General features: G+C 34.2%; 3 protein-coding genes across 3 annotated transcripts; 2 read left to right on the top strand and 1 right to left on the bottom strand.

Moving 5' to 3' along the window:
• Nucleotides 1–2582: 2582 nt before the first annotated feature.
• MORC3 (MORC family CW-type zinc finger 3) lies at nucleotides 2583–82454 on the top strand. The gene is made up of 17 exons (XM_051984838.1): nucleotides 2583–2683; nucleotides 27074–27146; nucleotides 34436–34568; nucleotides 40992–41206; nucleotides 43532–43679; nucleotides 44349–44496; nucleotides 46822–46953; nucleotides 47562–47681; nucleotides 51444–51541; nucleotides 53068–53172; nucleotides 65946–66068; nucleotides 66162–66236; nucleotides 72904–72949; nucleotides 73160–73284; nucleotides 76959–77835; nucleotides 78587–78747; nucleotides 80899–82454. The coding sequence occupies exons 1-17, from the start codon at nucleotides 2645–2647 to the stop codon at nucleotides 81050–81052; spliced, it is 2772 nt and encodes a 923-aa protein (XP_051840798.1). The 5' UTR covers nucleotides 2583–2644; the 3' UTR covers nucleotides 81053–82454.
• Nucleotides 82455–97647: 15193 nt separating this feature from the next.
• CHAF1B (chromatin assembly factor 1 subunit B) lies at nucleotides 97648–135435 on the top strand. Its single transcript, XM_051984837.1, has 14 exons — nucleotides 97648–97778; nucleotides 98334–98497; nucleotides 100024–100156; nucleotides 102628–102745; nucleotides 103097–103200; nucleotides 106671–106767; nucleotides 112601–112685; nucleotides 122511–122604; nucleotides 125347–125416; nucleotides 125500–125582; nucleotides 126359–126521; nucleotides 127395–127829; nucleotides 131481–131575; nucleotides 132107–135435. Exons 2-14 carry the CDS (start codon nucleotides 98372–98374, stop codon nucleotides 132217–132219), a joined length of 1716 nt encoding a protein of 571 aa, XP_051840797.1. The 5' UTR covers nucleotides 97648–97778; nucleotides 98334–98371; the 3' UTR covers nucleotides 132220–135435.
• Nucleotides 135436–157943: 22508 nt separating this feature from the next.
• CLDN14 (claudin 14) lies at nucleotides 157944–159446 on the bottom strand. The gene has a single exon (XM_051991178.1). It carries the CDS (start codon nucleotides 159396–159398, stop codon nucleotides 158691–158693), a length of 708 nt encoding a protein of 235 aa, XP_051847138.1. The 5' UTR covers nucleotides 159399–159446; the 3' UTR covers nucleotides 157944–158690.
• Between the last annotated feature and the right edge of the window lie 84347 nt (nucleotides 159447–243793).

Genomic DNA, 243793 nt, shown 5'->3' with positions numbered 1-243793 from the left:
CATCATATAAAACAAAATCCTCTTTACTATCACTCTCAGCTTTTTCATTACTATTTGTCTCCAGCCTAATCCTCACCAGTCCTGACATTACTTTCATTTCCCCTTCTGAGAGAAATGATTGTTTCTCATGTATTAGTAACTGATTATTGAATCAGGACCAGTGTTTTTCTCCTTTTCTACTTCTTCATCCAGAAATCAACCAGTGTGGGAAATCTTAAAGACTTATCCAGGCTAAAGATCTAACCAAAGAGAGTTTTAAAAATCTCTAAATTTAGGTTAATGGGCAGATTCCTTTCATTATTTACTCAAACGGATCTGGGAAAATATTGATTATTCCTTTTGTCAGACAAGTAACATGGACACTGATAAGTCTCTTTGACCAAGATTCTAATGCTCATGTCACCTCCCTCAAGACCCTTGTAATATAGCCCATCTCCGTTTGTAATATTCATTCTGTCATTAATTGTTAACTCCTCAGAGTTGATTCACACCTTTAGGAATACCTGTTCTTCCAAGGACATATAAACTGTGAGCCCACCACCATGAGGGGTCTTTGGCTATTCAAGAGGGCCACTACTTGTTTTATTAACATGCTAGCCTCATTAATAAAATGATTAAATTATGCAGAAATTGTCTCTGAAACTTTTTCAAAGAAGCTTCCATAGACCCCTCTAGAACTATTGCCTTATTGTAACCCAAGCCCCAAGCCCCAATCCCTATTTGTATAGGATTCTTTCACCATTGATGGAGATCTGTGACTGGTTCTTGGGTGAGGGAAAGAGCAGAGTATTCAAGAGAGAAAGGAAAAATCCAACCTTTCCATTATCTTTAAGCTCCTCTCAACTAGACCAAACTGGCCTCTAAACTGTGGAGCTGAACATAGCAGGTTAGAGACAGGAGGTTCATGAATGAAAAAGCAGTTTAATTTCAAAGTGAGGAAAATAGTTTGCAAGCAAGGAAGCAGATTGGACACAAATGTGGAGTCCCACTTCTACATGGGGAACCTGAGACAGCTTGAAGAGACCTCAGTACTTATACCAATGGCTATGCAGGACATCTAAGACAATGAGACTAAAAGAAGACAAGTTTGATTCATAACAGGGCTTCATAACTGGAAGATGGGTACTTATCTGGTGCTTGTCCCAGTTCACAGCATACCCAGGTGCTGATCAAAGCAACACAGTAATTATTGATTTTGCCAGAGGGTGTGATCATCCTAAAGGTGAGCAGGAAAGTTGTTGCCAGTTTCAGGGCTTTTCCAGAGCTGTAAAATATACAGTTTCATCCTCCTGCAATGTGTTTATATCTGTCATATATGTTTTTGGAGTTTATCTTGGGATATGGTGTGAAGTGCTGGTTTATGTTTAATTTCTGCCAGACATCTTTCAAGCTTTTCCAGCATTTTATTGTATTCATTTGCTTGTAAATGTTGTACACCTAATCTGATACATTTGATGGGATACAGCTTCTGGGGGAAATGTGGCAGTAGTCCTGAGGTCATAGGCCTTGGCTATGTTGTAGTTCCACAGATGATGCTGGCTGCCAGATAATGATCTATTGGTCTGTGATAACAGGGTTTCTGAGACAAATGATGAAGACCCAATTACTCTTCAATTTTCACCTCTAAACCATAAAATGCAATATTGAGGCCCATAAGAAAATTAGCATATCAGTGGCATGAGTACCACATCTTTCTTTTTTCCCACAAATTTATCTTTTTGCTCCTGGTTCTTTGCTAATCCATTTTGGAATTTAGCACACTATTAGCAGAGTAATAAATCTTTGGCCCTTAACTTGGAGACAAACTGAGTTTGTGAATTCTTTTGCCATACCTGCCACAAGATCTGGGGATCCTAAACTAGTTAAGGTGTCTTTCACCCAATACTTTTTTCATCAGTACCAAATTATTTTGATGATTACTATGTTATAGTATGGTTTGAGCTCTGGTTCTGGTAGGTCTTCTTACCACTTAAAAAAATTATCATGACATAGTATTTTACTCAGCTTTGCCCAATCTATGAGTTGCACACATTACTTTTAATTTGCCTGCAATATATAAGAATATCCTAATCCATAGCCTTTTTCACCTTATTTTTAACTATGCCAGTTGTACACTACTAAGTTAAGTACAATTAATTTAATTTTTAACATTTGTATTTTTTAGTAATACGACAAATATTTACATTAATATCTTTTAGAAGGATTTTTAAAATAAAAATTATTTTCACGCTTTAAAAAAAAAAAAAAAAAGCCTTTTCTAGTCAGTTAATAGTATCAGGCTGTGAAATCATGGTTTAAAATGACAGAGTAGCCAAAGCTACTTCGGTACTCTCGATATGGAAAGTCCAGGGTCTTTCAAGTCTAGGACCACCTTGCCTAAAGGCAAAAAAGGGTTAAAAGGTAGAGCCGGAAACACTCTACCTACTCAGTCCGCATGCGCTGCCCTTCCCACCTTCTTGTCTTTTCCTTTCGTTTAACCTGTCCTGAGATAGCATTCCTACAGCTACCGGGTGATATTGGGAAGTGAGTGGGCGGAGTCACGTCTCAGCCAATCGCTTCCCCCGGAAGTAGGTTGGGAAGTGTTGGTACATACTGCTAGTCGGATTGCCCTAGAGGCTGTTCTTGGCTTTGTAGCTGACCTAAGATGGCGGCACAAACGCAAAGCGGGATTCGGCTCAGCGCGGTGAGCTATCACGGCAGCGTGTGGGAAGCGAGGGGAGAGGCGGGGGCTAGTGGTTACTCGTCACTCCACCTTGGCCGTGGGCCTGTCCGGACCTCTGGTGAAAGCCTTCGCCTGGGTGTCTGAGGCGGGCGTTTTGAGGGGTGACGTTTGTACCTGAGAGGGGAACGTTCGCGTTCGTCTCCCGAGGGTTATTTTATGGGCGCTCCGGGATAGGAAGGCTAAACTGTTTGGATGGAGATACTGGACACCCGGCCTCTGCGGCCCGAGGAGGGCGGGGCGACCCAGAAGAGTTTCGATTTCCTCTCAGCGGGCGTCGCTCCTCAGGCGAGGGAGGGCGGATCAGCTCGATTTGGACTTATAGTGGGGGGGGGGATGGGAACGGAGGGGAAGATGAGGAGAATGACGAGACAAACAGACCTAGTTCTTTTACTTGTCCTGAAACCCTGTTAGAGGGGGTCAACAAATATTAATTAATCGCCCTTAATAAGTGGCTTATGAGTTTAGGGAAGTGGAAGTGGCGAAGGGTCGGCCTTGGATTTGTTTTAAGGTTTTCTATTCTAATTCATATTTGCTGCTGCAGTTTTTGTTTTTTAATTTCCTTTCTGCCTTTCTTGTTGCCAATGAAAGCCACTGGAAGAGATTTCTTCCCACCTTGGCAAAATAAGTACGGTGATCAAATAGGTTTTTTCTTCTGTGTATTTGTTTTGAGAAGAGTGAGGAAGAATGTATGAGATTACTTGAAACTGAGATGTGGCAGGTTATACATTGAGCTGTGATTTGGAGTAGAAAGTTAGAAAATGCGGCGCTGAATTTAGGATGCAGCAATCCTTGGAAATGTCTCTAGATAAATTATTTCCAAGAATATTTTAGGTTATGCAATATGTCTTTCCAGTAAATTATTTACATTATCCCACCACAATAAGTCAATTACCAATTCCTAATTGTGCACTTTCTAGTGTCTTCCCATGATAAGAGTCCTTTGGTTTGCTTTTAATATTTTTAATAATCTGGCCTTGTCCTACCTTTTCAGTGTTCTTACACCGTATTTCCTCCTTTTCCTTACTTTCCCTAGTTGGTCTTGTGTTACTACTCTCTGCTATTTCAGGAACACAATACTCCATCTCCTGACTAGACAATTTCAATGTCTGTCTCTAATGCTTGAAACTCTTCTCTCTACCTACTGGCTTTCTTCAAATAGCTAAAACTCTACCTTCTGCAAGAAGCTTTTCCTGGACCTCTATAATGCTAGTGCCTTCTCTCTGTGATTATCATGATAGTTGTCAGTATATATTTTGTGTTCCTAGTTGCTTGAATGTTACCTGGTCCCTCATAAGTTCTTGAGATCCAAGATTTTAGGGTCTGTTTTATTTTTAGCATGGCTTTGTAACCCAGGGCACAATTGACCCATGTTTAATAAATGCATAGGGTTGTTGTGAGGATTGGATGAGAATGTTTTCAAAACACTTTGTAAACCTAAAACATTTATAAATTTCAGTTATTATGGGTGCAGAAGAGAATAAGCATTTATTAAGCTTCTACTAAGAGTGTCAGGCACTTTACAAATATTATATTATTTAATAATAAAAGGATAGGTACTATTATTACCATCCCCTTTTTACAGTTTAGGACACTAAAGCAAGTTAAGTTAGTTGACTTGCCTGAGATTTCATTGATGCTGTAGTATTTGAACTCAGTCACCATGACTGCTTTGAGTGATGAATATAAAATAAAAATTACCGTTTCTCCTTCCTATTTGTAGGACCTGCTTACCTTTTTTCCTCTCTATTTTGAAATCTGTCTTTAACATTGTTCTCTGGGAGAAGCCCTGGCTTTTTTATTTGATTTTAAAGTGAATTTACAAATTAATAGAAGCTTAGATACATTTCATAATTGTAAAGTTATGTTAAACTTTTTTTTAAGGGTTATGCATCATGTATTGAATAATAAGCATAATTTTCTAAGATATAAAATAGATCTGCTTAAAGGCTGTGTTATTAGGTGCTTTGATATTATCTGAAGTAATTGTGAATAACAAGAAGTAATCTAGACATCTCCTCAGCTTCAGATGAAGGTATTCAAATCTACAGAATCATTTTATAAAGTCCTTGGGCCAAACTAATGCCTATCAGTGTGTCTTGGTTGAAAGGGTCACCTCCTTTCTTGATTGCAATTGGCAACTCATTTAGCTTAAAGCCTTATTTGATAGTGGAATTAATCAACTACAATTAAAGTAGAAACTTACAGATTTAAAAGTGCAGAAAACCCTCCTTGGGAACAATCATGTACATGTATGTTATTCTTTGAGGGAAATTATGGCAAAATGGAAAACTACGCTGCATTCGGAACTTAAGAACTAGAGTTGGAATCCCTGCTCTGATACTTACTATCTACACCATATTTTATTTTGTAATCTTGGGCAAGACATTTAACTTCTTTGATCATCAGTTTCCTCTTCTGCAAAAGTAAGTGAATTGGATTCTTTGACATCTCATGTTGTTTCTTGCTTTAAATATGTAATCCTAAAACTTTCCATTAAATCCATTATATATAGCACTTTATAGTCTGCAAAGTATTTTGTTACTTGAGATGTATTACAACTCTGTGAAGTAGGTGATATAAATATTATTCTCATTTTGCAGATAGACTTAGACTGAATGACTTGGTCCAAAGCCTATCATAAGTGGTATTCGAATCCAAGTTTTTCCTGTCTGAAAGCTGAACACTGTTAATACTGCCTCACATTTTTGTACTGACATTTTATTTTTAAATGTTCTAATGTTTTCTTCTTACAAAACAATAAACAAAGAACAGAAAAGATATTTGAATGTGAAATTGTGAAATTCTGTTATGTAAAGTTTTTTTTTCTCAAAGTGTATATTAAATTTGACATGAAAGTAACAATTGCCTTGTTTCTCCTTTTCTGACCTAATTAATTTCATTTTTCTGGATTGCATTTTTAAGGGTTTTTTTTTTTTTTTTTTTGATGCTCTTTTCTTTCCTTTCCTCTCACTACTCTCGTCCCCAGCACATATTACTTACCATCCTTTACATTTTATTTAAAGCTTTCTATAATATTATTTCAGTTGGTCCTCAGATCAATCCTATGAAGTAGGAAGAACTACTTACATGTTCTTGACAGTTTTTGAGGAGGGTACTGACATGTTGTATTTGGCTACAGTCTGGAGGATAGAATGAGAAAGGGAAGAGGATGGATTAGAGGAAGGGGAGACCTGAGTGGATGTCATTTTCACTGTGTAGAAAACCTTTTTTGACCTCTCTGATCTTAGCTATCCTTCAAGATCTTGTTCAAATCTTAGACTCTCCATCCTACTCCTAATGTAGATAATGAATTTGAACTTTTAAATTTAAATCTCACAATTTGTTTTTCTTCTGCAAAATATTCTCATAGTGGAAGTTAAGATTGGCACATAGAAACAAAGTATTCTTTCTAGTATTTGTGCAGTCATTTTTTTCCCTCTTGAACATTTATGGTTTCATTGTGACTATTTGCTTTTGTCATTATGTTACACTTATTATTTAAGAACCAAAAAAATGCACATCATTGAACACAGTTTCATATCAGACCACAAACAAGGGAATAATGAAACTGCCCCAGAAAAAAAAAGAAGTAAATGTATGGGTATTATTGCTTTCAGCTCAGCTGAATATCAAAGTAGATGTATTCTACCTACTTCAGAAGACCATAGATCTTAACTTATTGGCACTCTTATGCTTCCAGAAGTACCTTCAACCCTACTCCTACTGCCAACTTCAGTTTGAATCTGGCATGGGTCACTGTTGTTTCCTAACTATTCAACTACTTTTCTTACAGAGCCACTGGGTAGGTTGGCGATTCAGATTCAGAAGAAGAAGCCTCTCTGCTCTTATACTGCAAGCCCCACATCCTACCTACTGAGAAAATCCAAGCTAACTTCATTTTGTTTGGTTCCCCCCATTTTGTGATTGTCTTCCATTTTGTGAGCTAGGTTTTGCTTTGCTGTAAATTATATGATTGGGAGAAATCATCATGTTATTCTGGGAAATTAAGGTGCTGAGTTCTTGATCCCAAGATATTCCATATGTCTTTTGGTATAGTTTTTGTAGTAACCATAGGATGTACTTCAGGATATTCTGAAAATAATTGATAGAATTTGTAAAATTTTGGCCAGTCAGAAAGAATAAATACTCATGTTACTCAAAATTATATAAGTTGATTTAAGAAGCTTAAAGATTCTTTAAACTAAAGAACTTAGCTTAAAAAGGCCCAGGTCTTCCATTCCATCCAAGGTCATTTCTAGTCCTCCTAATCTTGTCACTGGACCCAGATGTCTTTAGAGGAAAAAGTGAGGTTAGTGACTTTGTACAACCCACCCTCACTTAAATCCAACTTACTTGCATAGCATGGCATCAACTCCCTGATGTCATGATCCTCTTCCAAAACGAACAATAAAGTTCCTCATTTTTGGCCAAGAAAAAGCCTCTTGGGCCTGATTGATAGGCCTTGCAATTAATTTGATTTGCTGGAAATTTTAGTTTACCTACTACCAAATATTGAAGCCTCTAGGGGAGGTTGATACTATAGATATTTTGCTGATCTAAGAAAAATAAACTCTTCTTCCTGAGTTCAAATTTGGCCTCAGATACTTAGAACCCTATTTGCCTTAGTTTCCTCATCTGTAAAATGAACCAGAGAAGGAAATGACAAAACCACTCTGGGAGTTGTTAGGGTATGCCAAAGATTTTGGGGTACAAGGGTGTGGGTTGCAGTTTCATCTTTGAAAGAATTCAGGCTCAAACTTTCTCTAAATCAAGTAAGGGAATTTATTTGGTTAGTTACTTTTGGGGTAAGGAATGATGCATTCTGAGTTCCACTTCCTTGAGGGAAAGGGACAATCCAAGAGAGTGAGGCACGGGTTAATATAGAGAAGGGAAAGAAAGAAAAAAACTGGAGAATTGAGCAGAACAGGCAAATTGTATGATCTCAGAAGATTTTGCAAATGCTTTTGAATTCTCAGAAAAATTCCTTTGCATGGGAAAAGGTGTAAAAAAGCCTTTTTGTACTAATGAGGTAGCTTTTCATGGAAAAAATTAAAAGTCCTTTTGTTCTAGTTAAGTATGAGAGAGAAAGTGACTGGGTTATTGGGACTGTGGTAGCATCTTAGACTCCATCTGTGTATCATTGCCAAGAAAACTTATAGGGTTGGAAGAATCTGACACAACGAAAAGAAACAAGCAAACAAAAACCATTTGTGAGAAAAGCATCCTCCTTTTATGGGAAGAAAAACTTAGACGGGAGAAGGGTCTGTGATTTGCTGGCTGTCACACAAGTATAGGAATTAGGATTAGAATGCAGAGGTCTTTCTATTTCAAGACCAAAGCTTATACTGGGTTGTGTTTTTTTTTTTTTTTTTTAATGCTTTGAATCCATGATGATTTAAGTATTTGCTCTGGTATCACTAGGAACCCATTCAGTTTTTTTTTTTTTTTTTTTTTTTGAAGGGGGGAAGCAATAGAATTTTGATAGTTTAATTTACTTCATTTCATATGGTTTAGGTGCAATGTCATCCAGGTCCTTAGCTTGATAATCTTTTACTAATTATAAATTTAAAAAATTTTAAAGCATAGAGAATCTTTTCACTTCTAGATTCTTTCCTCTTCTACTTCTTTCCCCATGCAATGGGAAGGCAAAAAAATCAAATCCTATTACAAATATGTATAGTCATACAAAACTCATTTCTTCATTAGTCATATTTCCCCTTTCCTCCAAAAAGGCAGGAAAAAGAATATGCTTCATTCTCTAGTCTCTTAGTTCTCTGAAAGTGAAAAGCATGTTTCATCATGCAGTGGAGTATACCATTTTTATATTTTCTTGTATAGATTTATTGAGCATATGCTATAGCTATTGAATTGGTATATACCATTTCTGTAATTTGGTCATTATTTAAACCATGTTTGACTCATAATTTATGTAATTTGTTAGTTACTTGGGGTAAGGAATGATGCACCCTGAGGTCTACTTCCTCGAGGAAGAAGGGCAATCCAGTAGAGTGAGGCAAGAGTTTATATAGAGAATGGAATTGTTCTGATTTGACCAGAAACCTTGAGTCTTCCCTTTCCATGCTGCATTTTTTTTTTTTTTTTGACTAGGTAAGAGGCCATTCTTTGCCTCAATTCTTAATTGCTCTTAATCACTTGAATGAGCATTGCTTTATTCTGAGACCTGGTAAAGAAAGTACTAGCTTAAAAAGGCCCAGGTCTTCCATTCCATCCAAGGCCATTTCTAGTCCTTCTAATCTTGTCATTGGACCCAGATGTCTTTAGAGGAGAAAGTGAGGTTAGTGATTTTGTATAACCCACCCTCACTTAAATCCAACTTACTTGCATGTCATGGCATCAACTCCCTGATGTCATGACCTTCTTCCAAAACTAAAGACAAACAACAACCATTTCTGTACATTTTTGTATAGACTTGTCATTTTTCCAAACAATAATTTCTTATATTTCCATATTTCATTCTTATGTGTAAAACTGGTTAATCTATTTTTTTCCCCCAGTATGGTGATAATAGTATATTGTGAAGTAATAATCATTTAAAACAAGAGCTTATGAAAATTACTACCATGTTCTGGCCATCTGTTGATTTAAAACAAGCCTTGCAGCATTTTAATTCCCTCATTTTTGTAACTTCTATTTTACCTTCACTAAAAATGTGAATATCTTTTCTGTTTAGCTGAATAATGCTAGAATTTTAGCCTTTTTGTTTTTTTTTTTTATATGATTAAGTTATGTAATTGACATTTGTAGAAAATATCATGCAAATAGGTTTTTCATAACATTGGCTCTCTTTGATGACTTTTTTTAAAATGACTTTTTAAAATTCTTAACATTCAAGAGTTTGATACTGATTAAGTGTGTCCAAGCTTGGAATTTATTTTGGGATTCTGCATTCTATTTAATTGGAAATAAAATCCCCATGTATGCCTATTCAAATACCCTGGCAATTATTTGTGGGAAAACATTTATTGGGAGAATACTGATTTAATGTTATATTCAGCTAAGTGACATAAGAGTGTCAGATGTGGAATCAGGATGAGTGAAATGGGAAATTGAGAACTTCTCAGAATAATTACTTTGGGTAATTCAAGACTCATTTATTTAAACATTAGGCTCTGGGAAGAAGATCAGAGTTTACTTTTCCCCCTCCCCCTCAGCAGAAAATATCTGAGGTAACCCCTTGACCTTTACTCAATTGCTTAGAGAAGAACCTGACTTAATTAGTCAGGCCTGGAGATATTAAGAAGCCTCCAAATTGGCTATCTCTATTTGTTGATTGAGAAAGCCTGAGGTAAACCAAGTCTTCTTAGTTATTTTAGAAACCTGATAGCCCTTTGGCTTGATCAGTTACTTACCTCTAAATAAATTTCCTTATTGTGAGGGATTATGTGGTTTCTCATAAATCATTAACTAAGGTAGATCGAGCCTAAACTTTAGTATATTAAGGTCTGTTGGGTTTGGGAAAAATGAAATTTTTTTGTACAATCATTACTGTAGAGTGTTCGTATCAGCTCAAACAAGCATGAGCAAACATTGTAACAAGTTAACCACAATAAACTTAGGCAAACATACCTATAATAAGTCAACTATATTGACTTGACTAGAATTTAGCAAACCTTTGCTACCTCCATTTGAACAGGCAATTTGCAGATTATGTAATCTCCAGATATTTCTGTAATTTGCAGAATAGTATCCATATATTTCTGACTTTCTTTCTAAACCCTTCTCCCTCCCATCAGAAAAACCATGAAAACATAACTGCTAAGGTTTGGGATCTGATCACATAAATTGGTTGAATATTAAATATTGGTTAATATTTTAAGTCAAATGTTTATTTTTATTGGCTTCTACTCTCAAATTCTTCCCCTCCCCGTCTGTCATTTTTCACTTGGCTAAAATAGAGTGGTATTGAAAATAAATAACTTTGTCAGAATGTAAACCTACTTTGGCTTTTTTTTTTTTTTTTGGCAAGGTTGGAGTTCAGTGACTTGCTCAGGGTCACACAGCTAATAAGTGTTAAATTTCTGCAGTGAGATTTGAACTCAGGTCCTCCTGACTCCTGAGCTGGTGCTTTTTTTATCCATTGCAACATCTAGCTGTCTCCCCTACACGTTGGCTCTCAATAAATATTTGTTGACTTGAATTATGCTTCCTTAACTTTTATTTTGTATTAATGGATCTCTTTGATAGTCTGAAGCCTATGGACTCCTCAGAATAATATTTTGAAATGTAATAAAATAAAATATATAGAATTAAAGACAATTACATTGAAATATTATAAAAATATCTTTTAAGACACGTTTATAGATCTCAGCTTAAGAACCCCTGCTGTAGATGAAGGCATTAATTTAGGCTCCTTTCCTGTAGTAGAGAGAAGTTCATTGGTAAAGGATCCTCTTGTAGAGCAAGGATTCTTTTTTCTAAGTATTTTGATAACTATTTCAGGATAATTGACTTCCTTTGTATATAAGGAAGTATATATGCCTTAAAAAAAAATTCTATGTGCCTTTAAACAAATTCTGAGAAAGGGGTCCATAAACTTTACTTAAACTGCCAAAATGGTCCATGACACAAAAAAAGTTAAGAACCTCTGTTGTAAGAAAAGGTCACATATAAGAAGCGCCTATAGAACAGGGTTTCTTAATTTTTTCCCACTTTCAACCCTGTTTCACCCTAGAAACTTTTACTTGATCTCCAGGTATATAGGTATGCTAATTAAACATTTAATGATAATAAATCATAATTTCGTTACCTTTCACATTCGCTTATAAGAACCCATATGGGTTTGTATATTTTAGTTAAGGTTAAAAAGCTTTGGTGTAAAAGGAAAATTGGCAACTCTCATAACTGGAATTTGAGAGCTACTTCAGAAACCTGAGTGGTTTAATTGATTTGCCCAGGGCTAACTCAAGGAGTACTTATCAGAGGTGGGATCTGAACCTAAGTGTTCTTTTCACTCACTATAACATACTATTGCTTTGAGTCATCAGAAGATTTGAAAGAGCATTATAAAAAGAGGGAAAGTTTGAAAATGAAATAGCTATTTTTATTAGTGTTCTCTGAACTTTATTTGATCACAGACTATTAGTAAAAAATTTTTTTGAACATATTCTCATAAAGATGAGCATGTATATGTATAGTTATATATATACACACATATGTGTATGTGTGCGTGCGTGCAATACACATTTATGTTCACTTGGTTTTATTCATAGTACATATACATAACTGCTCAATATATATGTATTGCTCTTATTAAAATATTAGAAAACATTTTTGAGATCAATTGAGTTAAGTTTGTGATTTAGGAATTTCAAGATCGGTTCCAAGTTCATTTTATTTTGATATTTGGTTTTTAATGGTGATCACAGCTAAAAAACATATATCATAGCGTAGATAAATCCAAATGGAAGAAGTAAATGAATTATTGACCATGTAGTGTGATTCTCATTTTTCCAGTCTCATTCACTAATTTCTATAGGGGTTATTGTTGAAATTTGGCCAGTAAATTTCAGTCTTTTCTGTTTGCTGTTGGTTCTTCTAAACTAAATAGACTTTTTCATATTTTAAGAAATGGGTTCAAAATACACTGAAATTTTTATAAGATTTTTGAACTTGTTAGATACATTTTTTATGAGTCACATGTTTCTGGAGATAAAAGCCTGTCAGTTGTGATGGCTTTCTCCTATCATTAGGCTATATGTCTAATGGCATAATATGCATTTAGGGTAAAGTTCAATCTTAAAAGTAACTTAAGTCCAAATTTAAAATGAAGACAACTTATAGTGGGTTTTTAAAAACTGAATCTTCATTGTTTTTACATGATAATGTGGCTACAAGCCACATTAAGAGAAGTGTCAGCTTTGCCATTTTCTGGTTTTTGAGTATATCATCTTCAGTCTTAAGTTTCTTTCTAATATTACTTTGAAGCTATTTATCCATTTTATGAGGGTTAGTTTAATTAAAGTAAAATAATATTGATAAATTGTTTTTTGAACTTAAAAAAACTAAATACAAAATGAAAAACAATAGAAAAAGAAAGAAAAGGAAAATTAAAAAAACAAAACAAAATATTGTCATGTGCCCAGCAGAACATCAGGGAGGATTAAAAATATATAATAATAAATTTCTATTTCAAGAAAGCATATGTGATAATAGAAGAAATTATTCATAACTATCCATCTTTGCTTCCTTATAGTTTATTCTTTTGGTCTTTGCTGTGCACTTTTTACTTTTTTCTTTTCGCTCTCTCTTTTCCCTCCCCTTGAACTCCCTCAAGTTGATAAATACACATATACGTATATCTTTGTACATACATACAAACACATGCATACATACCTACATATACTCACACATATACATATATACATACATGCTTTTACCCATATATAAGCATGCATTTAACATGATTATTATGACTGACATATAATAATACATCTCTTGATTGAATCTTTGTTTGCCTTTGTCTAAAAGATCAATGATTATTAGCCCTGCTTTTTTTCTAATAAATTCTATTCCTAATCTTTGTAATGTTTGTGTATCTCTTTTTTCCTGTCCTTGCTAACTCTTCTATTTTAATTCTTCTCCTTAATTCCTCTCAGTCCCTTGCACCACCCCCTTCATGGTGGGATCCTTCCCTTGTTTTCTCCCACCACCCTTTCTTTCTGGTTTTTATCCCATTTCTGTTAATCTACACACTTTATATTCTATTCCTGTTAATCTAAACACCCTTATGTACTCCAACTTAACCTATGCCACCCTTTCCCTTGTTTTCTCATTAATCTATAGATCTTGTCTCACTACTGTAACTCTACACACCTTTCTATACCTACTTTATGTTATTCCTTCCCTCATTTCTTTATAAGTTTTGAAGGATAGTATACCCTTCAGAGTGCGTGTGTGTGGTGTGTGTGTGTGTGTGTGTGTGTGTGTGTGTGTGTAATATATATGTATGTAATGTTCCCTGTTTAACCCATTCCTGATGTGAATAGGTTTTTAGAACGAGTCCTCATCTCTTCTCTAATGCATGTGTCAGTCCTTCCTCTGCACCTCATTTGTATAACATACTATTTTTACTTTTTCCTAGATAGTTTTACTTTGTAAAATCAGATCATATTCAACTCTGGCCCAATCTTTTGAGCTGACCACTTACTGATATTAGTCTTTTAAACATGATATATATTTCCATTTTTTTTAAAAAAAAAAATTGTCATTGAGTTCCTTGAAATTAATCTTTGATAGTGGCTCTTATATGTTAAATTTTCTAGTAAGTTCAGGTTTGATTGAGAGAAAATTCTGAAAATCTAAGTTCATTGAATGTCCTTTTTTTTTTTTTTTTTTTTTTATTCAGTATTATGGATGATTTTGCTGCATGTGTTATTTTTGGCCGCAGATTTTTTTTCTTTGATTGTCAGCATATATTGTTTTAGGATCTGAGGTCTTTTAATGTTTCTATTAATAAGTCCTGTACAAATCTAATTGTAGCTCCAGCATATTTGAATTTTTTTTCTTGTTTCTTGCATAATTTTCTTTTTGATCTGGGTTTTTTGAAATTTGGCAATAATATTCCTATGTTTTCCACAAAGGATCTCTTTGAGGTAGTGATCAGTGGATTTTTTTTTTTCCTATTTCCTCTTTCCTCTCATGTTCTATATCACCCCAGGACCATTTTCTTGGATTATTTTTTTGCATTTTTGTTCAAGGTTCTTTTTTGGTCACAGCTTTCAGGTAGTCCAATTCTTATGTTTTCTCTTCTTGATCTGTTCTCCAGATGTCTTGTTTTTATTTTAAAATGTTTCACATTCTGTTCTATTTTTTCATTCTTTATATTTTGTTTTGTTATTTCTTGGTCTCTTAAAGCTTCACTGGCTTCTCCTTGCCCAATTCTAATTTTCAAAGAATTATTTTCTTTTTAAGACTTATCTCCTTTTCTAATTGGTTAACTTGTTTTTTATAATTTTCTTGTTTTTCTTGGCTGGTTCTTATTTAAGTTTTTCCTCAGTCTCTCACTTGATTTTTTTAATTTTAATTTTTTTAATTATATTATAGTTTTTTATTTACAAGATATATGCATGGCTATTTTTCAGCATTGACAATTGCAAAACCTTTTGTTCCAACTTTTTCTCCTCCTTCCCCCCACCCCTTTCCCCAGATGGCAGTTGACCAATACATGTTAAGAATGTTGAAGTATAAGTTAAATACAATATATGTATACATGTCCAAACAATTATTTTGCTGTACAAAAAGAATCGGGCTTTGAAATAGTGTACAATTAGCCTATGAAGGAAATCAAAAATGCAGGCAGACAAAAATAGAGGGATTGGGAATTCTATGTTCTCACTAGATTTTTAATGTCTTTTTTTTTTTTTTTTTTGAATTTCATAAATTCTTTCTAGGCAGATAGCCATTTAACATTATTCTTTGGGGTAGAAGAGGCTTTTTTTTTTTTTTTTTAAAACATATTATACTGCTTTCCTCTAAAGATATACCTTAGTCTTCCTTATTCCCATAGTAAATTTTTATGGTTAGGGTCTTTGCCTTTTCATTTTTTTTTTTTCAATGAGAAATATTCATGTAAGCACCTCCAATCCTGAGTCTGGGGGAAGGAAGGTTGCCTCAAATCAAAAGCTTCACCCTCATGGCCTGCAGCCAGCAGAATCCCTGCCCCACTGCTTCTGTACTCACCAGGTATACTGGTACCTTCTTGGTGTCTGAGCAGCACAGTTGGTTCTTGCATTCCTAATCAGCAAAGATTCTTTCTGTCTTCCTGGACTAAGATTCCTATTCTACACACAGTCTGGGAGGTTGAAGTTCCTGTGGTTCTGGCTGAACTCAGTTAGCCCCAAGAGTCCTCACTTGAAGTTCCTGTGGAGCTAGCCTGGAGGTGTTTATACTTTACACTGGTTAAAACTGTCCTGGGTCTTTATTTGAGTCTTCTCAGGTTGTCGCAGAAGGACCCCTATTCTGTAGTCTTGTTCTTCACCAGTTTTTGTTTGCCTTGAGGCAAAAATTTGATTTGTTTATGGGGGAAATCTGGAGAACTTGAAATTTACTGACTGACTTTGCCATCTTCCCTGAATCCTCCTCCAGTATTGGTAAATCTAAATGAGGAACATATAAACTGCAATACATTGCAATGTATTGTAAGCAAAGTAATGAATGATTTTCAGATTTAAATAGAAGTTTTACTATTGTCCTACAATCTACTAAATTCGTATGCATCCTACTTTGTAGACTGTTTATGCTAGTTTTCTAAATGTCTGCACCGTGGTGTATAAAGGATGAAAAAAGTTATTTCCATTTTCCATTTTCTACCATTTGTTATATAGTAGCTATTTTGGAATGAAAATTTAACATCTCCTTAGCTGGTAGAATTTTTGGTGACAAATTAATCCCTTTTGTGTCTTGTACAGTTCATTTTGTCTAAGGTCATTGATTGTTAATTATTGTAATTCAGAACATATTTTGAGGTATATTTGCAGTAGCACCAGTTTTTATTTTTAATGTCTTTGAAGAACTGAATCCCAGTGGGATGCTGGAGTTCTGTCAGTTCTCAGGACCATTGCTTTGCCCATCCTAAATTTTAATGCCTGGGTTTTGGTTTTTGAAATTACTGCTTTGAGCAGTATGTAGTGGAACTTTGTGTCTCTGTGCTGCAACCTGTGCGGATGTTTATGTCCCTGATACATACCAATGTTGGGATCTGGCTTCAAGGCCTTGTTTATTGATGCTTATGCTTTCCTGTGACCCTCTCCTATTGTCTTTCAGTCTTTGACTGACTTCAGCTCTTACATCAAGTCTTTTTGTGCAGGCTTGAGCAGTGGTCTCTGATTGGACTTTCTCATGGTCTGGGCTTAGATGATTTCTAACATATTTAGGAGAGTTACCCTTGCTTTTCTTAATGTAATTCCTATTAAATATTTTTCTTAATGGCTTTTAATGAAGGCATGCTTGCCACTTATTTCTGTTTATTATATGACAGTTAAGATTGAAAATGATAACATTGCTCTAGAAAGATGGGCTGAATCCAATAAGGTGAAATTTAATAGAGATCCAAGTCCTATATTTGTGTGTAAAAAATTAATATTAGGGGGCAGCTAGATGGCATAGTGGCTAGAACAACAGCCCTGAAGTCAGGAGGACCCGAGTTCAAATTTGGCCTCAGACACTTGACACTTACCTTCCTAGCTGTGTAACCCTGGGCAAATCACTTAGTTCCGATTGCCTCAGCAAAAAATAAATAAATGAAATAAAATAAAATAAAAAATTAATGTTAGTACAGACTAGAAGAAGTCCGACTAGACAGTTGTCTGAAAAAGAATTGGGAGTTTGTGCAGACAAGTTTGATATGTCAGCAATGTGATATAGGAATCAGAAAAGGTAATCTGGTCTTAGGCTGCTTAGGTGGTATAGTTAAAGATAAAGGCAGGTAACAATTTGCTGTTTTCTGTTGTAATCAGACCATATCTTGAGTGTTGTTTTTGTTCAAGGAAAGATATTGGCAAACTGGAATAGGTCCAGAGGGGGGATACTAGGGTGTGTTGATGTATGAAATACCATATCATTTGAGGATCAGTTGACAAATTGGGGATATTTAGGTTGGTGAAAAAAAGTTTTAAGGTAGAGGTGTGATAGCTACTCTCAAGTATTGTAAGGAGCTTTTGTGGGGAAAAGAAATTATTCTATAGCACTTTCCCAATAAGGACAGAATTAGGAACTGTGAATAAGAAGCTGTGTTCAATTGAAGAGAAATATTCCTAACCCTTAATAATTGGTTCTGAAAAAGTATATTCCCTCTCCTTGGAAGTTTGCCAGCAAAGACCATATACCTTCCTGTTAGAATTTATATGATTTCCTTCAAGATTCAACTTACATTGTGATTTCTGCAGTAGACCTTTTCAGGTCATCCCAGGTTCTAGAAGCTTTCTCAACTCTTAAGTTTATTTTTTATCTAATTTGTATGTATAATGTATGTGTCTCTTCATTTGCATGTTTTCTTCCCCACTGGGATGTACAAAATACAGAAAATATGATCCTTGATAATAGAGTATTTTGCTTCTTTTTTATATCTCCAGGGCTTAACATAGTGCCTAACACATAGAACACATTTAATTAAGATTTGTTGATTGATTGGTATCTCAATTCTATCTACCCCAGGATCATACAAATAGAATAGTATAGAAGCAGAAATCAAATCCAGTTCTAGCCACTAATTCGTGTTTAATTATTAAATAAATTTCTAATTTAAAGCTATTTAGAGAGACAACCAGCACCCAGAATCTTTTGAAATTTACACATTTGGTAAATAACCAATTATTTTTAAAACTTGTTTTGATTTCATGTCAAATTAAAAATAAATTGCTATATCAGATTTTTGCATTCAGTCATTTTTCAGTAATAATCCTATTGAAGATTTTCTTGGCTAAGAAAGTAGAATGATTTGCCATTTCCCTTTTCAGTTTATTTTACAAATGAGGAAATTGAGGCAAGCATGGGTCTGAGGCCAGCTTTGAAGTCAGAAATATGAATAAGATTGACTCTTTCCATCTTGTCTAAGCTTGAAGTATAGGGGTTTCTTGTGGATCTGATTCCACTCCTGATAAACATGAATGTTTTGATCTGTCTTATTTTCTTACCAAAGCCAATTTTTCTCCTCCTAAAGCTGGACATAGTGGCTCTTCATATTATGGCCACATTTAGTGTTGGACACTCAGTCAGCTCAAAATTCAAAATCAAAGAGATCTACCAGAGAAAAAAGTATTGTATTGTCATGTTTAATGGTAGGTTTTTTTTTTTTTGAATGAAGATTTCTTTCAGAATTCTTTATAAAACATAGTGTGAATTTAAGTAAAGAGAAAGCTGTCTGTAATCAGAAATTTTCTATCTAGATTGTACAAAGTGTGGTCTCATGTAAAGCTTTGGGTGATGGAATAAATAATGGTAGCTCAAGCTTATTAAGCACTTTACTTGAGACAGTAATTTCACACCTCCATTACTATGTTCAATCTTCACAGTAATCTTGTGAAGTACATTGTATAGATATTGTCCTTACTTTAGAAATTAAGTGACTGCATAATGGTAGATCAAAATTTAAATGAAGTCTTCAATTCTGGGGCTCTTGAATATCTTAAAATATTACCAATTCATGCCAGGCTTAAGATTTTTATGCTCATAGATATGGAATTGGAAGGGATCTTTAATGGTCTTATAGTTTAAACTTTTCATTTTACAAATTAGAAACTGAGGTACAGAGAATTAAGTGATTTGCCTAAGTCACACAGGAAAAGCAGTAGACTCAAGCTTAAACCCGGTCTTAAATGATTATAGCATTTCTTTTCACTGTACTATTACAATCTCTTCTGTAAATTCATATTTTAAAAAAAATTATGAATTTGAGAAACATGAACTTTCCATATATAAAGAACAAAAAAAAAGAAGTATATATGAAATAATGAATCTCTTTTCTATATGTAGTAACTTTGGATTACTTACAATGGAATTACTTCCCCAGTTTCCACTTGTGTTTGTCAGTCCTCAGGAAAAAAAAATTTTTTTTTTCCTTTTAGAGATCTAAATCAGGTCCAACCTCCACAATGAATTTTCCATTGTTTAAGAGCCAGGCTTAATTACCTTTTATTTTTTCTTTTTAAATTTTTTTTTTTTTTTTTTTTTTTTTTTTTTTTGCTGAGGCAATTGGGGTTAACTGACTTGCCTAGGGTCACATAGCTAGGAAGTGTTAAGTGCCTGAGGCTAGATTTGAACTCAGATCCTCCTGACTTCAGGGCTAGTGCTCTATCCACTGTTCCAACTAGCTGCCCCTTAATTACCTTTTAGAAAGGCCTCATAATCACTAAACACATAGTAGCACAAAGACAATTTCCCAAAAATCTGGAGCACCTCCCTAATTTGCAGAGTATTTTAAGTTGGAGAGACTAGGTATATTAAGTACAACAGTGATGACATACTTGTATCAGAGAACACACATAAATTATGCAGATATAATGTGCTTTATATAACAAAAGGGACAGTTTGAAAGAGATCTGGGAATGCTTGTATGTAAATTAGTATGTAAATGTAGATTGGTATAAACTACTTTACAAGGTGAAATGAGTTGAACCAGGAGAATAAAATATACAGTAGATTTGTAAAAATAAACGTTGGAGGATTTTGAAAAGATGCTGGAATAGGTCAGTAAATTTCAAGTTTTTCAGATTTCCCCCATAAACAGAACACATTTGTGCCTCAAGGTAAACACAGGCTGGTTAAAAAATCAAGAAAACTTGGGTCGAAGAGGGGTCTTCTTGACACAATTGAGAAGATCCAAAGAAAGACCCCAGGCCAGGAATTAACCAGTGTGAAGTGCAAACACCTCCACTGCTGAAGTACCAAGTTGGGGACTCTGGGGCTAGCTAAATTTGGCTGGATCCTCTGCAGGAACCACAGAGACTTTCATCTCCCAAACTTCATGGGGAGTTGGGAATTTGAGATCAAGAAGACTTGGGAACCCCTGCTGATTAGGAACTGCAGGCCCAGCTGTGCTAGAGATGCAGCCCTGAGCAAGAAGGAATTGGCATATCTGGTGAGTGCAGAAGCAGTGAGCCAGGGATCCTTTTGGCTGTGGGCCCTTGGAGTATGAGGCTTTTGTTTTGGAGTTCCTGGTCAGAGGAGAGAGAGCTGAAGTGATGCTAGAGACACCATCCCTCCACTCCATTGATTAGAGGTTCCCATTCAAAATTGAGGTCAAAAAAGACCTACTCAAATTGACTACACAGAGATTACTCATAGAAAACAGAATTATTTATTAGACTCTCAAGAAGCGGACCCCCATCCTGGTCTGCCAGCCGAAGCCCACAGCAGGACAGAGAGCTACTACCTTGAAAATGTTCACAGTTTTTATACATTTCACACAACCCTCAAAACCCCACCCTCTATATATTGTGATTGGTCACATAAGTCTCTATTCCCCTATTTGGTCAGTAGAATGTAGTAGACAAGGTGATGTATAGTTTTCTCACCAGTATCTTTTTTTTTTGGACAGTGGAATGTAGTCCAGGCCTTATCTGAAATCACATGCTTCTGGAGAAGCTGAAACTGAGGTCTTAAGGCTTCAATCAATTTAGTTAACTGTCTCTGATCAATATATGCTTACTCTGTAAGTTCTTCACTTTTTCCAAACAAGGCGCTTACAATAAATAAATAAATAAAGCAGCAAGGAAGAACTCATAGAAATTTAGTCTTGAAATAGAGAAGAATGGGGTTCATATTCAGAGCAGTGTAGTTAAAAAAAAATCTCTTCTTATAAAAGAACTTATAAAACTCAAAAAGAGTTTAAAAATTAAGTGAGGGAGATTGAGGAAAAGCTAAAAGAAGAACAAGAAAGAAGAAGGAGAAGGTGGCGAAGAGAAAAGAAATAACAGAATATAAAGAATGAAAAAATGAAATATTTATAAGAAAAACAAATCAGAGCAGCTAGGTAGTGCAGTGGATAGAGCACTAGCCCCGGAAGTCAGGAGGACCTGAGTTCAAATCTGGCTTCAAACACTTAACAAGTCCTAGCTGTGTGACACTGGGCAAGTCACTTAATCCCAATTGCCTCAGCAAAAAAAAGAAAAGGAAAGGAAAACAAGAGATCTGGAGAACAATTGAAGAAAAAAAGAGAAAAACAATTGGACTTTCTGAAATCTGTGACCAAAAAAATATATATATATATACAAGAAATAATCCAAGAAAATTGTCCTGGAATGATAGAACGAGCAGTAAGTAGAAATAGGGAAAAAGAAAAAAAACCCACTGATCACTACCTCAAAGAGATCCTTTGTAGAAAACACATAGGAATATTGTTGCCAAATTCTGAAACCTCCAGATCAAAGAGAAAATTTTGTAAGAAATAAGAAAAAAAGAAATTCAAATATGCTAGAGCTTCAATTAGATTTGTACAAAATTTATCAGCAGCCACAATAAAAGACCGAAAGTTTTGAAATAATATGCACTATCAATTAAAAGAACAATGCCTGTGGCCAAAAATAACAAATGCAGCAGAAATTGTCCATGATAATGAATGAAAAAATTGGACATTCAACAAATTTACAGATTTTTAGGATGCTCAATCAAACCTGAACTCATTAAAAAATTTAGCATAGAAAAACCAATATTAAAGATCAATTTCAAGGAACTTAATATGAACCAATTGTTTTTTACATGGAAATGTATACCATTGTTTCAGATTGACATCAGCAATTGGGTAGTTCAAAAGAGAGATTGTGATAGATTTGAGTATGATCTGAGTCTTAAAAGCAAAACTGCCTAGGAAATGGTAAAAATAATAATTTTGTTATACAAGTGAGGTACAGAGAAAGAATAGACAAGGGGGGGAAGAGGGCTCATAGTTGTGAAAACATATTCACTTCAGGAGTGGGTTAAATAGGTTACACTACATAAATTCTTTGAAGAGTATAGCACCCTCCAAAATCTGTAAAGAAATAAGTCGGGGAGTGATGGGTGGAGGGGAAAACAAAAAGTGGGGGAAGAAGACAAGGGATGAATCCATGGGAAAGGGGAAGGAGATAAGTAATAGTAAGGCAAGTTAAGGAGCAGAATTAAAATAGAAGCATTAGCAGGGATAGGAAAGAAGAAAGATACACAAACATTACAAAAAGGATCAGAAATTACAAAAAATAGAACTAGTAATCATTGATTTTAGACAAAGTCAAACTTAAAGATTCAGTTAAGAGAGCACTCTTACATGTATGTCAGCTATATTAATATTTAGATGCATGTTTACGTATGGGTAAATGCATGTGTATCTGAACATATGTAGATATATGTATGCATATATTGCTCTATATATGTGTATATTTAGATATATATGTGTCTGGATCTGGGTGGGTGTGAAGGTATGTATATATGTTTGTGCATGTGTACTCTGTGTGTATGTGTATATGTATGTGTGTGTGTGTGTGTGTGTGTGTGTGTATTTATCTGTGCTTAATTATACCCTGCTTAGAGGAATTGGGGAGGGATGAAAGACAGAAAAAAGAATAAAATAAAAAAGTACACAGCAGAGAACAAAGGAACAACCTGTAAAGAAGAAGAGTAAAGATGGACATTCATGAATTTAATTTATTCTATTATATATCCTTTCTTGAACTGGAAATTTGTAATATATTTTGAATCCTCCATGCTCTTTTGGGTACATGACAATGTTCTATTTTGTTTCATTTTATTTTTCTTTTCTGTTTTTTTAAAAAATAGAAAAAAATAAACAACTTTGAAAGACATGAAACAGGAACTTTTATCACCCATTCTGTTTCCATAGTCATACACAAAGGTTGGCAGAATCTCTTAGATTGCTCCGTTTACATATTTAAAAAGCATTTACCACTGTAACTGGTTACTTGGGTATGTGAATTTGTTCTCTACTAGGTCCCTCCTTGGCCCCTCCATAAACTCCTCCCCAGCTGCCTACTCTTACTTCCCTCTGACTTTAAAATTAACCACTTCACTCAAAACCCATTGTTTAATCTTATTTGATTAAGCTGATGATCCTTTCACTACAATAAAAGTCATCCTTTGTGTCTATGAGAAATGTCTTGTAAATTCATATTTATAGCTGCTCCTCCATACTCTTCTGGATACTCCATATACCAGATAAGTTATCTGGTCAATGACCATCTATGATTCATAGTACTTATGATGATCTATGATTATGATGATGAACCTTATTTGGGACAGAGAGGTGGTATACTCAAGATGCACAGTGAAACATTTTTGGACATGAACAATATGGAAATTGTTTTTCTTGATTATGCATATTTGTTAAAAAGGATACTTTTCTTTCCTTTTCTTTTTTCCAGTGAGGGAAAGAAGGAAGAATATTTTTTGTTAACTTAAAAAAAATGAAAATTAAAAATGGCAAGAGAACATATTGTAATGCTGGAGAAACTGAGGCAAGATAAGATTAGAGAGTTTTTAATATTTTATTTGAAAGGGAGAAATTGTGCTGGGGGCATGTTGCCCTCAGGGCTGATGTCCAAAGCATCCAGTAGCTAATCTGTGCTTCCCATGAAGTATATATGCCCCTGGTTCCAAGTTACCAGGTAGACTGAGGCTGGGGCAGGGTCAGAACACTGAGAGCTGGAAATGACTATCTTTTTTTTTTTTTTTTTTTGGAAAGGACTATCAATACAGTTCTGACAAGGTGGGGGGAGGCACGGACATTTTGATAAGTAGGGAGGGTCTGGAGTCATGATGTCTAAGATAGAAGATCTTTCTCCTTATCAAAACATCCTGATGTTTAAGAGGGAAGGATGGTGTTGCAACCAGGGAATTGGAGCAGAGTAACTGAGGTAGGACAATTCAAGGAGACTGTGGCATAACAATATGACAAAAGGACAACTCAGACTTGTTGGTTATTGGAAATCTTTGTAATATTCTCTTGAAGTTGCCCTTGAGTATATGTTCTTTTGGGGATTTTTCTTAGAGTCCTGAAGGCTGCTTATTCTGTCTGGTTAGTGTCTCAGTTCGTAATGTAGATGTTGCCAGCTATGATCTGGGAGATTGGTACTATCATACTAAATAAATGTATATTTATGTGTGTGTGTGTGTGTATACATATACACACATTAATAAGTTAATGTATGTCAGTAGACAAATAAAGTAAAAGTAATCATTGCCCTTATAGAACCACTCTAAACTGAGTAATAATGTTTGAAATAAATTAGGGGTTAAATTAATCATTTGACACAGAGTCTCTCCCTACTCTTAATTCCTCCATTTGGCTACCATAGTGATTTGGGTAAAGCACAGATCTTTTCCCTTCTCAATAAATTCCAGTGGTTTCCTGTTGCCTCCAGGATCAGATAAAAATGCTCTATTTGGCATTCAAAACCCTTTATATCTAGTCCCCTCCTGCCCTTTTCAGGCTTTTTATATTTTCCTTTATTAACTGATCCAGTTACCAACTTTATTTACTAACATTTCTGGCTTTTTTAAAAGTCTCAACTAAAATCCCATCTTCTATAGGAAGTTTTTTCCAGTGCTTCTTAATTTTCGTGCCTTTCTTCCTTCCTTTTGTTAATTATTTCCTATTTGTCCTCTATGTAGCTTGCTTGTATGTATTTCTTTGAATGTTGTCTCCCTCCCCATTGTATTATGAACTCATTGAGCACCTAAACTTACTTTTCCTCCCTTTTGCATGTTCAGTGATATACATGTTTCCTGAATTTTCTAACTGATTTTTTGTATATCTTTCTTTCTTTCGTTTTTTTGCTGAGGTAATTGGGGTTAAGTGACTTGCCCAGGATCACATAGCCAGGAAGTATTAAGTGTCTGAGGCCAGATTTGAACTCGGGTTCTCCTGACTTCTACACCAACTATATCTTTCAATTAACAAACATTTACTTTCTTTCCTTGCCCTCCTCTCAATGTAAAAGGAAAAGGAAAAGCAAGTCTCTTATAATTTTATACATAGACATATATATATATATATATATATATATATATATATATATATATATATATATATATATATATGCAGTTCTTGACATGTAGTAGTAGCTTAGTAAATATTATTGATTGATTCACCATTTGCATTTTTCTAATTATTCGTGATTTGGAGCACTTTATCATGTCTTGTAAGTGGAAAGAATATTTTCCTTTGAAAAGTAATTCTCCTTTGACTATTTATCAATTGGAAATATATCTAGGAAAATTTTGCTCCTATCACAAACTTTGATTTTATGTAAACATTAATGTCATTTTCATCTTTTTCAATTCTTTTTGTATGCTTTGATTACCATTTCTTATGCCTATCTGTAGATCTTTAATTAAAGAGTAAATTGATCTACAGATCATTTACCTTCATTTATTTTGTGGTTATGCTCAATGTTTACACATTTCTGAACCTTGTTATCTAATGAAATATATTTGCCCAAGAGTCCATTCAGTCAATCATTTGCTTAGAGTGTACTTGTCTTGATATAGGATATAAAAGGTAGTATATAAAACATAATAAAAGTCTGGAAAGCTTTTCAAATTTTGTAGTAGATCTTATTTATTAAATTGTACTTCTTCATACTCTTAACAATTTTTGGTAAAGTTTTAAGTTTCTTGAGGGCAAGAACTATTTCTTTTCCTAATACTATATTGGGTGCTTGTTGAAATGAATTGGATTGAGTTCACATTTTATCTACCATTTCAATAGTGAGTCAACTTTTCCCTTAATTCAGTAATTTGGTTTTCCCAAATTTTCTACCTAAATATGTTAGATAGTTGCAAAAGAAATTTGAAATATCAAATCTGATTATAATTTGTTAAGATGCTTATTTAAAAAAAAGAGAGAAAAAGGATCTATTTAAAAATATAAGAAAGACCAACTATTGGACTTTGTATAAAAGAGGACTCAAATTCAGATCCCTTTGACAGTACTTGTTTAACATTATACCCTTTTACCCTCTCTTACCTCATTCATTCATTCATCCATCTATTCTTTCCTTCCTTCCTTCCTTCATTCCTTCTTTCCTTGTTTCCTTCCTTCCTTCCTTCCTTCATTTATTTATTTTTGCTGAGGCAATTGGGGTTAAGTGATTTGCCCAAGAAGTGTTATGTGTCTGAGGTCAGATTTGAACTCAGGTGCTCCTGATTTCAGGGCTGGTGCTCTACTGGGCTACTTAGCTGCCCCTCTTCATTTATTTATCTATTAAAAAAACAGATTAGACTAGGTTTACTTGTAAGGTTTCATGCACTAAATTTGAACTCTGAGAGGTGAAAAGAGGGGATGTATTATTAGTACAGACTATAAGAAGAATTACACGTCCTAATGCACTTCTTTAACTTGAATTGCTTTTATGCCAGGCAAACATTCAAATCTTAAATAACTATAGTAACTTAAAATCGTAGAATGAGAATGTTTCAAAGGGCAGGTAAATCCTGTAACCTGGTTTGGGAGGGGAAAGTCTCTGAAAAGACTAACAAGGCAAGTCTTTAACAGTATTTAAATTTTTCAGTAGTTTTAAAATTACTTCTTGATTGTTTTAGTACATAAGATTTTGGAAGGGGTTGTGAAGCTCCTTATAGTGAGGAATTGATATGTACATATTTAGTAGGAAAAATTACTATAGTATTCATTTAATTCTTACTCATTCAGTATTCTTAAAAAAAAGAAAGAAAAGGAATGACTTGAAAGGGACTCTAATCAGGAGAAAATGCTGGCTTTTGCTACTTTAAAATAGTTCAGAATGTTTTTCAGGAAAATTGTTACTCAAATTGTAGAACTTCAAAGATTGCTCCTTTGAGAGGAAATATAGACTATACATAACTTACTTTTTTCTTTTGTTTCAGCTGTGTCCAAAGTTTTTGCATACAAATTCTACCAGTCATACGTGGCCTTTCAGTGCAGTTGCTGAACTGATAGGTATGTAACTTGCAATTTCAATAATAGATTTTTAAAAACTTATTTGTTAACAAAAGAAATTTGTACATGCTTATATATTGTGAATTTAAATAAATGAATTTTTATATCAGAGTTCATGGAATGGTTCATAAATGAGGAGACTAAAAACTCAACTTGAATATTATATGGGAACACAGTAAGATAAAAAAAATTGTTTCTTCTCAATACAAGATTATTGCAATTTCGGGAAAAACTACCAAGACTTGTCATTTTCCGTAATTATTGATTTGCACTGTGAGCTCTGTTATCTTGTAGCAAAGTTTGTTACTCAAAATAAAACTCTATGAAAGCTCCATCTATATATGTGTGTATACACACACACACACACACACACACACACACGTATAGTTTGAAGATTGATTCACTTTTGTCAAAAGTCTGTATAGGATCATGGTGATAAGAGAATTATGTTGGCTTTATGAAAGGAAAAAAGAATAAATTCTTGCTCAGTTCAGTAGTCAAGTTAGGATGAGTCATAGTAATGATTAGGAAGCCACAAGACTTTGCTTGCCTTTCCATGAATATAGAAAAAGCAGAAAACATGATTGTGAACAAGCTCTTACTGTGTAAAGTTATGGTTTCTGCTAGGATTTTTTACTAAGCTAGTCTAAGATCAGTAAAGTAGATGGACATACAAACATGCTTAAAGTTTTGTAAATATTTGGGTCTTCCAATCATAAAAAAAAAGTTTTAAAAAAATGGGATACCATAACTTCCTCAAATAGTATAGAATTCTCCAGTGACTTGTCATCCCCTTTTTCAGAAAGGAAATTTCACCTATATTTTTTGATACAACTGGATTTATTGAAGATACTGCAGTTGTAATTACCTTTCATTGAATATACTTATTCCACTGAGATTGGAATTGCCGTAACAACCTTTAAATATTTAAATTATAGTAAGATTACCAGTAAAGGACCAAAGGATTTAGGGTTAGGGGTAAATTTTTTAGTACCATCATTGCACCAAGGCAGCAGTCCTTTTATTCTTCCATAATTGATTATCCTATTCCCCAGAGAAGCTGTTCAGAATCTTCTCTTTTCTTCTCAAGACTCTCATACTACTCTTCCCCCTCATCTTAGTTGAGGATCTTACATCATATTTTACAGATTAAGTAGAGGCCATTCACCATGACCTTTCCATCCTCCCTTTCTCTGTATCTCTAAAAACCTTGATTGTCCCTCATTCTTTCTTCCCTTTCTCTAGTCTGACTTGATAAGGCCAGTTCCTCTACCAGTGCATTTGATTCTACTGTCATTTTCTCCAGATTTCTCTCTCATTCATCACTCCCTTTGATCTTTAGTTTTCCTGCATCTCTTCTGCTTGCAAATAAGCAATAATAAAGTAATAATAGTTTAAAAACTTTCACTTGATTATCTTCTTTAGCTGTTAAAAACTTTCTTCCTTTTCACAACCAAACTTATAGAAAAAACCATCCACCTTTGTTGCCTCCACTTCTTAACTTTCTGCCACTAAAAGCTTTGCATTTTGACTTCTGCCCTTATCATTCAGCTGAAACAATTTGCCAGTAACATTTCTAAAAATGAGTGGGTTAGATTAGATGATTTATAAGGTGTCCTCAGCCTTAAATCTATGACTTTACTATCATAGTTACCAAATATTTTGACTTTTCTTTTTAGTCTTCCTCCTCCTTGACTTGGCTATAGCATTCATTTCTTGTTGACCACTCTGTCCTGAATACTTGTACTTTTCTGACACTTTCTTTGTGTCTTTGTGACACTTTCCTTCTGTGTGATTACTCTTTTGGGATTTATCTTCTATATCAGTTCTTCTGATTGTGGGCAGAATAAAAGGTTGTATTCTAGGCCCTTATCTTTCTGTTCTGGCTCCCATGGGTATTATTGTCATCTCTGTGCCTGTGACTCACAAGTCCATAGATGTCTAGCCCTTGTTAGTTCCCTGAGTCAAATATTATATCTCCAACTGCTTTTTTTTGACAACATATCTAAAATAAAATAAAACTCTCAAATTCACTACTCTGCTAAATTTTCCTATTTCTATTGCAAATACCATCATCCTTCTAGGTTTTCTTCATCTATGACTTCTCATTCTACCTCACCATACCAAATTATCCTTCCCAAAATGTGGTGCTCAGACTTGAACACAGTATTTGTAATTTGACTAGAGCAGTGTTGAATGCTCTCATTGCTCTCATCCTGGAACACTATGTATTTTTAATTTCAGCTTATTTTCTTGACTTTCATATTATACTTTTAATTCATATTGAGCTTCACATCCTCTGAGACAGCAAATATTTTCTAGTGAATTGTTCACAAATTATTTGTGAACTTGATTTTTTGAAATCAAGTAGAATTTTAGTTTTCTCTTGTTATATTTCATTTTGTATATTTTCTCTTGTTATTCTAGGACATTGAAAACTTTTTTGAATCCAGACTTTGTGATCTAAAATGTTAGCTATCTTTCTCTGTTTTTTGTCATCTGGGGTCATTAAATCATTGATAAAAATGTTAACATGTTTATGGCAAAGGCCTTCATTTGGGTACTCCACTAGATAGATCCAAGGAAAGAATAAATAATGAAATAAATAATAATTTTCATTGTTTATTATTTATTATTTTTATTCTGAATTTAATATATACTAAAAAAAAAGTATGTTTCCATAATCAAAGTAGAACTGAAAGATTACTTGTAAAAACTCCCAACTTTTTTTGCACCATTTTAAGAAAAGCATATAATAAATTTAACATTACTTTCAAAGTTGTCTTGTCTGTTTCCTCCTAAACTTCCTTTAGTTCTTTGCTATACATTTTAGGAAGTGCTTCATTGATCCTATTATATTTTTTTCTCTTTTGTTTTTCTTGCCTCTAACTTTTTCTCCACTTCTCTTCCTCCCTCTCCCCTCAAAACAATCTTTATAACAATAATCAAGCAAAAAACTCATATTTCATGTCCAAAAAAAGTATACCTCAGATGGACACCTTAGATCCATCTCCTTATGCTGCCTTATCAACCTGCTGGAGTTATTTTATCATTACTTTGATGAGAGGTCTTAAAACTTTCAGTCATTTTTCATTATAATGTGGTTGTTATTGTATATTTACTTTTCTGATTCTACTAATTTCATTCTTCATCAGTTTATAGAAACTTTCCAGGTTTCTTTGAAACTACTTCATTTGTCAAGCAAAACAAATCTCTGCATTAGCCAGTATACTTCGTTTATCATTTTATGGTGCAGTAATACTCCATTACAGTCATATGCCTTAATTTTTTCAGCCATTCCATAGTTGATGGGTACTTCCTTTGTTTCCAGGACTTTGTTAGAACAAAAAGTGCTGCTGTAAATATTTCTGTACTTGTGAATCTTTTTCCTCTTTCTTTTATCTCTTTGAGGCTATAGGCCTAATTAGTTTTTTGGGGGACATAGGTTATGCATAGCTTCTATGCATTGAACTCAGTATTCTATGTATTGAACTCAGTGTACAGAATGAGAAGTATACTGGCTAATGAGAAGTATACTGGCTAATGCAGAGATTTGTTTTGCTTGACAAGCATATTTGTTAACTGCATAGAGGCAGCTAGGTACTAAAATGAATAGAGTGATAGGCCTAGATTTAGGAAGATCTAAGTTCACATCCTCAGATCTAGCTGTGGCAAATCATTTAACCTTTATCCTTTCTTAGTTTTCTCATGATGTAAAATGGGGATAATAATACCACTTGTCACTTGCACGGGTCAAACGAGATAATGATTGCAAAGCATTTTTTAAATTTAATGATTTGTTTTTCTCCAGTTGCATATAAAAACAATTTTTAACATTCAATTTTAAAACTTTGAGTTCCAGATTCTTTCTCTTCCTTCCCACCCCCATCGAGAATGCAAGCAATTCAATGTTATACATGTGTGATCATGCTCAACATTTGCATAGTGTCATGTTGCAAAAGAAAACATAGATCCCCCCCAACTCCTCCCAAAAAACTTTTAAGAAAAATAAAGTAAAAAAAAAAAAGCATGCTTTAGTTTATATTCAAACAATCAGTTCTTTCTCTGGATATGAAATAGCACTTTTCATCTGAAGTCTTTCAGAGTGTAGTCTTGAATCAGTGTATTGCTGAGAAGATCAAAGTCTTTCACAACTGATTGTCCCACTACATTGCTATTACTTTGTACATAGTATGTTTCACTTTGCATAAGCTCATTAAGAACTTTCTAGGTTTTTCTGAGAGCTAGAGTTGGGATTTGACTATGTTCTCTGACACAAGATTCAGCTTCCTTTCCCTTGTGACACATGGCCTATTTTCCTTTCAGAAAAGTTAAGTGCACTTATTTTGTCATGATCTGTTTATAATGAAGCCTTTTTGGGCATTTGGTGATCACTGTTTCCTTTTCTAAAAGCCTCAGAAACAACCCCTTTAAAAGTGTGTTTAGAATTTTGCCAGGAAATTTAGCACATAGGCTTATGATTTTTCTGGTATTCATCTTCTTTGCCTTTTTGTAGATGAGAACATTTGACCTTTACTAATGCTCCGGTACCTCTGCTTTTTGCTAACATCTTTCAAAAGGTCAATCATACTTGGGATGGAAAATGCCATCCTCATCCAGACAGAGAACTATAGAGACTGAATATAGATCAAACACATAGTATTTTTCACCAGTTTTTTCACCTTTTTTTCTATTTTTTTTTTTTTTTTTTGCACAACTTGGCAACTCTGGATGTTTATATAAAAGAATTGCACGTATTTAGTCTATATCAGATTGCTTGCTGTCTTGGAAAGAGGGGGGGAGGTAAAGGAGGAAGAGAGAAATCTGAAATATAAAGTTTTATAAAAATAAATATTGAAAACTTATCTTTGTATTTAATTGGAAAAATAAAGTAATATTGAAGAAAAAAGGTCAGTCACAGTAACTCAGCAGTTACAGTATGCAGTTTATTGAGAACTACGATACAGTTCCTTTAGACTAGCATTGTCAAGTACAAATAGAAAACATATTTGAAGGTCTCTGGTAGTTGCATTTTGACTTAGAAAATCACATATTAATAGTATCTTATATTTTTATTTAAAAAAGTATTTCCTATTATATTTTAATATAGTTTGGAGCAGAATGCTTTCTACTTGTTTGATACTTTTGCTTTAGATTTAGACTTCAGTTGATTTCTTAGGTTGACAAATGATTCCTAGTTAAAGTGGGTTAGTGCTCAAGTACCAATGATCATATAATGGTTTATAATGAGAGTATTAGAATCATCCTCATGAATATTCCTCTCTGTGTCTCAGTATCCTGGAAATCCTTTACATCTTAGTTCAGATAGTACTTTTCCATGGAGCTGTATCTTTCCTGGAAGCTTCCTGAGGACAAGGACTATATCACTGTGGTCTTTGTACCCCCATCTAACTTAGTGTGGAGCACATAGTAGGTTCTTATTGACTTAATTGATTCCCTGCAAATACATATGGGCGCGTGCATGTGCGCGCATACACACACACACACACACACACACACACAGTTACTACTATATCTATCCCTCAGATATATAGTGGATAGTGGATAGATAACTGATCTTGGAGTCAGTACAATGAGTTCAAGTCTCTCCAACACATCCTGGTTCTGTAATACTCTCTAAGACTGGTAATTTGTCGGTCTTCATTGGCCAAGGACGCTTCCCCCCTAGAGCTCCCCACAGATATGGAATCCTAGCTCTAGTCCAAGCCCCACCAAATATCCTAAACAAACTCAGTAAAATCATGTCCTCGTCTGAATAGGATTAGATTTCATATGATAGCATTCTTGGATTGTTGGAAACATTTATCGGAGTACAGGAGTTTCTGCTTCTTAAAATAATCCTTTTTGCCTCTGTGGCCAGGATTCTTAACCTTTTTGTGTGTCATATACTGCATGAAGAGCTAGAGCACTGGAAGTGCTTTTAGAAGAATTATATTTTCCCAGAAGAACCATTATATCTATTCATTAGCTTCAAGTATTGTAGAGACCTTCCTTTCCTTTCATACATCTTATTTTTCCTACTTTTAATTTGGTTATTTTAATATTTATTAGGAATTTTCTCTGTCTATATTTTTTGTTTTTTCAGATGATACCTTCTTTTCCTTCTTTACAAGTTGGAGAGTAAAAGGTTTCTTTTTCTTTTATAACAGTGATTTATACTTTGTGTATATGTAACTGTCACAATATTAAGAAGTATAAACAAAGTACATTCTTTTTGCAAATCAGTAAAAAAATCCTTCTTGCCCTTTAACTTGCGCTTTATATTTTTGGAAGTACCATCTTTATTCCTTCACCTTCTATTTTGTTGCTATCTTGGATAATCCTTAAGTCTATGTTATTTGTGAAACTGCTTTTTTTAGGCAACATTTTGTCTTTACTATGACTCCTTCCTTTTTTTTTTTCCTAGTGAACTATATTCTTAAGAACCTTATATTATCAAATTAGTTTGTTCTTGTTAAATAATTAGGCAGAGATTCTTAACTTGAAATCTATGAACTTAAAAAAATTGATAATCATGTTTCAATATTGTTTATTTTATAGTTTTAAGCATTTTAAAACATTGTTCTGTAAAGGGATCCATAGGCTTCACTTGACTATAATGACATAGTGTCATAGAGATTGTTCATGAAGTAAAAAAAGTTAAGAATCCCAGAACAGACTGCTTAGTAAAAGTGAAGCCAGTCTTTGGGTGGAACTATTTAATAGTGTTTCTTCTTTTTGCAACTTTTATATTTTTCTCTTACAAGTTAAGATTTTGTAACAGTTGCCTGGATTTTGTTTATTTTTCTTATTGTTAGAATGTCATCTGTAGAAGGGTGAAAGCCCTCAGAAATTGTGATTAATAAATTACTCTCGAGTTGAATAATTTATACTATGAATTGTTTGGAGTCTTATTTTTGTAATTTGTTAAAATAATTAAATTTGAAAAATAAGTTACCTGCTTTCTTTACTGCCTTATCCTGTGCCCATATCCTTTTGACAAAAGTATAAATTGTCAAATGATCAAAATTTACATTTGAAGGATTGAAATATTGTACTTTTATTGTAGAAAGTTATTGTAGAAATTCTGTTAAGGATTATGTGTCATGTTTTAGAAAATATCAGTATTTTGAACTTTTAAATTAGTATTCTCTTTTTCTTTAAAAAAAAATTAATATTCTCTTTTAAGCCAGTGTGTATCTTTGAAGTGTTTTTACCAGCTTTTATATGCAAATATAATTTATAAGTTGCTTGACAGAAAATAAAACATTCTTTTTGGTGATTATTAGATAATGCCTATGATCCTGATGTGAATGCTAAGCAGATATGGATTGATAAAACTGTTATTAATGACATCGTATGCTTGACATTTACTGACAATGGAAATGGCATGACTTCAGAAAAGTTACATAAAATGCTAAGGTGAGTAAAAAATGTATATAGTTCCTTGAAATGGTTAGTTTGATAAACTAAAGTGTGATTAAAAAAATCTATAAACATTGTTCATAGCAATTGCTTTGTAAACTTTTCAGTGTTAGGGATTACTTCTGAAGAGAGGGAGGAAGCTTTCCCTCTTTAGAATACCTCTTCTACACTGATATTTTTGTGTCATTCCCATAAGTTAAGCTTTTAGAGAACCCTGGAGGAGTAGTGGCACACATCTAGCTGTTACCATTTTCTCAACTAAACTCTTGCTAGTTGAGAGCAGATTTTTATAGGAGAACATGGCATGATGGGAGATGACAAATATAAGGCAGGAAGGTTTGAGGAAAAAGATTCTCTGAGGAAGCAAAGAATTTGTAGGGTGACCAACCCTGGCTGCTATCATTTTATTTGACTTTGTATTCTTAGATATTTCAAATATGTTAGCTGAAGCTACTCTTAGATCAGATCAGATTGCAGTGTTTGGAGAGATCAGACCCCTAAATATTATTGATTTTTTTTTTTTTTGTCTTCTGAGGGCATAGTTTTATCATAGTTATGATCATGTTTTTGATGCCATTTTTTTTGTAAGCTGATGGATTGTATTAAGTATATGTTGAGAATTTATGAACAAGCATATATTATACATAAATGTATAACGTTTTAAATATTTGCCAGATCTCTCCAGTTCCTTATTTTTGTCTGATTATAGATGTTAAAGGGTATTTTGTGGGAAATTATTTTTCTTTACAATATAAATTTTATCAGTGAGAGGATAGCATGGTTAATTTTGGAACTCATTTGAGGGGTTCATCCTAGTAGAGATGTGTTTTTACTTGGGTAAGAAGAAGTAGAAGTGTAAAGAGAGTTTTAGGGGTATGCTACAAAATGCCAGAACAGAATGAGGTATTACATGAAGCATTTTAGATACTTGGAAGCATGAATTTTTTTACTTAGAATTCAAGGCTCTTTCTGGCACCATCATTCATTTCCAGTCTTATCTTGTATTAGTTAATTCCCATGTTCACTACATTTCTAGCCAGACTGTTTTCTCTAGGTCCCAAATATTCCAGGTCCCTTTCTTCTGTGTCTTCACTCAGTTCTTTAATCTCCTTATTCCTGCTCTTGATAAAAATCAAATTTAAATGACACTATATCTGTGGAGTTTTCCTTTATCTTCTTGTTAGGTTCTTCTTTTGGACCTCATCCAATACTTTGTGTCATCTTTTATAAACTGATTTTGACTTCTACTGTACTGTACAGTCCATGAGGCAATAATAATTCATCTAAATTATGTATTTCTCCTAGAATGCTCTCTTTAGGTTTTATCAGATCACAATTGCAGGGGATTATTTTGAATGCAATCCAATGAAATTAACTTTGACAGCTTCTGATAATCACATTAGCTACTTACCAAGAAACTTTTCAGTAGGCAATCTGACCAGGTCAGATTGAAATTTTAGTCTGTATTTTCTGGTCAGAGATTAAAATAAAGGGGAAAATCAAAAGACTTACCCTTTGGAAGCTATATATCATGAGTTTTAGAAATTTTTTCAGATAAACTGCTCACCATGCTTTCCCTATCTTATACTTAGGTAATTATCTTTTGGAAGGTAAGTATAGGATTTCATAATTATGCCTGTTAAATTTCATCTGATTAGTTTTGGTCTAGCTTTGGGAGAATATTTTGGGATAATGTCTTCTAGTGTGTTAGTGATCTCTGCCCACTGTTTCATTTATAAATTTTATAAACATGTTATCCATACCTTTCATTGAAATCACAGGAAAAAAAGTTACAGGGCCAATATTAAACTCTGGAGTTCCCCTACAGCTATAATCAAACTATTAACTGTATCTATATAAGGAAGAATGGTTTTATAATTTTATTACTTATTTGTAAAAACTGTTCTTTTCTAGATTTTGGTGGTAATAAAATTGTTTGGAATGACTCTTTTTAGCTCCTGTGGCCCTAAGATTATTTTAGCTTTTCTGATTGCTCTTTTTCTGTCTCTGTTAATGGTTTCTCTTCAAATTTGTATTTCTGCTTGAAATAGTTTTCCCCAAAAAATCTTTTGGAAAAAACCGTGTGAGGTTAATATATCTATTTTCTCAATACATCCATTGTTTGTCAGCCCCTTGAAATTTGATTTTAGACGACCCTAATAAAAATGCTCCTGGAGCTCTGTAATGGTTTCTTTTAATTGCTAATTTCAATTCCTCTCTTCCTCTTCTCCCTTCCTCCTGCCATTTTTGGATATAATTTAATATATCTGCTGCTTCTGACACATTAATCATTTTATATTTCTATTGGATAGTGAGAAAATCAAATTGATTGTGATTCCCTTTTGTAATTGATTCTGTATCAACATTTTGTAAAACTGTGTAAAGTCACATTTCTTTGTTTTTAAGTTCATAAATTTAGCAGTTCAGCTTTCCTATAATGGCTATTTTGTCTTTATGGATTAAGTTTAAAAGTTCAGCTGTCCTATAAAATCACTTTCAGTTTAAGGAAACCTGTTATCTCTCGACTATCTGTCCTTGTACAATCAGAGGAAATGTGTTATCTCTATGCCGTTAGTTATTCTTGTAGGATACAGGTAAATTCTGTCAGTCAGCATTTTCCTAACAGCAAGATGGTAGCTCTATAGGGACTGATATAGATCTAGTCCCTAACTCTTTTCTGAATCTGTATTTATTATATGTCATTTTAGGATAATAAGCTTCATAAACTGATTAACTACAATTCTCTGGTAAAGTCCTAATCTGATCTCTCATATTACATGTAATGGAGATAATAAATAAGAGGCCTTTACAGTAACATAAGAGGTAAAACAAGGATGTAATATGGGCTCTTAGTTTTAGATGGATATTACATAGCCCATATTATATACTTGCTTTTACCACATTACAAATTTTTGTAAAGATTTTTCCATTTCATTTAGATTGCCCATTTTATTGGCATATAATTAGGTGAAATAGTTTTAAAAATAATTTCTCTTGTTTCTTTATTGGTTGTAAATTCACGGTTTTTTTATTTTTGATATTTGTAATTAGGTTTTTTTTAAATTAAGTATTTAGTGGATTTTTAAAGTTTTAGGATTTTAAAAAAAGTTTATTTGACACTTAAATACAAAATAGAAGAAGAAAAAACAAAACCAAAAAAAAAAAAAAAAAAACAAAACACCATATGTACAGCAGAATATTAGAGGATTCAAAATATGAACCAATAAATTTCTATTTCAAGAAAGTCTATATAGTATACACATTTTCTTCAGAACTGTCCATATTTTCTCTGCTTTCTTGTAGGTTTTTTTTTGTTCTTCGCTGTGCACTTTTTATTATTTTTTTTCACCTTTTCTTGCTCACTTTCCCCAGGAACACCTTAATTAAGCATGGGTATATTTATATATACATACACATACCTGTACACACACACACCCCCACACACACCCACACAAACACACACACACACCTATACATCTACATAGATAACTATAACCATACACTTATATCCATATATAGATTCATATGCATCTGTGTAACGCTGTAATATGCTTGTTTTTCCTTCATTTCTCTGAAGGTAGATAATATCTTTCATTATTAGTATAGGTCATTCCATATATTTCTAAATCCATCAACTCATTTCCAATACCACAGCAATATTTCAATCTTATACTATCTCTTATGTCAAATAATCTAAAACAATATTGATTCATATAATTGACATAGTATAGTTGTCATATCTCTTTTGATTAAAACTACTTTAACTTTGAGATCAATGATTGTTATCCCTGCTTTTTTTCCTAATAAATTCTACTCCTGATCATCGTTATGTTTGCATGTATCTCTTAATTCCTCTCCAGGCCTACTCCTCTGCTTTACTTTTTCCTGGTACTTTGCCTTTCTATTATTTAACTTACCCTTCCTCTAAGAATTCTTCCATTATCCTCTTCCCCAATTCTTTCACTCCCTCTTTATCCCATTTCCATTAATCTAAATACCTTATCCCATTCCAGTTAATTCACATAATTTTCTATCTCCCCTCATTCTATTCCTTTCTTCTTTGGTTTATAAATTTAGAAGACTTTTTTTACCCTCCTAGATATATATGCATTATGCTCTCCTCCATAATCTAATTTCTTCTGTGTCAGTTCTTACCTCCTTGAATTTCATTTGTATAAGATAATTTTTTAAATCCATATTCCTACATGGTTTTGCTTTTCAGAATCACATCATACTCAGCTCTCCCTCAATCTTTTCTTTTGAAGTACCCAATTACAAATAATGGTCTTAGACATATGCTATAGACATTATGTATAAAACGTTTTTGTCCTTATTGAATTTTTTGGATTTAGTCTTTGATGTTTACAATATATTTTTTCTTGGATCTTAGAACTTTACGTCTCTACAACAAGATCCTGAAAGTTGGGCAATTCATTGAATGTCCCTTTTTTTGTCTCCCCATTCAGAATTATATTTAACTTGGCTATTTATTTTTTAATTCTATTTTTTTAACCTTCATTTTTGTTAATTATTTTGATTTCAAGATTTCTATTTTTATGTTTAATTGGACTTTTAAAATTGATTGGTTTTCTTTTTTGTTGTTATTGAATGCCCAATTGTGAACTGTTTTTTTTTTCCCTCCTGTTTTGTTGATGAAAGCGTTAGGGATATACATTTTCTCCTTAGGACTGTTTTGACTATATCCTCAAAATTTGGTATGTTGTCTTATTGCTGACATTCTATATAATGAAATAATTTATTTCTGTGTTTTATTATTATACTCACTTGTTCTTTATCTTCATGTTAATTATTGAATTTTTAATTTTTTTTTCAGAGGATTTTAATATAATTTGTACTGTTTTGAGGTACATAAAATAAATTTTAGTATTTCAATTTTTCTACATTAAATTTTTTTTCTCCTTTAAAATAATTTCTTTGTTTTCTAATTACATTGGTAAATAATTTTAAATATTTATTTATTTAAATTTATTTATTTAAAAATTTTTGAGTTCCAAATTCTAGCTTAAATATTTATTTTTTTGGTTAGACTTACATGGGCCTAAAAGGGCTATATGGAAATCTCCTAACACTCTAATTTTACCTTTTCTCCTTATAATTTAATTAAATTTTCCTTTAAGTATTTAAATTCCCTGTGATTTTTGCATATATGTTCAATATTAATAGTGTTCCTTAACAATGTAGTTTGCTCAGTTAACCCTTTTTATCAAAATATTTTTCCATCTGTATTTCTTGGCATTTCCTGTGTCTAGCCTAAATTCAGATTCTTCTTCTTTTCATTTAGTTTTTTTTTTTTCTTCTTTAATGGCTTATTCTTTTCCTCATTTAACCCTTGCCTGAAAAGGAAAGAAAAAGCTCCACCATTTAAATACACACACACACAATTTATTTATTTAAAATAAATCCTCATGTTAGTTGTCAAAAAAAAAAAAAAAGACTGAGAGTAAAAAGAAAAAATATGTTTAAATATATACTCTCTGTCTGTCTGGAAGTAGATAGCAGGTTTCATCTGTGAGTCCTTTGGAATTATGGTTGGTCATTGTGTTGCTCAGAATTATTATTGTTATCCTAGCATATGTTTTCTGGATTGTGCTCACTTTATTTAAAAGTACTTTAAACTATCTTCTCAATGTCTCATCTCCCCTCACCCTCAACCATGCCCTTCATGTCTTATAGCAGAATAGTGTTCCATTCCCCAGTTGATGGGAAAACCTTCAGATTCCATTTCCTTTCTGTCACAAAAAGTGCTGCTATAAATATTTTTAATATTTCTATTTTTGCATTAAATTGAGTGTTTTAAATTAATTTACTTTCTAATTTTTATTTTTGGATATATGTCTAATTCATTGATCTTTTATTTCTAGCATTAAGTGATGAAAGTGTTCCCTAAGTATTGTCTCCCTTTTCCTTAACTCCTTTCTCTTTGATGTCTCTGTTCAGTAAGTTATTTTTCTCTTCCTTTCAATGTATGTACATATAGTCTCTGTTTAACCAATTTAGATGAAAATGATTTTTCTTATTACCCCAAATCCACTTTGTTCTAAAAACTCTTCTTTGTGTGCTACATATTTATATGAGACAATTTCCTTCTTTTTTCCCTCTCCCTTCCCACTCTCTCTAAGGGTTTTTCCTTTTCTCCATCCTTTTTATTCTTCTTTTCAAATTAAGACACTTATTCCCAGGCCCCCTGAACTAACTCTAATTTTTGATGAATAATTTTCTTTAGTATTATTTTATACCTCCTTTTTTCATGCTGTTTTCTCTTATGAAATGTGTTGAATTTTGTATGAATATTACATACAGGAAAAAAAATGTTATAACAACCTTTTTTGGTAAGTATGTACATAATATAATATAACAACAGTTATATATAGTTAACGGTTTTAATCTCTTTGATTCCAGTTTTGGCTTTAGTGATAAAATTTCAATGAATGGTCGTGTCCCCATTGGATTATATGGAAATGGATTCAAGTCAGGCTCAATGCGCCTAGGTAAAGATGCAATTATTTTTACCAAAAATGGTGAAAGTATGAGTGTGGGCTTATTGTCACAGACGTACCTGGAAGCTACAAAAGCAGAACATGTTGTTGTCCCGATTGTAGCATTCACCAAGGACCATATCCTTTTGATTGTCTTTTTGTTTTTTGTTTTTAATGTTTGTTTTTTTCCCTAGTATTGAAGCTAGTATAAATTCAGCTTAGCCATAATGTATAAATTGTTTCTCTGATGAATTAAGGTAGCCTTTTTGACAGGTTTTACTTGGATCATATCCTTTTGATTAAAAAGTTTGTTACAAAAGAAAAGTTATTGAACAGAGATCCCAAATACCATATCAGTTAAATATGTGAAATCATTTAAAACATTTCCTTATTAGTCATGTTGCAAAAGAAAACACTTAGACACATATACATGAAATAAACAAATTAAAAAAAACAAAACAAAACTATGCTTCAGTCTGTACTCAGAGTTCATCATGGATTCTTTGGAATTGACTTGGATCACTGTCTTGATTAGAAATTAAGACTTATAAGTTGAACATTTTTACACTATTCTTTTTATTGTACATAATATTCTTTTGGTTCTGCTCATTTTGCTTTGTATGTGTTTATATAAATCTTCCAAGATTTTTTTGAAACCATCCTGTTCATCATTTGTCATATCACAATAGTACTCTATAACAGTTATATACCACAACTTCTTCAGCCATTCTGCAATTGATGGGCATCCTCTCAGTTTCTAGTTCTTTGACATTAAAAAAGTACCTGCTATCTATCTATCTATCTATCTATCTATCTATCTATCTATCTATCTATCAAGGTCCTTATCCCTTTTCTTTCATTTCCTTGGGATATAGACCAAGTAAAAGTATCACTCAGTCAAATGGTAGGCATAATTTTGTGGTTCATTGGTTATATTTCCAAACTGTTCTCCAGAATGTTTGGACTAATTCACAACTTCACCACCAGTACATCCCTTCCATCTTTTTTCCATTTCCTTTTCTGGCATGTTAACCAATCCTGATAGGTTTAAGATGGCATCTCAGAGTTGTTTTAATCTGCATTTTTCTAATCAATAATGTTTTAGAGCATTTTTTTTAATGTGACTATAGCTTTGATTCTTCTCCTGAAAACTGCCTTTTCATATCCTTTGATGAGTTTATATTCAAATTGGGAAATTACTGTGTGTGTGTGTATGTGTGTGTGTGTAGATTTGGCTCAAGAAAAAAAAAGTGAAAGTATGCTTCAATCCGCATTCAATCTCTGTAGTCTTTTTTCTAATTTTAATGGAATTGTCTTGGATCACTGTCTCTCATAATCACATTTTTCTCTTACTGTGTACAGTGTTTTCCTGGTTCTGTTCACTTCACTCAGCATCAGTTCATGTAAGTCTTTCCAGACTTTTCTGAAATCATCCTCTTCATCACAATAGTATTTCATTATATTCATATCACATACATTCATTATATTCATATACTACCATTTCTCAATTAATGGTCATTACTCAGTTTCCAATTTCTTGCCATTACAAAAAGAGGTGCTACAAACATTTTTGCATTTGTGGATCCTCTTCCCTCTTCTATGATCTCTTTGGATTACAGACTTAGTAGTAGCACTGCTGGAACAAAGAGTATTCAGTTTTATAGCCCTTTGGGCATAGTTCCAAATTGCTCTCCAGAATGACTAGATCAGTTCATAGCTGCAATTACAACGTATTAGTATTGCAGTATTTCCACATCCTCTCCAACATTTATCATTTTCTTTTTCTATTATCTTAACCAATCTGATTGGTGTGAGGTAGTACACCTCAGAGTTGTTTTAATTTGCATTTCTCTAAGCAGTAGTGATTTACAGCATTTTACATATGAGCATAGATGGTAAAACTCTGAAAATTACCTGTTTATATAATTTGACTATTTACATTGGGGAATGACTTATATTCTTATAAATTTGACTGAATTCTCCATATATTTTAAAAATACATACTCAGGTAAGATCATCTGCATAGTTCAGTATAGTGCTATGCAAAAATTCTAAATACTTGATATTTGGTAAAGCCATCATTCTTCAATAGTTTATGAAGCATTATTACTATAATTATTGGGTGCTTATATTCCAAAGAAATAAAAGTATAGCACTCATAAAGTCCACTTATCTAAAAGGAAATGAAAAGAGACTGTTTAGTAGTGGTTTGAAAAAAATGACATAATTGTATTTTTGGTAAGACATACACAAAGTTTTAGTAATTCTAGAAATTACTTTTTGGGATTATTTTGGAAAATTCCAGATTAATTCTGAAATATCTGCCTTAAATTTCTCTTTGTACTATATATATTTTTTAAGGTGAAGAATTAGTGTTTTGTTTTGTTTTGTTTTTAAAGCAATGGGTTGATCTCATTGTGTTAAAACATATTGATGATATTAAATCTTTAACTTGGGACATACGAAAGATCTATAATTTAGCCGAGTCAAAAGCCAGTCTTAGAGCAATTCTGGACCATTCCTTATTTCCTACGGAACAGAAGTTATTGGCTGAACTTGATGCTATTATGGGTAAAAAAGGAACAAGAATCATCATTTGGAATCTTAGGAGGTAATGTATAAGTCTTCTGTTAATTATTGGTCCATTAAACAAAATATTTGCTAGTATTTTTATTGAAATTATCCTTAATTATATAAAGTTAAAATATAGAAATGCATATACATTGAAAAATGCTCAAAATTATATATGACTCCATTTGCTTTTACTAAAACAATTTCATAAGACACATTGATGACCATTTACTAAAAATTATGTTTCTTGTGCAAATTCTTTCCCAATCGATTTCCATGCTAATCACTTTACATCCCAATTTGTCTCTAAATCACAAAAAGAAATAAAGAAAAGGGAAGACTGGTTACTAACTCAATAAACTTGAAGTTTTAAGATGGATATAGGGGTAATCTATTTTGTTATTACAATCTCATAGACACACTTTTTGGAGGTAAGTGAATAATTGATGAGAAATTAAGATGTTAAAAATAAGTATTCACTGTTTGAAATGTAAATATTAACAAATCAAACTATATGTGTGTGTACATGTGTATATCTATAAAACACATATTGAGAAAAATGTTTCCATAAATATGATATATTTTAAAAGCATAAATTTTTTTGTCATTTCTGATTACTTTGATTACTTTTTCAGCTATTAGTATTTGCATTTGGCTCACCGGAAAAAGTGAACTTGTCTAACAGTTTCTGTCTCTAAAAAAATTGCAGAGACAATAATGGAGTAACAGAATTTGAATTTGATAAGGATAAATATGACATTAGAATTCCGGAAGATTTAGATGAAACAGGGAAAAAAGGGTACAAGAAACAAGAAAGACTGGACCAAATAGTTCCTGAAAGTGACTATTCCTTGAGGGTATGTATTTATCTCATTTAATTTTGGAAATGGTCAAGTAGAAGTGATGGTAGTGAAAGAGAACCAATAAACAATTTAACTGTTAGTATAAATTATGAAAGAATGATGAACTTCATATACAGCAAAAATGTTCTTGGGATTTTTTTGAAAAGTTTGAAAAGTTCTAGAAACTTTTTTGAAAATAAGAGGGATATTAGATAGGAATTTATTAATTATCCTTGAACACTGGGGTGTTTTTTTAGTAGAAAAAATGTTTGAGTCAACTTTTGAGGTACACTAGGATCATAAGAAGAATGTAACTACATATATATTTGCATCTGTGTTATTGTAAGGTAAGATAAGCTTTCATTGCATCATGAGGGTTGCCTCATAAACTCAAGCTTTATAAACATTTGAAAGCTTAATATTTACATGATGATTTTTTAAAAAAATTACCTAGAACATATCTAGGCTAATTCTGTGATCTCCCAAGTATGTGTCATTCTTTGTAGTAAGTAGCTAGTAAGAAAGCCAATTTAGAGAAACCCAGAGGTAGATGGTGTTTTTGAATGTATCAGGGATGCAATATTAAAAACAGATTCTGATATTTTAAAAAAGCAAACCAAAAAAGGCCTAAAATACCATTTCTAGACTCCATCTCTAGGGATTTATGGAAATTCCATCAGGAATCTGAAGTTAAAAAAAATATGAAATATTTATCTTTGCTTTGAATATCTTTTTTTCTCTTGATATTTACTTTTTTTTAAGCTTTTTTAATATTCAAAACACATGCATGGATAATTGTTCAACACTGACTTTTGCATAGCCTTGATATTTACTTTTTTTTTTTTTTTTTTTTTTTTTTTTTGCTGAAGAAATTGGGGTTAAGTGACTTGCCTAGGATCACAGAGCCAGGAAATGTTAAGTGTCTGAGGTCAGATTTTAACTGAAATCCTCCTTACTTCAGGGCTGGTGCTCTCTCCACTGTGCCACCGAGTTGCCCCTTGCTCCTTGATATTTACTTTTTAAGAATCACTTAAGAGCTCTTTGCTTCATAAAAATTTTCTAATAACTATCATTAAAAATAATTTTGAGAAAAATGATTTGTAGATTTTTGTCTTTGTATTGGTTTCCTACTTTACTTTCCAAGAATTATTTAATTTCCTTAGCAGTTAAGATATTTTGTTACTGGTATAGTTCTCGAAGAATGATGCTTATATCAATTCTACTTTCAGTCATTGATTTTATTTACTTCAGTAGTTGTAAACACTATTCTCATAGATGAAGTATGGTGTCTACAGAGCTCTTTAATCTTTTTTCAACAATTGAATCATTTTGTTTTGAATCTTTTTTCAATTCTTTTGTCTGCACAATAGCTTTTTGCCTCCCCAAAAGCATTTAAAAATAATTTTATCCTTAATAAAATCTTGCTATTTCATGCCAAAAAACTGCAATTTTGGGGTATGTGAACTTTTAAATCTCTAGCTCTTCTACTCTGTGGCCCTACTCTACTGATTGGTAGGAGCTTCTTCTGGCTTATTATTACTGACAGGACCAAACCACCTCCTCCCCAATTTTGACCCTACTGCACGTAGGGTTTGTCAGTTTATTCCACTAACCATTCCCTGTCAGTTTCCAAAACAAAAACTCATTCTTGGCTACCATTAATCTATTGGTGTTGCCTTACTCCTATTAGAATGTTTCAGTGAATGAAAGTATATAAAAGCATTAAAGTAAATCTACTTCATTCTTTAAAGTATGTGTTCATTTAACTTGAAACAAAGATTACTGAATTATTACATTTATGCATCTGAAAGTTCAAAAGTAGATTTTAGTTGTCAGTTGGTATATTTTATCTAATGCATTATCATATAATTTTAAATACTAAAAATGAATGATGATTGCATATGTTTCATATTGTGTGCAATACTTTGTCAGTAAAACTTTTGCCTAAATTTTAAAATTAAATGTATTTTTAATATTTTATAGTACAAATAAGGAATTTAAAAATATGTTCTCTTCATTGTATTTTAAATTTTGAAGACAAAAAATAGTGAAATTATTTAATGAAAAATTATTTACTTCCAAATTTCATCTTCTTGAATTTGAAAGTTTTTCCTTGATTATTACAATAATCCCATTCATTTTTAATGTTAAAGAATTAAGATGATTTCTCACTAAAAGTAGATTAGATGAGTTATAAACTAATATATTTGCTTTATTGAAGATGAACCTGATCCTTCTGTCAACAACAATGATGTATTTGTTTTTAAATCTCTATGAAGAGTGCTATGTAAAAATGAGTTTATTATTTGTCTAAATATGGAAATTACTGTTATTTTTCAGGCTTATTGCAGTATACTATATTTAAAACCAAGAATGCAAATCATTTTACGAGGACAGAAAGTGAAGACACAGTTGGTCTCCAAAAGTCTTGCTTACATTGAACGTGATGTTTACAGACCCAAATTTTTAGCTGTATCCTTTGATGATTATTTATATTACATTGTATAGTGATAAGCTAAAATTATAGCTATCCTGCAAAACATTTCAAAGAGGAAAACTAAATGATGAATTTTTTTTTTTTAAACAAAAAGAATCAACTAGGCCATGGTTCTGAGAGTTTTGCGGAAAATGTAAGCTTGAAAAAGTATAATTCTCAATTTCATGAAAAGGCAATGATATTGAATTTTTAACTCTGATTTAAGCAAACTGTTTTGTATATGAGTAGCATTTGAAATAGACCTTTATAGGGTTATTCTTTTACTTATATTAATATTCTCCAATTTTTACCTTACTTTAGCAATCTTTATATAAAAATAATCTTGAGTAATGTAGGAGAAAAGGGATGGGGTAGGAAAATTATGTAAACTAGTTCCTAGATTGCTGTTGATGACCCATTCAAAGTTACTTCATAATTGACCATTTTGCAGTAAAGTTGTCTGGGAATTTCAGTCATGAATAAGGAAGTTTTTCACATGGAAGGATTTTTGCTTGATTTTGTTACTTTGTTTTGCAAAGGAACATTTTGGAGAATCTATGAATAGGAATTTTAAGGCATTTGTCATTTTCCTTAATTTTTTAAGCCTAAAACGGTAAGAATTACCTTTGGATTTAACTGCAGAAACAAAGATCATTATGGGATAATGATGTATCACAAAAATCGGCTCATCAAGGCTTATGAAAGAGTTGGTTGTCAGTTAAAGGTAAATGTTTGATTGTAAAAAGAAAAAAGCAGCATTACGCTATAAAATTATAAATTTTAAATGGGCACATGTGAAAATATTGCTAAATAGAAAAACAAAAGTAAAACATTTTATCTTTGATATGTGCAAAATAAATATGTGGTAATTTTTAGGGAAAAGACACTAGTAGCTGTTACCAGGAAAAACTTTGTGACTAAACCATAGCATTCCAGAAGAGCAAGTAATATGGGGTGTGTCCCAAAAATTTTAGTGCGATTAAAAGTTCTGATAAATGTAAATTATGATGATAAAAAGGAAGGATAATACCATTCTTTTTTTCTACAAGGTGATAAATTTAGGCCAGAAGTCTTCAGAGTTAAAAAAAATTTTTTTTTTAAACTATTAATGGCTTAAAATACACTAGGACTTTTGAGACATCCTGGAAAAGAAGGTTAGGGACAGGTTGTAAAGAGACCTTCCTGGCTAGACCAAGTAAAAGGTTTATAAAGATGGGAAGATCTAGATTAGGCATAGTTTTAGGTGACAGAAAAGGAGTTGTTAAATAAGGAGAGTTTGGATATTAAGGAAAGAAAAGAGATGATTGAAAGACTAAATTCCCAGAGGAACTGAGGGAAAAAGATCAAAAGCACAAGTAAAGTCACCTCTTCCTTTTAGACTAGGAAAAATGAAAATAGGATGGGGGGGGAGGTTGATGTTGAGATGTAGGCTTGTGGCATGGGGAGGAGTCTGAGACATGATCTCAGTTTTTTCAGTGATATATAGAGTAAGGACATCTGAGATAGAAGTGGTAAAGGACACTCTAGATTGCTTCAGTATAAAAGAGTTTTGTGATAGTTGTCTTGATAGAGTGAAATTTTAGCAGAAGAATTAAGAGGATCAGTTTGTAGCTGTGAGGATCCCACTGAGATTAGTTAACGTGTGATTATGTGACTCGAGCAGGAGTGGAAAAGGTGGATTATGGGAATTACCTATTCCTCCCTCATGATATTCTGCTCTTTTGAGCAGAAATAGTATGGTGGAGTGAGGTGCGGTCAGGTCAAGTACAGTATAAATCTATTTAACTTAGAGGGTCAAGATTTTGATAGGAGAAATAGTAAGGACAAAAGCATGGGTTGTACCCTTGGAAAGCTGGAAGAAGGTAGAATAAATGGATGTCATGGCAAGGGTAGAGAACAAAATTTAAAAGAAGTGAATTGTAGGGACAGCTGGAAGGACAAAGACCTTAGGGGAATATGTATCATCATAATGGGCAACTAAGTGGTATAGTGGATAGAGCACTGAGCTTGGAATCAGGAAGATTCAGCTTTTTGAATTCAAATCCAGCCTCAGGTACTTATTATCTGTATGAACTGGGCAAGTCCCTTAGCCCTGTTTTCTTTGCCTAGTTTCCTCATCTGTAAAATGAACTGGAGAAGGAACCCGCAAACCACTCCACAGTATCTTTGCCAAGAAAACCCCATGGTCACAAAGAATCAGCCATAACTGAAACAACTCAACTACTACTACTACTACTACTGTTGCTACTAAGGATGATAGATACTAAGAGTATGAGCATCCCTATGAATGACTATATTGGAGTAAAGGTGCAGATTGTAGAAGCTGAGGAGATTGAAAACCTGATAAACAAGAGTATGAGAATGAATAATTTAGGAACCTGTAGATAACATGCATTCAAATCTACGATAATTTTATCTGGATCAGGAGTAAATCACAGAGGAAGAATTGGAGGTGTCAGGAAGATCTACAAGTAATAGCAAAGAACAAGAATCATGCCTATTTTACTTTTTGGCTAAATTTTCAAGGCTCAGGAATGAAGATGCATATGGAAGGGAAAAGGGAGAATGCTTTTACCTCTTCATTTTAGGCACAAGCTTGACAGAAACAGTTTTTAAGGAATTTTAGATTAAACTAATTTAAAATATTTCAGCCTAAAAGGTCTGAAAAGAATTCCAAATAATTAAAGTTAATTTGTACTCCTGAAAATCTCTTTTCCCCCAAGTTATATTAGAATTATAATTCATGGCATTTCCAAACAATAGAGAAAATTCCATAGTTAAGACAGCAAAAGGTTCAGAGTTGAATTGAGAGTTTAAAAGTTTGTTTCAATTAATAGTCAGTAGTCATTTAACTTTAATTTTTTTGTGTGTCCAGGACCACTTAGGTAGTTTGGTAAATCTTATGGACACCTTTCCGGAATGTTTTAAGTGTCTAAAATGAAATGCATAGAATTATTAAAAGGAAGATAAGTTATGCTGAAATAATTTTTAAAATAATAAAGAAATTATGGATGTCCAAAATCTGTCCATGTACTCCTTTTCTTGTTCGTCAACCTTACGTTATGATCCCTGGAGTTTTTCCTCTTTGGCTACTTACTGTAAGGATTCACCTTTCCAGCTGGTCATAGTTTGATTAACTGAAGAAATCACAAACTTTTTCTGTCCTTCTCATTGCTTTATTCTTGTCAAGTTTGGGGGAGCTGGGGGCAGTGAAAGATTGTTGGATCAGTCAGAGCCTCTCTCCCTTAACTAATCATTGCCATAATTCTATTATTATAGGGATCAGAATTGCTCTCTCGACTGTAATGCAGAGAATTGTTTTGTAATCAACAAAAATTGATATGGTTTCTTACTCAGTATGACCAAGGACTTTAGAATAAATTATTGTCTTAATATCATTTTGTAATAAATAGTACAAGTAGAAATGAGGGTGGAGGATCTCAGTTTTCTTCCATAATCCAGAATTGGAAGTCAGAGAATCCATTCCATTTTAGAAAACTTTTTTTCTTTTAAATGGTATTTTTTCCCAATTACATGTAGAAACAATTTTTAGCATTCATTTTTTTTTTAATGAAATTTTTAATTCCAAATTTTCCCTTCTCCTAAGATGGTGATGGCAAGCAGTTTAATTTAGGTTAATATTTTAATATATAGGCAATCATGTAAAACACTGGAAAATATTTGAAAGGATGTTTATTCCTAGAAATAGAAGAACTTAATTTTAATTTTTAAAAATACTATATGGTCCCAGAAGAAGGGTTTTAGACTCATAAGGTCTATATAGGGTTTAGACTCATTTAGGGCTGGACAGAGACTTTAGAGACCATGTTGTCCAAAGGTTTTTAACTTGGTATCTATAAATTTGTTTTTAAAAATATTTTGATAACTATATTTCAATATAATTAGTTTTCTTTGTAATCCTACACATTTTGTGTATTTAAAATTTTAAATGAGGCTTTGTGTGTGATATAAAAAATGTCTGATCTAATTTAATATGTTATTTTACATATGAAGAAACCAAGGACTTGAATAGTTAGTTGACCTGGCCAAGGACACAGATAGTCATGTAGAGTTAGGCTTTGGAACTAGGGCCTTTGATTAGAAATCCTAGTACTCTTTCTATTATAATACCATTTTCTTCTATACACTGCCATTTGAGTGGGCCATATTGGAACATTCTTTTCTATTAGTGATTTTATTAATGAAAGTGTTACTTCAAATTTTAGAATAATAACTTTAATTTAACCTTTATTTTATACATGAAGACTGAGAATCAGAAAAATAAATGACTTGCCCAAGGTACTTAGCTAAAAGCAATATATGAACTTGAATATAGGTCTTTTGTCATTAGGCCAGTGTTGTTTTAATTATACCACACTGATTGAAAACAGAACTCCTCTTCCTCCTTCTTACACCTAGCATTTTGCACATAAAGTCATTACCTCTGCAAAGTTTATTTTATGTTTTTCCTTGTTTTCTTTTTCAGGCAAACAACATGGGTGTTGGCGTAGTTGGAATTATAGAGTGTAACTTCTTAAAGCCAACTCACAATAAACAAGATTTTGACTATACAAATGAGTACAGGTACATCACAACTCACTATATTCTTTTTATGAACATCTTCCTTAGTTGTAGCTTAGAAAATATTTCTTATATCTATGTTTTTTAGGCTCAATTTTTTTGTATCCTAACTTGGACATTTTTACTAGGTCATGAGATATTTCTGAGTTCCATGAAGGTCTACGGTAAGTTCTAATTTCTCCCACTTCTCCCAGTGATCTGGATTTGCTGAGGAGATATTTTGTTGCTGCTGTTCTACTATAATTTATCAATAAATGCTCCAGTGAAGTAGACCCCAGATCTTCCTCAAAATCTGAAGAAGGAGATAACTCCTTCTTTCATGACCTTGTTGGGTTTGATACCCAAATATGTAAAAGAGGTAAAAGACAAAGAGTTTCATTGATTGGTAGACCTTGCTTTTTAGGGGAAAATTACATCAGTAGGGGCGGGGAGGGGAGGGAAATGGAGAGGAGTCATAGTTTGGGTAAAGCACAGGACATCTCCTCTGACTAAATGGTCATAAAATGATCACTCATCATCCTAGACAAGAGAAAGGGGTATGGACTTAAGTAAGTTGGGGGACTTTCCAAAGCGTTAAGAAATCTGAATCATGCTAGGTTTGGACATGGAATTTGGGTAAAGCAGAAAGGAAATATCTTTGTCAGTATTCTTATGCTTGTGCTAGTGAGCTTTATAACTTGGTAAACAAGTAGTGAGCATTACATTAAAGTTTGAGGCTTTAAGAACCTATCTATCCCTATATGATTTGTATAGAATATCAAAATGATTGATACTGATTGGAATAGAGTAAGATTCCAAATGAATTGTTTCTCATAAGTTTTTATTGAATTCAAAAAAATATATAGCTGTTATCTCTGTTATCTCAATAGCATAGAAATTCTGCCATTTTTCTTTTGATGCATAGTTTTTATGGAACATTATGGAACCAGGTTAAAAAAGGGAGGAAAGAAATACTAAAAGTCTCCCAAAAGAAATCCTTCTATATAATGAAATAAAGGCTAGCACTCTTTTTTGTCTACTACATGATTTTTGGTTTTGTTATTGTAATGGTGGCGATGATGCAAAATCAAACAACTTAATACTTTTATCCTACCTAGATTATCACAGTCCACCATATGTTTATATAGCTTAGGTTTGTTAAATAAAAAATATTATTTCTGTACTTGGTGTTTTGGGCACAAGTCCCTAGAAACAATTCTATTTAATACTGTATTTCCAAGCTATTTTTAGGTTGCAGAGTTATCTAAATTGGTAGCGTTCCTGTATAAGCTCTGACAGAATTCAATTGTAATTTCCTCATGGTCATGTCCTAATGGCCAGGTCAGTAAAATAATTCAAAGCAGCAACACGTTATTTAAAGAAGTTTTTGGTTTAAAAATAAAAAAAGTTCTGATAGAACGTAGCAACAATATTAATATATGAGATTTCCTGCTAATAATGCATTCTTGAATTAATGTTTTTTCTTAGTATAATCTATAATCTAAGTTTTATGTTTATGGTCTTTAGAAAGTTTCCTTTTATTTTGTTAGGCTCACTATAGCAGCATTGGGAGAAAAGCTTAATGATTATTGGAATGAAATGAAAGTGAAGAAAAATACAGAATATCCTCTAAATTTACCTGTTGAAGATATGCAGTAAGTATATGCACATGAAAACACCTAAGTATACTTTATGATGACACATGAAATGGAATTTTTCATAACACATTTGGAAATAAACTTCATTTTGTTGTTTGTTCATTGTCATGTTAGACTCTTCGTGACCACTCTATCCACAATATCCCAAATCTATTCAAACTCACATTCTTTGTTCCCCTGACACTATCCATTTTATCTTCCTCTGTTCCCTTCTCCTTTTACTTTCATTTTTTCCCACCATGAAGATCTTTTCCAATGAGTTCCATCTTCATATAATATCACCAAAGAATTAAGCTTCAGCTTCTGTATATATCCTTATAATGAGTAGTCTGAATTAATTTCTTTAAGTTTTGACTGATTTGATATCCTTGCTGTCCACGGGACTCTTAAAAGTCTCTTCCAGCCTTACAATTCCGAAGTGTTGATTCTAATACTACTCTACTTTTCTTTTAGTCAACCCTTAAAGCCATATATTTGTTAGCACGATAATGCTTTGCAAAGTATGCTGTCCAGAATTGCCATAGCTTTCCTTCCAAGGAGGATTGTCTTTTAATTTCATAGGCTTGTAATCGCCATTTGCAGTGATCTTTGAGCGCAAGAATATAAAATCTGACACTGCTTTCATTTCTTCTTCTTTTGCCAGGAGGGGACGGGGCTAGTTGCGAAGGACTTAGTTTTTTTAATGTTAAACTTCAAGCCAGCTTTTACACTCTTCTCTTTTACCCTCATCAAGCAGTTTCTTAATTATCTTTCACGTTTTGCCATCAGAGTGGTATCATCTACATATCTGAAATTGTTAATATTTCTCTTTGGAAATCTTTATTCCAGCTTTTGATTCATCCAGCCCGACATTTTGCATGATGAATTCTGCATATATGTTGCTTCTTGGTCCATATACAGATTCCTCTGGAGACAAGTAAGGTGATCTGCTACTCCTACCTCTTTGAAGACTTGCTTCATTTTGTTGTGAGCTGCATAGTCAAAAACTTATGTAGTCAATGAAGCAAATAGAGAGAGATGTTTTTCTAGAACTCCTTGCTTTTTCTATAATCCAACTGAATGTGGACAATTCAGTCTCTAGTTCTGCTGCCTCTTAGAATTTTTTATTTTTTTATTTTTGGTAATTTTGGGTTCATCTATTAAACTGGCAGAATTTTAAGCCTAACTTTATTGGTGTGTGAGATGACTGCAGTTGTTTGATAATGTGAACATTCTTTGGCATTATCCTTTAGGATTGGGGCATAACTTTTTTCAAATTAGTGAACTTTTTGACTTTCCCAAATTGCTGTCATTTTGAAAACATCACTTTTACACCTCATCTAGAATTCTGTCACCTCCACCAGACCTCTTGTTAGCAGTGCTTTCCTAAGGCCCACTTGACTTCATTCTCCAGTATATCTGGATCAGTAACTGTGGTGTTCTCTTCTTTTGTATAATATATGATTCGTTCTCTCTGAGCAGGTTTCTTGGGGAGGTTTTCTGGAGGCAGTCTTAATTTAAGTTCTGTGTAATAATCACTTCAAATGCAGCCAGCTGATAAAATCCAAATGTTTATTTTCTCCTGTTTCTGAATCTTCTCCCTGGGGCCCGGTTAACTTTCTTAGAGGCCTATCTCTCCCTGGTTCCAAGAGCTCTTGCCCCTAATCTTTTGTCTCTACCATCTTCAGCTTCTCTTCTTCCAAATGTCTACAGCCAGCACCAAGGTGAAAGTTGGAATGAATCTGACTCCACCTCCTAGAGTGAGCTTATGGGCTTTCTTCCAGAGTGCTTTGTGTCTGTCCCAGAGTGCCTCTGTATCTGTCCCAGAGTGCTCTCTGGCCCTAAGAGCTTCTTGCTTATATGAGCTCTCTAAAGATGTGAACACAAGCATTGTTTTTATCAATTCTACTTAATACCTTGTTTCAAGTTCTGGCCCATAACATCTCCTTGTAAGATCAGATCAATCATACTGAACCATGTTAAATTAGATAATTGTTGTCTCTATCAGTTCTAATGACTCAACAGCTTGTAAGGATTATAATAAGTAACCACACTTTATATATTTCTTTACATTTTGCCACTCTTCTTAATTTTTTCTACTTTTATTAAGTCCCTACCGTTTTTGAGGAGATTTCTTGTTTTTCCCATTCTGTTGTTTTCTCCTGTTGCTCACTTAAAAAAAATCTTCTTTCTCCTTGCTGTTCACTGGAATTCTGCATTCATTTGAATATAGCTTTCCCTATGTCCTTTATCTTTTGCTTTCCTTTTTTCCTCAGGTATTTGTGAAGTTTATTATCAGACAGTCATTTTGCTTTCTTGCTCTTCTTTTTCCTTGGAATGTTTTTATTGCTTTCTCAAATATTAATTGTAAATCTCTGCCCATAGTGCTTCAGGCACTCAATCAGATCTAATTCCTTAAATCTTTTCATCATTTTTACTTCATATTATAATACTTCATATTAGGTCATATCTATATGGTTTGATGGTTTCCCCTATTTTCTTCAATTTAAGTCTGAATTTTGCAATAAACAGCTCATAATCTGAACCACAGTTAGCTCCAGATTTTGTTTTAATTGACTGAATAGAACTTCTCTACCTTTGGCTGCAAAGTATGTAGTCAATTTGATTTCCACACTGACATTGGTGATGTCCATCTATACCAGTTTCTTTTGGGTTGTTGAAAGAGTGTTTACTATGACCAGTGAGTTATCTTGACACAACGTTAGTCTCTTTTTCTGCTTAATTTGTACTTCAAGGCCAAATTTGCCTGTTAGTTCAATTACATTTTGATTTCCTATTTTAGCACTGTAATCCATTATGATGAATATGACATCTTTTTTTTTTTTTGATGTAATTTCCAGAAGATGTAGGTCTTCACAGAACTAATCAACTTTGGCCTATTTGGCATTAGTGGTTGGAGCATAGACACTGTTGTGAATTTGAACAGTTTGCCCTGAATTCAGATACATAATTCTGTCATTTTCAAGATTATACTCTAGCACTGTTTTTCTCTCTTTTTTATTAGTCATGAGGACTTCTTCGTTTCTTTTAAGGAATTTTTGTCCACAGTACTGCATGTATAATGATTACCTAAATTAAGTTCATTCATTCCTGTCCATTTAAGTTCATTAACACAAAATGTTGATGTGCAGTCTTTTCCTTTTTGACCACATACAACTTTGTTTTATAGGGCTTACTTTCCGTGTTTCACTGTGCCCTATGGATCTTTATGGCATTGGACTTTCCTTTTGTTATCAGACACATCTGTAACTGAGCTTCCTTTGGGTTTTGGCCCAGTTGCTTCATTCTTTTTAGCATTTTTGAAGTTACTTGTAGTTATGTTCTTATTTTTCCCAGTAACATTTTGGATACTTTCCAACATGAAGGGCTCATGTTCTGGTGTCATGTCTCTTACCATTTTAAATACTGTTCCTGGATGATTCTTGGCAAAGATACTAGAGTATTGACTATTTCCTTCTTTATTGGATCACCTTTTGTCAGAACTTTCCATTATGACCTCTCTGTCTTGAGTAACCTTGAACAACCTAGATCATAGTTTCATTGAGTTATATAAATCCATCTACCACAATAAGGAGTGATCCAGGAGCAGAAACCTTGATAAACATCTTATAATGCTCTATAGGAACTAATTTGAACCCATCAGTGCTTAATCTTTTAAAATTTAAATTAGTTTCTTTGTTGTTCAGTCATTTTAATCAAATTTGACTTCTTATGACCCTATTTGAGGTTTTCTTAGCAAAGATACTGAAGTAATTTTCCATTTCCTATTTCTAATTAGTTTGTACCTTCAAGTAATTTCCTGTTACTGTTGCAGATAGTAACAACTTCTCAGTAAAGCTTTCTGTCTTTTGAGATCTCCTGGCTAGATTTTTCCTGACTCTGATGAAGTTTGGTCTATACCAAACACAACTGAAATTTATATATTGTAAAGTACATTAATTTTCTCATTTGGTTGTTTAAAAACCCTCTAATGTAGGTGATAACAGAAGTTTAGATATTGTTGCTTATCTAGTCACATTATTAGTAACTGGAAGATGGGATCTGAAAACTATTCTTTGGTTTCATATTGCTTTTTATATTATATTGCTATCTTTGGGGAAACTTTGACACTTTGGAATAGCTATATTGCAATATAACCATGTCCGCTTATTGTGTAAATGTAATCCAAATATATTCTTGTCATATATATGTTTTATTATGTTTCAGTGGGAGGAAAACAATATGATAAAGTATTTAAAGAGTTAGTCTAACCCAGAAAGATCGTGTCCAGCCTCTGGGAACCTTTTCAGGATTTTCCAAGGCATTAAGTGGCAGAGAAGGTGCCAACTCTGCACTATCTGATAGAGGGAATTTCTTTATCATTCCCTTTATTCTCTACCAATGAAATCAGAGGTCCAAGCTATACTGTGTCACTGGATCTTTATGTATGTGTAATATAATATAACTAGTCTTTACAAAGTGGAAATTCTAGTCCAACATACCTTTTCCAGTGTAATTTTGTTTTTAGATTGCCATAAAATCTCTGTTCTTCCCATATGATACTTGCAGCTCCAAGTTAGAACGTTATCTCCTATGTCTACAATGCTCTCCCTTATCTCTTTATCTTTTGACTATCCTGATTTCTTTTAGATTTCAGCTAATTCATTTTCTACAAGAAGTTTCTCTGGTCCTCTTTTATCTTAAATTCCTTTTCTCTGAGTCTCTCCCCAGTTTATTCTGTGAGCTCTTTGAGAGCAGGGACAGGATTTTTGTTTTTGTTTTGCTTTTCTTTGTATCCCCAATACTTAGCATGGTTCTTAGTATATAATATGCATTTAGTAGCCAGGGGAATGATTGACTTTCTCTAAAATAGGTGTTCTTAAGACTGAATTTTTAAATATTTTCTCGATTTTGACTATTACATTTCTATATGTATATATATATATGTATATATATATATATATATATATATATATATATTTTTGGTAATAGTATATATTTTATTTTAGGTATTTTAAAGTATTTTGAGGAGTTTCTAGGTTTGGCTAAACTGCTAAGGAGTTCATGACATAAAAATTATTTAAAACCCCTGCTTGAGAGAGCAGCTAGATGGTGTGGTTGGATAGAGCAATTGCCCTGAAATCAGGAGGATCTGAATTCAAATCTGGCCTCAGACACATAACACTTCTTAGCTGTATGATCCTGGACAAGTCATGTAATTCTAACTGCCTTGTCCCAAACAAACAAACCCTGCTCAAAGTCTTTTTTAACATTTCACAGATTTTAGTGAATTTTCTCAATTTTCAGCACATAAAAATTACTATCTTTTGTCATTATATCTTTACTGACTAATTTATTTTAGCTCATGTACACAAAAGTCATGCATGATATTTCAGCCCACTTACATCTAGAATCTATTTTGTTTTTTAAAAATTTAGTGATTGCTTTTGTTTGTAGCACAATAGTTTTTATAATGTCCTCTCTATTCTTTCTCCCTTGTTATAAGGAATGGATTTAAGTAAAACCAACCAAATAACTGCTTTGTGATAGTGTATGTAACATTTGAATCCAAAATGGTTCTTTTTCTTTTTACATTGGTTCGTCTGTGTTTCTCTGATTAATTCATATTAATCATTTCTTCCAAAGTCTACTATAACAAGAAATGGTCTTGGGTAGCAGATTGCAAGTCAGTTAAACTTGGTGTGAAGTACTATCTCTGCTATGTACCAGCTATATCATAATGAGAAAATCACTAAGATTGAGCTCTTATTCTGGACTGCTAGTGGGCATTTCCATACTGGAAGTTACTAATACCCATGAAATCATAAAATCAGTTCTTCTCCTCTTTTCTCTCCTTCTCCTCAATAAAGAAAAGGAAAAAAAAACCTACATAATAAATAGTACTTCATCATATTCATTCTCTAGTTGATAAACTAGAGAATTTCTAATTTTGTGTTTCTAATTTTTTTTTACTACCCCAAAAAGTACTGTTACATATTTTTGTTATATATATCCCCCATGCTTACTGAGAAGGCAAGCAATGTCTGTTACACATATGAAATTCCATATTCTCTCTCTTAATTCCTCCCATCTGTCTTCATTAAGAAAAGGAATTTGATGCAATTTAATAAGTTTACTTATATGCTGATATGCAAAACATATATTAGTCACATTGTTAAAGAAAACACAGACCAAAAAAAAAAAAAAAACAACAACAATACCCCAATTAAGATAAAGTTTAAAAAAAGTTTTGAATGGCATTTAATACTCATTAGTTCTTTTTTTGGAGGTGGATGGCATTTTTCATCCCAGGTCATTTGGAATTGTTTTGAATCATTTTATTGCTGAGAATAGCTAAATTGTTCACCATAAATTATTGTAAATATTCCTATTACTATGTATACAGTTCTTTTGGTTCTCTTCACGCTGTATCAATACATGTAAGACTTTCTAGGTTTTTCTGAAAGCATTCTGCTCATCATTTCTTATAGCATAATTTCATCACAGTCATATACCACAGCTTGTTCAGCTATTCCCAATTAATAGGCATGCCCTTAATGTTCAGTTTTTTGCTACCACAAAAAGCACTTTTGCAAACACACATGCATACATGTGCATGCATACACACACACACAGAGTACATTTAGGTCCTTTGCTTTTTTCTTTGATCTCAAGACCTGGTGGCAGTATTGCTGGGTGAAAGGATACATGCATGGTTTTATTACTCTTTTGAGTATAGTTTCAGATTGCTCTCCAGAATATCAGGATCAGTTCACAATTTCACCATCATTGCTTTAATGTTCCAATTTTCTCACATCCCCTCTAACATTTGTATTTTCCTTTTTTGTCATATTAGCCAATCCTGAGAGATGTGAAGTATCTTAGAGTTCTTTTAATTTGCATTTCTCTAATCAAATAATGACTTTTGTATGACTATAAAAGCTTTGGTTTATTCATTTGAGAAAGGCTTGTTCCATTTTTTGACCATTTGTCAATTGGGGAATGTTTTTTGATTTTTTTTTTTTAATTTTTTTCTACTTATACATGTATGTTAATTTTTTAAATACACATTTCTTTATGAATCATGTTGGGAGAGAAAAATCAAAAGGGAAAAACCATGAGAGGAGGAAAAAAAAAACAGAAAAGAGAAGTGAACATAGCCTGTGTTGATTTACATTCAATTTCCATAGTTCTCTTTTGGATGCAGATTGCGTTTTGTAACCAAAGTTTATTGGGAATCCCTTGGATCACTGAACTACTGAGAAGAATCTGGTCTTTAATAATTGATCATCACACAATTTTGCTGTTACTGTGTACAATGTTTTCTTAGGTTCTGCATTTTTTTGCTCAGCTTCATTTCATGTAAATCCAGGCCTTTCTAAAATCAACTTGTTCATAATTTTTTTTTAAGAACAATATTAATTCATTACCTTCATCCATTATTTACCACAGTTTATTCAGCCATTCCCAATTGATGGGCATCTACTCATTTTCCAATTCTTTGTTACTGCAGAAAGAATTGCTACAAACATTTTTGCACATCTAGGTCCTTTTTCTTCCTTTGATTTCCTAGGAATACAGATTGGGGAATGTTTTATAATTTCATTTATTTGATTCAATTCTCTATATGAGAAATAAGGTTTTATGAGAGAAATTTGCTGTAAATTTTTTTTCACATTTATGATTGCTGTGCAGTTCCTTCTGACCTTTCACTCTGTCCAACCTCAAGTTTTTTTCTTCTCACCACTGCCTCCCTTCTGTCAGTCTTCCTGTTTCTCCTCCTTCTCCTGCTTCCACCCCTTTCCTACTTTCCTTTAGGGTTAAATAGATTTCTGGTCCTTTCTTTTTTAAGTAGATTCTAGTTTGTTTGTTTCTTTCTCTTTTTTTTTTTTCTCTTTCTTTCTCTCTCCCTTCCTTTCTTTTTCTTTTTTTGTTGAGGCAGTTGGAGTTAAGTGTCTTGCCCAGGATTACACAGCTAGGAAGTGTTAAATGTCTGAGGCCAGATATAAACTCAGGTCTTCCTGACTTCAAAGCTGCTATCCACTGTGCTACCTAGCTGCCCTGTAAGATAGATTTCTATAACCAATTCAATTCTGAGGATAATAAAGTTCATACATTCTCTGCCACCCCCTTTCTTCCCTTCAGTAACTTCTCTTTCATGCCTCTTTTATGTGAGATGATTTACCCCATTCTATCTCCTCCTTCCTTTCTCAGTGTATCCTTCTTTTTCACCCCTTAATTTAATTTGATTTTTTTGTTATCATCCCATCATAGTCAATTTACATTGATGTCCTCTATGCTCTCCTTCTAACTGCCTAATATTGATAAAGTTCTTAGGAGTTACAAGTGTAATTTTTTTCATGTGGAATATAAACAATTTTAACCTAATTGAATCTCTTATGATTTCTTTTTGCTAGTTATCTTTTTATACTTCTCTTGAGTCTTATACTTGAAAGTCAGATTTTTCTATTCAACTATGATGTTTTCAGGAATAAAGGCTTGAAATTCTTTTGTTTCTTTAAATGTCCACTTTTTTCCCCTGAAGAAGGATCATCTTTAGTTTTGCTTTTTTAATTTGGTCAGTTTTAATTTTTAAGGCATTATTTTCTTTAGTGTATTTTTGTGTCTCTTAGCATTTGATGATTCTGTCTTTTAAGTGTTAATTTTTCAGTATTTTTGATGCTTTGGTTACCATGTTGTTAACTCCTTTTTTTATGATTATCCTGCATCATTCTCTTTTTTTCATTCCCCCTCAAATTTTTCCTCTATCTGTCTCAACTTGATTTTAAAAATTCTTTTGGCCATATTCCAGAATTATTTTTGATCTTGAGACCAATTCACATTTTTGAAAAAAGAAAAAGCTTTGGATATAGTTATTTTGACTTTGTTATTTTGTTTTGAATTTATATTTTCATCTTCCCTTTGACCATAGTGACTTTCTATGGTCAGGTCCTTTTTGGTTTGCTCATTTTCCTAATGTATTTCTTGACTTTTAAACTTTTATGTTGAAGTTGGGTTCTGCTCCCTAGGTGGAGAGAGCACTTTCTTAAGCTTCATATTTTTCATGCTGTTGTTTTCAGGGCTAATTTTTTTTGGGGTCGGTAAGCATTCAGTTCTTCCAGGTTAGTCTGATCTATGAAGAATTGTGATCACTACTCTCCTGGCCTTTACTGTGCTTTGTGAGGGATAATAGGTATCATTTTCCACCAGGAACCCATTACCAGGGTCCCCACTGCTCTGTGGCCACACGATCTAATATGCTAGTATTATTCTTCTCTCTGGGATTGCAACCCAGAATATTGTATACGGGCAGTGTATCAGTCTTAATACCAATGTCAATAAGTTGTTCCTTGCAATCCATCTCCTTCTGTCCAGTTGTCTAATCTCCATATTTTTTGTTGGCTAAGAGCTCAGGAAATTGCTGATACTGATTCAGTCACCCACATGGCCTTTGCTGTTTGCTTGGCAGAGCATGCCTATGTCAGATTGTTAATCTGGGTACTTTATATTTTTAAAAAATATTCATCTTTGATTATCAATTTTATTGACACATAATTGGACAAAATAGCTTCTCATAATTTCTTTAATTTCATCTTTTTTGGTGGTGCAGACCCACTTTTCATATTTGAATACAAGATGACTACAGATACAAAGATGTAGGAACTAGAACTTTTTCTATATTTTTTGACCCACTCATGTTAGTTTCCAATTTTCTCCTCTATTCTTCTCAGGCCATTCATTTAATGTAATTTTTTATTGTATCATGATCTGGAAAAGGTCCATTCAGTACTTAAACTTTTTAAAATTTATGTGTGAAGTTTTCATGTTCTGATATATATGACAATATATATTGTCAAAGTGCATTGTACAGCTGAGAAAAAGGTATGCTCATTTCTCATTTCTCCATAGATCTATCATATCTAACTTTTAAAAAATTCTGCTCATCTCTTTAATTTCTTTTTTTGATGATTAAATTAATCTTATTTTGAGAGGGGAAAGTTAAGATTCCCCACTAGAATAGTTTTACTATCTATTTCCTTCTCTAATTCATTTAACTTTTCTTTTAAGAGTTTGGATTTTCTGCCATTTGAGATCATCTCAACATAATTGAATCACATCTATGCCTTCTTTTGAAATAGTGATTGGTGAGAGGGTAAGCAGAAGAACAAGACCCCAAGGCCTAGTAGGGCATGGTCTGTGGCAGAAGTGGCCAAAGAAGAAAGAATGAAGCTATGGGCAGAATAAAGTTGGGGCAGAGATCTCTAGGGAAGTCAAACTAATCAGGAGGGAGGAATATGGGAATAAAAGGTAAAAAAAAAAATAATAAGAAAGAGAATGTTAGAATTAGGCAGAGTAACCTGTAAAAGAAAAAAAAAAATTCAACAAGCACTACTAGGGGGAAAAAAACCAGTTGGGTGAAAATTTTAGACTAGCATCTTACAGTGTGCTAAAGCATTAGTTTTAAATGGATAAACCACCTTTATGTAAAAGATTATATTTCAAAACAAGCAGAGAATGGAAAGAGAGAGTGAGTTTCAAGGAGTTCACATAAGATAAAACTGACAATTTTGTTCAAGAACTATGTCCCAAGTGTATAAAAAGAAACTGATGAGTAAGAATAAAAAATTCATACTAAATATCTTCCCCAAGACATCAATAAAAATGTAAATGATTAAAGAAAACGAACAGACATTTTTTTCAGAAGAACTAGTCAAAACTATGTGAAATTGTGTTTAAAAAAATGCTCTAAATCACTACTGATTAGAGAAATGCAAATTAAAACATCTGAGTTACCACCTTATACTTATCATGCAGTGTAAATGAAAAGGTAAAGGTCAAATACTGGCAGGCCTGTGGATAAGTAGTACAATAGTGCTCTGTAGCTTGAGTTGTGACCTGGTTTAGTCATTCTGGAGAACTATTTGAAACTACAATGAAAGGGCTATCAAACTGTATTTGGTTTGACCTTGAAATACGCTTTTACTAGGTCTGAGATCCCAAAGAGACCGAGATAAAGGAAAAGAATTTATATGTACAAAAATATAGCAGCTCTCTTTGCAGCAGCAAAGAACTAGAAATTGAGAGAATGCCCTTCAAGTGGGGAATGGCTGAACACAAATAGGATTGTGATTTAATACTATTGTGCTATAAAAAACATGGGGGGATGGTTTCAGAAAAATCTGGGGAAACTTACATGAATTGATGCAAAGTGAAGTGAGCAGAATCAGGAGAACATTATACATATTAACATGTACGTTAACCAATTATTACCCCTGGAAGACTTAGTTATAATTAATGTAAATTTAAAAATAAAAAGTATACATGTCTGTATATGTATGTTCACATGTGTATATACATATATATCTTTTTTTACACATATATCTTTTTTTTAAACTCATTAAAAATATACTATTTAAATTAAATTGGCATTATTTAAAACTAGCTTAGGTTATACTGTCTCAAAATTCCCTCAAATTTGTTAGGATTTGAGAAATGTGCTAGCTTTGCTTTTGTATTCAACTACTATGTGTACACTAAAATAAAAGTCAATTAAAATAAAAGCATAAACAAACAAAAAGTTTAGCAAGGTTGCTAGTGGTACTGAAAAAAAGTAAGTGATGTGAGCTAAAGTGTAAAGAGATTGAAAGGTAAAAAGGGACTAGATTATAAAGGAGCTTTGAATGCCAAACAATATTTTGTATTTTTTTCCAGGAGGCAATAGGAAGCTGGTAGAGTTTATTGAAGGGGGAGGCCGGAAAGTCAAGTCTTTGCTTTAGTAAAATCACTTTAATAGTTGAATAGAGGAGGAAGGATTTGAGTGAAGAAAGATGAAGTAGACTCACTCTTAGGCAGGTTAGCTTGAGGTGGTGAACATCTACAAAGGAGTGGTGGAGGTGTCTGCGAAAAGAGTGCGAAAGTGAAATTGACATGCTTGGAAACAGATCCCTTGGGGGGAGGAGAGGTTAGAGATGGTGAGTAGTTTAAGATAATAACTAGGTTGTAAATCTGAGAATAGAGAGGATGAATTTACTCTGTATAACAATAGGGCAATTTGGAGGGGCTAAGAGGGTGAGTATTGAGGGAGAAAATTTGGAGAAAAAGTTGAGACATACTGAATTTAAGATGTCTCCTGAATATCCTGTTTGAGATGTCTGAAAAGCAATTATAGAGGCAGAAGAGAAGACATCAGAGGACAGAACCCTGTGAGACACATATGGTTAGAGGAAATGATGTAGATGTGGATCCAGCAAAGGAGACTGTCTGAGTGTAGGAGGAGAACCAGGAGAAGAGTGGTGGTTGTTCTGAAAACCTTGAGAGAAGAAAGTATCGAGCAGAATATCAAAAGTGCTAAAGATTGCTGAGAAGTTGAGAAGAATGAGACTTGAGAAAAAAGCAATTGGATTAATGTTTATAAGGTATTTAAAAAATGGTTCTTCTTTGACTACTCTTCTGCTTTTCCCATTGCCACTTTGGGAATAAAAATGAGGATATATAGTTTAAGAATTATTTTCTATTTTTATTTTCTTGCCATGGTTAAATGATATGACCATTTCCAATACTTATAGTGTCACTGTGACACCAAATGGAGTCTGGAGTCTTTGGGCTGGACTGTATTTTGAATATTTTCAGTTTAATAGACCTTTCATCTGACTGATTTGTTCTAAAATTGAGTTAAATTTGGGGAAATTTCTAAAAGAAGAGCATACCATTTTGTGAGGAAATTTTAAAAGTAAAGGTAGCTATTCCCAGGTAACTAAATTCTCATACCAAGATTTTGTGTTCTATTACAGGAAACAGCCTGACCAGACATGGGTTCAGTGTGATTCCTGCCTAAAATGGCGAAAACTACCAGATGGAATAGATCACCTTCCTGAAAAATGGTATTGCTCCTTGAACCCTGACCCACAGTTCAGGTAGAGTTAGTTACAAAGACTTTATTTTGTAATGGAGGTGAATGCATCTGAAAAGGTACTACTGATGCTTTTCCCATACGCTTTTCTAAATAGGAGTTGTAGTGTACCAGAAGAACCCGAAGATGATGATTTGGTGCATCCCACATATGAAAAAACCTACAAAAAAAGGTAAGTAGTATTTCAATGCCTTGATTACAAATAAATTTAAATGCCTATTAAATCCTGATCATAAATAGTATTTATGATCTGCTTCATGAAAAACATTGAACTTGAAAATTTGATATTTAGATTAATCCCATGTCTACTGAAAATGCTATTATAGGCAAAAAGTAATTAATTGATTTAAAAAATTAATTTCTTCTAGTATTTTCATTTCTGTCAGTGTCAACTAAGCTTTAAGGTAGAGGATACTGTAACTTTTAGAAGCTTCTACATATTACATCATGTAGTATTGTATTACAATATGGTTTAACTTTTGTACTTAAAAGTGTATATGAATGTGTATGTTTATATACACTGCTATCAGGTTAATTTAAATTTGTGCTTTGAATCATTTTTTATTCTACTAGTTTTTTTTCTTATATGCTTAATTTGGTAGAATCATACATTTTTAGAATTGGAAGAGACTTCCAGTAGCTAGTCTAATCAATCTTTGTTATAATACATAGTACAAATAGGTACCTTGCCTCTGCTTGAAGAGCTCCAGTAAAGGAGAATTTTCAGCTTCCGAAAGCAGTCCATTCCACTTTGGAATAACTCTTAGAGTTATGCCAAGATACATAGGCATTAAATTTAAATTTGATCCTTATAAATTTTACCTCTTATATCTAGGTCTTTTCTCTAGAGTGATCATAAGTCTAATGATGATTGCTTTCTCAGATATTTGCTGTGTACCATCTTTCCTTCAGATATTTGAAGGCTTCTTCATGTCCCTCTCGAGTCTTTTGTTTTTTGTGAGAAACATAACCCAGTTCCTTAAATTAATTTTTATATGATGGACTCTGGGCACTTCACCTTTAGTGTCTTGCTCTGGATGCTCTTCAGTTTACTAATGTCCTTCTTAAATTGTGTCTATGGAGCTGAACACGGGGTTCTATGTGTCATCTGACCAGGGCAGAGTACAATGGGATTATCACATCCATTACAAACTCTGCTTGTCAGAGTAACCCCAAATTACATTAGCTTTTTTTGACTACCATGTAGCATTGCTGAAATATGTCAGACTTGTTGATTATTCACAGAGTTAGGTATTTTCAACTGTTGTCTAACTATCATAAATTTAGGAAGTTGATTTTTTAAAGAAATTTTTAAGACTTTACATTAGTCACAGTTGAATTTAACTTTAGAATTAGCCTAGGGCTCAAACTTGTCAAGATTTCTCTGAGTCCTGACTGTCATTCAATGAGCTGGCTATCCTTTTCAGCTTTCATCTACAAATTTTTCTCCTTAAAAATGATTTTCTCACTGTCTCACCTTCCCTTTATCTCAACTGAAACAAAACAAAAGGGAAAAAAAAGAAGAAAATCTCATAACAAATTCTCGTATTGGCAGTTTTTGACAATATGTTTTATGAATGTTGGCCCTCTGGAATAATGGCAGGCCACTGCATTGATAGTAGCTTTTAATTTTTTTCAAAGTTGTCTCATTGTTACTTTGTAAATTGTTCTCCTTTATTCTGCTCCTTTCATTCCATATCAGTTCATATGAATCCTTTCACTGACAAATTTTAATTAAAACTTGAAGCACAGATCCACTAAGGACTTCCTACTATATTATCATTAAACCATAAACGACTATACTTTGATTTCTTTCTTTTCAATCATTTCTGAATCCATCTTTATTATTGTTTCACCTACATCTATCTTTTCCATAAAAATAACATGAAAGACTTTGTCAGATCACTGTAAATTATGTCAGTAATACAACAAACATTTATAAGACCTCTGCCAAGTGCCTAGCAAACCTATATACTGGATTTATAAATACTATTTGATAAAACCAGACTTTCTCACAAGGATCATATGTTGGAGAAAACAAGTGTATATGAAGATAGAAAGAGAATAAATACTTATGAAGCATTTAAATACAAGGTACTGTAGGGAGGCAGCACACTACAGTTTGTTGAGATTAGGAAAGGCCTTTGAGTAGTGTCTTAAGGAAAGAGGAGGATTATATCAAATAGAGATAAAGGAGTTCATTCTAAATATGTAAAATATGCAGAGCAAAGGCATAGAAATGGGAGTTGCATTGAATAGGAAAAATAGAAGACTGAATCACAGGGAGAGAGGCCAATAAGATTGTAAAGCTAGTCAGGTAGCAGGATATTAAAGGCTTTAAGAGCTAAAAAGAGAAGTTTATAATTCATGGTACAGGCAAGAGAAAGACACTGAATACATAGAGGAATTATATAGTTAGACCTATAATTAAGGAACATTACTTGATCAGCATTGCATAGGATGGAATTGTTCTGCATGAAACCATTCTAATTCTACATAACCTCTACTATTTCTTTTGTTAGATGTTTAGTAATCACATCTTTAATAATCTTTTATAGAATTTTCTTCCCAAGAATTAAGATCAAATTTTCTGGTCTATATTTTGCAGTCTTCCCTTTTTTGAAAATTGCCCTTTTACAATCCTATAATGTATAAAAAAGCATCAAGTTTTTACAAAGTACCAAACACAGAAGATACAAATATAAAAGGATACAGTCCTTACATGCAAGGAGTTTATATTCTATAAAGGGGAAATAGGATATACAGAGGAACAGTGGGTAGGGAGGGGAGTTTGGTTTGAACAATCACACAGATGGTGAATGAAATCATAGAAAGGACATGTTTCAAATAAAGAGAGAAGATTTGATATGATTCCAGATATTAGGTGTGGTCGCATATAAGATGATTCCCTAGAGATAAATGTAAAGTGATGCTTGTCCAGAATTTCTAGATATCTAGAGCTGGCTAGATATACTGGACCAATATGCAACATTCACCAATTCACATGATGGGAGTTCCAGAGTTGAAAGGAATAGGTTCTTTATGTTGGGCCCTGAAACTTCTACCAGACCACTGCTTTTCATGACCCCTATAACACAATGCATTGGCTAACAGTACAAATCAGAATTGGGTTGAGGCACCCGGGCGTGTATTCTGCTGACAGGTGTACCTTAGGTGTTCCAGCAAGAGAAATAAGTCACAGTCATGCATCAAGTACATGCCAAGAATGGGGCAAGCACTTCCCTTCATCGGAAGGACTGTTGCTGAGGCATGTGACTGACCATGGGGGAAATGGAGGATGGTTGGGGGAAAGATGTAAGGGACAAGGGAAGAGGGAGAAGGAGAGACATCATGGGAGATACCATGCGCTGTACCAAATAAAGTGTGCCTCCATTGGGTGTGGTGACTATCTCTTCTCGTGTATCTGGAGACATGTCTGAAGAGTCGCTGAGGTGACTAGGTAAGGAAAGGTACCACCTGGTTAGGAGTAGCTTAACACTTTATGGCATGATTGCTAGTATGGAGCATGCCGTGACATTCAAGTAGAAAGTTTAGGAGTTATAGCAAACATTTCTTCTAGAACTCCAAAGTGTAGCTTATCTGATTCAGATGACATGAATTTGTCAAAGGCAGGTAAGAAACTAACAATTGATCATCTGCCTTGCCTTTGTTTTCATTTGTCATCATAACATCTACTCTATCCTGTACTGTTGTCCCTTTTTTCATTACCCTTTTTTTCCTTAAGTATGGTTTAATAAACAAACTTTTCTTTAGTTCTTTGAGTCTTTTAACCATCTTTGCTTATTCATTCTAAGCTTTAGCAACCCTGATACTATTTTTTTTAAAAAAATATTTTATTTTATTTTATTTAATAACTTTATATTGACAGAATCCATGCCAGGGTAATTTTTTTACAACATTATCCCTTGCACTCGCTTCTGTTCCAATTTTTCCTCTCCCTCCCTCTATCCCCTCCCCTAGATGGCAAGCAGTCCTATATATGTTAGATATGTTGCAGTATATCCTAGATACAATATATGTTTGCAGAACTGAACAGTTCTCTTGTTGCACAGGGAGACTTGGATTCAGAAGGTAAAAATAAACCAGGAAGAAAAACAAAAATGCAAATAGTTCACATTCGTTTCCCAGTGTTCTTTCTTTGAGTGTAGCTGCTTCTGTCCATCATTTATCAATTGAAACTCAGTTAGGTCTCTTTGTCAAAGAAATCCACTTCCATCAGAATACATCCTCATACAATATCGTTGTCGAAATGATCTGGTTCTGCTCATTTCACTTAGCTTCAGTTCATGTAAGTCTCTCCAAGCCTCTCTGTATTCATCCTGCTGGTCATTTCTTATAGAACAATAATATTCCATAACATTCATATACCACAATTTACCCAGCCATTCTCCAATTGATGGGCATCCATTCAATTTCCAGTTTCTAGCCACTACAAACAGGGCTGCCACAAACATTTTGGCACATACAGGTCCCTTTCCCTTCTTTAGTATCTCTTTGGGGTATAAGCCCAGTAGAAACACTGCTGGATCAAAGGGGTATGCACAGTTTGATAACTTTTGGGGCATAATTCCAGATTGCTCTCCAGAATGGTTGGATTCGTTCACAACTCCACCAACAATGCATCAGTGTCCCAGTTTTCCTGCATCCCCTCCAACATTCATCATTATTTTTTCCTGTCATCTTAGCCAATCTGACAGGTGTGTAGTAGTATCTCAGAGTTGTCTTAATTTGCATTTCTCTGATCAATAATGATTTGGAACACTCTTTCATATGAGCGGTAATAGTTTAAATTTCATCATCTGAAAATTGTCTGTTCATATCCTTTGACCTGATACTATTTTTAAAGGCTGGCATGCTTTTATATTCACACATTCAACCTCTATGACTTACCATTTTTTTCTTCTTTACATATGTTTTTATTTTTTTCATTTGGTTTGTGATTTCTCTATGCAATCACATTGGACATTTTTAAAATTTTCATTGGATTTCTTTCCATTTATGTTTTTAGAATTTCATTAGTTGAGTGTTCTTGTCCTATAGGGCTGACATCTATAGAATTTTAATATGGAACATTTTGAAATTTTCTTTCATGAAATCTGAAGTACATATTAGAAATAGGCCTGGCTTACACATACTCTAGAAGGAAATGGTTACTTCTCCCAACGTTCTTTTCATTTCCATCTAGCACTCAGTTCTTTCCCGTAAGTGAGAAGCTTAGTATTCAGTGTAGAATTTTCCTTTGTTAGTTGTTCCATTTTTAATAAACATGAAATTATTAGTTGATTTGCTTTTGGCAGAAAGAATATCTGCAGATGTTTATTCTAATACTGCAGTGTCATTCCTATGTGCCAAGCTTATGAATTTTTTCAGATAACAAAATCACTTCTTTTTCTTTTTCCATTGATCTTCACCCAAAAGCTTTTTTACTCTTATTATTGGATTTTCTCAAGTTAATAAAGGAAATAGTTTCCTAATATGCAATGTGACCTATTTTTTTGTTCTTCCTACTTTTTTATGATCTCTGAATAACACATAACCTATTCCAGAGCCATATTCTTATCATTGTTTTCATTCCACCAAAATCTTATTATTTATCTATAGATATTTGAGGACACAGGTTTTATTATTTTATAGGCTCCTTTGAAATGAATATCTTAACCCAGAAAGGCTAATTGTTTCTCATCTTCCTTTATGTATTCTTTCTAGTTTGGTAAGTAAACAAAATAGTTTTCTCCTTCCTCTGTCCTTTTTTTAGTTTATAGCCTTTTCCCTCCCACTTAATAGTATTTTTTTTTTCTAATTACATGTAAAGAAAGTTTTTTCTCCTCTCCCATCCTTTCTCTCTCCCTAAGACAGAAAGCAATCTGCTATGAGTTATACGTGTACAATCATGTTAAATGTATTTCCACATTAGTCATGTTGTGAAAGAAAAATCAAAACAAAAGGGAAAAACCCGAAAAAGAAAAAAAAACAAACAGAAAAGTGAAAATAGCATGCTTCGATCTGCCTTCAGTCTCCATAGCTCTATTTCTGCATGTGAATGACATTTTCTGTCATGAGTCAATTGGAATGGTCTGGGATCACTGTATTGCTGACAGTAGCTGAGTCTTTCTTATTGATCACACAGTGCTGCTGTTTCTGTGTACAATGTTCTGGTTCTGCTCACTTCACTCAGCATTGATTCATCTTAAGTCTGCAAGTTTTTCTGAAATTTGCCTGCTCATTATTTCTTATAGCACAATAGTATTCCATTACATTCATATACAAGTTGTTTAGCCATTCTCCAATTGATGAGCATCCTCTCAATTTCTAATTCCTTGCCACCACAAGAAGAGATACTTCAAACATTTTTGTACATGTGGGTCCTTTTCCCTTTTTCTTTGTGATACAGAACCAGTAGTGGTTTGCTGTATCACAAGGTATGCACAGTGTTATAGTCTTTTGGATATAGTCCTAAATTGGTTTAAAGCTTTTTCGATTAGTTTTTAAAGACACTTAACAATATCTTTTAGTCAGCCTTTGTTAGCTATATTCCCTAGAATTTAGCCCAGCCTTGCTGAAATTCATTTTCCAAATATGTGCAATATAAGTTAATGAATCTTTACTATAATTTACATTCTTGTTTTGTTATACTGATAAATATCATGACTTTCTAGGAAGGAACTTAAATTAAGATCAGGTTTGATTAGATTTTTATTTTGTAATTAACTATAAGTGTGTACTGATAGATGAGAGCAAAATATGTTGTTGGGACATACTATTGCTGGATTATTTTATTTAGATTTTTAATTTTTGTTCATTTTCCTTTCAATATTAAGAGATAAAGAAAAATTCAAGATGAAACGACTGGAATGTAATCCTCAGGTAACAAAATTTATATAGAGAAATATGTGTGACTTTGCTTTTAATAAGTACAATTTTGTGAATTAAAAAAAATGAAACCAATATATTCTTTTTTTTGGAAAAAGTTTTATATTATGGTAATATCAGCAAACTTTAATGATAGTTCAAAAACAAAAAAGGGGGAAATAGTATCCTGGCATATTTCCTAAGAAAATTTTAATCTTTTCTCAGTCTTGTAATGAATTATTATATATGAAAAGCCACCCTGTCTCTTCAAGTAAAGATTTCACCATCTCAGTGAAGGAAAGTATTACAAGATCACATCTGTCATCTCAATTGGATCTTGACAACAACAGGTTAGTTTTTAGTAGGTTGTTTTTCTACTTAATTATGAAAATAACCTTTCATTACAAGGCAAAAATTTAGTTCTGGTTATATTTAGTTGTATTTGTGTAAAATCTTAATGAACACAAATTACATAATACTTAGATGATTTCTAAGAGTTTTCTTACCCCTTCTATAAAATTAGAACATAATTCTTAAGTTAGTATCAGTTATAGTATTTGACCCTATTTGTCAGCATTTATACACACATTCACTCTTTTTTATGTACTTTATTCTGTAGGGAATAAAAGTACTTTTTGATAGTCTCACATAATTTAACAGCTTGATTAGGAATAACAGATTCAAGAATAAGAATGAGAGAATACAGTTTTATGGTGCAAAATTTAAAATAATTGAGAAGAGAGAATAATGTGAATTAGAATTCTACAGAAAGAATTTATGAAAAATGTGAGATTTAATCCAGGGCTTCATGGATGAGGTAAGATCTGGATAGTTCAAATGATACAAAAGTATTGGGATTGGTGATGACACCATGAGCAAAAGACATGGAAATTAGAAAAGGTATGGTATATGAGGGGGAGAAGAAACTAACCCAAGGGTTCTCACAACTTAGTTTGACTAGACTGAGATCAAGCTATTAAGGACTTTGAACTCGATGCCATAAACAATAAGGGGCTGTTGGTTTTTGAATGAACTTACTAAAAGCTTCCTCAGGGGATCTATGGTCCCATCATTGTGGATTAACTCTCAAATGGTACATATCACAGAACATGCATTTATCCTGTCCATCTTTGTGAATTAATGAATTTTCAGAAATTTGACATTTGACATCTATTCAGAATGCTGAAGGGGAAGAGAATCACTGTTCCCTGATACAATGAGACTACAAGTAGAGCAGATAGGCTATCTACTGGGTAGATGAGAGAGAGAGAAGAAAGAGGGGAAGAGAAGGGAGAGGGAGGGACACTTGGAAGGAAGGAAGAAAATGATGGGGGAAGAGACACAAACATATATATAATACACACACACACACACACACACACACACACACACACACACACACTTATTTTCCTTTACAGTCTATCGTGTTTTATAATGACACTGATATGATATTTATAGTAAAAAGATGGACCTTTTAATTTGTCAAGTTAATTTTCATTAAATTGTTAAAAGGCTCTCCTTTTTCAATTTAATTCTTGACCAAATTAATTCCCTGTTAGACCAAATATATTATCTTTCTGTCCAGGACTGACACATAAGTCTTTGATCAATTGTTCTTCTAACAGAATATCATAATTTTGATAACAGATAATATTCATGAATTTAGTTTTTTTCCCAATGGAGACAGTTAAACCAAACTTTTGAGTGATCATATTGATTGTCTTTTTCTAAGAGACTTTGTAATGTGTAGGGCTTGATGTAACCAGCAGTATTGTTCCCCAAAAGGAGCATTTGAAAAACCTTACCATCTTTGGTGACACTCTAACTTGGGCTCTCATCATATAGTGGAAAAATTGTTGATGAGCCTATGCCTCTCCATTTCATATTGCTTCCTATTAAGGGGTCATTGAACATATATTGCAAGGAATGAGGAATAATTTTGATTTATGAATGGGAGACAATAGAACAGAACTTTTGACAAGGAATTTTGCTTTACTAAATCTTCCTATTAACTGAGGATATCCTCATTTCATTTATAGATTATTTTCTTTTTCTTTTTTTTCTTTTGCTTAAGTGATTTGTTTAAGGTCACACAGCTAGGAAGTGTTACGTGTCTGACACAGATTTGAACTCAGGTCCTCCTGACTTCAGGGCTGGTGCTCTATCTACTACGCCACCTAACTGCCCTATTTGTAGATTATTTTTATAAAAGTTTTATGTAGATGAGAGGATATGCATGTAGATTGATAATTGGTGGTTTGCTTGCTGCCTTTTAAAAAATATTTAATTTTCAAAATGAAATTTTATCACATAATTAGCTTTTTCCCTTCCTTTAATGGCTTTATATTTGTGTCACCTCCAGCATTGTCCTCTTTTGGATTGGTCTTAATTCAGCTGCATATCTTGCTTTTGTTCTTAGTAATTTTACCAACCTAATTGCCAGAAAAATGAGACTAACAGTCTAGTAACCTAAAAGACATGGACCTTATCAGCCACAAAAAGTATCTAAGAAATATTAAGTGATTATTAACTAAGAAATATAAGTGATATTATTTTTATAACATATTAAATATAAGTGAAATTAACATTTACCTATTTTTCACAAGATAAATCTGATTCGTAGACCACAGGAGTATTAGAACAACACAGATGGGTTTTTTTCCTCTTCTAGAATAGTGCCCCCTCCTACCCCCCAATCTTTATTACCACACAGCTAATTCTTTCAAAAGAAAAAGATCTTATTTGTTTGCTATTAAAAAAAAAAAGTATTGATTTGATAAGCTGAATGCTACTTTAAATGTTCACCTCCACTGAGAAATTTCCCATATATTTGAGTATTGCAAAATGTTTTTTAAAATATATAACATAATTTTGTTCAGTGACCCTCTGAATCTTCATATCAAATGTTTGTATATGTATTTATATATGGATGTGGGTATGGGAGCATTGGATAGTAAAGTGGTTGCAATGCATGGCCTAGTTTTACAAAGATTCATTTTTGTGTTTTCAATTCTGGCCTCAGACACTTACTTATTAGCTGTGTGACCCTGTGCCAGTTATCTTAATCATGTTTGCCTCCATTTCTTCATCCATGAAATGAGCTGGAGAAGAAAATGTCAAAACAATACATGGATATATGCATACATATACACAAACACTCTTATGTCCAGACACCTACACATTTATTGTTAGTCATATTTCAGTCACGTCTAACTCTTTGGGGTGGGATTCCTGGCAAAGATAGTGGAGTGGTTTGCCATTTCCTTCTCCAGCTCATTTGAATTGAAGACTGCCAATTGAAACTCATACAATCCAGGTCCATGGTGGAAAACTGGGGAAAATTATTTAACCAGGCTTGGTCTTAATTATTTCCATTTGGTAAAAGAAAAGATTAAACCAGATGGGGTTTAAAGGTTTTTTCCAGCTCCAGTGCTTTATTATTTTGGCACTTTAAAATATAGTTAGGTTTGCAGTTGTTCAATTTCAAAACATCAAAAAAAAGTTCATCCTTTTTTGGTACTGTTGCTTTAACTTAAGCAAAATAATTATTGACATAGAAAGGATTGTACATATTCTATATCAGATTGCTTGCTGTTTTAGGGAAGGGGGGATGTAAGGAAAGGAGGGAGAAAATTTTGGACATAAAAGTCTTACAAAAATGAATGTTGAAAACTATTTTTGCATGTATCTGATAAAATAAAACCCTATTGAGAAAAAAACAAGAATAAAAGGCCCATAAATTGTTTAAAAAAAAAAGAAAAAAAGTCGAAATTGGCTCCTTTGAAAATGCTGTCTTAATTATTTTACTTCCATTTTCCAGTACCTGAGGATTATTCTTTAGTGATACTAAGTTTTTGACTCAAGACATTAGTTATATCTGAAGCAGCTTTTGCAGAAATCTTTAGGTTGTCCAGTTAGAATGATGGTATAGTCATTAAATAAAATTATTTGATTGATATAAGCTTTCCATGTCCTATCTACTTCTTAAAACACACATGCAATCAAATATTTTATCTTTTTCCAGCTTAAAACGGAGAAATTCTGGGTGTTTGACTCTTTTGAATGCAAAGATATCAAAATATAATGATGACGATAATGATGATGATGATGAAGATGTAATTATCTTAGAAGAAAACAGTACCCCCAAACCTTCTGTAGTAGATTCTGATGTTACAATAGTAAAAACTGAACAGATTCATATAGAGCAAAATGATGTTCAGTCTGAGAATATTGCTGACATAGAAATTTGTGAGCCAACTAGTTCACTGATCAGTTCAGTATCTGAGTCTGGATGTGACTATGAACAGAAATCTGCTGCAACACAAACTGAAATTCCAAAATTAGCAGTTAAAAAGGAAGAAAATATCGAAGATGACATGAATGTCCAAGATGGTACCTCTCAACCCACTTTAGAAGCTGAAGCAAGGCAAGACATCCCAAATATATTTGAAAAATCTTCAGATGACGTTGGATACCAGTTAAGTGAACTTAGAAATGAATTTCAGCTTGTCAGTGAAGAAAAAGAAAATTATAAAAGACAGTGTGAAATGTTAATGGAAAAAGTGAAAACATTAGAAATGAAGATAGTTGAAATGAATGATAAATATGTGAAAAAGGAAACTTGTCATCAATCAACTGAAACTGATGCTACATTTTTACTTGAAAATGTTAATGGAATTTCTGAAAATCCAGATCAGATGGCATTTCAGTTTGAGCAAACGTTGAAAGAGATAGAAAAGCTGACAGAACACTGTAACACTTTGCAAAATTTAAAAGCTGAATGTAGTAAATGTTCAAGCAGTGAGACAAAAACTGAAGTGGATGAAATGGCTGTACAACTTGATGATGTTTTCAGACAACTCGACAAATGTAGTCTTGAAAGGGACCAATATAAAAATGAGGTAAGATATATATAGTCAACATAAAGAAGAGACAAAAACAATAGGACCTGTTAAATAGAAAACCAAATATGGTTGTTTGGGATTTAGAGTCTAATGAGCAATTTAAAGTACTAAGTATTTTTTTAATCCATTTCTGAAGTCCTTATTTTGTAATGCTGATTCAGTAACTCTAGCTCTAGATTTAATTTGAAGTAATACAAAGACCAAAACTACTTTGCCATTACATTTAGCAGAGTAAATTCTGTTGCCAGGCATATCTTAACTGGGTGATCCTGGACAAACTTGTCTTCCTGTTTCTTTTTCTGAAGATATTGCACCTACTTCCTAATATTGTTGTGAGGATAAAATAATATTTGTAAAGCACTTTGCAATCTTAACATATTCTACAGAAAACTATTATTGTTTTATTATTATGCCAAAGATATACAAAAATTAATAATATCCACTTATCTTTGCCTTTGCAATTCTTCCCCTTCTCTTCTTTCCTCTCATGTGACTTAAGGAAAATGGCTATGTGAATTTTTAAGTAGTTTTTATTTTGAATGATTTTTCTTTTGCTTAGGTTTCATATTTATTTAATTTATCAAGTATTTGTTGAACTTTTCATTACAGAAACTGTTTCCTCTCCCCATAATTACCATTTTCTAAAATCTTTTTGTTCTTTGTAATCACAGTAGTTTTATAAAATTGGTTATATCTGTGCTTTGTCAGTTTTTCATTATGGAAAGAATTTATTTTTATTTTTTCTTAGGTGGCATTATTAGAAATGGAAAAAACACAAATAGGCTTTCAGTGTGAAGAACTCAAAACTGAAGTCGAACAACTAAAAACATCAATTTCACAAATGACAAGATCAGATGATTCAACGACTAGTAACATTGAAGCTTCTATGAATTATTCTGATAGAGAAAGGTAATAGTGAACATCTTATTATATAACATATTTGTCTATAACTTTTTCTTTTAACAATTATGATAGCATATGACTCATCAAGCTTAAAATATTGGATTTGGAGTCCCAAGACCTGGGTTCAAATATGGTTCTCCCACTTACTGTCAATGTGATTTTGTATAGATAAATCACTTTTTTCTGTTGGATTTCAGTTATCTTATCTGTACAATAAGAGGGGTGGATTAGATAAATCTTTTAGATTCCTTCCAACTTTACATCTGTACTCCCAATGACTTTTCTCTGTCATTAAGGAGCTGATGAGTTTTAGTTTTTTGTGTAGCCAACATTTCTACACTTAACTTGTGGAGGCCAAAGAATAAGAATGTTAAAACTTTCCCTTTTCCCAAGTTGTTTTAAATCTCAAGAGGCAAAAAAGAGTAATTTAGAGAATGATAAAAGAAAATTTATAATTTAGTTAAAAAATTGATGAGATTTGTGTCATTCATAACAGTAAGGGCAAGTTTCGTGGGATATGTTGGATTGTAAAGACTGTAAAGATTTGGAGCAGAGGTCCTTAACCTTAGATCTCTTGATCTTGTTTTTAAAAATATTTTGATAATTATTTCTTATTGTCTCTTATTCCATGATTTTAAAAACATTTCTTAGAAGAGATCCATAAATAGTCCATGGCACCAAGAATTCCTGATCAAGAATACATATGGCTTAGAATCCACAGTAGTACCAGGGAAAATATATAATACAATTATTTAATTACTTAAAAATTTTGCCATCCCAACCAAAAGGTAAAGAATGTAGTAAAGAATATGTGGTGAGAATTTGGCTTGTTTGTTATTTCTGGAAAGCATAGTAAAAAACTATTTAGATTCTTAGAGCATGATAATGAAAAAAGGGAGAAAATAAAAGCAGGGGGAGGAAAGACATCAAATTTTATAAGTTGGTCAAGCATGAAGTGTCTGGAATTTTACTCTTGTGAACTACTATATAACTTAGTAAATGATAAGAGTAACTCTTGCCAAAATGGTCATCACTGCAGCCACACTAATCATAAGTCTCTGAATTTTATGTTGATGCTTGGACAGGAGACAAAATTAAAGTTACTGATGAATTGATTACTTAATAGTACTCTATTTCAGTTTTAGTCTTACTGCTTGAGTATTTACTGCATTTAGCTTTTAAATTGTGCAGAGTCTTACAGCGTACTGTCAGCTTCTGCCATCTGGACGTGACTTTCAGAATTTCTTTTATTCATTTTCAGTTTGGAGTACACTCTGTAGTTGGAGTAAAAGTTGAAAATGTAGGGTCAGTCCCATGTTACAGTTACTACTTATGGAGTATTTTGTAGAAAGCATTCTTTTTCATGCATGGGTTGGATTAGATGGCTTGCTATGTTAAAATTCTGAAACTGATTACTTGAGACAGCAGAGTGGTACTTTAGTGGAATATTTTATTTTAAAATCTTGTAACATTACTCACAATTTTTAAATTTTCATAATTTTCTTATCATATTTATATAACTTTTAAATAACAATAACTCAAATTTATATAGTATTTTAGGGTTTATAGTTTTTCTTGCAACAACCCAAATGTGTTGCATTACTGTTGTAGAATTTTTCTCATAGAGAGATTTGAATATATGAAGTACTAAGAAGGATTATTATTAAAACAGTTCAATTTTAAAAAGAAAATTTTTTAAACAAAAAAATTATAATTTTCTTGTTACATGTGATGGGGTTTTTGTGAAAATTAGATAATACTTTGTAAACACATAATACACTGGAAAGTAAATTGGCTCTGAAGTCAGGGCATATTGATTCAGAAAGGAAGAGTAATTAATTTCTTTGTTTCCTCATTTGCAATAGGATTGTTGAATATAAGAATCTTTGTTTCTTATAGTTGTTAAATGCTTATATTTGTGCTAATTCAAATGTAACTCATGTTTGATCTTCCAAAATTTTAAATAAAGCTTTCCCTTTCCTGTTTTATTTACTATAACTGCAAAAAGCTTAATTTTTGTTTTAAAATTTATTTTAAATGGTTAAAACATATTTAAATTAACTCAAATCTATATAAAATGTAATGATATTTCACATTAGTATAAAGCTCCAGTGTTAAGACATATATTTATACGTTATATGCTTTATGTCTTTGCAGCCTCAAACTTCGATCCCTTCGAGTTAATGTGGGCCAGCTGCTGGCTTCAATTATGCCTGATCTAGATCTACAGCAAGTAAATTATGATATTGATGTAGTTGATGAAATTTTAGGACAAGTTGTTGAACAAATGCATGAAATCAGTAGTACGTAAAATACATTTTCTGTAAAATAATTTTCTCAGTATTTCTGTTACTCAGATGTGGGCAATATTATTCTTTTTTAAAGGTACAGAAATTAATGAATTAAAGTACTATGTATGCCTATGGAAAAAAATACATATTCTATGCACTCCGATATTCCCACAAATGCTGTGGATACTTTGTTATAACTTTAAAAAATACTGAAAGGTGTTGATCTTTAGCCAGAAATTGTATTACAAATATAAATGTATTTATAATTAAGTCCGCATATATTTTTTATGATGATGTTGGGGACTTAGTGTTTTCACTAAGAGCTTTTCTGATCACCTCAGACCTTTGTGCAATCTTTCCAGTCCCTCAAATTATATTTTTTTCCTAAAGTGAGGATTGTGCCACAATTTAAATGGAGAGTTTTCCTTTAGCTTTCTTATAAAAAGAGTCTTGGGGAATTTTTACTTTAGTCTACCTATTTATGACAGATTAGTGCCTGCTTTAACTATCTTCAGTAAATGGCTGTTAGATTCTTTTAGATGATTTCCTTTCCTTGAAATTGAACATTCTTTAAAACAATGTAGCAATAACAATGGTTTTTAGGTTTTTTTGGTGATTTACCCTTTATCATACTTAGGTCCTATTTTAATTTCAGTACTATTATTTTTCACCTGCAGAGATTGCCAATCATGTTGATTTACAGAAGTATTTTTTAAAATAAGGAGAGATAAGCTTAAGTATCAGAAAATAAGAGGGTTAACTATATCCAATGTTTAATAAACATCATAAAGCTCATTTTTGTCTTTTGTGTGAAAAATGAATGGTGTTTTTGTTTTTAATTTTTTGAAGTTTTCTGTGCAGCCTGTTTTAAGCTACTTCACAATATTGCTAGATCTCTTTAGCAACACAGCATTCTTAGTTTTGTTACCAACTTAAATATTCATCATTCTTAGGTTAAATTGGAACTTAACTGTTCTAGAGTTATACTGTTGCATACCATATTGCTTTATTATGCTTTGTATTTGCTGCATTTTGGTGGGATTTCTAACAGGTGGATGTTTCTATTACATCTAACATGTATATAAACAATTCAGAACCATATTTTTCTCAATTAAAATGTGGGATTTTTCAAATCACTTATTATTTATTTTATTTTATTTTTTTTTGGAACAATTCAATACTTGTATAGGATACTTTTATATGGTATGCATAAAATACATATAGATCATATTAAGATATTAACATTTTTATGGTACATAAGACCCCTTCCAAAAGCAACAAGTCAATGAATTTGGTTATCTGCTTGTTAATCAAAAAAGTGATTAAAAGTGTATTTTTTGTATAAAATGGTTTTCTGTCATACTTGTAACTAGTCAAAAAAAATTTTTAAGCTTGTAATAAACTACATAATGGCTAACTTCATACACTATTTTAAAAGTGATCTTATCTTAACTTTGGACTTTTCTGATGGCTTAATTGAAATTGTTTAAGGAGGGCGGTGGTAGAAATGGTGGTGGTAAAAGAATATCAGTTCAGTTCTTGACGGGTCTTCTAAGTAAATCATATTCCAGATGCCCTCTGTATCTGGCCTTCTAAATGTTTGTTAATTTAGTATACCTACAGAGTGAGGCTGCTCATAAACTTAAGGAATAGTGTAAGTGAACAGAGGGAAAAACGAAAACCCTGAGGGCTATGATTTGTGTTACACACACACACACACACACACACACACACACACACTCACACACTCTCCTGATTTCAAATTCTGCCTTAGACACCAACTACCTTTGTGATTGAGGTAAATTACTTGTTTCCCTCAGTTTCCTCAAGTGTAGGAGATAATCGCACCTACCTCCCAAGGTTGTTGTGAGGATCAAATGAGATAATTTTTGTAAAGTGCTTAGCACATGCCTGGCATGCTGTAGGTACTGTAGAAATGACGGGGCAGTTAGATGGGTCAGTAGTTAGGGCAGTAGCTCTGGAATCGGGAAGACCTGAGTTTAAATTTGACCTCAAACACTTACTGTGTGATCCTAAGCAAATCACTTAATCCTGATTATCTTCCCTGACCCTCCTCTCTGAAGTACTATAAAGGGGAAGGGGAATAATGCCAGATGCTTTTGTTATCATTAGCATCATTATCTTAAGAAATCTGATATTTGTTGGGGTGTCTTATTGCAAAGTGGTTCTTGGTGGGATTTGCCTTCTTTGTATGAGACTTGAACTGTTTCTTCATTATGATATAAATTTGTTTTTGTAAATGGTTCCAGGTTGCACATTTACAATGTAGCTTCCAGCATTAACAAATGGGTGATCATTGTAATCTTAATGGTGCCTTTAGCAATACTGATAATAGAATAGGCCTCGTGAGGAAAATATCGTGGGAGATATATTTTTATTGATTTTCATTAACAAATGTAGCCTTCCATTTCCATTCCACATAGATATCATAAATACTACTGCAATTCAAAAAAGCTAATGTGACTTTAGTCTAACAATGTCCAGTATTCAGGAGGTGGTAGTCCTTCTGTAATGCTGCCTTGGTTTTCATTACATGTAGTAGTGTTCATTTCTGGCAGCCATATTTTTAGGAAGGACTCTGAAAAGGTAAAAAGCATGTCTTTGAAAAGAGGGCAAAAAGGGTGGTGAAAAGGGCCTTAATAATATCATAGGCATAGAGATACTGATCCTAGAATAATGTAGGGGCCTTTTGAAAGGAGTATAGGGACAAGTAATAATAGCCGTTTTAAAATAGTTGAAGAATGTACATCTATTCCTTTTTGGCTTTAGAAGTCAGAATTAGGAATAATGAGTAGAAGTTTGCAAAAATGCAGATTTATGCTTTCAAGAAAAACTTAACAGGATTATTAAACATTCATTAATTCATTCTCCACACAGCTCCCAAAATAATATTCCTAAAGCATAAGTCTAACTATATCGTTTTCATGCTTAACAAACTTCAGAAACTTTCTATGATTTTTAAGGTCAAATACAAATTCCTGTTTGGCACTTAAATTCCTTAATAACCAGATCCAATAAAGAATTGGAAATTGAGCAAATGCTCATTAATTGGAACAATGGCCAAATAGTTATGGCATATGTTTGTAATAAAATGATAAAATTGATGATTTCAGAAAAACCTAAGAAAACTTTAATCTACTGATGTGAAGAGCGAAATGAGCAGAACCAGGATATCAACTGTGAACAACATAGCCACTCTGATCAAAACAGTGATTCAAGACAATTCCAAAGGACACATGTTGAAAAATGCTATCCATTTCCAGAGAGAAAATTAGTGAATTCCAAGGGCAGATTAAACTTTTTTTTCATTTTGTATTTTCTTTTGCAACATGGCTAATGTGGAAGTTTTGTATAACTTCACATGTAATTGACATTGCTTGCCTTCTCAAGGGGTAGGGGAGAAGGTAGGCAGATGGAAAGAATTTGAAATTCTGAATTTGAAGAAATGAATGTTAAATTTTTTTGCATGTAATTGGGAAATAATGGATTAAATATTTTTAATGTGAATTTTTTTTCCTGCTGAGGCAATTGGGGTTAAGTGCCCAGGGTCACACAGCTGGGAGGTATTGTTATCAGATTTGAACTCAGGTCCTCCTGACTTCAGGGCTGGTGCTTTATCACTATGCCATCTAGCTGCTTGCACATGCGCGCGGCACGTGTGTGTGTGTGTGTGTGTGTGTGTGTGTGTGTGTATGTATATGTGTATTTCTTATTAAAGCTTTTTATTTACAGAGCATATGCTTGTGTAATTTTTCCAACACTGACTCTTGCAATATCCTTTTGTTGCAAATTTTCCCCTTCACCACACATCCTCCCCCATCTGGCAGGTAGTCCAATACATGTTAAATATGTAAAATACATGTTAGATCCAATATGTGTATACATATTTATACAGTTATCTGGTTGCACAAGAAAAATCACATGAAGAAGGAAAAAAAAGAAAAACTGAGGGGGAAAAAACCCCAAAAACAAAATGCAAGCAAATAACAGAGAGAATGAGAATGCTATGCTGCGTTCCACCCTGTTTCCATGGTTCTCTTCATCACTGCACAAATGGAACTGGTTTGAATCATCTCAATGTAAAAGAGAGTCACATATGTCAGAATTGATCATCATATAGTATTTTTATTGAAGTATATAATGATCTCCTGGTTCAGCTCATTTCACTTTGCATCAATTCATGTAAGTCTCTCCAAGCCTTTCTGAAATCATACTGTTGGTCATTTCTTACAGAACAATAATATTCCCTAATGTTCATATACCACAGGTTATTCAGCCATTCTCCAGTTGATGGCATCCACTCAGTATCCAGTTTCTTGCCACTACAAAAAGGGCTGCTACAAACATTTTTGCACATACAGATCCCTTTCCCTTCTTTAATATCTCTTTAGGATATAAGCCCAGTAGTAACACTGCTGGATCAAAGGGTATGCACAGTTTGATAACTTTTTGAGCATAGTTCCAAACTGTTCTCCAGAATGGTTGGATCCATTCACAGTTCCAACACTGTATTTAGTCTCCCAGTTTTCTGACATCCCCTCCAACTTCAGCATTTTCTCTTCCTGTCATCTTAGCCAATATGACAGGTGTGTAGTGATATCTCAGAATTGTCTTAATTTACATTTCTCTGATCAATAGTGATTTGGAACACACTTTCATATGGCCACAAATAGTTTCAATTTCTTCATCTGAATATTGTTTGTTCATATCCTTTGATTATTTATCAATTGGAGAATGGCTTGAACTATTATAAATTTGAGTCAATTCTCTATATATTTTAGAAATGAAGCCTTTATCAGATCCTTTAGATGTAAAAATGTTTCCCCAGTTTATTGCTTCCCTTCTGAAGTTTTGTTTGTAGAAAATTTTTTTAACTTAATATAATCAAAATTATCTATTTTATGATCAATAATAATCTCTAGTTCTTCTTTGGTCACAAATTCCTGCCTCCTTCACAAATCTGAGAGGTAAACTATCCTATGTTCTTCTAATTTGTTTATAGTATCATTCTTTATATCTAGATCATGAACCCATTTCAACCTTATCTTGGTATACGGTGTTAGGTGTGGGTCTGTGCCTACTTTCTGCCATACTAGTTTCCAATTTTCCCAGCAGTTTTTGTCAAATAGTGAATTCTTATCACAAAAGGTGGGGCCTTTGGGTTTGTCAAATACTAGATTGTTATAGTTATTGGCTATTTTGTTCTGTGAACTTAAGCTAGTCTATTGATCAACTAGTCTATTTCTTAGCCATTACCAAATGGTTTTGATGACTGCTGCTTTATAATATAGTTTTAGATCTGGTACAGCTAGGCCACCTTCCTTTGCTTTTCTCTTCATTAATTCCATTGAAATTCTTGACCTTTTGTTCTTCCAGATGAATTTTGTTATTTTTTCTAAGTAAGTAAAATAGTTTCTTGGGAGTTTAATTGGTATAGCACTAAATGATTAGTTTAGGGAGTATTGTCATCTTTATTATATTTGCTTGACCTACCCATGAACACTTTATATTTTTCCAGTTGCTTAGATCTGACTTTATTGGTGTGGAGAGTGTTTTGTAATTTTGCTCATACAGTTCCTGACTTTCCCTTCGCAGATAAATTCCCAAATGATGTAATGGGCTGAGGCTTGAGTTGATGCACTGAGGTCCCAAGCACATGAGGCTAAATAGTAATTGGACCATACTTTATTAATATATAAGCTTGGAGAGAGAATGGCCCCCGCCTACTCTTTGTGCAAGTCCTGATGTGTTGTATAGGAAATGACGATTCTGGTGGGTGGAGGCAGGGGAGTGAAAAAGGAAGGGGAGGAGAGCTCAGCACTCACTTGCTCTGCTAGCTGGCTTCTTGTCGCAGCTGCCCATATTGCTATCGCAATCTTTTTTTACCTCTTCACTTGAATAAAGACTGAAGATTTTTCCCTTAACCTGAGTTCCTGACTCTGGCTGATTTTAAATATGCGATCATTACAAAATATTTTATATTATCAACAGTTATTTTAAATGGAATTTCTCTTTGTATCTCTTGCTTTTGGATTTTGTTAGTAATATATAAGAATGCTGATGATTTATGTGGATTTATTTTGTATCCTGCAACTTTGCTGAAATTGTGGGTTATTTCTAATAGCTTTTTAGTTGATTCTGGGGGGTTCTCTAAGTATATACACTATCATATTATCTGTAAGGAGTAATAATTTGGTTTTCTCCTAACCTACTCTAATTACTTTAATCTCTTTTTCTTCTCTTATTGCCAAGGCTAGCATTTCTAATCTAATATTGAATAACAATGGTGTTAGTGAGCAACCTTGTTTCAGCCCTGATCTGATTGGGAATGATTCTAATTTATCCCTATTACATATGATTACATATTACATATATGATGCTTGCTGATCTTTTTAAATAGATGCTACTATTTTAAGGAAAAGTCCATTTATTCCCTATACTCTCTAGTGTTTTTAATAAGAATGGGTGTTGGATTTTATACATCTATTGAGATAATCATATAGTTTTTGTTAATTTGGTTATAGATATAGTCAATTATGCTAATAGTTTTCCTAATATTGAACCAGCCCTACATTCCTAGTATAACTCCTACTTGGTCATGGTATATTATCCTGGGGATGATTATCTGTAATCTCTTTGCTACTATTTTGTTTAATATTTTTACATCAATATTCATTAGGGAGATTGGTCTATAATTTTCTTTCTGTTTTCATCCTACCTGGTTTAGATATCAGTACCATGTCTGTGTCATAAAAGGAATTTGGTAGGAGTCCTTCATTCCCTATTTTTTCAAATAGATTATATAGTATTGGAGTCAATTGTTCTTTAGTGTTTCGTAGAATTCACATGTAAATCCATCTGGTCCTGGAGATTTTTTCTTGGGGAGCAGATAATAACTTGTTCTATTTCTTTTTTTAAAATGGGATTATTTAAGTAATTTATATCCTCTTCTGTTAATCTGGGTAATCTATAATTTTGTAGGTATTCCTCCATTTCACTTAGGTTTTCAAATTTAGTGGCATAAAGTTGGGCAAAGTAACTCCTGATAATTGCTCTAGTTTCGTCTTCATTAGTGGATAGTTCTCCCTTTTCATTTTTGAGACTATCAATTTGATTTTCCTCCTAATCAACTAATGGTTTTTTTATTTTTTTTTATTTTTATTTTTTTAATAAAAACAACTCTTAGTTTTATTTATTAATTCAATAGTTTTTTAGTTTCAACTTTATTGGTCACTCCTTTAATTTTTAGTTTGATATTTGATTAGAGGATTTTAATTTGTTCTTTTTCTAGCTTTTTTTAGCTGCAAGCCCAATTTATTGATCTTCTTTCTCTATTTTATGCAAGTAAGCCTCTAGAAATATAAAATTTTCCCTTTTTATTGTTTTGGCTACATCCCACAAATTTTGGTATGCTTATCTCTTTGTTGTCATTCTCTTGGATAAAATTAGTGATTGTGCCTATGATTTGCTGTTTTACACATTCATTCTTTAGGATGAGATTATTTAGTTTCCAATTTCTTTTTGGTCTATTTTTCCCTGGCCCTTTATTGAATGTAATTTTTATTTCATTGTGATCTGAAAAAAAAAATGCACTTACTATTTCTGCCTTTCTGCATTTGATTTTGAGGTCTTTATGTCCTAAATATGGTCTATTTTTGTATAGGTTCCATGAACTGCCAAGAAGAAAATGAACTCCATTCAATTTTCTCCAAAGATCTATCATATCTAGTTTTTCCTAGTATTCTATTTACCTCTTTTAACTTCTTTCTTATTTATTTTGTGATTTGAATTATCTAGTTCTGAAAGAGTAAGGTTGAGATCTCCCACTGTTATAGTTTTGCTGTCTATTTCTTTTTGCAACTCTCTTAACTTCTTTAGGAATTTGGATGCTACACCACTTGGTGCATGTATGTTTAATATTGATATTGCTTCATTATGTACAGTACCCTTTAGCAAGATGTAGTTTCCTTCTTTATCTCTTTTAATCAGATCAATCTTTGCTTTCACTTGATCTGAGATGAGGATAGCTCCCCTGTTTTTTTTTACTTCACCTGAAGTATAATAGAGTCTTCTCCAGCCTTTTACCTTTACTCTGTATGTATCACTGTGATTTAAATGTGTTCTTGTAAACAACATATAGGATTTTGGCTTTTAATACAATCTGCTATCTGCTTGCTTTTTATGGGAGAGTTCACTCCATTCATATTTACAGTTAGAACTACTAATTCTCTATGTCCTGCCATCTTATTAACCTTTTCCCTTCTCTTTTCCTTTCTATTTGGCCTACCTCTTCCCTTTTCCCTTTCCCCTCCCACTTCCTATAAGATGAGAGATGTTTCTCAATGAAACCAAATATATCTAATATTCTTTCTTTGGGAAAAATCTGATGAGATTAAGATTCAAACAATATTCTTCACCATCCCTTCTTTCCCTCAATTGTAATGTTTTCTTTGCCTCTTTCTGAGATGTAATTTCCCTCATTTTATCTTCACTTTCCGCCCCCTTTTTTTTGTCACAATATTATAACAGTAAAATCAGATTATACATATATTCTCAATGTATATCCATAACAGAAATAGTTCAAGAGTTTTTTTTTTCTTTTACCTTTTTATACTTCTCTTGATAAAGTAATATAAAAGAATGGACCAAAGTCTGAAGGATTTTTAATTAGGAAAGTCTTAGGACAAAGGGCCCTACCAACAAGTTATTTCATTTCTATAGTTGGATAGTGTTGGTGGTATCAGAGAAGGGAGCAGATATCAGAGATATTCACAAAGTAGAAATGGTAGGATGGGGTGACTGATTGGATCATGGAAAATGAGTTCAAAGTAGGAATTGAGGATGATACATATCTAAGTTACTCTCTTGCATGACTTGAGAATATAGAAATATCTTTGATGAGGATTAGGAAGTTAAGGGGAAAAGTTTTGGACATGCTGAGTTTAAAATGCCTACAAGATTTCCAATAGATAACTGAAAATGAGAGTAGAGGTCAGGTAAGGGAGATTAAGGGTTAGATAAATGGATGAGAAACATGTAGATTTGATGATTCATTATTCAGAAGCTGATGAAATCATCAGAGGAAATTGTATGGAGGAGTCAAGATGGCAGAGTAGCAAGAAATAGAGCAAGCTACCTTCCATTCCCAGATGGTTCATCCTGATTTAGAAAATTGACCATACTGAAATTCCTGATTTGAAAACTTTAAAAAAAAGAAAGAAAGAACGAAAGAAAAGTTATCCCAAGGTTGCATAGGGTGACGGGTGTGTGGATACTAAAGATGGATTCTGGCCAGGCGGGCAAAGCATTCCAACACAGGAATAGGCAATGCACCAGAACAAGATCATATCTGAGATCCATCATGGGGAGAGGTGGGGGAGGGAGGGAGAGGCCGGCAGCCTAGGGTACAAGAATTGGTGCCATTTAGTAGCTCTATTTACTCTGAACCCAGTTCTAAGTAATAAATTATGTACAGACTGAAGAGGGGATCTTAGTGGAGGAATGAATGACATAGAGTGAGGAGTAGTCTTGGGTCCTTAGGATGTGTAATGAGCAAAGAGTAAGGTCAAAAGTAGGCACCAACTAAATGTGGATTAGATCATCTTCTAGTTTCTTTTTTTCTTCCTTTTTTTTTTTTTTTTTTTTTTAATTTTAATAGCCTTTTATTTACAGGTTATATGTATGGGTAACTTTACAGAATTGACAATTGCCAAACCTCTTGTTCCAATTTTTCCCCTCCTTCCCCCTACCCACTCCTCCAGATGGCAGGATGACCAGTAGATGTTCTTCTAGTTTCTAGCCCATCTTAATCCTGTAGATGAATCACTAAGAAGGAAATTTCAGACCAAAAAGAAGCATATAATTACTGAATCAACAGAGTTTTCCACCTGGCAGCAATTTACTCAAACTCCAAATGGAGCAAGCCCACAGGTCTTGTGCTCAGATCCTAGCCCAAGTCACAAACTTGCTGAGCTCTGAGCAGGGGATAAAAATCAACTGTATCATAACCCCACTGGTAATAATGAAGACTTGTGGGTCTCTACCCTGAGCTTTTCTTGAGATCCTGGAATAATATATCTGAGAAAATAGTTGCAGGTCCAGCCTAGATATTTACTGTAGAAGTACACAGAGCCTGCCTTAATAAAAAAAATCTTAAGTTAGTATGCTGGAAGAATGAAAAACAAAATAAGAATTCAGCCATAAAAAGTTATTATGATGAGAAAGATGCTCAGGACATAAACAGAAGAGATGACTCCAATACACTGACAAGCAAAACATCAAACTAAAACAACTTAGATACAAGTTCACCTAGAATTTATGGAAGAGATGAAGCAAGAATTTTGTATTATTAAGTTTAAGAATCTAAAGGAAAAACATTGGGAAAAGAATGAGCTATGAAGGAAATAGAAAAGGAACTAATAGCATGGCACAAAACATTAAAAACCTACCCAAAGCCACAAATTCCCTGAAAAATGGACCAAAGAAGAAGCTAAGAATTCCTGGAGAAGCCAAAAAAAAATTAAAAAATAAAAAAGGTCAAGTGATTAAAAAAAAAAAAAAGAAAATTATTTCACAGCAAAAAATGAACTGGAAAAAATTAAAGAGAAAATTTAAAGAATTACTGATTACCTGACTTGCCACAACTCTATCCCATTTGTAAAAAATAAAATAAAATACACTTAGGCATCAAATATTAACAATTTTAGACATTTTGAATCCTTGGCAGAAGCACCTTGAAAACCTTCTAATCTTGATTTCTCCTTTAACTAATAATAATATTCTGAATAATCCTATTAAACTTCATTCTAAAACTTGAGTCCAAATACAAAACTTTTCAGAATCTTAGAGATGGAGCAGATATCAAAAGCTATCTAGACTTATATCTGAATAAGAGTCCTTTCAATAATATATCTGGTTTTCCAAACTTTGTTCAAAGATCTTTAGGGAAAGAATATATTACATCTCATGAAACAGAACATTCCTCATTGAGATAACTCTAATTGTTATAAATTTTTCCTTCAAATAAAATTTGTATCCATCGCTGTGCAATTTCCATTGATTGCCCCCTAGTTCTGCCTGGTGTTAAGTAGAACAAGTCCAACTATATTCCATGTCACAATCTTTCCAAAATTTAAAGACTTATTATGTCCCTCATAACTTCTTCATGCTAAATGCACCTATTTCTACAATCAATATTTGACTGAACTTTGCATATCCAATATTCTTAGACTCAGCCTTCCTATGCAGATGTTATACTTTTTAATATTTAATTGATTCTCTGAACTACTATCCATAAATAATGATTATTGAATGCTTTGTAACTATTGTATACCAAAGAATATCAATAATTAAGGGGACTAGTTGAAGTAATACTAAGTGTAATCTTTATGAAGTCCTTAAAATGTTATATGAACAAAAATATTCTATATTTGCAAAACTGTTCTTTGAATGTGTTCAAATGGCAAATTAAAAGTTGCATAGTCTCATTTTCTTTAAAACTATTTGGGTAAAAATTATTTAAAAATTAAATGAAAGCAAAGGGTAGATTCTCATTTCTAAAACAAATTTACTTGTAAAGATATTCACATTAATAAGAAAAGGGAAAACCTGCTCTAAGAGAGAACATTTAGAGCTTTTAAATTAAAAAAAGATAATCATAACAAATAGAGTAATTCAAGCACATGCAATTTTCAATATCTTGAAAAGAATTTCAATTACAATGTTATATAAAATTTCATGGGACAGCTAGATGTTCCAGTGGATAGAGCACTGGCCCTGAAGTCAGGAGGACTTGAGTTCAAATCTGGCCTCAGACACGATACTTCCCAGCTGTGTGTCCCTGGGCAAGTCATTTAACCCCAATTGCCTCAGCCAAAAAAAAAAAAAAAATTCATTTGAACACAAGTATACCATAAAATAACCTATTAAAAAAATAAGTCATGTATCATTGATGTATTGATTATATCTTCGCTCTAGGTGGGGAAGGGACTGCAAAGAAAGAGAATTTTAAACATAGAATTTTAAAAAAAAGTTAAAAAAAAAAAAAGGGAGTGAAGGGAATGAGAGCTTGTGCTGTAAGAATAAGAGGCTAGAGAGAAATTTAAATAACCAAATTATAATATTGGCTCACTGAATTCGTTGGAAGAGAGAACTTTATACACACACACGTACATATATATACATACCCATAGTGTTAAGATACAGAAGTACATTTCACTCACCTGGGAAACAAAAGTGAGTAAGAGGAAAAGTAAATTAAGGGAATGATTAATCCTAAGTAAAATAAACTAAGGCTGTATAAGAATGTAACTTATGTAAATCTTTCAAAGTTAGAAATTCTGATTAGTATAATCAGCGTGATTCTAAAAAACCTAAAATAAAACATGCTCTCCATCTCTTGATAGGAATGTGGAATGAGACTGAGTGGGGGAGTAAGAAGGGAGAGTAGGAATAACCAATGTGGAAATTTTTTATTTGTGAGAGAGAGGTACTTTTTTTGATAATAGGAAAAATTAATTTAAATAGTATATGGAAAGAAAAGAGCCTAAAACAGAGAATTGGGGGAATCTTTGTTTAGCAGGTATGATTTGGAAGGAAATCCAGGAAAAGACAAAAAGGAATGGTCAGAGAGATAAGAAAAGCAGAAGTGTAGCTAAAACCTGGAAAGAGATTATCTAGGCAGTACTGCTTGTCAGAGTCTCCAATATGTATTGTCAAGAAGAATGAAGACTGAGAAAAGGGTTGGTAGATTTGGATCAAAATATGACTGCCTATGATCATCTACTTAATATATTAGATAAGAATATTGGGCTTAAGCTATGTGACACTTACCTCTGTTTACTTCCATTTCCTGAGTGGAGAAGAAAGATAACCCCAAATACAACCACAAAAAGTTGGACACAACTGAAATGCATAATAATAACCAAAAAAATGACTACCTATGTATAACTGAGTTTGGTGAAGGAAATTACTAAAGTTGAAGAATTGGAAATTTAGGATATTTGAAACAATGTTAATATATTGAAATTCTTAATATGAGGAAGGAGTTGGAGAAGAGAGAGTTATTCAGACGCTGAACTACTTATGGAAGAAAAGATTGTCTTGGAAGACAGCAGAATTTTGATTGATAAATATGGATAAATTTGCCAAACTGGCATATATAGCATTCATCTCCCATTTTTCTTCTATTGTACAAACTTAGCTCACTCTTGAAATATATGCTCTTCTTTAATAGTTTTTAAAATGTGAAGTTCTAATACCTTTAAAAATCTTAATAATTTATCATAATGCAAATTCACCTTTGCTTATGTATGATTTTGTCATGGTGCAGAAGAGAACTGCAATGTTGGATGCTCATGGAGGTGGAAGTGAATTCGACAGAGGAGGAGGGTGGGAAGGAGGAAGTGGAGATACAGTGGCTCCAACTGGGATCAAGTGCTGCCAAGGTCATCTTCCAGGACTGAGTGAGAGCTACTGGTTGGGAAGGGGTCATATAACTAATGGTGATGGTTGAGAGTTGGGGCCTGCAGAGTGCTAAAGAATACACCCAACAAATGATTGCTCCTGTGGCTTCTCTGGCCCAGACACACCTCTGGAGAAGACAGCACTTCCTCGAACTAGCCTTTTGAAGTATGTATCATAAGGGGTGTTATTATTCATGTTGGGACTTCAGTGACTGCCCACTTCCAGTTTCAGATTTTTGTCAAGATAAAAGTGACATATTGAGGTGTGTTTTTGTTGGGGGAGGGAAGGGCAGGGTGGGGAAAAGACTGGTCCACATCACACAATACCCTTGTCTACTCCCTAATAGCCCCGGGATATCACCACTATTTATTGAAGACTTTTTATAGTAACAATTTAATATAAATAAAATTTTACCATTGTTACATTGCTGTCTTTTTTGGTCACTAATAGAGGTTTTGAGTATCCCTAATCCCACACCCCTCATATACCACGTGGTTTTTATTCCATTTCTTACATGGGATATTTGAAAAAATGTTAATATATTGAAATTCTTAATTTGAGGAAGGAGTTGGAGAAGAGAAGTTTCCATATCTTACATGAAACGTTTTCTGATTCCCTTTGCCCTCAGTTACTAGTGTCTACCTTATATAAAACTACTCATTATTGTATGTTCATATGAACATTGTTGTATGTTCATATTGTATTCATATGTATTGTATGTTCAATATGAACATATTGCCTCCCCCTACAAAATGTTGGGTTTTTTGAGGGCAGATGTTTTTATTTTTGTCTTTGTATCTCTAACAAGGTGGAGCGGTGCTAAATAAATGTTTATTGATTATGCAATGATCTGAATTATCCAAAAATGAAATGTTTTGCCTTAGATGAAACAAGCAAAACCTGGATGACTATTAGTCAGATAAACTGTAGAAGCAATTTTTTTTTCAGACATACTTTGCCATAATCCCTGAGGTCAAGGGAACACATATTTAGAGCTGGAAGGGGCTAAGGAATCTTTCATTCTATCTCATTTATCTCATGTAGAAACCATAGTCCAGATAGGGTTCTTTCTTTGTTTCTAGGTCAACCAGGTAGAAATGAGCTGAGCGAATATCTAAAGATCCTGACTTCAATACAACATATTTCCAGTACTCTATGGGTTATGTTTGTATAAATGTTTCCCCACAAAAGAATAAAACAGAGATTGTTTTTTCTTTGGGATTTGCAACTCTTAACAGTGCCTTGAATACAATAGGTATTTAATAAATTTTTATTGAACTGAATGGAATTCACAGTTACTCTTTGAGTGTTCTAGCTAAGAGATCTGTCTACAGGACACTCGTATATGGGGAGTATTGAACAGAAGGATCTGTTTAATACTTCTACTCTGTGCTATAGGATTTAAAGATGGACCTACATAGGAGAATTGCATTATCAGAAATTCAAGCCATGAATAAAACTCTGGCACCTTTGTTCTTTGTTTTTAACTTATGATTATCTGGACAGAGGTTTTCTTAGGAATCCAAACAAAGGCTGCCATTTTGGCAAAAGCAGAGAAATTTGTTTAGTTCTAATCCCTTCTATCACTGCTTACATTTTCCCCTTTGAAAAACGGCTGAGATCTAATTAACAGAATGATAGATTCTACTTGGATTAAAATTTTTATATAGCACCTTGAATTCACACTTTTTGGGGAAAGGCTAATCAATCAGCACAATGCTTAGAAATTTCCAAGTACAAATCTTGAAGCAGTTAGTATCATATGCTTCCTAGGGAAGCAAGGAACCTCCTCTTTGCTCTTTCCTTCCTGCCTCATTTTTCCTTCTCCAGGCTCTACCCTCCACCCTCTGATCCCCATCAAGGAGCATCCTTAATAAATCAAAAGAGGGAATCTGGGAATTCAGCTTTTAAGCTAACATGCCACCACTTCAATTTATCTAAAACTATTTAAGCATATAAAACTTCCCATGTACAGCCTTCCTGGGTCCTGAACTTTAATAAATCTCATTTGGGACACCGAAGATTTTTTGTTTTGTTTTTAATAGATTTTTTTTTTTGCATTTTCCCTAATGAAGAAACTCAAATTATTACAAAAATCATTCATTCTGGAGACATCCATTTGCTAAATATAAGAACTGAAAGGGGGGGGAGGGGGCTAGGGGATGGGGGTGGTGGAGGGTAAGGCAGCTAGGTGGCGCAGTAGATAGAGTAACAGCCCTGAATTCAGGAGGATCAGAGTTCAAATCAGGTCTCAGACACTTCCTAGCTATGTGACCCTAGGCAAGTCACTTAACCCCAATTGCCTCAGCAAAATAACAACAAAAAACAAAGGGATAGTTAACAATGATCTCACCTGGGCAATTTCCAGTTGCGGCCATTTTGTTTTTCTCCCGTCAATCCCCTCAATTTGTCAGAATGGTGAAAACAGGGCAGACTGTGCCACCCATGTTGGGGAAATCTTCAGCAGCCGGGGACACTGGAAGCCTTTCCCTTCTACGCCAAAGGGTCATTGTGGATTTTACTCACTATACGTTCCGGCTAAACTGGCCTCTAAACAATCCCACAAACTGAGCACACTTCCCTTTAGGGCGGTTTGCACATTTTGCCATCTCCCAAATTTTTCTTCCCACCATTTGTGCTTTCATCCTATGGGGACAATAGGTGGAGTGCGTAATAGGAGAAAAAGATTCACGATGAGCAGTTAGGTACTCTGACTATTATGCCTGGAAGATAAGTTTAACAACTGGAAGCGCTTTTTCATAGATGAGAAGTTTGCTTGCTTCCCATGAGTCACTTAACTCAGTGCTTTTTCCTAGGGACCACATTAATTTGCACTGTGATGATGCTGAAAAAAGTAACAAATTTCAGGTTTCAATTTCCTCAAAGTACCCAACTGCACTACCTATACAGCTCTTTGCACCGGGCTTAAATCTTTACCTTTGGGGCGAAGGACGCTAGGAAACACCCCGAGAGTATAAAACGACTACGTCGGCTGGCGGGTCTGTGTGAGATGGAGGGGTCGCGGGGGCGGTGCGAGGTCCGCCTCGCCCCTTCCCTGGACCCGCCCCTTCCCTGGACCCGTCCCTCCGCTCCCGCCACTCACCGAGCGAAGAGGGCGGTGTCAGAGCGCGAGCGCGGGAATCCCGCCGCCGGCGGCGGCAGTCAAGAAGTTTTGCGTCTTGCGTCCGCGGAACCTGAGAGCCTTTCTTCTTCCCAGTTCCCCTGGAGGCAAGGCTGAGACCTGGAAAAAGAAGATCTGAGGTTTGTTTGGCCAAAATACGGGCGGGGTGTGGATTCGGGAATGGGAAGGGTCCCCGTATCTGAGAGGACTGTTTTCGGGGACTTGGCGGGAGGAGGGTCTTCATGACCTGCGGGGTGCAGAGAACGGACTGCTGGCACCTGATTAGATGGCTTCTCGGGAGATAGCCGCTGTTGCCATTCATTTGCGGGATCAATGTTTCCTAATGCCTGAGGCTCCCTCCTCCAGACCCCAGATTCCCGGAAAGAAATCGCAATTTCCCCCATTCTCTTTTCTCTTCCCTCGCTCGCTACTCCGCGCCCTGGATTGGGGCCTTTCGTCCCTCTTCCGGTCTCCGCCCTCTCCAATCCCACCGGAGTAGTCGGGATGGAGGAGGGTGAGCGGTTGGGTCTGGGCAGTACCTCTCGTGGTCCTAGTGTGAGGGTTGGAAGTGTGGGAGCCCTGGGATTGCCCGGTGTGTGCGTCTCTGCTCTGGGACAGGATGACAGTGGAGTCGGCCGCGCCTTCTCCAGAAACCTGAGCGAGTAACTTTGCGTCTTGATGTTCTCTGTCATTAGGAAAAAAAAAAACAAAAACTCGCTCCTAGAAAAGGAGAATGAAGGTCATTACTTGTGAAATAGCCTGGCACAACAAAGAACCAGTGTACAGCTTGGACTTCCAGCATGGAACTGATGGGAAAATTCATAGGTTGGCTTCTTCAGGAGTAGACACAGCCGTACGGGTGAGTCCAATGTTTGCAGAAAAAAATAAAAAGAAAGGAGCAAACTACGGACTCCACTTTTAACTAAACTCCTCTCTTAAAGCTAATGTTGGTAAAAAAAAAAAAAATGCAAGTTTCAGATTGGGGAACCGTTCTTGATCTGTGGAAAGAACATTGACTGGGAAGTCAGGAGAGTCTGGATCTAGTCCCATATTGTTTTTCTGCAAAATGAAAGGGTCCGTCTGTGAGATCTTTTCCAACAGAGATTGAAAGAAAAGGGTTACTTTTTTATTTTTTCACTCGTACTCTAGCAGTAGTTTATTTAGTAAATTATTTTTAAAATTTTCAGATTTGGTTTATTAGGAAACGAAGTTATTTTAAGGAAAAAGTAAATAGTTAATTAAGGTGAATAGAGTGTTGGGCTTGAAATCAGAAAGCCCTAACAAATTAAGTCTCTTGACACTGGGTGTATTGAGGCGAGAGAGCGGTGGGCAGGCTGAGTGGGAGCTGTGGACCAGTCATTTGACTTCTCTGATGCTTAGTTCCCTTATCTCATCGAATCAGATTAAAAAAAAAAAAAAAAAAAAAAAGCTTTGAACCAGTGCCTGATTCTTAGTAGATGCTATATACATGCATTTTCCCTTCTCTGATTTCATCTGTACAATGGTGTTAATATAAATTATGAGATCTCCCTCATAAGATTGTAAGAAACAGGTGAAATGATGCCAACCTGTTTTCTTTTTTGGTTTGGAACTGTGATTATATTAGTTGTAGAGGCCTTTCCCTCAAATTATTTACCTGCTAGGTAACTAGTCTTAGACACCTGAGAGCAATGAGAGGTAAATACTTGCCCAGGGTCTCACAGACATTAAATATCATAGGTGAGACTTTGAATGTAGGACTTCTTGTCTTTGCCTCACACTGTCAATTATTATTTTTATGTGACTATTTAGAATTAGAATCTAGTTTATTCCCTGGCTCAGTTAATTATTCTGAACTCCAATTTCATTATGAGGCCAATGATGCTGACTACCTCACAATTGTGTTTTGAGGACCAAGGAAAATAACATTTTTTTTTTGGCAAGGTAATTGAGGTTAACTTACTTGACCACAGTCAAACAGCTAGTATTAAGTATCTGAAATCAGGTCCTCTTGACACCAGGGCTAGTGCTCTCTATCCACTGTGCCATCTAGCTGCTCCAGAAATAACATTTCTGAAAGTCATTTTTAACCATAATAATTTAAAAGATCAGTGATGTCTACTTCTAAGTTGTACAGATTCCTACCTACCCACTTTAGCCAGTTCTTGTCCTTGTTTTATCCTAAATTCAACAGAAGAGCTCCACTTGTGGTGGTTACAAAGATCTTCTAATTTTTTTGATTTTTGCTTGAGATCTGTGGAATATATATCCTGATAAGCTGTCTTTTTAAAAATTTAATTTATTATACATCACATATACTTTAAAAGAGAAATTGTTTTGTTTCTTATGTTTATTTGCTTCTGTCATTATGTTAATAATGATACTTTTTTTGTTTTGGGTAAACAGATCTGGAAAGTAGAAAAAGGACCAGATGGAAAAGCCATTGTAGAATTTTTGTCCAATCTTGCTCGACATACCAAAGCCGTGAATGTTGTTCGGTTTTCTCCTAATGGTGAAATCTTAGCATCCGGGGGAGATGGTGAGTTATATTTGATGTTACATTTAGTATATGTTTCTAGAAGCTATCTTACTTCAAAGCCTCAAGTAAAAAGAGGAAATGTATTTTGGGGAAAAGCTTTTTACAAATTCAATAATTCTATTTAGCATATATAATGACATATAATAGGTGCTTATGCCTTTGTATTAGATGATGGTAATACAAAAATGAAAAATGATAGTACTTCTTTTGAAGAAAAATACAATTTAATGGAGGAAGATAATACGCACTAGAGACCTTGGATTCTTGGAACTATCAATTGTCTGATCTTTTGATACAAGGGAGAATGTAATAGATACAAAGGGGAGGTTCCTTTCATTTGGAAGGATCATGAAAAAGATAACATCTGATCTAGATCTTTTTTTTTTCTTAGTAGTACTTCATTTTCCCAAATACATACAAAGATAGTTTTCAGTATTCATTTTTGTAAGATTTCTTTACCTCCTTTCTTTACCTCCTCCCTCCCTCAGATGGCAGGCAACTTGATTCTCTCTCTCTCTCTCCACACACGCACAATACTTTTAAATATATTTCCAAATCTGTCATATTCCAAATAAAAGCAAAAGGAGAAAACTTATAAGAAAGAAAAAGCAAGCACACAATCAAAAAGATGAAAATGTAATCTTCGATCCACATTCATTCTCCACAGTTTTCTCTCTAGATGCAGATGGCATTTTCCATCCCAAGGTATTGGAATTATCTTGGTTCACTGTACTGCTGACAAGATCTAAATTTATCATAGTTGATCATCATATAATCTTGCTGTTACTGTGTTCTTTTAGTTCTGCTCACTTCACTTAGCATCAGTAAGTTTTTCTAGGCTTTTCTGAAGTCAGCCTGCTCATGATCACTTTAGAAAATAATATTACATTACATTCATATACTATAGTTTATTCAGCTATTCCCCACAATTGATAGCATCCACTCTGGTTCTAATCCCTTGCTGCTACAAAAAGAGCTTCTATGAAACTATTTTGCATATGTGGGTCCTTTTCCCTTTATTAAGTTCTCTTTGATTAGTGACACTGCTGGATCAAAAGGTATCCAGTTTTATAGCCCTTTTGACTTAATTCTAAATCTGAGCTAGGTCTTAAAAATAAAATAAAATCTCTATAGACAGAGATAAGCAGATATTTTTCAGGTTCAGATCTGGTCTTTGTGAATGCTTGGAAGTAAGGTTTAAGATGAGTTCAGTTAGTCAGTGAACATTTATTAAGAACCTATTGTATTATAGTAAAGAGTAGCGATACAAATTTGGAAAGGCAAAAAGTTCCTGCCTTCAAGGAGCTTACAGTCTAATAGGGGAAAGCAGTATACAGGGTTAGGGAAAACATGGTTGGTATACAAAGAACACAAAATGGATATTATGAAATAACCCTGAAAAGATTGATTGGTTCAAGTTTGTAGGGAGCATTAAATGTTCTATTAGAGAGTTTGTATAGCCAGTAGAGAGCCACTGCAAGTTTCGGGGCCCAACAATGATAAGATTTTAAAAATTTTTTATTTTTTATTTTTATCTATCTATCTATTTATTTATTGATGAAGCAATTGGGGTTAAGTGACTTGCCTGGGGTCACATGGCTAGGGAAAAAAATTTAAATTACTTTAAAAAAATGACCTAAGAAATTTTGTGAAAATTAGATAGAAGATGTATAAGACTGAAAGCAATGAGATAACTTTGGAGATTTTAATAGTAATTCAGCTAAGAACTAGTATGGGTATAATGAGGTTGAGTTAGTATAGTAGCAGATAAGAGAGATATAATATAAATAAAAGTGAGAGGACTTGACTACTAATTCTATGTATATATTTGAAGGTGAGGATTTAAACCCATTTTGAATCTTAAACCAGTTATGTGTTTGCCTTTTCCTGGGTTGTCAAAAGGATGAAAGGATCAGATGTATTTTGATCTTGGAATGGGAGATAGATATTGTTTGTCATGCTTTTGAAATCTATAGATATCCATTCTAAATAATGAGAAAGTGATGAATACATAGTTTCCTAATAAGAATTAAATTCCTTGTCTTGGCAAGATAGAAATAGTTTAATATCTTTATCCCTTTATCCCTTGAGTTGAACTTTTTTCTACTTTGATAACAAATTGATTTGTATTTTCTGTGTATGCTTAATAGGAATAAAGAGTTTGAAAGAAAATGGAAATATTTTTATCTTTTATTTTCACTAAAATATAAAAAAGCTGTTTCCAAAATAATTTGTAGTAATAATATGTAGGTTGCTAACAGAGGTGCCTAGAGTTCTGGACTTGGAAATCAGAGAGACTTAATTAAATTCATATCTTACCTCTGATGTGATCTGAAGCAACTTTTTTGGGCCTTTGACAACTTAACAGGATTTTTACTGAGTTTAGGATACTGCCCGTTTTGTAAATTGAATTCACTTTCTGGGAGTTCTCCAATGAAATATGGTTTATAATCATATTAAATACCCCACAGATGCTGCCATTTTGTTGTGGAAGGTTAATGATAACAAGGAGCCAGAACAAATTGCATTTCAGGATGAAGATGAAGAACAACTGAATAAGGAGAATTGGGCTGTCATTAAAACATTAAGGTAACTTTATGATATATGACAAAGATATCTCTTTTACATTTCAACATAATACATATTTTGGTAAATATAAATTTGCTTTAAACATTTGCTTAGATCATGAAGGAAAAATTTTTGAAAAAATTAAAATGTCCTAGTACAAAATTGAATTAAATTTGCTTACTTTTCTTTTAATGTAACTGACTGTGGCTATATATGAATATGTAGTCTCTAAACCAATAGAATTTTGTTTAAAGAAATTTTATTCTGATATACTTATAAAACAAAATAGCTTTGTTTAAAATAGTTTACATTTAAAGAACCACTCTGCTAAGATAATATGTAATATATTGTTCCTTCTAATTTGCATTCCAGGGGGCACTTAGAAGATGTATATGATATTTGCTGGATGACTGATGGAAATTTAATGGCTTCTGCCTCTGTTGATAATACAGCTATTATATGGGATGTTAGCAAAGGTAACTTTAATTAATTTCTTTTTTTGTCTTTGGAAAATAAGGGGAAGATCAAATAATTACATAAAGTCCCTCAAATATGGAAATTAAAAGCATTAAGCAAAAGAAAAAAAAAACTTTCAATAGATTTAATCAAGTGGTCAACTTTTCACTGGTGGGGATAAAATTTTTATTACTTGAAGATGGCAGTTGAACTTGGCAGTAGGTAGTGTATTGACTTTCTCATTTGGTCACCAGAATGCTTGGTGAGATTGCCAAGAATCCTACATAACCATTAGAGTTAAAGAGAATCAGATAGAAAGGCATTCAGGGAAGGAGTCTTCTTCCCTAACAGCAATGAGAATAGAAAAGTCTTGTAGCAAAAAACAGCTAGGAAAGCTAATTTTTCTTTACACAAAATCTCTTGTTAAGAATGAAATTGTTGAAGAATTGATTCAGTACTCTCCATTGTTCTTGTTTGGCTAAGGGATGCTTCATTTCTTATGGCTCTAAGGAAAAAAACAAACTGGAGATGCATTTAAAGATGCCCCTCCTCCCCTTCAGACCTGTATAGCTTCTGAACTCTTTTACTGTTAAAGGTATAGCCAGTCACATTGTCACTATGGTTTGCAACTACTTTGTGATCCTCAACTCCTCACTTATTTTGGGCCAGAACTCTGTACTTGAACAAGGATTCTTACAAGGTGCTAACTCAGTGGACTTGATAAGACAATGGTTATCTAGTTTAGCATGGTGATTAATAGTTCTCGAAGTTCAGCATGATTGATTTAATCTTACCACAAATAATGGTTCCCTAGTGATAGAAAGATTGGTTTATATTCAGTATACTGTAAATGATCTATAATATATATATATATATAAAACTATAACTATAATAGAGCATATAAGCTGGGACAAACTCAGCCAGGGTCAGACCCGTAGAAGACAGAGGATTGGAGGTGGGAGCTCAAGCTCTTGGAGCCAAGAAGAGAGATTCACTCCATCTTACACCACACCATGGTGGCTGGTCTGTCTTCCTGCATTTCCTTCACTGAGACCAAGCTAACCCCAGGTGAGGAGACAATAAAGAATTTGGACTTCAACACCTGGCTATTCTAATGGTGATTACTTTACTGAAAAGAAGGCTGCCCCAGAGACCTCCAGAAAACTAACCAGAACACTACACTCACTCACCTCATTTATCCACTCAGTTGTCAAATCTTCATGATATCTTTCACTTTTTCTTCATACCAATGTGGCTTAGGCTTTCATTACTTCGGGACTAGAATATTGTAATAGTCTCCTAATTGGTCTCTGTTTTATTTTTCTCCACTGCAACCCATCTTCTATACAGCTGCCAAAGTTATCTTCCTAAAAGTCAGATCTAGTCATGACATTCCCCTACTCAGTACACCTCAGAGATTCTCTGAAATCTCTATGATCAAACAAAATCTTTGGTTGTTATTTAAAGTTCTTTCACTTCATCTCCTTATTGTTTTTCCAATATTCCTTTCTCTCTTCCTCTAAATACACTGTAAAATCCAACTGTACTGGCCAACTTCCTGTTTGCACACATACTTTTTCCTCCCTGCATCTCTTACTTTCTTCAGGAGGCTGCTTTCTGGTCCCTCAATTCTTGGAGCTTTCTACTCCAAGGCTTCTGTTCTAAGCTATTTTGTAACTACTTGGTATGTTTTTTATTACTATATATGTACATGTAGCATCCCTCATTTTTATATAAAGATCTTTGAGGTCAGGGACTGCTTTTGCTTTTTCTTTTTTTCCTTAACACTTAGGGCAATGCCTGAATGACTGAGAGATTATTTACTGCAAAGGCAAAAAAAAAAAAAAAAGATTATCAAATATCTTGTTTAAGGAATAGTAAATAGCTCAGCATGGCTGCACTGTAAAGTACATTTAGGGGAGTAATGTATAAAAAGACTATTAAAAATACTATAAAAATTCTTATTGATCCATCAAATATCTCTTTAGGATCAGATTATTGTTAAAGAATTTTTTTTTGTTCTTTGCTCACCCCTGCTTGCAGATTTGGCTTATTGTTCATGTAATGGTTAATTTCGTGACCAGAATAAACTCAGATAGGTTCACCTTTTCTTCTACCCTCCTTTTTTTTTTTTTTTTTTTTAATTCTAATTACTATTATTTGATTCAAATTAACAGATCCCAAGTATACTAGCTGGAGCCTATTTGTCTGCTACTATTTTGCTACTGTCTTCTCAGGTCTTTCCAACCTTCTTAATCCTGTCTGTTCCTTACTCTTCTGGACTTTTCAACATACTTAGTGGCTCAAAAATGAGCCTCCGAGGGCAGTGATACATCTTTATTTTAAGAGGAAAAACTCAAAAAATCCCCCCTTTGTTGGGTATGAAGCCAAAAGTCCTTTTTAATCATCTCATGGTCCCTAGATAGTTGTTTAATTTACTACTTTGTGACTTTAATCTTTGTCTCTTAAAAAAACAGTTACGTACAAGTGAATGAATTATGATGACCAGTCAGTTCTCTTTCCCCTAACAGATCCTTTTCTCTATTTGGTTCTCCCAGTAGCCCTTTTCATGGAAAAACTTGTTTCTTCACCTTAGAATTTTATCTATTTTTCCATAAACAAATGTTCTTTTTCTGCTGCTTTTTGCTACTAAACTCTCCATATGCCCTCCATATCTTTCCAAGTTAAATTTTTTTTTCCCCCTGAGGCAAGTGGGGTTAAGTGACTTGCCCAGGGACACATAGCTAAGAAATGTTAAGTGTCTGAGGCCAGATTTGAACTTAGGTCCTCCTGATTTCAGGGCTGATTCTCTATCCACTGTGCCACCTAGTTGCCCCCTTCCTAAGTTAATTTAATTCTTTTTTTTTTTTAAACTGTAAAACCTTTTTCTCCTTCAAGTGATCAGAAGTCTCACATATGAAAGGCTCAAATGCCTTAGACACAATTTTTTGAACTTTGAAATGAAGTATTTCTCTTTATGTCAATTTCCTAGTAGGATTTAGACAGAAAGAATTCTGGCATCTAAGTATCGGCAGAGGTGTGTAATTTTAGTTGTATAATGCTTATAGCTTGCTTTACAATTAAAATAATTGTTTGGTATTCTTCTGGACCTTTTTTTCCTTTGGAATATGTAGGTCACAGTATGGAATTTCATCTACCAATGTAGATCAACTTCTCTTCTTTGTTTAGTATTATGTAAAAAGAATTGTGCTTTGCAAGGGAGAAAAGATTTGGAAGGGAAAAGTGTTACAAAAATAAACTAGGTGTAGGGTTCCCACCCTCAAAAGTCTTGCGTTCTAATTGGAGAGAAAATACATAAACACAAAAAATTAAATAATATAACACATAAATGACAGTTCAATAACAATATACCAAGTATTATAGCCAGAAGAACTAGGTTAGTTTTCAAATGAACATTGCAAAGTATTAATTAGTAATTTGTCATTTAAACTTGAGCAGAAGTTTTATATTCTTCTGTGTGTTTTTCTAGGACAAAAAGTTTCCATATTTAATGAGCACAAGAGTTATGTGCAAGGAGTTACCTGGGATCCCTTGGGTCAATATATTGCTACTCTGAGCTGTGACAGGTGAGTTATTAATGCTTTAGCAGTCCTCTCTTTCTGCATTTTCTTGATATTATTTGCAGTGACATTTAATGTTGAGTGAAAGCTTTGTGCCTTGTATTTGGGTGTTAATAACAATATTTTACCTGTGTTAATCTTGTATAGTTTTAATGGTTCTATCATTTTAACTTTTTCTTTTACTTTAGATTTTCTAAAGAATCATATTGTTAACATTTTTAGTTTATTATAAAACATTTGAGTACATTTTACATAGTAAGAACTCAATAAATATTTGTTGGATAACTTAAACAGGTGTAGTTTCTGTTTTTAAATGCTTTTGAATATTATTATAAGAGGCATTTTAAAATATGACATTATAAAATAGGATATTTTGGAACAATTCTAAGCATTTCACTTTTTTTTTTGGTAGTCAACTTATATATAAAGTCAGCTTTAAACATTCTTCCAGTGATAAAGATCAGATTCCATTTATGCCTTCCTCCTGTAAATAATTTGGAAGTTTAGGAACCTTTTTTTTAGATTTTTTGATACTTTTTTGGATATCAGTGATCTATGTAGACTCTTTATTTAGTAGAAATGTAATACTTGTAACTAATGACAAACATGCAAAATAAAGATAGAAATCTTAAAATTTTTAGCATATTACATAGCATTATCACAACATAATGAAAAACAAAGAAAAAATCCATTTTTTCTCTTCCGTGTCTTTCAAGTTAACCTAAAGTACTTAACAAATACAATCAAATGAGATAATTGTAAACTGAGTGCTATGTATTAAGTGCTACATAAAATGTAGCTATTACTATTTACTGATACTTTTACATTTTTTTGGTTTAATATAGTTGTGAATGAATGTATTATTCTAGTCTTATATTTCTTTTTTTTTTTTTACCACCTCATACAAGTTCTTCCACATTTATTTTTCTTTTACATTTCTGTTTTTTTACATTACATAACAATATTAACATGACATTAACAATATGCTGTTAATATTATGTAGCATTAATACACCAGAAATTATTTAACCATCTTCCAAATTTTTGATGTGTTGATTAATTCCATAGTTTTCCCTTATGTAAAACCCTGCACATTTAAAAGTATTCTCTATTTCCCTAATTATTGTATTTTAAAGATAAAGTTCAGTAAAGAAATTAATAAATCAAAAGATATGATCAATTCTGTGACATATTGCATATTATCGTGTTATTCTCCAAAATATTTATACTATCCAACCATCTCTTCAATATAATACCCGTTTGCTTACAATCCTGCAAACATTGAATTTTATCACTTTTTGCTAATTTTGCTATTCTTAGTTATCTTAAGTCATTATCAGTTCCAGCCTTATAGCAAGCAGTCTGATAAAGGTTAAATATATGCAATCCATTTAATCCCATTTAGAGTTTTTTTTCACAGAGGTACTAGAATCAGTTGCCATTACCTTTTCCAACTCATTTTATAGATGAGGAACTGAGGCAAACAGGATTAAGAGACTGTGCCACATAGCTAGTGTCAGAAGTCTAACCTGAACTCAGGACAAATGAGGCTTCCTGATTCCTAACCCAGTGGATGGGTCAGAGAGTGGGAGGATATTAATACCTAGGAACTTGGGTATGTAGAAAGGAAAGAGACAAGCATTTCTTACATTCCTACAATATGCCAGGCACTATGCCAAGTGCTTTACAAATATTATCTCATTTGATTCTCTCAGTAACCCTGTGGTATTGGTATCACATGACCATTTTATAGTTGAGGAAATAGGCAAACAGAAGTTAAGTGACTTGTCCAGATTTATAGATTTATAGATTTATAGAATTGGTTTCTGGGGTTGGATTTGAATTCAGGTATCCCTGAATCCAGGCCCAATGCTATATATATAAGCAAGACTATGAATTATTAGAGTAGCCGATGAGCATATATTCTAATGGGATAGTTTGAAGTATTTGTCAGATTGTCGAGTTCCATTTACTGGGAGAAGTTACATATTATGGGCTCCTGCAAAGTTGATTAAATCCAAAATCCAGATGGAGATTGACCCTTGTCCATTTTTAGATAAATAAATAGGAGTTTTCCATATTCAGTCCTCTAAAGATGAATTCCCTCTTTAGCCATTCCTCAGTGGAGGTAAGCAAGAGAGAGTGAGGTTTTTTTTTTTTTTTTTTTTTTTTTTTTTAAGATGGGTTTAGTGATTTTATTTATTTTCCATTCCAGAACTCTCTCACTGCTTCAGATATAAATTAGTAGCATAGTAGTTTTTGGATGGGACTCATTTACTGAGCCTACCCATTTTTTATTTTGAAAAAATAAAATTATAGCTTTGGATGACTTAACGTGCACTCAGTTTTTGAGGAATAAGTATTATATTGCTTGGCTTATTAATGGTTATATCTATTAGATACATACATACATACATATGGTTTTTATACATATGTGTGTGTGTGTGTGTGTGTGTATTTGGACATGTACACACTCAAGATTGTACACTATACAATATTGTTTGAAAGCACCAGAACTTTATTCCTTACTGTAATAAACTATTTTTGGGAAGTAGCTACCTAAACTATTCTGGGGGAAAAGGAAATTTTGTGTGTGTGTTGTGTGTGTGTGTGTGTGTGTTTTGACAAACAGGAATTCATATGGGGAAAAAGGAAATCCTTTTAGCTGATTTATTGATAATTTCTAATCGCTGAATGAAGTTGAAGTTTGAATGTTAATTCAGCCCTATAAAAGAAAGAGGCCGGTAACCTCTCAGACTTCTAAAGGAGCCACAATTTGGTATCATCCTCGATGAATCTCCTAAAGATGGGGAGGTTTTGTTTCATAGGCCAAGGCAAAGTCTAAATAATTTCTAAATGATCATTCATTATTAAAACAATTTTGAAAAAACCCTAACAATAAAGGGTTTTATATAATATAAAACAGCTCCTTCATTCAGTTCATAAGGCTTCTGAGTTAAAAACAATTATGATAAGCAGGAACAGTATCATTACTATCAAATCCACCAAATAAATGATGATGAACCTTTAAAATTATTATTGGTCATCATCATAAATCAGTATCAAGAGAGCTAAGAAGTTCCCAGATCTTCCAACATGCAACCTGTCATAGGACCTGAAATGACACTAGGACTGGCCAAGAACCTAGTCAATATGCCTTGAACATGTTATATCATGTTTGAACTTGGGACATCAAATTTGAAATGTCTAATAACTAGTTGATGATGTAAGATCATCAAAGATTAGGAGAAAGACTGGAAGTGTCTATATAGATCTAGACTTTTTTTCTTAAAGATAAATGAACCCATGGAAGCTGATAAGATCATAAAATGAGAGAATATATAGAAAAAAGGAAACAAGGACCCATGACAGAACCCTAGGGAGAGAGCATCCATAGAGGACATGAGATGGTCAAATAAGATTACATGGGAGTAGTGTCACAAAAAATCCAGAGAGGAAAGGGGATCCAGGAGGAGAAATTCAAGTTAATGAATTAAGCATTTATTGAGTGCCTACCATGTCCTAGGCACTATGCTAAGCACCAGGGATATGACAGGCAAAAAACAACAACAACCCAGTTCCTGCCTTTAAGAACTCACGATCTAATTTTAACAACCACTATGTACAAACAAGATTAAGCAGGACACGTTAGAGATCTCAGAAGGAAAGTATTAAAATTGAGAACTAGAAAAGGCTTTTTCTAGAAGGTTGGACTTGACTGAGACATAAAGCAAGATAAGAGGTAGAGACAAGGAAGGAGAATGTTCCACTTATGGAACAGACAATGAAAATGCCCAGAGCTGGGAGGGAGTGTTTTGTGTGAGGAACGTCAGGGAAGACGATGATCACTTGATCATAAAGTACATGGAAGGGAGTAAGATATAAGAAAAATATAGGGCTAGGTTAGGAAAGACTTTAAAAGCCAAACAGATGAGTTTGTATTTGATTCTGAAGATCATAGGGAAACATTGGAATTTATTGCACAGCTTATCAACGGTGTTATATGTTTCAGAGTTGTCAAAGTGGGATGCGGATTGATTAAAAAGCTCATTGGCAAGTATTTAGAGAGCATTTTCAAATTGAATGTGTCAGAAGCCAAATTGCAGAGGGTTTAGAAGAGAGTGAAAGAATAGAATTGGAGGCACTGTTTAGTCATCCTTTGACATGTGAAGATTAGAGGTACACAGGATGTGAAAAACAGTGAATAACACCAGATCACATTCCAAAATTTTATTTTTAATAGTTCTGAACATACTTATTTAACCCACAAAACTAGTAAAACAATACACTGCACTCACAAAACAGTTGCACTTTCTATGGAAAAGAGATTAATGTCTCACACACTATTCAGAGTCTTTGAAGCCCCAGTTGTAGTTGCAGGAACTACTTTACAGATTTCCGTCTGTTAAGATTACTGTGGGGGAAAAAAAATCACACAACTGAGTTTGAATGATAGAGGGACAGAGAGGAGGCATTTCCAAAGAGAGTTCATAACCCACACACAGTTCTTTACTATACTGAAATTTTAAACAAAATTTAACTGTTAACCATAATAAATTACTCATTTTTTCCTATGAAATGACTATAATTTTGCTATTTGTGTGTGTGTGTGTGTGTGTGTGTGTGTGTGTGTGTCTTTTGTTTTTATTATTTCTTGATATCTCATGGAATTTCCATTTGGTCAGTTCTAATTTTCTAAGAATTATTTTCTTCAATAAGATTTGTTAGTTTTCTTTTTATATCTTTTCCTCTAACTTTTAACTTTTCTCCATTTTCCCCTCTACTTTTTTTTTAAATGATTTTTTAAAAAAAATCCCTTTTTAGCTCCTTCAATTCTTTAATTCTTTTGATAATTCTTGGTAGACTTTTGTTCAGACTGCATTTTTCTTTAAGGCTTTGCTTGATGGTTTCCAGTTATTCTGTCATTCTATATTTGTCTTAAACTGCCCTGTCATCATAATGTTGGTTGCGTCTAAAGTTGGGTTCTTTTTTTGTTTGTTCATTTTCCCAGACTACTTCTTGACTTTGAACTTTGTTAGTTCGGGTTCTTTACACTTCTTGGTGGGGAAGAAAGGTTAGGTTTGACCTTTTTGTTCTCAAGTCTTTCTCCTACTCTTACCACTTGGACTGGGAGTGTGCAAACTTGCAGTGCTTTCAAAATGTTATGATCCAAAGGAAGTCTGTTCACTGTACTTCCTGGCTTGAGTTCTTCAGGTTCCTGACTCTGATTTGGGTCTTTTGGTTTATTCCTCCTGGTTTGGAGTTTTAGCAAACTGTTGCTTCACTCAGCCATTATTGACTCAATTAGGGGATCTATAGATTCTGTGTGATTATGTGCTAGCTCCCTTTTGGTCTGAAATGCTGTGCTTTGCTCCTCGCACCAATATTCACAACCACTCCTTTCTTATCTGGATCTATGACCCAGCACTGGATGGTGGTGAAAGCTGCTAAATGACATCCATTTCTGTATCCAGTGCTTGTTTAGGGATCCTCTAGGATTCTTTTCTGAGGCCCTGTCTCTTCCTTCTCTGGGTGCTTGAATGGGCTGACTGCTGTTGCTGCCATAGCCACATCCTCCTGGCCAGACCCTTTACTTAGAGGTCATAGGCCTCTCTATTCATTTTCCTAAACTGCTCTGAGCTGGAAAAATGATTCACTGTGATTTCTATGACTTCTTTTTGATTTCTGATCAGAATTCAGTCTGGTACATTCTTAAAATCTTTTGAGATCTTTGTTAGACTTTTAACTTTTCCATTGTGATACTTTTGAATTCTTTTTAATGAAGTAAGACAAGGTTCATTTGCAAGAATAGGCAAAGCTAATATCTTTCTCTTGTTTAGGGTGTTGCGGGTATACAGCACACAGAAGAAACGAGTTGCCTTCAACGTTACAAAAATGCTGTCAGGGGTGGGAACTGAAGGAGAGGTAAATATTTTTTTAATTTCCATTTTGACATTTTTATATATTATATTTAGGAACTCCTGGATCTAGGAGGGTTTCCTTCTGGATTGCATTAGATACAGAAATAGGCCATGTAAATTCTAATAATATTTTATCTCTGATTTTTTGGACCAAATTTAAAGAGAAACTTTAAAACACAGGCATGGCCAAGCTTTTGCTTTCTCTAAAGTTTATAAGATCCTGTTAAAGGTCATATAGCACAACCCCTCTTTTTTTTTTTTTTCCAGCTTTTTTAGGAAAACTTGCATAGATAACAGCAGAATTCATATTCTTTGACCATTTATCATTTGGAGAATGGCTTGAATTCTTATAAATTTGAGTCAATTCTCTATATATTTTAGAAATAAGGACTTTATCAGAACCCTTAAATGTAAAAATGATTTCCCAATTTATTGCTTCCTTTCTGATCTTGTCCGCATTAGTTTTGTTTACATAAAACCTTTTTAATTTAATATAATCAAAATTATCTAGCTGGTCTTCAATTATGAATTCTAGTTCTTCTTTGGACACAAATTCTTTCCTTCTCCACAGATCTGAGAGGTAAACTATCCTATGTTCTTCTAATTTGCTTATAATATCATTCTTTGTCTAACTCGTGAATCCATTCAGATCTTGTGGTGTTAAGTGTGGGTCAAGCCCTAGTTTCTTCCATACAGGTTTCCAATTTTTCCAAAAGTTTTTGTCAAATAGTGAGTTTTTTATCCCAAAAGCTGGGGTCTTTGGGTTTGTCAAACACTAGATTGCTATAGTTATTGACTATTTTGTGATGTGAACCTAACCTATTCCTGATCAAATACTCTGTTCCTTAGCCAGTATCAAATGATTTTGATGACCCATGCTTTATAATATAGTTTTAAGTACAGCTAGGCCACTTTCATTAACAATTTTTTTCATTAATTCCCTTGAAATTCTTGATCTTTTGTTTTTCCAGATGAACTTTGTTACTATTTTTTCTAGATCTTTAAAATACTTTCTTGGGAGTTTGTATGGCACAAGATAAGTAGATTAATTTAGGTAGTATTGTCATTTTTATTACATTCACTTGGCCTACCTGTGAGCACTTGATATTTTTCCAATTGATTAGATCTGCCTTTATTTGTGTGGAAAGTGTTTTGTAGTTGTGTTCATATAGTTCCTGACTTTCCCTTGGCAGATAGATTCCTAAGTATTTTATATTATTGACAGTTATTTTGAATAGAATTTCTTTTTGAATCTCTTGCTGCTGGACTTTGTTGGTAATATATAAAAATGCTGATGATTTATTTTGTATCCTGCAACTTTGCTAAAGTTGTGAATTGTTTATAGTAGTTTTTTAGTTGATTCTCTAAGGTTCTCTAAGTATACCATCATATCATCTGCAAAAAGTGATAATTTGGTTTCCTTATGAACTACTCTACTTATCTATTAGGCCTTCTCTAATTCCTTTAATCTCTTTTTCTTCTCTTATTGCCAAAGCTAACATTTCTAATACAATATTGAGTAGTAATGGTGATAGTGTGTAGCCTTGTTTACCCCTGATCTTACTGGGAATGTGGTTCTAGTTTGTCCCCATTACATATGATGCTTGCTGATGGTTTTAAATAGATGCTACTGATCATTTTAAGGAAAAGTCCATTTATTTTCCTATACTCTCTAGTGTTTTCAATAGGAATGGGTATTGGATTTTATCAAATGCTTTTTCAGCATCAATTGAAATAATCATATGATTTTTGTTAGTTTGATTATTGACATAGTGGATTATGCTAATAGTTTTCCTACTATTGAACCAGCCCTGCATACTTGGTATGAATCTACTTGGTCATAGTATATTATCTTGGGGATGACTTTCTGTAATATCATTGCTAATATTTTATTTAAGATTTTTGTATCAATATTCATTGATTGGAATTTGGTCTATAATTTTCTTTCTGTTTTCATCCTATCTGGTTTAGCTATCAGCACCATATCTGTATCATAAAAAGAATTTGTTAGAACTTCTTCTTTCCCTATTTGAAAAAATAATTTATATAATATTGGAATTAATTGTTCTTTGAATGTTTGGTAGAATTCACATGTAAATCTATCTGGCCCTAGAGATTAGAGAGTTGATTAAAAGCTTGTTCTGTTTTTCTAAAATGGGATTATTTAAATAATTTATTTCCTCTTTTGTTAACCTGGGAATCTATATTTTTGTAAATGTTCCTCCATTTCATTTAGATTATCAAATTTATTGGCATATAGTTGGGCAAAATAACTCCTAATTATTGCTTTAATTTCCTCCTCATTGATGAAAAGTTCTCTTTTCATTTTTGAGACTAACAGTTTGATTTTTTTTCCCCTTTTTTAATCAAATTAACTAAAGGTTTATTTTGTTGTTGTTTTTTCATAAAACCAGCCCTTAGTTTTATTTATTAATTCAACAATTTTCTTATTTTCAATTTTACTAATTTCCCCTTTTATTTTCAGAATTTCAAATTTGGCATTTAATTGAAGGTTTTTAATTTGTTCTTTTTTTAGCTTTTTTAGTTGTAAGCCCAGTTCATTGATATTCTCTTTCTCTAATGCAAGTAAGCATCCAGGGATATAAAATTTCCCTTTATAACCACTTTGGCTGCAACTGCAAATTTTGGTATCTTGTATCATTGTCATTCTCTTGGATGAAATTATTGGTTGTGTCTATGATTTGTGGTTTCATCCATTCATTCTTTAGGATTAGATTATTTAATTTCCAATTAACTTTTGGTCTGTTTTCTCCTGGCCTTATATTGCATGTGATTTTTACTGAATCATGATCTAAAAAAAATGCATTTACTATTTCTGTTTTTCTGCATTTGATTCTGAGGTTTTTATGCCTTAATATTTGGTCAATTTTTGGAGGTTCCATGGATCACTGAGAAAAAAGTAAACTCCTTTCTGTCTCCATTCATTTTTCTCCAAAGATACCTAACTTTTCTAACATTTTGTTTACTTCCTTAACTTTCTTATTTATTTTGTGATTCTGGATAAATTATCTAGTTCTAGGAGAGCCAGGTTGAGATCCTCCACTAGTATCGTTTTGCTGTCTACTTCCTCTTCCATCTCTCTTAACTTCTCCTCTAGGAATTTGGATGCTATACCACTTGGTGCATATATGTTTAGTATTGATATTGCTTCATTATCTATAGACCCTTTAGTAAAATATAGTTTCCTTCCTTGTCTCTTTTTATTAGATCTATCTTTTCTTTTACTTGATCTGAAATCAGGATTGCTATCCCTGCTTTTTTTTTTTTTTTAACATCACCTGAAGCATAACAGATTCTGCTCCAACCCTTTACCTTCACTCTGTATGTATCAATATGCTTTACATGTTTTTCTTGTAAACAATATATTGTAGGATTCTGGCTTTTAATCCAGTCTGCTATGTGCTTCCTTTTTATGGGAGAGTTCCTCCCATTCACATTCACAAAAATAACTAATTCTGTGTTGGAATACATGGGAGAGCTGGTGGAATACACGAGAACTACCTGATAGTGACTGCTTGGAGATCCAACCCAGAATAGATCTGCTCTTTTCACTAAAAATAGGTGAAATTCACCTATATCATAGAATGTCCATCTTCTTCCCTGAAATATAATGCTCATTTTAGCTAGGTAGCTTATTCTTGGCTATAATCCAAGTTCCTTTGTCTTTTGGAATATCAGATTCCAGGCCCTTTGATCCTTTAAGATGGAAGCTGCTAGGTCCTGGGTAATCCTAATTGTGGCTCCTCGATATTTAAATTGTTTCTTTCTGGCTGCTTGTAATATCTTTTCCTTGGTGCAGTAATTCTGAAATTTAGCCATGATATTCCTTGGGGATTTCATTTTGGGAGTCTCTTTCAGCAAGTGATCAGGGCAGTTTTCCTTTATGATGTTCTGTGAGATAATGTCTAGGTTCTTTTTTTTCATCATGGCTTTCAGGAAGTTCAATAATCTTTTAGATTGGCTCTCCTAGATCTATTTTCCAAGTCAGTTTTTTTTCCTTAGGAAGTATCTCATCTTTTCTTCTATTTTTTTCATTTTTTGTTTTTGTTTGATTTTTGAACTCTTATTGAGTTCACTTCCATTTGTTCAATTTTAATTTTTAGTATATTATTTTCTTCTGTTACCTTTTTAAGCTTATTTTGTAATTGGCCAGTTGAATTGTTTTGTTCATTGAATTTTTTTTCCATTTCACAAATTTTGTTTTTCAATGAATTTGTGTCTTTTCATATCTATTTTATAGGGCATTATATGCTTTTTCCATTCCTTCTTGCAATGATCTTATTTCCCCTTTCCCCATTTTTCTTCTAACTCTCTTTTAAGATTCTTTATGCAAACTTTCAAGAAAGCCTTGTGAAATGGGGACCAGGTCATATCGGGGCTTCATGTGGTTGCTTTGCCTTTAGGAACCTCAGCATTTGAAGTCTGTTCTTCTCTTTCTCTATAAAAGCTGTCTATGGTGAGAATTCTTTTTGGTTTTTTGTTCATCTTTTTTTTTTTTTTTTTTAAGACTTGAGGTCTGCCCAATGCAAAGGAGTGACAGCTGTTTTAGTTTTTCCTGGGGCAGTTCTGCATTAACTTCTAGTGCTGGATAACCAAGGCTAGGTCCAATGATCTTCTGGGGCTCAGCGGTTTATAATTTGCCTTTTGTAGCAAATCTGCCAAACCACCTGCTTGCAACTAAGACAGAGCAGCCTATGAGGCTCACAGAAGATTCTTGGATGTGGTGCGTGGAAGCTGCAATGCTCTGACTCCCTGCCTCAGCTCCTTGCTCCGGTCTCCCTGTGTTGCAGTCTGGGTTTGGTAGACTGTCCCCTTCCCTGTTTGAAATAGACCTTTTCTGAAGTTCTTCAAGGGTATCTTTGACTCCAAAACCAGTTTAGAGGCTTAATCTGCTGTTGGTTTGAGAGAAGGTTAGAGGAGGTTACAGAAAGTTATGTCTGCTCTCCACCATCTTGGCTTCACCCCCATAAAAATTTTGTGAAAAGAGCTCATGAATGGAAAGTATTTAAGAAGCCCTGTTGTAACCTAGGTAGCTGCTTGCAGACTAAATGAGTTCAGGCTCTGCTATCTTATCCCAGATGAAGCATCTTGGATGAGGCCACAGAAGTAACTGTCTTATGAGTTATCTCAAATGTTTTCTCCAGCATAAGGACATCTTTTTCACAACACCCAAGTTGCCCTCAGGATACTATTCCCTATTTTCTTAAACACTCTACTCAAGGAACTTAAAACTGATGATACAACTTGCTGTAAGAAGAGAATTTTAGTGGTTTAAAAAATACCAGTAATTTTAAACTTTATCCTTCATGCTTTGACATCCTGTTTTTGGTTTTGTTTGGTTTTGTTTGGTTTTTTGTTTTGCCTATAGAGGGGGAAGGCCTTTAAGACTGACAAGAGTAAATGCTATCTCAAAACATCTTTCAACACTGAAAAATCTCATTGCTATTGAAATGTTGTTTAACTCAAATTTAACAGTTGGTACATCATGTTGTAGTTCTTTTTTAAATTACAAAAGGTTTGCCATTCTTACTTTTCCTCTTTCAAGGATCCTGCTAGCATTAGGGCTGACAACTCATTTACTAGAAATAATAACAAGGACTATACATTCCAAAAGTCCCCAAAATCCTGTACTTTCAAGAGGATTAGTCACTGGCTGGCTTTTAAGACATCATTTCAATTCAATAAATATGCTCAAGCCTTAAAAACCACCATTCATTATGAAGGAAGAGCCAACAATGTTGAAATATTTTCTAAATTTAAAAAATACTAGAATTCTGTTGGTTTGGATTGGACCTATGATTTCATCAATGTAGGTTCCTGCTGAGGTGCTTCCTCTACCCATAGGAATCAGCATCTTTGTTTGCAATTGACAGTTTTAGAGTTTTCTGATTTTTCTTGACCAAATTTAGAAATAGCACTTGAATTCAGGTCGTTTATCTTTGAAGCCAACATTATGCCATGTTGCCTTTCTTTTTTAAAAAGTTAACTTTTTCAATTATTGAGCATTAATTTCCTTCTCAACCTTCCATGGGAGAGGGGGAATGGAAAAAAAAAAAACAAACAAATATTTATAATAGGTATGCACAGTCAAGTAAAACAAATTCCATTCTATCCCTTTTTCTCTAGGAGATTGTTGTTGTTTGTTGTTCAGTTGTTTAAGTCTTTTGAGACCCCATCTAGGAATTTACTTGAGTGATTTGCCATTTCCTTCCCCAGCTTATTTTACAGATGGGGACATTGAGGCAAACAGGCTTAAGGGGCTTGCCTAGGATCACACATACCTAGTCAGTGTCTGAGGCCAAGTTTGAACTCAGGAAGGAGGAGTCTTTCTGATACTAAGAATTATTTGTCTTATCCCTACTCTCATTAATCTTCAGTGTCTCCCTGTTTATTGTTTTTTATGACCTACAAACCCCATCTTTCTCTGATCCTCAAAAAAAAAATATCACTTCATCTTTTCATCCCCACTGTCTCCTTTTATTACTAAACTCCTTAAAAGACTGTCAATAATTGTCCCCTTCATTTTTTCCTCATCCTTTTCCAGACTGGCTTCTGACCAACTCCAATTGCTCTCTCCAAGGTTACCATTCTTCTCTTACTGGCCAAATCTAGTAGATTTTCAGTCCTCATCCTCTATACACACTTTTGCTTGGCAACCTCAGCAGCACCCATGTATTCTATTATCATTTCTATGCAAATGATTCTTAGATCTTTTTATCTAACCCTAACCACTCCTGATGGATAATGGCTAATCTTGTATCTGTAATTTCCTGTTGGAAACCTCAAACTGGATGTTGCGTAGTCAGTCAAAGGAGTAAATTAAATGCCTACTGTGTGCTACATACTGTGCTAAAAATAGGGAATACAGAAAGAGGCAAAAGATAGCCCTTGGCTTAAAGAGCTCACAATCTAAGGTGGAATCTAATTATGTAAAAACAAGCTATATCCAGAGCAAATAGAAAACACAAGAGAAAAGGCATTCGTATTAGGAGCAGTTGGGGAAAACTTTCTATAGAAGGACTTAAAGCCAGTAGTTGAAAATGTGGAGTGAGAGCATTCCAGGAATGGAGAACAGCCAGAGAAAATGCCCTCACTTGTCATATTCATGGAACCCTGGCCAGTGTCACTGGGTCGAAGAGTACATGACAAGGGAGTAAGATATAAGAAGACTAGAAAGGTAGAAAGGGGTTAGATCATGGCTAGATCATGAAGGGCTTTGTACAATAAGCAAAATATTTTGTGCTTGATCCTAAAAGTGATAGGAGTTACTGGAGTTTGAGTATGAAGGCAGCATGGTTAGACAGGTACTTTAGGAAAATCACAAAAGACAACTCATGTCCAAAACTGAAGCCATCATTTTCAAAATTCTCTCTCCTCATCCTCTTAGCCACTAAACCTTGGTATTATCCTTGCCCTCTTCATTCTCTCTCACGTCCTATATGCACTTCTTTGACGAGTCCTATTGATTTTTCATTGACATCTCTCATTTGCACCTTCTTCTCTTCTCTGATACTGTCACCATGCTGATATAGGCCCTCACCTTACACTTAGATTGGCAGTAATCTTTTAATGTTCTTCTCTCAGGCCTCTCTCCATTTTTGTCTGTCCTCCTTCAGCTATCAAATTGATATTTCTAAAGTACAGGGTCTGACCATGTCATACATTCCACCGTATACCTCATTTCTTCATTATAATGACACCTACCTTATTATCTCCAGGAGCAAATAAAAAATCCTGTGTTTGGTTTTTAAAACACTTCACAACCTTAATCTTTCTTATTCTTTTCCAGACTTCCTATACCTTATGCCCCTCTACTGACTCTGATTCATTGATACTGGTCTTCTTTCTTCTCCTTATATATGGCATTCTATCTCTTAACTGTGGACATTTTTACTGACTGCCCCTTATGACAGGACCTTCTCTCTCCTCATTTCTGCCTCCTGATTTTCCTAGCTTCCTTCAACATCTCAGCTAACATCCTATCTTATGAATGAAACCTTTTCCAGTCCCCCTTAATGCCAGTGTCTTTTCTTCGGGATTATCTCCAATTTATCCCATGTATATGTTATTAAGATATAGTTGCTTGTCTGTTATCTCCTCTGTTAGATTAAAATTTTTTGAGGGCAAAGATTATCTTCAGGGCTTCACATAGCCCTAAGGTGTTCAATCTATTGAACTTGTTAACTTAATTGGCTATGTCCAAAAATGTATTTGTTGTTCTGCATTTTTAGTCCATTTCTTCTCTACCAGGAGATATGGGTATCATTCTTTATCATCAGTCCTCTAGATTCATGGTTGATGAGTGAATCAGTTCTTAACTCCTTCAGAATTCTTCTGATTCCATTCATATCATTGTATCAATTCATATAAATTTTCTTAGATTTCTCTGAAACTCTCTTTTATAGCACAGTAGTATCCTACTATATTCATATATATTATAGTTTGTTCATTCATTTCCCAATTGATGGATATTCCCCTTACTTTCTAATTCTTTGCAATTATAAGAATAGCTGTTACAAATATTTTGGTACATATAGAATATCTTTCTCTTTCTTTGATCTTTTTAGGAATATAAAGCTAGTACTAGTATCTCTGAATCAAAATGATTTCATAATTTAGTTACTTTGGGGACATAGTTCTAAATTGCTTTCCAGAATGCCTGGACTAGTTCACATCCTTCCCAATAGTGCATTAGTTTTGGGGCAGCTAGATGGCTCAGTGAATAGAGCATCAGCCCTGAAGTCAGGATGACCTGAGTTCAAATCTGGTCTCAGACACTTAACTCTGCCTAGCTTGTGACCCTGGGCAAGTCACTTAACCCCAACTGCCTCAGCAAAAAAAGAAAAGAAAAAAATAGTGCATTACTTTTCCTGGTCAAAAGATATGCACAGTTGAGTGATTTTTTTTTTTTTTAAAGGCACAATCCCAACCCTGATTTATAGATTGGATATAACAATTTATAACTCCACCAGTAGTACATTAATGTGTCTGTTTTTTCAAAGCGTCTATATTTGTCATTTTCTTTTTCTCTATTTTGCTATTTTGATGGGTATAATGTAGAGCCTCAGAGTTACTTTAGTTTTAATTTCTCTTTAGGATTAGTGATTTGGAGTTTTTTTTTTCCTCATGGAGCTATTGATAGCCTGGATTTCTTCTTTTGAAATTTGCCTGTTCCTTTTACCATTTATCAATTGGATAGTAATATAATTCTTTTTAAGGAGCTCTTAAACCACACTCCACACATCATCATTAAAAATATTATGTGTTTTTTATGGTACACATAGAGGAAGGAGTATACTATAGTGGTAAAGAATAGTGGATTTGTATTCATGCCTGGTCATTGACAATTAGTAAGCTTTGACTATGACATATTAACTATGAAGTTAGTATTTCATGTTACTAACTGAAAGTAACTCTTTCAATTACTTAACCTGAAAGAATTTCAGTTTCCTCATGTAAGAAATGGAAATAAAAATAATTGTTCTACCTACTTTACATGATTCTTGTGAGAGAAGCACATTAACACTGGATAAGTGTAAGTTGAACAGTAGGAAAAACTAGACATATTTACTTGGACCTTTACATCCACTACGTGCTTAATAAATGCTTATTAAATTGAATTTGATTTGAAGAATGCTCTAGCTTCTAGAAAAATTCAGGAGCAAGGATAAAGACATCTTTAAGGAAATATTTTGTAGTCAAAATAGGAAGAGGTCAGCATACATACTGTTTATTTTATTCCTCAAGCCTAAATATATTTTTATAATTAAGATTTGTAGTACTGTTTTGAATTTTCTTTGTGTTATAGGCAAGAAGTTACCGAATGTTTCACGATGATAGTATGAAGTCATTCTTTCGTAGACTTAGTTTTACTCCTGATGGGTCTTTACTTCTAACACCAGGTAATGAAAAAAAGAATAATAATTTATCTATTAGCACTTTCGTTCTCATACCAGGAGCAGCATTTAAGACATTCTATTTTAGGAGTGAGACTTATATTTGGATTAATAGGGTATATACAGATTACAATTTCAAAACTAAAGCTTTGAAACAATGTATCTACGATTATCATAGTGTTCCTCAATAATACACACATACACAAAACTTCAGAATTTTTTTATAGCAAGAGGTATGGAAGTTTAGCACTGAAAATTATATAAGGGAATGTCAAATCATAAAATTCAACTGACCAATTATTGAGTCCAAAGTTATCATTTAAGGTAGGGAAAAACAAGAGTAATATAATGGTTAGAAAACTGGTTTCAGAGTCAGGAAGACTTAATTTTAAATTCTGTCTTTTAATATTTAATTGTTATGTGATCCTGGACAAGTCCTTTGATTTCTCAGTGCTCCCAGACAACTCTCAGAGATAATAATTGGAAGAAAATGTGCCAGTCTGTATTGGGCTTGTGAGTTTCTCACTTGGAATTCCCTACACTGATGAAATCACTGGTTCAGTGAAAAAAGAGAGAAGGAAAAAAGATCTTTAATAAATATTTGTTGAATTCTTTTGGTATGCAAGACACTGTTTCATTTTTCTTTTGAAATATACAAATATATGTTTGTGATACACCTTGAAGTTAGTTAAGGCATGCAAGGATGTCGTAGTCTGCAGGTTAGGATGGGCATGGAAGGAAACAGGAACACTGGAAGAGAATGAATCCACATACCAGAGCAGCTAGGGTGTAATTACTAATTTTGGGAGAAGACCTTCTTGTCCTCTGTCCTGGTTTCAGGTTATTTCTCTTGGTGGAATAGGTAAGAACTAATAGGTATATTACGTATCCCACAGTAAGGCAGTGTCTGGTGACTGTTGGAGAGTGGAGTAGACAAGCTCCACAAGTCTGTGCATACACATTTCAGAGTTCAGGTGATCATAAAATCAGAATATGGAATCCTAGAAGGTTAGAGCTAGGAAGAACCCAAGAGATCATCTCATCCAACAGTCACCTTTTACAAATGAGGAAGGTGACATCTGGAAGGCAAAATGTAGAGATATATAATATAGGCTTTGGTGGGAGAACTTGTGTTTTGAACCCAGTTTTCCTGAATCCCAGTCTAGTTTCTTTCTAGCACACCACAGACTAGGAGAGAGCCAAAGAGTCTGCAACCCATGTAAGTCAAGTCAAGAAACATTTAAATACTAATGTGCTAGACAGGCATACAAAGAAATACAAAGAAAGGCAAAAAACATTCCCTTCTTTTACTGATCTTACATTCTAATGGATAGAAAGGGATGGGATAATATACAAACAATTACATACATGTAAGAATAGATTGGAGATGTTCTCAGAGGGAGGTATCACCCTTTATAGAGGGTAGGGTTTAAGCTCAGTATTTATATGGAAGCTAGATATTAAAGACAAGAAAGAAAAGCATGAAAAAAACGGGGAGACAGACAATGAAAATGCATGTGTCTTGTGTGAGGAAAAGCAAGAACATTGTCACTGGATCACAGAGTCTGTGGAAGCAAGTGATATGTAAAAAGAGTAGGAAAGTAGGATGCAGCTAAACTATAAAGTCTTTAAAAGACAAACGGGATTTTATATTTAATTCTGGAAGTAATGGGGAGCCTTTAGAGTTTAAGTAATAGGGATGATAGGGTCATGTCTGCATTTTAAGAAGATCACTTCGATAGCGAAGAAATGCTGCTTGGATTGAAAAAGGGAGAGACTCAGAACAAGGAAAGTAACTAAAGGATTGTTGAAATAGTTCATATAGAAGGTAAACAGAGTTTTTACTGGCTGGTAGCTATGGCATATAGGATAATGGAACCGTCACTAAAGCTATTGTGGAGAAGATAAAAACAACGGAACTTGGCAACAGATTAGATGCATGGAATGAGTGAAAGTGAGGATGCAATGCCCAGATGATTAGGAAGATAGTAGTACCCTTGATTAAAAATAACAAAGTTCAAATGAGAGAAGCTTTTGGGGGTGAAGATAATGTGTTTGAGATATACTAGTAGATATAGTTAGAAATGTGAGACAAGAAGTTAAGACTAAATAAGTAGATCTGAAAATCATCTGCAGAAAGAAAATAATTAAATCTGTGGGAGCTGATGAGATCACCATGCCAGATAGTATATAGAGAGAAGGCAAGAGAGCCAGGCTCAGAGCTTTGAAGGACACCTATGGGTTAGCAAGTGGGACCTGGATAAAGATCCAGGAAATAAGATTGAGAAGGAACGAGGCAGACTGGTAGGAGCAAAGCCAGGAGACCATCATGTCACCAAAGCTTAAAGAGGAAACAGTCTCCAAGGGAAGGTAAATGATCTATAAGAGGTCTAGGTCTAGGCAAGGGTATGAGTAAAAGGACATGTGAAAAAAGATTGGTGTAAAAGCCCTTTTCAGATTCCTTGCCAAGTACCAGAATTGGTTCCCTCATGAGTGAGAAAATGAGTCTGATCTCATAGAATCAGCCAGTAAGAATACTTAGCTGAAATTTATTTTTGAAGGTAATTGCACATATATCCACAGTCATAGATATAGTCTTGGACACAAGAATCTTGTGCAAAAGTGTAAGCTATCTTTAGTGGAAAAACTTTTTAAAAAACAAAACAAAGGGGAATGCTACTGTTTTGAAATAGTTTAATGTCATTTTTCCCCCTGTAATCTTTACTTTTCTTGTCCTTGCAAATTTAGCAGGTTGTGTTGAGTCCGGTGAAAATGTAACAAATACAACTTATGTTTTCTCCAGAAAGAATCTCAAAAGGTATAGTTTATAGAAAAACACTTAAAAAAAATTTTTAATGTAATTGTTGTTGCTTTTTTCTAAAATTATGATGGTTTCTTTAGGCCTATTGCTCATCTTCCCTGTCCTGGAAAAGCAACACTTGCTGTCCGCTGCTGTCCAGTCTACTTTGAATTGAGGCCAGTAGGTAATACATGTAGTATAATAGAAGTAGTTGAAATAACTCTCAGGCATATCACAGTAAGAGATTTAGAGTTTCTGGGATTGGTTTATTTACAGTCAAAACTGGAAACCAAAATTGAATGATCTCCAAGTTTTAAGAACCCATTTTGTATTCAAATGCACAAGTTATTTTGCAGTTTATCTTCCTAAATATTTGAGAATTGGACTGGTAGCACCAAATGCTAGAGGATCTCTTTAGTTACTTTGGTTTTTTTCATCTGTAAAAAGGATTTGTTTATGTGATTTATTGTTGTGTGTTTTTTTTTTTTTTAGCTTTTCTAAGTTGCAGAAATATCATTTGGGTTATTTTTCATCAATCTGACATTAATAAATGTTAAATAATTTGTCAGAACACTAAAATGTCATCTAAATGTAAGCTGCTTGAGGGAAGGAATTGTTCCATTTTTTAATTTGTTTTATCAGTCACCAACAAAATGCCTAGCAAAAAAGTAAGTCTATAAGCATTTACTTTGATTGATTGATTCTTAGTCTCATTTTTCTACTTTGTAGAAGCTTTATCCAAGTTATTAAAATTTATTCACATTAATTTCTGACCTGCCAAAAATTGAAAACGTATATCTATATTGGTAATTACAATGCTCAACACTGATTTTCAATTAACTTATGCTAGATGAAACTGCTGAGTTGAAGTTTCTGTTTTGGCAACTTGCCTGTCATTTCCTTTGAAGTTTTTTTTTTCTTTTAATTTCCCTTTTCTTAATGGCTTTTTTTCTGTTTTAGATAAAGCATCACAGGAATCAGGACAGGAACTGATCAGCTTACCCTATCGGTTGGTGTTTGCTGTGGCTTCCGAAGATTCTGTGCTTTTCTATGACACTCAGCAGTCCTTTCCTTTTGGTTATGTGTCCAACATACATTATCATACACTAAGTGATATTTCATGGTGAGTCAGTGGAGGGAGGGGGATTTTGAACTTTTTGGTTTTATCTCTCTGTGCCTTCTTACCCTTGGGATACAGTGTTGAGTGGAAATATATCTTGGTTCTTATCAAAATATTTTATCCTAATTTCTTCTACCTCAGGGTCACCTAAGACATCTACTATGTCCATTTCTAGAAGTTAGTGGATTAGATTAAAGAAACTCAACAGAGATAAATCACATATTGCCATAGTGGTAACCTAAGTTTGGTCAGTGATGAGGATTGGCATGTAGCAGTCAATTTATAGAATGTCCTAAAAGTCTTGGCACAGCTTTAAGCTATTCTTATTCTTATGTATAAACTATTAAATTTAAGTATTTCCCCCTGCTCACTCTGATTTTTAAAAAACTTATTTTTTAGTAGGCGAAGTGAACAGATAAGTGTAAAATAAAATCATATTACAAATAACTTATTTCTCCAACACTTTGAGATTTACAAAGTACTTTCTTCACGGCCATATATATAGATAATATAAACAAATATTATACTTCCATCTTTACTGATAAAGAAATTTAGGCATATGAGATTAAATGAATTATCCAGGATGATACAGGATTAGAACTTAGTTTTTGTAGTTAAAAGACAAGCCCTTTTTTCATCCAAAGTGTAACTTTGATTGACTCCTTTAAAATAAAAATGGAAAACAGATTTAGATCCTGTTTTCAAGATTTAGCCAGGACTTTCCAAGTTATGTGTTTACTTATCTAGGTGAAATCTGATAATGAAATATACTTGGTACTATTTTGGTTTTTAGTTTTATTTTCAACTTTTTTTTCCTTAATATGTAGAGCAACAAGCTTTATTTGTTTAATTTTCTTCCCTTCTTTGGAAAAAAAGGTCCAGTGATGGGGCTTTCCTGGCCATTTCTTCTACAGATGGTTATTGCTCCTTTGTGACATTTGAGAAAGATGAACTTGGAGTGCCTTTAAAGGAGAAACCAGTTTTAAATGTGAGAACTCCTAGTAAAGCAGAGAAGAAAGCCAAGAATCAGACCCACCGAGTGACTTCCCCAAGTCCAAGACCAGTGGAAGGAACTCCTACCAGTAGAAACCAAGATCCAAACAGTACTGTTACGCCTCTTCAAGCTAAGCAGTCTCCAGCTGTAACAGTAAACAAGGACTTGCCCATGAGTCCTCTTGGGAATAGAAACTCCCTGAATCTGTCATCAGAAGAAAAGAAAACTCCCCAGGCTTATATTCAGAACACAAAGTCAAGCCAACCCCGGAGAATTACTTTGAATACCTTACAAGCCTGGAGTAAGACAACTCCTCGGTAAGAAAAACTTTGGCTAATACAGAAAATTGTAGTCATAGAACACTTGGGAGAGGACAGAAGACATGTGCTTGTATGAAATGACAACAAATACTGCAAAAACAAAAAATGAGGTTTCTATAATGAAAATGTCTCTTGTTTCATTGTTTTGTGATCTGGTTATAACAATTCACCTATGACAAGTCCTATGTACCTGGTGCTTTCTCTATTGCCTTTATATTCTAAGTTTTGTGCTGGTTTGTGCTGTAGGCAGGAGAACCATTTAATTGAATTTGCTCTCTTCAAGTAGTAATTCCTCTTCCTTCTTGCTTAGCTCAGATATACTTCAGTGGATCCATGGTCTCATTTATGAAGATATTCCATGTTGTTTTTCACAAACTTTAAAGCTTTTACTCAGAGATCACTTCATCCTACAGAAAAACTAATAAAATCAAGTGATGAATTTCCAAATTAGAGTTAAAGTAAAACAACCTTCCCCAAAAAGATTGGAGATCTCAAAGGAGAAAACCAGTAACGGTGGTTATCAGTAACCACCAGTAACTTTTTTTTATTAGTCTATTACATTCAGATCTTTTCACTGTATTCTGTTCTCAGCATTCTTCTTTGTAGAATTTCAGAGTGGGAAGGGTCCTAGTAGCCAGCTAGTCCACACCGTACTTGTACAGGAATGTCTTCAGCATTCTTAACCTATTTTTGCTTTAAAAATAAGAGGTTTCTATAATGAAGATATCCCTGTGTTTTAGCAGATAGCCATATTTTTTATTTGGTTATAACAATTTATGACAATCAGACCCATGTACCAGTTGCTTTCTATTAATAGTCTTTGTATTATAGGCTTAGCTGTACAGGAATGTCTACAGCATTCCTTATCCTAATTTTGCTGTAAAGTTAATTGGTTTCTGTAATGAAGATATCTCTGTATTTTAGTAGATAGACCTAGTTTTTATTTGGTTATAACAATTTTTTATAAGCTTTCAAGCCAGAATGCCTGGCTGTTGTTTGTGCTGTGGGCAAAAAGGGCATTAGTGATTGGAAACTACCTCCTGAGGCAGCTCGTATTTTGGGATAACTAATTGTTAGGAAGTTTGAGCCTGATCTAGCTTTTTGCTGCTTCAATGCATTGCTCCTGGCTTTAACAACTAGGACTCAACAGAGCAATGCCAGTCTCTCTTCAACCTACAGCTCTTCAGCTAATTGAAAATAGCTATCGTGTCCATCTGTTTTTCACACTCCACTCCCTGGCTTCTCCCCAAATCTCTTTTCCAGGCTAAATCTCCTCAGTTGCTCTTTGGATGACTTTCGCCAGCATTCCCTGTAGTTTATTAATAAGCCACTTATAGTGCGATGGCCTGATGTGGGCTGACTAGAGCGCCATCTTGTGTTGTACATATTCTCAATGAGGCCTAAGGTTGCATTAACTTTCTTTGTTGGCGCACACCATTGATTTTTAGTAAGTTTGCATTTCACTAAAACCGCCAGGTCTTTTTTATTTTATTTTTATTATATCTTTTTATTGACAGAACATATGCCTGGGTAATTTTTTACAACATGCACTTACTTTTGTTCCGACTTTTCCCTTCCCTTCCTCTACCCCCTCCCCTAGATGGCAAGCAGTCTTATACATGTTAAATATATCACAGTGTATCCTAAATACAATATATGTGTGCAGAACCGAACAGTTTCCTTGTTGTACGGGGAGAATTGGATTCGGAAGGTAAAAATAATCTGGGAAGAAAAACAAAAATGCAAACAGTTTACACTCATTTCCCAGTGTTCTTCCTCTGGGTGTAGCTGCTTCTGTCTATCACTGATCAATTGGAACTGAATTAGATCTTCTCTTTGTCAAAGAAATCCATTTCCATCAGAATATATCCTCATATGGTATCATTATTGAAGTATATAATGATCTCCTGGTTCTGCTCATTTCACTTAGCATTAGTTCATGTAAGTCTCTCCAAGCCTTTCTGTATTCATCCCACTGGTCATTTCTTACAGAACAATAATATTCCATAATATTCATATACCACAATTTACCCAGCCATTCTCCAATTGATGGGCCGCCACAAACATTTTGGAACATACAGGTCCCTTTCCCTTCTTTAAGATCTTTTTGGGATATAAGCCCAGTAGTAACACTGCTGGATCAAAGGGTATGCACAGTTTGATAACTTTTTGGGCATAGTTCCAAATTGCTCTCCAGAATGGTTGGATTCGTTCACAACTCCACCAACAATGCACCAGTGTCCCAGTTTTCCCGCATCCCCTCTAACATTCATTATTTTTTCCTGTCATCTTAGCCAATCTGACCGGTGTGTAGTGGTATCTCAGAGTTGTCTTAATTTGCATTTCTCTGATCAATAGTGATTTGGAACACTCTTTCATATGAGCGCCAGGTCTTTTTTATATGAATTCTTATCTGCCTGTATTTCTAGCCTATTAAGATAATTGTGTAAACTTCTTTGTCATCCTTCACATGAGTTTATGTCTCCCAGGTTTGTGATGGTTTCAAATTTGATGAACATGCCATTTATACTTTCCTTCAAGTCAATAGTGAATAGACAAATCCCTGGTACATTTCATTAGAGTCCTCTTCAAGTTGACAGTAAGAACTGACTTTTTTTTTTATTTCATAAGAGAATAAATCACTACTTAGGTTAAATGAGATGCTGATAAAAGGCAGAATTATTTAATTCTTACTTTCCTTCTATTTTCTCTTGCAAGCAGTATAATATTTAGATATGGCACTAGATGGCTTAATGGATAGAGTTCTAGATTTGCTGTGAGAAAGTTCTAAGTTTGAATTCTGCTCCGAACACTTAATAGCTATATGCCATCTAGGTTAGTCACTTAATTGTATTTACCTCCATTTCTTCAAGTGAGATAATATGTGTAAATCACTTTACAAACCTTAAAGTGATATGTTAATGCTAGCAAGTAAAGGACATAAGAAAAAAATATTGAAACATAAATGAGAATTAAGAAAACACATACTTCTCAGTAAGTTTAAATCACCAGTCTTTTTTGTTGATAATTTTCACCAACTTCAGCATGTTTTGAGTTTTAGAATTCCTAACATGATCATTTCATTATCATCATCATCAATTTTGAATTTCTTCTTATATATCCATGATTTCCTCCTTAAGAACTTCCTGGGTAGATTGCTTGGACAGATTTTCAAGAGGTTCTTCTTAGCTTGTCTCAGACTCCTTTAAAATCTTCAAAAACTTAGAGTTAATGTTCATTCTACAGATTTCCCCATAATTTCTAACAATTTTTCAGGACCAGGGCCGGTTCTCTTCACTGCTTTCTTCATTTTTTTAAAGAATGAAATTATTAAGACAAGCTGGAAATTGCTTTTTCATAGACAGGTCCAGCAGATTTCTGTGTAATTGAATTCCCCATCACTAGTAAACTTATGTTCCAGTCTGTTCTCTTTTCCCCAAATTCTTTATTTTAAGAGTATTTGCATAATTCTCAGCTGAAAGTTTCAACACATTTTATTATACTACCTACTTTAAAAAATTATTAAATAGCTATACTGTTTCCTAAAAAATGAAAAAAAGAATATTAATTGGTTATCAGACATAAGAAGAATAAATGCCTATCTATTATTCAGCTGTGTTCCCTGTCATTTTATATTTTTTAATCTAGGAGAATAAACTTAACGGCCTTAAAGACAGATGCTCAGACATGCACTCCACAAATCAATGCAGTTTCTGTCCCATCTATAGAAGCATGTCAGCCAGGTAAGTAAATTTTAATTGTTTAACTAAATCAGAGATATTTTTAATTTTATTGGATTGAAAGTTAATATCTCTTGTTAAGTTTTATCAGGGTCATTTTCTAGTGATGAAAGGTGGTATAACTTTACAAAACTGTTGTGCATTTTAGTATTTACAGATTCCCTTTACATAACTTAGCAGAAATTTTGTATGGAATTATCACAGAGAGTGAGATGTCTTCCCAGGTTCCCAGGGCAATTATGGGGTGAAGTCCATACTTTGTATGTATTTTCATACATACTTTTGTACCTATAGTTTCCATTTTTATAAAATTGAAATTCCTGCACACAGTTCATCCTCTTACTGATAATGAATTTGTTTTTGTTAAAGTAAGTTACATCTTACTTAAGAAGTCCTTAGTTTACTCAACAGATAATTTATTAAGCACCATACTATGTGCAAAGCATCGTACAAAAATGAAATAATCGTAACTCAAGAAGCTTACATTTTATTTAATTTTTCATAATCATATACTTATTCTTCTCAATATTATAGAGGTACCTGAAGATACTCTTTGCAGTTCTCCAGAATCAAAACGCCTAAAGTTCAATGAAATGCCTATTTCACCATCTTCTGAAAATGAAAGGAACTGCGGTTTAAGCAGCTGAGAGTCTGAAAGACTGGATTCCTATGGACTTTTCATTATCTAGCCATAGTATAACCAAAGTAGGAGAGGCCTTTGGGTCCGAAATGAAGCATGTGACTTGTTCAGCATTTTACCCAGGTGCAACAAGCACTTAAAGCATAATACTTATAGCAGGAGATAATGGCTTGTAATGCTTTTTTTCAGCAAATAACCTTTTATTTTTATTTATCATATGTTTTAATTCAGGAGAATGAAAGTATTTATTCTTAGATTAAATACTATCATTATTTTCCTGTCAATCTTTAACCATCTAGAAATGTTTAAATTTTTGTGAAAGTCTATGAACCTTGCCTCTTATTTTAAAGTATTTTCCTAATGATGGAACTTTTCTTCCAACATTAGATCTCAAAAGAAGGAGAAAATGTAATCTCTTCTAGATTTGATCTTTTGGATTTATAGTGTATGAAGTGAGTGATAATTTAAATTATAGTTTTCACTTAGCTGGAAAGATCTTTCACATAATGACTTTATTTAGCATTTTGAAAATTACTTTAAATTGCCTCCCATTATCTTGGATTTGCTTATCTCAGTCCTTATGGGTAAGGATAATAAAGTGTTTTGTTTTTAAACTAAGCTATTTTGATACAACAGTGTTAGATTAGGACAGCCCATTCATTGGATGTTTTCAAATGTAGTCCACACTTAATTTTTTTTTTAAGTTGTTTTGTTTTTATATTACAAGCATTGATAAATTACTACAACTTCATGAGAGGTCTATAAGTAAAATTAGTAATGCAATGAATTCAACTGAAAATGCATACATTTCACTTCATTGATAAAAAAAGTAGAAAAGAAAAACAAATTTGCAACAAATAGATAGAGTCAAGGAAAACAAATTCTTTCCCTCAATGGCTGGATACAAATATATATAAGATTCATTTTGCACTCTAAATCCAAAATTTCTCTGTAACAGAGCATGTTCAATCTTTAGTCCTCTAGAATTATGAAAAGTCATTGAATAGACCATGGTCAGTTTTAAGGTAAGGAAAATGAGGTCCCCCAAATGGGAAATAACTTGTTGATATGAAGGAAATATTCCCATCAAGTTCTTGTGAAAGGGAATTACTGCCAAATGACATAATCCCCATATAGAGATCCCAAAGGTTAAAATAGGTTGTAATATGCTTAAGCATAGGTTCAGAGCTCAAAAAATTACTCTGAGCCCCATTCAGAATTTTTAGGAGACATATATAGTTTTCATTTATATCAGAGAGAAAAAGGAATGTAGAGACAGGATTTCTCACATTACCCAAGGGAAGAATAAAATTTTATGGAGATAAAGGTCTTGGATTTCAAAGTTAGACTTTTGGGATTTACATTTCAAGGCTCTATTTGGAGACCTTATGGTGGACTAATTGAGAAGAGAGATGAACATGATATCTCTACTGAATCAGAGCCATTGAATATGTAAATTTACCACCTTGATGGTAATTGTTATAAATCCAGGCATGTATGATATATTCCATTTATCCTGTCTAGTTCCTTACCTACATCTAAAATAGGCCAGAACTTAGCCAGCTTAGTAATCTTCCCAACAAAAGTGGCAGCTCTAAACTCTAAATAATTAAGACAGTAAAAAGAATGCAGAAACTTTTTACAAGCCAATATACAAGGTATATAGGTATAGTGAATGCCAGAGTTTGGATTAAAACCCATTTGTCCAGAATCTGGAGCAATTGTGTGGTTGGAAAATAAAGCAAAAATTTGTTTTAGGCAGTCATGAATATATATTACCTGCTGTCTTAGCTTTGGTTATGATGGGTTCCTAATTTAATTTTTTCATTGAGCTTATTATTAATAGAATTAGCTCTATAAGATTTGTGTTTTGAACATATGAACTGGAACTTTCAAACTTTACTGGAAAACCAAATTCAAGAGATTGTATGTACTAAATTATATTGTCTTGTTACTGGCAGGTTTGAGCAACAGTAAGTAGGGAATCTCTACAAGTAACTTTAACTGGTAAATTGTTTGCCTGGATATAAAGCAGTGAAATCACTTATTTGACTTTACCACAGTGTAATAGCGTGGGTTCACAAACTTTTACTGAAATAGTGACCGTAAATAGAGTAGAAATAGAATTTTTATAATGCTGGATACCAGTCACTTTTCATATAGACAGCATACATGAAACAAAATTGGAAATAATGCAGCTGAGACTTGAGACAGATTAAATGGCAAACGGAAAAAATGTAAAAATAATATCCTATGAAAGTAAATGTTTGATGAATTGAGTGCCCTTTGATAATTGAAATTTTTTTTCTATCTTGTACTTCCAGCAACAATAAATTCACTGGAAACATAAGTACCCCTTGATTGTTTGATCGAAACACCTAGTAAAATAAAAAATAAAGCTTATTCATTTGAGTAAGAATATATACATGAGGATATATATAGAATCTGTGAAGAGTTTTAATCTATAACATGTAATATTCCATATTTAATGAGGAAAGTCTTATGTTGTTAAAATACATATATAGTAGTTCATAAGCTTACTGTTTTTCTCCTTTTTAAATTAAAATATTTTTAATTTAGTTAAATTTTTAAAACTTAAATACAAAATAGAAAAAGAAAAATAGAGCAAAATATATTGTAGTGTACAGAAGAACATGAGAGAATTCAAAATATGAAACATTTCCATTTCAAGAAAAAAAATATGTGTAGTATTCAGAACTGTCACTCTTTGCTTCCTTGTAGGTTTTCTTTTGTTCTCACTTTTTACTTTATTTTTCTCTCCTTTCCTTCTTCCCACCTCCCCAAAGCAGGTTACAGCTAATCATGAATATATTTATATATACAAGTGTATATAGGTATGTATATCTACATATGTGTGTATACACAAATGCATGCAGACATATACACATATATATTCACATACATCTAGGTAAGCTTGTAGTATGCTTGTTCTGTTTCTTCGAAGATGGATAACATTATCTTAAGTACAAATCGTTCCAAAACATTCTAAATCCACTATGTCATCATTTCCTGCACCATAGCAATATATTCCAACCATATACAATCTAGTTGTTTCAAATAGTTTAAAACAATAATAATTTGGCTGACAAAGTATAATTTCCCTAATTTTTCTCTTTTGGTTGAATCTGTTTTGACTTTGAGATCAATGATTACTACACCACTGCTTTTTTTTTCTAATAAAGTCTACTGATCATTATTACTATGTGTGTTTCTCATATTTCCTATCCTTACTGATGCCTCTATTTTACTTCTACCCTCTACATTGTTTTGGTATTACTTAATCTATGCCTCCTTCACTCTAAGAATCCTTTTCTTAATCTCTCCCCTTATCTCCCTCCCTATGTCTTCCCTATTAATCTCATGCTGTAAATCTACATACCCTTCTATACTTCATTTTATGCTATTGCCTCCCTTAGTCTTTATAGGTGTTGGAAGGTACTGTTACCCCCCTTCCCTTCATAGTACCGTGTTTCCCCGATAATAAGACAGTGTCTTAAATTTTTTTGGACAGAAAAACACTAGAGGGCTTATTTTCAGGAGAGGGCTTATTTTAATCAAATCACTGGGGAAGAACAGGATGACGCGCTTACTGCTGCAGCTTTGATTGGATGCAGCTCGGAGCACCATGCGTTTCACCGGGGGGGGGGGGGGGGGGCGGGCGTGCATACAGAGGGTACCGTAAAGTAGCGTGTAGCACAGGGGATCACCTTCACCACAGCAGCAATCTCAATAGGGCTTATTTTCGGGGGAGGGCTTATTTTAGAGGAATCTTCCACAATAAGGGGAGGGCTTATTTTCGGGATAGGTCTTATTATCAGGGAAACACGGTATATGTATGTATTGTTCCCTATTTATGTCATTCTCAATGTGGGTAGGTTTTCAGAACTACCAGCACTCTTCTCCCATCTAATGTTTTTGTGTCAGTTCTTCTGCATCTCATTTGTATAGCATACTTACTATTTTTTCTTTTTCCTACATGATTTTGCTTTTTAGAATCAGATAATAACTCTACCTCAATCTTTCTTTTGGATTACCCAATCACGGATGTCGGTCTTAGACATGGTTACATTTCCATGTAAATGTCCTTATTGAGTTCCCTTGAAATTAACCTTTGATGTTGGCTTTTATAAGTTGAATTTTCTACTGGTTTGTTTTAGACAAAATCCTGAAAATCTGCAAGTTCATTGAATGTTCATTTTTTTTTCATTCAATATCGTATGATTTTGCTGGATATTTGGCTATGGGCCTTATTGTTTTTATTTTTAATATATAATATTTTAGGACTTATAATCTTTTATTGTAGCTGCTGATAAATCCAGTACAATTCTAATTGTGCTACAGCATATTTGAATTGGTTGTTTTTATTTGTTTCTTGTAAAATTTTCTCTTTCATCTGAGAAGTTTCAGAATTTAACATTCATGTTTCCTATGTGTTTTCCTTGTAAGATCTCTTTGAGGTGTGGTAATTGGTGGGTTTTTTCTATTTCTACTTTTCTCTCATTCTATCACTTCAGGACAATTCTCTTTGATTACTTCTTGTGTTATTGTGTCAAGGTTCTTTTTTTGATTACAGCTTTCAGGTAATACAATTATTTTTAAATTTTCTCATTCTGTTCTCCAGAATGATTGTTTTTCTTATACAATTCTCTTCTATTTTTTCATTCTTGTATTTTGTTTTGTTATTTCTTGGGGTCTTTATAGTTTCACTAGCTTCCTTTTGCCCACTTCTAGTATTTAAAGAATCATTTTCTTCTAACATTCTGGATCTCCTTTTCTAGTTGCTTAACTTTCTTTTCATAATCTTTTTCTTAGATGATTGTCTTTTTTTTTTTTTTTCAAGTTTTCCCATAATCTCTCTCATTTGATTTTTAAGGTCTTTTCTTTAATTCTCCTATAAATTTTTTTCTGGTCAAGTACTCATTTAACATTACTCTTTGGGGTAGAAGAACTTTTTTTTTTTTTTTTTACTTCAGGGTCTTCCTTTGAAGATGAATCCCAGTCTTCCTTATTCCCATAATAAATTTCTATAATTGGGTTCTTTCCCCTTTACCTGCTCATTTTTTGAATGAAAATTGTTAGTGTAAGCACCTTTAATCCTGAGGTGGGAGGGATGGTGCTTCTGGCTTCACTTCAGCCTCTGGCCTTGAACCTAAAACTAAATTCTGTCCTCCTGTAAGTACCTGCAGCCAACAGCTACCCTGTCACACTGCTTTCACACTCACCAGGTCTGTGATAGTAGTGCCTTCTCAGCAGCACTGCTGGGCCTGGTGTCCCTTTATCTGAGATTCCTCTGTCTTCCAGAACTCAAACCCCTGACTCCCCCACTTTCTGTTTCTGAGAAACTAGCCTGGAGGTGTTTACCTCCATGGGTGTAAAATACCCATTAAACCTCAGGACTGGGGGTCTTTTTTAGGTCTTTTACAGTGAGTCTTATTTGATTTACACTGATCTGCATTTGTCCTGAGCCACAGTTTTGTTGGTGACAGAAATCTGGAAAGCTTGGGATTTTCTGAGCTATTCCACCATCTTCCCAGAATCTTTCTCCACTCAGCAGCTCATTTTATAAGTGAGATCCTCAAGATTCTTCCTTCAACCTTTTAATGATAAGAGCAAATAAGATGTAAAAACTGAAATTCTCTGAAATGTTAGGTGAATTATGGGTTCCTAATTTAATTTTTTCATTAAGCTTTATTGTTAGCAAAATTAGCTCTGTAAGATTTGAACTGGTTTTCAATACATGAACTGGAATTTCCAAACTGCTGGAAAACCAAATTTAAGAGATTGTACTAAATTATATTGAGTCTTGTTACTGGCAGGTTTTAGCAAATCTTTATAACTTCGATCCAAAGAAGTGGATCTGCTAGGGGAACACCCTTGAGAGCCACCCCAAGTATGAAGGCTATTCAAGAATTTCTAAGAGAAAGTGTTTCCAGGGTCAGCTGACTTTAATTTGTCAGCCATCCTAGCTGAAGAGATATGTCTCACCTTTTGATTGTGATCCCCGCTTGTCTCCTTAAGGAAGGGATGTATGAGAATATGATTACATAAATGTGTTCAACTTTTGTGATATTGAAGGAATTTTTTTGATACTCGTGGTCACATGAATATGTGGCTCTCGTGTGGCTTCCAGGAGTAGAAACAAACCTTTCCTGCCCTAGCAGGCCCTAGGGTGTGTTTCCTAATGCAAGTGTAAGTTCATTGACTTATAGCTCCCGAGACTTACTCATATTCTGACTATGAGACATTGGAAAAAGTTTGTCATTGATCTGGCTCTCTTCCTCCTTAATGGAATTCTGTCTAGCTCCTTATGACATAGATCATAAAGAGGATGCCACTGAGTTGAGTTATTTTAATGAACTCCCTTTAAAAATTATAAATTAGTTTTGTTTCTGTAACTATGCTTTCACTAGAATGAAAATGTTGGACTTAAACCTAAAAGAGGCAATTGTGGATTATTATATTATTTGGAAAACTTACTAATTATATTATCTAAATCCAGTTTTATGTAATGAGAGATTTTTTAAATCCCAAAATGTTGCTCAAATCTCTACAGGAATGCTGAAGACTACAAGAAATTTTGGGTTCCTCCAAGTCATGGATCCATCCAAAATATTTTTGAGTCCCTATACCCAGGTATAGAGTCCACTCAAACTTGTTTTTTTGATTCCCCTTGGTTTTTTTTTTTACTTTGCCCAAATTTTAGTGAATATTTACATTTACTGATATTGATCTCGATCTGCCTTTGTTAGAAGTCTCAGCAAGTTTGCTCAACTGTGTGGTTGTGATTCTTTTGTGGACACCCTTGTCAAAATGAGAGCGAGCTACATCTTTCTAACTTGCTCTGCTCCAAGAAACAAAATAAATTTATTTCTAAAACTATTTCAGATTTTGGAGTTTGTTCTTGTGAACAACAAGAGCACTAAAATTGAAAATTAATTTAAAGTAATGTTGCAATTTTTATTACATTGGCACAGTTCACTTATGTTTACTGAATCTTCACCTATTTTTTAAATTGTTAGTTATTTCTTAAAGGAATACTTTGTAAGTGATTCTATAGTCAATTGTAGTAATTGAAATGTATGTGCTTTAGTGGATTGGTCAACAGATATTTTATTTTATTTTTTTTAGTAATTTTGAATGACATTTCCCTCCTTATTTTTGCTTTTTTAATCTTTGTCATTATTATATGGAAATGTAGTTGATTTTTGAGACTATAGTAAAAACAAAAATTATGAACAAATTCCTATGCACGCTGCATATATTTTTAGTGAAGAAACACTTTTTTTTTTTAAAGTGAAGAAACAAAATGGGAGAAACAAAATGGGAGCAAATATAATATTTAAAATGAAGTAAAGTTAAATCAACAAACTTAGCAGTATTTCAATGGGAACTATGGGCCTGCTTTTGGCTAATGAGATGGTCAATATCTGGTTCCATATTTGTCACTACTGTTTGTAACAAGTGATGCAAGTGTGCATCCATTAGTCTTGATCTGGTTGGAGATTTCATATGTTTCATTATAGAAAAAGTCTGTTCACAGACATAAGTACTGCCAAAGATGGTTGCCATTTTGAGTGCGTGGTTCCTGAGATGAGGATATGTCTCAGAGGAGAGAGATACATAGAAATTATGAAGGCTGCTTGACTTGAATGCGTCTTTCAGAGAGTCACAATTCTGCAGTTCAGCCAGTTCCATTTGGTAAATTGTATCCACATTTTTGATGTCAATAGAAAAGCTGTATGTCCTGTTCATGGAGATGAAGCTCTTTAAATCTAAATTGGAACTCTTTTTGCAATTTTTCCAGTGAATCCACACATGTTTTGTTTGGGAATCAGCGGTTTTTCCACTAACAGATTTTGAGTTGTGGGGAGATGGCAGAAGTTTTCCTCCTTTATTTGTTTGATGAGGAGGCCTAATTTTACTTCAAATGCTTTGACATGTGATTGTATATCACAGATGAGCTTCCCCTTTCCTTGGGGAACCTTTGAAATTGTATATTGAAATTGTTGAGTAGCTCTGTTACATCTGTCAGAAAGGCAAGGTGCCATTTCTATTCTGCATCATTGAGCTCTGGTATATCTTTGTTTTTTGAAAGCAGAAAAGTTGTAATCTGTAGAAGTAAGTCAAGGAAAGGTTTCAAAACTCTCCCTCGACTCAGCCAATGGACTTCTTTGGGATATAGAACATCTTCATACTCAATATTTAGCTCAGACAGAAATTCCTGAATTGTCTGTGATTTAGTGCATTAGCTCTAATGAAGTTAACACAAGATAGCACAATCTTCATAACAGAGTCCCACTTCAGTGATTTGCTACACAGCGCTTGTTGGTGGATGAGGCAGTATATGGCTATTGGATGACCATGGTTATGTTTGTTCATCTCTTGGTTAATGCGAGCCATTACTCCTTTCTTAGACCCCACCATGCTAGAAGCACCATGTTGTTGTCACACTGGGTAGTTTAGTCCAGTCCAGCTCCAAACCATTCATAGTTTGACAAACATTTTCATAGATATCCTCTCCTGTAGTTGTTCCTTTGATGCTTTGCAGTGCAGCAAGCCCTTCTATGACTTCAAAATCATCATTTGTCTCATGAATAAAAATGAGAAGTTGTGCAGAATCACGAACATCATTGCTTTCGTCGAGTGTCAAGGAAAAATATGAAATTTTTTTAATGGAGTTTTGCAAATGCTGATGCAGATTGTCTCCCATTTCTTCAATCTGTGTAATTGTAGGTCCTGAAAGACTCACTGTACTAAATAAATCGGCCTTCTCTGGACACATCTCTTTGGCAACAGAAAGAAGGCATTCTTTAACAAATTCTCCCTCCACGAATGGTCTGCCAGTGCATGTTATTAGCTTGGCAACTTGAAAACTTGCTCGCAGTGATGAAATATTTAGCTGCTTCTGCTTGACAAAAGTATTTTGCTGAGTTGTCAATGTGTTTTTCAGATTTAATATTTTATCTTTTCTCACTTCTCCAACTAATCAATCATATTTATCTTTATGCTGAGTTTCATAGTGTCTACGCAAATCATATTCTTGGAATGCAGACACTATATTCTGGCATATCAGACATACAGCTCTTTCCTTGTACTGCATGAAAAAGTAATTATATGTCCACTGTTCTTTGAATATCCTACACTCTGGTCAAGTTTTTCTTTTTCTTGACATCATTATTTCTTAGGGATTCCAAGTTGCTATTAGTAAAATACCTAGGGATTCCAAGTTGCTATTAGTAAAATATATATCATTATTTCCTAGGGATTCCAAGTGGCTATTAGTAAAATACCTAGGGATTCCAAGTTGCTATTAGTAAAATATATATATATATAATATATATATATATATATATATATATATATATATATATATATATATACACACAGCGCTACAAAAACAATATACCAGCAATAACTTTGCCCATACAAAGGCATACCGACTGCAATGCCCAACTTCCTCCAAGCTGCCTCTGCGCTGTGATGCCTCCGTTTCCCGCAGTCTCTCTCCTGCTCTTCACCCTCCCGCTTCCAACCTTCACTGCTGCAGTGAATTCCTCCTGCAGTGGCCCTGACATGCGCAGCATGTACTGCACATCCCCCGCACCTGTCTGTTGTGGTGGCTGCCGTTACTGTACAAGGCTGTGGGCTGTCAGTTCTCCGTCTTCTGCATCTCTCTCCCTTCCGCACACCACACACCCCGGCCTGGGAACTCGCCTCACCTCGGTATTGCCTCACATTCTGTCTCCGCCACCTCAGCCCAGGGCCAGAAGTGTGCATTGCTAACGCAGGTTTAGGTCGAACATCACTTCCAGTCTCATAAAAACAAATACCCCAAAATTCTTTTATCAGATCCAGGATGAAGAGAAAGAGACAGGAAAAGAAGGGAAGAGAGAGAAAAAAAGAAGGATGGGAAGGGAGGAAGGAAGGAGGGAGGGAAGGGGAGAGGCAATGGGGAAAGAAATTTTCCCTTTGTCAGTTCTCATTGCATGGCACCCATGCTGTGGTTGAACTATGATCTCCACCTTCTAAACATTGCAGTTAAGAGTGTGTAGGAAAAAGAATAACTGTCTCAGTTGGCCAGTTTCTAAGATGTAGCATTTCTGGCTATGCTGTCAATTAAAGGATGTTACTCTAACCGGATGGTAGGGGATACACATTCGTGGCATATTAGGCTCCTTCAGAATGCCTCCATGTTAAGTGATCTGAGAATGCTTCAAAGGCCTCTTAAAATAACATTTCCAGGACTCTATCAAACAATAGTGAGGAGATTGAGTATTCTTGCTTTACTGCTATATTTATTGAGAAATGTTCTAGAGTATCTCCTTTATTTAAGGTGTTTGCTTTTATTTTTGGATATTTTTTCGTTAATAGTAGAAAAAAAAAGTTACTCTATGCCTATAGTTTGTAGAGTTGTTTTTTAAGCATAAATGACTTGTATTTTTCTCCCCCACACACATCTATTGAGATGATTATATGGTTTTGGATGTTTGAAGATGTGTGTTGTAATGTTCTAATACATAATGTATTCTATTCCTACATTTATTATAGCTATTATACTCCATATTTTTAACACTAGTTGTGTGATTATGGGCAAGTTAATATCTCCAATTTCATTTTCTCTCTTTGTAAAATGGAAATTATAATCCTTGTGACACCTACCTCTTAGTTGTTATAAGGAAATCCTTAAAATTTTGTAATGATAAATTATTCTTATAAATACCTAGTGGACAAAGATTGGGCAAGAAAGTATCAGGTTCTTTCCAACTTACATTGGACCTTAAAAATGACTTCAATAGCATGTCTGAATACAACCAAACTTTCACCATTGTTGGCCATCAGAATATGGCTTGAAGAAGGGAAAATTGAAGCCTTTTACTCACCAGGCCCAAACTGGCTTCTGTGCTATTTCTGTCTTCTATGTAGTTTACCCTTCACCCCGCTGGCAATACCATAATCTCAATTCAGATAGCAGACTCTGCATCTAAGTAAAAGTTTGTTGATGAAGTGATCTGTGTCTTGTTTTGTTAGGAATTTTATCCACCATCTCCATCTGTCTCAGCTTTTATCTTATAGAATTGCTTCTACAGCCATTGTCTCCAAAGTGAATGCTTCAGAGTTTCTTAATCCTCTAAGACTTTGGTCCTCATGCACAATTCTGAGTTTGTTGTTTAATATTTGTACTACTTGGGGTGGAGGAGAAAAGCAGGCAGCTCGAATGCAAAGGCTAAGTGAAGAGGGGATTATTCTGTCAATGTGTTCTTTTCTCACACAGAAAGTGTGAGAGATATTGAATGAAACTGACATGCATTAGCAAGCCAGCTCAACTGAGCTTGAAATGCTGACATAGTAACAAGAACTGTGCTAAAATATGGGTTCCAAAGCACTGCCATTCTGGACGTGATCAATAACAGTCACGGAATGCTCAAACTGAAGGTGTTTTTGGAATAGGCAGAAAGAAGAAATCCTATGTGACCAGCCTGTCATAAACTCTCAGCTTCTCAGTTGATATGGTCTAGAAAAACAGACAGTCTTACCTTTGATAAATTGGTGATACTCTGGTGCAAATCCGGATAGGATGGGCATTAAATAATCTATGGTTCAGCTTTTATCCCTAGCCTTCCAGTTATCTCAAATTTTAGTGATGATACTAACTTCAGAATTATTTGAACAGTATAGTTTTAAACAAATTTTTTGCAACTAAAGTCTTGAACATCTGACCATATCATTTTCCTTCTTAATAAATTCTAGGGGTTCCCCTATTACCTCTAGGATCAAATATAAATTGTGTTGTTTTGCATTTAAAACACTTCATAGCCTGATCCTTCTCATCTTATACTTTCTTCCCTACTGTGTACTCTTCAATCCAGCTCCACTGGCTGTCGTGCACATGATCTCTGGATTCTATTCCTTTTTACTGACTGTTCTTCATGTTGAGAACACTCTCCCTTCTCACCTTTCTTTCCTGTTTTCCTTGACTTCTTTGATGTTTCAGCTCAAATCTCAGTTTTTCCAGGTATTTCTCAGCTCCTTCCACCTTTAGGCCTCTCCTCTCAATTACCTTCCATTTCTATGGTGTATGTCTTGTATGTAAATTGTTATTCTATGTTGTCTTCACCCATTAGAATGTGAAGTTGTTGAGGTCAGAGACCAAGTTATAAATGCTTAATAGATGCTTGTTGGCTGCCTGAAAGTTTTGTCTTCATGAAGTTTATGCTCACTTACAATACTATTATAAAGGACTTTATATTTTACTTTTTAGTCCTCATTTCCCCAATTCTACAACACTCCCTTCAACTCTTAGGTACTCATCAAATCCAACTCTCAAGAAAAGGGCCTTAGTATGATTTTAAGTCTGCACGTCAGTTTCCTTAGCCTATTTTTGTTTTTGTCATCCCTAATTGTGAATTTAAAAAACACTTTATTTCCTATTAAAGGAATTTCTAGCATCAGTGATTAGAGAAAATCATGAAAGTTATTGTAATACTCTATCAATGAATTTCAATTCAACAAATCCAATTCGATTCAAAAAACACTTATTAATTACATGATTGGGTAAGTAAGGTACTATCAATTTGTCCTACACTTCCAAATAATCACTGATCTGATTTAAGAAAATTAACTAGCTTTGAATTTGAAAGGAGAATATCATTGACACAATCACTTTAATAGTGAAGATAGATGAAAAAAGGTTCAAATTCTCTAAGGAAAAATTAGAATGGTGAGGACTTATACCATCTTTCTAATCTCCAAAAAAATTCAATAATTTTGGGGCAGAAGCAGGATAGTAGGAAACTCACACAGCCTTCTCATAGGGACTAGACATTTGCATTTATAAAGAGATTCACTTTAATATAACAATAAATACATTATTGGAAAATTGCATGTAAATAGAATTTTTATAAGTCAAACAGTATCTTAGACCCTTCAAAAGAATCCTGTGGTGAAATTTATTGTAAAATGAAGAATTTTGAATAAAGGTGTAAAGTAGGTTATACGTATACTCTGATCATTACCTGGAATTTCCTTTTCTGTGACGGGTGGGAAGGGAGATGTTGATCTGGCATAAACAGTCTGAGAAGTGGCTTATCCACTGACCCAAACCTCTTTGCAGCCAATGTGTACTGTGAGTGAGATCATTGTACTACATAATGAGAATTCCTATAGCAACTGACTGGTCTTCACAGACAATGCTGGATTATCCAGTAGATTTACTAGGCACATGCCTAGGGCCTCAAGATTAGGAAATTCAAAGCAGTTAGCCTGGGTCTTTTTCTAATGCCCTTGTTCCTGGGTGGAAGAAGGGATTGAATGAGTGAGGTTCAGAGTAGGATTTGTTGGCTAGAGCTAGGACCAGAAGGAAGGGAAGTATAGACAGGAATGTTTAATTTCTTTGTCCCCTGTGAAATATTTTTGTAAACATAACTTTTAACATATAAATGAAAATATTTCAAATGACAAATGAATAATAAGCCTATTTTCCATTTTGAATTGCATTTTTTCAAAAGTTTTCCAATATAATTCCTTAGTTTGAAAAATCATTACAACAAAAATAGTTTAGTATTTAAAGATATCTCAGTATCTCAAACCATCACCATTTCAGAGTTGTATGGAGGACAGCTAACTATGGACTTTGTCAAAGGCTTAAGTTATAGGCCTTAGAGGTCAGCTGGGCTAAATTCTTCACTTTACACATAAGGAATATGAGTCCAGAGAGTGAAGTCTTCTGGAGATTCAAGGGTAACACAAATAGTAAAAATCAGGTCTGGAAAGCAAAAAGAGTGCCTCTCATTTTAAATCGGGTTTTTTTTTTTTTTTTCAATTATCCTGTGCTGGATGAAGGGATTCTCCCAGAAACTCCAGTTAAGGAGGGTGCTCAGACCAGCTTAATTTCCCAATAGGCTGCGTTCCTGTGGACTCTTCCATGATAACTAAGAAAGTTCTCAATCTTGGAAGATTCTTTAGCAACCAGAAGTTATACTTCAGAAATACCCTCCTCCCACTCCTTTCCAGTTTCCATTATGTGTTGTCTTTCTCATTTGTGTGTGTGTGTATATATATATATATATATACATATATTTATGTATATACATAAAGAGAGAGAGGAGAGGAGAGAGAGGGGAGAGAGAGAGAGGGGAGAGAATATGAGAACATAGTGTCTGGTACATAAGTACTTAAAATTGTTGATTGTTTGCCTGCCTCTCCAAGATGGTAAGAAATGGCCTCCCATGTCCAACTCCCTATTTCACATATGGCCCCCATTGTCAGGAAACATCTCCCTCTCTACTCCCATCTGCTATTTTGTCATTTGAGTTTCTTCCTTTCCTCCGTATCATCAACCCTGACTGGCACAAACTCTTCTGTGCTTTCTCCACAACTCCCTCTTTTCACACCTTTGTACAGCATGTGCTCTGAGCCTTCTTGGCTGCTACCATTCTGGTCCTATGAACAGTTATAGCAAATTGTTTAGTTACCAGAACTTATGATGTCTGGTTATTACTTCATGAAGAATATAGTCTAGTAAGGCTGTGCAGGGGGCAAGCCTCAAGTTCCTACAGATCCTAAGGCCAATAAGGAATTCCAACTTTTACTCTATTACAGTGATCACCAAACTTTTATGGTTATGTAAAAAAAAAAAAATGAAGGATAATCCCATTATATTTATTGACTTATTTCTACACTATTGGAATAATAATGTTTAAATCACTTTGGCAGTTGTTTAGAAGTTGGGTTGGAGAAAGGAGATATTTGAGGTGTGAAAACTAAATAGAAAGCTATTGAGTGACGATTCAGATAAGAGATGATGAGGACATGAAATAGGGTGAAGTTTACTAATAACACCTGCATAATGATTAGATTGTCTTTGCCTAGAAGGGCTTATGTTTGAATCAAAAGCTGGAAGTTTGAGAGTTTAAAGAAAGGAGAGAACTCAGAGTAAGAGTGCTGGAGGATAAGGATAGGTATAATTGCTTGGAGATGAGCCATATGCTTGGTTGCTTTAAGGAAGGTGAGAGGTCACTCCTTTTCTCATTCTTGGATTGTTTGCTCATATATCCCTTAGGATCATACCATGGCTTTTGGGAGTCAGGCACAGCCTCAATTTTAGAAAACATTGCTTTGTTGAATATAGACCTCTAAGCTAACAGTGGTGCCCCAATATCCTAAGAAGTTGATTTTATCTTGAAAGGATTCCTGTTTGCCATTTTTAGGGCTGGCTGACAAGGGCAGGATAAACCACTTAGATCAAATTATTGATTCTCTGTTCATTTCTTCCCCAACTCTAATATGCTAAGATTTTATTGTATTATTTTCCTACTCTCATTACCCTACTCCTTTTTCCCTTGTGGATTTATTTTGCATAAGCCCAGAAAGAATGTTTTTTTTTTAATTTTTATTTTAAATCAGTGACCTTTTTGGCCATATTACCTAACACGGAAATTTCTGGGCTAAAGTTTGCTTTTTTTTTTTTTTTTAAAGGAAATTGCTTTCTTCAAGAAAACATGATCATTTAATATGTTATTGCTTTGTTTATGTCTTTGGAAACTAAATGGCTACAGGAAAGAGAAGTAGAAGAATGAATACTATTACATATATCTGTCAGTGGGACGTATTCTCTGTGTAATTGTTGGGACTTTCCAGTTTGGGGCTTGAGAGGCACAAAAGACAGTGATTTCAAAAGCAGAGAAGATAAGGGGCCAAGATTCCTCTAGCAAAGGAATTGACATTTTAATTGTGGGAAGGTTTGTAAGTGAGATAGATGATAACTTCAGATACTTCATGTCCATTTCTCTTGTTCTACCTTCATAGTTTTTAAAAGAAAATCCTTCTTTTAAAGTGGTGTGGCTGAGAGTGCTGACTAAAGATACTAACCCCTAAAGAAAGAACTGGGAATGAATAGCATCACCTATATAAAGTTTGTTTTGGAAGAAATGTCTTCTCTGAGTTCATGTGGTGGGTAATTCTGCCAAATATATACTTTTCACAATGCAGAAATTATGGAGATAAAAACCTAGGTTTTATTATGCTCAAGCATAGATGTAGGCCTCAGAGGAAATCTGAACAACTATGAGAATTCTGACAAGACTTCTTATAGGCAAAATTAAGTCAGGGTGACTTATATATTTTATATATTTCAATCTTGTATATTCCTCCTAGGCCATAAAAGTTTAAGAAAAGATATGTTCAATCAATTTTTTACACAATCCTCAATATTTAATTTTAAAAAATGAATGGGGAAAGGAGTAGAGAAAGAAGACAAAGACCAGATCAGGCTGAAATCTTGAATATTTTAAATATCTTTTGGACTTTTAAAAAAACAAACCTCACAGGAAGAAATGGTATATATGTTCAGTTATTTCAATTGTGTCTAATTTTTCATGACCTCATTTGGGGGGCAGAAATATTGGAGTGATTTGTCATTTCCTTCTCCAGATCATTTTATAGATGAGGAAATTGAGGCAAACAGGGTTAAATGACTTGTCCAAAATAACCCACAGCTAGTGTCTGAGACCAGATTTGAACTCAGGAAAACTCATTTTCTTGACCTCAGGTTCAGCACTTTATCTACTGTAACATCTAACTGCCCTGGAATAAATGGAACTTTCCATATCATAATGAGTAGTACTTGTCAAAAATTGAGAGCAAACATTATCTGTAATGGAGATTAACTGGAAGAGATAGGAGAGAAAATTCCGTTTAAAATAACTGCAGACAATATAAAATATAAATCCATAATTACAAAACATTTGTCACACAAATAAATCTTCCTGGAACTCAAGAAAGTTGGGGTATAAGCTCAGGATGAACTGCTGCTGCCCACTGCTTCCCCAGTTGCAAGTGGTTCAGGAGTAGTGCTACAACCAACGCTCTTTTAGAGTGAGAGAAAAATCCTTTATTCAACTATTCTCATGAGAAGCGGGTGTGCTCATGGACAAGACACATCCTGAATGCAGAAGCAGGAGCAAGCTTTATAGTGTTAGTTTGGTTCCTTACCCCCCTCTTCAAGGTTCCACTACGTTGGATTTACAATCTGAGTTTGTTGTAATTTACAGGCAGAGTTACAATTAGTCAGATTATAATCCTCTTTATTCACTCATTCCATATGTCAAAAAGCTTGTGTCTGGTCATTGACACTAGTCTCTTTGGACCAATTGGTCTGGGTCCCTTTGTCAGGAACTTTATTGTTTAGCCTGTTCGTTGAGTCACACAGTGATTGGTTGGAGATATCATGACAAGATTATTTTGTTGTGCCACAGTTCTCTTTTATTGTCCTGACTAGTTTCCCTAGTTGTCCTGCCTCAGGTTTCCTGAATTGTTCTGCCTTAGTTCCTAATTGTTCTGGTCAATACTGCAACACCACCTCTCCCTCCTAATCATGATGATCCAGATAAGGAGTAAGACCTTCTATCTTAGACATCATCAGAATGTTGGTACTTCTCCCCATTTTGTAATCCCAATTTATCAGATGTTCCCCCATGCCTTCCCCCACCCTGTTAGAACCAGATCCATAGTCCTGTTCCTGCTCTCAGCACCCTGACTCTGCTCCTGCCTCGGTCTACCCCTGTAGCTGGGCCACGTGTATATATGTGTCATTGAGAACACACATTGGCTGCTGGATTCTTGGAGATGATAATCTTATTCAGCCCTTGGACCAAACCCTGGATCCATTTGGTCCCAGTAAATCTCTCCCTTTCAAATAAATTATTAAAAACTCTCTAACCTCTATCTTGCCTCAGTTTCTCTAGCATTACAATTTCATCTCTCCCTTCATCCTGTTTTGATTTGTGAAAACCTAACTTCTCATACTTCTCACAAGACAGATCTGAACAACTGAAGTAATATTAATTGCTTATGGGTAAACTGAGTCAATATAATAAAAATGATAATTCTACCTAAATTAATTTATTCAATGCCATATCAAACTACCAAAAATTATTTTATAGAGCTAGAAAAAAAAATCCAAAGTCATTCTGAAGAACAAAAAGTCAAGAATATCAATGAAAAAAAATGTGAAAGTGACTTAACAAGGCAAATTTCGAAATATATAAGTGGCAAGACAACAAGGATGCAGCTTCCCTGTATATGACCCCTTTCCCCCCAAATCCCCTAAGTCTGGTCAGAAAAGTAAGTGATTCACATGGTCTTCAGAAAGCTACCAATTTTGAAAGGTGATTTTTCCGCATGAGTGGGACTTTCTTGTTATTTAAGTGAGCAGAAAACTATGTCAAGGAGGCCATTTATGTCTTGTGGACAGTTTTGTTGATTTTTTTTTTTATTGGAAACTAACTCCTATTTCAGTGAAATGGGAGAATCCTGATCAATCAGGTACCATCTCCACAGTGGCAAGGTTCTAAAAATTTTCTAGAGCAGAGGTCACCAAACCATGGCCCTTGCTGTCTTTTTTTTTTTTTTTTTTTTGCATGGCATGTAAACTAAGAATGGATTTTACATTTTAAAATTGTATTTAATAATTATGTTAATTATAATTAATTATATTTACATTTTAGGTTGTAATTTTTCAACCCTGTTCTAAAGGATCTTCTACTATTTAAATGTTTTCAGGTTTTTACATGACAATCTTCTTAACATAGACAATAATGAGAGAAAAAGGGAAAAAATGGGGGGAAATCCCTACAACTCCCTTCCTTACATCTAGAGACACTAAAAAGGAAGAAAAAAACATTAAGGACAAAAGCCAAAAATCATGGCTTTTTCTTTCCTTTTTTTTTTTTTTTTTTGAGGCAATTGGGATTGAATTGCCCCAGGTATCTGAAACTGAACTTGAATTCAGGTCCTCCTGATTCTAAGGCCAGTATTCTGTGCACTAAGTCACCTAGCTGCCCAGTTTCTTATTCTTTTTTTTTTTTTTTCCTGCTCTCTCTTTTCCTCTTTGAAGTAAATGTCTAAATGTCAGATCTGAACGATCTAATGTTGCAGTTCACAGTGGGTCTCCTAATGGAAGGTGGTAATGATGAGCCAGTAAGTCAGAGCAGCACCAGAAATATCAGGGTCACAATAATGATGATGATATTTCTGGCATAATCAACAATGCTTCATTCTGCATCAGGGGCACTGATAGTAAAGTGCCTGAGTGATCATAAGCCTCTTGCATATAACCTATTTAAGAGTATGATAATAAGGTTCTTCTAACAATGTCATTCACATAAGTATTCTTTGGGTCACTCACCAAAATTTCCTCCTCCTTTAGAGTCATAATGTTGAAATTGGGAAGGGGAGACTCCAAGAGTTTGGGGTCATAGACTGGTGTCTCAAAAGAATTTGCAGTCTTGAACCCATCTCCTAGTCAATGGACAAAGTTTATTGTAATTGTAAAGCCAATTGCAGTGGGCTAAGTTCCAAAAGAAATTAGCAAGGGTCCTGAGAGAAGGGGATAGATTTATAGGATAGAGTTGGATCAGAGCTTCATGTTACTTATTTGATAGTTTTATGGCTTCAAGTAGGTTTTAGGAGTGGTCTCACTGTTGTCCCAGGAACTTGGTTATCACTGACCAAGTGATCAATCTGACAGTCAGGAATGTTTGCAAGACTATTTTAATGCCAGAAGATTTTGAAATCATTAACAGACATTGTTAGAACAAGAGTATTCTTAGGGAGCAGCAGAGTGGATAGAGCACCAGCCCTGAAGTCAGAAGGACCCAAGTTCAAATGTGAACTCAGACTTCCTAGCTGTGTGACCCTGGATACGTCACTCAATTGCCTCAGCCAAAAAAAAAAAAAAAAAAGTACTCATGTCAGAGAGCTTCAAGATCACTATTATACCTTCCCTAAAATCTAAGGGAAGAAATATTATCACATTCCTAGGCCAGAGGACTTTTACAATTATTGATAGACAGATTGTCAGAACAATAGTATTCAGACAACTTTAGGATTACTAATACATCTTCTTTAAAATCCAAGGGAAGAAGTATCATTATATTCCTCTACAATTATTGACAGTTATAATTGATAGAACAGGAACACTTACATCACTATGAAGGGGATGATGAAAAATTGTGTCTTTTTAGAGGCCCATGGAGAAGGGTCCACTTCCTTCTATCATGAGAGCTAACTAAATGTAATACCAGGGAAACTGAGATGAGTAAAGACTGGTTTAATTTTAAAATGGAGAATTTAATAAGCTAGCTGCCTGAATGGGACTATTGTCCAAACTACTGAGTCCAGAGGTGCTGAGGCACAGAGGTTATATAGGATTGTAACTAGCAAAGCAAGCAGATGATAACAGAAGCAAGAAAAATACAGTAAAGGCAATTTCCTTATTTATCATCAGGCAGCTGTTATACAAGAAAAATATGTTTTTCACAGCCTAAAGCAATAACAGGATACATACAATGGTGGAAATGGGCTTAAGGGGACCTTTCAGGGTCAGCATTTTCAGAGAACAATAATTGATCTTATCTGTAGAACTGCTTTACAGGTGTGATGCCAAGTAAGCAGAAAAACAGAAATAGGAAAGGTCACTTTATGGTCATGCTTGTCACTTTGATCTAGTGTGTGAGGTGGTTAAGTTCAGGTTCTTATGAGAAATTTATGGAGTCCTTTTTTGTTCAACATAAGTGTTATTCTTCATCCTGATCCAGGGACTCAAAATAATCACCAAATTAGATAGAGGATCTTCTTTCTTCCAATTAAATATATATCTACCATAGTTATATAATGAAAGTTTTACCTCCTTCATGTTATTATAAAGATAGACACCTCCTAAAAATATCCCTCCTAGGTCAATCATTGAATTAGTGAATAAACATTTATTCAGTTCTTATTTTGTACCAGGCACTCTGCTAAGCAGTGGGGATACAAAGGCAGGCACATTATGGTCCTTGCTCTCCAGGAGCTTACAGTCTAATTCCCCCTTCTCCCTCATAACAAGCAAATAACTATGCAAACATGCTATTTACAAGATAAATGGAAGTAATCTACAGAGGGAAGGAATTCTGGAGGATTGGGAAAAGCTTCCTGTAACAGTGGTTCTCAAAGTGTGGTGCAGTGAATCCTGGAGGGTCTCTGAAATCCTTTCAGAGAGTCTACAAATTCAAAATTAATTTTTTTTCTATTTATGATAAATCTCTATTATGTAACCCATATAAACAAAAACTCTTCGGACATAGTCTCAATAGTTGTTAATACCGTAAAGATACTGAGAAAAAGAGTTTGAGAACCACTGCTGTAGAAGATAGGATTTTAGGAGGCTTTCTGGAAAGGATGGAAATTCTTTTCTGGGAAAAAGAAGTTTGAATCAGCTCAGAAAAAAAGGAAATCTTCCATTTCATAGGAACCTGAGGTATGTCTCCAAGGTATATGGTACTTCCTGAGGGGACAGGAGCCTTGTGGCCAAAGCAGCTCTAAATTGGAGAAGGAATTAGGAGAGAATCAGCTGAAACTATAATAAAAAACCATTCTTATCAGGAAAGTCTTTCTGGAGACAAGGTTCCAGAAATCTCTGAATTTTAGAGCCCTTCTTCCCATGGTGACATTGATTTGTCTTAGATCTGTCTTCATAGGAGACACTTGACTTGGGTAGTTAGGATACAGAATGAAGTGGCTTTTAATTGGAGAGGGGGCAAACCTCTTGCCCTGAGATTAGACAGTGCCATTTGGCCAATTGGTGACAGAACGGGGGCCATTTGAATTAGATAGTTACTCCATCTGGCACATGAAGATCATTTTGAGGAAGAATGGCCTTTATTTAAGGGGAATCATATGATCTTCTCTGCCCACCACAGCATGGTATCACCACTTCAATATCCAAACTGGCAATGACAATTCACTTCCCAACCTTTGCTCTTCTTGTAATAATTCTAATATGGTTGTTTAGTAAATACAATCTCTGATGGGTTTCAACATGTCTCACATCAGCTGTATGTTTTGAGAAGCATCAGTGAAAAGCCTCTGAAGACAAGAGCCTTTGGTTATCTCGTTCTGTGCTTTCCAGTCCCCAGACCACTTGGCCAGACTCATGTCCACTGCTTGGGAGTTAGTATAGGTAAGGATCTCTTCTCCATCCCTGAAGGCTCTCTTGCATACCAACTATGCAGCCTAGATCTTAGTGTACCAGAAGGACTTGCCAAAACCCCTATTCTCTAGAGTATCCCATTTAACTAGATTAGTATCTACTTTTGTCCATTTGATTTTACTTATCTCATAGTGAATGGAGCCATTGGCAATCCAAGCCAAAAAATGGTGTGTTTATTTTTTTTTTAAAGACAAAGTCCTCCAAGATTTCAGAAATCCATCAAGTTAAAGAGATTTTGACTCCACTTGAGTGGAACTCATTATATGCACTTTAGGGGATAAAGTGTGTCAAGAGAATCGAGGGCCATTTAAGTCCCAGGAACAAGCATTCCATGCCAGATTCTTAAAGGTAGAGGCTAGTGGAGAAAGCAGGGTTCCAGGGCCTAGATTAGAGATCTAGATTTTTGGCGTAGTCATTGCTTGCATAAAAAGGGGCACTAATATCAGAGGGACCTCAACAAATGTGGTTTTGAATGTACCATTTCCATTTAGCAATAGAAACAGAGAAGGACCACCTTTCATCACCTAACTCATAAGAGGCAACACTGGAAAAAGGAAAGGGGCCCTCTTTTAGGTCATTGTCATCCATAATAAAACATTATGAGGAAGAGTTCAAATAGCCCTGGGGGAGGATAATGAAGATATGTCAAATGAGGAAAAAAAAAAAAGCCTTGGTAAAGGTGACAGTCTCCTACTACTCACCTGGTTCGCAATAGGAATAGCTTTCATGATGAGCATGATGACTTTGCTCAGCTCCTTGTATTACTTTTTAAACTTTCAGATGCCATCTACCTTCCTTATAAGTAATATGACATTTTAAGGAGAAGTGGTATAATAAGTACTTCCAATTTATTCACTTCCATCAAAAGATAAGAAGTATCTTTCTCCAATTTGGGGATACAAAGTTATATAGTGGTAACTCCATGATTGTGGTTAGAGTGACTCTGAAGGCTTCTCTTAGGCTCTATCAAATGTGACATGTCTAAAGATTACTGAAAGAGCCCACTCAGATTCTGAGCTCTTAATGGACTCTTTCCTGTAATGATATGCCCTTTGTAGTCTCCTTTGAATGATCCAATTGCGGTAGGAGCTTTAGAGGGTGCCTTGGATTTGAGTGAAGCTAAATGCCTCACCAGGCTCTAATGCCTGGGTACCAACTTTTTCTGTGCAATTTTACTAAACACTTTTATGGGGTAATCATCAGTTGCTTTCTTATTAATTATATGTTTTAAAAGACATACACAAAGCTCCTTCCAGTAGTGGGTATTTTAGCTGGTAGAGAATAGAGTTCAAAAACTCCTCCTTCACCATTCAAAATTCCTATTTGCACTGATTGCATTATTTGCCCAGTCCCCTGCTCACATTTCACCAATTGGCTCACACCTAGATAGTAGTGTGATGGGAGACCCTAATGGCTGAAATCATTCTGATAAGGCTCTTCTCCCAAGTCAACCATGATGGGAGGTATAAGGCTTCTCATCTTATTCCATTTGGCAACTACCCAAAATAGTAGAGGTATTAGCCCAAATGGTAGGTTTAACACTATACCTCGTTATTACTAACAAGTTTAATGTTGGATGAAATGAGGTACTCATACATCATTGAACAATTAACAAAAGAAGGTTCACTTTGTTCTAACACAACAAAGATATGAAACAAGATAACTTGTGTATATGCAATAAAGATACAACAGAACCAAGCTTTTCTGGGTTTAACTCCATCCCCTCCCCTTATCTCCACAGGAAAATGTGTTTGGTTAACAGAGCAAGGTATGGTAATTCAGATCGTTTTCAGACCCAAAGAGGTCTTGATACCACATGAGTGGAACTCATTATGCACTTTAGGGATAAAGAAGTATGACAAGGGAAACAAGGGCCACTTAAGTCCCAGGAATGATTTTGTTGCCTTTTAGGGAAAATTAATTCCTCTTTTGAGGAAATGAAAAAATCCTGGTCTTATCACTCTAGCAGAGTATACTTAATAAATACTTATTGAGTGATCATATGATCCTTATATATAGTTATCAGCATCATCTTTTTTATATCTAGAGCTTTATGCAAAAATATGGTAACAATAAAATGTAAAACATTATCAAAATCAATTGAATCATATGTGTGTAAGAACTATTTACAACTAAATTAATATGGTCAAGTTCCACTTGTTCAGTGATAAGAGAGCCATCTACACCCAGAGAAAGAACTGTGGGAACATAGTGTGGAAAACAACATAGCATTCTCACTCTCTCTGTTGTTATTTGCTTGCATTTTGTTTTCTTTCTCAGTTTTTCTTTTTCTTCCTTCATCTATTTTTTCTTGTGCAGCAAGATAGTTGTATAAATATGTATGTATTTATTTATTTAACATATATTTTTAACATATTTAACATGTATTGGACTACCTGCCAGCTAGGGGAGGGGATAGAAAGAAGGAGGGAAAATTTGGAACAAAAGTTTTGCAAGGGTCAATGTTGGAAAAATTACCCATGCATATGTATTGTAAATAAAAAACTTAAATTAAAAAATCACAAAAAATTAATATGGTCAGTTTTTAAAGCACTGAAATTAATCACACTACATGATTTTAGTTATAAAGTCCCAAAGTTTTATTATTTTAAAAAAGGAAGTCAAGTCATTGAAAGTGTGATAAAAAGCTGACCAACTATTTAAGAGGACCTGAGCTCAAATTCTACTATGACACACCTGCTGCCTATTTGACACAGGCAAATTTCTTAACTTCTTAGTTAAGAAGGCAATAAGGTGCAAAACAGTTGCCCATTTGCATTGGTAGAAGTTTTCTATACTGGTAATTTCCCTGATATTTTACCTTAAAATGCTAATGAAATCACAGGTTCACATAAAAAAAAAAAAAAAACCTCAATTTAAAAAAATCAGAACATGACTCTATGGAATTGATGTGATTGATCCAAATAGTGTTTCTTTCAGGCTTATGTGAGAAACTCAAACAAATGTTCAGCATATGGTCCAGAAGATATGTTTCTCTGATGAAAGCAGTGTCACCAGCCAAGGAAGAAGGAGGGAAATAAAAAAGGAAAGAAGGAAGCAAAAGGGAAGGAAAAAAGGAAGGAAAGGAGGGAGAGAAGAAAAAAATAAGAAATGAACAAGCATATATTAAGCATTTACTACATTCCAGTTACTGTGCTAAGCACTTTGCAAATATTTGTAATAATTTGAAGAGGAAAAAAAACCTTATTAGTGAAGAAGGGTAAACCAGCACTAGTTCCAACTGGGCCTCTTGGGAGTTTGTGCTGATAAACAACCAGAAAGAGGTAGCTGTGACTTAGTGGATATAATGCTGGCCTTGGAATCAGGGAGACCTAGGAACAAATAGTCTCTGACACATTTTGATTTAAGACCCCTAGGCAAGTAGCTTAACCTCAATGTTTTAAAGCAATTCTCTTAAGACTAAAGTTATAAATAAGATGCCAACTTGTTTTGATAGAAGGGATCCCCTCATCTATGAGTTCTCTTTCAATGAAATCACCAGATCAGTTCTTCTCCTTTAATTCAGAAAGTGCATTAAAAAAAAAATTAAGATCTTACTCTACCTTTGTCTGTTCATTTAGATATTACTTTGCTTGTTTTGAGATGTCAGATAACTGCATTTTTCTCAGCATAAATAGACTTAAAAGAATGTTAGGGGTAGAAGGGATAGAAAGATACACTTCTCTTCTTCTTTTTTTTTTTTTTGGATACACTTCTTTATAGATACCTTTATTTATGGATAAGAAAAGACTACCTTAAGAAAATAACTTATTAGTAGCAGAATATTATTTCTTGAGCTCACACTGATTTTAGACCAATTAAAGCAAGTATTTTAATTATTGGATCACTTTTTTGGAAAAACATTGGAATAAATTCATGCTAACTTAAATTTTTCACCTAAATTTTGCATTAATTCCCATAAATCCAGTATCTATTGACAGCTGCTTTCCCCCCCCAATAAAGAACTGTACAAATGAGCAATTCCATATCTACTTAGAAATCTTTAAGACAAAAAGTTATAGCTTACAAATTGACTGGCTGCCTCAATGGGTGGCAGGGCCATAATCTGGCTAAGAAAATATCATTTAATGCTGTACAAAAGCTTTTTGAAAACTGAACTTGGATGAGGTAAATTTTCAAGTTTTTTTTATTAGATATATTATTGAATTTCCAACATAAATACCTACATTAAATATATAAGAAGTGTTGTAGTCTTTGGTAGGTTACAGATTTCTCCTCTTCCCCCTGTTTCTTTGTTCTTTTTCATCTTCAAAACATGTTCCCATTTTTCCTTCATATTCAAAAATTGTACAGTCAGCCATAAATTTTGTGCTAAGAATGTTCCATAAATTAAAAGTCACGAGACCTGCATATCTCATAGGAAGACATGCAGCTAAGCAGCAAAGACCCCCTGGAAAATCTCTAGGAACTCACACATAGTCATTCAGTCTATAACCACTGTGGGAAGCTGATGCCACGGAGGGAACACGGTTGTCCTTGTAAGCAGTGGGAGGCTGGTATGGAGGTGCCGTTGTCCCCATTCTGGACTGTGTCTGATAATCTGAATACAGCTCATCTTCCTGGCATGACATGCAGAGTAGAGTCCCACCAATAAGAGACAGCGATGAGGAAATGAATCCCAGATACAAGGCTTGCCCAAGCTCATATTTCATGCTGGTTGGTAGCAGTGGGTTGTAGAAATTTTCTACCACATCATTGGTTGTCCAGGAGACAGCCACCATGCATAGTAGACCTGCCAAGATAAAGAGGACCCCCCCAGAGACAGCAAAGTTGTTCTTGGCGGAGGTTCCTTTAGCACACTGAGTACACTTCATGCCAATGACAGCACAAGTTGAAGCCATGACCGAGAGCAGGCAGGAGATGACCATCAAGGCTCGAGCTGCCTGTAGGTCACGGGGCAGGGCCAACAGAGACCGGTAGATCTGGCACTGATAAATGCCAGTACTGTGCCAAACACATTCCATCCAAAGTCCCTTTAGATAGGACACAGCTGTTAAAATGTTGGTCCCTACATGAGCTGTTCTTCTCCAATGAGGCAAGATGGTGGTGATCAAGGTCCCAACCATCCCCAAGAAGCTGAGCAAGAAACCCAGGAGCTGGACCGCTGTGCTGGCCATATTTTCCGGTACTTACAGTGACTTAGAATCAGTTGGTTACCTGTGGTCACTCGCAGCTGTCACTTGTAAGCTTTCTTGGGAATGCAGCTTCTTCTGGGAAACTGGAGCTGTTTCTGCCTCAGGAGTCCTAATAAAAATGCAGTAAGGGTATGTGGGGGGATGGGGAATAGGAAAAGGAAAGAAAATAGGTTAAATATTATCTTGTTGCCATTATTTCTGTTATGGGGATTTCCACAGGCAATTAGTATGTCAATTAACAAAGCTCTTAGGATTTTGTAGAGTACTAGGAGATTACTATCGTTACCTTCTCAGCTGAAAGGACAGAGGTGGAAGAGGGTGATATTCTGTATGATATATTTGATGCACAGTGGATTGGACATCTCAGTTCATCTTGGCTCAGCCATTAACTAGCAATGTGAGTTTGAGTCATTCCGTTCCTCTGTGTTAGAATGAGCATCCTGATGGCTTGGGGCTGTCTGGAATTAGGTAGTAAGAGAATAGAGATAAAAGCCCTATATGTCATGAAAAATTACATTGGTATTCAAAATTACCTGGGAATTTTGTAAGAAAACTATTCTTTTCTTTTTGCATAGAAAAGTGTGGTTGTTAAATGGACTAGTTCCCAGGGCCCAGATAACACCTTCCCCGGATAAGCACAATTTTGTGGCACAGAAATTTGTTGTGCTTGGCCAGTAAAACCTAATGCTCAGTTTGACAAGAATAATAAACATTTTTTTCCCAAGGAAAATAACAAAACAATGAGTATTGGCAACAATTTAAAAATTCTTGGGATGTGGTCCTTATGAGGGAAATTTTACATCTCTAAACATTTTCATCATCAAAAGAGAGAAAAGCAAATCAATGATTTGGGCACAAAATCTAAAAAACAACCAGAGAAGCAACAAATTTAAAAAGACTAAATACTGAAAATATAGATTCTAAAAATGAAAGAAGAAATAAGAACAAGAAATAGAAGATTTAAATAACCAGCGTTAGAGGAAGAAATTCAATAAACCATCAAAACAAATCATAAAAAAATTCAGGACTCAACAGATTTACAAGTGAACTAAGAAACATTCAGAGAACAATTTTGATATAACAACATATTTTAATTGTAAAAAAATAGGGAAAGAAAGCATCCTAGCAAACTTCTATAATGAAACTATAGTATTGATAATCCGACTAGAGAGAGATAAAGCAGAGAAAGAAAATCTATAATGAGAATTAATGCAAAAAAATTGAATAAAATCATGAGAGGCTACAAAAATTATCTGTTTAAAAGATTATATATTATAAATAGGTCACACAAATGAACTGGTTTAACATTAGTAAAACTAAAACAGAATAGACCATATTAATAAGAAAAATAATAATAAAAAACAAACATTATTTTAACAAACATTTAATATTTAACATATATCTTTAACAGATATAGAAATTTTTTGACCAAATTTTATCTCTATGTTTGTCACTAAAAAAAGAAATAAATGACCTTTAATAGACAAATGGAATCTATCTAAAACTAAATGTTAGCATGGAAAATGCTATAATCTTTCCAATAAGACCAGGATAAAGCAAGAATGTTCATTGTAACCACTTTTTTAAAAAAAGTAATTTTAGAAATGCTAAGTTTTCCAACACAAGATTAGAAAATGGAAGTACTGAGCATAGTTGAAGAACAGATTTTTCCAGTTTTTGCAGATGATATTATGGTTTACTTAAAGAAATGTATATACTAAAAATTAATTGAAACAACTGTTAGCTATGTAGAAAAATGTAAAATAAATACACAAAAATCATCAGCCTTGCATTATTTTACATATAAAACCCAACAGATAGGAAAATAAAAGAATATTCTATGAAATATTACGGAATGTGTAAATTTATGGGAGGCCACCTATTATGACACATAGTAATGACTATAACTACAAAATCTTTAAATAGAAATATAAATAAACCTATTACTAATACTAGCTAATCAGCTCTGAATTTTCCAGGAAAAGTCCAAGGTTTGTGTGTGAGGGGAAGTTCAGAAATACATGTTAGGAAATGGCCAAATGAGCTTTAAATATAAACTTCCCAGAAGACTCTAACAATAGTTATAAATTAAATCACTAAATCCTATTTTGAAGGTGTTTTTGTCAAAGGTCTGCTTATATACATCCTGTGACTACCATTTCTTTGAATGTGGCCATAATTGACCCGTATCATCATATCAGATTCACATTGTATTTTGGTTACTTCTTTCCTCCTTTTGGGGAAATCTGTTGTGGGACAGAATTCTGTGATTCATACCTGTGGCAGATTGAGTTAATGCTCTCTCTTTCTCATCCCTTTTCCTAGGCTGTTATAAGCTAGGATGCTATTAAACCTAACTGAAGGAAATTTTAATTAACTTAGCTTCTAGTTGGATGGATATGAAGCCCAAATAGGGGACTCTTAGGCAACAGATATATAAAGATATAAGGGTTGCTACTGGGCCGTGTTCTGGGCACTTCCTTTGGTTTGTCTGGGTCTAGGGAGTCTCTCTTCCCCACTTCTAGCTACACACTGGTGCCTGCTATCCTGGATAACTCCAGACAAATCTCTGTGGACAACAATAACTTACCTAAAATTATTCTTCATTGATTAATATTATTCCCCTACCCCATTATTCCCTCCCCAACCCAGTGATTCTGCAACTCTGGCTGGCATTGTTCAAACATCATTCTTGGTTCCCTCAATCTAACCCCTTTGATTTGTTACTCTAAAGTACCTACCTTTCCATTCTGTTTTCTTAAATACCTGATTCATAATGAATAAATTTGCTTTCAACTTAAACCTTTTCCTTTCCCACTCTTTCTATCTTCTTGCTCTCATTGAGACCTGGTACCCTCCTGATGATTAGTTACCCTTTCCAGCACTGGTTACACATTCATTCATAACCTTAACTCATGAACCTAGGTCATGGTAGGTGGAAAAGTTGTAATACTCTTTGTTCCCCATTACACCCTTAAATTCTCACTCTAATGTTAAGGTTGAGAAGGGAGCCCAAAAGGTTGAGGGTCACAGACCAGTGTCACAAGGTTTCTCAAAAGAATTTTCAGGCTTGAACCCATTTCCAAATCAAGGGGCAAAGTTTATTGTAATTGGAATGCCATCAAAGTGATCTAAATTCCAAGAGAATATAGCAAAGAAACAGAAGCAAAGAGACACATTTGTCTAGTTCTTATGTTATAGATATGCTAATTTTATGGCCTAGGGGTAGAACCAAAAAGTGATCTCAAGAATTTGGTCACCACTGACCAACAGATTATCTATCTGACAGTCAGCAATAAACTGAGCAGTGACCTATTCACTATTGTCTCAGTAGTTTGATTTGTGGGACTATCCTGAGTCCAGAAGACTTTAGAATCATATAGATTGTTAGAACAATAGTATTCTTAGGTTGGGTGGGTAGGTGAGGGGCCTCTGGTCACAGATTCCAAAGCCAGAGGACCTTAGAATCAGGGACAGATTGTTAGAAGAGAAACACCTTAAGATTAGGGGACCTTAAAGTCACTGCTATATCTCCCTAGAAGCTATACCATATCACTACCACTATCACTCATCCATATTTATCACCGATCCATATTTATCATATAACAAAAATTGTGGTAGTTTTTGTCTACCATCTCCAGAACCCTCTCCTTTCCTCAGTAAGTTCAGTGCCTGTCTCATAGCCTTTCCTTCCCAACTTTTCACTTTATAGGATAGGACTTCAATATTCATGTTGATACTCCCTCAAACACCCTAATCTCACAGTCTTCAACTTACTCCTTTTAGATGACTAATAACTCCCCCATTTCACCTCAGAGTCTTTGATCTTGAGATCACCCATACATTTGCCACTTCTATGTTTATGAACTCTGAAATTCCTTTATCTGATTCAGTCTATTATCATTCTGGTGGGGTGTGAAATCCTGTTCCCTTTAATCTGTAAAATTATCACTCTGAAATTGTGTCTCCTTTTGATCTGAGATATCATGGTCTCCCAGGCTTCATGGAGTCAGTGTTTCTCAGTCTGGCCTTCTAAGGCAAATCACCCCATTAATCTTTAGGGGATGTAGATTCTTTTCAGGAAATTCCAAATTCCAGAAGCTTTCAAAAAGTGATTTCCATTCAATTGGAGATCTAGGCCTGGGGACTTTGGCTTTCTTTTCAACCTGAAACCAAGATTCCCTATTAAAAGATATTTCTAAACTCATTTCTTTGCAGAAGGTCAAAAGTAGCATGCTCTGCCTCTTTGGTATAGCTACAAGGACCCTGCCCGCTGAGAAAGCATTCAGTGGCAGCTCCATTTCCCTAATAGGACTTTGCCACCGAAGAAGTCAGTTTTTCTAGCAAAGCTTATTTATCATCCAACAATAAACTTCCATTTTTGCCACCTAAAATTCTTTGGGTTCATGAATTCCTTCATGAAGGACCTGCATCGACTAAAGGGGATTTCCACAACTCTCTGCCACTAGAACCCCATCAATTCCACATCTCGTTTTGTTTTGCAATCTTAAAACATATTCTTTGACCACACCCTGACCTCCAATCCCTTTGTCCTCAGCTCTTTCTCAGGCCATCATCCTTGCTGCTTGCACTATAAATCTATGTTACCTAATCTCAAATGGGCCCTCATTCCATTTGATTCACTATCCCATTCATCATGATACTTTTCTAAACCTTTTCATCTCTCCTTAAATCTCCCATGATTCCCTACCTCTGACCTTTTCAACTGAGGAACTTTTCTGCATATTTCACTGAAAAAATCAGTATCATCCAATTAAGCATTCCCTCTTCTCCCTTTTTTCTCAGTTCTTTCTTTCTTTATTTTTTTAACACCTCTACTTTCCTTCAAATCTCAGCTTCTGCAAGAAGCCTTCTTCAATCTTCCTTAATTTTGGCTCCTTCCCTCTGAGACTATCCTTAATTTATTTTGTTTGTAGCTGTTTTCATGTTGTTTTTTTTCCCCTCAGTTAGATATTGATATTAGATCCCTCAGAGCAGGGATTTTTTTTTCTTTTTGATTGTCAGTTTTTCTTCCTTCCTTCCTTTCTTCCTTCCTTCCTTCCTTTCTTCCTTCCTTCCTTCCTTCCTTTTTTCCTTCCTTCCTTCCTTCCTTCCTTTCTTCCTTCCTGCCTTCCTGCCTTCCTGCCTTCCTGCCTTCCTGCCTTCCTGCCTTCCTGCCTTCCATCTCTGCTTAGCACAGTACTTGGTATATGTAAGGGCTTAATAAATACTAGTTGACTGAAATAATCTCTGCTCTTTGAGGCTTCAGCTCTGGGCTGACTACATCACCTGGCCTGAATTCCTGGACTCTCAGATTCTTGTACCTTGTTTTCCTGGTCTTTTAAACCTCAAAGCTCAGAGAAGGCACTCTTTTGCATTTAGGAGAGAAAGAAAATGAAAAGACAAAGAGCCATGTTTGTTTTTCAGTTGCTATATGGCCTCAGGAGGGAAAGATCTCATAGCCCTTCTCCCTAATAGGATTTTCTCACCAAAAGGCATGAGTAAAGTAGTCAACTTTCTTCCTCTTGCACAAATGTTGTAAAAGAAACTGTTGAATCTAAATCTGTCCCTAATGAGGACAATTCACAGCTCCAGGCTCCTCCCTACTTGGCTTCTCCCAGAAGTACATGCAAAGTCAAAAAACTTGAACATCAAAAGGAAGATGAAATAAGCAAAGCCAGTAACAGAATGTCCATCCATGTTCTAGCCTCTCTAAATCATCTCCCATTCAGAAGCAGTTCCTTCTGTAATGCCCATCCCAAGCCCATTGGACTACCTATTTCTCTCATATCTTCCCAGATTATTTTCTTTCAGCAATCTGAAGTGGGGATGACTTCTTCTATCTTCCTTCTTGAAGCTAGAAGCAAGATTTTAGGCTTGAAGATTCTCATTTAAAGAGTCCCTGAATTGGGGACTGGAGGAGTGGGAAGAGGGAAGCTAGAGCTCTTTCATGTCTTACTGTGTCCTGCCCCATCTTCTGTAGAAGATGGGACGCTTACTCCTCTAATAAAAAAGTTCCAATGGAACTTCGGGACAGAGGTTATACCTCCATGTAGAGATGTTGATATAATTAAGCTGATGGGGTCTCCACGATGCACTAGAACAATATTTGTAAAGCTAGGAAAAATGCCTAGCACCTAGAGGCACTTAATAAATGCTTAGTCTCTTCCCTCTTTCCTTTTGGAATACTCACTTCCTCAGTTAACCAGGACAAAAACAAAACAAAATAAAAAAAGCTAGATGGTGGGCTGAAGGAGCTCTTTAGGTAAATATTGGTTGGTAAAAGTTGTTCATTACCAAGACAACTTGCATTCCCCGTGCAAGAATAGCACTGGCTTATTTGGAACAATTTTGGTAAGTTTTCTCTGAAGCTTGAAGATTGTATGTCCTTTGGAAGTACCCCTCCAGTTTTAATTCCATGACCTACATTGTACTTGTAAACTCAGGGACTTCCTGGAGCTCTGTCAAAAGGTTGTGAAAGGTTCCTAGTTCTTAAAGTTAGTTTATTAACTCTTTAAAAGTGTGATGGAAAACTGTAAGACTGTTTAACATTATTAATTGTAGGAAATGCATTCTATATTTATTGGAGGTAAGACTATTTTAGGAAGATGTGTTATTTTTAGAAACCATTAAGTTTCTATTTTTGAAACTGTACTATTAAAGTCTTGCTTTAATTAAAGGAGTGTTAATGAGTCTCCAACTTTCTGGCTTATTTCTTCCTTCCTCATTTTTTTTTTCCAGTCGCTCCTGCCATTAGGTAATACTTTAACTTCTAGAGAATAAATTTTCATTCTGGGTGCTGTTTGCTACAAAAATAACCACAAATTAACATACCTGAAACGAAATCAAACAAAATCTAAGTTCTCGTTTAAAAGTATGAACCTGAGGAATCCTTTTTAATAAATGTAGTGGCTTGCCAGTGATGGGCAGCAAAAGTAATAGCAATGGCATTGCTGGACCCTTCCGACTTTAGAGGCACAGCAATACTTTCTATTCCCATTACCAATAGTCATTATTTTTGTATAGTCCTATATGTATTAGTAATTTGCTAGCATGATACAAGAACAAAAAAGGAATATATCTATATAATTCAACCATTTGTTGTCATACACAGGATCTTGAAATTTTACATAACAATACAACTTTTTATGTTGCGTTCCGGATGGCAGGAAATGTCATCTAGTACAAGCCTCTTCATTTTGTAGATAAAAGAATATAAGCCAAGAAATATTCTTTCTTCATTATATCACAGACTTAGAGCTGGAACTCAAAAGGCTATCTCATCCAATCTACTGATTTTACAGATGAGGAAACAGAGGTTCATGGAAGGAGGAAACAGGGTTAAGTGATTTTTCCCAAGGTGACATACAGCAGAAATGAATTTCAAGTCTATAAGTTTGTATGCCAAATTCAGCATCACTTGAGAGGCAATATGATAAGAAGAGAACACTGTTTTTTGGATCAGGAGATCTAGATTATAATGTTGACTTTGACAGTGGCTATGTGACTGTGAGCCAATCATTTAACCTTTCTCATTTGTAAACCTTTCTTCATTTGTAAAAAGGGAAAATAATACTTGCACTGCTTTCCTGAGAGTGTTGTGAACATTTGTAAAACATCATAGAAAAGCAAGCTGTAATTGCAATATCAAGATCACAGCTGGGTCAAGAACCAAGGGCTTTAGACTCGTAGCTCAGTACTTTAATTGTAATGGGTTGAGGCTTGAGTTGATGCACTGAGGTCCCAAGCACATGAGGCTAAATAGTAATTGGACCATACTCTATTAATATATATGCTTGGAGAAAGAATGGTCCCCGCCCACTCTTTGTGCAAGTCCTGATGTGTTGTATAGGAAATGACGATTTTGGTGGATGGAGGCAGAGGGACGGAGAGAGAAGCAGAAAGAGAGACGGCTGGCTGGCATCTTGTTGCAGCTGCTCACATTGCTAATCCCCCTTCACCTCAAAAAGAATAAAGATTGAACATTTTCCCTTAACCTGAATTCCTGACTCTGGCTGATTTTAAAATATGCAGTCATCACATTTAATGAAATCATAGTAAGTTGTTACAGTAAAATAACAGACATGAGATTTGAATTCAGGTTTTCAGACTATAGATCCAGAGTTTCTTTACTGTAATTGCCTCTCATACTGTATGAGACAGTCTCAAGCATTAAACTGGATCATTCAAGTGTCCCTTGCTTGAAGGGAGAGGGAAGAGGGGAGAGAGAAGAAAGAGAGAGAGAGAGAGAAACAGAGAGAGAGAAAGAGATAGAGAGAGAGAGAAAGAAAGAGACAGAGAGAGAGAGAAAGAAAGAGACAGAGAGGAGAGAGAGAAGAGAGAAATGGAGAGAGAGAGAGAGAGAAGAAGAGAGAGAGAGAGAAGGAGAGAGAGAGAGAGAGAGAGAGAGAGAGAGAGGAGAGAGAGAGAGAGAGGAGAGAGAGAGAGAGAGGAGAGAGACAGAGACAGAGAGAGACAGAGATAGAGACAGAGACAGAGGGAGAGAGGGAAGGAGGGAGGGATGGAGGGAAAGAAAGAGAGACAGACAGATAGAGATGGAGAGGAAAAATGTTTTTGTGTGTGTGTCCTATAATTCTGCTCACCTGCATTCCTCCCACAGATGTGTCAGTTCTCAGAGTTTTGAATACAAATTAAACAATGCAGGGTCATGATGCCCATCTGAACAGAATTTAATGACAAATTTAATATTTATCCTTTCATTGTTTTAGTTTTATTTGACTATGACCATACTCATGTAGTAATTTGATTTCAATATAAGATCAACATCCCCTCAAACAATCTGCTCTCCCAGGTCATGAGCCTTCTCAGCTCTTATAATACTACCTTTACTGCTATTTAGCCACTCAGAGGTGGCTGTATTTTCTCACAAGTATTCAAGGTCTACAGACCTTGAAATTCTATCTGAGAATAAAATCCTCTCTTTTTTTCCCTCCCTGGTCCCTACATCTTTTTTTTTTTTTTAATTCACTTCTACCCACTCCACCCACTCCTGCTTTCTGACTCCATCACTCTTGTTCTGACCTCATTTATTTCTTGTCAAAGTTAGACAGTTTGATTTTATATTTTCCTTTACGCTCTAATTCCTTTTGCTGTACTAATACCACTCTTCCCTTTTTAAAATCCCAGTTGAGGATAACTTTTAACATCCCTTTCTTCCCTCTTATACTGCTAAATGCTTCTATAGAAAATACAACCAAGGTATGCTACACATTTACCTTGTTTAATCTCAATCTGTAAAAAAACAAGCAAGCTCTGGAGAATGATAATCATTAATAGACAGCATTTTTTACCATTTAATAATTAATTTTTAAAAAAAGGATTAGGGAACAAGCATTTATTAAGCATCTACTATGTGCTAGGATCTGTGCTAAGTGCTTGACAAATATTATCTCATTTGATCCTCACAGCAACCTTGGGAAGTAGATCTGTTAATAAAGATAATAACAGATTTTTTTACATTTACATTTGAAAAAACTGAGGCAGACAAGCTAAATGATTTGTCCTTACAGCTAGTAAGGGTTTGGGGCTGGATTTGAACTTCTTGAGACCAGGCCCAGTGCTCTTTGCACCTGGCTGTCTTTGTAGACAATGTAATATCTCATTGTACTTATTATTTGTTGGATATGAAAAGCCCTTGATTTTGTACCATAAAATGACATCTTAGAGGTTTTTTTTAATGTGTCTCCCATTCATACAAAAACAGACAAACATCTTTGTTTAATAACTCCCTGATAATAAACATAAAGTGGGATATGGAATAGGGAATCCCAGATGTCATTGATCTTAACATTCATTAGGGGACAACCCTTAATTTTAGGTCACTTTTGTTGTCATTTAGTCATTTTAGTTATATCACTTATATAGTAATGGTCCATTTGGGGTTTTCTTGGCAGATGCTAGCATAGTTTGACATTTCCTTCTTCAGTTCATTTTATAGATGATGTAACTGAGGCAAACAGGATTAAGGAAATTTGTCCAGTGTTATATAGCTAGTAAATGTCTGAGGTCAGACTTGAAGAATATGAGTCTTCTTGACTCCAAGATCAGCACTCAGTCTGCCATGCCAGTAAGAGAAAAACAGTATATTGCTTGATAATGGGATCCAGCTCACCATTGGTTCTGTTGGCCCTGCCAAGATAGACTTCAGCATTCTCATTCACCTTAAGGGGATTATCAGAAAGACTTTCACAGTTTCAGGGTGCCAACCTGTGTCCAAAGGAATGGATAAAAACTGATACTTGAACTCATTCCACTGATTGCAATAGAACAAATTAAATGCATAGGAGGAATGGATCTGAGGAGCTGAAGGATAGTTTCATTTATAAATATGAGATGTTAGTAGTGGAATATACTCACTGGAAGCCCAAACTATTCTAAATAATTGATACAAAGTCACATTGTAATAATATACATCCTGGGAATTATTAAGGAAATTAATGTAATTTTAATGAACTATAGAAAAATAAATGCATGGTAACACTCATTGGTGCTCTTTTGCCACAGACAACTTACATAGTAAAGGAGGTGGCTGAGTCAAAGCTCAGGTGAATAGTTTGGGATTACACACCTCTGCTAATGCGTTTTCCTCTCAACGCCTAATAAGAAAGCCAGTATCTGTTTGTTTTCACCTGGGAGAGCCTCAAATATACCTTAGGTTATAATTTTGTTTACTTAAAATTAAAAAAGTTTTTTTTACTAACAAAATCAATGCAAGCAAAATTATAAAGAAAGCAGAAAACTAGAAAAAAATGTAACTAATATCTCTGATAAAAGTCTTCATTTCTCAAATATATAGAGAAATCAGTCAAATTCATAAAAAATACAAGTCATTACAATTGATAAATGGTCAAAGGATATGAAAAGGCAATTTTCAGATAAAGAAATTAAAGCTATCTCTAGACATATAAAAATGTTCTAATTATTTATTAGAGAAATGCAAATTAAAACAACTCTGAGATACAACTTTTAACTTATCAGATTGACTAATATTTCAAAAAAGAAAAATATTGGATGTTGGAGGGATGTGAGGAAGCTGAGATACCAATGCATTACTGGTGAGCTGTGAAATGATCCAACCATTCCATTGGGAATTAAAAGCCCTAATGCCTATAAAATTGTACATCTTCTTTGATCCAGCAACCCTACTTTTAGATCTATATCCCAAAGACATCCAACAAAATGAAAAAGGACATATTTGTACAAAAATATTTATTGCAACTCTTTTTTTTTGGTGGCTAAGAATTGGAAATTGAAGGGATACCTATCAACTGGAGAATGGCTAAACAAGCTGTAGTAATGACTATAATGGGATATTATTGTGTTGTAGGAAATGACAAGAAGGATGATTTCAGAGAAACCTGGAAAGATTTACATGATCTGATGCAAATTGAAGTGAACAGAACCAGGAGAACATTGTACATAGTGACATCAATATTATGTGATGAAGAACTGTGAATGAATTAATTATTCTTAGTAAAACTGATTCAAGATTATCTCAAAGGACTTAGATAAAAAAGAAGTAATGTTGTTTGGATACAAACTGAAGCATGATATCTTTTTACCTTATTTCATTATTTTTTCTCTCATCCAAGTCTATTTGTACAAAATGACTGATATGGAAATGTTATGCATGTTGCACACATATAACCTATATCTAATTGCTTACCATTTCAGGAAAAGGGGAGAGGAGAGAGGAAGAGAGGGATAGGATTTGGGATTCAAAAATTTTTTTAAAATGTTAAAAAAAGTTTTAGCATGTAATTGGAAGGAAAAGAATATATATTTAAAAATATATACTTTAAACCCCAAGAAAAGCCAGGTTCCACCAACTTCCATAAAGATTCATAGAACATTATATATGGCTTTTAAACTCAAGTTGCTAACATTAGTTTTACCCATCAATGAGAAGGAAGCTAGTGGTACTATCCTGGCTTTATTAGTCTCCTATCTCTTATTTGATTATCTATAAAGAACCTGAGCAAGTAGAATAACAAGCTTCATGATCTTCAGAAGGCCATGATTCTAGACATATTCATCTCTGCACAGAGGTCAAAACTTTTTCAGCTGGAGATTTACTGAGGCAAGCACTGGATTATAATCTATTATATATCTTGTGTGCTAGCCCCACACAAATCGTTAGAATTTTTGTATATTACCAATAAATTTCAGCAGGGATAGTTATAAAAATTCCATTTACAATAACTACAAGCAGTATAATACATATCTGCATATAAATAAACACTTCACATAAATAAAGATCTAAATAATTGGAGGAATATTCATTGTTCATAAGTGGGCCAAGCCAATATAATTTAAGTGACATTTTTACCTAAATTAATAAACTTATTCAATGCCTTGCCAATCAAACTATAAAAAAATCACTTTGTAAAACTGGAAAAGATATAATAAAATTCATCTGCAGATCAAGAAAATTAAGGAAATCTATGGAGGAAAAATGGGAAGAAAGGCAGCCTAGCAATATAAGATCTCTAACTATGCTACAAAGCCGAAATCATCAAAACATTTTGGTACTGCATAAGAAATAGAGAGAATGATGAGTGGAAGAGATTAGTTGTATAATATACAGAAGCAAATGGGCATATTAGCCTGTTATTTGGTAAACCCAAAGATCCCAGCTGGATGCCCAATGGGCAAGAACTCACTATCTGACAAAAACTGTTGGGAAAATTGAAAAATAGTCTGACAGAAACTAGAAATAGATTTGTATTTCAGATAATACACCAAGATATGCTCCAAATGAGAGCTTGAATTAGACATAATTGGTGATATTATAAACAAATTAATAGAGCAAAGAAGAAGATACCTCAGATCTATGAACAGGTTAAGAGATAGAGAAGTTCATGTAAGATAAAATAGGTAATTTTGATTAAATAAAATTAAAAAGTTTTTGTACTAACAAACAAAAAAAGAAAAGAAAAGCAGGAAATGGGAAAAATCTTCTCAGCAAGTTTCTGATAAAGATCTAATTTCTCAGACAAATAAGGAATTGAGTCAAATTTATAATAATAAGTCATTTCAAAAGATATGAATAAACAGTTTTCAGAGAAGGAAATCCAAGCTATCAATAAATCATTAATAATCAGAGAAGTGTATATTAAAACAATTCTGAAATACCAACTTATATATATATATATGTACCCTATGATCCAGCAATAATCTTATTAAGGTTACCCCAAAGTGATCAAAGAAAGAAGAATATGCTCCAAATATACAAAAATATTTATAGCACTTCTTTTTGTGGAGACAAAGATTAGGAGAAGTTTAGGAGATGCCTATCGATTTGGGAAACCAGTTGTTTATGAATGTGATGGAATATTATTGTGCTGTAAGAAATCATAAAGGAGACAGTTTCAGAAAAAATGTGGGAAGACCTATATGAACTGCTGCAAAGTGAAGTGAAAAAAACCAGAAGAACAATTTACATAATAATGGCAATATTGTAAAGATAATGAACTTTAAAAGACTTAGTGTTCTGATCAAAACAATACTATGCCACAATTCCAAAGACTCAGGTTATACTATAGTATAGATATAGATAGAGAACTAATGAATTCAGAGTACAGATTGAAGGATACTTTCTCTCTTTTGGCAGGGGGAGGGGACAGTAGAAGAGGGGGAACTTGGCTAACATGGAATTTCATTTTCCATGACTATACATATTTTGTTTTTCTTGCCTTATCCTGGAGTAGGGGAGAAAATTCGAAATTGAGGGGAGAAAAAAACAACCTCTGTTCTTAAAATTTTTTTTAAATTTTTAAATTAAATTTAAATTTCTTAGCAAATGATTGAGCCCTCATCACATGAAAGATTGAAAGGACTTTTAAAAGAATGCTTTATTTACTTTCTTCCATAGCCCAGAAATTGACCATTTCATTGACTAGGAGCTGTCATTATCAACTCTTCAAGAGACTTCAAATATGAGACTTTTGAGCAGGAGTCCCTGGACTGAAGGGATGGATATTAAGGAGATTCTTCTCATGAGCATAATAAGAGTAGATACTTTACTGTTTAAATTTTAGAGGCTATCACTTTGGAGGTAGCTAGATTAGATTTAGCAGTCTCTCAAATAGGAATCCTTTCCTCACAAGTCACACAAGAAATGTCTTTCCCTTTAAAAATTTCAGTTTTTCCAAGAGGTAGTTTGTGGAACAGAGAATAATTAACCCAAACATTGTGGGGGAAATGAAACTATTGTTGCACCATCAGGGGGATGAAGGATTTAAGTGGAAGTAAGGACAGTATTATTTTATTCATTTTTTTCCTCAGGGAATTCATGTATGATTTGTTCAATTTCTTTTTCAAAGATAGGGTAATTTAAATATTCTATTTCATTTTTTAAATAACCTAAGACAATTTCCTTAATTTAGTCAATTTATATTTTTGTAAATATTTATCTACTTTATTTACATTGTAAATTTCACTGGCATAAAGTTGGGCAAAATAGCTCCTAGAAATTGTTTTAATTCTATCTTCATTTTCTTGTAGATTCTCCTTTTCCATTTTTGATGCTGTTAATTTGGTTTTCTTTGTTATTTAAAAAATATCAAATTAGCCAAGATTTGTCTACTTTATTTTCCCCTATAAAAACAATTTCTAGTTTTATTGATTATTTCTATGAATTTTAAATTTTCATTTATTAATCTTTCCTTTGATTTTCAGAATTCCTATCTTTGTATTTAATTGGGGATTTGAAATTTGTTCTTTTTAGTTGCATGCCCAATTTTTTGATCTATTCTTTCTCTCTTATTGATTTAAGCAAATAGAAATATAAATTTTCTGTTAAGTACTGCTTTGGCTATCTCCCACAAATTTTGGTATGTTGCCTCACTTTCTGTCATTATCTTTAATTATTTTTTCCCTTGAGGCAATTGAGGTAAGTGACTTGCCAGAAGTCATACAGCTGGGAAGTGTAAAGTGTATGAGACAAGATTTGAATTCAGGTCCTCCTGACTTCAGGGCTGGTGCTCTAACCACTGCGCCACCTAGCGGCCCCTCTTTAAGTTTTAAAAAATTATTTCTGTTATTTGTTCTTTGACCTGAAAATTCTTTATGATTGAATTATTTTGTTTCTAACTAATTTCAGTCTAATGCTTTAAAGGTCATTTATGGAAAGTAGTTTTTCTTGTATTATGGCCTAAAATGATGATTTAGTATTTATTCTTTTCTGCATTTGTTTGTGAGATTTGCATCCCAATACTTGGTGAATTTTTGTGATACTGCAATACACAGCTGGGAATAGATATCCTCCTTTCTATTGCCATTCAATATTTTCCCGAGGTTTATTATATCTAACTTTTCTAAAATGCTATTAATCTCTTTAACTTCTTTGTTGTTAATTTTCTGGTTTAATTTATTCTTGTCTGAGAAGGGGTAAATTGAGGTCCCCTACTAGTATATTTTCTATTGCTTCCTCTATTTCAGTGAAGTTTTCCTTCAAGAATTTAATTGCTATGTCATTTGGTGCATATATATTTCATAATGTTAATTCATTGTCTCTTACCTTTTAACAAAACCTTTTAACAATTTCCTTGTTTATCTCTTTTAATTAGATCTATTTTTGTTTTTGCTTTGTCTGAGATTTTGATTGATACCTTTGCTTTGTTTGTTATTATATTTACTTTGCAGATTCTGCTGTATTTTATTTTATTTTACTCTTCTCTTTCAAGTGAATCTCTTCTAAATAAATTGCTGTTGGTTTCTAATCCTTTTTGCTAGCCTCTACTGTTTTGGGGTGAGTTCATCCCATTCACATTCATAATTATGACTCCTAAATGTGTTTTTCCCTTTATTCTATTCTCTGACTCTAATTTATCCTAACTTTCTTGTGTCCCTCTTTTATTTGAAATTATTTTGCTTATTTTTCTTCTTCCCCCTATTGAAATCTTTCTTTCTCATCCTTTTATTTTTCCTTTGAGGTCATGCCAACATAATCTTCTTACATCTAAATAGACTCCTAACTGCACTAATGAGAATAAAGTTTTTAAGAGTTACTTGGATCATCTTTCCATAAAGAATGCAAACAGTTCAACCTAATCGAATCCTTTGTGATTTCTTACTCATGTTTACCTTTTTATGCTTCTCTTGAGCTTTGTGTTTTAATGCCAAAATTTCTACTCAGCTCTGCTATTTTCTTCAGTAATGCTTGAAAGTTCTCTCTTCTCCTTCTGAAGAATTATATTCAGTTTTGCTAGGTAGATTATTTTGAGTTGTAATTGAGCTCCTTTGTCTTCTAGTATATCATATTACAAGCTTTTTGCTCCTTTATCATGATAGCTTCTAAATCTTTTGTGATCCTGACTGTGGCTCTATGGTATTTGAATTATTTCTTTCTGTTGCTTTTAGTGTTCTGGAATTTGGCTGTAGTATTCTTGGGAGTTTTCATTTTGGGAACATTTTCAGGAGGTGATTGTTAGATTCTTTTGATTTTTGGTTGCCCTCTTGTTCTCAGATATTGAGGGAGTTTTCTTTATAATTTCTTGAAAAATGATGTCTGGAATCTTTTTTTTTTAATCATGGCTTTCAGGTAGTTCAATAATTCTTAAATTACCTCTCCTTGATTTCTTTACCAGGTCAGTTGTTTTTCTTATGGGATATTTCCTTTTGTAAACTGAAAAGAGTTCCATAAAGAGGAAACCACTGTCCCACCCCCACCAACACCTGCATTCATAGTCTCTTGTAGATAATAGTAATAGATATTCCTTATGACAGGAGTAGGGAGGCTACCAGAAACTAGGAATGTCTTTTGGGAAGACTAAAGTATAACTTTCAAAGTTTTACATAACAGAATTAATTGTTTAGATAAATTAGAAGCAAGGTCACCCAAGAAAATTGGAAAGAAACCATGCATCTGGAAGTTCTTAACTTTGGACTTCAAATTTTAAAGTACAGATGCCCCCTCCCCATCTGTTTGCATCTAAGGGTAACCATCTCTAGAATGAGGATGGAATAAAAAGAAATTTGTATGATAATTTTGTTGATATTTGAATGGAATAGCAAGTTGTGCATAGTAGATTTTGCTTATACCTTTGCTTGCTTCCCTTGTGTATTTTTTAAAAAGTTATAATTAAAGTTAATCTAATCATTTGGCATCATGATTCTTAAAAAATAAACTCAGGATATCCTTTTAAAAATGTGATAAAGATATTTGAAAACTGTCAAATACTTAATGAAATATATTTTGTTCTAAAATAAATAATAAATTCATTATAAGAGTGAGCTTTCATTTGAAAATTTTTGGCTATATTTATAAAAATGAACAGGGTGGTTTAATACTTTACATTAATATGAGTCAATCATCATATATTTACTGTACATATAATTTGAAGAACTCAAGAAGGAGGTTAGTTTTAATTGATAAGTAAAGGATAAATCAAATGTAACGTTTAGGGAAAAATGAGAAAACAATAATATTGAAGCCCTAAGTTTTGGTTACTAAACTTTTCTTATTTGAAATAAAAACTTTTGGGACTATAGTTTATTATTATTTTAAGTTTTAATTACAGGAATAGATTATCTGAATTAATATGAAGTCAATAGTAGAGAATGGTATATATTGTGGTGTGAGAATATTTGTGGTGCAAGTGAATATTTGTCCCTAGGAGAAGTTGAGAGCATATAGTCTAAGATAGGATATCCTTAACTCAAGAAATTTTTCCATCTGCTTAGTACTGATCCTGGCTTTTAATACCCTGTGATTATATGATTGGCAGTCAGATATGATTCATACCTGAAATCAAACAGAGATAAGGGAGTTTTTCCCCTCCCCCCCCCCAAATTGGTCCATTCCTTTGATATAATTTGTTATAATTATGTTCATTCTTTTTCTTTCATAGCAAACTTTAATAATCAGGGAAGTCAAAATTTTGTAAATACAATACTAAATTTATTAATTAATAGATTATTACTAGAACATTTCTGATTTACTATAAAATGGAAGTAGAAAAAATCTTATACTCAAATTATAATATGGGGACAATATCCTCTTAAAGGGGGAATTGGATAAAATAGTAAGACAAAGATGTAATGCAAAAGTTTTTAAATTTTCTAATTTTAATACATATACACACACAATTACCTTCCAAATGTATCTAGAATGGAAATCCAAACTTTTGAGTATGTTTTAGTAATAAGTTCTCAAAATTGGGTTAAGGATTTTATATATAAAATTGTACTGGCAATTATAAAAAAAATGAACTTATTTTTTTCATGTCTGTTAATTTTAAAAGACAGAAAAGTTCATTTTATGTTAGACCCCTGTAATTTTTTTTAAAAAAAGATTCTTATATCTGATACAGGGTTTAGATAAAACATCATATAGCATATAAAAACTGAAGATCTCAAGTTTCAGGTTTGGAGAACCAAATTTAAGAGATTCTACTCAATTTTATTAAGTTTTGTTACTGGCAGATTTTAGCAGAATTACCTAGGAATCTCTACAAGTAATTTGGAAATAGAGAAACATCCTAAAAATGAAACATATTCCCGAATGTCTAATATTTTTTCAGAGACCAGATGACTACATGAGACCCCTGGGATTGATGATGAGATGAAATGATTAAATGAACATTGGAAATGGATTACTAGGATATGACACTTGATATTATTGAATGTTTATGGTGATTTCTGATGATATTGCTTTGGCCTTTTCTAAAGGTGCTTATATTTGCTGAGTTCTCTTATTTACCTTGGTAACATATAAATATCCCTTTTAAAAAATTCTTCCATTGTAATCCCTCTAAGTAGTTTGATCTGTAATCTAATTTAGGTAATTCAGATTAGGAATATAAGCAACGTGTATATATTTGGTTTATAGATAAGTGATCTGTGGTGGGAATGGGATGGCTCTTCCACCATGAATCAAAAAAAGGAAATTGAGGGGATTAAAATAGCAAGTGAGAGTGAGAATTGTGTGAACCACACTGATTCCATATTATGACTCAATTCTGGATCTAGCTCATTTCCCTTTCCATTCAATTATAGTTCTTGTCCAAATCCTGTCTACATTATACTGACCAGCGATCTAGCCATATAGAAAGACTGATGAAGGAATTTTCTTACAATTATACATCTCAAGTAATTCATCTGTCTTACCTGAAAATTGATACTATAATCATTAATTAGTTATGATATTTTTATGTTCCTTTAGAGTAAATAGAGAGGAAAAGAATGAGGCACTTTTTCCCCTGATTTCAGGAGATTGAATCTGTTCATTCTTCCACTCCCGATTTGGGAAATCCCTAATCTTTCTTCCTCTAATTTTGTTTCTTGGTTAATTGTTTTCTTTTAATTAATTGATTTTATTTGATTATTTTAACACATAAAAATCTATCTTTCACTATATTCAGGGTCCAGTTCCAAAGTGAAGGAAAGCCTGGTCCCAGTTTGTTGAATAATTGGCATTCATTGCTTAATAAATTGATATGCTTAGCAACTTAAACCTTTGTTTTCTTCATCTGCCACAGTATAAATATAGTTACCCAGATATATTAACCAAATATATTTACTGAAATATGCTCCTCAAATTCCTTAAATAGAAAAACAAAATATATTTGTTTCCTCTTTAACTTGTCTTCCTTCCCTCCCTCCACTATTCAGTTATATATGAAAGATTACTTTCAGGAAAAGTTTGATACAGAGAGAAATGAGATACCTGAAAGACCCTTTAAGCTTTCTCACTCAAATCAAAAGGTCTTTTAGTATTGTCACAGGTTTGATGGTCTGATCAGAGATACTGCTTTTATTTTTTGTGTTATATGAAAGGCAGTTTTAAATGAATCAAATTTGCTTCATTTGTTAAGCAAAGGGCTTATATATGATAGGATTCGAATTCAACAAAGTATTAATAAGCATCTGCTACATACAAAAAAAAAAAAAAAAAACAAACTGCTTCAGGCACCAAGGGAGTGAAATGAATAAACAAAATCCAGTCCCTACCCTTTGTATTGATGTGATCCTCAAAGTATATATGATACTCCCTAAGAGACTCCCCACAAAATTGTATGAAGGTAATAATCACAATAACAAGCTAGTAAATGGGATGCTAGATTTAAAGTCAGGAAGTCCTAGGAATAAATCCTGCCTCTGTAATTTACAGGCAATGTGATGATGGGCAAGTCACTTAATGTCTCTGGACTCTTATTTCTTCATCTGTTATGTTCTATATTAACCTTGACCAAGATGTGACTGTAATCAGGATTGTTTTCATTTTAATACAACTTTAGAAATCCAGCCAAGCACTTTAACAGGCATTAGGAAAATAATTTTGGTATCTTGGCTCTCTTCAAAAGATGGTTTGCTGCTGTCTCTTAGAATCAGTTTGTAAATTGATTCTGATTTTAATGTGATTGCTGGTAAACTGGTTTCTAGTATTAATATGATTTAGCTTATACTCAGAAATATTAAAAATGTGGCATTTCCTTAGATCAATACTTTAATATTTCTTCTATATAGGTGTTTATACCACTGATACAGATCATAACCTTTCTGATTCTTGATTGATGGTCCTAATGAGTTGTGAAAAAAAATCTATAAACCTGGGACTGATTTTCTAGAATTGAGAAATTCTCAATTTAGGTTAGGTTGCTATTGAAAAGATAAACATATAACATATTGGCAACTTTCTCAGTTTAATAGCATCTACCAGAGTTTGCCTTTAGCTGGCAAAAAACAAACAAACAAACAAAAACTTGGATCATCCCCCACAAATCTAGGATCACCTCTACATCATGATGAAGCATATATGTAGTTTTTTTTATTTCTAAAAATTACTTTAGGCTGGGGGGTGGTTTGTAGACATGTTTTCAGATCACAAAGGTCCTTATAAAAGCAAAATGAGAAAATAATTTGTAGTACTTCTTGCCTAGTCTTCAAAAGGATATGGACTGACAAGAGTATTTATTTAATTTGGAATATATCGAGTGACATAGATTTGTTACCTTTGCTTGACTCTGTGTGTTTCCCCAAAACCAGCCAATAAGATTTCTCCCACCCAACCCACCCCCTTTTCATGAACTGATGAATGTATCTAGTTTAAGTCCCAAAAGAAACACTAGACACTTCTACAGTGTTCTATAGAATGGGAAATATGGCTTCGTATGTTTATTTTCCATTTAAGTGCAGTCCAGCTGTCATCTTTGGGAATAGAACTACTTCTGGTATTCTGTGCCCAGAGACAGCAGCCAAAGGAAACATATTCTGTATACCTGCTTTTATGTTCCAAAAAAGTTAAAGATTTCTCTCTCCCTTCCTCTCTCTCCACCCCACCACCATATTTGCAAGTAAAAGTGTCAATGATCAGGCTGAGCAAATCCTATGGATGACGTTTCTTTACAAGAGAAACTCTGCTCAAAGACCCTTTGAAAATGAACAGGAAATCTGAAAAATAGATTCTAAATTCACATTGAAAGGAGAAGGAAGCTCTTCTTTCTTTTTCCTTTTTTTGTATGGTTAAGCAACAAGAGAAGAATGCTTGCTCAGGAAATTCTGAGCCAGGTATAGAAAGGAGTTAGTCAAACAAATGCCCTACACTGGAAAACTTTCTGGTTTCTGTTGGCACAAGAAGCCTGTTGCATTCACCCTGAGCAGTAAAAAACACTTGAAAATTTGTTGATGGAATGTGAAAATCGGCTGAAAACAAGAATATTTGGTTTCAGAAATGCTTAACAAAACTCTGTAGAACTGGCAGGTTTTAGTCTAGTCTATGTCTCTTCTTCAAAAGACATTCAAATAGCCCTTTTTGAAGGCAAAAGTGATTAAATCACCATTTTAGGTTCCTTGATTCTTCCAGATAGAAACAATTTTCCTCTACAATACAGGGTGAAGTGGATATTTCAAACAACAGTGGTTGTAAGCAGTGTGTTTTATAATACATTAGTGTTCATTGAAGAATTTTTAAAAATTCCATAAAACCTTGCCTAGGGGCATTTTAAAGTCACTGGACAAAAAGTCAATACCTTTTATTTTTATTTACTTTTTTATTATCTATATCTTGATAGCCATCAGAGGCAGTTACTCTAGTCTCCAATGTTCTCCTTCCAGTTCTAAAGCTATTATTTGAGTTATTCTATTGAGTTATTCTACTCTATTTGATGATAAATAGAAAGAGCTGCCAAAGAGCTGCAAGGGATCCCTGAATCAGTTCTGGGTTTCACTGCTTTACCTTGAACAAGCTGCTTGATCTTACTGACTTGTTTTTTCATCTGTGCAAAGGGGATGATAATAGCTATTTTTGTGTCCTTTCAGAAAATTGTAGTTAATATGGGGGGACAGACTGTAAGCCCCCTAAGGAAAGGCCATAATTAGGGTCATAGGATGTGGTATTTTTTTAAATTTTTATTTTAAAATAACTTTTTATTGACAGAACCTATGCCAGGGTAATTTTTTACAACATTATCCCTTGCACTCACTTCTGTTCTGATTTTTCCCCTCCCTCCCTTCCACCCCCTTCTCCCCCCAGATGGCAAGCAGTCCATAGGATGTGGTATTGAAGCTGCCATCCCCACAGCAACCCAAATTAGAATGAATAAAACTCTAGATTTCATAGAATCCAGACATTAATATTTTACTGTTTCAATTTTTCATGTAAGGTTAAAAGCTTGTGCAGTTCGGGGGGATCCACCCTGAGGGGGACAAGGCTTTTGATGAATTTCTGAAAGATTAAATTAAAGAGAGAAAAACATAGAAATACAAATCCCTTTCCAAAATGTCCAGGGATTGGGAACTGGGTGTACAAGGGATAGAAGGATCATGGTAACATTCAATATTAACAATGATATCCTCCCAACATTTGAAAACACCAAGAACTTATGTCAACTTTGAACTTCTTTTTTCCTTCTTTCTCCTGGAGTAAAACAGACTCTGAAAGTGATGAAAGAATTTTGTCTACCTACTTATGAACTGGAATTCTGAACTTCCTGTCTTAGGAGAGCTCCTTATAGAGCTCAAGAGAATATTCAACTGTCCCTAGAACAAAATTACCTATTCAGAAAAATACCTATAATATTAGCTTCAACTAGAGATTCCATATCACATTAAGTTCACTGCTGATGAAATCTACCCTGTGAATTAGTGACCACACTCTTTACTACTAGTCAGAACTCAGTATTCCTTTCATTGGAAAAAGTTGGTTGAAAGGGGAGGAGGTGAATAAGGGCCACTTATGTGGAAGCAATAGTATTTGTAGAACTCTCTGGTGACACTAACTGATGACCTTTGTCAACCTCTTATTTTCCTTGGCAGCTAGAGGAGCTCATAACATTAACTTTCCAGATGAGTGTCAAATCATATCACTCTTTAATAAAGCCTCAAATGAACATTGCAGAAAAAAAATTCTCACTCTTTCATTGTACTGTCCTTTGAAAAGAGTTGATTTCCAAACAAGGGTGTAGCCAATGAAATATGCTCTCTCTGTCTCTGTCAGTCTCTGTCTGTCTCTGTCTCTTTGTCTGTCTATATCTCTCTGTCTTTGTTTCTGTCAGTCTTTGTCTCTCTCTGTGTGTCTCTCTAATCTCTGTCTGTCTCTCTGTCTTTGTGTCTCTGTCTGTCTGTCTTTGTCTCCTGTTTTTTCTCTCTCTCTCCTTTCTTCCCTCTCTCTCTCTCTCTCTCTCTCTCTCTCTCTCCTTCCTTTCTTTTCCTTCCTTCTCGCTCTATGTTTCAATCTCTCTCTTTCTGTTTCCCTCCTTCCCTCCCCCTCTCATTCTCTCTCTCTCTCTCATTCTTTCTCTCTCTCTCTCTCTCTCTCTCTCTCTCTCTCTCTCTCTCTCTCTCCCCCTGTGCCTCTCTCTGTCTCTGTCTCTGTTTCTCTCTCTGTTTCTCTGTCTGTCTGTCTGTCTCTGTCTCTGCCTCTCTGTCTCTGTCTCTCTCTCTGTGTCTCTCTGTCTTTGTCTCTCTCTCTCTCTCTGTGTCTCTCTCTCTCTGTCTCTCTGTCTCTCTCTCTGCCTCTGTCTCTCTGTTTCTCTCTCTGTTTCTCTGTCTGTCTCTCTGTCTCTCTGTCTCTCTCTCTTTCTCTCTCTCTTGCACTTAAAAATGATGCACAGGGACAAACAGCCTTGGTTTTGCTGGTGAGTCTGCCTTCCTCAAGTCTGTCCCCATTCCAATCCATCCTCCATTCAGCCACCAAAATGAGGCTTTAAAGTGCAGGTTTAAGTAAATCACACACACAAACTCCCTCCCACACCCCATTGCCAATCGGAACTTATGGATCTCCCTCCAGTCCTCTCTGATATAGTCATCTGCTTACCCCTATATTGGAGCATAGCAATTGTCACTGCTAGAGTCTGAGCAACTGTGATAGGCGTCAGCATCACTGTGTTGCTCCTACTGGGCCCTGACTCAGCCCAGCTATGGCTGACCTTCCACCTCCCTTTCCCCCATGCAGAAGGCAACAACTTAGGCTTGTCTAGAGCCTTCCAGTTCTTGGCAAGAAATATTGTGGGGGCTGCTACTGCCTAACTTGTCAAGCACAACCCAGAAGGTCACAACACCAGAGACTCTCTAGCCCAGTTCATTATGTTCTATTTTCCGTTGTTGGGGAAATAAGCCTGAGTTCTGTTCTTTTCAGAAGTCAGAGAGAATGACAGAGAGACAGAGACAGAGTCAAAGGCAGAGAGATTTATAGCACCCTGACTGTCTGTAGCTAATTAAATGGGGTACATGCAATAGACATCCCTCATTTTTGAAATGTTCTCGGTTCCTAAGGAGAATTTAGTACTGACCTTTCATATAAATACTCCCAACAGTTTACAACAAAGAATCACAATAAAATCTATCTGGTGAAACTATAGCTGGTTTCTCAAATATCAAATTAAAAATGAAAAAAAAACCCAAAACTCAAATTTTTTTTGTCAGGAAATTTGTTATGGTTCTGCCTTGGTTTGCCTTCTCTCACTGAAACTTTCGCTTTAGAAAATCTGGATTGTGCCTAAACTTGGTGCTGCTGACTCATTTGACCTAAGGAGCTCTTAGTGAAAGTCCATCAAGTCTGCACTAATCCTACTACCAAGGTGAGGAGGGGGAGGAGGGAGGAGTCCATCAGGTTGTCTAAGAAGAGATGAGACAGCCAAGATTAAAAAGAGGGCAGGTCAAAACTACTATGCTGATCAGCATGGGGGTCAAGTCTGTGAGTGACTGCTCAATTTCAAGGTTCAAGAGACATTGAAACCCTATCTCAAAAAAAAAATCTGGATGAATCATGAATACATAATTTTAGTTTACATGTTAAATATTTAGCAAGATGCAATGCAAAAAGCAATTGAATTTGATTTTTTGGGGGATACCTATGTAGTCTGGTAGCTGCCAGGTCATTCAGCTGAGCATGGTGCTGTCATTCCTGTGGCTGCAATAGGGGCTACACTGAGAAACTCTGGGTTTAAAGTAGGTAAAATAAAGCATTTCCCCCCAAATCTCATGTTTTGTTTGCCTCAGCACTTTAACTTTTTTTCTCTGCAATTATATAAACAAAAGTCTTGTCTGTTTTGTGGCCATTGTTTCTAAGTCCTGAGCTCATCAGTGGATGATTAGAATTGATCATTGGGAATCAAAATTGTTCCTGTGGTGGTCAAAGTTGATCACTGAGTGGTATAAAACAAGATAATTTAAAATAGATTAAATAGCCCCTTGGAATTTGTTAAACATTTTGAAAATGTCTCAGTGGTGCTGTCTGGAATGGCTGAAAACATTACAGTGATTTAATTAGAGATCCCCTTTCAGATCTTGTTAAAATTGACCACTAGGTAATTCTAGATGTTAAAAAAAAAAAAAAAAAAAAAAAAAAAAAAAAGGATGTCTGGCATATATACCTTAGTGTCGCCTTGAAGTAGGTCAGAATCCATCTGGGAATATCATTCTTTCCAGTTATTGTCTCAAGTATCTACTTTATAGTGTTGTTGCTGCCAAAAACAACAAAACTTTGGGCTGACATAAAATTTTATTTTGAAGGATTCAGTGAATTGGTTTCTGATTTGGTTTTTTTAAGGTTTTTTTTTTTTTTTTGGACTTTTTAGATTCTGATTCAAATATTCCTGTCAAAACTTATTACTCCAAAGTATGGGATCTGATCAGTCCATTGTTCTAAAGATACCACTATGGTTTGTCGCCTGGTTAATTTGTAAAAAATTCCATTCCAGGAATACAAATCATCTAAAGCTCAGTTTTCAAAATATTTCTGAAAATATTTGGACAGGATTAACTTCAGGAAATAGATATCTCTTGCCCCAAGAAGGATCCTTTGATTTTAATGTTCCATGTGGACTGAAATCACTATCTTTAACAAAAGGCTTATTAGTACCTTTGGCCAGCCTTAAGGATCAAAAGTTTCATTTTAAATTTGAAAAACAGGCTGCCCAACAGTTGGCTTTGACATCTATTTCCCCAGATGTGTCTATGGCTTTGATAATCAGAAATTACATCCTTATATTTGTGAGAAGTTATATTCCTGGCCCTTAATTCCTGGCACAATACACTCTTCCAACTCTTTAAAGAAAAGTGATGGGAGACCAATAATAAATTGGAACAAGTTTAGGGAGCTTAGAATGGTGAGGAAGATTATACTGATGTCATTCATTGGGTATTAACCTCTTCTAAACTGTCTGCATCATAAGAGATGACAATTTGAAAAGGAAGTGTTGGAACATGTTTTTGTTTGTTTGCAGATGATTGTGAACTCAATACAGCCTCGAAAGCTGAGATACAATAAAGTATGGATTAATTTTCTATTGCTTGTGCTAATTTTGGTCTAACAATTAACATTAAGAAACACAGGTCTTTTATCAGTCAGCACCACCCCTTCCATATGTGGAATCATCAGTTATAGCAAATGGTGAAGTTTTGAGTGCTGTGGATGTTTTCTTATTGCTTTACCTGATAGAAGATAGTATATTAGAATGCAAATTCTTTGAGGAAAACAAAAAGTTTTCTCTTTGTATTATTTGTGTATACTGTGCCTGGAACACAATAAGATCTAATAAATGCTTCTTGACTGACTTGACATAAAATTAGGAAATATACTATTCCTATGGTTCAATGTAAAATCACTTTTAATTAACCTTAGTCCATTTCAAAAAGGAAAAATTTCCTTAAAATTCATTTTCTACCTATTGAAACATTGATAATAGTGTTTTGGTGATGATTTGTAATTTTCTATTTTTGTCCTCCACTTCTGATGCAAATGTTATTTATTTTAGACAGAATTGTGTAGATTGGTATGTAAATCAAATGAAAGTTGTTTATAATTTGAAACTGATTCATGTGGACATGAATCATCTTGAGTATCACCTCAAAAAGAGTTGCCACAATTTCTCAGTTGTTGTATATGAGAAATGTAAAAAGCTAATGAAAATACACCATGATATTGAATGTCTCTCACTTTGGATGATTAATGAGTTAAATTCTAAGCAGTTCCAAATATACTAAAGTACTTACAAATTCTTTTCTTCTTTGCTGGTACTACTTAAATTGTGATACCATCCATTTCCACTAGATGCTGCTGTAACCTGTCATTTCAATGCTCCGATCAAAAAGGAAGGTTAAGAATCTTGAATTTATTTTCAGTTAATAAACATTTTTTAAAAGCTAGCTATATATTAGGCATGGTGGGAAGGATTGTAGATACAGATAAAGGTAAAAATAATCCCAACTTTCAAGGAGTTCAAAATCACAGAATGTAAGATTTGAAGGAATCTCTGTAATCTAGTTCAACACCTCAAATTTAGAGATGAGGTCCAGGGAAGAGTGACATGATCATGGCCACACAAGTGATAAAAAACAGAGTCAAAATCCAGGTCTCTGATTTCAGTGATCCTTATACCATATCACACTGGTGCGATGAAGAAATCTTTCCAAATGTCAATGGAAAATTGGCAAATTTCATAGTATCATCAATTTAGATCTCCTTTTTATAATTGCTGAGATGATTAGGGTGGCAGGCATTTATGAAGAAAATGCAGTACCATTCTAAAGTATTTCCTAATCCTATTGCTTTGCTTTTTTCCTCTGAAAGCTTCTTACATTCCTTGAGTAATGTGTTGTAGTGAGGTCTATACATTTGCTATTCCAAATTATTTTCTGATTTTTACCTAGTAATGAAACAAGACTGGAAAAACTTTCAGTTTCCTTTATGTGAGGTCAGTTGGCAATTTTCAGTCTCTGATTTGGCAGATGTCTATATATTCCTAGCAATGTGACATTCATTCTCTTTCTTAAACTCCCTCTGACCAATGGATGTCTTACTATTAAGTTACACAATGTATACTTAAACAATGATAGAAATATAGGAGTGAAATAATTTTCTTGTAAAGTAGACTAATTGTTGTAGTACTAAAACTTAAGTAATCCCTAATGCTCAAGAGTGCTAATTAAGGAATATCTTGGTAAATACTATTGTAAATCTAGGTCTAGAAATTGCTTTAAAGGGCCCAAAAGGCTCATACTGTTTCCAGAACAATTGTGCTCCATCCTCCTCTCAAAATCATGTTTTACTCATGTGCCCCAAAGGGGAGAATTATAACTGAAACAATTAGAAAAGAGTTATTTTAAGGTTCCTTTCATGAGCCTTTCATAAGCAATAGTGATACTTAAATTGTTCCAGCTTTCAGAAAAAATTAGGAAACTCACAAAGATAAAACAAGCATGAGGATCTTTTATAAGTATGTAGATTTTTCTAATGTCAGTTGCTATTTTGAATTTATATGTATAGATTTGCATATACATGTATGTATTTGCAAATATATATAAAAATATATAACTTTTTGCTAATATTTGGGATAGTTTACAGTTTTCTTTATACAAAGCAGATATTGTTATAGTAATCCCAAGATTTTAAAGAAATTTAATTCCAAATTTAGTGTTCTTTAATAGTGACAGAGGGACCCACTTTATAGAACAAGTTAAAAGAGAAATTGTGGGAATTTGCATTCAATCCAATAGCATTCTCACTGACTACACATCTCCTGAGTTTTCAGGGGGAATTAAAAAATCCAAATTTAATTTTTATAAACAAAATAGTTGATACTAAGTTTGCTTCCTTAGCTCTATTATACTTTGAGGACACTGTGAACAGAAAAACAGTCTAATGAGTTTCTAGATGTCTGACAGGTCTCTAGTTGATTGATCAGACCATGCTAACTATGGTCATGAGCTAATGAAACCTATTTTCTACTATCAACAGTTCAAAAGTTGTCTCAACCATATGACACTCCTATTACAATTTTCAACAGGAAAACTAAGCTCATCAGTGAAAAAAGTATAGTTTAACTCCAGTAGGGAGGGGAATTCCAGGTCCTGCTGCCAACCAGCACTGTCAACCACTATCAGAATATCAGGTAAGACCTGCACATGACATGACAGAAGAGCTTCAGTGCCCTAATACCTGCTACTCCTTTATCATTCTGCACACTGATTGTACATAGGAACTGGACACCTCTGTATTGAGTCCTGGATCATTTTGCCTGAATGGAACCAAGGAAAAATAACTGCAGGATGCTCAGGAAATATTCCAGGCAACCTATCTGGATTCTCAACCTCCATATCATGACACTGGAGAAGGATCCCACTCCTTGATCATTCATCTCATCCTGGTTTCTAATCTAATTGTTTTACCCATTTTCTTTTAGATTTTCCTGTGCTGCAGGAACTTATATCTGCATCCAGAGTTTTCGACTGATCACTTCATTTCCACCCTTAGGACTGAAAGTACTAATTTTGTGTTTGCAGAACTATTAGAAATGAAAAAATCTTCAAAGAGGGGAATCATAGGAAGAGAGAAACTTTTTTCTCTTTTTGACATGAGTTACTCCATTTTGGAATTTCTCCATTTCAATGTTAAGCCACCTCTAATCCTTGTGGTCTACCTTCTCTCCTTCATTCCCATTCTTGTTCAAGGCCAAATTCAAAAGGCATTGTCCATCTTATCTCAGACCCTTTCAGCCCTGTTCATGGCCAATGGTAGATTAGCATATTTTCAAGCTGTGGCAGTTTCTTAAAATAAGACAATAGTAAAGTTTGCCACATCAATTGATTTTTCTTTTAGAGTCCATTGTAGGGTAATTAAATCTGTTGTATCCCAGAGAACAGGAAAGCCTGAGGAGAGGTCAGTGGAATGGTCAGAAAACATAACATTTATTAGTAGTCCTATATGGGGATAGTTAATGGCACCCCAAACAATTATAATAATAACTATCAAAAATCACTGATAACAGATCACCATAACAGATATAATAATAATTAAAAGTTTGTAGTATTGCAAGAGCTATCAAAATGTGATACAGAGACATGATGTGAGCACATGCAGTTGGGGAAAAATGACTCGATAAACTTGCTCAGAGCAGGATGGCCACAAACCTTCAATTTGTAAAAAATGCAGTAGCTGGGGAGAGGAATAAAATGAGATATGCTTAAGTTCTAAATTGTTAATAATGGGTTTTCTTGCCATCGTCAATAGGGCTTGGGTTTTGAGTTAGTTTGAGGTGGGTTTAGTTTGCCTTAGGCCATCTATCATCTCATTCTTTATTCCCTGTATGGATAGTGCCACAATTTTGTAGCATTTTATAATCTGTTCATGTCTAGGAAATACTCATTCATATTATATATATATAAAAGAACTTTTTCCTTTCTGGTGTCTCTCTTCTGTCATTCCTTTAGTGATTGAACATGAAGCATTTTCTGGTTTTTCCATTTGGTGACTATTTTCTTTTTTCTTTCTTTCTTTCTTTCTTTTTTTTAATAAATAACTTTTTTATTGACAGAACCCATGCCAGGGTAGTTTTTTACATTATTCCTTGCACTCACTTCTGTTCCGATTTTTCCCCTCCCTCCTTCCACTCCCTCCCCCAGATGGCAAGCAGTCCTATACATGTTAAAAATACATCTTTTCACTGGTGATCTCTGGTCACCTTCTTCACTAAGTAAAATATTCTAAGTGGTTAAGATTGCTTGTTAGCAGTAGAATGCAAATTTCTTAAGGATAGAAACTGGATTTTCTTCCTCTTTTTATCTTATCCTTAATATCCAGCATAGTGCTTTTGGTGATACACACACATATATGTGTGTGCATGTGTGTGTATACACACACATTATAGTTATATACTTATATTATTGTATAGTAATATAGTTAAAGTTATTATAATTACATTTAATTAATTTAATTATATGTAATATAAATATAACACATATATCAATATATGTTATGAATATATCCCTAATAATTCATATTACACACAATATTTTTTCTGAATACATTTAAAAGTATATATCAATGATTTTGACTACCTTAAAATTATATGAAATTATACAGAAGATATGAATGGCAGCTCATAGAGAAGTAATAGTGGTTTGTTTAGGACAGCAATGACATTTATTAAAGTTTGTCAAGGTGGTTTAATATCTCAGGCCCTAGGAAATGTATTTTCTTTTGCTGGTGAGACAGTAATTACATATTCTTATTAGGCCTTTAGATTTCAGTGTCAATGTCCAAAGTCTTTTAAAGTTTGAACTCCAAACTTAAAGTCTTATTGTTTAGTAGCAGTGTTTGTGAATGTATTAATTCATAAGATTTTTAACTTGCTTCCACTCTCATTTTTATTAACTTAGAATAGAGAATCTAGGTTCTGTGCATGAAAGCCTGATTGACACATCAGTATCTTAGAACAATTTGAACATTTGTCATATGTAGAAATAGTCTGCAGCCTTTTTTTTTTTTTTTTTTTTTTTTGTTACACTGTTACTCAACATTTTATGACTAGCAGGTGGATAATTAGAATCTTTGGAGTACACCAATCAGTTTACAATATGTGCTATAAGATAAAAAACAACTTTCAATAAGATAAAATAAATATCAAATGATATAAAAATAATCCAAAATCAATAGTTAACATAATAAAAAGCAATATCTAAAAATTGAAAATCCATAATGTAATTACTTGTAATAATTATTGATTAATTATGTGTAGTCAATAATAATCAAAACTGATAATTCTAAATAAATGGCCAACAATCCCCACTTTGGTTTAGCATATTATTCCATCACACATAAGATGATAAAAATCAATTGAGTTATCAGACAACTGAGGAATGGGGTATGAATTTTATAACAAGTTTCTCTGAGCAAGATCTCCTTTCTCAAATACATAGAAATATGTTAACTTTATAAGAATATAATTCATTATCCACTTGGTAAATGGTCAGAGGATATGAACAGATAGTTTTCAGAAGAAATCAAAGTTATTAGTAGCCATATAAATTACTAATAATTAGAGAAATTCAAATTTTAAAAAATTCTGAAGAATTCCCTCCCACTTATTACATTGGCTAAGATGACAGAAAAGGAAAATGAAAAATGCTAGGAAAGATATGGAATAAATAGGCACATTAATAAACTGTTAGTGGACTTATGAACTGATTTGGCCATTTGAGAGAACATTTTGAAACTATGGGTAAATGTCTATAAAACTGCCTATTTTTTAACCCAACAATATCACTACTAAATCTGTATCCCAAATAGGTAAAAGGAAAAGGAAAAATAAGACAAAAAGAAATATGCTAAAATATTTGTATCACTTCTTTTTATAGTAATGGAGAATTACAAACTGAGGGAATATCCATTAATTGAGAAAGCTAAACAAGTTGTAGTATACATTATTGTGATCAAATAATATTCTGTTATAAGGCATGGTTAAAGGGATGGTTTAAAAAACAAACAAACAAACAAACTTAGTAAGGCTTATATAAACTGATACAAAGTGAAGTAAACAAATAGGAGGATACTATACATACAATACACAGAAACCATAGTATAAATTGATAAATGAGCAAAAAGGATAGGAACAGACAATTTTCAGACAAAGAAAAGCTATTTCTAGTTATATGAAAAAATTCTCTAAATCATTATTAATTAGAGAAATGCAAATTAAGACAACACTTCACACCTCTCAGATTAACTAAGATGACAGGAAAAGATGATAAATGTCGGAGGGGATGTGGAAAAACTGGAACACTAATATATTGTTGGTGGAATTGTGAACTGATCAACCATTATGAAAAGCAATTTGGAACTATGACTAAAGGGTTATCTAACTCCGTACTCCTTGATCCAGCAATGTTTCTACTGAGTCTGTATCCATAAAAGAGCATAAAAGAAGAAAAAGGACTCATATGTGCAAAAATGTTTATAGCAGCTTTTTTTTTTTTGGAAATTGAGCGGATGCCCATCAATTGGAAAATGACTGAACAAGTTATGGTATATGAATGTAATGAAATATTATTATTCTATAAGAAATAATCAGCTGGAAGATTTCAGAAAGGCTTGGACTTACATGCTAAGTGAAGTTAGTAAAACCAAAAGAACATTGTATACAGCAACAATAAAATTATGTGATGATCAACTGTGACGGACTTGACTCTTCAACATTAAAATGATTCTAATAGCCTTTGATGGACAGAAATGCATCCAGAGAGAGGACTATGGGGACTGAATATGGATCACAACATAGTATTTTCACCTTCTTTGTTATTGTTTGCTTGCTTTTTTCTTTCTTATTTTTTCTTTTTTGATTTGATTTTTCTTGTGCAGCATGATAAATGTGAAAATATGTTTAGAAGAATTGCACATATTTAAACTATGTTGGATTACTTGCTGTCTAAGGAAGGGAGTAAAGGGAGTGGGAGGGAGAAAAATTTGAAACACAAGGTTTTGCAAGGGTGAATGTTGAAAACAATTTTTGCATGTATTTTGAAAAATAAAAAGCTATTATAAAAACAAAAAAATGGTATTATAAAATAATTGTGAAGGCCTATTCTAAGCAATGTAATAATCCATTTCAAATAATATTTTGAAGGATGCATGATGAAAAGTGCTATCTATTTCCAGAGAGAGAACTGATGAACTCTGGATGCATATTGAAACTTTAAATTTTTTTTTTTGCTTTTTTGCAACATTGTTAATACAGAAGTTTTATATGACTTGTCATGTATAATTATGTCATCATAATTGCTTGTCTTTTCAATGGATGGGGGAGATTCCAGAAGGAAGGAGAGAATTTGGAACTTAAAATAAAAAGTTTTAAAAAAAGAAATAGCATAGGATTTATCCTATAATTATAGGATTTATATTACTGAAGGGCAAATTATAAATTATATATGTATGTCTACATATGTATGTTTTAAGTAACTACTTCAATTTTTATTATGCTCCAATTCTCAATTCAATTCTCTGTAGAATGTCTTTTATTTGACTATGAATATTTGTTACAAGAAATTTTTTCTTTTTCTCTTCTTTTCTTCCCTCCCCCCAAAATGATGTTAAAGGTGTGAGGACAAAATGCATTTCTAGTAATTCTTTGAAATAGAAGGTGTCAAGAGTGCTACAAATAAGGAACTTTGCATGAACCTTCAAATGAAGATCACTTCTAAATTTCATTGAAAATAAAATAATCTGTCTTCTTTATACTAAAACACCCTTCCCTAGACAATAGTGCCTTACATTCAAATGTAAAATTCTAAAAGGCAGAGACTACCTTGCCTTTTCTGTTTGTAGTTCCAGTACTTAGCACATTGATAAGTCATTCATTCTACAAGTCAAGCTGGAATTAATAGAAAATCAAAGACAATTTACAAGTAGAATCTATATTTTCATTTTTTAGACTATTCCAGTTTTAATTGGAAAGTAGAATTTCCATCATAGGAATATATTCTAGAGATAACTGACCAATTATTTCCTGGGATCTTTCTTAGGGGGAAAACATTTTTACTTACCTCATTAGTAAGGATATTCAGAAACCACAACACTGTGGGTGTACTGGGTGGTTTGTAGTGTTATTAGAAGAATGGAATTAAGAACTTCAGAATTTCTTGACTTCTTGACCTGTGTCCAGATTTATGGGCCATTTCTTCTCTGGAGACATAATGAACGAGAAATTAAAATGAACCAAGACTTCAAGAACATTAGCAATATTTAAGAAGAAAATGGATCTGGGTCTCAGCACCCATTAAAGCCAAAAGAGAAGATTTGGGGAAGATTATTCCACTTGACCAAAAACTCCCTCCATATATATGTAAATAAATAAATAAAATGCAACATCCCCCAAAAGAAATATCCCTTGAAAGAGCATTCCTAATTCCTTGTAAAGGTTCCATTTTTCTTTAAAACCTGAAAAGGGAATTAAGACACAAATGGTGCAACAGAAAAAATAATCTAGGGATGGAGCAAGATAATAGAGTAAACTAAACAATTCTGCCCAACTCTCTCAACCCGAACTTAAACAACCTAAAAAAAAATTTTTTTTAAATGGGATAACCAACAAAAAAATCACAGCAAGCATTTTCTTTTTTTAGCCCAGGGAACATTTGGATAACAGAAAGGGAAGTCTATGGACACCAGGGTAAGAGCTGGCCCAGAGCCCAGTGTGACTGAAGTAGCACCAGGTGTGGGCTTTGGAGGCGTGGGTGGTAGCAGCAATAGCAGCAGGGAACATACAACACCCAAGACTAGTAAGGAAACTGAATGCCTGATCAGAAAATGATTGTAGGTGGACCCCTATGCTAGCATTGAGCTTGGAATCAGATACCATTTGGCTGTTTCCTTATCCATTACCCTGTTGTACTTCATCTAGGGTGGAGAAGAGTGGTTGCAGTTGTGAGGGAACAAGGACCCTGACTGGATAAAAAGCAGAATATGGACTGGGAGAGCATTGACCAGAACATATCTAAGATTATACCATTTTGGAAACTTTAAAAACTTAAAAGTTCCCAGACATAGCTATGAAAACATAGGCCAGTTATCCACCCCTAGCACACAAGGGTGAGCATAGTCCAGATCTAATATTAAATTCAAAGTAAAAAAAGATAAGGAAGGAAGGAAGCAAGCAAGGAAGGAAGGAAGGAAGGAAGAAAGGAAGGAAGGAAGGAAGAAAAGAAGAAAGAAAGAAAGAAAAAAGGAAGGAAGGAAAGAAAGAAAGAAGGAAGGAAAGAAAGAAGGAAGGAAGAAAGGAAGAAAGGAAGGAAGGAAAGAAGGAGAAGGAAAGAAGAAAGACAAAAAGAAGCAAGAAGCTGAAGAAGTGGGCAAACAACAAAAAAAGAAAGAGGGAAAAAATGAGCAAAAAAGATCATTTAAATAATCAAATGGCAGTGGCAGGGGTGGGGAGAGGCAGAACCAAGATGGTGGAGGACAGGCAGTAATACTGTCAAACTCTCCCAACAGTCCCCTCCAAAAAATTTTAAAATAACATGTCAAATCAAATCCTGAAGTGGCGTATCCAATAAAAAGTTGGAGTGAGACATTTTTCCAGTTCAAGACAATTTAGGAGATTGGCAGAAATAGTTTAAGAAACTTGAGCTGTCCTGGAGCGCATATAATGGCAACAACAGCAGTGAGTCTTGGAGGCAACAAGAGCTTCAGTAGCTTTTAGTGTAGAAATGGTAAGGGGATTGGATAACTGGTCAAAGAGAAATTATAGGACATTCTGAACTGACACTAAGCACAGGACTGGGATCTATTGACAACTCCATTATGTATGTAATACATGGGCCATAATTCCAGGACAGAGAGGAGCATTAGTAATTGTGGCTATAGGCAAAAGGGTATAGAACAGACTGCAGACAAGAGAACAGTCTCCCAGGATACTACTACTTTGGAAACATCAGAAACATTCAGGACCTCAGAGTGAGCTTTGAAAATAGCAGCATGAGAAAACCTGGAGTTTGAAGTAGTACTACCTGCAGCAGCTAGGTGGTGCAGTGGATAGAGCACCAATCCTGAAGTCAGGAGGACCTGAGTTCAAATTTAATCTCAGACACTTAACACTTCCTAGCTGTGTAATCCCCGACAAGTCACTTAACCCCAGTTGCCTTAGGGAAAAACAAAACAAAACCGTACCACCTCCTACAGATCATAATTCAACTTTTCCGTAAAGTTCAAAGTCAAAAGACTGGAAAAATGAGAAAACAATAGAAAAAAGAACCAACTATAAAAAGCTACCATAGTAACAGGGAAGTTCAAGACACAAACTTAGAGCAAACTTTAAAGAAAAATTGCTATAGTAATATATCACAAAGATCATATGCTACATGTAAGCTGGATTTATGCCAGGAATGTAGAACTAGCTCTATATTAGGAAAACTTTGAGAATAATTGACCATTTTAATAATGAAAATGTCAAAAATTATACAATTATTTCAATGGGTGTAAAAAAAGCTTTTTGACAAAATATATCTACTCCTTTTTTTTTTTAATACACTAGAAAGTATAGAAACAATTAGAGTTTTCTTTTAAAAAGTTTGGTAGTACTCATCTAAAATAAAAATTGAAAATTATGTGTAAAATAGTAGTTTTCCAATAAAATTGGGGGTTAAGCACTGATGTCCCTTATCATCATTACCATTCAATAAAATAGAAAAATGTTAGCCATAGCAACAAAACAAAACAAAAAAGAAATAAATGATAAACATAAAAATGAAGAAAGAACACTAACATTTTTTGTGAATAATATGATACTTAGAAGATCAACTAAAAAGTAGTTGAAATAATCTATTTCACCATAGCTGCAGAATGTAAAATAAATCAAAACATCAGAAATTAGCATTTCTGTATGTTTTCAGCAAAACCAAACAGGAAGAAATGAAAAAGAAATTCTATTTAAAATAATAACAAATGGCATAAAATACTTGAGAATTCATCTGCCAAGTCACATATAGGAACTCTATGAAGACAATTACAAAACACTTCCCATAAATGAAGACAGACCTAAATATGTGGAAAAATATTAGTTACTCATGAGTAGTTATAGTAAAAATGATAATACCAACCAAATCCATTTCCTTATTCCATATCATGCCAATTAATTTGTATGAATGATGATTTTAATATTATTGTGTTGTAGAAATGAAGGAAATGGTTTCAGAAGAACCTTGGAAGATTTATATGAATTGATATGAAGTGAGCAGAAACAAGAAAACAATCTATAGAGTAGCAGCAACATTATATGAATAATCAATTGTGAAAGATTTATTGTATGGGGGGAGAGGAGGAGAGGGAATAAAAATGTTTTCTGTTTTGGACATGTTGAATTTGATATACCTATGACATATGGAGGTAGATATGTTCAGTAGGTGGTGGGTGATTTAGGTCTAAAAAAAGAAAAAGATAAAAAATAAAGGACTATATATGTAGATTTGTCATTCATATGCATAGAAATAATAATTAAATTTATGAACTCAATTGAGATCACTGATTTTAAAAGTTAGTGTAGAAAGATAAGATAAGGGGCAACAGAATAAAGGTTAGGGAATCAACTCATGGACAAAAGTTCAGCAGAGGACACTAAGAAGGAACATTTGGACAAGTAGGAGTTGAGGATACTTTTGGGGAAAAACCTAAAGAATTTATCTAAAAGGATCAAACATTTAATCACATGTCCCAGTTAGGATAAGAGTTAATTTTTTTTTTTTTTTTTTTACCAATTAGTTTTCTTGAATGGATAATTAGGCCAATCTTTTCTTTTTTAAAGTCATTGATCTCTTCAAAGAGACACCTTAATACTCTAAGCTTGATGCAAGCAGTACAGAAACATTTGCAAATAGGAGTACCCAGAGGATCTCACTATATCTCGAAAATAATTTTGCTATAACCCCATGCAACACGTGTTTTATGACAGTGGTAAGCATCTTTAAGAAGCCTATCTTAAAAAAAATACCTTTTAAAATTTTAAAATATATGCAAAGATACTTTTAATCATTCACCCTTGCAAAACCTTGTGTTTCAAATTTTTTCCCTTCCTTCCCTCACCCTCCTCCCCTAGAGAGCAAATAATCCAATATACATTAAACCTGTGTAATTCTTTATACATATTTCCACATTTATCATGCTGCATTAGAAAAATCAGATCACAGCAGTGTTTCTACTTGTGTCCCAAAAAGATCTTCAAGGAGGGAAAAGGACCCACATTGCAAAAAATGTTTGTGGCAGCCCTTTTTGTAGTGGCAAGAAACTGGAAACTGAGTGGATGCCAATCATTTGGAGAATGGCTGAATAAATTATGGTCTATGAATGTTATGAAATATTATTGTTCTGTAAGAAATGACCAGCAGGATGATTTCAGAGAGTCCTGGAGAGATTTACATGAATTAATGCTAAGTGAAAGGAGCAGAACAGATCATTGTACACGGCAACAAGATTATAAGATGATCAATTCTGACAGACATGGCTCTCTTCCACAATGAGATGATTCAAACCAGTTCCACTTGTTCAGTGATGAAGAGAGTCATCTACACCCAGAGAAAAGACTAGGGGAACTGAATGTGCTTCACAACATAGCATTTTCACTCTTTTTGTTGTTGTTTGCTTGCATTTTATTTTTGTTCTTGTTCTTGTTCTTCTTTTACTGGTTTGATTTGATTTTTCTTGTGTAGCACAATAATTGTATAAATATGTATGCATACATCAGATTTGACATATATTCTACCATGTTTAACATATATTGGACTACTTGCCATCTGGGGGTGGCATGGGGGTAGGGAGGGAAAATCAGAATACAAGGTTTTGCAAAGCCTAATGTTAAAAATTGTCCATGCATATGTTTTGAAAAATAAAAAGCTCTAATCAAAAAAAAGAAAAAGAAAAATCAAATCAAAAAGGGAAAATGAGATAGAAAAAAAACAAGCATCCAAATAATAACAAAAAGGTAAAAATACTAAGAAGTCTATCTTCTTATTTTATGAATACTTGACATTAATAATCAGAGGGTCACTGAATAAAGTTATATCTGTTTACATTTGTCAAGAAGAATCTTGCATGACTTAAGATATAGAGTTTAACCATAACAGACTTATCTATGAGAAACACTTAAGATTGTTGTTTTGCTTTAATAAATCATAATATTTTATGGAATCAATAAACATATAAAGCTTGTTTTCTCTATACCTTTCAATCAATTAATTTTGGGACTATAAAGATGTGCTCTGCTATAGAAAGTTATTTGTAAAAGCTATCTGCTTCCTTTCTAATATTTTCTTTTTCTAATATATTATTCTTATGAAGATTTTAGAAATAGAAAATGGCATATGGCTTGTTAGCAATTGATGTTTTCTTGATTGTCTTTTGGGGTATTAATTTCAGGAATAATTTTTTTTTCAATTCTGCTATTATACATCTTTCAAAATATCTTATAAAACAATCCTTCAATGCTTGTAAGATTGTGTCACTTCCATTTTCAGGGATACTTAGTACACTTGTTTTGACTCAACCTTTTTTTCCTTATTTAATATTCTTTAGTGACATTTCTACTTTTTCCTTCCTTTTAAAAAATTCTTTGGGAAAAGAAATGTTAATGTTCAAATGTGGTAGTTTCTATGTTGCTATTGATAAAAATAGATTGTGTACAAATATTGACAAATATCCTCAAATTTACATTACTTGTTGTTTTTCCAGTTTCATGCGTGAATACTCTTGGAAATATGTGACTCATTTGGATTCAACTCAAGATTCCCATAGATCTATTTGTTTATATTACTTTTTCTGTTTTAAAAGGCAAAACTGCTAGTAATCTGTCATTCTTCTTTTTAGTCTTTTGGAATATTTTCTCCCTAAACTGATGTTTAATCCATTTCCATTTAAAATTATAAGAATTAAGGTTATATTTTGCTCCATCTGTCTCTAACATTAAGGTTTTTCCTCTTCAATTTATGAGTCTTTCCTTCCTCTTCTGTAAATAGTATTATGTATTTTCAGGTACTTTAATCTTTTTTTTTAAAGTTACCCTCTTTCCACCGACTCCCTTCCCTGATCCTGTTACCCTCTTCTCATTTTTTCCCTTTCCCTTTAGGGTTTTGCTTATTAATTCTTTTTTCTCTCCCACTTTCATGTGGTTATATCATTCTTCCCTCTTTTTTCTTTCAGTCAAGAACATTCTCTTTCCTCTATTCCCTTCAAATAATTCTCTTCATTAAATTTCATTTTGTACCCCTTTCCCAAAAGAATTTTTCTTACTCTCTTTATCATCTACCCTCCATTCCCCCATCTACTTCAGATTCTTTATTTAATTTATTATCTCTATAACTATCTGATCTCTCTCTTTCCTCTGTATTCCTCATGTGATAAGGCTTCCACCGTATTTATTCTAGGTTATCCCCTTTTGCTAGATTCTCCTTTTCTATTGTGCCTCACTCTTTAAATATTGTCCATTATTGCAATCAGAGAGGATGCTGCCCCAAGATATGTCTTCTCCACAATCATATCTCTGATTATGCAGCTCACCACTGATCTATCCCCTTTTTCTAGTTGTGTCTTACTCCACATTTGTCTCAAAATATCCTTCTTGTGTTAATGCTTTCTCTCTCCTCCAGTTACCAGTTGCCCCTGGAGTTTCAATTCCCTCTCCTATTATTGGATGATTAGACTTTTTTTTCCATTCAGAGAACACTTTTTTTTTTATAATAGCTTCTTATTTTTCAAAATATATGCACAGATAATTTTAACCATTCACCCTTGCAAATCTTTTGTTCTACATTTTTCTCCTTCCTTCCCCATCTCTTCCCTCTCTTAGGCAGCAAGTAATCCAATATAAGTTAAACATGTGCAACTCTTCTAAGCCATACTATATTGTGATCCACAGTCAGTCCCCATAGTCCTCTGCTTGGATGCAGATGGGTTTTTTCATCACAAGATGACTAGACTTTTTGGTGATCAAATTACTGAGGCTACCTTCCCCTCATTGCTAGCCCTTGATTTGACCTTGGTTCTCTTTATGCCTTAGTTGAATCTACAGTGGTACAGCTACCACTATTCACAAATTTTTGTTTGTTCTTCATTCTTGAAGAGGACCAATGGTATTAGAGGATGATGTCTTGCAAGTGAATTGGGTTTAAGTGAGGTAAGGTTGTGCAAAGAAATCACTCTTTCCTCCAAGGTCATCTGAGTTTAGCACTAAGATATATATCAGGATGACTGCAAATAAGTTCAGGTGCAGTGGGAGACCTTTTAAAGCTAAGTTTCAATTAGTTTGGGGAAACATCCATTCAGTGGTTTAAGGCTAGGTAAGAAATGAGGCAAAAAATGGCCTAGTTTGCCTACTCAAAGAGAAAAAAATAAATCAAACTGAGAAGAGAAGACCCTGAGGAGTTCTGGTCAGAAGAGAAACATTTGTTTTTTATATTTACTCTGAGCTATCAAAACCCAAACCATGACCAATGCTTGGGCTGGAACAAATCAGTGAGAGCCTTGAGTGATTTGGGTTTAAAGCTTGGTCAAGTAACTCCATTTGACTCCCAATGGGCTTTACCAAAACCTGATTTTTCAGAGCTCTATTTCAAGAAACTATAAATGAAAATATAGGGGTCAAAAGAGTTAAATAGCAATTGCTAAATAGCAATGCTTTTTCCTTCTCTTTTCCCTTCCTCACTTCCTTCCTCCTTTCTTCTCTCCCTTCATCCCTCCTTCCTTCTTTCTTTCCTTCCTTCCTTCCTCCCTTCCTCCCTTGCTTCCCTCTTCCCTTTCTTCTTCCCTTCCTTCCTTTTTTCCTTCCTTCCTCCCTTTCTTCTTTCCATCCTCTCTTCTTTGCTCCTTCCCTCGCTCCATCCTTCCCTGCCTCCCTCTGTGCCTCCCTTTACATTTCTTTGGTTTTGCTTTGTGGCATAAGGATGTTGGAGGATGACAGAGTAGAAATAATGACTTTTTCTCACGCAAGGTTGAGTTCCGAATGGCAGTATACTAGAGAATTGTTAAAAGTGCTTCTGGGGACATAATCATGGGCCATTCGTGCAAAGATATGCTAAAGTCAAATGAAATATGCTTGGGAGAGCTAATTATTACATTTTTAGTATGAGTATTTACAGCTCAGAAATTGGCAAATACCACAAATCTAGGCTAGATTTATTATTTTGTTGGTTGCTTAGACTTAGGAAAGTGAAAATGAAAATGTTAATGCAATTAAATTAAAAGTATCTCCAGTGTTAATTTTTCTCCCAGTTAAATACTTCCCAGCACATATGTTTTGCGATTATATTCCCAAGGTCAGAATTAACATGAACCGAGGCCCTTCATTATACCTCTTCAGCCTAAGATCCTAACCTGTAATTTTCAGGTAGCTCGGGTGCCTGACTTGCTTAAGATGAGCAGAACCTATAGTGACACCTAGTGTTATACTAGGTAAAGATAGCAGAATCCACAGAAAGCTAAATAAACTTTAAAAATACACGAATAGCACCCTCACAACCTGTAGTGGGAGGGAATAGCAAATTTGAAAACAACCACTTTCCCTCTCTAGAGAAATACAGAAGGAAATTGAAGCAGGGAAAATAGAGAGGAATGGCCCACACCTGTTATCAAAACAGATCTAGTCACATAGAATCTTCTATAATGTGGTTTGTGCATAATTTATTCACACTACATCAGCTTCAGAAGCCTGACTTTATTATCTTCCAATATGCTCCTTTTTTGTGTGGAGCAGTTACATCTCTTTTTTTGCCTCGACCTCCTTTGCAACCCAGATCACAAGATTTATCCTCTACTTCTTTCAAGTAGACATTCATAGGACAGAAAAGAGGAGCTTGTCAAAGTCAGCTCCCTTTACAATTCCAAAGACTAACACGCCCAGAGAAGAACGTTGGGAGATATCTACTCTAAACCAGGGGTCCTCAAACTATGGCCCTCGGGCTAGATGCCACTGCTGAGGATGTTTATGCAACCCGCCGGGCTATGGCAAAATCAAACCAGAACTGATGTTCACCCTAAACCTGTGTTAGCAACACTTCTGGCACTGGGCTGAGGTGGCGGAGACAGAGTGTGAGGCGATACTGAGGTGAGGCGAGTTCCCAGGCCAGGGTGTGTGGTGTGGGGAAGGGAGAGAGATGCAGAAGATGGAGAACTGAAGGCCTGTGGCCTTGTACAGTAAGGCAGCCACCACAACAGACAGGCATGGGGGATGTACAGTGCATGCTGCCATGTCACGGCCACTGCAGGGGGAATTCACTGCAGCAGTGAATGTTGGAAGCGGGAAGGTGAAGAGTGGGAGAGAGACTGCGGGAAACAGAGGCATCACAGCTCAGAGGCAGCTTGGAGGAAGTTGAGCATTGCAGTCTGTATGTCTCCGTGTGGGCAGAGTTATTGCTGGTATATTGTTTTTGTAGCACTGTATATATACATATATTGGGATTTTACTAATAGCAATTTGGAATCCCTAGGAAATAATGATGTTAAGAAAAAGAAAAATTGACTCAGAGTGTAGGATATTCAAAGAACAGTGGACTTATGATTACTTTTTCATGCAGTACAAGGAAAGAGCTGTATGTCTGATATGCCAGAATATAGTGTCTGTGTTCCAAGAATATAATTTGCATGGACACTATGAAACTCAACATAAAGATAAATATGATTGATTGGTTGGAGAAGTGAGAAAAGATAAAATATTAAAACTGAAAAATACATTGACAACTCAGCAAAATACTTTTGTGAAGCAAAAGCAGCTAAATATTTCATCATTGCGAGCAAATTTTCAAGTTGCTGAGCTAATAGCACACACTGGCAGACCATTTGTGGAGGGAGAATTTGTTAAAGAATGCCTTCTTTCTGTTGCCAAAGAGATGTGTCCAGAGAAGACCGATTTATTTAGTACAGTGAGTCTTTCAGGACTTACAATTACATGGAGGATTGAAGAAATAGGAGACAATCTGCATCAGCATTTGCAAAATTCCATTAAAAAAATTCATATTTTTCCTTGGCACTTGACAAAAGCAATGGTGTTCGTGATTCTGAACAACTTCTCATTTTTATTCGTGGGATGAATGATTATTTTGAAGTCATAGAAGAGCTTGCTGCACTGCAAAGCATCAAAGGAACAACTACAGGAGAGGATATCTATGAAAAGGTTTGTCAAACTATGAATGGTTTGGAGCTGGACTGGGCTAAACTAGCCAGCGTGACAACAACATGGTGCTCCTAACATGGTGGGGTCTAAGAAAGGAGTAATTGCTCGCATTAACCAAGAGATGGACAAACATAACCATTCTCATCCAATAGCCGTACACTGCCTCATCCAGCAACAAGCTGTGTAGTAAATCACTGAAGTGGGACTCTGTTATGAAGATTGTGCTATCTTGTGTTAACTTCATTAGAGCTAATGCACTAAATCACAGACAATTCAGGAATTTCTGTCTGAGCTAAATGTTGAGTATGAAGATGTTCTACATCACACAGAAGTCCATTGGCTGAGTCGAGGGAGAGTTTTGAAACATTTCTATGACTTACTTCCACAGATTAGAATTTTTCTACTTTCAAAAAACAAAGAAGTACCAGAGCTCAATGATGCAGAATGGAAATGGCACCTTGCCTTTCTGACAGATATAATAGAACTACTCAACAATTTCAGTATGCAACTTCAAGGAAAGGGGAAGCTCATCTGTGATATGCAATCACATGTCAAAGCATTTGAAGTAAAATTAGGCCTCCTCATCAAACAAGTGAAGGAGGAAAACTTCTGCCATCTCCCCACAACTCAAAATCTGTTAGCAGAAAAACAGCTGATTGCATTCCCAAACAAAACATGTGTGGATTCACTGGAAAAATTTCTTTTTTTTTTTTTTTTTTAAATTTAATTTTATTTAATAATAACTTTGTATTGACAGAATCCATGCCAGGATAATTTTTACACACCATTATCCCTTGCAATCACTTATGTTTCGTTTTTTCCCCTCCCTCCCTCCTCCCCCCCCCCCAAGATGGCAAGCAGTCCTATATATGTTAAATATGTTGCAGTATATCCTAGATACAATACATATTTGCAGAACCAAACAGTTCTCCCGCTGCACAGGGAGAATTGGATTCAGAAGGTAAAAATAACTCAGGAAGAAAATCAAAAATCAAATAGTTCACATTCATTTCCCAGTATTCCTTCTTTGGGTGTAGCTGTTTCTGTCCATCATTTATCCAATGAAACTCAGTTAAGTCCCTTTGTCAGAGAAATCCACTTCCATCAGAATACATCCTCATACAATATCGTTGTCGAAGTGTATAATGATCTCCTGGTTCTGCTCATCTCACTTAGCATCAGTCCATGTAGGTCTCTCCAAGCCTCTCTGTATTCATCCTGCTGGTCACTCCTTACAGAGCAATAATATTCCATAACATTCATATACCACAATTTACCCAGCCATTCTCCAATTGATGGGCATCCATTCATTTTCCTCACTGGAAAAATTTCAAAAGGAGTTCCAATTTAGATTTAAAGAGCTTCATCTCCATGAACAGGACATACAGCTTTTCTATTGACATCAAAAATGTGGATACAATTTACCAAATGGAACTGGCTGAACTTCAGAATTGTGACTCTCTGAAAGATGCATTCAAGTCAAGCAGCCTTCATAATTTCTATGCATCTCTCTCCTCTGAGACATAGCCTCATCTCAGGAACCATGCACTCAAAATGGCAACCATCTTTGGCAGTACTTATGTCTGTGAACAGACTTTTTCTAGAATGAAACATTTGAAATCTCCAACCAGATCAAGACTAATGGATGCACACTCGCATCACTTGTTATGACTAGCAGTGACAAATATGGAACCAGACGTTGACCATCTCATTAGCCAAAAGCAGGCCCATAGTTCCCACTGAAATACTGATACATTTGTTGATTTAACTTTACTTAATTTTAAATATTGTATTTGTTCCCATTTTGTTTCTTCACTTCAAAATAAGATATATGCAGCGTGCATAGGAATTTGTCTATAGTTTTTGTTTTTACTATAGTCTGGCCCTCCAACAGTCTGAGGGAAAGTGAACTGGCCCCGTATTTAAAAAGTTTGAGGACCCTTGATCTAAACCATAATCCATATGGCTTTAGAATAGTAATCTGCTTGACAAAGTCCATAATAAGCTTGGACAATACAGTCCATACCTATATAATATCATACCAATCCATATTTATATTGAAATAAACTATATGAATTGCAGGAAATATGACTGGATATGATAGATTCAAACTCAAATTGTGTACTCCAGTTTGGCTCAATTCCTCCACTCTACCTTCAGTTATCAAATTTGGTAGATTACAATTTGGTACATTAAGAGGGGTTAAGGATTTCCAAGTACACAAATACAAATCCCAGAGAGAATCAAATGAATTAATTCCTTTATAGATGAATAACTCAGAGTATCCTATCCTTTCAAAGGTGCTTCAACAAAATAGTTGGTTTGCATTTTGGTTAACAATCTGAAAATTATTGAGTTTAGAAGTTCCTATAATATAATTAAGAATAATGTAGGAAGATGCTTCTACTCCCAAGGCAGTTCAATATGTAAATGAAAAGTTAAAATTCTCCTTTGAAAAAGTATGTTGATTGTTCAACAATTATGTCTTCCTTTCTACTTGGTTGTATCTATATAAAGTCTGTATATACATTTCATTGTGACAGTCTCATTTTATGTGGCTCCTCAGTGAAACAGTGAAATTAAAGAATTTTTTCTTACTAAATTATGAGGTCAAATTCCTTCACATTATTCCCAATCATCTGCCAGTTTTTGGTTAAGATTTTTTTTTACAATTATATGCCTTTTTTCAATCAGCAAAAATTTTTTTTTCTGTCCCTCTCCTCCCCAGTTTTCAGCTCCATTAAGAATGACAGAAAATCCTTTTTTTTGCCTTGTCAAAAAAAAACAAAAAACAAAAAAAAAACTCCAAGCCAAAACCAAAACAATTTCTTCAATGACCATCAAAAAAAAAGTCTCATTTTGTATTCTGAGTTCTTTACCTCTTTATCTGAAAGGATGCTAGTATACGCCATCATTAGTACTCTGGAATTGTAGCTGATCATTACAATCATTGGAGTTCCTGATTCTTTCAAAGTATTTTACATTGACAACCATTATATAAATTGTTCCCTTGGTTCAGTTTACTTCACTTTGCATCATTTCACAGAAAGAAGACTTAAATGTTCAGCGAAGGCTAAGTTTTTCTGAAAACATCTTCTTCATCATTTTTTACAACACAATAGCATTCCATCACGTTTATAAATTTCACAATTTTGTTTATCCATTTCACAATATTGTGGATAGTCCCTCAGATAGCTCTGCTTTGCCACCTCCAAATGAACTGTAATGTTCATTTATGTAATGTTTGTTAATGTAAATATAAGTATTTTTATATATCCTTAATTAATATTTATTAATTAACATAGTTTAGGGTAATCTTTTTCTTAATCTACCTTCCTTTAATTCCTTCTTTCCTTGTCTTCTGTTTCTCTGATGAGGGAAATATGTTTCTTTATCCATTGTGTGTTGCATATATTCTCTCCTCCTTTGACCACTCCTCTCCATTCCCTCTTCTTTCTTTGTATGGATCCTGATGTGCATCTTGATTATATGAAATGATTTTCCTTGTCTTCCTTTCCTCTTTCCTCTGGTATTTTCCACTTCACCTCTTTCTCCATCCTTCTTTTAAAATCATCATAATGATTTTAACTCCTCCAATTTCTGTCTAATTATACTGCGTCTATGACACGATGATAGCTTATCCTTTCCCTTAGTGGAGCCATATATATCCTCTCTCCAAATTTAAGTATACTAGTTTGTCCTTGTTTAGTTTCTTATAATTATTTATTCATTTTAATTTTTAATTTTTCTTTTAACTCCTTTGAACTTTAAAGTTTCTATGATCATTTTATTAATAATGCTTAGAATTTCTCTATTTCATTAAAGATACATCCCCATTCCCTACAAAATATTCATTTTAATTGGGTAAATTATTTTTTACTGTGAGTCTATATCTTCTCAGTGGTTTCTTAGAACTTTAACTATTTTATTCTGGTTTTTTGTGGTACTTTGTCTTTAACTTGGAAACTAGATTTTAGCTTATAATGTACCTGGGAATTCCTACTTGAGGATTCATTTCCAGAAGTGACCAAAAGATTCTATTTCTACATTGTCCCCTGGTTTCAAGAGATATAGTTAGATTCCTTTTAAGATTTTTTGAAATATCTTTGCTCTTTTTTTGGTCATGATATTCATGTAATCCAATGATTCTTATACTTTTTCTCGTCTATTTGTTTTCCAAGTCAATTATTTTTGCTAAAAGTTGCCTCATATTTTCTTATATATTTTTTCAGTCTTTATTTCATTTCAAAAAAATTTTGTTTTTATATTTCCTATTGTGTCATGGAGTCATTGGCTTCTATTTAGTCCATTTTAATTTTCAGAATTTGTTGGTTGGGCAAGGTTTTGTACTTTTTGTGCCAAGCTATTAACTCACTTTCCAATTTTTAATAGCTTTAATTTATTTTCCATTTGCCTCATAGCATTCTTATTTCATTTAGAAAACATTTCAAATTCTTGTTTCCTCTAGTTGAGGAATTCTAGCTGAATTTGTGCCCAAGCTGTGTTTTTCTTTGAACTTTTGCTTATATATTTTAGGGCCATTCTCATCTGAGTTTGAATTTGTGTCTTGATCTTCCTTTGTACCATAATAATTTTTTTGGTGGGAGGGTCTTATTGGTTTTTCATTTTTTCATTCTATCTCCTTCATTTGAACTTGGTATTAAGTAGAACTAGGCTTTATGTCCTTCTAGGGGAAAGATCTGGCCATATTGCTGCTTTCTCGGGCTAGAATGTTATGTCATTGCCAAATCTCAGGGATAATTAAGCCTTGGGACTTACAAATTTATGTCTCTTTCCCTCTGAACAATTCCAACTATTCTTTCTACTATTTCCTCTTCTCTATTTTCTCTACTATCTTCTCTTTCACTAAAAATGATACATATCAAATGTTCTAATTTTTCCATAAATAGCATTCAAAGTACTATTTAAATTAGAAATTATGAATGATTTAAATAACATACATCTCAGAGTAAAGGTCTCCTTTTTTAATTAAAACATCTCTAACCCCTAATCATTATTATATTAACAATATAATATCTCTCTCCTTCCCCGCATCTCCCTTAGAATCTGTGGGTTCAAGTTTCTTCCTACAGGAAAACTTTATTGTTTTCCCGTTATTAGAATTACGTCTATCCTCAAATAATCATGTTGTCATGTATATATTATTTCCCCACAATAAAATGTCAGTTCCTCGAGGTCAGGGAACATTTTCTGTTTTATCTTTGTATTCTCATGACTTATCATAGTTTTCCACGCAGTGGGTTTAAAAGACTATTAGACAGGATTAGGATTCAAATAGAAATTATTAGGAAGAAGTTAGTGCCCACTATATCAGGGAATACCAAATCTCCCCTCTCCCAAACATCTCTATTACTGTCAAGTCACCATCATCCTTCCAGTCACTGAGACTCATAATCTCGATGACATCCTCCATTTCTTACTCATGTCACATACCAATTTGTTGACAAATCTTATTATTTCTATATCCATGACTTCTCTTGTATATGACTCTCTTTCCCATTAATCACATAGTCAACAACTTCAGTTCAAGTCTTAATCACATCTTGCCTGGAATCCTGAAACATGTTTGTTTGTTTGTTTGTTTTGCCTTATGCGTCTTTCTATTACAATCTATCATCTATTCTGCCAAAGCAATTTTCTAAAATTTGTCTGATTATGTATCTTCCCTTTCTTTTCCAACTCAATAAACTCCAGTGGTTCTCTATTTTCTCCAGGATTAAATATAAAATCTCTGTTAGTCAACAAGCATTTATAAAGTGCTTACTATGTGCCAAGTATTATATTAAGTATGAGGGGAAAAGAAAATATCTTTCCACAAAGAATTTACATTCTAATGTCCTCATGCAAATTACTATGTTTATATAAGACATATACCATGTAGGAAGTCATTAGGAATTTTTGAGAGGGGTTGGGAGGGAGAGAGGGAGATGTGGGCTGAGAAAGGCTTCTTATAGAAGGTAGGATTTGAGATGGATTTTGGAGAATGCTAGAGAAACCAGGAGGCAGAAGAGAGGAGGAAATCATTCTAGGTATGGAGTCTAGCCAATGAAAAGTCAGGAAATATAGTGTCCTGAATGAGGAACAGTAAGGTTTTTATATGGAGGAAAGAAAGTGTAGAAAGGAAGAGTAGGAAGAAGCCAAATTGTGAAGGGCTTTAAGTACCAAGCAAAGGATTTAATATTTAATACAAGAGTTAATGGGAAGCCATTTTGAATTTATTGAGAGAAGCGTTTTCCACATGGTTAAACTTTCACTTTAAGAAAATTATTTTGGCAGGTGAGTGGAAGAGGGAGTGAAGTGAGAACAGAGGGGAGAAGAACGATCAGAATGTTACTGAAACAACCCAGGCATGAGGTAATGAAGACTTATATCAGACTGGTGGCTATGTGCTAGGAGAAAAATAATGAAGAGAGAAAGGGGAAATTTTGCCAATTGATTTGATACTTGAGGTGATTGTGAGTGGGGAATCAAGTTTGACAACAATGCTTTGAGCCTGAGTGACTAGAAGACTGATAGTGTTTTTGATAATAATAAGAAAATTGGGAAGAAGGGAGGGTTTGAGGGAGAAATGCAATGAGTTCCATATCAGATATGTTGCCTTAAGGGTACCTAAAGGACATCCAAAGGGCAATTGGTGATGTGGAACCAGAACTCAGGAGACAAAATGGAGCCAAATTTGGGAATCGATATGCACAAAGATGATAATTTAACCTATGGAATACCAAAGATTAGTGGATGTGTCCCAGATGAAAATATAGCAAAGGAGGCAGAAAAACATCATTAACACAATTAGAAAAGAACCAAGAGAGACCACTATCATGAAAATCTAGAGAAAAGAGATTGTTTAGGAGGAGAAAGTGATCCATAGTGTCAAACTCTGGAAAGAAATCAGGACAAATAAGAATTGAGAAACAGTGATTAGACTTGGGAAGCAAGAGATCACTGGTAACTTTGGAAAAAACAGTTTCAATTGAACAGTGACTTTGAAGGACAGATTACAGAGAGTTTAGAATTTAGGAAAGAGAATGGGATCAAGAGTAAGTACTGAGGCTTTTGTCTTGATATGGAAAAAGGCAATGCATGACCTTCTTATATTTTCATGATCAAGGCATGAAAGAGGAGATAGTGGGTAAAGAGAACTAAAGGATGTAAGAAGAGGAGGAGAGAAAGGAACTCTTGTTGAATGGCCTCAATTTTTTTCCCCTGAAGTATAAGTTATTTAGCGGAGAGGGCTGTTGTGGCAGATCTGAGGAGAAACAAGAATATTTGAAATAAACACTATAGGGAGTAGGATAGCAAATTTGAATGAGGGGATTATAAAATGATTGCCTTGTTGCTTTCTGATCCAGTTGATATTTTATAACATATTTTTTAATGGACTCAATCAGTATTGTTTTGTGATTTTCATTAGCTCCTTTTAGCAGTATGTTTAGAGCCAGCTAGTGGAAATAATCCCAGGGTTGAATTTGGCAAAGAATGATCAATGATATGAAGGATAGTTGAATTGATTAACTGAGGTATTAAAGTAGGGAAAAGAGGATAGCATTGCCAATTCTGGGGTAATGGATTGGGAAAATACTCATGAATGGCGGGAATGGAAATCATGGTGAAGATGAAAGAGTGTTAGGAACCATAAGATTTAGAGAAAGTTATATTAATCAAAGATTAAAGCTAGATAAAGGAATTTCAGAATTCATCAGCATGAAGTGAAACATTTGTGGGTGATGGCTAGATCAAGGGCATGACCATCTTTGTTGATGGAGGTGGAGGTAATGAAAACTGAGTAGAGCTTGAGCTGGGAGGTTAAGATATTTGAAGGAGAACATATATGTGTGTGTATACACACACACACACACACACACATATATATATATGTATACACACATATGTATATGTCCCTTGCATGAATGCAGATATAGTAGACATTTAAATTTCTTCATAACTTAGCCTTCTTGCCTCTTTGGGCTTTTTATATTTCCTTCTTCTCTACATATTCTAAGATCCATCTACAATGATCTACTTGAACACAACACTCTATTTTTTTGTCTCTGCACGTTTGCTCCGGCTTTTCCTTGTGCCTGGAATACTCATCCTTCTCACCTACATTTCTTCATTTCCTTGGCTTCCTTTAAGACACAGTTTGCATGAAAAACATGGAAATATGTTTAAAAGAATTGCACATATTTAACATATATCAGATTACTTGCTGTGTTAGGGAGAGTGGAGGTAATGAAGGGAGAGAGAAAATTTTAGAACACAAACCCTTACAAAAATGAATATTCAAAACTATCCTTACATGTATTTGGGAAAATAAAATATGGTTGTAAATTAAAAAGAAACAAAAAATTAAAAAACACAGTTTAAACATTTATTCTGTCATATTTTATCTTGTCCTATCCTATTGTATCCCATCCCATCCCATCCCATCCCATCCAATCCAATCCCATCCCATCTTATCCTGTCTCACCCCATCCCATCCCATTCTATTCTATCCTGTCCTGTCCTGTCTTGTTCTGTCCTATCTCACCCCATACTATCCTCCACAAAAAGGCTTCCAAAACTTTTTCTCTCTCTTCAGGACTCGTTCCACTTCACACCCTGAATCTCCAGTGTACAGTTGTGGGTTTAAGAATGAGCATATCCTATATGAGGAAGAGAAAATACCTATATGGATGGATCTTAGAATGTATGTGGAGGGGAGAAGAATATAAAACTTTTAGACAGGTAGGAAGAAGATAAATTGTAAAGAGTTAAATATTAAGCAAAGGATTTTATATTTGCTTCTGGAGGTAATAGAGAGTAACTAAAAAGTTTATTGGATGAGGAGAGAGGAGTGCATTTTAGAAATTACTTTGACATCTGAAAAGGATAGGCCTGAGGCTAATTATTGCAGGCTAATTAGCTAAAATTTGCTAGATTGCTAAGGATCTTGCCTCATACCTCCCTGAGAAAATGAGGCCATGGGAGATACCTTTCCTCTACTCCTTCTCATCCATTGTACATAATTCCCAATAACTTTTCTTTCATTCTTATCTCCAGTGATGATGTTACCCTTCTACTTGCCAAGGTCAACCCCTCTACATGCATACTTGACTTTCTGCCTTTTCCAGCAGGTTGCCTTATAAGTACTCTGACTCACTGATCTTCGTTTGACTTTTTCTACTGGCTCATTCCTAAATAAATAAATAGATTAGAGATAAATACGTGAGAAATTAGAGATAGATAAAACATTGATTAAGAGCTTGCTCTCTCAATTTGGAACTATGCTCAAAAAGTTATCAAACAGTGCATACCCTTTGATCCAGCAGTGTTTCTACTGGGCTTATACCCCAAAGAGATACTAAAAAAGGGAAAGGGACCTGTATGTGCCAAAATGTTTGAGGCAGCCCTGTTTGTAGTGGCTAGAAGCTGGAAAATGAATGGATGTCCATCAATTGGAGAATGGTTGAATAAATTGTGGCATGTGAACGTTATGGAATATTATTGTTCTGTAAGAAATGACCAGTAGGATGAATACAGAGAGAACTGGAGAGACTTACAAGAACTGATGCTGAGTGAAATGAGCAGAACCAGGAAATCATTATATACTTCAACAACAATACTGTATAAAGTTAGTTTTAAAAAAATGTAAAAAAAAAAAAAAAGAGCTTGCTCTCTGACAGCAGTAGTCTTAGTGTTGGAAATATAAATACAAGTTTAAAAAATTTTAGTTTCTGCCCTCAAAGAGCTTACATTCTAATGGGAGAAGACTATTGTTCCCTAAAAGGAAGCTGAAAAGATCAGGATAATCAATCACTCAGGAGGAAAGGTCAAGAAGTAGTATCCCCTTTTGTTCCTTAAAGAAACCATGTCTGGGGGTCACATGGTTCATCTTTGATTCTTTTGCCCTTGCTTTCTAGCAGAGACCAGCTGACCATGTCTGGCTGAAGGAGTCTAGCCACATACTAGGTTCCAGCTCATGTCTAAGGTAGTGCTCATTTGATTTCTGGTGTTCACTCCAGAAGGAGAACAGCACTCTCCTAATTTATTGATGTGAAAGAATATATCAGGAACCACACAGGCATTACAGATACTGCAGAGTAATACTGCTGGGACGGGAAGGAGAAGAACACAATTACAGTGTTTAAAATTGTACATTTACATGGCAGTGCAAGGAAGAGAGCTGGGAGCGTTTAGGCAGCACAGACATAGAATTTGGAGGAATGTTGGAAGGTGGAGTTTCAAGAGGATCAAGTTATATAGTTTTTCTTAATTGGGAGTCCACTTATCATTAATCCTATTGACATTCCATTGCTCTCTTGGGCCCTGTATGAGGGAAGATAGAAAGAGAAGTGAAAGGGGTTTAGCTTCAGCAAAGATATAGTGTCAAGTATTTGACAGTGTCTTTTATTTTATTTTTTAAATAACTTTTTATTGATAGAACTCATGCCAGGGTAATTTTTTTTACAACATTATCCCTTGTATTCACTTCTGTTTCAATTTTTCCCCTCCCTCCCTCCACCCCCTCCCCCAGATGGCAAGTAATCCTTTACATGTTGAATAGGGTTATAGTATATCCTGGATACAATATACGTGTGAAGAACCGAACAGTTTTCTTGTTGCACAGGGAGAATTGAATTTAGGAGGTATAAATAGCCCGGGAAGAAAAACAAAAATGCAAGCAGTTTATATTCATCTCCCAGTGTTCTTTTTTTGGGTGTAGCTGCTTCTGCCCGTCTTTGATCAATTGAAACTGAATTAGCTCTCTTTATCGAAGAGATCCACTTCCATCAGAATACATCTTCAAATAGTATCATCGTTGAGGTATATAATGATCTCCTGGTTCTGCTCATTTCACTTAGCATCAGTTCATGTAAGTCTCGCCAGTCCTCTCTGTATTCATCCTGCTGGTCATTCCTTAAAGAACAATAATATTCCATAGACAGTGTCTTTTAATATTAGCTCTTCAAGAACTGGAGTGACTCCACTGCATTTATTGTGGAGCCAAACAAACAAACAAAAAACAAATCCATCCGGTAATCCTCTCCAGGACATAATGCTGAAAAAATGATTTGGTTTGTTCTTCACCATCTTTACTTCTCATTTCTCTCTTACTTTTCAATTTCTTACTGCAGTGTTTCCCAAATTTTTGGTATATGCATACCCCGTCTATAATTTTTCTAACTCTGTGTACCCCTCGTCAAAAAAAAGGATGTATTTTAATAACAATCAAAATATATACTTTTTGGTACATACACAAAATAATAATAAAGGAAAAATAAAATTATTCATAATAAAATATAAATCCATGCCAGAAGGTTTGTCGCATGTGGAAGAAGAGGAATTGTTGGAATTGGCTTCAGATGGATTCTTGAAAAATAAACATAAGGAGTGTACTTTAATATCATTCTGGTTACAAATGCAACATGTGTATCCTGTTTTAACAGAAAAAGTTCTGAAATACATCTTGCCTTTTCCAACTTCATATTTATATGAAGTTGCTTTTTCAGCATTTATAGACATTAAGTAGAAAAAAAGGAACAGACTATTGGACATGGAGCCGCATCTCAGATTAAAATTAACAACCAGGGAACCAAATTATGACGATCTGTTATTTCAGCACAAACAATTTCATCCTGCTATATAAAAATAATCAAAATCCATGGTACTTAACTAAAGCACATAACAAACCTTTCCTATAAGAAAAATTGCACAAAAGCTAAAAATACACAGGCACCTGGAAAAGCCACTATTAATGAAATAAGTTGTCTCTGTAACAAAGTGCGATATATTCATGCTGTGTCACACTGGACCATCTCATGCCTCACAAGATTGTCTTGACTTGACTCATGAGAACGTAGAATTAGGAGCAGCTAAGCACAGTGCAGTGCCTATCTCCACCAAATTCCAGTGCAACGCATACACCCACAAAACTCTTCCCGTATTCCTGGGAGAATGGGTACCACACTTTGGGAAACACTGTCTTACAGTAAAGCTTTCTGATCTGTCACTCTAATAAATGAAACTGTTCTTTCCAAGATTCCACCTATCACTAAGTATGGTAGCCTCTACTTAGTCTTCAGCCTCTCTTCAGCTGTTGCTATTGTCAACCAATTCATCTCTTACAAAATAATTTTTCTAAGATATGTTTAGACATGTCATTCCTGCTCAAAATCTTTATGCCTAGAATGAAATACAAACTTTTCAGCTTGACATTTAATGCATTTCACAATCTGATTCCATTCTACCCTTTCAGCCTTATATTTCTTATTACTTCCTTTTATATACTCTACCTTCCAGCAAAACTAGATTGTTGCCTGAACTTGATATTGCATTTTCTCTCTCCAAGCATTTGTACAAGCTGTACCCCTGCATGGAATGCATTCCTTTCTCCAATCCATCTTTCAGAATACCTCCCTTTACAATTCTCTTTAATTGATACATTCTACTAGGTTCCTTTTTTTAGTTGTTAATGTGTTTTCCCTTCTCAAATTACTTTGTATTTATTTATTTATTTGTATACTTTTGCATTCTTCTGTTTTGGCTCTAGGTCTAGCACTGTATCCATTTTATATCTTATAGATACTTTATAATCAGGGATGTAGGGTGTGTTCAGAGAATTCTCTGGTGTGAGGATTGTTGAGTACTTTTAAGGGATATTTTTCACCTTTAGTGTCCATCTGATCCACTCAACTCTCACCTGAGGCTCCAAGGAGCTGTAGCATATGCTGTAACCATACCCAGTAAACCTTTGTGATGCTAATTGAGGGGATCTCAAAACCTTCAATGAATTGTCTATCCCAAGGATGTGAAGACTTCTGTAGTGGATTGGGAGGATGAGAACAATTTGTTCCAGTGACTATGAAGGCAGCTGAAGCAGGTGCTACGGAGCCTTTAGAACTAGGTTAGACACCCAAAATGTCAAGTTTATCCACTGCATCTCAAGATATCACACATTGTCTTGACTTTGTCGTGCCATTGGACTAGATAGACTCAAGAAGAGTGAGGCTGATCATTTCATGCAATTCTGCTTCACTTAGTTAAATCCAATGTATTAGTGAATTTAAAACAGGACAAGTCATTTATCATTCTTACTTATCTCAAAGATTGGGGTTGTCAGACAAGTGACAAAACAGCAGATGTAGATACACTGGAAGCTGTAGTCATACCCCTATATACAGGTAGCCCAGGCTATAGGGTTGTCTTCTTATTGGATTAAGCTACTCTGAAGCAACAGAGGGATTTGACAGCCCCCTGAGTATCTGAGCAGCCTTTTTATTTATTTATTTGGTCATAACATACTTTTACGTAACATACATACTGCACTAAGGCAGTCAGTACATTGCCAGCAGTCTTTCTTGAGCACAGTCAAAACAAATAGAGTTTGTTTGTTTGTTTTTAAAAATAATCACATTTCTAGGTGGAAGCAGCATTTGGTGCAAAGAATACAAATAAATACAAAACAATTCTTGGTACTTGTTGATAGGTGTAGAATTGAGTCATAACTATGTCCACATTTGCCTTTTGTTGTAAAAGAAAAAATGTCTAAAATTGCTCTCTCTATATGTTCCATTCAAAAGTTTCTGTACAGAGGGAATTGAGCTTTATATTTTACCCTACAGCATTACAAATAAGTCTTATATTATAGTCTGAGCAGAGTTTTTAAAGGACACCTTCTGGTTTGATGACAGTTCTAGAAAAAATACCCTAAAAATTGTCTGATTCAGCCAACCCTGGCCTGCTTACTACAACAGGAAGAGAATTCACCCTAAAGATGAAACACACACACAAAATATACAACCATTTTTGCAAAGATGATTCCACTTACCACTGGTACATAGATGTATGCTTGCAGACAACACAAAATTCATTGGACCTAAAAGACTCTTGTGAAAGAACTCAGCAGGTATCAAATCACTCAGGGCTGAGTGAAACAAGGCTGGCAAGTGAAGACCATCTTACTGAAGTTGCAGCTAGATACACATTTTTTGTTTCTGGCATGGCCAATGGTGAAAGAGAACAATGTAAAGTTTTGCAATCAAAGCTAATCTAATCAACAAGCTTGTATGCTTACACTCATGACAATAAAATTGCTACTTGTAGGAAAGCACAACATATTATCATCAGTGCCTATCATGGGGAATTCTGATGATGTCAAAGAGAAAATGTATGAATACCAGAGGTCCTCATCATCAATGTGCCAAAAGAGGACAAGCTCATAATTCTGGGTAACTTTAATGCAAGAGTAGATATACACTACTAGACATGGCAGGCAATCCTTGGGAAGAACAGAGTTGGAAACAGCAACAGCAATGGTCACTTATTATTGAAGGTTTGTGCATCTCATGACCTTCTCATCACCAGCAATATTTGCCATTATCTTAAATTAAATAAAACTTTGTGAATACATCCTCATAGCAAACAGTGTCATCTGATAAAATGTGTCATTATAAGGAGAAAAGGCAGGATGTGAGAGTGAAAAAGTCTATGTTAGCTGAAAGATGAGATTTAAAACATCAACAGATTAGAGTGCTTCTCCAAAGAGGAACATTTCATTTCTAATTTGGAGGGAAAGCTGAGCCAACATGATTGACTCCCCATGAATGGAGCAGAAAATGAGTGAGCAACTTTCAAAGATTTGGTGTATAACGCTGCATTTACTCATCTGGGCCAAAATACTCACAAGCATCAAGACTGATTTGAGGAAAATGATGGGAGGAAATTCAGAAGCTGCTAAATGAAAAATTAAGAATTTGACAAGATTTACCACTGGAATAATTCAATCATCTCTAAGAAAGCAGTAATTTAATTCCATCAAAAGTAAAGTCCAAGAGAAACTTAGAGAGATGCAGAATTCTTGGTTTAGTAAGAAAGCAAATGAAATTCAGTTTTATACTGATAGTAACATTCCAAAGCACTATTATGATGTCCTGAAGGCTATTTATGGGCCAAGAACTATGTTGTATCTCAACTACTCAGTACTGATGGAACAACATTGATTAATGATAAAAACATGATCCTGGAGAACACTTCCATGGTTTTTTCAATAAACCATCATCAATCAATCTGAAGCCATTGACTATATACTCAGATTGAAGTCAATCCCCTCTGCAGCTGAATTTCTAGCTGAAGAAAAGGTTTTTGAATGCCATTAGGCTCCTCTTGTGTGGCAAAATATATGGGGCCGATTATATTCCAGCTGAGATTTACAAGGCAGGGGGTCCACTGCTCATACAAAAGCTGGATTAAAATTTTCTGGGTTATACGGCAAAAGGAGATTATTCCCTAGGAGTTCAAGGATGCCTCCATTCAATCTCTATAAAAGTAAAGGAAATAAATGTGTCTTGTGACAATTACAAGAGGGTCTCTCTCTTTGGAATTACCAATATTCTTGTTAGAGCCCTCCTTAATAGACTGATCTCTCACATGGGAGATGATTGTCTACCTGAGAGCTAGAGTAACTTCAGAAAAGATTGAGGAATGATTGACAATTGAGAACTCCAGGAGAAATGCCAGGAGAAGACCAGAAATCTGCATACAACATTCTTCAATTTGACCAAGGTTTTTGAGATTGTCATTTGTAAGGGCTTGTGAAAAACTGTGGTAAAATTTGATTGGAGAAGTTCAGCAGTAATATATGTCATTTCCATTATGTCATGCTTGCATGGCTTCTGGATAATGGATGAGATTTTCACACTTTCCCAGTCACCAACAGAATGAAACAAGGCTGAGTGCTTGCTCCCAAGCTTTTTAGCATATTTGCAGCAAGTTGTCAGACACTTTCAAGGAAGAGGAAAATAGCATCATTTTGAAAGGGATAGCTTTCATAACTAAAATGGAGGGAGAGTTGGTGCATGATTTTTTTGTTTGCAGATGATTTTGTACTCATGCAATCTCTAAAGCTGAGATGCAACAAAGTATGGATCAATTCTCTGTTGCTTGTATTAATTTTGATGTAACAATATCAAGAAAACATACACTCCAAGCTTCACCAGCTAACGCCACAATCCATATGTGGAACCATTGGTTATAGCAAACAGAAAAAATGTTAATATTGTGGATAAACTTACTTATGCTGGCAGTATATTTTCCACAGATGTCCACATACATAGATAATGATGTTGATGTATGCTTTGCTAAAGTTAGTTCAGTGTTTGGGAGTCTCTAAAGGAAAATGTGGGAAAGAAAAGATATTATATTACCTAATAAACTGAAATTCTAGAGAGCTGTTGTGCTGACCTCATTGTTGCATGCCTGTGAAACCTGGACAGTCTACCACATCAGGAACTGAATTGCTTTCATTTGAATTATCTTAAGAAGATTTTGAAGATCACTAGGCAAGATAAGATACTGAAGATAAGGTTCTTTCTCAAGATGAACTGCCAAGCATTCAAACTGTACAGCAGGAGGCACAACTCCAATGGATTGGCCACATTGTTTGAATGCCAAATGTGTTTGCCTAAAAGACAAGCACTTACATGAAGATCAGAAGAAGCCATACAAGGACATTCTCAAGGTCTGTCTGAAGAACTTTGGAACTGATTGTATGACAGGGAAGATACTAGTATAGGATTGTTTAACTTCTACATCAAAGAAGGCACTGTGCTTTATGAATAAAGCAGAACTGCAGTAGCTCAAAAGAAATGTGAGATATGCAAATTTAGAGCTACCTCTACTCCAAATGCTCATATGAACCGTTTGTGTGTGACCTATGGTAGAATCCTTTGATTCTGTATTGATCTCATCAGTCACAGTCAGACACATTGTACCTGAACTCCAACATAGTGATGCCATTTTGGTCCTTTTTGGGGACAAAGGACCACAACCAACTAGCTTTATAAGGGTTCACTGATTGACCAAATGATTTTTACACCTTAGATCTCAGTTTCCTAACTTAGGAAAATATTGCATGACCTACCTTAGAGGCTTGTAAGGAAATTTAAAAAAAATTAATGCCCTATAGATTCCAAACAAGTTTTTGTGAGATGTTTGTGCGCCTATGTGTGTATAAATGTATGTATGTGTGTGTGTATGCATGCATGTATGTATAAAATTTATTTTGACAACCCTATGATTACTGATATTGAGTTGCAAACCATCCAAAGAGCATCTAAATTTTTTGCATGTTCCAGTAGTGAACTAAACTACCAGGAAAATGTCTTAAGGCAGGCCCATCCCTGAATGATAATCTGTCTCATAATTAAAGTTGTCACTAGAAGTCATTATAAGAAATCTTATGGGTATGGACATATGCTTCCTCTTGATGATGATTATAAGCTATATTTTCCTGAAATTTTAGTCCTGTGCAAGAAAGCATCATGAGTATCAATAGCAGTTATCATTCCAAAAGACAATGTTTTTAAAAGGGGAAAATAAGTACAAGTCATCAATGTACAAGTGGGGTACAGAATATAAAGGTTAGTTGTTCTTCCTTTCAGATGTGATAATTCCATAGATTTGGACCACCTTGTCAGCATGTCAACTTTAAAATATTACACTTGGAATAATGACAAATGGATAACATTTTACCAGAGCTTTTTGATTAATGTTCAATTCCTTAGGGATTGATTAGTTTATTTAGTTTTATCTACAGTGAGTAATGTATGTTTTTTAAAAAATACTTAGCTTTGGAACTGCCACAGCTGAGATAATTTTCACGTGACTTGTTCAGTTGTGCTCAGAATAATTGGACTTTATTACCTTCCTACTGTGCATGAACTGAAGCTCCCTGGAGAAACAAATCTGCTTTGGACCATGTTGCTTTAATATTTCAATGTAAATCAGCTGCTGTATTCATGCACGGGGCTTTTACCAGATGGTGAACTAGTCTAATAATGACATTACACATTTCTCATCCATTACTCACCAGTGGAAAACGATGGGATTTGAAGTCCGTATTTCATAGAGTATATGTCTATGTATCTTATAACTCCATTAAGAATAAATGACATGTATTAATTTCAGAAATCCCCAGGAGAAAAATTAGGAAACAGCAGCTATTTGAGTTGTATCACTGTTAAGGGATTCACCAGAATAGCTAAATTGAATTTCCTTGTCCTCCAGTCTCTAAACTTAATGAAAAATTTGTGATGTGAGCCTACTTAAAGAAAGAAAAAAGTGAGAGAACATGTATACTAATGCACTGTTGGTAGAGCTGAATTGGTTTCATTCTGAAAACCAATTTGGAACTATAACCCATAAATCACAGCAAAACCACCACTAGACAAGAGATTAAAGGGTTAAAGGACTCATATGAACAAAAATACTTATAACTTAGCATTTTTTGTAGAAAAGAGTTGCAAACAATATGGATGATCTTTAATTGAGGATGATTGAAAAATAATGGTTCATGAATATAATAAAATATTATTGCATTGTAGGAGATAGTTCAGAGAAACTTGAGAAGACTGATATAAACTGATACAGAAAAAATGAGAACCAGGAGAACAATTTATATTTGTCAAGAAAAGTAATTGAAAGGCTTAAGAACAATGTAAGTAACTACTCACAGCTCTGGAAGACTAATGATGAAGCATACAGGTTGGACTGTTATACATTATTGGTACATATATTCTCAGACACCAGCTATATACTAGTTTTGCTTGATTCTATTTGTTATAAGGACAGGTAAATAATAGTAATGAGAAAAAAAGAAAAGAAAGAAGAATGAAAGAAAGGAAGAAAAAGAACATCAATATGTAAAAATCCATAGAGTAGAAGAAAGTTCAGAAGGGATTGTAAAAAAACAGGGTAATATTAATGCTATTGTTTCAAATTTAATATACACTACTAAAAATCCTATGTTGTAGGTAAGAGATTCACATTTTCATGCATAAATCTTTTTTTGTTCTTTTGTAAATGCAAATGTTCATGTTCATTGATTTATGTCACATTCATATTAACAACAAAAAAAGAAAACTTGAAAAGTTAAGCTTCTAGAGAGTTTTTTACACATCCTTACTTTGGTCATTTTGGAAGAGAAGCAATATATAGTAATATATTAGAGCAGAAAGAGCATTGAATATAGACTAAAAAGAAACATGTTTGAATCTGAATCAGACTTTCTAGGTGTGATAAAACTAGTTGCTTTATCTTTCCAAGATTCATTTTCCCTCTCTGAAAACTGAGAATTACTGTATTTGCATTTCCTATAGGATTGTTGTAAAAAGTGTTTCATAAAGGGCAGTTAGATGGCATCGTAGATAGAACATTGTTTCACTTCAAAATCAGGATGGGGGTAGGATCTGAGTTCCAGATTCAGATACTTGACATTAATAAGCTGTGTGACATTGGATAAGTCACTTAACCCAATTTAACTAGCCATAAAAAGAAATATTTTGTAAACCTTAAAGATATCCAAAGTCTCTCTTTAGGGAGAAGCTGAGAGTAGCATTACTTAGTCTCTAACAAATTTGATTTTTTGCTTATGTAACACCTATTTCAAACATTCTTCCTATGCAGAGGTCCTCAAATTTTTTAAATAGGGGGCCAGTTCACTGTCCCTCGACCATTGGAGGGCCGGACTATAGAAAAAACAAAAACTTTGTTTTGTGGGCCTTTAAATAAAGAAACTTCATAGCTCTGGGTGAGGGGGATAATCGTCCTCAGCTGCTGCATCTGGCCCGTGGGATGTAGTTTGAGGACCCCTGCATGAGAGGATATAATTGCTGCTATCCTAGGCTCATAAATCAAATATGATTTTGTGGAAATATCAAAAAATTGTCCTTTTGGATAGATTACTGATAGTGATAGCTTGAAAAAAGCAGAAAACAGAGAAAAGGAGGTAGAAAGGACTTCTTTCTGGATGGAACTCTTTTAACCTTTTTTGTGATGATGATAAGAATTCTTAAGAAAGAGCATTATTTGATATCTTGCATAAACTGAATAACAGAGTAGTGTTTCTAAAAGTCATTTGTGATGCTGAGAAGTAATTCTAGGCGAGATCTTTCTTTCTTAAAGCTATAATATTTTGAATGATTATTTATATTTTTGTGTTATTATTGATTATATTGTTAACAAATTGTATATGCTTTACTATTGAATTAATGCTTGGAGGTTAAATGTTTCATATATAATGATATGAGCAATTGTTTTTAGGGAATTTCTGAGTTAACTGTAACCCTAAGCTTTTTTTTTTTTAATGTGATCCTGTCAAGTTGACCTTCCCCAAAAGAAAATGGCAATCTTAGTTTTTAGCCACTTGTATCAAGAATCAGCAAATAGAGGAATCCACCTCTTTGGGAGAAGTGGGAGGTAAGGAAGTATTTGATAAGGCTTTCTGGAGCCACCAATCCAGAAAAGGCTTCCAAAAGCACAAAAAATGGAGGCTGTCATAGACTTAAAATATAACCTTCTCAAATTATTTAGCTGGTTGAAGAACAAAAAAAAGGTACAGTTATCTATTAGTCAAAAACATTTTTTTTCAGACATATGGAAATGTTATTCTCATTTCAGGACCTTGAAAACTCTACCTGTTTTTTTCAACAAAGAGAAGTCACATCATGATTAACATAAGCAATGGGAAGTTTGATGCATAACTCTGGGAAGTATTGTCTTAGTTCTACCAGTTTACATTCAATTTGCTCTAAGATATTATTGGTAGGCAATGACTTTTAAATAAGAGTCAGTTTTCAGGACTTTAGCCCTGAAAAGAATCCATCTGATTTATGGATGATAATAATAATAGTAGCTAGTATTTATATAACATTTAAAGATTTATTTTATTCTATTATTATTCTGTTAGAAATGACCAGCAGGATGAATACAGAGAAGCTTGGAGAGACTTTCATGAACTGATGCTGAGTGAAATGAGCAGAACCAGGAGATCATTATATACTTCAACAACGATACTGTATGAGAATGTATTCTGATGGAAGTGGATTTCTTTGACAAAGAGAAGATCTAACTCAGTTTCAATTGATCAATGATGGACAGAAGTAGCTACACCCAAAGAAAAAACACTGGGAAATAAATGTAAACTGTTCGCATTTTTTTTTTCTTCCTGGGTTATTTTTATCTTCTGAATCCAATTCTTCCTGTGCAACAAGAGAACTGTTCAGTTCTGCACATATATATTGTATCTAGGATATGCTGTGACATATTTAATATGTATGGGACTGTTTGCCATTTGGGGAAGGGGGTGGAGGGAGGGAGGGGAAAAGTCGGAACAGAAGTGAGTGCAAGGAATAATGTAAAAAATTACCCAGGCATGGATTCTGTCAATAAAAAGTTATAATTATTTTTTAAAAAAGATTTATTTTATTCTGATAGCAACTCTGGGAGATAAGTTATCCCCATTTTATAGGTAAGAAAACCAAGGGACAAAAGAGGCTAAATGACTTGCCTAGCATAAATGTCTGAAGCAAGATTTAAACTGGGATCTTCCTGATTTCAAATCCTGTGCCGTATTCACTCTACCATCTAGGTGCTTTATTGTCTAGAGACAAGTAATTTCATTAATTAATAAAGAGGTATCCAAGCATACCCCTGGATTGGAATTCAATTTGATAAAAATGGATATGTTAAATTCCTGTTCTAATACACCACAATGATTTTTTGGTTGGATAGTGATTTCATTTATAATAGGAGATTCCCAGTGGGATAAACATTTGCTCCATTGGAGAATTTCCAGGGAAACCAAAAAGTTAATTGACTTGCTAGAATTACAGTGTCTAATATATATCAAGGGCAAGACTCAGACCGAGGTCTAGCTTGCTCTTAGGTTAGCTGTCCATCCCTTTGCTACTTTATGCTGGTTCTAATGAATTTCAACTCAGTTCAAAACAATTTAAGATATTTATTTAGCACACAGTTGTTGCTTCCCCTAAAAGTTATAAATATACATCTCTCAAAATTATACCCTTCAAGTGCTATTTAAATTCTGTCATGAGAGTAAAGTTGTTTTTTAATTAGCTATATTTACTCCAAACTATTGAGACTCTAAATTGTGAAAGTTAACCTCCATGAAATTTCTAATGGAACGTTGGCTAACACTTCCTATTTATTTAAAGACATAATTCTCTTACCAGTCCTATTTATAATATGTTGTAACTATTGGTCCTATTTTGATATGATTATTTGTTGTTTTTACCAATGGTTTATTATATAGGATAATTTAAATTATTCATTCTCCAATTACTTTAGTTTAATTTTTTGTTATGTTTTAAGATCATTATGAAAAAAGATTCATTTAAAATTTTTGTTTCTTTCTGTGTGCTTGTGAGTTATTTATATCCCAGAATATGGTAGTTTCTTATAAAAGTTTTTTGTGATTCTCAAAAATGTGTATATTCTGTGAGATTGTGATTCAGTAATTGCCTATCATCTCTACCTTTTCCTATATTCTATTTAGATCCATAATTTCTTTCTTATTTTTAATTCTATTAGATTTATCTAAGTTTGTCACAGGAACATTGAAATCATCTAAAATTATTATCTTCATATCTAGGTGCTTTTTCAGTTGGTTTTCTCTTTAATTACTTTCTTAGATGGTAGGTTATCTATAAATATAAATCAACATATTGTTGTATTACTCACCATAATTTAAACATTATTTGATGTCAGTTATCTTGGCACTCTATTTTGACTATTATCTTGTCTGAAATCATAATTGACACTCCTAAGTTATTTTCTTTTTAAAATTTTGTTTTAGCATAATAGATTATTCTATAGCTCTTCACTTGAACAACCCCTTTCTTATGAGCCCAGACCAAATAACTGGAACTTGATCTACTTTTAACAGTCAGTGCTGGGGAGGTATGATTTGTACATAACCCCTCTCTTTCTTCTTCAAACTACATCCAGTTCACTAGGAATTGTATTCAAATTTAGATTCTTTCATTAGAGGTAGTAACCTCTTTGACCTCAGATAAGTCACTTAACCTTTCTGAATCTCAGTTTCCCCATTTGGAAATGAGGGAGTTGAGCAGGATAATATTTAAGGTCCCTTTAGCTCTAAATCCATTATCCTGTGATCCTATTTTTACTATCATATTTTTATTATTTGTCCTCTAGCTCAGCGTATATATGAATGTCATTCATAAACTTCTCCATGCTAGAAAAATGTTATAATTATAATGTAATGTATTGATTATAATATTAACACAATGTATCATATTAATATAATATTAGCTATTGTGTTTTATAGATCATACACAATATAATTATATGTAATATGCAATGTGACATATATAATGTTATTATAATTATTAATTATTCATATTTTCTAAGAGAACATTGTCTCACCGAGTATTAAGGTCAAGTTTAATCAAGATGTCTCCTATTATTCAATTATTTTTTTTTTGTCTTGTCCTAATATTTATTGTTATATCACTCATTGCTTTGTTTGGTTCCAGCTTCCTTTCCTTTTTTTTCTATAGTATCCACTGATCAATAAGTCAGTAAACATCTATCAAGGCCAATTATTAGCCAGGCAATCAGAGGGATGCAAAGAAAGGCAAAAGTATTTTCCCTCAAGAAGATTAAAATTGTGTGGATTTATTAGTATTTATTCACTTACTGAACTATAACTATTTTCAAGCTTCTATTATAAATCATCAATATTTCTCCTAAATTTATCTTTGACAGCTATAATTTCATTCTTTATCTCTTCCTCTCACTATTTTATTAAGTGTTGGGAAAACTGGAAAGTAGCCTAGCAGAAATTGGGCATAGACTAATATCTTATACCATTTACCAAGATAAGATCAAAATGAATACATGATCTAGCTAAAAGAGAAGAAAACAAGGAAATCTGAAGAACACAGACCATATTACCTATAAGACTTAGAATAAGCAAACAATTTATGAATAAAAAATATAAAGAACAGTATGAAGTATAAAATGTATAATAGATTACATTAAATTTAAAAGGTTTTGTACAAATACAAATAAATGAATGTAGCCAAAATAAGAAGGAAAGCAGAAAATTGGAGAAAATTTTTATAGATGGTTTCTCAGGTAAAGGTATCATACTTATTGGGAAATTGTTTTTGTTGTTGTACATTTATGTAGATTCTGGATAAAGCAAACTGTAAGGCCCATTTTAGTTCTAACAATCAAAGATTTTCTGACTTGATTTTAAAATTCCATTTTAAAGTTGTGTTTTATCCAAAATGACCTTTTCCTTTTTTTCCCCTAGCACATTGTAGACAAAATTCCATCAAAGGAATTTATCATCCATTCCTGTCTGCTGATATAGATCAGGATGATAGAAATGGAAATGGAGTGAGGTATGGGAAAAAGGAGGAAGGTCCAAGACCTGCAGACAGTCAATTCATTTCAGAAAGTACACGAGGCTTAACAGTGATAGAGATAGCGTTCTCAAAGTAAATAATTTCCATTTTTATTGACAAACTTCTGGAAGTGGCAGGAATAACCAGATAACCTAAGGAAAGTACTTGTAATCTGTAGAGTGTTATATAAATGTGGGTGTCATTATTACATAGAACATGAAAACATATAATTTCTTAATTACAAAAAAATAGAATATGTTTTTTTCTGAACCTTTGATCTTATAGTGATTCAGCTGTCAGACTAGGAATCCACAAGTTTAAAGGTCTATATTCTCTGAAATCTCTTAATATGTGAAGTTACTTCAGTAAAGTCCATTGGCGGTAATGAACTTCAGTATTTTCCTGTACAAGATAAATCCAATTTGGGTTTTAGCAAACTGACCAAGAAGTTATATCTAAACTCATCTTTCCCATTTGGCATATTTCTTAGTATTTGAAGGTATTCATTACCTCACACATAGTAGGTGCTTAATAAATGCAGTTAGGTGGTACAGTGAAAAGAGCTTTGGGCTTCATGAATTGAAATCTAGTCTAAGACACTGAGTAACCTACACAAGTCACTTAACCCTGTTTTCCTCAGTTCCTCATCTACACAATGGATTAGAGAAGAAAATAGCCAACTTCTGTAGTATCTTTGCCAAGAAAACTCCAGATGGAGTCCCAAAGAATCAGGTACAGTTGAAACAATTCAACAACAGCAATACAACAGCAACACAGTCTAATTAATAAACTGTAGGGAAGGGAAAGCTGGGAGAGCACAAAGTATTAGAAGAGGAGAAGCGGAGAAGTCACGTGGAGACAGAGACAGGAGAGTGTGTGGCGTATACAGATGAGAAACATTACCATGAAATCATTCATCTGCATCAGATTCTAAAACCAGGGCTTTGTGGGCATTTACAATGTATACTGTGTGTTGGGTCAGATGTTAGGTTACTAAAACCTTACCCCTGGTGTGCAGACTCACTGGCAGTGATCTCTCATTTCCCTTCTCTCTGTAGGCTCTCTCAAACTCCCCTTTGGAGAGGGGAGGAACCAATGCCTTTTCCAGTAAGTGTGGAGGAGGAAAGATTTATAAAAGTAGGTAGGGAAAATTTCTTATAAGTAGGTTCACATTTCTTTGTTTAAATATTAAATTTGTCTCAAGAATTATGAGTGGGGGGTAGTGAATGCAGTTGGGTGGAAGTGTTTGGAAGTATCTTCATTCACAAGGGAAAGGAAAGAAAAAAGAAAAGGAAAGGAAAGGAAAGGCAGAGAGACAGAGATAAAGAGAGAAACAGAGACAGAGACAAATGTACATAGAGACACACAAAGAGAAACAGAAAGATAGACAGACAGACAGATAGATACACAGATTTGAAGCTGTGATATGTTTTCCAACAATCCACTGGTTATGGATGAGAAGCTGAAAAGGGAAATTATTGATTTATTTTTACAATTGTTGATGGGAAAAGGGTTAATACATGGGCTAAAACTAAGATTCCATTACAAGATTCCATTTCAAAGAAAAGTCCCTCTCATAGGGAAGAAACAAGCCTGATGCCCTCCCTCTTCCTCAATGTGGTGACAGGGAAAAATGGCTGATAACCAGCCAAGTACCACACCCTTATCACATTACTGCCGTGTATAACTCTTGGAAAAGGATGGCATGTTGTAATTCCAGAAAGGCTGATAGTGCTCTATAGAGTTTTACCTACCATAAATAAACCCCTGAAAAAATGAAAAAAAGACTAAAAAATCCATTCATTATTCTTTATAACTGTTGTAGAGCTTATTCCAGAGAAGGATATATGGAGATGGGTCTGCATCCTGGCCTCTTCTTGCAGATTATGTGTGTTCTAGATCACTTTATCCCAGAGATCTCCTGGAATCCCAGAGATTCTCTGTTAATAGAAGGATGGTGAGGCTATTCTATGCTAAAGAGACCTGGCACCTGAGCTAGGAAGGTACACTTAGCTTCATTGTTCTTCCCACAAGGGCAAGGAAGATATGTGTTTATCTAGAAAGGTCTGAAATTGGGCCTTAAGATCCTGACTGCTTCTTCATTTTTGTGTTTCTTTCCCTGAGCACAGGTGTGGAAATAATAATCCTAATGAGTTCAAGTGTTCTACAATCTGGGTGCTGCCTGTTTTTGTAAGGTACTTTCTGCAATCATACGTTGTCTGGATGTTTATGTATGTTTTATTTTTAAATTTAAATTGATTTTTTTTTCTAACACAAATCTCTCCATCCTATTTCATCTCATCCCTACCTGAGGAAAAAAAGAAAAAGAAAGCCCTTTTTAAAAACACAGAGGAAAACTTGCCTTTAAAATAATCTTATTTTATTGTTTATCTTTTGTACAAACTTTTCTTATTTTCCTCATTTCACTTTGCATCAATTCATATGTCTTCCCAAGTTTTTCTGAAATCATCCCTTTCATCATTTTTAATAGCATAGTAGTATTCCATTACATTCATATAATATAATTTGTTCAGCCATTCCCTGGCCAGTGGTTACCCTTTAATTTCCAGTTCACCACCATAAAAAGAGCAGCTATAACTTTTTGTTATATATATGGTTCTTTCCCTTTTTCTTTAATCATTGTTTGGGACCAAGTAGTAGAATCTCTAGCAAAAAATATACAGTTTAATAATTTTGGCGCTTATTTCCAAATTTCTTTTCAAAATGATTCACTTTCAACATTTATATTTTTCTATTTTTAGTCAACTTTGTCAATTTAATGGGTGTGAGACAGAACCACAAAGTTGCTTTAATTTGCATTTATTAATAATTCTGAGAATTTTTCAAATGGTTATTGATGGCTAGGATTCTTCCCTAGAAAAACTTCATTCATATAATTGGACCAATTGTCATTCTCATTCTTATAAATTTGAATTAGTTCCCTTTTTATCTTGAGGGACTCCTACCAGAGAAATTTGCTACCAAGATTTCTCCCTCAGTTATTTATGTCCCTTCTATTTTTAATTATACTTATTTCAAACACACTTTAAAATCTCTATTTATTTATTTATTTATTTATTTATTTATGCTGAGGCAATTAGGGTTAAGTGACTTGCCCAGGATCACACAGCTAAAAAGTATCAAGTGGCTGAGATCAGATTGGAACTCAGGTCCTCCTGACTTTAGGGCTGGTACTCTATCCACTGCACTACCTAGCTGCCTCTTCCCAACATTTTTTGTTAACTGTGAATTCTTACTTTAGTAGTTGAAGTCTTAGATTTATAAAAAATGAGACTACTATGTTAATTTGCTTTTGTAGGCTGTTTATTTATGTCTGTTCCACTGATTCATCTATTTTGTATTCAGTTCTATTTTTTAAAAAAAGTATTGAGACCTTCAAAGTCTTAGTGGGTTCAGTGACATCACTTTTTTATCTAAGTACCATTTAGCCAAGAGGAACTCTAGAATTCTAATGCCTGATTGGTGGATCACAATGAATATCCTTGTGTTGATTCAGCATAGAGAAGCTGTTAAGTGTCTACAATTTGAACTCAAGTCCTACTGACTGCAGGGCTTGGTGCTCTACCCACTGAGCCATCTAGCTGCTCTAGCTTCATTTCTATTATCTGCTGCCTTCACTGTTATTCCCTTGCTATTAAATAGAATTTAAAAAATCAAGCAACCCTATAGACTGGATTCATTGGAAATTTGTTCTATCCAATTTTAACTGAGCCTCACTGGAACAGGGAAACCTTTTTATATTTCCCCAATTAGTTTACTGTACACTTCATCACCATGGCTTTTCCCAGCCTTCTTATCTCTCCTGAAGCCTTCCATGGAACTGCTCTCCCTCCTTCTTAGCTGAAGTCCTTGCTTTACAATTTACTGAAAAAAATGAAGCCATTTCCTTTGATTTCCTATTGTCTCTTCTTGATCTCACATAACTCAGATGTCTTCTTCCACTGTCTCCTTTGCCTCTATCTCACAGGAACAGTTCTTGTCAAAGCAAATCCATTTACATTCACCTTTGATCTTATTCTACTCTGTGTTCTCCAGGAGTTTGCCTCCTTTATTATGCACATTCATTCACTAATCCATATCAGAAACTGATGTAATTTTATCAGTGAAAATGACACTAACCAAGACATATGAATTGTTTTGCCACCAAAATGTAAGGACTATGGCACCTTTCCATTTGGCTTGAAGTTGAAACCTTCCATATGTGTTTCTGCCATTAAAATGTCAGCTTTTTGAGAACAAGAATTGTCTTATTTTCACACTTAGCAGAGTGTATGCACATGTAAGTGTGCAAATATAAGCTTTATTCATTCACTCTCAAGGCCAGAAAGAGACTGTGTTCAGCTTCCTTGCCAATATAATGATATTGTGGAAGGATTACACAACTTGACAGGAAGTTGTAGAGGGACAGAGAAAGAGGAAGAGGAGGAGGAGAAGGAGAAGCTGGAGGAGGAGGAGGAGGAGAAGCTGGAGGAGGAGGAAGAGGAGGAGGAGGAGGAAGAGGAAGAGAAGGAGGAGGAAGAGGAGGAAGAGAAAGAGGAGGAGGAGGAGCCATTGTTTTCAGGAAGCTATGAGGATACTGCCATTTAGGACGTGAACTAAGAGTAAAAGCTCCTATGGCATGAAAAAAGAACACTGACTATTTGCTGGAGGAGGATTATAGGAAGGGTGGCCTTGAATTGTTACTTGAACAATTATCATTTAGCTAGCTTCCAACTCTTGCTGTTAATCACAACTAACTATACACTCTAGGTCAATCAGAGCTAACTGTTTCTCTCTATTTATCCCATTATCTTGAAGCTCCTACCCCCCCAAGTCAAGCATCTGCCTTAACATGTGGAAAGCCTTTACTTCCCGCTGTTTTTGTTTAAATTTAGGTGTTTTTTTTCCTTGTAGTGTTTTGGGGAATATTTTTGCAAAAGATATATCTCTTTCACTATTTAGATGCTATATTTTAAAAGATCATTTTAACTTTTATTTTCAAGCTAGATAATTCATTAGATTGTAAAATATGAATGCAATTCTATCCACAACTAACGGTATTCAAATACAGTTAGTTGGTTAAAGAGAAAACAATAAGACTTTATTACTTATGTCCACTGGAGAGCAACTGCCACTATAAATCAGCTTGTGGGCCATAATTGGTGATGCCATAAATTGCTTTGTTTTTGTTTCCTTCTCCCCTATCCCCATACCAGAAGACATAGTCAATATCCTCAATCTCTAGGTCACATTGTCAAATAAAGCTGGTTATTTTCTGGTGCTTTGAAGTAGTAAACTTACTAACTTCTTTTTTTTTTTTTCTTGCTGAGGCAACTGGGGTTAAGTGACTTCCCCAAGGTCACACAGCTAGGAAGTGTTAAGTGTCTGAGACCAGATTTGAACTTAGGTCTTTCTGACTTCAGAGCTGGTACTCTAGCCACTGCTTCACCTAGCTGCCCCTAAACTTCCTAACTCTTACCAACTTATCATCCAAGCATGATGGTTTAAATCTGATGCTGTGCTGATCAGCAAAGCAAAAAAAAAATCAGGACACTTACCTGAGTTTTTCTAGTTTTAGGGAAGATTGAAGTTATACAATTTAAAAATAATAAAGGTACTTATATCTCATTTTTGGTTAAACAATCTGTATTTATTGAAAGCCTTCTCCCTGAATAGAATTATGCAGAGGGATAAGACAGGATGTTCCCTTAAGAATTTATACTTTAGTTAGGAAGGCAAGACTATCACTAAAAAACCCAAAAAAATCAGTGACTGACATAAAATATCAATGACATTCAATATACTGAGATTTAGAGATACCTTCAAATAAAAAAATTCATAAATAGGACCACACATTTAGGTTTGAGAATTAGCTCAGTGATTATAAGATAATAAATTTAGAGCTGGAAAACTCAGGCAAATCCTCACTTTTTAAAAATGAGGGGGAAGTGGAGCCAAGATGATAGAGAAAAAGTAGCAACTCCCCAAGTTCTGGCTAAACCCCTCCAAACACATTTAAATAATGCCATAAAATAATTCCTAAAGTTGCAAAATCCAAAAAAGGATGGGGTAAAACAATTTTCTAGTCATCGTACCTGAGTGAGAGTGGAACACAGTCCAATGCAGACCATACCAGCACACACCTGGCACTAACATACCAGAAACAGGACTTGGGAGCCACTGAATCAGTAGTAGTGGCTTCCAGAGCTTTTAGTCCACAGATGGTAATGAAATTGAATAAGAAATCAGAAGAATATCTTTACTAACACTGAGACAGGACTCTGCTGCTTTGTCCATCCACAAATATGGATCAAAGTTCTAGGTGGCAATCCCAAGGTGAAGAGGAACTAGAACACATCAGAGCTTGTGGCCACAATGGGAAAAAAACCCACAACCAACCAACCAACAAACCAACTCCGCCCCCCCACCCCCCAAAAAAAAAACCAACAACCCAGAAAACAAATAGTTCCAGGACAGAAAACAGTGCTGACCAGAGCACAGGCCAGAAGAGTAGAAAACACACCTCTCCTCAAATCACACCACCTAAAAAGAATTAAAAGCTTACAGGTTCCTAGAAGCAGCTATGAAAATTATTGCACAAAACCCCTAAAGCTTGGGACAATGAATCCTTCACGCAAGAATTAAAACTCCATTTTAATAAAAAGTTAAAAGTCAATACTAGAAAAATAAGGAAACAACAGAAGAAATTCTAACCATAGAAAGTTGCTATGGTGACAAAGAAGATCAAAACACACAAAAGACTAATACAAAGTCAAAGTTCCAACATCCAGAGTTTCCAAGAAAAATATAAATTGGTCTTATACCATGGAAGTGTTTAAAAAAGATTTTGAAAATCAAGTAAGAGAGAGAGAGAAGAAAAAAATGGGAAGAGAAGTGAGAATGATACAAGAAATTCATGAAGAAAGAGTAAACAAGTTGGTAAAGATGACACACAAAAAAACTGAAAAAAATAACACTTTAAAAAACACACTAAACCAAATGGTAAAGGGGGTACAAAAAAACCAATTAGGAAAAAAATGCTATGAAAAGCAGAATTGGCCAAATAAAAAAATACAAAAGCTCACTGAAGAAAACAATTTCTTAAAAATTGGAATTGAGCAAATGGAAGTTAATAACTTTATGAGAAATTGAGAAATAAGAAAACAAAAATAAAAGAATGAAAAAATAGAAGACAATGTGAAATATCTTATTGGAAAAACAACTGACCTGGAAAAAGAAATCCAAGAGAGATAATTTAAAATTTTTTGACTTCCTAAAAGTCACAATTAAAAAAAAAAGCACCTAGACATAATTTTTCAAAAAAAGTTGTCAAAGAAAACTGCCCTGATAGTTTAGAACCAGAAGGTAAAATAGAAACTGAAAGAATCCACCTATCACCTATTGAAAGAGATCCCAAAATGAAAACTCCCGGGAACATTATAACCAAATTCCAGAGTTCCCAGGTCAAAAAGAAAATATTGCAAGGAGCCTGAAAGAAACAATTCAAGTGCCATGGAATTAAAAGCAGCATTGCACAAAAGTTACCAGATTCTATATGAAAAGATCAGAGGAATTGGAATAATATATTCCAGCAGTCAAAGACACTAGGACTACAAACAAGAATCACCTACCTAGAAAAACTTAGTATATCTTTCAAGAAGAAAATGGACATTTCATTGAAACAGACAAGATCAACATTCTTGATGAAAAGACCAGAGCTGAATAGACAATTTGATTTTTAAATACAAGACTCAAAAGAAACATAAAAAGATAAACCAGAAAGGGAACTTAATAAGGTTAAACAGTTTAAATTTCTATATGGGAAAATGACAGTTGTAATTTGTGATGACCAACCAGAGTCAGGAATTCAGGTTAAGGGAAAATCTTCAATCTTTATTCTTTTTGAGGTGAAGGGGGATTAGCAATGTGAGCAGCTGCAACAGAACCCGGCCAGCAGTCCTTCCATGCCTCTCTTCCTGCCCCTCAGCCTCCACCTACCAAAATCATCATTTCCTATACAATACATCAGGACTTGCACAAAGAGTGGGCCAGGGCCATTCTTTCGCCAAGCGTATATATTAATAGAGAATGGTCCAATTACTATTGAGCCTCACGTGCTTGGGACCTCAGTGCATCAACTTGAGCTTTAGCCCATTACAGTAATTCATAAAAAGCTTTTTCATTAGAACAGTTAGATGGAGTGTTTATTTTATTTTTTTAAATTTTTATTTAATAATTACTTTATATTGACACTCGTTTCTGTTCCGATTTTTTTTTTCCCTCCCTCCCTCTACCCCCTCTCCTAGATGGCAAGCAGTCCTTTATATGTTGGATATATTGCAGTATATCCTAGATACAATATATGTTTGCAGAACCGAACAGTTCTCTTGTTGCATAGGGAGAATTGGATTCAGAAGGTAGAAATAACCCGGGAAGAAAAACAAAAATGCAGATAGTTCACATTCGTTTCCCAGTGTTCTTTCTTTGGGTGTAGCTGCTTTTGTCCATCATTTATCAATTGAAACTCAGGTCTCTTTGTCAAAGAAATCCACTTAGATGGAGTGTTTATAGATAAAAAGCACAGGCATGAGTTAAATATGAAGGCATGATACCTTTAAAAATAAAATTAAGGGGCAAGAATGAAAAATGCACTGGGAGAAAGGGAAATGGAGAAATAGGATGGGACAAATTATTTCACATAAAAAAGGCAAGATAAATCTTTTACAGTGGAGGGGAAGAAGGAGCAAAATACTGGAGAAGGTAAAAGGAGAGAGTGAATAGACTAAATCATGGGAGGGGAACAGAAAGGAAGGAAATATATTTAGCAATCAAAATTGCAAAAATATCTGAAGCAAATTTCTCTGATAAAGACTTCATTTCTCAAATATATAAATGAGTCAAATTTATAAAAATAAGAACCATTCCCCAATTGATAAATGATCAAAAGATATGAGTAATTTTCAGATGAAGTAATCAGAACCACAGTCTCATGAAAAAATATTCTAACTCACTATTGATTGGAGGAAAGCAAGTTAAAACAATTCTAAGGTATTGCCTCATATTTGTTAGATTGACAAATAGGACAGAAAAGGCAAATGATAAAATTGAAGGGGGAGAAAGGAGAATTAATTTGATCTCTTGATAGTAGAGTCATGAACTGATTCAAACATTCTTTAGAGCAATTTGGAACTATGCCCCAAAGTCTATAAAACCATGCATATCCTTTGATGGATAAATATCACTACTAAGTCTGTAAACAAAAAGCGGAAAAAAAAAAAAGGAAAAGGACCTGAATATGTAAAAGTATTTATAGCAGCTCTTTTCTGGTGGCAAAGAATTGGAAATTAAGGGGATGCATGTCACCTAGAGAATGGGTGAACAAATTGTTCTATGTGATTGTGATGGAACACTATTATGCTATAAGAAATGAAGAATAGGATGCTTTCAGAAAACCCTGGGAAGATATATATTTTGCATCAGCAAAGTGAAATGAACTTCATACAAAGTAACAGCAATACTGTAAGATAATTAGGTATGAATGATGTACCTATTTTCAGCAATACAATGATCTTAGGATGAAACTTAGGATAAAAAATAGTATCCATCCCCAGAGAAAGAACTGATGGTATCTGAATAAGATTGAAGCATCCTTTTTTTTTTTTTGCGTGTGTTTTCTTTTGTAATATGACTACTATGGAAATACAGTTTGAATGACTACTCATGTATAATCTGCATTGAATTGCTTGCCTTCTTGATGAGGGGCATGGGAAGGGAGGGAGGAATGAAAAGCATTTGGAACTCAAAATTTTAAAAACAAATGTTAAATATTGATTTTACATGTAATTGGGAAAAAATAAAATACTAAATATTTTTTAAAAAATTAAAATGAGGGGGAACTAAGTTTTAAGAAAATTAAGTCACTTGTCCAAGGTCATGTAAATAGTAAGTAGCATTCTTAGATTAGAAACCACGTCTTCTAACTCCAAATCCAGGTTATTCCCATGCTGCCTCTCATTTAACAAAAATTTAAATTTATTTCACATATGTGAAAATGGAAGCTCAGAGAAATTGAATGACTCTCAAAATCACACATAAATTACACAATCAAAATTTAAGCCTAGTACCTCTGACTCTAAATCTATCATTCTGCTTCCATTTAATATTGAAGTATACAAGATATTTCCTCTCAAGTAAAAATGGCAGGGGCTAGAAAAGTGAACCACCAGGACACAAAAGACCTCTGCATTTCCTAAAAAGGGTCCAAGAGACTGCTTTCCCTTTCATCAATATTTGCTTACCTTTATCTTCTAGTTAGCTTACTTAGGGAGGTGGGGCTCAATTTTAGCTTTGAAGATATCTCTTTAAACAAAACTCAGATTGAATGTGTGAACAGGAGCCCCTCTCAGTCATTCTATTCTTAACTGTAAGAACTTTGGTGTTCTAGTGAAACTTTCTAAGAGATGTTGTGTGACAGCAGGGGGAAATAAGGGATCCCACTGAAAGTCAAGGGTACATGGTAACTACTGGAAGTTGGGGAGGCAGTGTTTGTTCATGGGGCTATATGGAGGAATCTCTATAATAACAGCCTAAGAAACTATAAAACTTTCCTGTTTTTCAAATTCTAAATTCTATGGAATTCCAGAGGAAGATGGAAATTAATCTAAATGCTCTGTTTAACTCTATGATTGATCAATTTTTACTTCATATTGTCAACCTAACTCAACTAAAAGACATATGTCATAGGAATAATCATAGTAATGATAATTACTAAGGAAAATCTGGAATAGGAAAAGAAGAATGACTTTATGAAGAAAGGGGAAGGGTCTTGGGCTGGGCTTTCAGAGACAAAAAGAGCAGATATTACAGATTAGAGAATTACGCTCAAAGAGAAATTCCTTCTGCAGACCCAGGGTAAATTGATCTCCTCCCAAAATGCATTCACCAATAAATAAATAAATAAAGTGAATAAAAAAGATTGCGGTAGCAACAGCAACATCTTATATGTACTATGGCTCTTTATGGTTATGGTCACTTTCATTGTCTTTTTAGAGTATCCTCTTATTATTAAAATAAATAAATAAAAATTAACAAAAAGAATATTCTCCTCCGGCATAAGCTCTGAGAAGAATAGTTTACTAAAGGCACCTTAAGTTTATTCACAATAATAATCTTACCTTTTTATGATTTTAAATGGTTTACAAAGTGTTTTCTTTATAATTGTCTCATAAGATAGATAATTATTATCCCCATTGTATGGGTGAAGAAAATGGCTCAGTGATTTGCCCAGGAATAGTTTTTCACTGTCATTACTAGGATGTGGACCCTAGTACCCTGAAAGGAGCTCCATTGCTTGACTCTGTACATTGATCTGCTCATCACTTGGAAAGCTTGACTTTTCTGAAAAGCTGACTTTACAATATCAACAACAAAAGTTAGTTAAAAAAACACAAAACAATTTAAACTAATTGAGTTTGAACCCCTAAGTAATAGTATTCTAAACTCTAAGCATTCAAAATCCATGAATATTATGCTTCTAAAGTCATCACTGGATGATTTGAGCCAAATTAGTCCCAAATTTTCACTTACAGTAGTTATACAACTAGGGGAATGGTGGGTGGTAAGAAAAAGGAACCCCAAGATCTAAGTTCCCAATAAGTTTCTCCTATTGGCATGGCATAACCTTTCTGGTAATAGACACTTACCCACTGATGCTATTTCATGCTTGTTCATAGTTGCCAGTCTGTCACAGAGGAATGGAAATTGCAGGAGTGGAGGTGTTGGGGGAGCTGTTCCTTAGTACTCAGGTAAGCTTCCCTTACCTTGATGAACAATGAAACTGAGGTGGGAGGCAGATGGAAAGGTTTGGCCAGGCACCACTTTTACAAATAAGTGACTACTCATTTCAAGGAGCACTGCGGAGAAGAGCTCAAGGATTCAATGCCATACAGAGTAGCAAAGTTTTCTGGTACATAGCACAATATAAATAATTGACACAATGGAATGGAATTACTGAGGTAGATTACCTGAGGCAGAAGCATCTCCTACCACTCTAAGAATCCTGGCAAAGAGATACTTCCACAGTGTCACTTCATTCAGCTGGGGTATATTCCTTCATTTCTTATGGTACACAGAAATAGTACATGACCCATAACTCAAGATATTGATTTGCTTTTCCTTTGGCATAAATTTTTACACAATGCATATAAAAGATTACATCTCAGAATTCGTCAGATAAATAAATTATTTTAACAGAGCAATACATTCAACCCTAGGGGCATGAGAATTGAATCTGTTTCTCAAACTATTAAATTTTGTGTTCTCTAAAGTCAAACCTGAAGCTTTCTGCCCATTTGAGCAGATTTCTGTGAAGTAGGGCCCTAGCTGGAAACATTGCCAAGTCTCCTGTTGCAGCTCTGAGGACCTACCTCTAGAATATTGAGAGGAATAATCTAAATGTAAAGCAAGAAAATGATGACTTTTTTTTTTTTTTGCTGAGGCAATTGGGATTAAGTGACTTGCCCAGGGTCACACAGGTATTAAGTGTCTGAGGCCAGATTTGACTCCTGACTTCAGGCTGGAGCTCTATCCATTACACCATCCACTACACAACTACTGCTCCCTGTCGATATATTTTTATAGCATATAGTGTTATACATTGCAAAGGTTTGTTGCGAAAACAAAGTGAGATAATTGGCCTGAAAACACTTTGAAAAGATAATACAAAAAAACCAAAAAACTACAGAAATGCAAGGAATTCAAATTTGTGCTAAGAGATTGAGAGCTGGAAGGCTGTGACATATAGGAGGAGGGAAAGGACCTATTGATGGAGTTGTTTCTATACATTTTTTGCAGTCAAGCCAGCTTTAGGAGCTGAAGTGAGGAAGACACTGTTCCTAAGAGGGGAAAAAAAGAGTGGGATTTTGAGAAAGGTGTGGTATTGAGCTTTCTTGTTTCACAGGAGTTCAAGTATCTTCTAAATTTGGCAACCTTGACAAAAACTTCAGTCATCTCATACTACAGTAGTTACAGATCTACCCCTGGAATAACATAACAGATGTGATCATTTTGTGGACTAAACAGGAAACAGAGTTGCCAACAAATGTATTTATTGTAGTAGCAGACGCAGGAGTAGGGAAGGGAATAAGCATTTATATTTACCAACTTCTGCCATAAAGTATACTAAACACTTTACAAATATATCTCACTTGATCCTTCTAACAACCCTGCAAGGTATTTGCTATTATCTCCACTTGACAGTTGAGGAAACTGAGGCAAACAGAATCCAGTGATTTGCCCAAAGTCAACAAGCTATTAAATGTTTGAAACTGGATTTGAATTCCAAGTCTAGCACTGTGCCACCAACTGCCTCCATAAGAAAAATGTATCAGAAGGGTCAGTAACTTACTTTATCATCTGATTATAGATAGGACCTTCAGAAGAGAGAGGGAATTATGGAAAGTGAATAGCTGGCTAAGATAATATTGGAGAAATTGATTTGGCTTTCTGATTGATTTGGCTTAAAATAGCAAGAATGATGCACCAAAACTAAGGTGCCTTGACTGGGGTTTTGCCTTGCATTCCTGAAATTTAGAATATACTGACAGCATTTAAATTATATCTCCCTATCTTTTCCAATGACATTTCTATACCACACCACATGAATTCTAGCCAGCCTCTTCATCCCTTTTCCACAATAATTTCAGTTAGACTCTTTGGTGTTATTCCAGGGATTCTAGACTCAAATATGTCACTTTTTAAAAACCTTATCTTGCCTGGAAGTAGGACACATCTTTTGACTATTTCTTCTCCTTTTTAAAATTTTATAAATGTTTTCTGTGCCTTCCATTACCATAGATTCCCATAAATTCTTTTCTTTTCTCCCTCCCCAAGAGCCATCCCACATAATAGTATTTTTTTAGAGAGAGAAAAAAGTCCAAAAATATGTGCAAAGTATAATATCTGTGGACCTCCCACCAGCACAAAAGGATAGGTTGGGATATCTTCTCATATTTGTTCATTTGAGTTCCACTTGATCTATATAATTATTTTTGATTTTTTTGGTGCATTGTTCATTATCATTTACATTGAACTAGTTATTGAATATGTTATTTTATGGGCTCTGTTTACTTCACTTTACATCAGATTATATAGCTCTTTCTATGCCTCTCTGTATTCATCACACACAATTTCTTATAGCACAGTAGTATTCTGTTAACATGCATGCTTAACCACTCTCCAACGAATGGACATCTACATTGTATCCAATTCTTAGCTACATATAAAGTGATGCTATAAATATTTCCAAGTGTTGAGGGATTTTTTTTACAGCGTTTCTGATTCAAAGGGTATGAAAATTTAGTCACTTTATTTGCATAATTCCAAATTACTTTCCAAAATGATTGTGCCATTTAACAGCTCTAGCAATGTTGCACCAATGCTACTTACTGGCCATTTCTAAACCATTTTGTCTTATATATACTATACTGTCCATACTCCATGCCAATTCCCTTTTATCTTTCCACCATTGGAATATAGAATCTGTGAAATGACTGTACTTCCGGAACTTGTCATAATTCTTAGGCATTACACTATATCATCACAAAAATAATCACAAAAAAATTAGCTAGTACCTAGTTAAAAAGAACACATAATTGAAAAGGAAGCAATCAGGTAGTATTTCTTCCCCACCCTAATCCCACTTGTACCTCAGTAACTGCACCCCAGAGAAACTCCTTCTTACTCTAGTCCCTCCCATGTAATAACACCTATAGTAAAAGATCTTAGATATCCTATGGTCTTATTCATCAGATCCTTTCTTTATGCTTGTTCATCAACTGAATTTTGTCTTTAAAAATTGAGGGCACATTTTTGATTTATTGATCTGGGTATACTTTGTGAAGCTTATCTCAGGGGCCAAATTGCTGTAATTTCATATGGAATGCAACTAATGAAAGATAGGGAAAAAATTTGTCTGAAAAGTTGTGAATCCAATTGATGCTTGACTAGATGATTGAATCTACGAATCAAATGAAAACTTAAAAATGATAATGAAGGTGAAGGGACAAAATTATCTAGACATAGTTGTCAAACCAGATGCCCTAGAGCACTGTATGTATGACATAGAAATAAGAATAGGATAGAGGTTTCCAGAAATTCAAAGGAGACACTAATAGGAACAAGAGGTTAAACCATAACAATGACCCTAGATATCAATATACAGAATATTTATGTAATCTGAATCCCAAAGTCCATTGGTTTGATAGTC

This window comes from Antechinus flavipes, chromosome 3 (genome assembly GCF_016432865.1).
Source record: "Antechinus flavipes isolate AdamAnt ecotype Samford, QLD, Australia chromosome 3, AdamAnt_v2, whole genome shotgun sequence".
NCBI lineage: Eukaryota > Metazoa > Chordata > Mammalia > Dasyuromorphia > Dasyuridae > Antechinus > Antechinus flavipes.
This window is presented reverse-complemented; position numbering and strand designations above follow the sequence as displayed.

Coding starts and splice junctions, on each gene's coding strand:
- MORC3 (XM_051984838.1), top strand. CDS start 2,645: ATGGCGGCACAAACGCAAAGCGGGATTCGGCTCAGCGCG. Junction 34,569..40,991: donor AAGTTACATAAAATGCTAAG/GTGAGTAAAAAA, acceptor CTTTGATTCCAG/TTTTGGCTTTAGTGATAAAA. Junction 73,285..76,958: donor TTGGATCTTGACAACAACAG/GTTAGTTTTTAG, acceptor ATCTTTTTCCAG/CTTAAAACGGAGAAATTCTG.
- CHAF1B (XM_051984837.1), top strand. CDS start 98,372: ATGAAGGTCATTACTTGTGAAATAGCCTGGCACAACAAAGAACCAGTG. Junction 125,417..125,499: donor TCCAGAAAGAATCTCAAAAG/GTATAGTTTATA, acceptor TGGTTTCTTTAG/GCCTATTGCTCATCTTCCCT. Junction 131,576..132,106: donor TATAGAAGCATGTCAGCCAG/GTAAGTAAATTT, acceptor TCAATATTATAG/AGGTACCTGAAGATACTCTT.
- CLDN14 (XM_051991178.1), bottom strand. CDS start 159,398: ATGGCCAGCACAGCGGTCCAGCTCCTGGGTTTCTTGCTCAGCTTCTTG.